We start from the raw sequence: 259,971 nt of genomic DNA, 5'->3' as shown, positions 1-259,971 counted from the left end.
TGAATACTACTGTTCATTCACCTCTGCTGGATCTGACGGCGCATTTCAGCGGCTTCTCCCTCCTCTGCACTGGTGCACTGCAGAGAATGCCCCTGGGCGCTTCGGCAGAAAAACTAGAGAGTATATTTTCTGAAAGAGCATTTTTCCCCTCTAAAAGAGTATATATTTCTCTAAAAGAGCGCACACACGGAACGTCTTTTTAAAGACGCTTTTCCGATTGTGTGTTATTCCTGGTTGTGCTCGTTATCGCTCGCCTTCTAACGGTCACGATCACTGTCTTTCGTGTCTGAGCACTGCTCACGCGGAGACAGCGTTCGTGGATGGTCACATTCTCATTGCGAGAATGTGTCCATGGCAACGTTGCGGTCACGGCTCGCCTTCGTAAGGAAGCGAGCCACCCCAGAGGCTCCCGCCTCGGTCCTTTTACCCACGGGTTTGAGGCCAGCGCGGCTAGCACTGGGGGCGATTTGGGGACCCCAATGGGACCGCCTCCGCCGTGTATCCCCCCGCGGAACTCCCATTCCCCAGCACGCTCGTCTGCCCCGATCGGGCTTCCGGGTGAGTCCGCCGGCTCGTCTCACGGCGAGATCGACCTCTTATTCGGAGCCCGCGAAAGTGATGAGCTCTCGAGCGCAGCATCGGAGAGCGGGCTCGTCCAGTCGGAAGCCTCGGCTGGGCTCCTCCCTTCGGGGTCGATCGCCCAGTCACAGGCTGACGCGGAGATGACGACATGCTTTCCCGGACAGCCGCGAGCGTCGGTTAGAGTGGATTTCACCGCTCTTCCCTGAACCCTCGCGGCTCTGTGATTGGTTCCTGGGCTCGCGGCGCCGCTCAAAGCCACGCCCCGCCCCGTTCCTTTCTTCCCGGAAGTGCATGAAGAGCTGACAAGATCGCGGGAGGCACCTTTTACTGCCCGGTCCCGATCTTTTCAGCTTTCCCGCTCTCACTACCCTCGATGGTGGGGCGGCCAAGGGTTATTCGGCAATCCCCCGGTGGATAAAGGCGCTCGCGGTGCACCTATGCCCGCAGAGCGCCGCCACCTGGCGTGGGTGCCCAAAGCCCCCGTCCAAGGCCTGTAGGTTTACGTCGTCTCTGACGGTCAAAGCCTACGGCGCTGCTGGACAAGCCGCCTCCGCCCTGCACGCCATGGCTCTCCTGCAAGTCTGCCAAGGCGCTAAAGGAACTGCACGAGGGTAGTTCCGCCCCGGGATTGATGCAGGAACTGCGCTCGACGACCGACCTCGCTCTCCGAGCGACGGAGGTCACGGCGCGGTCTCCCGGGCGGACGATGGCCACACTAGTGGTCCAGGAGCACCACCTTTGGCTCAACCTGGTCGAGATGGGTGAGGCCGACAGGACACGATTCCTTGCTGCCCCCATTTTCCAGGCGGGCCTATTCGGCGACACTGTCGAGGACTTTGCCCAGCAGTTCTCGATGGTAGAGCAGTAGATGGATGCTAGCCGGCTTGTCCTGCCCCGGCGTGGCTCAAGATCCCCCCATCTACTCATCGCCGAAGGCGTCCCCCTGCGGTGACTGCACCGGCTCCGCCGCAGCCCGCCCCTCCGGCCCGGCCCCGGCGTGGAGCCCACCGCAGGAAGCCGACGCCACCCGTCTCACAGCCGGCACCGAAGAACCCATGGAGGTCTTCGAAGCGCCCCTGAGACGGGCGACCCAGGGACAACGAAACCCGCTGCTCTGGAGCTGGTAAGCAGATCTTCTTTTTGTTACCTTTTGCATTTAATTGCACTGCATGCCCAAGTGGCTGCAGTACTCAAGAGCTCCGCAAGAGTGGTTTCCTTGTTCCCTGGGTCACATATTCGGTGTGTACGGCTGGCATCACGACCACCGTCCACCACTCCATTTGGCAGGTTGGCGCTCCAGCGGCGGTCTCCCGCCCTGAGCGCCCAGCTGTGGCACAAATCCGCCCCCGATGTGACAGTCTCCACGGGTCATGAGGACAGGCCTCTTCCTCCCCCGTCCCAGGCTGTTCCGGGGGTGGTCACAAGGAGCCAGGTAAGTGCTTCGATGTCCTCGGACTCAGCACGGCCACGATGGGGTGTGGCACCTCAAGCTCTGCCCCGCCGCGAGGCCCCACCCGCCGGTACATCCGATGACGTTGTCCCTTTGGTCCCCCTTGCGCGGAACTCGGGTGCATGGCTTGCGCTTTCCAGTCTGTCGCGAGGGCTGGTCCGGACCGTCCGACTCGGCTGCACGATTCACTTCGCTGGGCATCCGCCCAGGTCCAGCGGTGTCCACTTCACCTTGGTGAAAGATGGAAATGCTGCTACCTTGCGCGGAGATCGCTACCCTCCTACGGAAGGACGCGATAGAACCTGTTCCTCCAGCCGAGATGAAGAGGGGGTTTTACAGCCCCTACTTCATTGTACCGAAAAAAGGCGGTGGGTTGCGGCCAATCTTGGACCTGCGAGTACTGAACCGGGCCTTACACAGACTCCCGTTCAAGATGCTGACGCAAAGACGCATTCTAGCGAGCGTCCGGCATCAAGATTGGTTCGCGGCGGTAGACTCGAAGGATACGTACTTTCACGTTTCGATCCTTCCTCGACACAGACCCTTCCTGCGGTTTGCGTTCGAGGGTCAGGCGTATCGGTACAAGTCCTCCCTTTCGGCCTGTCCCTGTCTCCTCACGTCTTTACGAAGATCGCAGAGGCTGCCCTTGCCCCGTTAAGGGAGGTGGGCATTCGCATTCTCAACTCTCGATGACTGGCTAATCCTAGCTCACTCTCGAGACGGGTTATGCGCACACAGGGACCTGGTGCTCTCACACCTCAGCCGACTAGGGCTTCGGGTCAGCTGGGAAAAGAGCAAGCTCCTCCCGGTTCAGAGCATCTCTTTTCTCGGTTTGGAGTTGGACTCAGTCTCCTTGGCGGCGAACCTTATGAACGAGCGTGCCCAGTCGGTGCTGGCCTGTTTGAAGGCGTTCAAACAGAAAACAGCGGTTCCACTGAAACATTTTCAGAGGCTCCTGAGGCATATGGCGTCCTCGGCGGTGGCCACCCCGCTCGGGTTGATGCATATGAGGCTGCTTCAGCACTGGCTCCAGGCTCGAGTCCCGAGACGGGCATGGCGCCACGGGACACACCGCGTGGCCATTACGTCAGTCTGTCACCGTCTTTCAGCCCTTGGACCGACCTCTCGTTTCCACGAGCAGGTGTTCCGCTAGAACTGGTCTCCAGGCGCGTCGTGGTCACGACAGACGCCTCCAAAATGGGCTGGGGCGCTGTTGGCAACGGGCACGCAGCTGCCGGCCTCTAGACAGGTCCGCATCTGCGTTGGCACATCAACTGCCTCGAGTTACTGGCAATTCTGCTCGCCCTGCGGAGGTTCCGGCCGTTGATCCAGGGCAAGCATGTGCTAGTTCGGACAGACAGCACGGCAGCGGTAGCATATGTCAACCGCCAAGGCGGTCTGCGCTCCCGCTGTATGTCATAACTCGCCCGCCGTCTCCTCCAACGGAGTTAGCAGCACCAAGTCGCTGCAAGCCACTCACATCCCGGGCAACCTCAACACTTCGGCGGACGCGCCGTAACAACAGGTTACCCTCAAGGGAGAGTGGAGACTCCACCTTCAGGTGGTCCAGCTGATTTGGAGTCGATTCAGTCAGGCACAGGTGCACCTGTTCGCCTCCCAAGAATCCTCCCACTGCCCGCTCTGGTACGCCCTCACCGAGGCCTTCCTCGGCATAGACGCGCTGGCACAGCTGGTCCCCTGGCATTCGCAAATATGCGTTTTCCCCAGTGAGCCTGCTCGCACAGACCCTGTGCAAGGTCAGGGAGGACGAGGAGAAGGTCGTCCTGGTAAGCACCCTACTGGCCCACCCAGACGTGGTGCTCGGACCTCACGCTCCTCGTGACAGCTCCCCCGGGCAAATTCCCCTGAGAAAGGCCCTTCTTTCTCAGGGAAGGGGCACCATCCGGCACCCGCGCCCAAACCTCTGGAATCTCCATGTCTGGCCCCTGGACGGGACGCGGAAGACCTAAGCCGTCTCCCACCTGCGGTGGTAGACACATTCACTCAGGCTAGGGCTCCCTCTACGAGGCGCCTGTATGCCTTTAAGTGGTGTCTGTTCGCTAAGTGGTGTTCTTCCCATCAGGAAGACCCCCAGAGGTGCGCAGTCAGATCAGTGCTTTCCTTCCTGCAAGAGAGGTTGGAAGGGAGGCTGTCCCCTTCCACCTTGAAGGTGTACGTTGCTGCCATAGCAGCACACCATGACGCAGTCGACGGTGAGTCCTTAGGGAAGCATGATCTGATCATCAGGTTCCTAAGAGGCGCCAGGAGGCTGAATCCCTCCAGGCCACGCCTTGTTCCCTCATCGGACCTCTGTAGTTTTTCAGGGTCTACAGAGAGCCCCCTTTGAGTTTTGCAGTCAGCCGGGCTTAAGGCACTCTCCTTGAAGACTGCCCTCCTGACTGCGCTCACTTCCATCAAGAGGGTAGGTGACCTGCAAGCGTTCTCTGTCAGCGAAACGTGCCTGGAGTTCGGTCCGGGCTATTCTCATGTGATCCTGAGACCCCCGACCGGGCTATGTGCCCAAGGTTCCCACCACTCCTTTTAGAGACCAGGTGGTGAACCTGCAAGCGCTGCCCCAGGAGGAGGCAGACCCAGCCCTGGCGTTGCTGTGTCCGGTGCGCGCTTTGCGCATCTATTTGGATCGCATGCAGAGCTTTAGACTCTCTGAGCAGCTCTTTGTCTGCTTCGGTGCACAGCGGAAAGGAAGCGCTGTCTCCAAGCAGAGGATCGCCCACTGGCTCATTGACGCCATAACTATGACATGTCTCGCCCAAAACATGCCGCCCCCGGTAGGGCTACGAGCCCATTCTACTCGTGGTGTAGCGGCTTCTTGGGCCCTGGCCAGAGGTGCCTCTCTAACAGACATTGCAGAGCAGCGGGCTGGGCAACACCCAACACCTTTGCAAGGTTCTACAACCTCCGGGTGGAACCGGTTTCGTCCCAGGTAGTGGCACGCAACACAAGCGGATAAGCCCGGGATAGCCGGCCGGGTGTATCGCTTGCACATAGCGCCTTCCACCTCCTTTTGAGCTGAAGACGTGCGCTGTTAATTCCCAGTAGTGTTCACAAAGGTTGTTCCCTGGTTGACTTCCTCCGAGCCCTGTGGCAGTCGAGTTTTCGGAGAGACTCGCTGCCGGCCCAGTACACGCGCTCACTAAGAGCCCGGTTCTGGGGTAGGTGCTCCGCATGTGGCGGTTCCCTGTAAGGCTAATCCCATGCGATCTATATCTTCCGCTAGTTCGTTTCCCTACTGGCAAACTGCGTCTTCCTTGGGCAGAGCCCCTCAGTCTCCATGTTGTAGTAACTCCTCCCCCATTGGGTAGGATCTACCTTGAAGGCTCTCCACATGGTTGGAAAGACCATGTGATGTATTCTTCCACTTAAATATCCCCCCTCTCTTGGGGCGAGGTGTGGTCTCCGCGGTGTCCTCCCCTTGGGAGGGACACCCCCGACTAGACCTGGCGGCCCAGTCGGATAATCCCCCTTCTTTTTAGGGAGTGGAAAAAGAGGAGGGGAAAGAGGCCATGACTGGGTTAAGCCTGTCTCTATCTCTGGGTAGTCGACTTGTCCCCAAAAAGGGCCGTTCGACACTCATAACTGTGTTGGGGGAGGTTACGTGTCGACCTGGTGTGCTGGCTATGAGGCACACAGCAAGTCTGCCCACCACACACCGCCAGTTCACGTAACACAGTTCAGCCTTGTGGCGTTTTGTATAGGGACCCCTAGTGTCACTACATCGACACCAACGTCGAGTGAGTGACAGATAGGGAACGTCATGGTTACTGGTGTAACCTCCGTTCCCTGATGGAGGGAACGAGACGTTGGTCCCTCCTGCCACAACGCTGAACTACCCGCTGAAATGGCCGGACCTTATATCGGCTCCTCAGCGTAAAACCTGAATGAGTGGTTGCATACCAGCTCCTTTTATACCCATATGTTCGGGGGAGTGGCATGCAAATACCACTCGCCAATTTTCATTGGCCTTTTATCAAAGACCAGAGGTGTCTCGGGCTCCCAAGAGTGACCCCTAGTGTCACTACATCGACACCAACGTCTCGTTCCCTCCATCAGGGAACGGAGGTTACACCAGTAACCATGACGTAAACAGCTTTATTGATCCTCTCAGTCTGGCATTAACTATATTTTTTATCGCAGTCCTGGTTTGAGCTTTGTGATTTTGGCATCAATTTTGTGTCGTATGTCAATCAAAGCTAAACAAGGGGTATATACTGTATAGGTTTAATTAAGAAAATTCACTTCACAACTAGTGATCATGCGTTTTCTGAAAAATAGAAGTTTTAACATTTTTATAGCACATTTTGTGCTCAACTAGATACAACTTATGCTCTTAGTTTGAATGGACATGACACTTCTGGAGTGGGGTGTGGGCACATGGGGATGGAAATAAGAAAGAGAGATAAACCATGATGTGAGGCTGAATGAAAAACACCCAAGCCTCCAGCTGCATGGCCTTTTTAACAGTGCAGCTAATGATACTTGTGATAAATCGAGAGTGAATCCCACTGCACTGAGGTTCGCCCCAATGTCAGATTGCCATTACTCATTCAATTTAGTCCTTGATGCATCTTTCACAGATTTAAGTCCCCATATGGCCATTTCCGTTCTGTTGTGGGCCAGTGGCCATTTGCCAATTCAGAAATGGTGCCCAGGTGCAGCAATCAGAGCTTTGGTGTAGAATTCAAGCTGACAATAGCTTAACCACAGTCTATGGAATAATATCTATCTTGATTACAGACGAAAGGGTACGCAGTTATCATCAGATATGGAAAACACACCATAAATGCAATAAGCACACTCACTTTGAGCATTTTAAGTAGACTCAAAACGGTGTTGTGACGTGTATATAGCCCTGAAGTTGCTAATGCTAGTTGAGTTTGTTTAGACTGAGACAAACATTCTCAATTACACCAAGTGTATGAAACCTTAAAGAGGCTGCCTTGTCAGTAGTACAAACCCAATTTTTGCACGACATCTTTACAAAAATGCCTCCATCTGGTCGAATGCAGCATAGACGATTGCTGACTTTCATATCCCACAATTCTATCCATGTAGTTTGGTGGTTGTTTGAAAGAATAAAAACAGCATCTGACATAGCAGTTAAAGTCAGTTTATTTATTCATTTAAGTTGGTCATGACCCAAAAATGGGTTGCAACCTCAGGCAGAGCAGAGATGGGCCACTTCTATTAAAATGAATGGGAGAAATTGGAGTGCCCAACAGTCAATGGATGTAGAAAGGAAGTCCCACCTTACAGGTTAAAGAGCCAATCATCTTTTAGATACAGCCATCGCCTGTCAATCAACTCGAGAACGTTCTTGTGCATTAGCTATACAATCCGTGAAAATTGCATTTTTTAGTGTAATCTGAGGTAAAGAAGCACAATTTATGATACCAGTGTTGTCAGATTTTACTGCTGATTTGAAATATGTTGTTTGATCATAATCTTGTTTTGGAGATTCCCATTCAAGTAGACAGGAGCTGCACATTGGCCGCCAGTGCACTGACTTGCTTGAAAGTCTTTGCCGCAGGTTTTTTTCTAAAAGGAAGGAAGAAAGAGTCATTTAAGCAGATTAAAGGCCTTGTGTGGTTTGATTTAAAAAAAAAAATTTAAAGTCTTTTCTTTTTAAAATTTTTACATTTTTGATCGCCTGCTACAGTAAAACCGCAAGTCCGATCATTTAGAAAAGATACAGCCAGTGCTGGGTAGATTACTTCTGAATTGCAATTCGATACTGCTTGAAATGTACATGACTAAAAGTGTAATTAGTAATGTAATCTCTTGGATTATATTTTTCAAGTAATCTAATTTGATTACTTTTGGAATACCTCTGACCTAACTCCTGTTTATTTGATGTCACGTGCATATGAGTAGGATAATCTTGTACCATTTTGACATAATGTTGCTTAAATGCATTTTAGAAAAATTTATAAATAAAAATATTGATATAATTATTTTTATTATTTATTTTATTTTTTTTACTCACTATTTGTCTGTTACTGAATTAAATAAAAAAGACACTTAAAGGGTCGTGAAACACAAAAACACATTTTAACTGATATGTATGTTTTGTCCAAGATGGCAGAAAAAGATGTTATGAATTATTCTTATTTAGAAGATGAATTTTGTGCATTCATTTACAATTTTGAAGCAGATAACAAAAGCAATTTTTGAAATGGAAATAACTTTACCTTACTAATGCAGTCGTTTCAGCATTTATGTGTGGATTACAAAGTGAATATGAAATTATGTGATGTGTTTGATGGACAAAACCCTTTTCAAAGACATATAGTGATACATGGTTATATGACACAGAGAGTTATAATTCAAATAATAATTAAAATGTGTTTCTTCAGGAGTTGGTCAGATATGCAATGTAAAGCTGAGTAAACATTCAAGCTCAGCTCCAAATGCTTCTATGATCAATTTACTGCTGTTGCCTAATTAATATGTAATTATGTAATCTATAAAAAGTAATTGTAATCTGATTATGAATATTTTAAAATATAATGTAATCTAATTACTACTAAGTACTTGATTTTTGTAATCTAATTACATATTGGGCTTTATTTTCGTGAGTGCACAAAGCGCAGAGCTAAGTGCTACGACCGTGCGCAACGTCTTATCTAATTTTCGTGAGAGCGCTAATTCTACTTGCAATTTTTGTGCCAATGCAAAGCGCAAGTGGCCGTGGGTGGGAGTTTTTGCACTATCTGTGGGTGTATGCACGCAAACTGTGGGTGTATTATATGTTAATGAAGTGGGTCAAAGCGCAATTTGCTATTATCCTGACAAACAGGTCATTGCGTTTAGATGTTTCAAAAGGACGTCTGTTTTCAGCGCAAAGTGTACACTCAGTTCCTGCATTTGCACTTTGGAGATTTCACCAGCAGGTGGAAATAAAGTCCATGTCCAAACTCTGAAAACAAAATGGAACATCAAATTATGTGTGTAAATCATTGCTGTAGCTGTTTTATGAAACAAATATTTATGAAATTTGTGTTAAACTATCTTTAGGTCATGGTTTATTTTTAAATTATTATTATTTTGTTTATATTTACAATTGTATTTATGATCTAATTTGTATCTGTATTTTTCCACCTGTTGTGGCAGAGGGATTTTTATGTCTCTGCAAAAGGGGCCGGTGGAGGAAATTGGAGAGAGTAAAATGTTTGGATTTGGTTTGATTTTTTTGACCATGCCCATAATCTGTTACTACCCAGCACTGGATATGGCACACCAAATCAGAACAATCTGAAGGTCAGTACTAAATTTGGTGGATGTAGCTTAAAAGCTGTGGGAAAAGTTGCATTTAAAAATGTTGGTCTTTGTTTAGGAATTTTGGGAAATCCCCAATAAGCCTAAAGTGTAGAACATTATGTTGGCTTTTTCGATCCAACATAACAAGCTTATCAGCTTTTAAAGGGGAGGAGATAACACTTTATATATCATTTGTTGTTTACGTGTTTGTGGTTCAAATGTATCGGTCACTTGGTAGAAGCTATCCAAATTTGGTAGATGCCAGCATGGACAGGTTGCTTGACATTACCTAATTCTTGAAAATCTTAATGATAATTTTGATTTTAAGTACATATAAAGTCTGGGTCCTGAAAAAAATAAATAAATAAATAAAAAAAAAATTTGAGAACCATTGCCTTAAGACTTAAACTTTCATACAATGACACTGCTTATTAAAGCACTAACTTTCTGAGCAACTATTTCAAACTTTCAGACAAGTTTCAGTCTATGAGCATGCAGATATTTGATGACCAAACAGAAAATAATTAGACTGTCAGACATGGTGGCACATTCTGAGGTTTTTGGTCAGTGCACTGATTACCCCCTCTATCTGATTTGTGACACTTCACCCCCGAGGTAGTGGACACATCAATGAATTTGCGAGAAAAATAAGAAATCCTGATCTCTTACAGAAAAATCGTGAGGCTGCAAAGACTTTATTTCTTATTGTTTGTTTGTCAGTTTATGACACAGTTAAACCATGAGTTACATTCTGTGAAATGGATTGACTTGATTGTAGTCATTATTTTCTTCAAGCTGGGCAAATGGAAAGGTGGGTGATATTACTGATTACCTTGTGTTTTTTGTTTCAGTGCCTTTAAAAAGACAGTACCAAAGCTCAATATGACTGACAGTCATTACTATTTTTTGCATTGTTCTTAAAATCTTTGTATCAGTTTTTATTTTTAGGACACCCGGTGACGTGCATAAATGAGAAAAGAAAAATTATAGTGTTAACACCAACACCTGATTAACTCCACATGATTCAGCCTGCTCTGGAAACAGCCAACCTAAAGTGTTGATAGATTTCAATACTGTGTTATACAAAGTCCTATAGGATATTTAGTTGCAACAAAACCATAAGGTTGCATTAGTGTGTGAAAAAAGGTCGCAACTTAACTTTTTGCCAAGCCTGCCAACCCATGGGTCAGTTGAGAAAATTCACACTTTGGATAGAAGTGCCTGCTAAATGACTAAATGTAATTTTACTTGCATTTGTCGTTCGGCGAGTGTTAATTTTGATACCTGCGTGTGGCGTTTCATCAGTTTCTCTTCTCTACTGCCTTAGCCTGAGGTCTCAGTCACAAGAGATTCTGTCCCCTTTGTCTCTTCATCAGTATTGATCTTGGATATGTATTTTATGTATTTTAGGGTGCCTGTTCTACATCAAAGTGACATGTTCAATGATGACTGATGTCTTATCAGGATGCACTTCATTGCCTATGGTACAACGAGCATTACTGGTCTGCTCAGAGGGAAGGTTTTCCTTTGACAAGGAATAGAGTGGTGGGCTTCAGTCTTGCTCTGTGTGTGTGCATCTAAATGTTTGTTCTTGATCATGTTTTATTCTGTGCAAAATTGCCTGATTGGTTTTAATTCTTTAAAATGACAGATTTTGATGTCATTTTCATCTGCACATGCAGCTTGGATGGATGTGCTTGTTTGTTTCCGCCACTGTTTGTGAGATGCTTTTTCAATATTTTCAATACAAAGCTAAACAAAAGCTGTCAATTATATCAAACAAGCCTAATGGAATGGAATATGGCCACCATGGCCTATCAGAGTGATGAATTGTTTTAATTAGAGTTCACGTAATGCTTCAAGCTGTCCTCGACATTCTAGTGCATATTCAGCAACAATATGCAAGTACTTGAACAGTGACTCATCTTTTCAAAATTAACTTCTATACTTCGAAATGGAACTATAAGAGCTATAAACAGTTTTTGAATTAGACATGGAATCACTGACTTCACTACACCAGTTGCTAATGAACTGACAAGCAATCGGTCTTTGACGCAGAGTCACTTACAAGCAAATGAATGTGTACTGATCGTCTAATTCTCTTTGATTATTGTCAATAACATCACTTTCATCTAAAAATATAACAAATCATGTTTTGGTGGCAAATGTGCAAAGAGTAGAGAATACTCATCGTTGTCAAGTTTTCTCCACATCTTAAGTTTGCATCACTAGATATGGAAGCGTAAGCGATAGTTCTCGCAGAGGACTCATGGTTCAGTTCCGGCATCACATCCTATCATGATCTAGCCTATGTCTCATAAGGCCAACAGCTGTCTTCCTATGCTCATATGACGCACAGCTTTCTCCCACCTCCACCCCAACTCCACCAGTTTAGGTCCCGTCCTGCTCTAGGGGTAAGCTCCTCTCCCCTGCTGTCTTTGCCTTCCGGCAGGATCTGATAGTTCGAGGAAGAATCCTGACGCTGAACAGTAGGACAGGGCTTATGACAAAGAAAACTAATTTATCACTAACTCATGTTAATCCACACTATTGAGTCCTCTGAGAGAAATTACTATATCTTTTTAAATGTTTGGAAGTTTTGTGGGAATGGGACTTGACGCAGGCCAGATTCGAACCTGGGTCCATGTAAGTACCTGCCCACTGTGCCACGGCTCTGACAGCATCAAGTGTAATGACAAAGTTCTTATAAGCTATATGTTAAATGAGTCAATGTGCTGCTTACATACTATATATAAACCTAACCCTAACCTTAACCCTAACATGGTTGTGTGTTTGGAGCGGGTGAAACTGAGCAAACAGAAATGCTCCTGTCCAGCAATGAAAATGGATGCATATTCAGTTCATTTACTAAACCAAACATGATTCTTGTGTCAAATCTAAGAGAGGTTTAATCAGGTGTATTGACATGGGCTTCCACTCCAATTTGCTAGTTTTTATCTCATGTCATGATTTGACAACTCTGTAATTAGGGTGGATGAGCAGTTAAGTCACTGTCAGGTAAGTTAATGTTGATGGAGAGGCAGTCAGACATTCCTGATAGGAAGGCTTTACTTCAACTAAAAGAATGTCAGGAAGAAGGTGTGACATTTTTAGGCTACTAATTGGTTTGCATTCTTAAAAATGAAATGTGTAATTTCTGTGTCAGTGGCAGCACCAAACAGAATTGTAAAATAATAATTTCCAAACAGCATGGGGTGTAACAATCATTTTAAAAGTGAGGGGGATTGAATGTTTAGTGAAAGATGAACATAAGTATATAAGATATATATTTTATTTTTATATTAATTAAGTCCATAATCAACTTTATGCTGCTTTAATAACCAATACTGAGTAAAATTAAAAGGGATCACAAGCTACCTGACCATTTTTTGTTTTACATATGCAGTATATAGAAAATGTATGTGTGTGTATATATATATATATATATATATATATATATATATATATATATATATATATATATATATATATATATATATTGTTAAACAACAATACTGCTCTTCAAAGGCTAAATACAGTAACAACAACACATTTTTCATGACTGGAAATGGAAAACAATGTGTGAAGATTTGATAATGAAAATTTGGCTGGAAAATAAATAAACTTTGAAGCCATTTTTCTCAGTTTCATTGTTGTTGTAGTTACTGTATTTTGCCTTTGTGCGGTAGAATTTGACAGCAAACAGTTAGAGAAAAAAACTCACTCTTTTACTGGACAACTTCAGTTTTCTTAAGTACAATTGAATAGAGAAGAATGACTTAAATTTAACAGGCTCCAAGTTCACCAGAGGTAACACTAATCACCCTAATGGTGACTTCACACAAATCTCAACTATCAACCAGCTACAACAAAACAACAATAGTCATAAGAATTAAAACCATCTAAATTTTTTTAATAAAAATTATTATTTTTCTAAATAAGTTCCTTTGTTTTGACCAAACATACATCATTTATTTAAGCGCTAGGGCTTATGGGTATTCCGCACAGCTGCAATTTTGTACTTGATTTTGTGTTAGTAGTACTCAAAGCCAGTTTAAAGAATGTATATATTTGAGTTATGATTCCAAAATGTGACATTTCAAGTACTGTTTTATTAGGACACTCAGATGTTTTTTTGTTTTTTTATTAATGACAACTTTAGGGTTTAGAGAGTAATGGTAAATGGTAACTTAAAACTAGTAAGCAAGCATAGTAAAAACTTAAGCTTAAGTTGAGAAAACTATTCTTTTTTACAGTTTGAGATAACTATTAGTATATGTATTATTTCTAATGATCATTCAGTGGAAACTTGGAAGCATTAAGAAAATAATTTTTTTTACACCTTTTTCGTTTTACGTGCCAACCTGACCTCATGAGAATTTGTTGCTGTGGGCGACTCACACAATTGTCAAAGTGGGCAAATGAACTAGTATGCTCTGGCACAGTTGTGTCACCCACTATAATCCAGTGTTGGATGAAAAGCGCAAATTAATTTGTGTGTAAGCACAAGTGCCGAATGTGCGCATAATTAAGCTTTTTCAGATACAAGCTATAATACCTTAATAATATCATAAGTGCGGGGGACAAACTTTGGTTTTATTGAAAGTGAGGGAGACACGTCCCCCGTGTATACTGTGCCCATGCCAAACAGGTTTCAGGCTTTCTTTCTTTGGTCAAACAAAACAAATTACACTATTGGTTGAGCCAGAAGTTGACATTTCAGAGCGATCAAACAAACAATGCAATGTTAAAAATGCCACACAGCCACAATGTGTTAATGGCTTACTTATAAAGTAGCTCTATCTGCACAACATATCATCATCGTTTCTTTTTCTTTTCATTGTCCACTTTAATAAAAATTAAAAAAATAAAACATTTCAATTTCATAGCAAATTTCCATCAAACTAAATGAAGTAATCTTTAGCCAAATCTAATTAAAATACTTTAGATATTTTACGTTTTATTAATTAAATTTTGTTAAAGATTACACAATTCAATTTGATGGAAATTTGTTATGAAATTGAAATGCATAAATCATAAAAATAGGTTTAAATATTTTTTGAGTGTACCTGAAATCAAACTTATTCTGCCGAATTAAAAAATTATTATAATGACTGGTGGGCTGCGACCTTTTCACAAAGTGGACATAAACAGGTACACAGTGGACAAGTATCCTACAATCCTTTTTTTTTTTTTTTTTTCGTTGTTTCACTGTTTGTGGCAGAAGTGAAAAAGGTCAGAATTTGGTTCTTTTTAAGAAGACTCAAGTGTGAACCCTCAAAGAGTGACCTCTAAGTCCAAAAGACCATTAGCAAAATCACTTTCTATTTTATTTTATTTTTTTATTTTTTATTTTTATCATATCGGAGTTCAAATTGCAATCGTAATATTTTTCTAAATAAACGCAATATGACTTTTTGTCCAAATCGTGCAGCCCTACTCTCAAGCAGGCATGATGACAGAGGTCACCGCATTACACCAGACAGCCACAATTATCATGGGAATTTGCAGCTGGAAATTACGTTGTCATTAATGAGGATAATTATTGTAATCTCCTCATACATCAGCCATTACCAGCGTAGTGTTTTGGAAATGAGGGCTCTATTATAAGCTTGCTTCTGGAACATTTGTTGCTCTCTCTTTTTCTCTCTCACCCACTCTCTCTTTCTCTCTTTTTCTCACTCTTACTGAAACCATCTTTTCCTATCATTAAATAACCATTTCATTCTGTGTCAAAAGGTTTAAATGAAAGGGACTGTGGCATTACAAAGGCAGAATTAATTCTGCTCTCAGTGTAATTGGCACATGCGAAGGCAACAGGCTTTCAACTTCACCTGATTTTTTTCGCTGAGTGTCTGTCTGTGGCACATCGCTGCTCATAGGTCTGGAAATGTAATTTGTCTGCAAATACAGATGTGAATGTGGTTATTTTATCTTTGACTTTCACACATTTACAGTGTGTCTTCAACCCTTATCACAGCACAGCAGAAACTGATCAACAATTGGTGTTGAAGAAGCCATTTAACATATTAGCTAGATCCACTTTTCCACATTGTTTGGTGGCTCAGATGACAGAGACTTTTATTCGTAATTTGTTCTTCTTGATTGAAATATTCTATTTACTCACTGTTACTAGATTTGAAGTGTGTTCCATGTAAATGGAAAATACAACTATGATTATTAATGGAGTATTCTTGCAATAAAAACAGTGAGACACAATGCAATGGAATCAAACAGAATGCAGTGGTCTCAAGGTGCATTTTTCAAAGTTGAACTACTTTTAAGGGGCAGACCGAATTAGTATTTCGTTAAAAAAGCTAAATGCAGTGCAATGACTGAAACAGAATGCAGGAGTCTTGAGACGAACTGGATTTCTTTTTTACTTGACACGACCTCTTAAAAATGAGGCGCTCCTGTGCAAGATGCTGAAAAAAATGTGAAATGTGCTGCAATAGTCAAAAACATCAGTCTAGCATGTTTACACTGAAAAACAGTAGAAAAAAACAGTGCAGATGGATGGAAAAATGTGCTTAGTGTGAACGCGACACACCTTGACAACGTGTTAAAAACACTGCTCATGATGCGAGATGCTAAAAAAACTAGATCAAAGACATCTGTCTAGTAGTGCATGTTTACATAGAAAAACTACTTAATTACAGCACAGACAGAAACAAGATCACGTCTTGAGTGAAGGGCCCCTTAGACTTAAGAAATATATTGATCAGGATCCAAAATACAGTATGTAGTTAACTAAGTTCTCCAACACTTAAGAAAGTTGAAGCAACTGTTTTGTACAATATTCAGTTTTGTCCTCTTCTTCGCTGTGTTTACAAGTAAACACACAGGAAAAAAAATCAATTAATAACAACTGGTGAGAGGGACAGATTTCAAAAACTAGAGTTCACTTGACCCTTTGCTGACAAGTGCTGTCTAAGGGAGCACCGTATTTATAATCATCAGGTTGAATCAGATCTTTTATTTACTTGGTCTGAAACCTTGTGATTACTGTTGTCTTCTTAGTATGGAACAAGAACAGTGACAAATTCCATCCCTAAAGGAGGGTAAAGGAGATGTAAAGGGTTAACTGATATGTTTTCAATCCAATAACTGATACTCTCATTTGACAGAATGAACAATAATGAAAATTAGGAGCACTGTTGCTGTTCAGAGCAATGTTTACAGAGAATCATTTATTAGGTTGCTGGTTCAGTAACCTAGAAGACACTAGAGTTCCGCAGAGGTGATTAGGACATATTTTTGTGGGACAAACTGAAGTTTGAGGCTTTCTGGAATGATGAACAGGTATGCAAAATGTTAAAATGTGTTAAGTGTAATATGTTAAGTGAGGAACGGGGATCAGTGAGACAGACATGAATGTCTAATGCACCTTAATTGTTTTTGTTTTGGTGCTTTGTTTTAGTCTATATTTGGCTTTGGTTCTCCTGCTTCCATTAGTGTTGGCTTAGAGCTGACAGGACTATTTGGGAGCTTTACCTCTCCCAACTTCCCAAATGTCTATCCCAACAACCTGCGCATGGTGTGGAATATCACAGGACCAGAAGGACACCGATTACGCCTCTACTTCACTTATTTTAGCCTGGAGCCTTCTCACCAATGTGAATATGACTATGTTCAGGTTAGATCCATGTCTTAAACAGACCATGCAGTATGGCATAATTTTATGGGATATATATGCATAAAAACGCATAACTTGAGTTTCTGGATTAAGCTATATATTTTAGGACATCACAGATAGCAAACACGAAATCATGTAATATTGAGTCTACAATGAATATACAAATAATATAAGATTCCATTGTACAGTACACATAGGCCACCTGTGGAAAAGAGAAATGGTAAATAAAAATGTTAATTTAATTTGCATTTGGCAATGGATAAGGCAATCATTTTAAATGTGTTTTAAAATACTTGGAAAATGCCATGGAATTGCATTGAGAAAGTCAATATCAATGCAAATTCAAATCAGACTTTAATCAGGAATCTGATGGTATGGCTAAATGCCAGCTAAACAGTGTGTATTGGTTTTCAAATGTTTTTACCCCAATAGATTCTATAATTTCTCCCTTTTTACAAATGTAATTAATTTGTCAGATCATATCCCGAATTGATTTGATACGGTACGCATAATTTCATTTTTAAATACAGAACAATGCTTTGTTTTATGGGGTGGGTGGCAACCCTACATGCAAGTGTAATGCAATATAGGCCTACATGCGTATCTTGCTAATAATAATACTTTGCTTTGTCATCGCACTTAAGTTTCATTTGCTAAATAAAATCAATTTAGATAATAAAAATAATTTTTAACTGATGAAAAGCTCTGAAAAACTTTATGAACATTTTATCAAACCACTCTATTATGTATTACACTGCACTGTACTGTAGTTCCCTATGGATATGCTAGTGTAAATGTTGATTATGTGAGCTTTTTATGCAAATTCAGGGAATAAATCATGTATGCTTATATTTATTATTACTTGTATAATGCTTTACTTGCTGAAACTGTCAACTGGTTTCCAGGTGTTCACGGAAGGCAATGAGACAGTTTGGTTCTGTGGTGAGGTAGAGAAAAATTATGGTGATGCACCCAAAAACACTGTCATCTATTCTGCCACCAACACAATGTCTGTGCTCTTCAGATCAGATTACTCCAATGAGGATCAATTCACAGGCTTCCAGGCATTTTATTCCACAGAAGGTGATGGAGTCAATGGATTCACTGCTTGCTGTCTCTCCCTTAATAGTCAATTAGTTTATTTTACAATAATATATTTTAAAATCTTGTGTAGTTGTCACTGACTATAAATATTGCCAATTACTCTCAATTGAATATATTTCATAAAAATAAGCCATATTTAGCATTTGATCACATGAAACCATTTAGATAGACTTATCTTCATTATATGGCCCAAAATCCTTGAGAGTAGTGCTAATGAAAACTGTTGCTAAACGGCCTCTTTTCACTCTTTACAGACATTGATGAGTGCCAAAACACTGTGGATGGAGAGCCCATGTGTGACCATAATTGCCATAATTATGTGGAGGGATTTTACTGCTCTTGTAGATTGGAATACCAGCTCCACCCTGAAAGAAGACACTGCACTGGTAAGACTGATACCAGAACAGATGATAACATTGGCCTGTAGTTACTCTGCTCATTAAATCTGTGATCTGACACTGTGATTTATGCTGAGGTGTGGTGTACATTCATTTGCACAAAATAGCAAGTTATACAATAAATAAAGTAATGAATAGCCTGAGAGGGACTTTGAACCAGTAGAGAATGCTTAAATGAATTTTGCTCTCATGAAAAATGTACTTGTAAAAGACCATCAATTCTTAATGACTTTATTTATTGTATTTTACTCTGATTGTGTTGCAAAAATGCTCCTAAATGGTTTCTGCCTAAACACACTTACAGAAAAGTACCATAGTATTACAATGTTTTTTTTTAATACTGTCCCATTGTCATACCATGGCTTACAACATGTAGTATGGTAACACCATGGTATTCTTTTAAGTACCTTGGAGTACCATAGAAATACCACTGAATATGAATATGGTACTTTTTCAAGACCATGGTATATATCAAAGTACAATGGTTTCACCATCTGATACCTTCACTGTAACAAGGTATGCCAAAGACCTTTTTTATGTAAGGCATCATGGGTAAAACTATAGTTTGACTAGCAGTAATATAATTTAATTTACTTTTTATTTTATGTATTTAATAGTTTTATTACAGTAGCAATTGTACTGCTCCAAGCAATAAACACACGTATTTGAGAAGCAGACTCTATCTGATTGTTTAGAAATTAAAATTAAAACTTTGTACTGTATTTTCAAAAATGCTTTTAAAGAAACAAAACTTTGTGAGATCTGAGCAAACCCTATTATTTTAAGGAAATATTGTCATAGAGCTCAATTCTATGATTTATGCTGCAAATATTGAATGTTGTACATCACAGACACAGACTGAAACTGCGGTCACAGCAGCAGGCTGGGCTGCCACGGCTCACCAAACACTATCTATCAGCGCTGTCAACAGCTCCTGATTGATATAGCATAGGCTGTAATTGCAAAAGAAATGGAGTCACCAAATTGTAGTGTTGTTTGTTATATCATTGATAGAATGGTCACAACTTAGTGCAGGGACTTTCTCTACAGGATATAGAAGCTTTATACAGAAAAATATAGAATGTATTGTATTGGGATTTGTGTGCACATTTTCATTTGTTTCCCTTAAAGGGATTGCTCACTCAAAAATACAATTCTGTCATCATTTACTCACTCCCATGTTGTTCCAAACCCATATGACTTTCTTTCTTCCATGTTACACAGAAGGAGATGTTAGGCTGAATGACAGCCTAGGTCACCATTCACTTTCATTCTATGGAAGAAAGTCATACAGGTTTGGAACAACATGATGGTCGGAGCCTCTTCGAGGACAGGGAAGGATTTTTCTGAAATAGTTTTGCATGCCCCGCAATAAGATTTGAATAACCTTGCAATAAATTTTTATATGCAATTTTTATTTTTTTCCTCACAATAGTTTGCGTTCCCGTCGCATCAAGTTTTGCATGCTCTCATAATTACATTTTGCGCTGCCTCACAATAGTTTGCGTTCCTTGACAATAAGTTTTTGTGTTCCTTCGCAATAGATTGCGTTCCTTCGCAATAGTTTGCGTTCCCTTACATTAGTTTGCATTCCCACACAATACGTTTTGCGAGCCCTCTCAATAGTTTGCGTTCCTTCACAATAAGTTTTGCATGCTCTCTCGGTAGTTTGCATTCCTTCACATTAGTTTGTGCTCCCTTGCAAAAACTTTTGAGAGCCCTCGCAATAGTTTGCATTCCCTCGCAATAAATTTTGCATGCCCTCACATTGGTTTGTGTTCCCTCACATTAGTTTGCGTTCCCTCGCAATAAGTTTGTGTGCCCTCACAATAGTATGCTTTCCCTCGCAATGCGCTTTGCATTCCCTCTCAATAGTTTGCTTTCCCTCGCAATAGAGTGCATTCCCTCATAATAAGTTTTACATGCCCTTGCAATAGTTTGCATGTGAGGAAACACTTATTGAGGGGGAATGCATATAATTGTGAGGGAACGTAAACTTTTACGAGGGAACGCAAATTTTTTGCGTGGGAACGTAAACTATTGCGGAAAAAAATTCCTCCCTGTCCTCTAAGGCTCCGTATAATGGTGATTACATTATGACATAATTTTCATTTTTGGGTGAACTATCCCTTTAAAGTTATAGTAAATGGATTAGTCTCCAAGTGACCATTTAAGTGCCCCTCCCCCAAACCTAATATAAAGTGGTAATGTTCACTGCAGTTCTGGATAGAGTTTACTAGCTTTAGCCTGCAGCATACTTCAGCTACAGAGTGATGTGCAGCATCTTGCTAGCATGCCTGTATGAAGCAGTTGATCTCTGTCAGTCTAAGTGGGTCCAGGTTAATTAGCATTGGTTCCTGAGGGAGCAGCGTTATAGAGATCAGGGGAAAATGTATGCCTGTTTCAAGCTGTAATACTGTGCTAATGGTGGGTAATTAATCACAATTACTAGCCCAGACATGCCTCTTAATTGTTTTTCTTTGGGGTAGATAGAGACATCACATCATGCTGCACAGAAGGGAAGACAGAAACAATGACTTGTGTCTGAATCATTTAATCATATGAATTACCAGACCTTTGCCCTCCTCAGATGAGATGCCCAATTTATTGCAGTTTTTGTAACATCTGTTTTAGTTAAGAATAAACTGCAGCAGATTTTTGTTGGGGTAGTATATATTTAAATGTAAAGGTGAACTGTGTAATTTTGTTGTTAAAATACTGTCTCCTATCTCAACTTATATGCAGAGACAACTATAAGTAAGCCATTTGTAGGTCGATTTCAACACAAAGTGTAAACACTGAGGCTCTGTGGCACTTTCAAAACATTGCTCTGCATTCCAACCAGCCCAGCACAGCAACACTGGCTCAACCAATGGCGAAAGATTTGGGCAGAGCTCTCTGTTTGGCTGACCATTGCAGAAGAGGAGTGTTCGGAATTATTTTTGAAATTCCATTTGGTTACGCTAGTTACATAAAAATTACACACTTTAGCTTTAAGGAATAAGTTAACATGTCAAAAGTATATGCTTGATTACCTCAAAAAAGTTATTGTTTTGTTCATCTGGGCTCTGATGAGAATTTTGTATCTCATTTAGTAATCTAAACTGTTAGAATTAGCATTGGCCAAATTGACTTGTTTTGGTAATCAAAATGTTTGTAGCTCTTCATAAATGACACTATTAAGATAGTAAGTAGTATAAAGATATTGACAGACAGCTGTTTCTCTGGCCATTTTACAGGATGAAAGGTTTATTTACCTCTAAGTGTCCTGAATCAATGTTGCAATTTCCTGTGGACCTCAGTGTTAAATGTGGCATGGATTGTTATCTGTAGAATTTATGTGCGTGTGCTTTGGACAGTTGTCAGTGAGTTTAAAAATGCATTTCTTCCACTGTAGTTGAGTGTAGTGGGCAGGTGTTTCAGGAGAGGTCAGGAGAACTGAGCAGTCCAGAGTACCCAGGTGTTTACCCAAAGATGAGCCAGTGTGATTACACTATCAGCCTGACAGAAGGCTTCCAAGTGACCCTGGACTTCCAGGACCCATTTGATGTGGAGGCTCATCCTGAAATCCCTTGCCCTTATGACATACTCAAGGTTGGTTATTTCACAATCAGCAAGCACTAATAGCAATCCAGCTGGGGTGGTACATCAAGCCTAAAACAACAGCTATAATGGGGGACTTGTGGGTGCTTCAGGAATTCTCTACACCTCTATCTGAAAATATATATATTGAAGAGTTTGCCAAGCCTTATGACAAGTATTTAGAGACTTAATTCATGAGTTTATTTAAGAGTTAAAAGAATAGTATTACCCAAAAATGAAAAGTTTGTCATAATTTACTCACCCTCATGTCGTTCCAAACCCAAATTGTTTTCTTCCTTATGTGGAACACTAAGGAAGATATTTTACAGAAGGTCGATGGTGCTGTTCCTTTTCAGATTAAAATTGTCAAATGGTGAAAATCTCCCCTGCTACCATAGCATTCAAATCTCATTAGCCATTGCGTACATTCAAATTTGGCAAATCAAGTCATGTCATGTCAGGTTTGAGGTCAAACATCATTCTCACATGTTTCATGACCAATTACAGTATCAAGATATTTAGCAAAAAACAGTTTAAGGACATGCCTACACTAATACATTTTTATTTGAAAATGCTTCTCATCCTCACTGGAACACCATTTTCCTCCACCAAAAAAGGGACTTTTATTCTACTTTTTTGTCCTTTTGGGATGTTGACAGCCCCATCCCTTTTTACTGTATGGTAAAGAGCATTGTGAACATTATGCCTATCATTTCCTTTTGTGTTCCACAAAGAAAGTCATGCGAGTTTGGTATGACATAAATGTTAATAAATTATTCAGAAATGTCATTTTTGGGTAAACTACTCCTATTCTTCTGCTATTCCTACTATTACAAATGCTATATTCTATAGAACTCAAAGAAGATTCATAAATCAATTTACATTTGCTAAAATATTTTAAACGGTTATTAATATCATTGCACATTTAAATGGTTTTGTACTTTTGAAAGCAATTAGAATGTTGCACTAAATATTAAAGACTATAGGAAAAAAATTCCGCTAAAATTATTGTGTGACGAGAGATATAACATGCATTCTATTGTGATTTTAGAGTGGTTTACTCAGAGAAGATTGCCTCTCCATGAATATAAACATGATAAGTGTGCCAGAGTGCTTGTTTTTCAGAACTTGTTTTTATCCTCTGCATCCAAGCTCATGTGTTTTAATGACTGAAAACTATATTTGTCATGGCATTAAATGCCTTTTTATGGCTATCTCCATTCTGCCTCTTTGCCTCTAAAAACAAATATGGTCTCCTCAGCACTGATGTTAAGCATCAAACTACACCACTAATCACTGACCTGAAGGCTGTTGAATACATAATGTATGCCCTATCATGCCCTCCACAACTGCCTATTATTTCTGCTCACCCTCCCACCTCCCTGGAGACTTGTTTATCTGTTGCCATTTGTATACACTGACAATTCAAATGGTCCACCTCAGCTGCCTGAGTAAAATAATCTCTGTCTTGTTTCTGCTCATCAGATCACTGCAGGTGGGAGGGAGTATGGTCCATTTTGCGGGAAGACTCCGCCAGAAAAAATAGAGACAGGCACACACAAAGTGCATGTGACCTTCCGTGCAGATGGCTCAGGAAAAGCAAAGGCTGGAAAATCAAGTATACCAGCACAGGTAGTTTACAAGCCTCTACTGTATGTAGTGTACTGTAGTGTTTAATATCAAAGTGTTTTGCATTTACGTTTAAAGTTATGTTCTTTATTCAGATACTTCCTAAACAGATGTTTTTATAAACAGTCAAAGTGAACATCATTTTCCAGTTAAAGTCCATATTCTTTAAATATGTCTGAAAAATATGTGTACATGCTCCACAGCTATTGGAATATTCCTGTATGCATTTAATCCTTTGTGTATTTTTTATCCAATTACTTTTGTTTTGACATGCATAGATATAGTGGTGTTTACACAACACAAAATTCTGATGAATACAGGCATATGCCGAACTGTTTTATTCAGATTTCTAGAAACAGGAATATTGGCGTATAGTTATGGCAATCAGGTTAATGTGTTTCAATCACTCCTACATAATCAGAATATGACCAAATTCTAATTGATATGGGAATATTCTTGTGCATGTACAAGTGGCAAGAAAATGTATGTGAACCCTTTGGAATTACCTGCATTTTTGTATACATTTGTCTTCAAATCTGTTTTGATCTTCATCTAAGTTACAATAATGAACAAACACAAACTGTTTTAACAAATAACACAGATTATTGTGTTGTTCTTGTAAATATTTAAAATATCATTCAAACATTCACAGTGTAGGTTGGAAAAAGTATGTGAACTGCTAGGCCAGTGGTTCTCAACCTTTTTTGTATGAACGCCCCCCTACTTTATTCCCTTACCCCATTCTGACATGACTGAGTTGGAACTCCTTTCATCAGGTGCTTACTGATTCAAATTAGTCATCTCTTGGAATTTCTGAAGGCAAACCAAATCAGTTATATTTTTTTACAATCAAAACATATATATTTTTAGCCTGTTTTTTAAGCTAAAGTATTGACGCATTTAGGAATGACGTATTTATATTTCATCTTAAAAAAAAGTGTATTTAGGGGGGCCTGGGTAGCTCAGCGAGTATTGATGCTGACTGCCACCCCTGGAGTCGCGAGTTCAAATCCAGGGCATGCTGAGTGACTCCAGCCAGTTCTCCTAAGCAACCAAATTGGCCTAGTTGCTAGGGAGGGTAGAGTCACATGGGGTAACCTCCTCATGGTCGCTATAATATGCGATTCTCACTCTCGGTTTGGCACGTGGTGTGCCACAGAGAATAGCGTGGCCCTCCACATGCTCCACGTCTCCTCCGTAACGCGCTCAACAAGCCACGTGATAAGATGCGCAGATTGACAGTCTCAGACGCAGCAGATTCGTCCTCAGCCACCAGGATTGAGGTGAGTCACTACACCACCACGAGGACTTAGAGAGCATTGGGAATTGGGCATTCCAAATTGGGGAGAAAAAAAAAAAGTGTATTTTGCATTTGCCCTTATGATAATTTAAATGTATTTATTTATTCATAGTTTTAACAGTGATGTTTGTAGACCATGGTAAGCACATGGAAGCATGGATGTTCACAACCACGGTTAGGTGTATCATGATTTCTATAAAACAAATTATCGCAGTTTTGTAATTATAAACAGTAGGCCTACCTTAAACACATTTAAAAACAATAAATACAAAATATAAACATTTATAAGTTGTAACAAAAATGAATTATATTCTCTCACTCCCCTAATGTAGACTATTACAAATTTAATAGAGCTGAAGTAGTGATATGATAATATTTATTTTGAGTCTACTTCTGTCTAATGTACAGTTAGTGAAACTATAATAAATTCAAGGGTGGTGATGTAGAATTATCTGCTGAATTCAAATGTTTTCCGAATCTCGCACCATGCTTCTCATTGGATCTCGCAGCGCTGTAATGATAAACGGTGCACATTTAAGAGTTTGAGACCGGTCTGCGAGTAAAAACGCCCTTGCTCTGCTCTGTACATTGAGCTGTATCCAACTACAGAGCCATGATACAGGTGCATTAGTTGAAGGTTGTGATGCCGCCTGTCTAAACCAGACACTTTAGATGCGTCGCTAGACTTCAGAATAAGTTAAACCGCGGTACAAATGCACACCAACCCGTATAATGGAGAACGTCCTGGTTACTTGCGTAACCTCCATTCCCTGATGGAGGGAATGAGACGTTGTGTCGATGTAGTGACACTAGGGGTCACTCTTGGGAGCCCGAAACTCCTCTGGTCTTTGATAAAAGGCCAATGAAAATTGGCGAGTGGTATTTGCATGCCACTCCCCCGGACATACGGGTATAAAAGGAGCTGGTATGCAACCACACATTCAGGTTTTATGCTGAGGAGCCGAGACAAGGTCCGGCCATTTCAGCGGGTAGTTCAGCGTTGTGGCAGGAGGGACACAACGTCTCGTTCCCTCCATCAGGGAACAGAGGTTCCGCAAGTAACCAGGACATTCCCTATCTGTCACTCACTCGACGTTGTGTCGATGTAGTGACACTAGGGGTCCCTATACAAAATGCCGCAACTGGCTGAACTGTGTTATGTGAACTGGCACTGTGTGATGGGCAGACAACTGTGTGCCTAGTTGCAAGTGCACCAGGCCGACACGTAACCTCCCCCAACATAGTTATGAGTGTCGAACAGCCCTTTGGGGACAAGTCGACTACCCAGAAGATAGAGACAGGCTAACCCAGTCGTGGCCTCTTTTCCCCTTCTTTTTTTCCACTCCCTAAAAAAGAAGGGGAATTATCCAACTGGGCCGCCAGGTCTAGTCGGGGGGAGTCCCTCCATCCATAAGCCGGCGGCTGCGTGCCCATTGCAAACAGCACCCAAGCCCATTTTGGAGGCGTCTGTCGTGACCACGACGCACCTGGAGACCTGCTCTAGGGGAACACCTGCCTGTAGAAATGAGAGGTCGGTCCAAGGGCTGAAGAGACGGTGACAGACTGGCGTGATGACCACGCGATGTGTCCCGCGGCACCATGCCCATCTTGGGATACGAGTCTGAAGCCAGTGCTGAAGCGGTCTCATATGCATCAACCCGAGTGGGGTGGCCACCACTGAGGATGCCATATGCCCCAGGAGCCTCTGAAAGAGTTTCAGTGGAACCGCTGTTTTCTGTTTGAACGTCATTCGTGAGGCGCGCTGTCAAAGAGACTGAGTCCAACTCCAAACCGAGAAAAGAGATGCTCTGAACCGGGAGGAGCTTGCTCTTTTCCCAGTTGACCTGAAGCCCCAATCGGCTGAGGTGCGAGAGCACCAAGTCGCTGTGTGCACACAACATGTCCCGAGGGTGAGCTAGGATTAGCCAATCATCAAGATAGTTGAGAATGCGAATGCCCACTTCCCTTAACGGGGCAAGAGCTGCCTATGAGACCTTCATGAAGATGCAAGGGGACAAGGACAGGCCGAAAGGGAGGACCTTGTACTAATACGCCTGACCTTCGAATGCAAATCGCAGGAAGGGTCTGTGTCGAGGTAGAATCGAGACGTGAAAGTATGCGTCCTTCAGGTCTACCGCCGTGAACCAATCTTGATGCCAGACACTCGCCAGAATGTGTTTTTGCGTCAGCATCTTGAACGGGAGTCTGTGTAAAGCCCGGTTCAGTACTCGCAGGTCCAAGATTGGCCGCAATCCACAGCCTTTTTCCGGTACGATGAAGTAGGGGCTGTAAAACCCCTTCTTCATCTTGGCCGGAGGGACAGGTTCTATCGCACCCTTCTGTAGGAGGGTAGCGATCTCCGCATGCAAGGTAGCATTGTTTTTGTCCTTCTCTAAGGTGAAGTGGATACTGCTGAACCTGGGCGGACAACTGGCGAACTGAATCGTGTAGCTGAGTCGGACCTGGGTCACCTGTCTCAGGGGTGCTTTGAAGACTTACGTGGGTTCTTGGCAGCCGGCCATGAGATGGGTGGCGTCTGCTTCCTGCGGTGGGCTCCACGCCGGGGCCGGGCCGAAGGGGCGGGCTGCGGCGGAGCCGGTGCAGTCACAGCAGACGGGGTATGGGATCTTGAGCCGTGCCGGGGCAGGATATGCCGGATAGCCTCCATCTGCTGCTTCACCTCTAATAGGCCAGCCTAGGAGATGGGGGCAGCAAGGAACTGTGTCTTGTCGGCCTCACCCATCTCGACCAGGTTGAGCCAAAGGTGGCGCTCCTGGACCACTAATGTGGATATCGTCCGCCCGAGAGACTGCGCCGTGTCGGTTGCCGAGCACAGTTCCTGCATCAGATCTGGGGCGGAACTACCCTCGTGTAGTTCTTTTATCGCCTTGGCTTGGTGAACCTGCAGGAGAGCCATGGCATGCAGCGCAGAGGCGGCTTGTCCAGCAGCGCTGTAGGCTTTGGCTTTTAGGGACGACGTGAACCTACAGGGCTTGGACGGGAGCTTTGGGCGTCCACACCAGGTGGCAGCACTCTGCAGGCATAGGTGCACCGCGTTCACTTTTTCCACCGGGGAAATCGCCGTATAGCTCCTGGCTGCCCCGCCATCGAGGGTAGTGAAGGCGGGGGAACTGAGAAATCAGGACCGGGCAGTAAAAGGTGCCTCCCACAATTTTGTCAGCTCCTTGTGCACTTCGGGGAAGAAAGGCACTGGAGTGGGGCGTGGCTGCTTTGAGCAGCCCAGGAAACAATCATCGAGCCGCGAGGGTTCAGGGGAGAGTGGAGGGTTCCACTCTAGCCCGACGCTCGCAGCCGCCCAGGAAAGTATGTCCGTCATCTCTGCATCAGCCTGTGACTGGGCAATCGACCCCGAAGGGGGGAGCCCAGCTGAGGCTTCTGCGTCCGACTGGACAAGCCCGCTCTCCGATGCTGCGCTTGAGAGCTCATCAGTTTCGCGGGCTCCGAACAAGAGGTCGAACTTGCCGTGAGACAAGCCGGCAAACTCATCCGGAGGCCCGATCGGGGCAGACGAGCGTGCTGGGGAATGGGAGGTCAGCGGGAGGATACCTGGCAGAGGCGACCACATTGGGATCCCCAAATCACCCCCAGTGCTAGCCGCGCTGGCCTCAAACCCGTAGGTAGAAGGACCGAGGCAGGGAGCCGCTGGGGTGGCTTGCTTTCTTACTTTCATGTTCTCACTGCGAGAACATGAACCATCCATGAATGCTGCCTCCGTGTGGGTCAAGCCCAGATACGAAAGACAGCGATCGTGACTGTCTGAAGTTGAGAGGTAACGACCGCAATCAGGAATAACACACAATCGGAAAGGCATCTTTAAAAAGATGTTCCGTGTGTGCCGCTCTTTTAGAGAAATATACTCTTTCAGGAAAATATACTCTCTTTTTTCTGCCGAAGCACCCAGGGGCATTCTGCAGTGCACCAGTGCAGAGGAGGGAGAAGCCGCTGAAATGCGCCATCAGATCCAGCAGAGGTGAATGAACAGTCATGAGAATTCAGCTCAGTGAGCATGACCGTTCGGCTCCGAAGAGAAAATCTGAATGAGTGGTTGCATACCAGCTCCTTTTATACCCGTATGTCCGGGGGAGTGGCATGCAAATACCACTCACCAATTTTCATTGGCCTTTTATCAAAGACCAGAGATGTTTCGGGCTCCCAAGAGTGACCCCTAGTGTCACTACATCGACACACCGTCGAGTGAGTGACAGATAGGGAACTTGTATATTCCAAGTCTAGATGAACGTTTTTATGCAAAGAGGGACTTGAGGATTGATTTGATTGATGAACTGATAAATGCCCCCCATTTGTAACCTAATGCCCCACTCTCTACTAATTTGCTCTCAGCTCCCCCTGGCATCGTTTGAACACCCCATTGAGAACCCCTGTGCTACGCTAATGACGTCAACAAAAGCTAATTGGAGTCAGGAGCTGGCAAACCTGGCATCCAATTAATGAAACAAAATTTAAGGTGCGGGTTAACTTTGACTTATAAAAGAACTCAAATATTTTGAGATTGCTATTCACAAGAAGCATCTACTTACGTCGACCATACCTCACAAAAAAGAGATCTCAAAAGACCTCAAGAATTGTTGCTTTGCATAAAGCTGGAATGGGTTACTAAGTTATCTCAAAAACCTTAGATATTTATCTGTCCACAGTTAGACAAATTGTCTATAAATGGAGATGATTAAGTACTGTGGCTACTTTTCCTAGAAGTGGCCGTCCAGCCAAGATGACTCAGGGCACATCGCAGAATGCTCAGAGGGGTCAAAAGAAATAACCCTAGACTGACAGCTAAAGACTTGAAAGAATTATTGGAACTGGTTAACATCTCTATTCATGAGTCTACTATACAGAAAACATTAAACAGGCATGGTGTCCATGGCAGGAAACAAAAACATTGCTGCATGCCTGAAGTTTGCCAAAGACCACCTTGACACCTTGAAAAAAATGTTGTGGATTGATGAAACAAAGGTTGAATTGTTTGGGAAGAACACACAGCACTGCATATGGCATAAAAAGGGCACCACGAACCAATATGAAAACATCATCCCAACGGTAAAGTATGGTGGAGAGAGCATCATGATTTTGGGGCTGCTTTGCTGCTTATCCCAAGTGATGCTGTGGAATGACCTCAAGAGAGCCGTTCACACCAGACATCCTAAGAATATGGCTGAGCTGAAGAAGTTCCGTAAGGAAGAATGCTCCAATATTCCTTCTGAACGTTGTGCAGGTCTAATCCGCAGTTACCGAAAATGCTTGGTTGAGGTTATTGCTGCCAAAGGAGGATCAACCAGTTTTTAAATCCAAGGGTTCACTTACATTTTCCACAGCACTGTGAATGTTTAATGGGTCGTGCTCAATAAATACATGAAAGATTATAATTGTTTGTGTGTTGTTCACTTTAGCACATTGTGTTTGTCTACGTATACTTGTGACTTTGATGAAGATGAGATCACATTTTATGACCACTTAATGCAGAAAACCAGCTAATTCCAATTCACATACAGGTGCATCTCAATAAATTAGAATGTCGTGGAAAAGTTCATTTATTTCAGTAATTCAACTCAAATTGTGAAACTCGTGTATTAAATAAATTCAGTGCACACAGACTAAAGTAGTTTAAGTCTTTGGTTCTTTTAACTGTGATGATTTTGGCTCACATTTAACAAAAACCCACCAATTCACTATCTCAAAAAATTAGAATACATCATAAGACCAATAAAAAGAAAACATTTTTAGTGAATTGTTGGCCTTCTGGAAAGTATGTTCATTTACTGTATATGTACTCAATACTTGGTAGGGGCTCCTTTTGCTTTAATTACTGCCTCAATTCGGCGTGGCATGGAGGTGATCAGTTTGTGGCACTGCTGAGGTGGTATGGAAGCCCAGGTTTCTTTGACAGTGGCCTTCAGCTCATCTGCATTTTTTGGTCTCTTGTTTCTCATTTTCCTCTTGACAATACCCTATAGATTCTTTATGGGGTTCAGGTCTGGTGAGTTTGCTGGCCAGTCAAGCACACCAACACCATGGTCATTTAACCAACTTTTGGTGCTTTTGGCAGTGTGGGCAGGTGCCAAATCCTGCTGGAAAATGAAATCAGCATCTTTAAAAAGCTGGTCAGCAGAAGGAAGCATGAAGTGCTCCAAAATTTCTTGGTAAACGGGTGCAGTGACTTTGGTTTTCAAAAAACACAATGGACCAACACCAGCAGATGACATTGCACCCCAAATCATCACAGACTGTGGAAACTTAACACTGGACTTCAAGCAACTTGGGCTATGAGCTTCTCCACCCTTCCTCCAGACTCTAGGACCTTGGTTTCCAAATGAAATACAAAACTTACTCTCATCTGAAAAGAGGACTTTGGAACACTGGGCAACAGTCCAGTTCTTCTTCTCCTTAGCCCAGGTAAGACGCCTCTGACGTTGTCTGTGGTTCAGGAGTGGCTTAACAAGAGGAATACGACAACTGTAGCCAAATTCCTTGACATGTCTGTGTGTGGTGGCTCTTGATGCCTTGACCCCAGCCTCAGTCCATTCCTTGTGAAGTTCACCCAAATTCTTGAATCGATTTTGCTTGACAATCATAAGGCTGCGGTTCTCTCGGTTGGTTGTGCATCTTTTTCTTCCACACTTTTTCCTTCCACTCAACTTTCTGTTAACATGCTTGGATACAGCACTCTGTGAACAGCCAGCTTCTTTGGCAATGAATGTTTGTGGCTTACCCTCCTTGTGAAGGGTGTCAATGATTGTCTTCTGGACAACTGTCAGATCAGCAGTCTTCCCCATGATGGTGTAGCCTAGTGAATCAAACTGAGAGACCATTTTGAAGGCTCAGGAAACCTTTGCAGGTGTTTTGAGTTGATTAGCTGATTGGCATGTCACAATATTCTAATTTTTTGAGATAGTGAATTGGTGGGTTTTTGTTAAATGTGAGCCAAAATCATCACAATTAAAAGAACCAAAGACTTAAACTACTTCAGTCTGTGTGCATTGAATTTATTTAATACACGAGTTTCACAATTTGAGTTGAATTACTGAAATAAATGAACTTTTCCACGACATTCTAATTTATTGAGATGCACCTGTACTTTTCCTTGCCACCGTACATAAACACAGTCATAGAAAACACTTTAAAAAAGACATACCCCTAAACATTTACAGGCTCCAAGATCTCTATTTTGTGCAAGAAATATAGTGTAAAAATGATGAATGGTGTGCAACTTACCACAAAAATAATTATAGTATTCAGATTGGATGGTTGTCTGCAGAGACATTTTAGACATGATGCATTAAGAATCACATAAACATTTAAATGACAAGAGTTAATGATCAGGTTTCCAGAATGTGTGCTTTCACTACCAGTTCTTTTTCAAAGTGCTCACTGTTTCCTTTTCTCATAGCCATGCTATGTCCAAACCCTGTGGCTCCTAAACACGGACGTATTGACCCAAAGCAGTCTCAGTACATCTTGACAGACTCTTTCAATGTCACATGTAATAAGGGTTATGAGTTAGAACTGGTAAATATTTTTCCTTTGACTTTCTCAAAGGTGAAATAAAGCTTGGTATGCTCTTTATGGACTTAAAAGTGACTTCTTGCATCTTTAGGGGGAGGAAACATTGCCCTTTTATCAAGCCACATGCCTAAAGGGTGGATTTTGGAATGGACCGGTGCCTGACTGCGTCAGTAAGTTCAGAAATCCCAGATAAGTATGAAACTGTGTGTATAATCTTCAGTGGGGTGTACTGCAAAAAGAAGGAGGGATGTTTTATAACCTGCAATAATAGTTCAAGTTGAAGTGAGGAGAATTCTTCCGAAGAATTTCTTCAAAAAATACATAATTAAAAGCCTAATTTTAAACACTAAATTTCAGGCTGTCAGTCTAAAGTAAAAAAAAAAAAACAATAGATTATGAAAAAAATGGATAACAATAAATGTGCCAAGTCAAATAATGATTTTGACCAACAAAAACATTTATATTTATGAATAAATGACCCCAAAGATAAAAACAGCAAAATGAGACCTATTTAATATTGTAAGGAACTGATATTACAATGTTATTTAAAATATTAACTAAAATGTAAAACAAATGTGAGAAAATAACAATGAATTTGATGAAAATTAAATAAAAGAGCATACATATTACATTAAAAAAGAAACCAACAAATAATTAAAATTTGAACAGTATTTAAAAGCAAGGACTTTATTATTTCTTCTTTAAAAAAGGATGAGTTCACCCAACATTACCCTGAATGTATCTAAAATAACAGAGTAAACATTTGTTTCTCTTTTGCAGTTGTTGATTGTGGAGATCCTGCTGAAATTTATAATGGAAATGTAAAATTCAGTACAACAACATATCAGTCCATTATTGAGTATTCCTGCAATAAATTCTATGAAATTGAAGCTGGAACAAATGGTAGGTGACATATTTCACATTATAGTTCATGGATGGAAAAATAATACTGATCAGCCAGCCGCGGAAGTTTACAGTTACATGGAGGACAAAGCATTAATCTTTTTCTCTCTGTAATAAGGAGTCTATACCTGTGCACATGATGGCTACTGGAGAAATGCCTTGGGTGGAAAAATGCTTCCAAAATGTTCACCCAGTGAGTATAGCTTAATGCTTATGTTATCAGATGCGTAAACACTACTAGTCAAAAGTTTGGACACATTTGACTGAATTTATGTTTCTCATTATCTTAAAATCCTTTTTATCTAACAAATTGAGAGAATACCCAGTGTTCGCAGAGATCTAGGCAAAGGTTGAATGTCTACTTTTAAGAAGCTAAAATATAAACTGAAAATAATAATAATAATAATAAAATAAATTAACCTGACTTTATTAGGTTACATCAACAAAACGTTTATGGGTTAGATAACATACTGTAGAAATAGTTCTTTAAAAGAATAGTTCACCCAAAAAATAATATTTTCTCATAATTTACTCACCCTCATGCCATCTGAGATGTGTATGACTTTCTTTCTTCTGCAGAACACAAAAGAAGATTTTTAGAAGAATATCTCAACTCTGTAGGTCCATACAATGCAAGTAATTGGTGGCCATAACTTTGAAGGTCCAAAAACATATAAAGGCAGCATAAAAGCAATCCATATGACTCCAGTGGTTAAATCCATATCTTCAGAAGCAATATAATAGGTAAGGGTGAGAAACAGATCAATATTTAAGTCCTTTTTTCTATAACTCTCCACTCTCACTTTCTTCTTCTTCTTTTGTTTTTGGCGATTCACATTCTTTGTGCATATAGCCACCTACTCGGCAGGGAGAATTTATAGTAAAAAAGGACTTAAATATTGATCTGTTTCTCACCCACACCTATCATATCTCTTTAGATGACATGGATGTAACCACTGGAGTCGTATGGATTAATTTTATGCTGCTTTTATATGCTTTTTGGACCTTCAAATTTCTGGCCACCATTAACTTGCATTGTATGGATCTACAGAGTTTAACTATTTTCTAAAAATCATAGTTTGTGTTCAGCAGAAGACAAAAAGTGGCATGAGGGTGAGTACATGATGAGAGAATATTAATTCTTGGGTGAACTATCCTTTTAAGGTAACAACTGCAGGTTACCACTTTTTACAGTGTAAGAAGATTTGATTTGTAAAAAACAAAAAATGTAATCAGTACATAATTCCCATACTTCCATTTGCATTATTTCATAGTTTTGATGACTAACCTATTATATTAAAATGCAGAAAATAGTAATAATAAAGAATTAGCAGATACATCCAAACTTTTGACTGGTAGTGTATATCAGTCATATCTTTGAATGTAAAAACAAACAAACAAACAACATCTATTGTAATCACTGATCTGGTGTCTGTTATTCTTGAAAGTTTGTGGCAAGCCCATAGGAAAACTATCCAGATTCATTGGTGGGAAAGACACAGAGAATAATGAGATTCCCTGGCAGGTCATGATACTGCTGGGCTCCAAGTTAGTTGGTGGTGCTTCTTTGGTGTCAGATGACTGGGTCCTCAGAGCTGCTCATGTCCTGCAAAGCTATGAAGATTCTTTCAACCTTAGGCTGAAGATGGACATTGTCACAAATGAGGACCAAAATGCGATCGTTGCCATTCCAGAGAAAATCTTCATTCACCCTCTGTACCATCACGATAATATTAACTTCAACCATGACATTGCCCTGATTAAACTGCAGTATAAGGTACATGTCAGTTATGCCGTCATGCCTGTTTGTTTGCCTGGGATGGAAGAGCACTTTCTTTTGAAGGCTAATGACAATGGGAAAGTGTCTGGTTGGGGTGTGCAGAATGCCAAAGCACTCAGAAAACATTCAAATCATCTCCAGTACGCACTCTTACCCGTTGCTGATTTTGAGAGCTGTAAGGCTAAATATGATTCCACGGTGTCAGATAAAGGGAAGCTAGTAGTGACAGAACATGTAATGTGCTGGGTTTTCTCAGGGAGAAATAGATTCATGCGAGGGGGACAGTGGAGGGCCCTATGTGTTTTTTGATAGCCAAAGTGAAAGTTGGTTCATAGGAGGTATTGTGTCATGGGGTTATGGGTGCGCCCAACCTGGGTATTATGGGGTTTATACCAAAGTGAGCAATTACTTACCCTGGATTAAAAAGATTATGTCCAAAAACAATTAAAAGTTGTGAAAATGCTCAAATGTTTGACTTTGATTTCATTTGTATTGTTGAGCAAAATATTGTTAATTACTTTTTACAACTCTGCATGTGACATCTTAGCCCTGTAGATATTTTTTAAGCAGATTTGAAAGCAAGCTGAGATTGCTGTGTGTTGTAGGATGCAATTGCTTTCATAAATACGTTTCAGAAATTAAAGTATGAAGCTAAAATAGTTTTTCCTCTTTTTTTGCTTTGACTTTTGGGGAATACTAAAGATAAACACAACAAATAAAAAACATTCCATCCCAAAATGTTTAATTTTTATCTACAAAGTAGCATGTAAAATCCAAAAGATAAAACAGAATGCTTCTGGATGCTAATTTGTCAATACAGTCTTCCAGCCATGCTAAAATACAAAATATAGTAACAGCTATACTGTTTAAGGAATAGTTCACCCAAAAAGGAAAATTCTCTCATTATTTACTTACCCTCATGCCATCCCAGATGTGTATGACTTTCTTTCTTCAGCAGAACACAAACAAAGATTTTTGGAAGAATATTTCAGCTTTGTAGGTCCTTAAAATGCAAGTGAATGGGTGCTAAATTTTTGAACCTCCAAAAAGCACATATAGCTATCAGTAATCCAGTGGATTAATTAATGTCTTCTGAAGCGAAACGCTAAGTGTGTGTTAGAATTTTTCTTTAACTAAAAATGTTTGCTTCCAGCCAGCTTGTTGAAGAGGGTGGAGTTCAAACTGGCTCTTGTGTGACTTTAGAGCATAAGCCTCCTTTGCATAGTGAGGAAACATGCAAGGACTAGAATCACTCTGGACCTCACACACCCTGCCCACTCCCTTTTTGAACTGTTGCCCTCTGGCCGGCACTACACTGAGCGCTGAGTGCCAGGACATCCAGGCACAAGAACAGTTTTTACCCTCAGGCCATTTTCCACATGAACAATTAAACTGCCTTTAGGATTCCTATAGTATAATAATGTATAAATATGTCATGTACATATGTAAATTCACTATAATTCAATAACTGTACATACCCCTACCTTGCAAATATATTACCACATGCACATGTATATATGCCATTCTATGTTATATGTCCTATTATTTTTGTGTGCCTATTTATACTCTTACCATGTTTTATATTCTGTGTCTCAATATAATGTTCTGTGTGCACTTGCTTTTTTCTTCTATCACCAATAAAGCTCATTCAGATTCTGATTAACTCATTTATGTATTCATTAGTAAAGGTGATAGAAAATAAAGAGTTCGCAGCATCAAAATGAGTGTGTTATGAGACGTTTTAAGCAGTTCTTTTTAGTTACACTAATGTTATGAGGTTGGTAATCACTATCAAATGACGCTTTTCTCTTTTCAAGTGACTATGATAATCGTTTGCCTAGCGAAGCTTAGCGAAGAGTCAATTTAGCCGAATGAGGCATCTATGTACAGGGATGGGGAGTAACGGAATACATGTAACGGGATTACGTATTTAAAATACAAAATATAAGTAACTGTATTCAACTACAGTTCCAAATTAAATAATTGGCAATTAGAATACAGATTACATTCAAAAAGTATTTAGATTACTGAAGAGATTACTTTGCATTTTATTGTCATTTGTTTCATTTAATATTTAGTCCTTTCAGATGGAAAACATTTATACATATAAATGATGCGATCCAAAGTGCATTTGAACAGTGGTGAAACACTTTCTTATGATGTGTTACATTCATATGAGCAGACAGAGAAGTAAGTCTGAAGTTTGGAGCAGAAAAAGTAGAAATTAACCTTGTGTAAATTGTCAGCTTTATGCACAGCTAAAATGCTACTTCTAGCCATTTTACATGTACGTTACCATTCATGATCATATTTTTTTATCAAGAAAATTCAAGTTGGATCATTATTTCTTTTTTTCTAGTAAGACCTTTGATATTCGGGCAAAAATCATATTCTTGATAATAATGTTTGTATTGTTTTCCTGTAAAAATATCTAAAAATCCTTAAAACAAGATCAATTTGATTTATCTTGTTTTAGAAACAACACTGCATAAGATATTTAGGTTTTTCAGAGAATGTATTTTTAACATGTGTATTTTGTCTTACTGTACTGGCAGAGCTTTTATAGTCAAAACAAGTGAAAAGATCTACCAGTGCTGAAGTAATCCAAAGTATTTAGAATACGTTACTGACCTTGAGTAATCTAACGGAATATGTTACAAATTACATTTTACAGCATGTATTCTGTAATCTGTAGTGGAATACATTTCAAAACCCTCCCAACCCTGTCTATGTATGAATAACTATGCTTCTCTGTTGTAAACAACACTGCGTTTCCATATTTTTTCATATTTCACATGTCAGTTCTCGCATGAACTTGCCAACGCGATTGCACCGTACGAGAGGCTGTGTGACCTCGACCCTCGTGAATATTTATTTAAAAAAAAATTAAATGTTGATCTATTCCATACACACACGCCTAGCGTTTAGCTTCAGAAGACATTAATTAATCCACTGGAGTCATATGTATTACTTTTATGACAGCTATATGAGCTTTTTGGAGCTTTAAAAATTTGGCACCCATTCACTTGCATTTTATGGACCTACAAAGCTGAAATATTCTTCCAAAAATCTTTGTTTGTGTTTTTTCATTGTTGAATTTTCATTTTTGGGTGAACTATTCTTTTAAACATATGCTGACCTAGCTATTGTGTATATATCACTGTGCAATATCCATAGAGGCCTTCTTTTAACCTTGGCAGGTTTACATGTCGGGGACAATGGGCTCTATTTTCGTGAGTGCGCAAAGCACTTTGACCATGTGCAACATCTTATCCAATTTTAGTGAGAGTGCTTTTTCTAAGTTAAATTTTTGTGCCAGCGCAAAGCGCAAGTGGGCGTGGATGGGAGTGTTTGTGCTTCTGTGGGTGTATGCGCGCAAACTGTGGGGGTATTGTATATAAATTAAGTGGGGCAAATGAATGTGCTGTCTTTGTTTAAATCGATGGTGTTTGACAGGAAATGGACTATACAGTATAATAGGATCCAGACGGTGCTGGAGAAGAACCTCAGAATTAAAATGCACTTGACCCAGCCCATTAGCGCTTTGCACATGCAATTTCCCCAAACCACTTGCGCCTACTTAGCGCATGCTTGTACAAAAATACCAAAACTTCATGGCCATGCCTATTTACTTTGCATGTATGACTTATGGCATAGCGCTGCTGAGTGGTAGCGCTCTTAAAATAGGGCCCTACATACATATTCTAGCAGAAGGATGGCACTTACTAAAATAACATTTTAATGAAAATTTGTTTCTATTTTATTATATAGTAACTATATAATAAAATATTTGCCTATAAAATATACCCGAGTGTGTGTGTTAGAGTGATTTTATCATAAGTAATGGGGTTTTAAATGGGTTCTTAGAACATCCCATATCTGTGGTAAAATCACTGTAAGGTATGGCCTTTTGTGCTGCAACACCAATATGATAGAAGTCACCAGTGTTCAATAAACAGTTAAATTTATCATTAATAATAATCGGAATAAATAATTCCTCTGCCAAGTAATATAGCTCATTATACTAAGGCTACAGACACACTGAAAACACATTAATTTTGCTGTGTTTACACCTCCTATCCACACTAGTGCAGTGTTTTCCTCCACCGAAAATAAAAACAAGGAAGTTTGGACATGGCCTAAGTTTGCGGTTGCCAAGCTCAAACATTGGTAGTGGAACCAGAATTTAGAGTCTGAACTTTCCTTTTTATAAAAAATCAATAAGGTACGAAAGGGCTGTATTGTGACAATTGTTTCTTTTAGCAGTGACTAATATAGCATGGCCTCTCATACCTTATTGTTTAACTATTTTACATTATAATAGTATATATATATATATATATATATATATATATATATATATATATATATATATAATAACCAGAAATGGTATTCATAAGAGTTACTTGCTTTATTTTCAGAAAGCCACTAGACTTAATGTAGAGGTGTTTGTTTAAAAGTCAGTGAAGCTCAGGCATCATGATTTGGAGTCATTTAGTTCTTATGCATTATGCATCAGATCTCAGGGTTACTCTTTTTGTCTTCTATCATCCGGGACCCTAGGGACTCTCCAGCCCTGTGTAATTACCTCTCCAATGCCATTGAAGCCCTGTGGAGTTCTAATCATGCTCAAGCCTATAAACCTAGGTCCTATCACAAGAATATGAATAAATAAATAGCTTACCATTACTATTTCTTTACATTTCTGACTGAAATTCATAACAGAACAAAAATAACATAAATATTGTTGCTTGATAAGGCATCATACTATTGCTCACACTTAGGGTTAGTGATTTGAACAAACCTTTTACCTACAGTATTAAACCTTCTGTTATATACATGAATGATACCTCAATTTGTGTGGCTTGTTGAGGAGAGGTGTGGTATCACTTTTCTAAGCGATCAGACTTTTTCTGCTGGATGAAAACATGAGAAAATGAAATGGCCTACAATTGCAAAAAACAAGCAAGTAAAAATGTGTTAGTTTGTATTCTCATTTGATTTAACTTTTAACCAATAATAATCTATTGTATCATGATCCACTGAAAGATCAATGTACTGTGGTTGTGCCCTTTATGACACAGCCAGTCCACGATGCAACAACAGACCCTGTTGCTGCCAGACCCTTACTGGTTGAAGCTATGGCCACGCTTGTCTGGTAGAGAGTACATAATTCACAGTTGATTTGCTTGCTTCAGGTGGTCATAGCTCAGTGATGTGAAGCCAGTGTGGTCTTAGTGTAATGCATTGATCTGGCATGATGACTTTATATTGACATTAAGAGGAAAATGGTACAATTGCAAGTGCATTTAAACACTGCTTTGCTTATATCTAATACGTAGAAATATAAAGTACAAAACAAATACATATGACTATTCTGTTATAATTATTATTAGGGCAAATCTTCAATAAGGGGAGCTTTTCTAGGATGATTTGCAAAAATATATTAAAAAAGCAATTCTAGTTTTAAAGGATAGCTTTAAAATTGTATGTATCTTTATTAACTTTTTTTCTCATATTAAAGAGTGTTGAAAGGTTAAATTTGACAGATTGTTTTTTTTTTATATTGGGCTTGTCTCCTAACAAGACTTGGTAACAATTTACAAAAAGGTTCCATTTGTTAACATTAGTTAACATAAACTAATAATGAATAATAATTTTACAGCATTTATTTATCTCTGTAAATGTTAATTTGAACATATAGTAATATATTTTTAAATCAAAGTTTCATGTTAACATTAGTTAATGCTCTATGAACTAAGATGAACTAACAATAAACAATTGTACCTTTGTTGATTGTTCAAGATACCTAATGCATTAACTAATGTTAATGAAAGGAACCTTATTGTAAAGTGTTACCCAAGATTTTTTTTATCTATCTACATAATCTATACCTATATAATAGTGTAGCTATTGTGTACCTTATATTATCTATATAACAAAAATGTATTAAACTCAGGAGATTCTACTTTTTATTTAATTTTTACTTTTTACTTTATTTTTTATAATTCAGCGTCCTAAATAACTTGGTATTGGTAGCAAGGCTCATACATCTTTTTCTCCCAAAATAAATAAATAAATATTATTCCATCACACAGTAGTTCCAAAAATCCATATCATCACAAATTATGCCAAAATCCACTTAAAGGTTGATCAAGACCATGCCAGACCTTTTTTTCAGGACATAATTTTAAAAAGTTAATTTGTTTTAAGATTTCAAGTAGTCAAATGAAGAATTCCTCATGCACAAAAAGGAAACCTCTCAAAAATTATATGTTTTGATTGCTAATATTTCCAAAAATAATCATAGACATGACTTGATATACTGTTGTAATACTAAGAAAACAAACTGATAACAACCTGTTAAGGGTTTCAAGGCTAGAAGGCTCAGGCAACATGACCTACAAACACTGCAGCCCATTACCAGAAGCGTTTGATTCGAAGACTGCATACATAACAGTAGTTTAATGAATTCCTCAGGAACATTCACTACATGCTGTTGAAGTGATACACAGATCATTGGCATATAGTCAAACAATGGTTAGAGTTCAGAAATTCAACTAAAAAAATAAAGCAGCACTAAGACTGGGTGACTGGCTTTAAAATCATGCCCAACACCAATCAAAGCAAAAACATGCTCATTACAGTGTGTGGTGGAACTACATCCTCTGGGAAAAATAAGCTTTTAACAAGACATCTTTTTCTGAATAGCAACATATGTGCTTAGGTCTCTTCATTACTTTTTCAGCCACTTAGCAAATAGAGATCTTTAAATTTCTTCTCTGGCAGCCAAAAGTTTGGAATAATGTACAGATTTTGCTCTTATGGAAACAAATTGGTACTTTTATTCACCAAAGTGGCATTCAGCTGATCACAATGTATAGTCAGGACATTATTAACGTGAAATATTACTATTACAATTTGAAAACAATGTTCAGAACTTCTTAAACTACTTCAAAAAGTTCTCATCAAAAAAATCCTCCACATGCAGCAATGACAGCTTAGATAGATCCTTTCTATCCTTTGCATTCTAGCTGTCAGTTTGTCCAGATACTCAGGTGACATTTCACCCCACGCTTCCTGTAGCACTTGCCATAGATGTCGCTGTCTTGTCGGGCACTACTCACAGTCTAGCTGATCCCACAAAAGCTCAGTGGGGTTAAGATCATAACACTCTTTTCCAATTATCTGTTGTCCAATGTCTGTGTTTCTTTGCCCGCTCTAACCTTTTCTTTTAGTTTTTCTGTTTCAAAAGTGGCTTTTTCTTTGCAATTCTTCCCATAAGACCTGCACCCCTGAGTCCTCTCTTTACTGTTGTACTTGAAATTGGTGTTGAGCGGGTAGGATTCAATGAAGCTGTCAGCTGAGGACATGTGAGGCGTCTATTTCTCAAACTAGAGACTCTGATGTACTTATCCTCTTGTTTAGTTGTACATCTGGCCTTCCACATCTCTTTCTGTTCTTGTTAGAGCCAGTTGTCCTTTGTCTTTGAAGAGTGTAGTATAAACCTTTGTATGAAATCTTCAGTTTTTTGGCAATTTCAAGTATTGAATAGACTTCATTCCTCAAAACAATGACTGACTGATGAGTTTCTAGAGAAAGCTCTGTCTTTTTTTGCCATTTTTGACCTTAAGACATGCCAGTCTATTGCATACTGTGGTAACTCAAAAACAAACACAAAGACAATGTTAATCCTCATTTAATTTAGCTTTCAGCTGTGTTTGATATAATGGCAAGTGATTTTCTAGTTTCAAATTAGCAATTTAGCATGATTACTCAAGGATAAGGTGTTGGAGTGATAGCTGCTGGAAATGGGGCCTGTCTAGATTTGATCAAAAATGACTTTTCAAATAGTGATGGTGCTGTTTTTTACATCAGTAATGTCCTGACTATACTTTGTGATCAGTTGAATGCCACTTTGGTGAATTAAAGTACCAATTTCTTTCCATAAGAGCAAAATCTGTACATTATTCCAAACTTTTGGCCACCAGTGTATATATTGTTGCTCTCAATGTTTTTGACAAGGTAAAGTTTAGTAAATTTAGAGATATCAAAATGTACCTCGATTTGAATATTGCTTGTTTTTTTTTTTAATTGTTTAAATCATATGGGTATATAATTGTGTACAATAGAAAAACAAAAACAAAAAAACATTCACTCCATGACATTAATTGCTAACATTTCCAATTGGACACATTTAGTGAACCTTGCAATACTACAAAATTGTATTACATTCCTTCCCCGAGCAATATAATAAATGCTGCATTAAAAGCTACTTCTAATAGGTATATAAATGTCATCCAGAATATATTAGGCTAAGGGGTCATTAAATTTGAACTGGAATCAATCAATGAATATAATACTTCCCTTCAAGAAAACAAAACAGAAAACATTAAATTGTCCAAAATACCTGCTTTCATTATTTTTGTTATTTCATTAACTTGTAAATTACAAGTTCTGATTTAATTTTTATTATTTAAAAAATTTACTTTTTATTTTTTACATAGCATATGGTTATCACTAACAACCCCTCTAAAGGGTGCACTATACAGATGATACATGAGAAAGATCAATTTCATACAGATCAATACCGTCTATATGTTCTTGTTTCAAAAAATATTACCACTCGTGTGGATGATTGAAAACATGAAATAATTGTTAACCCGTTTAACATACAACACACACAAACACACACACCAAAGACTCTGCCATTTATCACTTATCTACAAGGCTCTCTAGCCATTATCAAAATAATCACAAACCAAAATCTGTATAAAAGATCATGTTTATTATTACATGAAATGTGATTAAGTAGTCCAAGAATATTAACCTGTCAGTCTTAGATATTTTCAGTATGTTTGTTATTTGTGGAGTTTGACTCTGGTCTCTCCCTCATTCTGTGGTTGTAAAGTGGACTTGCGTTGAGCACTGAGGGACTGCAGGGCCTGGAACTGCTGCGGACGTTTACAGAGCTCACCCTCACAAGCCTGCACAAGTGCTGCTGTCCACTCACTGTCCCAGCCCAATACCTCCACCATGACCTCCACTCCCTGCCTCAAAACCATCTGCATGTACAAATACATCCATGTAAGACAATATAACTCAACTAAAAACTCTTAATTAACCATACACACAGGTTTATGTGTGTTTTTCACAATTAATGAAATACCAGCATGTCATCTGCCATCACATTCTTGATACAATGTATTTATTTTTAAATATATTTTTTGAAAATCACTTGAAAGTGTTGATTAACTGAGAGATGAGTAACAGTTTGACTATATCATAATATGTATGGTTCCTGTGGCTTGTGTATGTTTCATTCAAAGCACACACACACACACAAAAAAAAAAAAAAAAAGCTGCCCCTACTGATGTGACTAAAAGCTCATACCATATAAAAAGGCTAAATTGTTTTCATTTTCTTCACCTTTTAACTCACTACTATATACACTCACTGAGCACATTATTAGGAACACTATGGTCCTAATAAAGTGCCCGATGTGGTCTTCTGCTGTTGTAGCCCATCCGCCTCAAGGTTCGACATGGCTCACTACAATTGTACAAAGTGGTTATGGGAGTTACCATAGCCTTTCTGTCAGCTTGAACCAGTCTGGCCATTCTCTGCTGACCTCTCTCATCAACAATGTGTTTCCGTCCGCAGAACTGCCGCTCACTAGATGTTTTTTGTTTTTGGCACTGTTCTGAGTAAACTCTGGAGACTGTTGTGCGTAAAAATCCCAGGAGATCAGCAGTTACAGAAATACTCAAACCAGCCCGTCTGGCACAAACAATCATGCCACGGCCGAAATCACTGAGATCACATTTTTTCCCCATTCTGATTGTTGATGTGAACATTAACTGAAGCTCCTGGCCCATATCTGAATGATTTTATGCATTGCACTGCTGCCACACAATTGGCTGATTAGATAAACACATGAATAAGTAGGTGTTCATGTCTTCCTAATAAAGTGCTCAGTGAATGTACATATCTGGCTTAAAACAATAATAAATAAGCTTATTTTACGGTTCTCTGGAATACTTAATTGTAATAAATACTCATTGGCCAATTGCTGAATTCTGATCATTGATCGTTTCTGAACACTGATCGTTTCGCCGTCAGTATGAGGGGTGGAGTGCCCCTTGATCCTTTTAATGTTCATCAGGGCGGGAGCATCAGAAGTTTCTGGGGGGGCTTGAGGCAAATCTAGGGGGGCAATGCCCCCCCAGCCCCTCCTTAGACCCAGCCATGCACTGATCTGTATAAATAACTGCTGTCCAAGGCAAACAGTTTCCTATATGTTTCTCGTATCACTTCGTGACCACCTCTCATATAATTAAATAATTTCTACTCAATTCACTACATCATGTCCATTTACTCATTTATTTGATAAGAAGCCATGTAATAAGCTAGATAATGTACAGTCAGCAATTTACTATTGTAAAAAAAAAAAAAAAAAAAAAGGTGATAACAACATCTGAATGGTAGCAATCACCCTGCTGAGGTTTATTTTGTGATAATGACTGTCGGCTATACATTATCCATTACTTAATTTTTATGCTTAAGAAATCATGTGCATCTTGGAACGCTCTTGTGGTCAGATAACGTACCTGTAGTTCCTCATTGGAGAATCTCGTTTCTGGTTGTGTTTTGTCCTTCAGCACCTTTAGTGTTCTGGAACTAAACCCTGCCACAGACTCCACCTGCACCCCATCTGTCTCATTAAGTTTAGAACCAGCAGCAATGACAGCTCAGGTTTACCTCTTTAAAGATAATGCCCTGAAAGCACTGGAAAGATTAGGGTTGTCACAACAAGAGATGAGCTGTTGATCATCTAAGCTGCAACTTTATTTCATTCCCCCAATACTGATAAACTGAAATTGTTTGAACTTTTACAATGTTTTTTAAATAGCTCAGCAGCACCTCCCAGTGTCAGAAGAGTAATTGCAATACTGAATAACTTGCCAGGAATGCATGATTAGTGAGGGATTTTTCTTGGGCTCTCTAAGGCTATGTTCGGAAGAGCAAAGTAACAGAATAAAATATTAACATACTACTTTTATGGCACAATGCAATGTGGTCGATTTATACAAAATGAACAAATGAACCTAGCTGCATTTTTTACATCTCTTTTGACTCATTATTTGATTGGATTGCCAAAAGATATTTTGACACGATATTCCATTAAAAGTGCAAAAATAACCATATTTATTTCTAAGATGATAACTGAACACTACTTACATGTAATGTGATGCGATGAGGTCATGTGACAACAATGTAGCATACTACTTTCTGAAACGTTTATCGTTGCACAATGCCTGTTTTTTTTTATTTAAAAAATTTTTTTTGCCTTATTTTTGAATAAAAGTAAGCAGTAATTTAGTAACGCATTCCAAACATAGCCAATGGTTTACTTTAAAGGGATAGTTCACCCAAAAATGAAAATTCTCTCATCATTTACTCACCCTCATGCCATACCAGATGTGTATGACTTTCCTTCTTCTGCAGAACACAAACAAAGATTTTTAGAAGAATATCTCAGCTCTGTAGGCCCATACAATGCAAGTAAATGGTGGCTAGAATTTTGAAGGTCCAAAAAACACTTAAAGGTTGTTTAATATTGGTCATCTGAAGCGATATAATAGGTGTGGGTGAGAAACTGATCAATATTTAAGTCAATTTTTACTATGAATTCTCCTCCCTGCCCAGTGGATGGAGAATGGCGATATGCACAAAGCATGCAAATTGCCATAAACAAAAGAAGAAGAATGTGAATGTGATAGTGGAGATTTATAGTAAAAAATGAATTAAATATTGATCTGTTTCTCACCCACACCTATCATATCACTTCAGAAGACATGGATTTAATCACTGGAGTCGTATGGATTACTTTTATGCTGCCTTTATATGCTTTTGTTCTGGCCACCATTCACTTGCATTGAATGGACATACAAAGCTGAGAGTCTTTTCTAAAAATCTTTCTTTGTGTTCAGCAGAAAAAAGCTATACACATCTGGGATGGCATAAGGGTGAGTCAATGATGAGAGAATTTTTCTTTCTGAACCATCCCTTTAACATACTCCTACTTTCTTCTAGTGGCTCTTGGCTCACTTCTTGCTCCATAGCTTTCAGATAGAGCAGCAGTAATTCTTTAGACTGTCGCTCCTCTTCCCTGCGGTCTAGCATTCTCTGCAACGTGTCCTGTAGGACCTGTGTTTTCTTCTGTGAGAAGCCCAGTGCTGAGGCCAGATCTGAGCATGGCACATCAATCAAACTCTGTAAAGTACATGAACAGTATATCAGCTACATTACAACAACAACAACAACAACAAAAAACACATTGGCTATTTGCACACTATATTCATATACTCATTATGTTTATAATAAAGATCAAATCAGTATGAGCCACAAAGACATTACAGAAATGGGTCTTTAAGATGAGAATAAACAAAAGCAGAATCAAGCAGACCTGCAGATCTGCCTCAGACATGAGGATAATCCTGGCCAGGTCCTGCCTGAGCTGCTCTGCCAAACTGTGCCAGGATTCTGCCCCATCAACATTGTCCACTGCAGAATCTCTGCTAGGACCTGCCGTTCTTCTGTCAACTAGAAGCATATCAGATTAGATTAGTGAAGACTTGTGAGGAACACATTAAAACAATCCTGCAATAGGTGTTATCTCACTTTGATGGGCAGGCGACCATGTTTCCTTGTCATGCAAGAGCATGAACTTCATATTTGCGGGCAGACACAGAAAATAATCCTCGTCTTCTACGATGGTCCCATCATCTACTAGCACTACTGTGACTGATCCCTAGAACCCTAGAAAGAGAATGTGTCAAATGACACATAAAGCACAGGATGGACTGTCAACCTTTAGAAATCAGTGATGGGCTTATTACATATATAAAAATAAGGGCAGGTACTGTATATGAGAGTAAGAGAAAGTGTGAGTATGTGTCTATGTTGAACACTGACAAAATAGTACCAAAGTTTCCATAGTTCTACCACGTTATTGGACATGTACCATGGTACTGTATTCTTTGAAGTACCTTGGAGTACCCTGGGAAACTAATTAAGTAACATGAGAGAGGGCGCTGTGGGGATTTAACAAATTTAATCATATCGCAAAGCATAAGTGACTTTTATTCTGAAATAAATAGGCGTTCACAAGTCTCCACCTGCAGTGACGACATTTAAATTCTAACGAAGTACAAAATAAAATCTCCACAAACATGATAAAGGCAAATAATGTTGCTTCAAATAAATATCTCATGATAGCACATCTCACCTTTGTTTCACCAATAACAACACCATAGTTAAGCCGTAATAAAAGGAAGTATCTAAACTTTTATACACAGATTTACATACTAAGTTCAGCCTGAAGCAAACTCACTAATTTTCTATCTCACCTTTTATTTTAAGCTGTTCCAGCGAAGTAACCGCCAGTCCGTAGCACTTCTGCCGACCGACGTTACACACTTCACTCGCTTTTAAGTCGGTCATGATTATATTGTGTTCACAAGTTCATATTTCAGTATAATTAGGCACTCAAACTGTGTTCTTGTGTGTTATTTTATATCTTAATTCTATTGATACATTGCACTTAATGTTCTGACCATCTGTATGACATTGTACGACATGAAATTTGAAAATAAATAATACATTTCGGCTTCCGTGTTTTAATATGTGTTGATCGAATCTGCACCGGCTTGCTGACCTAGTTCAGACTGAAGTAATCGAGTAATGAGCGCACTGATGTTAGCTTCCAGGCTAACATCTATGAGAAGATGGCATCCTCGGACCAATCTGACCAGCAAAACCAGGTAGTTGGGCATTCTGAAATGTAACAACATGCGTTTGGTTTGGTCCTGTATGGATCTGCATAGTTAATGCATGACTCGTCACTTATTGGTCAGCTCATCATCTGTCTGTCCTATGTTGTTTTGGAAACTTTTAGCTGGTTTTGCTAGCGCCTTTCTCCCTCTTGTCTCATCTCATGCTGTTAGACAGATGTGTCTGATAGGTGCAATCCACACAACAGCACATGCAGGAGATTTCACTTCTAAAGACACCTGCCGCTTATGATCTGAATGTGACAGACAGTGGAAATGATATAAGCACCTTGCAGACAATGACATCTGCTATCTGGCTATGTTTAGACAGTGCTTTGACCCTGGAAACATGCTTGGGCCAGAAACAAGACCCTTTCATTCATGTGCTCTCAGCCAAGAAGTATATTTGCTATGCGTTTGTACACATAAGCTGTATTTATTACCAATGAAGTAACTAAATATTTCTGTAATAAAGAATTAGGAATCAGCTATATGATTTGGATATGAAGTGGGCATAGCTTGATAGTTATTCAATACTATACTGGAAATATAAGTCTGTTGCAATAAACTGTTGAACAGTAAAATGGGAATTTTATGACCTTTTAAAGTTTACTGATGTTATTTTTAATGGAAAATATTCTTATAATTTCTTGCCAGTGTTCTGATAAGTTCAGTGTAACAATGTTTATAGTGACTAATGCACTTATTATCATGTTTTGTAAGATCTGCATCTGTTTTCAGTCCACCAGGGATAGTGTGGATGGTGTAGCTTAGAGGTTAACGGCATGATCCTTGAGCTATCATCATTACATACTATCTTTATTATTATCTTAATTTGAATCTTGCAGGCCAGTTTATTGTTCTATAGTGGATCTAAACAGATGGTATCATGCACTGATGAGAAGCAGATCTTTAGGGGAAGATACATTTATTTCTTTTGATAGTGATTCAGTAATAAAAAAGACAGATTGCTATGCCTACAAGGGCAGTCTCAGCCAGGTTAAGTGCCTGGTTCAATTGCATAATGATGATAGGGAAGGAGTGTGGGCCTCTAACTGCGACTGGACTTGCAACTTTCCTCCTCGCAGCACAGATCCTTTACTACTGCCACTTCTAAAATCATGACTGTTGTACAGTAACTTTGAAAGACCACATCTTTGAATTTTTAATATAAGTTGTATTGGTGCTGTGACAGAAATCTGGAAGAAATAATGTATTTTTTAAATATAGATAGAATTTTAAATCAATATCAATAATCAATATTTATTATCAAGTTAACTCTCAAATCTATTTTAGAAGTTATTATTAAAGGGATAGTTCACCCAAAAATGTGCATTTTCTAATCATTTACTCACCCAGATGTGTATGACTATCTCAGAATATCTCAGCTCTGTAGGTCCATACAATGCAAGTGAATGGTGACCAAAACTTTAAAGCTCCAAAAAACACAAAGGCAGCATAAAAGTAATTAATCAGACTCCAGTGGTTTAAACCATTTCTTCTGAAGTGATCCAGTCGGGTAAGGGTGAGAACAGATCAAAATGTAACTAATTTTTCATTATAAATCTTGACATCAGTCTCCTTGGTGATCATGATTTCAAGATCGATTATACTTCCTAGCACTAGCTAGCACTCTGCATATGCATCAAGCACTAGGAAGTGTAGCAGCCTAGAGACTGCAATGGAAAGATGTACAGTGAAAAAGGAGTTACATTTTGGTCTGTTCTAACCCAAAATCAATTAGATTGTTTCAGAAGACATGGATTAAACCACTGGAGTCTTATTGATTACTTTTCTGGTGCCTTGATGTGTTTTTTGGAGCTTCAAAGTTTCTGTCACCATTCACTTGCATTGTATAGACCTACAGAGGGATTCTTCTAAAAATTTTCATTTGTTTTCTGCAAAAGATAGAAAGTCATACACATCTGGGATGGCATGAGGGTGAGTAAATGATGAGAGAATTTTCTTTTTTGGGTGAAGTTACCTACTGTTACCATCTAGTATTGTATATTTTGAAATGTGTACAGTATGCCTACAAAGAGAGAGAGAGACATCATTTGAGTTATGTAAGGATAAAGAGACTGTAACGTTGCAAGGAGAATTAAGAGGCATACAGTTAGTTCATTTGAGATTTATTACTGGTAGATCTTATCTTGGTCTCTGCTGTCATTTTTGGAGATGGATAATGCCATCCATTACCTTAATGGCTCCCTAGGGCAAACAGACTGAGCATAAGGGAAACAATTAACAAAATACAGTCTGGTTCATATCCTTGTTAATAATGTTAGAGCAGTGGTTCTCAACCTTTTTGAATCCAAGGCCCCCCATTGTCGGAGAAAATATTCGAAGGCCCCCCATGTAGGCTATTAGGTATTTATATTATAAGATATATCTATTATAAGATAGTTCATTAAAACTTGTGATTCCAGAAATGTCTAGAACTGTTTACTCTTCATAAAAAGCAAGCTGTTGAAGGGAGTTATTACATTTTAATCATTTCAGTAAATGGAATTATAATAATTATATAAAAATTATAACAATCTATCATATTTTAAATAATTTTAAGAGATCTTGAGGCCCCCCTGGAAGTGTGCTGAGCTCCCCTAGTGGGTCCCGACCCCCTGGTTGAGAACCACTGCGTTACAGTGTTGATACCCTCTGCCCTTCTCTCTTCAGATAGGCAGGAGGCTTTGCATAGTTCTCCTGTACCTTTGAGTGATTCTACATTTCAACCCCCTCAGGTTTAAACTATCATTTAAACCATAACACACTAATTTCATCCTGTGTTGTTTATTTGCTCTATTATAATGTTATTATATGACAGCAGGGCTCCAGACTAAAGAAATGACTTAGGAGCCACTGGCTCCTAAACTGAAACATTAAGGAGCCAAATGTCTGTTTTTAGTCGCCAAATCACAGAATTGCTCGATTTAGTTTGCTGTTCAGAAACAAGATAGAAAGCAGAAGACAGCTGATAACCCATTAATCAGAGGTTTAATAAACAGTATATATAGTTGAGAAGATAAGTTTGCATTCCCTTTTGTCTCATAAATGTTCACACCCCTTTCATATTTTATATTAATATAAGAGATAAAATAATTTTTGGTCACACTTTATATTATGTGGCCTTAACTACTATGTACTAACATTAAATACATACAAGACCATATATTTACTGTGCAACTACATGTTGTTCTGCAAAATTCCCACATTTGCTGTTACTGAGGTTGAGGTACGGGTAGGTTTATGAGTAAGGGTAGGGTTAGGATTAGGGGTTAGAGTTAGGTTTTGGGGTAAAGTTAACAGTGTAACTACAAATGTAATTAAATGCATGTACTTAAATGTAATTACATGCAACATGTATGTACATAATAAGTACAGTGGGTCTGAATTTTTTATTTAGTACTGTTCTTCAGAATCTACATTACAGATATTTACATATAGTATACATATAGTAGTGTGTTATCTTCTTGAGCATCAGTGAATGTTTGCACCTTGTATATAGTTGTGTACAAGTTTTCGTGTGAAGAAAAAGACCCGGTCCAAAAGAGTAATTTGTTCACGACTCTCTTGCATTGCGTGCAGCACAGAGAGCTCGTCAGAAACAGAACTGGAGAAAAGCGGCGTGAGACACACAGGTGCATGCTCTAAATATGAATTCAATAACTTTCAAGATGATATCTGACGAAACTGCATATGAACGCACACAACCCGACTGTCTCCAGTGGTGACTAGATTTTAAATTATTGTCGCAATCAATTATTTTTGGTCACATTTGCGACCATTTTTAGTTGCAGTCTGGAGCCCTGTGTAATGAGTCATTACTAAATTCTGCTGGGGATTATTCCATCATTATAGTATTATTGAAGGGTTTGTATAAAGTTGACACAATATTAGAGCTTTTCAGAGGTCTGGCCAAACACTGAGCCACAGAATAAATGATTAAAAGATTTTCTGGCCAGTTAAAATTTAGTCGACTGTTTTTCCCTGCACCAGAATCAGCTGTATGATGTTATTTCTACCACTAGATAGAGCTGTAACACAAGGCTGGTGTTTTCTTTCAGAATGCTGCTCCAGCTGGTGAAGATGCGGCTCCAAGAGAAGCTCTGGTAAGTTATGACTATATAGTAATAAAAGCATTCAAGTCAAAAAACCTCCCCAACAATATGAAACTGGCTAAACGCACCCATTCTATTCCACATGGATTTTTTATACCAGTAGAATTGGGTTGTACAATCTTACACTCAATAATATGTAAGGTTGGTTTGCGTTACCAGTTATTATCACCATCCAGTAAAAAATCTTTATTAATGAAAATATAAGTACATAAACAATAGAAAAACAGAGAAATGTTAGTTAAGTATAAAAAAGTGTTTTTATTGTTTTGTTTTGTATTTCCAAATAGATTATTTTATTATTTTATTAATAAATGTTAACATAATATATTATATATTAATTTATGTTATTATATTAAATAACTAAGAATTAATTATTTAGACTATAAAATCTCATTGGATGAGCCACATTCAAAGCTGCTGTAAAATAGCTTATTTACACACACCTCTGACCGTATATTGCATTGAATTGCTACATTGCCTGGCACTGTAAACAGCCTACAGAACTGTGTTAATTTTTACTCTGATTATTTTTATTAATGTGTTTAACTATTTTAAACACTTATGGAAGTCATTATAAAATAGCTGATATACACACCTGTGAATGCTCATTATTTTTGAATTCTATATTAATACTTAATTGTTAATAGATTTTATTATTTATTAAAATGGGTGACATTATATATTGCTGTTGCCGTCACTGTATAACAGCAATAAGCCACTTTGGGCCTTGTGTTACAGCGATTTTAACACTGTATTAGTCTTTAATAAAGACTATTGGTATGATCATGATATTCATATTAGAGGTATACTGACATATCGGTTATACCGATTAATCAGTGCCGATAGTTGCTTTTTAGAATTATCAGTTATTGACAAAAATCTAAGCGATAGTTTTTTTTATTCCTCTGTGTTCCTCCCTTTTAAAGTGAAGCGACTGCATGCAAAGAAAAATGTGACTATATGGAAACATCACTTTTCATAGCATCTTTATTGGGTTAAGGTCTGGGCTCTGACTGGACAACTCCAAAAGGTGGATTTTCTTTTTTTTGAAGCCATTCTGTAGTGGATTTACTTCGATATTTAGGGTCACTGTCCTGCTGCATCACTCAACTTCTACTGAGCTTCAGCTGGCACACAGCAACCCTGACATTATCCTGTAGGATATCTTGATAAACTTGGGAATTAATTTTTCCCTTGATGATGGCAAGCTGTCCAGGCCTTGAAGCAGCAAAGATGCCCCAAATCATGATGCTCCCTCCACTGTACTTCACCATTGGGATGATGGTTTCATGTTGGTATGCGGTGCCCTTTTTATGCCCTACGTATTGCTGCGTGTTCTCGAACAATTCAACCTAATTTCATCAGTCCACAAAACATTTTCCCAGTAGCGTTGTGGAGTGTCAAGGTGGTCTTTGGCAAACTTCAGGCATGTAGCAATGTTTTTTTTATTATTTTTTGGAAAGCAGAAGCTTCCTTTGTGGTGTCCTGCCATGGACACAATGTTTAATGTTTCTGTATAGTAGACTCATTAACAGAGATGTTAACCAGTTTCAATGATTCCCTCAAGTTTTTAGCTGTCTGTCACTCTATGGTTCTTTTTACCTTATTGAGCATTCTTCCCTTTGAGTCATCTTGGCTGGATGGCCACTTCTAGGGAGAGTAGCTACAGTACTAAATTGTCTCCTTTTATAGACAATTTGTTTAACTGTGGAAAGATTAATATCTAAGCTCTTCGAGGTAACTTTGTAACTTTCCAGCTTTATACAATTTTCGATTTTTGATACAATTGTAGATCTTCTGAAATCTCTTTTTTTTTGCATGGCATGGTCCATGTCAGTAGATGCTTCTTGTGAATAGCAAACTAAAAATGTTTGAGTGCTTTTTATAAGTCAGAGTAGCTGTAAACCACACCTCCAATCTCGTTTCATTAATTGGATGCTAGGTTTGCCAACTCCTGACTCTGATTAGCTTTTGTTGACCTCTTTATCCCAGGGGTTCACTTACTTTTTCCATAGCACTGTGAATGTTTAAAGGGATGTGTTCAATAAAGACATAGATTATAATTGATTGTTTGTTGTCAGCTTAAGCACATTGTGCTTTGTCTATACTTGTGACTTTAATGTAGATGAGATCACATTTAATGACCAATTAATGCAGAAAACCAGCTAATTCCAAAGGGTTCACATACTTTTTCTTGCCACTGTATAAAAATATTTCCCCAACAATTTGTAGATTATTTGCCATATCAAGCAGCTGTTCAGTTTTGTGAACAGAATGAACATGAATGTGTATAATCCTCACCCATTCCCAGCCTTCAGTGTGCTTCTCAGTAGCTGAACTATCTTTTATTACTCTTAAACCAGGAAGTTCTTGGATTATCTATGGCACATTTACTATCATTGGACAATTAAGCTGTGTATTGTTTGGTTTTGTATGATGTAATTTTACGCTATGGATGATGTCTAGCCAAGCTCAAAGCACAGTCCTTAACAGTGGGAAAAATGTAGATTATTAAGGCTTCTTGGCTTTCTAACTGCTTGACATGTACCCCTTTTTTTCTCTACTTTTCTCTTTTTGATGAGCTGTTCTTTCCCAGTTAAGTGGATTATTATAGCTTTGGATAAATCATGTCACAAAGCATTATTTGGATGGGGTGAATAATTGAAATCTGTGTCTGAAAGGATTTGATGTGGATGAGCGGAAGGGGAATAGTGGCAGGGCTGGAGGGAGGCTCTGGGCGCGAGTGCCGGGGTGTCAGGCCGGGGACACCAGTCACTTTAACAGGTTCTGACTCACCTCGCCGGATGGGCGGCCCTCGCTTCGCGGTGGCAGGCGGCCCTGGCTAGAGTCTGAGCCAGAGCAGGTTTGGACCTGCACTGCACTCTGACCTGTCACTCAAACCCAGCACCAGTTGCATTCAGGGCTGAGTGCTCGCCTCCAGGGGATGTCCTTCCTGCCCTGTCCCTCTCCCTCTCCCACTCACTGATTCATTATTTCTTTATTTAACTGCCCACTCCGTTTTTCCTTTCTTCTTTTGCATTGAAAATGGTAGTGATTGAAGAACAAATCTGCATTTAGCCTAAAGTATAGAGTGGGGTCCAAAAGTCTTAAGACCACATTTCAAATCTGGGAGTTTTTTCATTTAAACATAGAAATAAAACCAAAGTTTTGGGATTTTAAATATACTAAAACAAATCAAAGTAATTACTTAAAATGAAGATTAAATATTTTTCTGCACTTTTTCTAGGTCACTAATCAAATGTAAGTAAATTTGTGACACTGACCTTGTTAACTCCTTTGTACATAAGGTCAGATTTCCTTCCTTTCACACAAGCACACTGATGAAGATGCTTTTCGGAACGTCCGTAAATCATGCTGGGATAACATGGATCATCAGGTTTTGCATAAACTTCCATGCCAGCACGAGTGCATGCTGTCATTTAAGCAAAAGGAGGACGTCCTAAAGAAATTTTGAAATTCATATTACTTTTTTAATTTAACTTTTCACTCAAATTTTTATGCTCATAATATAATTTCTATTTAAAAAATCATATTAAATTAGAATAGAATGCAAAAGAAAATAATTTTCATTAGTGGTCTCTTAGTGGATTTTTTTCACCCCATTGAATGTATCATGTTACATCTCCATCACTATTGTCTTCATTAGGTTCTCATATAGTCAGTAGATATACGGTATTTGCAATATCCGTATTTGCCATCTCTCTTGTTTGTCTTTCAGTCATATGTTGTTGATTTTCTCCCTCAAAGGTGTATGAAAGGTTAAATATATTTCCCTCCAGTGGTGTTTTTGTGGCACCCTCCTGTGCACTAACACGTTCACTGTAACGCTCTGTGTGTTGGCATGGTAACTGCCAGCTCCATGGGACGCTTTTCCAGCCTCACTTTGCCCGCTGGGGCTCCACCGTGCGCCCCAAATATCACTGGCCTCCTGTGGCAAGAGCAAGGGATGCAGGAGCTGTGGGAAGAGGTGAATAGAGGGGGGGAGAAAAAGTTGTCAGAAGAACATCCCGGTCTCACCGCAACTTCAAAAGCTCCCCTTCCCCAGGATATTAAGCAACTGTGATGAAAAATTTAGCAAGCGTTAAATAAGGCACTTTGAAGTGATCTGTTTTGGCTCGGCAGTCTCTGAATTTCCGGAGCCCCTCTGCTATCACCACTACGCTGGAAAATAGAAACAGCATCCCCAAAGCTTCGAAAAATTGGGGGCTGCCTGATGAGATGCCAATGTTGACATTATAGCCAGTGGCATCAGCTAATTTTACTGTCATATTCTTTTTCTGTTTGCATACACATTGCTGTTGCCCTCTTGCCTTCTAGTCATTGGAGACATCTGTTTCCCAAGTGTTGGTTTTTAAAATGAGCTTCCAGCTCATACTGACTAATTTTTTCACTTTTATTGAATGGGAAAATTATGCAAAAAAAAATACAATAAAATAAATGAATGGGGACTGAGGCAAACATTCTGCATTTTTGGGTAAACTATCCCTTTAATGTGAGGTTTGATCCATGGGCCACTGCAGACATTTTTGGACTGCATTTCACTTTTTCTTTCAATTCTGTGGTTCCTGATTGCAAAATCTGAAAGTTAATTATTGAGGGAATGAGAGGTAGTTAGCCAGTAATGACCCAAAAGACTAACTCTGTGCTCAGTTTCAAACTGTTCTGCAATTTAATTTGCCTGGGGATCCATCCTCTGACTTTTCTTTTTCCCCCCCTTTGCTCATTACTTTAATTGTAATTGTAATCCTTTATTAGAGCTGTCTGCAGTAAAGGAGAGTTATAGTTGGTGTGGGGGCACAGGCTGCAGAGATATTCCATGATTGTTGGGGATGATGGTCACTAGGTGGCGATGAGTGGGCCAATGAGGGGTTTCTCATTCCTGAGAGACTGCACACTTAAGTTATGCTTGGCATACATTTTTCCACTGCCACAGTGCCGGTTTCCAATCTTGGCCCTGTTCCATTCATTTACACCAAAGAAAGGCAGTTTCCCCCTTAAACCTGCTGTTCTCGAAACAGGATCCACTAATGTCAGTGGCCGTGGTCGAGATAATGACTTCACTGATGAAAGTTTTCAAAACAACAACAGTCTGGTTAAAGTAGACAGAACTGTGTGTCAAAACTAGATATCTGAGTGTCAAAACTAGATATCTCTTATTGTAATCAATCAAGCTGTCTACACTGGAAAAGTCGATGGGGTACGTTGCAGTTCACATTCAGTTGACAGATGCCTTGTTCCTATTTAGTGTCGGGTGCACAGCTACTCAGTCACTTTATTTTCCCCGTCCGTCTGAAAGAAACAAAGATTTTATTTATGAATATTATAAAACCAGCTTGTGATGGCATAAAGGCTTTGGATGATAAAAATAAGGTCTCAATGCTAGGAGTAAAGGCTAGGGCACACTTTGTTTTCCTGAGTGCTGCTCCATCTTGCGCATGTTTGACCGAAATATATTTTGGTTTACCGCATGCCACCACGTCTCACACATGCACAGTACACATGATGCGAATTATGTCATCAACCCAGTAGCGGCAGGCAGTAAAGTATATTTTGCCTTAGACACCTAAACAGTGGAGGGGTAAATCTTCTCTGGCCTCATGATTCGTTTTGATTACGATTCAAAGGGTAACAATTAGATTACAATATGATTCTCGATGCATCACAATGCATCTTGTCCTCCATTTTATTTTTTCATCAATACACACATTCAGATAGATTTAAACTCTTTTTTGCCCTTTCAGCATTTTATTTAAGAGCTGTTTTTAAAAATCAGAAAGAGTCACATTACATAAATACTACAGCATTAAACACTTCAACCGATTAGATAAAACAATTTTTTTGTAGAAAGCAATGTTAATTATTTTTATTTAATAGTATTTTATTAATAATGAATATTTATCTATGCCATGTCTATTCATTTTTATTTTTAACTATAACCACAACTAGAAGTTGCTGGTCCAAGATGAGATATGCTTCTGTGAGAATGTGGATGTCAGCTTCTCCTCTCCTCACCAGCATGATAGGAAAGAGGTTTAAATAGTGGGGTTGTTGCTTCAGAAATGTATCAAGCATCTAGTTTGCGCTGTTCCATCTGTTTGCTCTGCGACTAGAAGTCTCAGATCGCATGACTCCATCGCAAACGCTACGATGGATTTTAAACCCTAGTCGTTAGGTGTGTGCACTGTACGAATGAGTGAGAGACTGGCAATGAGCAACAGCCAATGAAATGGAGAGAGCACAAGAGGAAAGGCATTGGGAAGCAGGGGACCAAAAAAAAAAAAAAAAAGAAATCAAAACATCACCCACGTCTCCTGAACCACTGTCTCATTATTATTTTAAGCTCTTGTTTTTCCCGTTCTGTGCAAATCAGTGCAATAAAGGATGCAAGCCTGTCTTTCATGCTGTTTGTTGACAGGTTATCACAAATAAACTCTCTCGTTGCTATGTGTGTGGGGTTGCAAATGAATTTCGGGATCGTAGTATTATTCAGGCATGAATGGTTGTGTGGTTAATATACACCTAGTCTGCAAACATTCTTGTTTGTGCACTTGGCTTTATCGCACGTCTAACACGTGTATTTGTTTCTAGCTTCCCACTCTGTCTGTGGCGCCGCTGCGGTATAAATTGAACTCAGATTCGAATCTGAATTTTTGAGAATCAGTTCAGAATCAACAGAGAAAGATTCGCTATGCATCGGTGAATCTATTTTTTCTCTCCCACCACTATTAAACAGACTGTGATGTTTGTTTGTGGACAAGTTATGTATGCACTTTTCCGCACCCACCAACCTTGCCTCAGCCATCTTGGTATGGAAATAGAATTGTTGTGAATTAATATACAAGTGGAAAGAGATTTACAATTAGAAAGTTGGTTCACAAATAAATTTAATGAGATCCACAAATAAATATTTCACAAAAATAAAGTGAATTCACAAATAACTAAAATGAGATTTGCAAAAAAAAAATGTATTTACAAATATATTTTTTAACTCACAAACACAACTTTGTCCAGCATTCATTTGTGATTTGCAAGTAGGGCTGCACCTAACCATTTTTTTTTATATATATATATATATATATCGATTAATCTAACGATTCTTTTTCCGATTAATCTAACAACTAATTTGCCAATTATTCTAAAGATTTTTTATAATTATTACTTGATTAATATAACAATTAACTAACCCAAAATAAATATACAAAACATATCTCATTAATATTTCAATATTTTATTAAATCATCTTCTCTTAAACACAAACAAATGTACAAGAAACAAAGTGTGCACAGCAGGGCATTATCCTGCATAAAAAAACAGTGTTACTATGAATGCAAATTTGAATACAGTGAAAAAGACACTCTATTAGCATAACGTAAATATATATATAAATAAATAAAAATTTCCAACATTCTTTTGAATGTCCATGTACTAAAATAAAATATTTGATGACATGAGTGTACCTTCATTTACTATTACTGTTATTTTGAATGGCCATGGAAAATGAAGCAATGTGATAATTTTACCTGGTCACAAAAAGTAGTCCGTTAATTTACCTGATGAACTTTCACCTTTTGCTGACCCTTTATGCTTCGCAGAGCTAATGTGTGCTTCGTAATCACTTGCACCTTTATTAGCAACTGACACATAAGTGCCAGCTTTACATGTCATACATTCTGCTTCCCACGGATCTCGACCTGGACGAAAGCATGGGAGTTTTTGTTTAAATCTTATGTAAATTTGCACTTTCGTTTGGGCATTGTTTCCACTCAGCTGTCATTTGCTGCTACTGTCAAGCAACTGTTTTATGCCGAACACAACAGCGCTTTGTGCATTCGCGGAGAGATTGACAGGCAGGAATTTGGCCAATAGTTGCTGCAAGCCTCTTATAATTGACCAGTTGGTGTGCGAGAAGGCGGGACTTGCAAAGAGGGGTTAAAGCAATGCAAATATGCACGCACACACAATGAAGTATTAGACCAGATGCACATCATAATGCAACTAAAGCGGAATCCTGGACATTTTCGCAAATTTAGAAATACCGGCCGGACATTTTTGTAAGGTCCGAAAAAGAGGACATGTCCGGGAAAAAGAAGATGTATGGTCACCCTACGTTAGCAGCGGTGCAGAAATTACTTTTAACATGGGGGCGATGAGGAAACATTTAGAAAATCAATTTAAAGTGACTACTACTAACAGAAACACGTGTTGTAATACTAATATGTCATGCTTGGGTGGGGACAAAAAGTAAACAGGACTTACGGTGCTGCCTTGCTGCCGTCTTGACAAAGCGCTCCGGGATGCTTTCACTTCAAGTGTTCGTTCATGGCGGTTGTACTGCTGTGATAAGCCATTTCCAATTAGCATAGCTTACACAGCACCACATTGTTGGGTCTCTGGCTAAAATACTCCCACACTTTAGATGACCGTAGGCGAGTTTGTTTTAGCTGCAGCTTGTTCTTCGGGGGAATCCATACTTAAACCGGGCGCTGCCATTTTAATTACTCCATTGCGACGCGCCGACGCATGTTATGTAAATCGACGTATTTCTGTAATCGATGACGTCGATTATGTCAATGAATCGTCCCAGCCCTAATCGCAAGCATTTATTTGTGGATCGCTTCCTGTGCATCTGCGGATCGCTACACGCATTTGTTGATTTTGAAACAAATCTGGCATCAGGACTTGCACACAAATCTACGAATAGGTGGAACCCACCCAGATAACGGCCAGATTACTTGGACCAATCGTAGCTTGTTCTATCTTTAACCAGTCATGCTTCATTTTACTATCAGGGCGGGACCAGAGTCACAGAGCTCTCATGACCATGGAATCAAGCACATACAGATAAGCTCCAAGGCCGCAAACTTTTAAAGAAACGGACGCCATCAGAGTAATACTGTGAATTAAGGTTCATATAATTTTCTCTCAGTTATAAACGTGTAGTGTCTTGTTAAATGTCGACAGCAAAAATTGCCCATTTGTAGAGTGTCCTGATCATTAGATTTATAGCTAACCTGGCTGACTGTATGAGTCTGCTATTTTAATTTTAACCAAGTTTCTTGACCGAAATGTGTTGTCAAAACCTTTACTCTTAAAGAGGCCCTATTATGCTTTTTGGGATTTTACCTTTCCTTTAGTGTGTAACATAGCTCTTTGTGCATGTAAAAGGTCTGCAAAGTTACAAAGCACAAAGTCCACGCAAAAGGGAGTTATTCTCTCCCACAGACAACACTGCTCAAGAACTACTTGAAACGGCTTGTTAGTAGTCCAGCCATTTCTTCCGTAAAGTATCTACGTCACTATGTAACACATTTGCATAATGTTTAAGGGCTACTTTGGCCCGCCCTCAAAAAAACGTAGTTAAAGCAGAGGCCAGGATGAGTTGGGTTAGTGTTGTCGTCATGTGGAGAAGACGCGTTTTCTTCACTGCGAAAGCAAAACCTCTTTATTTGGACCTCCAAAGACAGACAAATTGAAGTATCAATGATTCAAATGTATTTTTACCAGTATTCCTCAGCAGTACAACCCCAACCGATGCCGGATTTTCAAGTTGGTTACCCCTTGAAAGATGGTGCAGTTCCCAGTTTGTTGGGACAATCTGGCGCATCAGGATCACAACCTGTAAGTATGCTTGATTATTTGTAGATTTATCTGCTACCGAGAGTTCAAATGCAGAGTTTTGTGTTGTAGCTAGTGTACACCCAGTGCACAGCTGTAGGCCTCTGCTATCCTGATAGCTGATGTTATCGTGTTGAAATAGTTTTGCTAATCAGCTGCAGGCCCACTTTTACCTACAAGGTAAAGTTATGCAGATTGTTTGTCGTTCTTACTATCATGAATAGTGATCAAGTGTGGAGATGGTTTTATTTTTACAAACGGTCATTTTACATCTGCAATCCACGGTAGTGCTCGGCTAGCTTGCTATGTAATGTTATTGTTTTGGTAAGGTTTACTATTCATCTGTGGGCCGGCTTTAACCAAAACTGTGTAACAAAATGTTCAATCTCAAGAGTCTTATATAATTATATAATTACAAGCTGTAATGTTACGGCCGCTATCGGTAGTCCATGGCTAACTTGCTCACTAACCGGGAGTAAGCCTCTGTTCTCCGTTCATATCTCGGGCGAAAAAGTTTGGCTACACCCATTCCAGCAAAAGATGACTAACTTAGATGCACTACGTGTCTTTAACTTGAAGCTTTGTTTGGTTCACAATAATCAACAGTGTACTTGTAAGAAAGCTACTAAATTAAAACTTACCACTGTGAAACGTCCTGCTCAAGTCGTGCTTGCGAAGGTGGTTCGGATCGATCAACTTGTTCTTCCAAACTTTCATTATTTCATTTATTATCGGACTCTGGCCCGAACTGGTATGGCAAAAACCGACGCCACTGTGACCATAGTTACAGTAGTGTTTACAGTTGCTCAGGAAGACTCTGGAGCTGAAACTCGGTTATGGTAAAGGGCATTACATTTCTGACACACACTCTAAGCGTTTGGCCAATCACATTAGACTAGGCCAGCTGACCAATCAGAGCAGACTGGGCTTTTCGGAAAGGGGGGCTTTAAAGAGACGGGAGGTAAATCAGAGTGTTTCGGCCAGAGTATGAAGAGCGGGGAAAAGAAATGTACAGTATGTTTTTTGTACATTAAAGCATGTAAACCTATTCTAGTAGACCCAAAATAAAATTATGAACCTGTAAATTAGCATAATATGGGCTCTTTAATGTTACATGGCGGATCCAAACAGACACACTACTAGACACTACAAAAGATTAGTAGTACAGATAGTGCCTTTATAAAACATGAATCATATTAGATGACCTTAGGAGCACAAACCATAAATGAATGCCCTATATTACACAGTGTACAAAATCTGCCATGGCATTAATTTGGTTTCACATTATGTTAATGTATTTAATAAAAGCAGTTGTAAGGTAATATTTATTAGACTTTTAGCACTTTGGTGTGAACGTTTTAGGAGGTACTATTACGGGGTCCCTTTGTAAAATACAGCATCATGTTCTGACAGTGATAATTGACTCATAGGTTATTGCCATGTTTTTCAGATGTTTCCCCTGTGTACTGCCCATCAACTTTGAGCACTTGACTCACTTGCTCCAAAACTCAGTGGTTCCAGCTCCAATACAGGACACCTTTTAAAATGTGTTATATGATATTCTTTATTTTTCTGTTATGTCAGATTTATTTTAAGTTACAATGTCATGTCTTGAAATGAAAGTGCAATACAAAATTTAAATAAACCGTAACATTGTCTTTGGGTTGACTTGCTTAAAAATGAAAATTCTATCATTTACTCACCCATTTACTCATGTTTTTTTTTTTTTTTTTTTTTTAAGTTTCTTCTGTGGAATATGAAAATACATTGTACAATGTAGATGCTGCTAATGAGGCTGAAATAAAAGAGCGGCTGTCAGTCCCCTTCATTATTCCTGACATCTCCTTTTGAGTTCTTCCCACAGAAGAAAGTCAGTTGTTTGGGTTTGGAACACATGAATATAAGTATAAATGATGACTCATATCATTTGACAAAATATTTTTTGTCATTTAGTTGACAAATCTTTTATTGAGTTCTATCAAGGCATTTTAACACTTTAAAGCAAGTCTGTTGGCTAAAAGGTATGATTTTTTTAGTTACAAATTACAGGTTGTCATGCATGTTACTACAAAAGACAATACATTTGAGTACATTTTACACACGTAAACACTGGAATTGAACATTACAACTGGAGTGCTTGCATTTTGCTCGAGTTTGTTGTACATGAACATACTCATTGCCACGTCATGGTGTTGTATCAGTTGTCTGGGGCGGATACTCCTAGTCAGGGTAAGAGCATTCTGCACAAATGATTGGGAAAAACAGTTACACGTTAAAAACAAGTGCATTACTGTAAAGAAAAGAACATGTTACACAAACAGGATTGGGCCATGGAGCTTTGTGATGTCTTACCACCAGTAGCACAAAAGTCGTTTTGTGATGTGGAGCAGAGAGCACCAGTTCTCCAGTATCCTTGCAACTCTTTTATTATTATTATTATTATTATTATTATTATTATTATTATTATTGTCCTCCTGTATCTCACAGCCCATATACTTCCTGAGTAAATAAGTGAAATGCATTGTTTTACAGCATTAACAATTATTTCTTGTAACATTGGACTGGTCTACCATAACACTAAGTGCTAAAAAATATAAATCCTTTGAAATATTACTTCAAATATTTTTTTTTTTTATACATTACCATAATGTGAAACCAAATTAATGCCATGGCAGATCTTGTACTCCGTGTAATATAGGGTATTAATTTATGGTTTGTGCACCTAAGATCATCTAATATGATTCATGTTTTATAAAGGCACTATCTGTAGTACTGATCTTTTGTGGTGTCTACTAGTGTGTCTGTTTGGATCTGCCATGTAACATTAAGAGCAAAGGTTTTGACAACACATTTCAGTCAAGAAACTTGGTTAAAATTAAAATAGCAGACTCATACAGTCAGCCAGGATAGCTATAAATCTAATGATCAGGACACTCTACAAATGGGCAATTTTCAGCTGTCAACATTTAACAAGACACTACACATGTTTATAACTGAGAGGAAATGATACAAACCTTAATTCACAGTATTCCTCTGATGACATCTGTTTCTTTAAAAGTTTGCGGCCTTGGAGCTTATCTGTATGTGCTTGATTCCATGCTCATGAGAGCTCTGTGACTCTGGTCCCGCCCTGATAGTAAAATGAAGTGTGATTGGTTGAAGATAGAACGTGCTACGATTGGTCCGAGTAATGTGGCCATTATCTGATTGGCTTGAGTAGATGATGGGTGGAGTCCACCTATTTGTAGATTTGTGTGCACATCTTGACGCTAGATTTGTTTCAAAATCGACAAATGCGTGTAGCGATCCATAAATGGTTGCGATTCACAAATGAATGCTGGACAAAGTTGTGTTTGTGAGTTAAAAAATATATTTGTAAATAATGTTTTTTATTTGCAAATCTCATTTTAGTTATTTGTGAATTCACTTTATTTTTGTAACACTCCTAACATATCTATAAATCTCATTCTTTTTATTTGTGAATTCATTTAATTTTTGTGAAACTCCTTAGATTTATTTGTGGATCAACTTAGTATTTTTGAATCTCTTTCCATTCATATGTTAATATGCAACAATTCTATCTCCGTATCTTGGAGGGGCTCTGCATGAATTTTCACTGTCACGTCCAAGGGCGAGCGGCGCAGGGTCAGCTAATTGCTTTTATAATTATGATTTCACGTCAGATTTATCGCACATGCTTGAAGTCTGCAGATCAGGGGCTTCTGAAAATGTGTTTACAGCTCCCCAGCTCGACTCATTTTCTTGTTTCAGTCAGTTTTTTAACTCTGTTTACTAGATTAGAGGTGAATAGATGTTCTTCTCCTCAAGTGGCATGCAAGGAACTTCCAAAATCTAAGAACCTAAGATTTGAGATTAACAATCTAAATTAAGAAATAAACAAAGATTTTTGAAAATTTTAAACAAAGAAATGTTATGATGTAAAATGAAGAAGACATAAAGAATTTAAGACTCTGTACTATTTTTAGGTTATTAATCAAATGTATGCAAATGTGTGACATTGACCATGTTAACTCCTTTGTTAAAAGAAATCAGTTTTCCTTGCTTACATTGAAGCACACATGATGCTCTTCTGAACATTTGTAAATCATGCCAGGATAACATGGATCATCAGGTTTTGCACAAACTATGGGATGCCAGCTCAATTTCATCCTGTCATTAAAGTGAAAGCAGGACATAACAAATGCTAAGAATTTCTGAAATGTATTATATACATCAATTCAACTGCCGCTCCAACCGAAATTATTATGATAATAATATTATTTCTAGTGAAAAAATGTAATAAATTAGAAAAATGCACAATATAAGGATTTTTACTGTTTGTCTCAGACTTTTGAATCCCACCGTATCTCACCTGGCTTCCCCTTTAGGCTGCAGTGTGTGTGTAATTTCAGTGTTCCTCTGTTTGTACTGTCCCGTATTGAATGTCTGTGTGTTTACTGCTTGGTAACACAAACCAGAATTCCTAATTTCACATTTGAACTATGAAATGGTGTCTCTCAAATCCTAGAATGTCTTTGGCTTGCCTCTATTTGACACATGTCTGTATGTTATTTAGACTCTTTTAAAGTTGTTTCCATAGCTGTAAATTATTATTATTATTTTTTTAAGTTGGTCTTATATATATTGTTTCTGGTTCCCTTTGAAAAGGCTGAGTAGATAAAGACAACTGTTGCCCAGATTTCTATACACTGTGGTTTTGGTCTCATTTGTGCTGATCAACCAGATTTCTGGAGCTGGTCCCCCCCAGGGCCAAATTTAGCAGATTTACGGCCGGACATCTTCCCACATGAAAAGCCCATTTCTTTTCATTAATTTTACTTCAATTTACTACGATATCTAATATTGCTTCATGTTGATGTACCTCATGTCAAAGTCTCTTTTGATGCAAGGTAAAATTATGATTCTGAGTAATCGGGAAATGGTCTGAGCATGAGTTTAAAATTTACTTTCATCTTTTTTTCCAAACATGTTATTACCTTACATCATGGTGACTGACATTTCCCTTACAAAAAAAATAAAATAAATAAAAATACTGTGGTGGTACCATTGTACAGTGATGATAATATCATCATGTTACTTTGATAAATTGTGACCTAATAGAGAAAGCAGTAGCTAACTGTAGCTTACTGATGGCAGAGGATGCTGGGGAGTGCTCCATTTTTAGTGTTACTTGATTTAACTGCAGCTTTTGTTGATCATTCAGTTTTAATCGAAACATTGAAGAGATGGGTGGGAATATCTGGGGTGGCTTTAGACTGGTTTGTTTCTTACTTGATGAATATGAAATTTGTAGTGTCTGTTGGTGATGAGATGTCCTTCTCTTTAAAGTTAATTGTGGTGTTCCGCAAGGATCCCTTTTAGGGCCAATATTGTTTTCACTATATATGTTACCGCCTGGTTCTGTGATTTGTAAATACAACATAAATTTTCATTGCTATGCAGACGACCTGCAATTGTATTTGTCGTTGATTCCCAATCATATTACTCCAGTTTTAGCTTCTTTGCATTGGCTACCAATTCATTTTAGGGTTGATTTTAAGATTTTATTAATTACATATAAGGCATTACATGTGTTGGCGCCAGAATATTTAGCAGAACTTTTAAGAACTTATGAAACGGTTAGACCTCTTAGATCTTCTTGTCATGAACTGTTGGCTGTTCCAAGATCCAGATGCAAAACTAAAGGTGATAGAGCGTTTGTAGTGAAGGCCCTATGATTATGGAACAGCCTGCCCTGGGATATTAGATCTGCTGAATCTGTGTCTGTTTAAAAGTCTTGTTTAAAAACTAATTTGTATAGACTGGCTTTTATTACTATGTTAATGTGCTGTGATTTACTGTGTTTGTTGCTTTTATTACTATATGATGTGAATATGATATGTTTTACTGTGTGTTTTTTATTTATATGTTTTGTGAAGCACTTTGTGCTTGATTGCTAAAAAGTGCTATATAAATACAATTATTAAATTATTTTATAAATACCTTGGTAGCACTTTATTTTACAGTACTGTTCTTCATTTACGTACTAGATAATTACAACAACTATAGTAATTACTCGGTTTAACACTATCCCTAACCTTAACCCATATTAAGTACATGTAGTTACCTAATATTTCTTGGGTAAGTACACTGTTACTATACTGAAAGTACACGTACTGTAAAATAAAGTGCAACCAATACCTTAATACTAAATGATTACCATACTTATGTACCATGGTATTTGCATGATACTCCAAGGCACTTTAAAGAATACTGGGGTACTACCATGGTGCATGTCAAAAAATAGTAATTTTTTGTTAATATTCAGACCACACACTTTATTGAGCATCTAATCATGATTACGTTTCCTCTAAAATGCCCAATATAAAAACCCATTTGTGTAACTGAGCATGTTATATACAGTATCTGATATTTCAAAAACATAAAAATATAGTCTACATTTTTCTCTCTTGTTTGTTTCTGACCGGCTCTATTTTCTTAACATCCTGAGACATCCAGCATTTTGTTTGTTTGCGGGCCTTTATGAAGGTTCGTTAGATTTGTCAGGTGAGTCAAAGCTATTAGATCATGGAGATCAATCAAAAAACAGAGGATCTGTTCTGAACCGTCTTTCTGAGTCACAAGTCTCTGGCTGTCCATTTCTCCTGATGACTGCCCACTTCATCACAACCATGGGCCTTTCTTTAGTCACAAGCTTTCATGATGATTTCATGTTGGCCTGTATAAGCTGATAATTAAAGTTGGTCTTTAGTTGGACCACAAAGAATGTTTGTTGGTTAATGGTATTGACACGTAGCCTGTTAAACATTAAAATATGTATTTCTGTCTGGTTTGAGAAGTCATAATTTTTCTTCAAGCCAAGATTTCCCAACAAAATATGATTTGCCTCTTTGCCTTACTTTATTTTATGGCCTGTCTAAAAGATAGAGAATGTCTTGATTGAATTTTTGCCCATTAAATTCTCTAAAGTTCCCCAATTATACTCCTTTTACGTCACTGTGTCTGGTCCTTTTCTATCTGTCTAGATTCATTTTTGTGAAAGTTAAATGTTACACTGTCCTCCTTTCATATTGCTCAATGACCTGATGAGGTTGGGCGGTACTGACTGGGAACTCGCAGTTTATTTTCAGTGTTTTCCCTCTGATGTCCACAGTTTGCCAACCACTTTGAAGGCAGACTTTAATTTAAGTCTTTGATTAGCCAGAAATCAATAAAACTTCATTTATACATGGCCCGTAATTTGTAGAATTTGTAATCTTGGCGAATATATATATTAATCCTAGCGGAATGGCAAGTACAGATCTGTAATTTCTAGTTTGGCTGTAGCCTGGTGAACTGTGTCATTATATGTTTGCCTGACATGATGATGGAAATATGACAGGATTTTAATTATAGCGTGGCTGTGTTTTTAAAGAGCATGGAAAGAGATCTGTGACACCAGTTTGGGTTGTGCTTTGTAATTACTTCCATTTGACGTGAAGGTTCTCCTTTGTGTTTTTTGTATGGCAGATATGAAGCTAACTTGAGCAGACATATCTGTGTGTGTGTGTGAGATGAAGATAAATATATAAGATGTGATGGAGAGAGAGACTCTCCATAAGACTGACGATCAGGCCAAATCAGTGGCTGCCTTCCTCCCGTCAGTCCTCTCAAACACAAACATTTACACACACGTCCTCTCAACCTTCAATGTCACTTTCAAGGCATAATTACTCCAAGTTGTGTTGATTAGTCTAAGAAGCAATTATGTCAGTTTTTCCGCTGCAAATGAGGAGAAATGATGGCCCACTGATTGACAGGAAACATCTCTGCTTTAATAAGTAAATGACTATGGTAATGCAGGTACAGAGAGCCTTTGATATGTCAGCATCTTTGGTCGCATGCCCTGTCCCTGTGATTTTAATGAACAGGAGAGGGACTGAAGCCCAGCATTTTTGACATTCTGGATCTGTAAGGAGGGCGGATGGCACACAGGACCAACCGGGAGCTTTTTGTTTTGGAAACACCTAACACGGCAGTGGTTCCTCTGACTTCTAGGAACGTTTGATCAAATGAATAATGGAGACGAAAAAATGAGTGTCTCCTCGGTGCCATGCAAAAGCCAAATTTTCCTAGTTGTACCACTTTGAAGTGCTCGATTATGTTTGGAAGTCTGGATATCAGAGAAAAATGCAGTGTAATTGACACATTGGGACTGTTCTTTATCTGCCTGCACAGTAAGTTATTAGCTGTTAATTCATCTGCCAACTCCCCTGCAGCGCCCGTTATTTGTTCAAATGGAGGGATTCCCATGGTGCATTTGTAACTACACTGCTGAAATGCTCCTCTATAATTATTTAACATTACACGCTGACTTATAGTGGTTATCGGTGTTGGAATATTAACATGGGAAGAGGCAAGACTGTTTAATCATGACTGAGTCTTTGGATCTGAGTTCTGTTTAGAAGCACAGGGTTTGCTATGATCTGTTTTTATTTTTTTTAACTAATACACTATAGCAAATGCAGTTATAGCAAATGCAGTTATAGCAAATGGACATTTCCTTGCACAATACATGGTTACGGATATGACCTGATACTGCTTTTTATCCAGTAAATGCAAATAGACATCAGTCAGTACATTTACGTGCACAGTTATATTTAAGCTACAGTGAGTTTTTGCGTAGTCAAACTACAGTCTTTATCTGTTTTTCAAATTATACATGACAGAATGCGTAATCAAAAAATATACCTCTGTTGTTTGTGTTTTGTCCGATTAAAATGCACGGTCGCATATCACCTCAGTCTTTCAGGTTATGTGCACAACACCTGAGGCCAATGGTGGTCCAATTAATGTGTATAAATGCTTTGTGTATACACTGAAAACATATACATATGTTTACAAACTAAAACGTATTAGCAGACGTGGCCTCTGTCTATTCTACTCCAGTTCACTCCACTTCAGTGTACTTTAGTGTAATCTACTCCAGTCTACGCTACTCTTCTTAACTTCACCAAAAACTACTCTAGTCTACATTACTCTTCTGAACTTCACGTAGAGTTCGGTGAAGTTGAAAAGAGTAGCATAGAATGGAGTTGTGTTCGGTGAAGTTAAGAAGAGTAACGTAGACTGGAGTAGACTAGACAAAAGTACACTGAAGTGGAGTAGAGTAAACTAGAGTAGAGAAGACTGAAGCTGAAAAATTATCATAGACTGGAGTAAAGTTCGGTAAAGTTGAGAAGAGTGGTGTAGACTGGAGTAGACTACACTAAAATACACTGAAGTGGAGTAGAGTGAACTGGAGTAGAGTTCGGTGAAGTTGAGAAGAGTAACGTAGACTGGAGTAGAGTTTGGTAAAGTTGAGAAGAGTAGCATAGACTGGAGTAGAGTTCGGTGAAGTTAAGAAGAGTAGCGTAGACTGGAGTAGACTACACTAAACTACACTGAAGTGGAGTAGAGTGAACTGGAGAAGAGAAGAGTAGACTGAAGCTGAAAAGAGAAGAGTGAGCTGGATTAGTGTACTCTAGACTACTCTGCTCTTCTCTTTTCTGCTTTGCTTTACTCTATCTGTAACAATCAGGCCACTCTTATTATACCCAGGCAATAAGACTGACATGAAGATTTCTATACAAGCTTGCATGCAGACGCAGCCTTTTATACAATATTCTACTTTTTTTTTATTCTTATTGTTGGTAACCACTTTATGGATTAGTTCATAAACAAAATGCCCGCCCCTCGAATAACCTCTGCGGGCACACACTCGTGTACTGCTGCATAAATGTAATAGAATCATTTGCACCAGCACTCTCAATCCCATGCCGTAATTTATGCGGATTGAATAAGTGCCGTATTGTGGAAAAGCGCGAGTGGACCAAACACTCATTTGTCACCTCTAATAAATGTTGGAATGTAAATTATGAAGTTATGCTTCAGATGTAAATGCACTTTGTTTCAGTCTCCTAATGCAGAGGCCTCTCGCCAATACATTAATAGATTGAGCGAGGTCGGCGGCGAGAGAACATAAAAATTCAGTCTGTTTTCACAATCAATAATAAGCTCAAAAAAGCTCAGATGGAAGAACATTATGAAATATTTGAAGTCGAGTTCATAAATTATTGCTGGAAAACTGTCATGTTCACTAAAATGTAAATACATTAATGTTATTAATAATGAAGTGACTAATAGTTCTATCAAGACTGTAATAGCTGTTTAATAGAATGTGACAGCAAGAATATATTGCACTTCTTTCTCTTAGATGGGACAGCGCAGGACATTTATCAGCGCTCGTTCAAATACACTATTTTGATTATTTTGTTCAACTAATTGCACCCCTCCCCTACTCAGCCACATCTTAACCCTCAGAGGAAAAAAAAAGAGTAATACTTATTAATTAATACGTGTCAGTATAAAGCAGTTTGATGAAAAATAATGAAGAGAAGATGCTAATAACTTTCGCGTTCCTCTCTGTGTGGCGCTGGGAGATTAGAGCTTTAACAAGCCAAACAGGAATCAGTCGAGTGAACTGCATTATGGAGTGTAAAAGTTCATATGGAGTGTGTGAGCTCTGTAAACATAGGGAGAGTTGAAGAAGGCAGTAAGAATTGATTAAAAATTAAAGTTTATTGTGGAACATGATAAGTTCAGTGTGCTAAACTAGTGCAAATAGAGGGTTTGTGTAATTGTTTAGGATGTAATTATTTGTTGTTTAGTGTATGGGCACCTGTTGCTGCCCCATCTGTGAGCACTAGGGGCTGCTGGAGACTGTATTATAGATCTCTACCTGCTCTTCTCTCAGAGTAAATCCCCTCCAAGGGCCAGTAATGCGTTTTATAGGTCTCAAAAGGGCAAAGGCACTGCTTGAACTTGCTTATATAAAATCTTAGTTGCCTCTGGGCTCTAGTTACTTCAGTTTTGTTGATTATGACTCTGCCGTGCCGAGTCAGTGGTGTTGCACAGTCAGAGGAGGAGGAGTTAGACTTCACAGTCCTTCGGAGGACTCACACCTACACAAATAATCCACCCTTTGCCCCTTTTGATACAAACAAAAGTCTAATCTCAAGTTAAAGGTGCTGTTTCATCCATTTTGATAAATTCAGCCAGACTTAGACATTGAATTAGACCGCCCCCATCCATTCAACCACACATCATCTATCCAAAACCCCACCTTTCAGACATCAGTCAGCAAACCTGAACATAAAAATGATTGACAGGCAGAGAGCATTTCTGATTGGCTTAGTTTTCTTATTGGCTAAAAGAAAGGGCTGGTTGCTCACAAAAATGTATTTGAATGATTTATTAGCTAAACAGACTGAATTTGAATATTTTTATAATAATGACTAGAAAGCTCTTGGAAAGTCATAGAAAAACAGGTCAAAAATTGTGAGAACCCTGTGTAGAGCTTTGACAGTGAAAAGTGTGATATCTCAGACTGTTTCAGTGATATCTGTCAGAAAATAGGGAATATACATTTCCTGTGTAGTTTGCAAAAAAAAAACCTTGCAGGCCCTTAATGCAGTCATATTTACACTTTAGTTCAGAGAGAGTCTTAGGCTACATCCATATTAATCTGGATACATTTGAAAACAGCGTTTTACTTTTCAAAACTCTCTCCGTCCACACTGCCATTTTCAAGTGTTTTCCAAAAGTTACTCGTCCACACTGAAAAGTATGAAAACTCTTAAATCATCTTACTGCGCGTCCAAAAACAATCGCTGTTCCATGTATGTTTCCAAATGTGTTTTCAAAAAAAAAAAAAAAAAAACGTATTAGAGTGGACATGGCCTTAGAAGTCAGCTGAATGGCAAGAAACTGACAAGAACCCACATGTGTCTGCTGGTAGCCCTGCCAAACACTTGGACCAGTCCTAGTCTGTTGACCCAAGGGGTTTAAGTGTTGTGACAACAAAAGTGTGGCAGATGGGAATACACATTCAAAATACGTTGTAATCGACCGTAAGTGTGGCATATGTCACTGTTTTGTGTGTGCCTGGTACTATTTTTTACAAACAAATCAATAAACAGCCCCATACACACCTGGGCGATCGTGGGCAGGTGCATAGGAAACCAAATCGTTCTGTAACTGAATAAAGTTTTGCAACCGATATGACAGAGTGCAGGACTTTATCTATTCTATTTTTCCACTGAACAGGCTATTTTTAACCCCTTAAATTCAGATATCTCTGTTGTCCCTGTCCACACTACAATGTGAAGACAGCATTTAAAATTAATCCACTTAGAAGAGCTTTTTCAAAAAGCGAAAACGCCATCTCAGTGAGTTCAGAAGGCCCAAGTGTACAGAAAAATTTGTTTTCAAAAATGAAAACGTATTAGTGTGGACATGGCCTTAGAAGCCAGCTGAATGGCAAGAAACTAACAAGAACCCACATGTATCTGCTGGCTGCTGGCAGCCCTGCCAAACACCTGGACCAATCCTAGTCTGTGGGCCCATGGGGTTTAAGTGTTGTGATAACAAAAGCGTGGCAGACGGGAATACACATTCAAAATACATTGTAATCGACCGCAAGTGTGGCATATGTCACTGTTTTGGGAGTGCCCGGTTAATCAGTGTTGGTCACTTCTGCAGAGAGGTGAAAGAGGTGGGTGGGAGATGACAGCTGTCATAAGCCTCACAGTTCTTCCTCTAATTTATAACGTATATTACTTTCCTCTCTATTTTTGCTTTATTTTTTTCCTAGTCAAAGGGCACAAGTACTCATAAGTGACAGTATGATCAATCAAGAAATCATAATACTGGCATTCATTTTTTTTTTTTCAATTTCAGAACTGAAATTTTGTATTAACTATACACAAACATGTGACTGATTTGTTACGGCATAATTTTTGGTGGTAGCTTGCAGTCTGATTCCTCAGACAGCAATTTGCGTCAACACTGTTCAATGTCATGTTTAGTCTGGGGCAGCGCTCAATAAACTGGAGCAGGGCTGTCAACAGGGCTGAGAAATGAAATTAACAATTTTCACTGAAATATTACCAAAATTTGAATGATATTAGATTTTTTATGATATTTCAGAGAGGGGGAAAATCTTCAAGACATAGATTTTTAAATCGACATAGTCTCCTATGTCCACAATATAAACCTGATATAAACCAATCAGCTTCTTATTATAGCTATTGTTTATGGCAACAAACATATCTGGTTGTTAACAAATTTGTGTTAAATGATAAATTAAAAATATTTAGCCAGGTCATATTCAAATCTTATGTAAAAAAATATATCCCGCTTAAATAGACAATTCTATGTTAACTTGGTGTTGCACAGTAGCCTATACCGGTGCCATAGTACTACCCTGGACTAAAGCTTTGTAATACTGGCCAAACAACAGTATTTTTCTTAAATACAGTTGTATGTGTGTACCTAATGCTTATGCAGCGAGACACTCATGAGAGCAAGCCAAGGCATAGTCAAGACACAACCGCCACAGACCTCCACCTAAGAGGCCGTTCACTCTGAACATGCCCATCTTTTTTTATGTAAGCATGCGCTAGATTAGGAGGACATCTTTAAATGTTGCTCAGGTCTCGCTGTTTTTTCAGTGTCTTGTGCGGGAGCGATGCATTTTTTTAGACGCTTTGTTCATTTATAATGAAATTCAGCCTTTAAAACATGTCTTGGGACACCCACGTTCTGTTTTATTCATTGCACTGCACCTGTTTGAGACCTTTCAAAGTGAGGTAGAGTGAACAAAACCAGAATTGCATGTTTACAAAATTAGGACAAAAAAAGTATGAAAAGTAAAAAAAAAAATGCACCAGAGTATAAACTTGACGTGACGCTCCTTGCACGAGAAGCTAAAAAAAAAACCAGCGAGCCGTAATGCAGTGGCTAAAGATGTCCATCTAGCGCTGTGTATAGAACAAGAGTATTCAAGTGCACAGTTGTTTAATTTATCGAGTAGACAAAATTACATAAATGCCTATCCCTAAACCGAAGCTGAGCTTTTAGTTATTAAATCAGCAGAGAGAGCACAAGAGATAGGAATGAATGTCCTGTGGGATTTAGTGGTGAAGTATTGTCATGTGTTTTTCTCAGTCAAGGTCGGCAGGAAATGTCAGAGCAGGTGTGTGTCTGTCAGTGAGTGGCCTGCCAGCGCAGCCCCTGGGCTCTAACACGCCATGCTGTGACACTGGAGCAAAACACACTCACACACACGTCTGGCTTCTCATGCCCTATAAAGCCAGTGCAGGTCACCTCCGGTAACAGCAAAGACGCATAGCCTTGTGTTTTAAGCATATACAGTGGCCCCAAAAAGTTTTTGGACACTCGAGTCACAATTAAGTGTATGAATTTCACTGCAATAAATAACAAAATATCAAAATATAGATGTTTTTTTTTTTTTTTTTTTTAACTAACTTCACCTTTATTTCTTTTTATAAGTTAATATTATCAATTTTTTGCTATTACTTACAACCAACTGGCAACAAGGTAATTTTTAGTGGATGTTTGAAGTCATTTCCCATGTTCACCCCACCTTTTGCAGAGAACTACATGTGTAATTCAATACATTAACTGTGGATATGTTCCACTATGTTTAACAACAAGAAAGTGTCCAAATACTTCTCGTCTTAATTTGAACAGGATATCTATTGTTTTAAAGTTTAAAACCTAACAAAATTATTTTTGTAAAATTATTTACTCAAAAATAATGCTTGTGCCATCTTACTTGATAAAAGTAAATGCAACATGGTTTGAAATTTTGTAATGTGATGCAATGACATTTTAAAAAAAATTCAGTGTGGCTTAAACAAACATTTCTTGGGCCGCTGTTTTTCATCCAAAACTGTAAGGAAAGCAATTTTGGTTAGCAATAATCCATGTGTTTTTAAGGGTTTATTGTTATTTACTGTGTATTAAAGGTGCGTCTAATATGCGGCCAGTCATATTTGTCATGCTAGTTTAACTTTATTATTGTCTCTTGATCAAATCCATGGTGTTTCATTCCATTGTGTTTTGGTGTTTTTCATGGTTATTGTTGCTTGGGCAGGTCAATTTGAGGGTTTTTACGTAAGCAGAACTGATTTATACACAGGTTGAGAACAGGGCTGGGTGCCACCATTGTACCGCAGACATGTCTTGGGTAATTATGCTGTAAAATCTGTACATTCTGACTTAACCTTAAGAAATCAACGATTATTCTCGCAGACAAGCATTTTTCAGATTCTGTGGCTTCGGTTGAGTAACAGTGATTTTGAAAACGAGTCAGCAAACATAAATCACCCTGCCACACTATTATTTTGTTACCCTCTTCCACCCATTTTGCAAGAAAAACAACACGACATGTACACTAAATTTTAACTGCTATGATAAATAAAATGTTCCCATTTGTTTGGATGAACTAAATTAACTTTTGGGAGAAAACTGAATTGATTTTATTAGTTTGGTGTGCTACTGTGGTTTGGAGAGGGCTTATTCCGATTGGATGCGTACAAAAACGCTCACTGCTTCCATTGGTCATGTGACTGTGATTGTGGTCGGAGTATCTCTTTAAATGGGTGCTCCATTGTCTACTGTTATTTTATCTGTCTTGACAGCTTTAACTAACAGAGAATCTGGGAGGCCTGTTGTGCACTTCCGTTTAGGGCCAATAGATGGCGCAATTCATCTACTGAGACATTGAACGAGAGTCATTGGAGGCCTGGCTGCCCTCTCTTTGTCTCTTGGCTTCTGTCTCTTGTTCTTTCCTTGTCTTCACACTTGTGTTGCATCCTTACCTCTATAAACTTTATTTGCCTTTTTTCTTCCTTCTGCAGACTGTATCTTTTTTAATTTGTGTTTTTGTCTTTCTTAAAGGTATATAGTTCATCCAAAAATGAAAACTATCAGACTGCTCACCCTTATGTCTTTCCAAACCTGTATGGCTTTTCTTTCTTCCATGGAACACAAAAGGAGATGTTAGGCTGAATGTTATCACTGACACCCTCAGTCCCATTGACTTTCATGGGAAAGAGCAGCATCAACATTCTTTAAAACATCTCCCCTTGTGTTCCACAGAAAGTCATAACAGGTTTGGAACAACATGAGGGCAAGTAAATGATGACAGAATTTCCTTTTTTTTTTATTTATTTTTTTTTTTTTATGAACTACCCCTTTTATTCATAAAGAATATATGGAGTTCAGTACAAGGTAAGCTTAATCAACAACATTTGTGCCATAATTTTGACTACCACCAAAATCAGTTTAGACTTATCTATCTATCTATCTATCTATCTTTTTTTTTTTTTTTTTTAAAGCAAAAAATCTGGGTTCCTATGAGGCACTTACAATGGAAGTGAATGGGGCCAATCTGTAAACATTAAAATACTTACTGTTTCGAAAGTATAGCCACAAAACATTGTGTTAACATGATTTTAGTGCGATAAAATCACTTACTAACCTTTTCTTTATTAAGTTATATACAATTTTGCAGCTTTGTTGTCATGACAACGTAACGCTGTAAACCCTAAAATGACCATAAAAATTATTATTTAAACTTTACAACTCAGATAATACACAAGTATTAACAAAATAATTAATATAAGTGCTGTTATAAAATGATAAGCTTCACATTTCTTTCTTTAAACCCTCCAGAAATTGGCCCCATTCACTGCCATTGTAACCTCCACGTCGTAACCTCGATTTTTGCAAAGAAAAGGAGGGATGAGTCCATTATTTTTTGTGGTAATCAGCATTATACCACAAATGTGGTTGATTGAGCCCAGAATATTCCTTTAATTTCTGAAGTTCTTCATTCATTTGTTTCTCTCTTCCTCTCTTTTCCAATCTTCACTACGCTTAGAGTAATTGAGGTGGGGTCAACGAGTAAGAGGGTCACACCACCAATTCTAAGCCTTTTTGAGGACCGCAAAACTGTTGATCCACATCGCGTGATTAGCATCCCAAGCTATTGAATATGAGTCGTCGTGAGATGATAATGTCACCGGAATGTCACAATCTGTCTGCTGGTGGCGTGGCCGTTCTCTTCCAGTGTCACATTTTGTTTACGCCTAATCAAGCATCCACCGGCAAGCACATTTCCTTTTTAATTGTCACTGTACTTTACGTCTATTAGTCAGTTTAGTGTAAAACATGGCACCACACAATTGTGCACTTTGTGTGCATGTATGTGTGTTTGTTTATGGACAGGTGGGCGTCAGGATCAGAGCGAAGGCTCTTCCTCTGTCTCCATAAATGCAACTTGCTCATTGTGCGGTTTGGACACGAGTGCACCGTTGTTGCCATTGGTGCTGTTTTCATTTTGCTTCAATTAGCTAATTGAATGTGAAGGGTGGTAGTGTCTCTCTGAAAATGAAGGACAAGGATCCAGCGCTTTCAGATTGTCTTAAAATCAGATGTTTTATTATGAATTATACTTTGAGGGCATTGAGTGTGTGTGTGCTTGTGTGTGTTTACGGCCTCCTCATTTGCAACTCTAAGACATTTTGCACGGCCTGTCACCGAATGTCATCATTGACTGTAAAAGTAGAGAAAAAAACGCCTCAAATTACAGGAAAGCAGCACTGCATTAAAGAACATAGAGGATCGATGGCAGTACATTAAACTTTATACAATTGGGGGGAAAATCAACTAATTAAAATTGATTACTCTTGCTTTGTAAAAGTGTTTCTGAATTAAATTATTGTATGAAAACATTTTGACCAATTGAGGAGCTGAGGAAGGATCCATTACTGGATTACTGCTTGAATATTTGCGGTGAGCTGAGCTAAGTAGTGTTTCCCCCCCCCTTTACTGCCGAGTCCAAGGGCCGCAGTTTTGTCTCTGTTTATCTCTCCCTTTCTGTCTCTTTCTCTATATATTTCTCTCACGCACACATTTTTCACACCTTTCAAAGTTTTTTTTAAGAAAGATTAAAATATTATACGTTTTTTTTTTATCAATATTCCATTTTGTTTTTTAAGTGTTATTATTTTTATGTTAATAATATATTTGTTATTACTGAATATTAAGTAATAATAACAAAGCAATAATTGTTATTATATGTTAACATATACAGTAAGGGATAATATGAAAATTCTGTCATTTACTCACCCTCAACTTGTTCCAAACTTGTGTAACTTTCTTCAGTGGAACACGAAAGGAGATTTTAGGCATAATGTTAGCCTCAGTTACTATTCAGATTTATTGCAAAAAAATAAAATAATGCAGCGCAAGTGAATGGTGACTGAAGCTATCATTCCACCTAGCATCTATGTTTGTGTTACACAGAAGAGAGAGAGAGTGAGTCATATGGGTTTAGAACAACATGAGGGTGAGTAAACGATGACAGCATTTTTATTGTTTGGGTGAACTATACCTATATGGGTGAAAGTTATTGTCAGCTCTTTAGACAGATCATTGGGCACAGATGCCATTAATTTTAGTGTTTTTATGTATTCATTTATTTATTTTGAATAGCCATGTGAACAAGTATGAGTCATGCAACAAACACCTCAGAAAGCCGGCTAAATGTGTCTGATGTGTAATTCCGGCACTACGAATCCTCAGCTCTCTCATTAGAGAAAACAAATGATCACATGTGAAAGCTGGACATATCTCCCAACAGTTAATAATAATGATTAAGATAAATTTGCCGCACATTAACAGAAATGTTTCCAGCAAATGCTGTGCTTTACCGTGTTCTATTGATTTACATGTTAAGAGGAAATATTTCAGGTCTGTAATCGAAAGTATTGAGTACTAGTTAGGCTAGTGTTACAGATTAGCCTGGGCTGAGTGAGGCAAGTTGCTGGCATGTGTGTTTGTTGAGCGCATGCGTGTCTGTGTGTGTTCATACGTATGCGTGTCAGTGTCAACATAGACTTGTGACCAGGTTGCACATGTGCCCTTTTCTCTTGCACATTTTTAATCCATGTGTGTGTGTGTGTGTCTGTGTGTGTGAATATATGTTAGTCTTTTTTCATTTGGCAAGTTTTTAAACACTGGTTATGTGAAAATGGTAACACTTTACAAAAAGGTTCTATACGTTAGCATTAGTTAATGCGTATCACAAATCATATGCTGGACGTTTGCTTATATATTTTTGAGTCTTTGTAGAGCAAATAACAATGAAACAGTCTACTCTTAATTTTATTTAATGTTTCTCTCTCTCTTTTTTTTTTTTTTTTTTTTTTTTTTTTTTTTTGATGGTACAATTCATTTTGACCTTTAGTCATCAAAGTTCAGAACATTTATAAAAAAAACTGCTGTCACTGTGATTTGAATATCAGCACTGTAATCTGCCCGAGTCTCTCTGCTTGATCCACTCGCAGCACATGGGAAATGTGTGTCGCTCTACTTTGTCATCAGTAATGGCTCTTTTTGCATATATCTATTTATCACGAATGTGACCTTTTGAAAGTGGATTTGGTTTCATAAGGAAGATCAGTATAGTATGGGCATAACTGACTGATATATTCTCCTTTTATGCACTTTTTCTCAATAGTTCAGCGTCGTAAACAGGCCGTACTAGAGTGACTGCTGGGATTTTTCAGATAACAAGGAGGCAGAACTTTAAGAGCTGCTATAAAAGATGGAGTTTTTTCACCCATTACTATGAAAGAAAGCAATAATGGGTTAAAACAGTGTAATATGAAGGATGGTAAAGGTTTATTGATGTACAGTATGTGCCATGTGGGTATGTGGGTTGATCAGTAAGAATTGATTTTATACAGCTGTTTAGATGAACCCTCTCTCCCACTCATACGTTTACTTGGCAGTCTAAATACATGGGGACATATAGGCTTTTATTGTTTTTATATAAAGCTAATTATGATTACTGTAGAATTAACCTAACCCTACATCTAAAAGAAAACATTTAGGATATTTCAAATTAAAACAACAAAAAAAGTATTTGCTTTATTAATACAAATGAAATAAAATGTTCCATTTGAGGATGTCCCTAAATGTCTCCAAAGGGAGGTCAAAGCAAAACACATTGACCACACCAACACTGAAACTGAGCAAAATTATTTGTGTGGATTGTGTAGTTTCCGCAATTTTTAAATTCCATTTTCTCTGAATTTCAGCATAGTTTAGTCAAACTTCTGTCAAAGGATAATAGTCTGAGAGACCCAATTTAGGTCTTAACTAAATTTTGACAAAATACTGGGTTTTTCCCTTGCACTGCAGTAATAGCTAAGTACATTTACCCATACACGCACACACATTCAGCTTGCATACGCTTCTTTCTGCTGTTCTCAGTAGGGCCTCCTCGATAAAGGTCATTTAATGCTGAAGTTGTCATAATTAGAAGAGTATTTTTAAGATCTAATTATGAAAGATTAAAAACACCATTTTGTGCATCAACCCATCAGGAGGTAAAAGGAATCGGGCTGCATATAAACCTCATTCCAATTTCAGAGACTCTGAGAGCTTAAAGCCTCTTAGATATCCATCTATGTCATGGAATCATTCACGAGAGAGGTTAATTAATATAGAAAGTCGGCTACAATCTCTTTCTCCCTCTCTTCTCCTGAAACCATTGTTTTGTAGGAATCTGAGACCGACCTAACACAATTGGATCAGTGTCTATTAGGCCTTTATTATATCAGGGGTGCTTCTTCACAAATGTACAGGGCAATTTGAAATGAATTGATTCACACTGAGACTGGATCCCCAGACCTGCTAATGATTTCCTTTTAGCTTCCTTTACCCTTTCCTTTTAAGTGCCAACTGATGGCCCCACCTTCTGCTGCAAGCTCTTGTCCTCTCTAACAGAGCGGTCATTACTGTCAACAGTCCTGCAGCTTGAATGAAATGCTGTCATCATTAACACACCCTCATGTCATTCCAAACTTGTATGACATATTTTTCACTATGAAACGCAGAATTTTAGCCTCAGTCACCATTCAATGTATCTTTTTTCCATACAATGAAAGTGAATGGTGACTGAGGGTAACATTCTGCCTGACTATTTTTATTTTTTATTTTTTTTAAATTTTCATTGAAGAAGGATGGTTTTGGAACAACCTGAGGATGAGTAAATGTTTACAGATTTTCATTTTTGGGTGAACTACCACACAGTTTCAGATGGCCCTCCTCAAAGTTTAAAACTAATCCAAAGAGCGCACAAGGTTTATCACAAAACTCTGCTTTGAAAAGTCACAGTTCTTCTATCTGTTTCGGCTGTCTCAATTGCTTCTGTCTCTTCATGTAATCCCAGACTGACTCTATGTTCAGTGGGGGGCTCTGTATGGGCCATGCCATCTGTTGCAGGGCTCTCTGTTCTTCTATTTTATTCTATTTGCGAAAGGAATATTTGGGAGTCTAAAATTGATATTTCCTATTGACATTAAAGCTGAAGATATAAATAACCATCTTAAGACAAATGTTTTTGTGAAACATTTTAAGTGCCTAAAACCTTTGCACAGTACTATGTATATACATTTTATACTGATATCGCCCAGCCCTAATAAACTAATAATCTATTTTATGACTAAATATGATTCTTTCTTTTGTTACAAAATTGGTCTTAAAATTATTTTTAAAATCTGCATTAAAAAGTCTTAAAATGTTTTATTTTAATTCCTCTAAACATGCATGACCTGTTTTAAGCACACGGATATAGTCTTGGCTGGTTTCATGACATATTTTGTTTCTCCTTTGATTAAATCTTGTCCAGTTTAATAGTTCCTTTTTAAATGTGCTTTGCCTTGAGCATCAAATGTACTGTATGTTTCCCCGTTTGACCTGTTCTCAAAACTATAAAGGAAATCTTCCTTCTCATATGTTATGGTTAAATTACTTTTTTAAGCAAAACTTACCATTTATCTCTTTACAATATGCTACCAGTCAAATGTTTGGACATACTTGTCTTAATGTATAATGTTCAAGATCTTAAAAAGCTTTTGATACAAAGGCTTATGCTTAAATGCTTGAAATTATTTTTGTAAAATATTCTGTATATACACTATATTGCCAAAAGTATTCGCTCACCCATCCAAATAATTGAATTCAAGTGTTCCAATCACTTCCATTGCCACAGGTGTATAAAATGAAGCACCTAGGCATGCAGACTGCTTCTACAAACAAGAATAGGCTGCTCTCAGGAGCTCAGTGAATTCCAGCGTGGTACTGTGATAGGATGCCACCTGTGCAACAAGTCCAGTCATGAAATTTCCTCGCTACTAAATATTCCACAGTCAACTGTCAGTGGTATTATAACAAAGTGGAAGCGATTGGGAATGACAGCAACTCAGCCACGAAGTGGTAGGCCACGTAAAATGACAGAGCGGGGTCAGCGGATGCTGAGGCGCATAGTGCGCAGAGGTCGCCAACTTTCTGCAGAGTCAATTGCTACAGACCTCCAAAGTTCATGTGGCCTTCAGATTAGCTCAAGAACAGTGCGTAGAGAGCTTCATGGAATGGGTTTCCATGGCCGAGCAGCTGCATCCAAGCCATACATCACCAAGTGCAATGCAAAGCGTCGGATGCAGTGGTGTAAAGCACGCCGCCACTGGACTCTAGAGCAGTGGAGACGTGTTCTCTGGAGTGACGAATCACGCTTCTCCATCTGGCAATCTGATGGACGAGTCTGGGTTTGGCGGTTGCCAGGAGAACGGTACTTGTCTGACTGCATTGTGCCAACTGTGAAGTTTGGTGGAGGGGGGATTATGGTGTGTGGTTGTTTTTCAGGAGCTGAGCTTGGCCCCTTAGTTCCAGTGAAAGGAACTCTGAATGCTTCAGCATACCAAGAGATTTTGGACAATTCCATGCTCCCAACTTTGTGGGAACAGTTTGGGGATGGCCCCTTCCTGTTCCAACATGACTGCTCACCAGTGCACAAAGCAAGGTCCATAAAGACATGGATGAGCGAGTTTGGTGTGGAAGAACTTGACTGGCCTGCACAGAGTCCTGACCTCAACCCGACAGAGCACCTTTGGGATGAATTAGAGCGAAGACTGCGAGCCAGGCCTTCTCGTCCAACATCAGTGTCTGACCTCACAAATGCGCTTCTGGAAGAATTGTCAAAAATTCCCATAAACACACTCCTAAACCTTGTGGAAAGCCTTCCCAGAAGAGTTGAAGCTGTTATAGCTGCAAAGGGTGGGCCGACGTCATATTAAACCCTATGGATTAAGAATGGGATGTCACTTAAGTTCATATGTGTCTAAAGGCGGATGAGCAAATACTTTTGGCAATATAGTGTATATATACACACACTGGTGGACAAAAGTTTGGAAAAATTTACAGATTTTGCCCTTATGGAAAGAAATTGGTATTCATCAAAGTGGCATTCAACTGAACACAATGTATAGTCAGGACATCAATAACATGAAAAATTACTACTTCAAAGAGTTCTCATCAAAAAATCCCCCACGTACAGCAATGACAGCTTTGCAGATCCTTGGCATTCTTGCTGTCAGTTTGTCCAGATACTCACCCCACACTTCCTGTAGCACTTGCCATAGATGTCGCTGTCTTGTCAGGCACTTCTCACGCACCTTACAGTCTAGCTGATCCCACAAAAGCTCAATGGGGTTAAGATCCATAACACTCTTTTCCAATTATCTGCTGTCCAATGTCTTTGATTCTTTGCCCACTCTAACCTTTTCTTTTTGTTTTTCTGTTTCAAAAGTGGCTTTTTCTTTGCAATTCTTCCCATAAGGCCTGCACCCCTGAGTCTTCTCTTTACTGTTGTACATGAAACTGGTGTTGAGCAGGTAGAATTCAATGAAGCTGTCAGTTGAGGACATGTGAGGCGTCTATTTCTGAAACTAGAGACTCTGATGTACTTATCCTCTTGCTTAGTTGTACATCTGGGCCTTCCACATCTCTTTATGCCCTTGTTAGAGCCAGTTGTCCTTTGTCTTTGAAGACTGTAGTTTACACCTTTATATGAAATCTTCAGTTTTTTGGCAATTTCAAGTATTGTATAGCCTTCATTCCTCAAAAAAAATATTGAGTAATGAGTTTCTAGAGAAAGCTGTTTCTTTTTTTGCCATTTTGACCTAATATTGACATTAAGACATGCCAGTCTATTGCATACTGTGGCAACTCAAAAACAAACACAAAGACAATGTTAAGCTCCATTTAACGAACCAAATAGCTTTCAGCTGTGTTTGATATAATGGCAAACGATTTTCTAGTTCCAAATTAGCAATTCAGCATGATTACTCAAGGATAAGGTGTTGAGGCAGGTCACATGTGAGGATCGGACATGTGAACGACGAACACACTTTGCTCGTTTTAACACTTTTAATTATATAAACCGCTGAGATTCGATACACTCTGTTTCATAACTGTTCTAGGAGGACAATATGTCAAAGAATTCAAAATCTTCAGGCTCTGGAGACATTAAAAGACACTTACTAGCTCAAGCTGATACCCCCGAGAGGGCTGCGAGCCAGGGAGTCGATTTGGTCGGAGAGATGCGGGAAAAGCGGCGAGAGTTGCTGGGCATGTCGGCAATGCTGACGAAGGTCGTTGCTGACTTGGAGGATCTTGCTGTGATACGTCGATAGATCACTGTCATGGAGGTGAAGTTCTCTGAGATGGTTACAAGAGTGGGGGATGTCGAGAAATGGATCGATTATCTGAGTCATCTGAGAGGGAATTATCTGCTAATCCGCTAGCAACCAAGGTGGATTTGGAGCGTGTTTGGGAGAATTTGGAGGACATGGAGAACTGTAGCCGGTGGAAAAATGTCCGTATTGTCGGAATTCCTGAGGCCGAAGAGGGTCGGGATATGGTGAAATTCCTGAACAGGCTCCTTCCGAATCTGCTTGAAATAACAGGCCATAAGCTGGAAATAGAGCGAGCTCACAGGGTTCCAGCACGGAGATACTCAGAGGGAGACAGGCCCCGATCAATTCTGGCCAAATTTCTGAGATCATCCTATAAAGATCTTGTGTTACGTGAGGCGAAGATTAAAGGAAGGCTTTCTTGGAAAAACCACAGCATTTTCTTATTTCCAGACTTTGCGAATTCGACGAGAGAAACGTGATCGATTTAAGGAATGCAAGAAACTTTTACATCAACGGAAGGTCGCTTTAGCACTGATATTCCCGGCCAAACTGAGAATAGATGCTAAGGAGGGCTATAAAACATTCACATGCCCACAGCAAGCAATGTCCTTCATTAAGTCAATGGAGTAATTCATTTTGTGATACGTTGCAGCTGAGTAGACCGGCTCACTGATCATTCACTTGACTGTTTGAGGAAACTGAGCAATTTTTTTGGTGCTGGTTTCGCCTAGCGGCTGGAGTTTATTTTGCAGAGTGACACACCTTCGGGACAGTTTTGTGGATGAATCTAAACATTCTTTGAGTTTGTTCTGCCTATTGGCTGGAGTTTGTTTTATAGATTATATTTTGACTGTTTGAGCTTGGAGGGATGGACGCCAGTTGGCGCAGTCATGCGTGGGGTTAATGCGCACGTTTTAATTTTTTCTGTTTGTTTTGTTCTGGGGGATGTTTGGTTTTTAATGGTCACACCAACGTTGGAATGTGGTCTTTATAATCTTGTTTTTGTCACACAATCTATTTTTTCTTATATGTCAAAATGTCAGATGTTAATATGAATTGATTGTCTCTCTCCACGTGGAATGTGAATGGGTTGGGGCACCCCATTAAAAGAAGGAAGGTTATTTCTATTCTTAAGTGTAAAAAATATGATATAGTGTTTCTTCAAGAAACGCACCTTTCTCCGCAGGAAGCGGAAACATTTGGAAAGATATGGGGTGGGCATTTTTTTTTTTTATAGTGCTGGCCCGAGTAAGAGTAGGGAAATCATTATACTGATAAGTAAACATCTACAATTCAAATGTCTCAAACAGAGTAAAGGTAAATTAGGAAGAGTCATTATAGTTTTAGCTGAAATTCAGGGGCAAAGTCTTATTTTGGCTAATATTTATGTACCTAACGTGGATGATCAGGGCTTTTTTTTATAGATCTTGAAGGGATGTTGCAAGCCGCTGGCACCCCTCATGATATAATATTGGGAGGAGACTTTAATCTTTTGATGGACTTGATCCATAGTGAGTCCTTGATCATAATGAAGCAAAAATGTGCAAGCCCCCTAGAGCAAAATTGACGCTTCACAGGATGTGTAAAAATCTTGGTCTTACAGATATTTGGAGACTTTTGAACCCATCTGGTAGGGACTATAATTTTTTTTCATCAGTCCATAAGATTTACTCTAGAATAGATAATTTTTCATTTCATCTGCTGTTGGATACTCAATTGGAAACATTTTAGTCTCAGATCATGCCCTTGTGTGTTTAGAGGTGTTGCCACATACAGAGAAAAAGAAATCATATAGTTGACATTTTAATGTATCCCTTTTGCAAAATCCTGAATTCCAACAAATGTTAAAGACTGAAATCAGTATCTATATGGAGACCAACTGGTCCTCAGTATCTTCTGTGGGCGTGGCTTGGGAGACACTTAAGGCAGTTCTTATGGGCCGGATCATACAGTATGCCTCATTAACCAAACAATCTAAAGCACAAGAACTCGTGAAAGTGGAAGGGGATATTAAAAGTGCCGAGGCAGAGCTGAAGCACCAAATGTCGTCTAATGGTTTCAGAGAATTGACCCGAATGAAATACAGATATAATACTATTTTGTTGCGGAAGGTGGAGTTTTGGCTATTCAGGGCAAGGCAGTCATACTTTGAGTCAGGGGACAAAGCAGAGAAGCTTCTGGCTCTATATATAACACAGAGAGTGTCTTTTTCTACCATTCCCTCAGTGAAATCTGCTGGTGGTGAAATATTTACCTCGGCCATATTAATAATTCTTTTAAAGAATTCTATCTTGTTCTCTATAGTTCCGCATCTTCATCTACTGAAGAAGATATTAGAAACTTTGTGGAACCTTTATAACTTCCTAAACTGACGTCTGAGCAAAAAAATTCTCTTGATTCTGAGATAACTTGGAGGAGCTTGGCGAGGTAATTAAGGCCTTGCCTACAGGCAAGGCTCCGGGGCCAGATGGCTTTGCTGCTGAATTGTTTAGATCTTATGCTAAAGAACTGGCTCCACTTTTGCTAGAAGTTTATATGGAATCATTAAAGAATGGAAAGCTTCCGCCAACCATGACACAAGCCCGGATCAGTCTGATTCTTAAAAATGACAAAGATCCAAGCGAGTGTAAGACTTACTGTTCAATTTCCCTGATCCAGCTAGACATTAAAATATTGTCAAAAATTTTGGCTAACCGATTAAGTAAGGTTGTGACATATCTTATACATATAGATCAGGTGGGGTTTATTCGGGGCCGTAGCTCTTCTGATAACATTAGGCGTTTCATTAATATCATGTGGTCAGTGGCAAATGATCAGACTCTGGTTGCTGCCATCTCACTTGATGCCGAAAAGGCATTTTGGTCTCAGACATTTGGCTCATTGGTCGCTTCCACCTGAGAGAGTCCCTCCCTGGTTTTGTATTGAACAGGAAGTTCTTGCCCCTATTTCGCCATTGCAAAGCCTTTCTATCAAACTAATCTGAGAAGTTAAGTTACACCCCGTTATCTTGCATTTGCGTTCGGCATGGTGTCCAGAGTGTTTAATTCGGACATTTATTTAAATGTAGCCTCGTGCATATGGCTGAACCCAAAATTATGTATTAATAAGTCCCCTTTCTGCTGGACAGAGTGGATTGAGAGGGAGGTTAATATGCTCGGTGACCTATATGAGAGTGGAGTGTTGAGATCCTTTGAAAATATGGTTCGACATTTTGGGATTCCCAGATCTCAGTTCTTTAGGTATTTACAGCTGCGCCACCTGCTCTGTACTATTTTTGGGAGTAGCATCTACCCCCCTAAAGCGGCAGATACTCTGGGAGTGGTGATTACTGCTTTTGGAAAAGGTCATGAGGCATCAGTGTATTACTCCCTGCTAATTTAGAGCCTGAGGGACGGAGCTTCAACTTCTCTCAAGAGATTATGGGAGAAAGATTTAAACTTAGAATTGGAGAAGGGAGTGTATATTGATTCTTTTGGACCCCCCTCTAGATTGTATAGGCTTGGTATGAAAGACACACCCACCTGCTGGCAATGTCAATCAGAAGATGGGGACACAACTCATGTTTTTTGGTGGTGTGTTAAGATCCAAGAATTTTGGTTGAGGGTTCAGAGTTTTGTGTTTTGTATTGGGCACTCAAATTTCATTTTGCCCCAGAATCTGTATTTTAGGCAATGGGGCGGTCATAAATATAGGGGATAAACACATAAAACATTGGGTCCTAGCCAGTGTTATGATCGGCAGACAGATTGTTCTAAGGGGGTGGAATTCGGCTGAGTGCCCTCATTTCAAGAGTGGTGCACATAGATGGGGAGGGTGGTGGCATTCGAGAAAATGTCATATAGAAGGCTGGGAAACTTAGATATATTTGATAGGAAATGGGGCAGCTATTTGGCCTTCTTGGAGGGCTTTCGGGGAGGGGCAGTGGAGAGAGAAGTATAGTTTTAAATGTGTGTGATTATTATATATATATATATATACTCAGTAAAAAAAGAAACTTTGAACTGCTTTTATTTTCAGCAAACTTAACTTGTGTAAATATATGAAAATAAAAAGATTCAACAACTAAGATATAAACTGAACAAGTTTCACAGAAATGTGATGAACAGAAATGGAATAATGTGTCCCTGAACAAAAGGGGGGTGTCAAAAGTAACAGTCAGTATCTGGTGTGGCCACCAGCTGCATTAAGTACTGCAGTGTATCTCCTCCTCATGGACTGCACCAGATTTGCCAGTTCTTGCTGTGAGATGTTATCCCACTCTTCCACCAAGGCACTTGCAAGTTCCCAGACATTTCTGGGGGGAATGGCTCTAGCCCTCACCCTCCGATCCAACAGGTCCCAGACATGCTCAGTGGGATTGAGATCTGGGCTCTTCGCTGGCCATGGCAGAACACTAACATTCCTGTCTTGCAGGAAATCATGCACAGAATGAGCAGTATGGCTGGTGGCATTGTCATGTTGGAAGGTGATGTCAGGATGAGCCTGCAGGAAGAGTACCACATGAGGGAGGAGGATGTCTTACCTGTAATGCACAGCGTTGAGATTGCCTGCAGTGACAACAAGCTCAGTCCAATGATGCTGTGACACACTGCCCCAGACCACGAAGGACCCTCCACCTCCAAATCAATCCCGCTCCAGAGTACAGGCCTTGGTGTAATGCTCATTCCTTTGACGATAAACACGAGTCCGACCATCGCCCCTGGTGAGACAAATCCACGACTCCTCAGTGAAGAGCACTTTTTGCCAGTCCTGTCTGGTCCAGCGAAGGTGGGTTTGTGCCCATAGGCAATGTTGTTGCCGGTGATGTCTGGTAAGGACCTGCCTTACAACAGGCCTACAAGCCCTCAGTCCAGCCTCTCTCAGCCTATTGCGGACAGTATGAGCACTGATGGAGGGATTGTGCGTTCCTGGTGTAACTCAGGCAGTTATTGTTGCCATCCTGTACCTGTCCCGCAGGTGTGATATTCAGATGTACCGATCCTGTGCAGGTGTTGTTACACATGGTCTGCCACTGCGAGGACGATCAGCTGTCCTCCCTGTCTCCCTGTAGCACTGTCTTAGGCGTCTCACATTACGGACATTGCAATTTATTGCCCTTGCCACATCTGCAGTCCTCATGCCTCCATGCAGCATGCCTAAGGCACGTTCATGCAGATGAGCAGGGACCCTGGGCATCTTTCTTTTGGTGTTTTTCAGAGACAGTAGAAAGGTCTCTTAAGTGTCCTAAGTTTTTATAACTGTGACCTTAATTGCCTACCGTCTGTAAGCTGTTAGAGTCTTAACGACCGTTCCACAGGTGCATGTTCATTAATTTTTTATGGTTCATTGAACAAGCATGGAAAACATTGTTTAAACCCTTTACAATAAAGATCTGTAAAGTTATTTGGATTTTTACAAAATGATCTTTAAAATACAGAGTCCTGAAAAAGATATGTTTCTTTTTTTGCTGAGTATTTTTTTTTTTTTTTTTTTTTTGTATACTCATGTGACCACAGGGATGTTTGTTGAGGGTCAAGGTGGGGTTGGGGAGGGGGAGGGGTAGTTGTGGGGGTTAAATGTCGATTCTGTGAATATCTGTTTTGCTTCTCTTTGTCAATAAAAAGTGTTAATCACAAAGGATAAAGTGTTGGAGTGATGGCTGCTTGAAATGGGGCCTGTATAGATTTGATCAACAATACATTTTTTCAAATAGTGATGGTGCTCTTTTTTTACATCAGTAATGTTCTGACTATACTTTGTGATCAGTTGAATGCCACTTTGGTGAATTAAAGCACAAATTTCCTTCCGAAACAGCAAAGTCTGTACATTATTCCAAACTGTATATATGTACTGTTAATATAAATTGTGCCTATGTATGAATTTCTTTACAAAATGTTAATTTACATTTAAAAATGGTTACTGATGTGGAGTTGCCATATAGTGAAGGAATAGCAGCCCAATGCCCATCATGGAACTAATTCAATACTGTTTAAAATGCATCCCAGGTGGATACGTTATGAAGTTAGTTCTAATATAGGCAAAGGATGACTATTCTGAAGAATATAAAATATACAATTTTGGTCACTTCATAATTCTCATACTTCCATTGGTCTAATTTAATAGTTTTGATGACTTAACTGTTATTCTAAAATGTGGAAAATAGTAATAATAAAGAATGAGTAGGTGTGTCCAAACATTTGAATGGTAGTGTTTATCCAATCTGTTCCATTTCAAATTCTATAAATGTAGGGGGGAAAAATCTAATCTGCAACATGCGTGCAACATGGTGATTCTATTTAGACTTAATATTGAACTTTAATCCAATTTACAGAAGACTGAAATGAACAAAGCATCTTAAGAGCTTGGCCCTGAAATTTTGGCTTCCGTAATAGGACATTTATGTTTCCTTCCCCCATTATATCCACATAAGGAAAGTCAAGGCCTCGGCTCTCCATATCCGATCAATATCCTCATTTTAAGGGCAACGACCACCTCCTCCAAATTTAAGGTGAGTGTGAGAGAAAAGTGCTCTGTTAAAACTCGGTCCGATCCAAACTCAATAACCGACGTGTGCGATTTGTAAAACCTTGTCCAGTCATCATGTTCAACAGCAGGCATGTCTCCAGACATGGCCCTTAATGTTGCTCGGCCCCTATGATTGAGTTTTCACCACTTTTTAGGTAGCACCTGACACTAGATCATTCATCTCATTTGTAAAGATTATTGGTTAGAACAGGGAGCACTTTCCATGCATTAGCAATTTTAGCCTTACAAGAAACACTAGAAAATAATGGTTGATTAACAAAGAGTATTTACAGATATTCAGGAAAGAAACATGTGCCCACCTTTTTAATTTGAGTTAATATTTTGCTTGCCAAACCCAATGTGCCTTGTACTGACACGCAGAGATAATGCTCTCCCCCGAAAAGCACAATTGTGCACTGCTACCTTATACGACAACGCGGGTGATCTATACGTCAATAAGTAGACAAGCCTAAAATCTGCGCAATGTGGTTATAATTGATTGAGATGTCTGGGTGGAACTTGCATAAAGCAGCCGTGTCATCTGCAAAGAAAAGCACTTTTCTTCTCCCTGAAGAACAGACGTAACACTCTTGAAAAATAAATGGACATGCGCCTCATTTGTTATCCCACTTTGATCCCATCTTCTAGAGAACTGTTTACAAGAATGCTGTGCCCCTTCCATCCAAGTAAAAGCTAGTCTCAGTCACAAAAAGGAGTCGCATTTCAAGCTGAGGAGCCGCGATTTTGACCCCCTAGTCATTATAATCTTAAATTAAACATCCCTCATCTTGGTTTTTAGCTGGCGGTGACTCAATTGCGAATTTTCTTTTCCTGTAAAATGTGATTTACTGTATGTACACCGCGCCATGGTCTGACATCATTTTTGTGTATAGTGAATAAGGAAATTGATGGTTTGTGCAGTTTACGAGATGTTTATAGAGTGGGCAACACAACAATGAAAAGAGGCTGAAAAATTGTTTGTGGATCGTAAAAGGCACTTATTGTGTGATTCACCAACCACACGTTTTCTAATAATCTTACCCTTCATCTGTTCAAATACAGATTTTTTACTTATGATTCATGCTCGGAAGACTTCCCAGAATGTATTCAGATTTGCTCATTTATGAAAATGAGTATTTTAGTGTGTTTCTGAAACATTCATCAGGGTTACGACTATGCAAATTTTGCAATCTACCTGTCACAGTAAAGGTTCTAGGTGAGTGGGTTTAATAGGCCTTCAGCCTAAATAGAGATCCAGACATTTCCACACCTCTTGCGTAACACCTTTGCACTTTGGTGGTACAGGAAGAAGTTGTCCCTGATGCGTAATGAAACCAGGTGTGACTTAGGTTGTGTTTTTAGCAGATACTCAATCATATATAGTGGGGAGTCCACATTTAAAAAAAGAAACTTGGAAATAAAATATTAGAATTTTGAAAAATGAATGTAGATCAATAATCAAATAAGCATTTGTGACACTGACCATGTTAACGTCTTTGCACAAAAGATCAGATTTCTTTGCTTTCAATTAAGAACACAAGATGCTCATTGAAACATTCTCAAGTCATGTTGGAATTACATGGATCATCAGGTTTTGCACAAATGTGTGGAGTAAGTGCCACCTCGAATACTTGATGTCATTAGAGCAAAAGAAGGACATCCCAAATTCTAAGTAATTTTAAAATTTATGTTATGTTTTCACTTTAGCTTTTTAGTCAAATTGTTATGCTGATAATTTGTAATAAAAAAAACTGTATTGAGTTAGAAAAATGCAAAACAGAAGCATTTTCACAAGACTTTTGAACTCCACTGTATTTTAAGACGAATGAAACCTGCCTGCTAGGTTATTTCAATTATCGTAATCATAATCTCATGCTTTTCCCTAAATCGGCAATGCCCCCCCATTTCATCTTACTTATTCCGCCAACAAAGTCAAAGTTCTTCCCCATAAATTTAAGCTGAAATCAATACAATGCGTTTTTGAAAGGAAAACTGGGTCCCAACTCACTCTGTCTTGATTTGTCACCGCAAAATTATATACGGGCGCTCGGCCGGCTGACTATTACACATTCTTCTCAGCCTATTTTCAAAATGCAATCCTTTTGGATTGAAACAGGTCTTTAGTATATGCAATGCATTACCTAAAACGGATTACCACAGACAGCGCGCTCAATCACTTTTTATTTTTTGCCGCTTAAAGAAAAAGAACAGTAATCAAAACCTTTCAACCTATTAGAGGGATGACTTTTACAATTGAATCACAGGGACCACAGGTGCGATAACGAGGCAGCTCGGCTTTATCCTTGAGTGTGCGTTTATCCCCCCTATCTCCAGATGTTATTTCATGTTTATCTGTTCTTTAAAAGCACCACTTCAGAGTCCGCACTTCAAATTCATGCTATAATGGTGTTTAAGCAAGAGACCCTTTTTTAATTCTAAGGCAAGCAAGCTAAAGTGGCAGATCAAGGTTCATCTCGAAAGTGAAACATGATGGAATCGATGAGAACAGCGCTGCACTTCCAACTACACGTGTTCTGGCGATATTTAATTTTCTAGTGCATTAACACTCAGTCATTACAACATGCAGCCTAGGTTATTTGATCATAATGCATTTTCCTCTTTAAGAATCACTGAAGTTTTTAGCCAGGTATTCTACCGTTATTAGATACAGATGGGCACTTCAGCATTAAGTATAGATTTTCAGTCCCTGCTCACTTAAGGCTAGGAGTTTGTCTTAAAGAGGATAATGGCAAATTAAACTCCATACCCCATTTGTACATCAAACCTTGATGGGATAATTCTATAACTGCTGATTCACTCATTTCCTAGATTTATCTATAAAGTGGTTTGGTGGTCTGGCCTCCATATACTTATTGGGGGGGAGGTTTTTATACATTCCTTTAGTTGGCTGATGATATACAAAAGAGAGTTGGAAATGCACAATAATTCAGCTGCCTTGTAAGAATTGTTCGGTCTTTCTCTCATTTACAATGAAGCTTTTTTATCTTAAAGCTAAGAAGGTAATTTACTGATGAGTTGCTATAGCTCATTTCACTCTAATTTATTTTTTCCCTTCACAGATTGCCACAGCAGTGAGGTTTTTACAAAACCAGAAAGTTCGGCAGAGTCCATTACCAACCAGAAAAGCTTTCTTGAAGAAAAAAGGTTAGTTTTATCAGTAGGCTCTCGAACATGCTATGGAAAAAAGTAAAAGGAAATGGCAAAAAAGGATGTGTCTCAATTCTCAGACTTTAACCTTGAAGGAATATTCAGGTTTAAATGTAAGTTAAGCTCTATTGACAGCATCTGTGGCCTGCTGTTGAATACCACATAAAATAATTTTGACTCGATTTTGTAACTCTGTTTGTAAAAACAAACAGTTTATTTTATTTATTTATTTATTTACCAAAAAAGATTTTATGGATAGAACTTAACTTGTATTTAACTCGGAATATTACTTAAGTGCAATGATTTATCCATCTGCATGATCTTGACTAATACAATTCAAACATAATGGTGTTTATGATATTGATCATTTCAAAGACAGCTCAGTTTTGGGGTTAAAACAGCATGAAGAGGTGGACTTTGGTCCAAGATTTTCATGGTATGAGGTCATTTGCTTTTAAGGGTTAAAGGTCGAGGCCATTGTTGCATACCCTGGAGGGTCAGGTAGGGGTCGATTAGACTGCAGAGAGCTTGATCCCAGCTGTGCGGATAAATGACCTATCAGTTGGGACGCTTCTTTGGGATCCAGAAAATTAATATTGACAAACCCTCCTGCACTTTCAATGGAATTGTCAATTATGCTACCTCCCAGCATTTTAAAGCTTTTACTTAATTTAGCTGTTATCATAAATATTAAAGCGCTGGAATGCATCGGAAAGTTTTATCGACCAGAGAAATAACGTGTTGTGAGCATACATATGCATTCACTCTAAATTCAGAGCAGTTTAGGTATCAATCAATATGTGTGTTTGATGCATAACCCTCCAATATCTCTCCTGTAGCACAAACCCCTTTCAGATCAGATCACCAGCCTGAGTGTGTGCCGGATAGAAATCATTTCTTACACTGTATTTTGATATTTTTTTCTAGATATGTATTTATTTATTTTTGTTGAAAATCCAGCACTGAAAATGACATTGTGATGTTTCAGTGAATCACTTTGGGGGGCAGCGGTGATGGAAATGGAGAATCACAAAGTAATCTGTCTCACTTTACGGCTTATTTGAGTGTTTTGCAAGCAGGTCATAAAACTTTAAAATCAGTCACATAAAATTACGATCTCTTCAGCGCTAAGCATATAATTTTTTTGATAAAATATAGTCTTTCAGAAAGGTCAGATTAGTCTTATCTTGATTACAGTTGAGTTTAGCAAGGTCAGCATTGTCCTTTATAACTCGATAACTCATCTGTCCCTGCAGAGTATCGATAATTGTAAATCTTAGCGTGGTATTACAGCACAGCTCTGCTTATCCAACATAGTCTTGTGTTTTTTTCTTAAAATGAAATTTGTTCTTTTATGAAAAGGAATAATTCACCCAGAAATGCAAATTGTCAACATTTACTCACCCCCATGTCTGTATGACTTTTTGTCTTCCTTAAAACACCAAGGGAATTTTTGAGGAATATCTCAGTCACATATTCACTGTTTGAAAGTGAATAAGGCTGTGGTTGTCAAGCTCCAGAAATCACAAAAAAGCACCATAAAAGTGGTAATGAATAAAAATGTTGTGTGTTTCTCATACACAGCTTTCATATTGCTTCAGAAGACTTGGAGTCATATGCAGGGTTTGGGAGTAACAGAATACATGTAATGGGAGTACGTATTTAAAATACAAAATATAAGTAACTGTATTCCACTACAGTTACAATTTCAATCATTGGTTGAAATTAAAAAAAGTATTTTGATTACTGAAGAGATTACTTTGCATTTTATTGTCATTTGTTTCATTTAATATTTAGTCCTTTCAGATGGAAAACATTTATACATATAAATGATGCGATCCAAAGTGCATTTGAACAGCGGTGAAACACTTTCTTATGATGTGTTACATTCATACGAGCAGACAGAGAAGTAAGTTTGAAGTAAGTTTGGAGCAGAAGAAATAGAAATAAACCTTGTGTAAATTGTCAGCTTTATACTAAGCTAAAATGCTATTTCTAGCCATTTTACATGCACGTTACCAGGCACGATCATATTTCTTTATCAAGAAAATTCAAGTTGGATCATAATTTCTTTTTTCTAGTAAGATTTTTGATATTAGGGCAAAAATCATATTCGTGATAATAATTTTTGTATTGTTTTCCTGTAAAAATATCTACAAATCCTTAAAACAAGATCAAATTGATTTATCTTGTTTTAGAAACAACACTGCACAAGATATTTAGGTTTTTCAGAGAATGTATTTTTAACATGTGTATTTTGTCTTACTGTACTGGCAGAGTTTTTATAGTCAAAACAAGTGAAAAAAATCTACCAGTGCTGAAGAAGTAATCCAAAGTATTTAGAATATGTTACTGACCTTGAGTAATCTAACGGAATATGTTACAAATTACATTTTACAGTATGTATTCTGTAATCTGTAATGTTATTACTTTTGTAATACATTTCAAAAGTAACCCTCCCAACCCTGGTCATATGGACCGATTTAGGATACTTTTATGGTATTCTTTTTTTTTTTTTTTTTTTTTTTTTTTTTTGAGCTTGACAGAATACTTTCTGTGTTCCACTAAATAAATAAAGTCATACAGTTTTAGAATGACATGAGAGTAAGTAATTAATGACATGATGTTTGTTTTTGGGTGAACAATTCCTTTATTTGGTGGAAGCAGGTGGATTTGGGCTTTCTTGTTGCTGGTAGGGGGCAAAGAAAAGCGATCCTAATAGCTCCATGACTGGTATAAGTAACGAGAGACAAAATCCATAGTTGCCTGCTGCTGTTGTTCACATCAGTGGCTTATTATGACTTCTCAACATCTTAAGCATTTTCTTTGGTCAGTGCTTCTCAGAGCAATTCTGCTTCATTTATAATGCACAGCTAGCTCACGTGGCTTAATATGTATGTTTATGATGAAATGTGGCACTTTGAATGTTTACTTCTGAAATTGTATTAAGTTTCAGTTATTCTCAGTTATTTATGAGTAATCTACATTGTGTTTGTGTTCTTTAACAAGCATGTTTAGAGAGGCTCAAATGCTTTTCTCCAAGGGGTGTTTTGTGCATCAAATATTAATATGCTGGCGTGGCACTGTTTCATGATAGGTCAACCCCCCCATGCTTACTGAAGTCAATAGTGTTCAGTGGTTCCCAGTAATCCACATGAATAGAAGTTTCATTAGGCTTCATAAAACAGGTCTAATATTATTTTAAATGAATTATACGTTTTTTAAAGCTATTGTTTGTCAAATGTACAGTGTGGTCAAAAGTCTGAAGCCACCAGTGAAAATTAAGTATTTTGCATTTTATAAATTTTTTTAAAGCAGTTATTTTTCATTAAAAATGTATTATCAGTACAAAAAATATAAGTGATAAGTTAAATTGAAACATTGGCATGGACTTCACAACTTTGTGCAAAAAATGTTATTCATGCTTTTTTTGAAAATTTCCCAAAGAGCATCTTGTGTGCTTCAGTGGAAGCAAGGAAAACCTTTTGTACAAAGGAGATGGTCTAAGTCATAAATGTACTCATTTAATACTGTTGAATATTGTGCAGAATTGTGAATATTTGTTATTTGTTTGACATTATATAATTTCTTTGATTATAAGTTTTCAAGGTTTAAATGAAGAAGAAAAAAGTCCCAGATTTTCAATATGGTCTCAGAATTTTGGAGCCCAGATATCATAAATTTGAATTCACAGAGGCATGTGCATGCGTCTGCATGTATGTGTGTGTTATATACAGTATATTTAAATTGACTTTGACCTCTCAGAACGACAGAACCAGGTTCTAATGGGGAACACAGTGAACCCAGGACTATCAGGCAATGTGTCCCTAGGGTGTGTTTGAGCATCAATAGATCTATAGTTGAAAGACTGTGCCTCATGGTATTGCTATTCTAATTTGATGTTGTATTTTTTATGCAGACATTTGGAGATCTTTGAGCAAGGACACTATTTCCAGGTCACTAGCCTTTTAATTACCAATCCCTGTAACCAAGAGGTTATTGATAGAACAGTGAGCACAAAGCTGTTTACAACCATAGCGGACGAGTTATCATCAACGCTTCTACATTAATTTCTTTCTTTTTCTCACTCACTCATATAATTTTGGAGGGCGGGACGCAGCTGCTTATACCCCGAGGATGACTTTGCTCTGATATTGCCGCTTGTCACATAGTTATGAAAATATGCTTAACATTGGGATAGACAATTATTCAATATTCTCTCAATGGATGTTCCTAATGGGATGATCAGACTATCAATCAAATGGCTTAATTAATCCAGTATGATTTAGGAATTATTTGTGTGTACTTCTAACCATTCGTAATGTCTGTCGTTAAAGTAAACACAAAAGCCCGTCCACAACCTATTTCACTTCTATAATGTGTCCTATTTGAGACATCAGCAAAAAAGAAAAGCAGTTTCAGAGGAAGAATTCTATTTTACTTTTTGATAAAAGATTCAAAGACTAAAAGATGATTTGCAATAACTTGAACCAATGAACGATTCAAAATAAGACCAAGAACATTCATTAAGAAAGTAAAAGTACTGTTTGGAGTTCATATTGAACTCCAAAGAGCATTGTAAGCACTGATTTTGAAATGGAGTCACAATGACTCTTGCGTTTTAATTGTGGATGGCAATCAGCAACCTTTTGTCTAAGAGTAAAAGGTTTTTCTTTTTGACTGGTCCTTCAAATGCTAAAAAGCCCCGGCTTTATAGTGAGCTGTCTGTAAATTTGTATGTGCTGGAAAATCGTCTTGTGTCAGCACCGAGCCATTTCTACTGAGCCTCACCTTCAACAATGTAATTATGTCACAATGTTGTATCACTCTGAAAGCAACATGTGCATTTTGAAGGGTAGGAGGGAGACTAATCTAGAAGCAAAGTGCTGAGTAATCTTAAGCCAATTTCTCCTTATTAAATTTCTTCTGAAATTTACCATTTTCCCAGAGCCCTGCTGAGCTCACAGAAGCAATTTTAACACGCTGCTTCGTATGTTGTTGCTGCAGTGTTTTCTGCACCATTCCTGGATTTTATTTTTTTTAAACTTAAATTTGATTGACATTGTTCATATTCAACTGTGCCTTAAACACTGTAACCAAAATGATGGATCAGTAGTTATGGTGGTGACCTTTAATTTTCACTATTTCTGGCAAATACAGATTAATTAAGCATAGAGTTAAGCCAAGGTTGTTGTAATAATCGTTAAATACAGATTAAAACCTGGAACAAATTCTACAATATTAATTGTTAATGTTCTAAATTATGTGTGGCATATTTTTGTCTGTATTCCACAGTATAGTTTTGTACACTGATAACATATTGACAATTGTTTAAGGAGTGGGGATTGCAAAATTCATTTTGATTATATACTTTTGTTTAATGATAGCTCCATTTTACAAATAAATACATAAATTCTGCTCAGGTTTGTCTTAGATTTCTTCCACAGAGCCAACATTTAGCCAATGAGAAATGCTATAAAGCAGTGGTTCTCAACTGGTGGGTTGTGTTCTGAAAGGTCGTGGACAGCAGGGAAAAACCATTTCTAAATACAAATAATAAAATGCAGCGTTAGGATAGCAAAAAAAAAAAAAACGTTTGTTAAGAGTCAAATTAGGCAGATGCTTGGACAGGTTGCGTGACATGCCCTTATCGTGGAAAATCCTGAATAAAACTATGCAGGGTAAAAGAAAGGATGACAGGTTCACTTGGAGAGTTGTTAAACATGGTTTGTGCCAACCACAACGTGTTAATAATTGAACATATACTCACCGACCACTTTATAAGGTACACCTGTACACCTATTTATTCATGTGATTATGTAACCAGCCAATTGTGTGGCAGCGGTGCAATGCATAAAATCATGCAGATTCGGGTCAGGACCTTCAGTTAATGTTCACATCAACAATCAGAAAGGGGAAAATATTTGATCTCAGTGATTTCGACCATGGCATGATTGTTGGTGCCAGACGGGCTGGTCTGAGTATTTCTGTAACTGCTAATCTCCTGGGATTTTCACGCAAAATGATCTCCAGCGTTTACTTAGAATGGTGCCAGAAACAAGAAACATCCAGTGAGCGGCAGTTCTGCAGACGGAAACACCTTGTTGTTGAAAGAGGTCAACGGAGAATGGGCAGACTGGTTCGAATGGCTACGGTAACTCAGATATCCACTCTGTACAATTGTAGTGAGCAGAATAACATCTCAGAATGCACAACTCATCGAACTTTGAGGCAGATGGGCTAAAACAACAGAGGACCATCTCAGGTTCCACTTCTGTCAGCCAAGAACAGAAAGCTGAGGCTGCAGTGGGCCTACCATCTGTGTACCTCAGCAGAAATCAAGATTCATCAGACCAGGTGATGTTTTTACAGTCTTTAACTGTCTAGTTTTGGTGAGCCCATGCCCACTGCACAGTAAGTGAGTTAACTGTAGAGAGTGCGTGAAATTCCCAGGAGATTAGCAGTTACAGAAATACTCAAACCAGCCCATCTGGCACCAACAATCATGCCACGGTAGAAATAACTGAGATCACATTTTTTCCCCATTCTGATGGTTGATGTGAACATTAACTGAAGCTCCTGACCTGTATCTGCCTGATTTTATGCATTGCACTGCTGCCACATGATTGGCTGATAAGATAATTGCATGAATAAGTAGGTGTACAGGTGTACTTAAAGTGGTCGGTGAGTGTATTGTTGGGCCTATGCTGTTCATGGTAATATTAAAACATTTTATTGTTCGATTTGAAGGACTTTTTTGTTTACTTTTGTATGATAAACAATTTTAAAAACGTGTTGGGTCGCCACTTGATGTCCAATGTAAAATCTAGGTGCTGAAGCAAAACCAGTTGAAAACCTGCTTTAAGGTACTATTAAAGCGTGACTTTGATGATCTGTCTGCCATGATGTATGTAACATCATGGACATTGCAAAAATCCTCATTACCACCTATATCTTCCCCTATCCCAATCCTGATCAACCCCTGTAACCTCCTTCAAATCACTCATTTCTCCCAAAACAAAAAAAAAAGACACCCAAATATATGTCCATTGTAATTTCTAATGCAATTTAATGTCATATTTATGTAAATGTTTCCCAGATTTGCTCCTTATTAATGGAAAGAAATGTCAAAGCCCACATAAAATAAAACAATACCATCTCTTGGTGGAGTAGGGAGTTAAATTAGATTCCTCCAGCAAGCAGCCATAGTGGCGGGCAGCTGATGAAGGGGAAAATAGGAAGCACTTTGATTACATGTTGCAGCATCTTTACACAACAATCTCTCCTACACGTAATATTTACATGCCGTTACGCACTAATCCGCAGTGAAGGATACCTCTGTTATTTCCTCCTCTTTCTCTCTCAGTTTCTCTCTGTCTCACTCTCTTTTCAAGGGGAATGTGATTGGTTCTGGTAAGCATTCAAATATATGTGCTAATGTTTTCTAAGCAGGTTGTTTTACAGTCTAAATTGTGAATTGCAAATTTCCAGGCACACCCCACATCACTGCATCAACCTTTGATTGGGGTTTTTAAATATGGGTGTGTATGTTGTTGTTATTATGTAGCTTAAGAGGTAGTTTAAGGAAGTAGCATGTAATCACTGCCCTTAAAGCTGTGGTGCATATAAAACAACTTTGTATTTTAGAATTTAAATATCTGTGTTTTTGTTTTAGTTTTTTTTTTTTTTAGTTTTTTTCATATCGCAGCTTATAAAACTATGCACTTCTTAAATCACCAAAAAGCCTTCACATAGGTTTTTTCTGCAGTGCTATTTGACTGCACTGCTGCTTAATTTACAGTGTCCTAGCAAATAAATAAATAAATAATGAGAGCCTTTACATGTATGATTTACATTGATTATGTGTAATAAGCTGATAATGTGTGTGGTCATGTAAAGACCTTCAGTGGTTGTCCTTTATCAATGTACGGTCCTAAACGGTTTAAGCATAAACTGATAAAACTGATCGGCATATCTAGATTGTTTTTAGCCCATTACCCTGATTTTGCTTTGCATGTAAACACCTTTACTGGCATTTTTATGGGCTTATCCAATGGGTGCAAGTGCTGTGCGCAAGACTGTTTGATTATTTATTGATTACTATATAGATTTTTTCCGATCTCATGTAAACACAGTTTTCTTGCATTGTCATTTAAAAAAAAAATAATAATTAGGTAGTTATCAGGGTATTGGTCTGCATGTAAACACACTCACTGTTTTAACTTAGTTGTGAGTTTGCAGTCTGAACTGAACGTGTGGGAAGATAAAGACTGGGCGCAACCTGTGCTGTCCAATTCTTGAACGAATAGACTACATATATTTCTATTGACCTGTCCTTGCTGGATGCATGCAACAATAAAGATACAGTGCAGCCAGTGTAGTCTGATTCGTAAAGGAATTACTTATATGAGCCAGTTCTTTTTAATAAAGTGGCCAAAGAGCCTCACAAATCAGTCTCGAACTCATGAGTTATCATTTTGACAACATGATCACACAGAAAGTCACCATGTTGCTTCCGAATGTTCCAGTACTTTTGCACTGACCCCATCATGCCAAGTTACTGACAAGCAGCATCTCCCATCAGAAATGTTATATTGGTTCAAATGTGATTACCTTCTCCTGTGCTGCGACCGAAAGCATGCTGCGTCCCACATTGAAACCAGGAAGTAATCACGTTTGCATAATGAGTGACAACCGCGATTCGGACATTCCATTTTCTCTCTACGATGACATTTTTACTGCACAGATGGTTAGGTTTAGGGTTGGGGATTAGGGGTAAAGTTAATAAAATATGCATTCCTCTTTACTGTACTACATCATTTACAGCTAAAAACAACTTGTTTTACAACTCACTTTTGGCGCCCCTCTGTGGCCATTTCACCCAGAAACTGCAGCTCACAAATGCCTTTGCGTTTAAAAACACTTTCCGCTTTGGCCACGGGGAACAGTGCTTCGAATTTCACTAAGCATTGAGTTTAGCTCAAGAAAAGTCAACGTATTGTGTCCGAACTCACTGTGAGATGAGCATGCGTTTTGAATCTGTCTTCGACTCACTGTTTGCAATTCATTACTACCAGTCATCAGTGACTGGTTGGTCACATGAAAATGTGTAGTTAAACATACACATTCGCAACAGATTTTTGTTGTAATGGTATTTTAATTATAAACAACATTAAATTGATGACAAGTTTATCCTTTCTATACCAGTCCTTTTAGAAACTTCAACCAGTAGTTTTTTGAAAATACTGCATACATAAACTTCTAGTAGGATACAAGCTCCAAGCTGCTGTGTTCAGTGTCCGGATCTCTGACCCCACAAGTGTTCTTCTTGCAGTCATTTCATTATGCTCAAAGGGCCATGAGGGACACTATAGTGCACTGCAGGTGTAATACTGCTCACGTTATGAAGGTAAAGATATGGTTCATCATCCCAGATATTAATAGGAGAGTGTTTGCAAGTAAGGTGATGCGACTCACATCTTGGACATGAATGGCAATGACCAAGGCCTGCATAGAAGACAAAGGGATTGATGTGGTTATAAATTACTCCACGGTGCCACCTAGGCCTGTCCCTTTCCACTTTGTCATGGGTAGAAGGCGATAAAGCAGGAAAATAGAGCAGAGTCCTCTTTTTTTAATACATACATGAATACGCTATGAGAGCGGTCATTATTTAGGGCATGCAATCGTGTGGGACATGGACTTGACATGTGAAATCTCACCACAAAATGCTCTCAGGCTCTTTATAACCCAGTGACCGCCATCTGTTTATGACCCTTAGTAGCTTTTTTTCTTTCTTTTTTTCATTCTGACATTCTAATTTAAAGTAGAGTTAGGTGATGTAGCAAAAAAATTATATATTGATGTTTTGAAAATATTCAGTATGTATCTTGATATTAATGTATTTGCTCTAAAATGGCTTAAAAGGATGTTTGTTTTTTCAAACAGAGAAACTAACCTTGTTCTGTTCTGTTCTATCCTAAAGATCTAGTTAAATATAATTAGGACAGGTTTTCCATGTTTTTGTTTTTAATGAATACAAGGTAGAATTACATTTTATTTTTTATATAACAATTCATAGTAATGAACAGCAATACTGTACAGTATGTAACTAAATATACATTTGCATAAGCACATTGGTACTTTACATGTAAAATGCCACACAATGGGCCCTATTTTAAGCATGCAAGCGCTAAGCACAGCGCAATGTCTTAACTCATAAGTGCAAAGTCAGTGGGCATAGCTATGAAGTGTTGGTATTTTCGTGTAAGCATGATTTGAGTCTAGGCGCAAGTGGGTTTGGTGAAATCGCATGCGCAAGGCACTAATCGGGTCAATGGAGGTTCATCTCTGGCACCATCTCCTTCCTATTATACAGTCCATTCCCTGTCAACACCAGCAATATAAACAAGGCAGTACATTCATAAGAAGTTGGTAGTATAAATTGACTGTATGCAATGAATTGGAAGAATCAAAATTTGGATTTACATTATTTTGGGCGTCCTTGTTAAATGGGACACGCTCCTTTTATACACAATGAAAATGTGGTTCAGGATATGGATGTAGGCGCCGTTAAATTATAGAGAATTTAAGTATTATTAATAAATTTCATCTGCTGTCACCCAAATCATGGCTAGTATTAACAGTGATTGTATCGGCATGCACTTCACTTCTACCGGTCAACAATGATTTTGAAAAATTTAATTAATTTATTGAAACACAAAAAAAAATCAAAGAATCAAAATAATCATAACCAAATAAAAATCATACCAAATCCAAACATTTTACGCTCCCTTCTTCCACTGGCCACATTTGCAGTTACAAACATAATTACAATAATAATTATAAAAATAAACCATGACCTCTAGAAAATGTAACACATATCTCATATTTTTTTTGTTTCAACAAACGGCTTCAACAACGATCATCAAGGACATTATTTGATGTTCTGTACTTTCAGAATTTGGACATGAACTTTATTACCACCTGCTGGTGGAATCTCCAAACTGCAAATGCAGGAACTGGATTTGGACTTTGCGCTGAGTTAAGAGATGGTATTGAAACGTCTTAGCGCAACGACCAAATTCTAAGGAAAATAGCAAATTGCGCTTTGCGGCACTTCATTTACATATAGTAAACCCACGGTTTGCGCGCCTCCACCCTCAGTAGCGCGAACACTCCCACACATGCCCATTTGCGCTTTGCGCTGGCACAAAAATTGCACTTAGAATTAGCGCTCTCACAAAAATTGGGTAAGACGTTGCACACGGTCATAGTGCTTTGCACACTCACGAAAATAGAGCCCAGTGACTTCAATTAGCATTTCTGAGTGAAAACACAAACGAATCGTTGAATTGGAGTCATGAGTCATTGTGACGAGGAGTGCGTGGCCAGGCCGTGATGGAGTATGGCCAGCGCTGAATCAGCTGATCAGTGGGAGAGCGATATAAAGGGACACCAGTTCGAGAGATGCACACAGCCGTGCTGCACATTTGTTTATGTTGGTTTTAAGTTTACCATTAAAGTTTATGTTTACTGTTCAGCCGGTTCCTGCCTCCTCCTTGCCCGTCCTTATACTGTTACAGTGGTGCCAAACCCGGGAGGGAGGAGGGATATGCTGTCGCGGAGTCCTCACTGCTGTCATCTGCCAGGGGAGAAGCCGCGGCCGTCTGCCTGGGGACGGAGGGGTTGCTGCCAGGCGACGAGAGCCGGAGGAACCGCGGCCATCTGCCGAGAAGGGGAGATGCGGTTTTGTCTGCCAGGGGCCAGAGGACTCACTGCTGTCCGCCAGGGGAGGAGCGAGCTGGTGTCCGACAGAGGGCGGAAGAGCGGTTGAGGACCGGGCGACAGCGTGTCCGGGAGCCAGCGAGCGAGTTCTTCTCTCTCACCTCTCTCTCTCTGCGTGTCTCCACTCGCCCTTTATCTCGCTCTCCCGCTGATCAGCTGATTCAGCGCTGGCCGTACTCCATCATGGCCCGACAACGCCCTCATCACAGTCATGTTCATTAAAAAGGTCTGTTTGAACTGATTCATTGCAATCAGTAAAACTTACCAATTTTAACAGTATTTTTACACCTTAACTTTAAATCAAAGACCCTATTAAATAATTTCTGTCTAAATGCTTTCATACTCAAGAAAGGATTGCTTAAAGTAAACTTAAAGTAATTTTCACCCAACAAAAATATAATTCTGGCCCGGTTGGTCTGTGACAAAATATAGCAGTCACCTTTAACAGCCAAATATTGCAGTAAGCAATTTTATAATTGCCCCTGTGAGCTTGCCCTTAACCTATAAAGTTCACAAGTGCCAAAATTGGAGAAATCCACTTTATGGCTGGATGATTCACATCATCACTCTTTAAAAAAGGGCAAAAGAAAAACATCCTGAAAATAAGAGCCTAGAAAATAGAGCCATAAATAACATGGAGAGCAATGGGTTTTCCTTTAAATAAATACCAATCAGGTTTATGTTGAAAGACAATAGAAAACGTAGCCCAGATATGCAGTTTACAGTATTTATAGCTGTAATATCGCCGTGCCACCACCGTAATTTCATGCCCCAATGAGAATGGCAAGGTCAAAGCAAATGCTTTGGCTGAGCATCTGCTAATATGGTGACTCATAAACAGGCTGCGTGTGTATCAGGTGCTCCAAATATTACAGTATAATGAAATACAGAATAGCTTTCCATTATTGTTCTTTTTTATGGTGTCGTCATTAGATGTAATTTATGTCTTAAAAACATTAATCTACCAGCAGGTTAATCTGAAATAGGGGTCCTAGGGGTCATTCCACAAGTTTTGAAAACCTTTATTTTTGTGTCCTTTTTCCTTTTATATGTAAAATTCACTCTTGTTTTCCTTTCTTTTCAATTGGATCTCAAAGGTCTTTCATTTGTCGTCCCATTTTCTTTGTAATAAAGGCATCAGAGGAAACAAAACAGCTGAGTGAGTCCAAAAATCCATAAGAAAACAGACATGTTAATGAATTTGTTTGTATCTTATTTTGATGCATGGCAGCCTCCTTTGTAGGTGCACGAGGGGGTGCTATTTAAGCATTAAAATTATATTACAAATATGTAAATATTTGTTCATTTCATCCTTAGATAATGGCACGTTCATTCTAAGGTGAACATAGGAAAACGTGAACTTCCAGAGAGCGTCTTTTCCACTAGTTTGAGTGGGAGGAAATGAGAGGGGCCCTCCAAGTTGCATTCAATAGTCTGCCACCATGCAGTCTGGTGTGGTCAGATGAATAGGGAGTCCTGGGACACATTATTGCTTATTGGAAGGTACAGACTGACTGCACCAGCTCAGTACATGGCGGTGGCTGCTTCCTGGCTCTTTGAATGCCATGCAAGACAGGATGACCAATATTTGCCTTCAATTATTCAAGTTTTTCAGGGCCATTTCAACCGCCACAGGACCTGCCCTTCACTCTCTTTAGGAACAAAAAAAATCCTATTAACTTTGACCTCAACCAAGAGATTTCTGCAAGAGAGATAAAATTCAGGATATGGTCATTTTAATGGAAATGGTGGGTGTATACATTTTTTTAATATCATTTTTGACAGTAAAGGGAAATATGATTTAATGTACAATATCATACATTCTGGATATTACACAGCGTTTGTCGCTGTGCCCTCCTACCACCTCAAGTGGAAAGTTGTGCTGTTTGCACAATTTAGAGCTGATACCTCATTTTTCTCATAAAACCTTTAGAAATGCAATCAAATTACTTTTATAAAATGGATAGTTCAGAATCAATTCAGATTGAAAGTGGCATATTTTTGGAGCTGTTGCAAAATGGATGAGAAATGCATATGGGTGACCACACATTCTGTATTAAAGTGCCAAGTTGCTAAAATCTTGTTAACCGTATACAGCCTACAGTTAGGCTAATGAACTATATTACTTGGTGGAAAAATTGTTTTTCAAATTTTTATTATTAATTTAAGTCTTGACTGAACATCGGTGTCTTTTATCATATTTATATTGCCGCTGTTAAATAAAAGCAGTAAGCCACTCGAGGCTCTGTGTTTCAGTGACTTTACCCCAGTTAAGGGGGTTAAGGCCTCTTGTGGCTTATTGCTTCATTAACCTCTGGTTAAGGTTGCAACTCTATAGAAATTTTGGCCTAAAGCCAGAATGTATTTATTTATTTATAATTTTTTTATAATTGCCGATATTACACTGTAAATCTTGTTTTGCCAGTTTAAAAAAAAAAAAATAAATCGGTTCACAATAAAGCTCTGCTCTATATTTGTACATGCTTCAAGTGAAATCAGGCATCAGAATATTACAATGTAGTAAAGAGTATTAACTGTGGCATATAAAATTAGTATACTGTTTAAATGTGAAAAATAAATAAAAATAAGGCCTTAATTGTTTCCAATGTCTAACCTAATCAGATCGTTACGATAATTAAAACAAAACACAAATATTGGCCAATACTGATATAGTAACCAATATGTATTATGCATCCCTACCTCATCTTTCGGTGTCTATGTGCTGTTGTTTTGTTTTCTGTGTTGTTAATGCTGCTCTATGAAGTTTGACTGTGATTTCATACCCAGCCGACAGCAGACAAGGCTTTACAGGCTCAGGCTCTGTTCTCTGCCAAGCTCCCAGCTCTCTCTGCTCTATTTAAGCACATGTGGCACTGGCATTTGCCACATTTATGATGTGTGTATTACAGCACAGAAACAGCTTGCTGTCTGCTCTTTAAACAGCTGAATTTGGAGCAAAGCTCAGCCTTTTGGCTCCCTGGCAGGCAGCCGTGCTGTATGAAAGCATGTGGAATAGAGTAGAGGAATGCCCAGGGGGATATCTCTAGTAAACAGTGAGAGAGAGACTAAATACGCAATGACAGACATGACACACTCCAGTATACTGTGGACAAACAAAGGTCAGAGTGAGTGTGTGTGTTCTAGGATACAGTAGATTTATTCAGTTGATATGTGAAACGTACAGTTTAATAGAAACTCGAGCCTTTTTAAACCATTGGCTCTAAATGGCGATGTTAAAGCATTTGGGTTTTATGTGCCAATTGTTGAGGAAGCCTGTAATGTTTTTCCTTATTTTATGTCTTCATTAAATGTCAGAGCACAAGTACATTCGACTAACAGGCTTTTCCCGCTTCTGTCTGCACTGTTACTTTGTTTAGGCCCACATCGATTTGCTTAATAATCATGACAAGATACAGATCAATGACTGCATGCAGTGTTGGAAATAAAGCTGCCTTTTTGCCACAAAAGGAAATATTAATATTAGGTTTTTTATAATTAATATTAATATTAATATTCATTTTCCATCAGGGACCTCTATGCAGTTTAATCACCACTAAAATCATTAAAAATGATCTGAAGATTAAATTATATTGGCATTTTGCAAAATTATGTAATACATTTACATTACAATGAAGAAATTAAAATAATGCATTTTATCTGTCTGGGGCTTCGCTAAGTTCTACCTGGGGAAATATAGCAGCAGGAAATGGACAGGCTCTGTTCTGGAGATCTGAATGTAATGGACAGGCGCTCAGAGCTTTGGACCTCCAGAGCTGCTCCTTTTGGTGACGTCTGCTGCCTATAATTCTATTAACCCAGTTTTCCAAGAGTTTTAATGATTAGAGTTATTTGCAAGTTGCTAAGGACAGGCAAGGACAAACTGTCGGAGCAGTTTGCTTTTATATCACCACTTTTTCTGTTCCCTCCCACTTTTTCAGCAGCTTTGGTTCTGGGAGTATTTTTGCCATCCATTTTCTCCATTGGCATTTCCAAAAATTCTTTAATACAGAATTCTAGGCCAAACCAGTGAGCTTCGAGATGAATCACAACATTGCATTACATTTCATTTGAAGAAAAAATTTATTTGAAAATCAGAAAAAAAGAAAATAGTACAAGACTTAGCGTGGTTCAAGTGGGCTTAGCATATTTCATTTTGGGGAATTAATTACTCTTCCACAAAACATTACGAATACAGTAAACAAATTAAAAACAACATCACAAAATAAAACTATTTGTGTTTTGTTGTTGATTTAAAGGAACAGTTCACCCAAAAATGCAAATTCTCTCATCATGTACTCACCCTCATGACATCCCAGAGGTGTATAACTTTCTTTCTTCTGCTAAACACAAACGAAGATTTTTAGAAGAATATCTCAGCTCTGTTGGTTCTCACAATGCAAGTAAATGGGTACAAACAATTTTATGCTCCATAAAGCACATAAAGGCAGCATAAAAGTAATCCATAAGACTCCAGTGGTCCTTTTTAACTATAAACTATTCTCCTTGCTCAGTAGGTGGCAATTTACACAAAGAATGTGAATTGCCAAAAACAAAAGAAGAATGTGAAAGTGAAAGTGGGGATTTATAGTAAAAAAGGACTTACATTTTGATCCGTTTCTCACCCACACCTATCATATCGCTTCTGAAGGTATGGATTTAACCACTGGAGTCGTATGGATTACATTTATGCTGCCTTTATTTGCTTTTTGGACCTTCAAAGTTGTCGCCACCATTCACTTGTATTGTGAGGACCTACAGAGCTGAGATATACTTCTAGAAATCTTTATTTGTGTTCTGAAGAAGAAAGAAAGTCATACACATCTGGGATGGCGTGAGTGTGAGCAAATGATGAGAGAATTTTCATTTGTGGGTGAACTATCCCTTTAAGTATATAATAAATTAATTGTAAGTTTTATTGCAAAATAAGTAGTTTGAGAATGTAGTAAGGCTGAATTGATTACGTCATTCGCAGTGCTTCATGGAATATCTCTTCAGGTTTAATAAACACAATTTTGCATGCTATACACACTATATTGCACCAAGGTCACTAGAACTTTCGTCCTAATGCGTTTCTAGTCATTTCTGAAGTTTTCTGCCAGTTGCATGTATTTGATGATATTCCACATTATCTCCATGCAGGTCTGACTGATGAGGAGGTAGAGTTGGCCATCCAGCGTTCTGGTGGTACAGAGGAGCCGCTGGCTCTCAGCGTTCCGGGACCCTCACACATCACCCACCCCGTTCCGCTGGCCCCTGTCCCATACAGTGAGTATTACTGCAATAACTTTTGTTTGGATAGGTGGTCTACCCTGTAACCCCTCCACCCATCCCCTCACTGTATGTTTTCCTTGCCAATGTGCTCCTTAAACATGACTCATCTAGTCTAGTAGATTTTCTCTGACAAATGGTGCGTGACTATATTAAATGAGTCCCCCATTGAAGACGTCTCCTCTGTGCTCCCATAATCCTGTTTAAACCTAAGACTATATATCAATTCAGAACAGGTCAACTGCACAGAAGTCGCAGCTTGGGAAAGTGGAATATTGTGCTAATATTTTTATAAGCATCCGAAAGACTGTATCAAAACAGCTATTATCTTAATGGAATATTCCGGGTTCAATACAAGTGAAGCTCAATCGACAGTATTTGTGGCATAATGTCGATTACCACAAAAAATTATTTCAACTCATCCTTCCTTTTCTTTAAAAAAAAAAAAAAGCAAAAATCGAGGTCACAGTGAGGCACTTACAGTGCATCCGGAAAGTATTCATAGTTTTTCCACGTTTTGTTATGTTACAGCCTTATTCCAAAATGGATTAAATTCATTATTTTCCTCAAAATTCTACAAACAATACCCCATAATGACAACGTGAAAGAAGTTTGTTTGAAATCTTTGCAAATTTATTAAAAAAAAAAAAAAAAACGAAAAAAAAAACCCACATGTACATAAGTATTCACAGCCTTTGCCGTGACACTCAAAATTGAGCTCAGATGCATCCTGTTTCCACTGATCATCCTTGAGATGTTTCTACAACTTGATTGGAGTCCACCTGTGGTAAATTCAGTTGATTGGACATGATTCCGAAAGGCACACACCTGTCTATTTAAGTTCCCACAGTTAACAGTGCATGTCAGAGCACAAACCAAGCCATGAAGTCCAAGGAATTGTCTGTAGACCTCCGAGACAGGATTGTATCAAGGCACAGATCTGGGGAAGGGTACAGAAAAATGTCTGCAGCATTGAAGGTCCCAATGAGCACGGTGGCCTCCATCATACATAAATGGAAGAAGTTTGGAACCACCAGGACTCTTCCTAGACCTGGCCGCCCTGGCCAAACTGAGCGATCGGGGGAGAAGGGCCTAAGTCAGGGAGGTGACCAAGAACCCGATGGTCACTCTGACAGAGCTCCAGCGTTTCTCTGTGGAGAGAGGAGAACCTTCCAGTAGAACAACCATCTCTGCAGCACTCCACCAATCAGGCCTGTATGGTAGAGTGGCCAGACGGAAGCCACTCCTCAGTAAAAGGCACGACAGCCCGCCTGGAGTTTGCCAAAAGGCACCTGAAGGACTCTCAGACCATGAGAAACAAAATTCTCTGGTCTGATGAAACAAAGATTGAACTCTTTGGCCTGAATGGCAAGCGTCATGTCTGGAGGAAACCAGGCACCGCTTATCACCTGGCCAATACCATCCCTACAGTGAAGCACGGTGGTGGCAGCATAATGCTGTGGGGATGTTTTTCAGCGGCAGGAACTGGGAGACTAGTCAGGATCGAGGGAAAGATGAATGCAGCAATATACAGAGACATCCTTGATGAAAACCTGCTCCAGAGCGCTCTGGACCTCAGTCTGGAGCGAAGGTTCATCTTCCAACAGGACAATGACCCTAAGCACACAGCCAAGATAACAAAAGAGTGGCTACGGGACAACTCTGTGAATGTCCTTGAGTGGCCCAGCCAAAGCCCAGACTTGAACCTGATTGAACTTCTCTGGAGAGATCTGAAAATGGCTGTGCACCGACACTCCCTATCCAACCTGATGGAGCTTGAGAGGTCCTGCAAAGAAGAATGGGAGAAACTGCCCAAAAATAGGTGTGCCAAGCTTGTAGCATCATACTCAAAAAGACTTGAGGCTGTAATTGGTGCCAAAGGTGCTTCAACAAAGTATTGAGCAAAGGCTGTGAATACTTATGTACATGTGATTTACTTTTTAATAAATTTGCATAGATTTCAAACAAACTTCTTTCATGTTGTCATTATGGGGTATTGTTTGTAGAATTGAGGAAAATAATGAATTTAATCCATTTTGAATCTGTTTGGATAACAGATTAAGGCTGTAACATAACAAAATGTGGAAAAAGTGAAGCGCTGTGAATACTTTTCGGATGCACTGTACTACGGAAGGGAATGGGGCCAATTTCTGGAGGGTTTAAAGGCTGAAATGTGAAACTTATAATTTTATAAAAGCACTTACATGAATTCTTCTGTTAAAACTTGTGTATTATTTAACCTGTAAAGTTGTTTAAATCATAATTTTTACAGTCGTTTTAGGGTTTGTTTATATTAAATCGTCATGGCAACAAAGTTTTTAAAATTGGCTATAACTTTACACAGAAAGTGTTTTTATCACACTAGAATCATGTTAACACACGTTATTTATGTCTTGTGGCTATTAGGGATGGGCACAAGTACTCGGGTACTCGGATGTGGCAGCAATGATCGATCATGAAAACGATGATCGATGGTGATCACGCATGATGTGACTTTTCACTTAATTAGAAATTCAGTGACAAATACCTGATAACTAAACACACACGTGCCAATGAGGGAGCTTATTTTTGAGATTACCTTGTGGTTTTGAGGGGTATATTGATTGTCAGAGACGTCTCATAGCAACCAAACTTATATACGGTGCTGCAATGCTATCATTACAGTCAAAACAAAGATAGTGTAATTAACCGTGTTTTGAACACCTGTCTCTACAAAACGGTTGCTAAACACGTTTTATTATCATTTAATGTAAGAACTTTAACTCGTTAATGAATATTATTCAATAAAAGTGAATGTTTGTCACTGACTGCAAACCTCCCTACCCCAAGTGATGTAACACACACCTGCATCTCGATGAAATTAATGAAGATTTCCGCACGAGTTTCCAAGTTAGAAGTCCGAGATAAAGTTTAATTCCGTTGCACTTTCCGCAGTTGAAAGGTGGAAATTCAGACTCTCCGAGTTGAATGTAACGCTTCATGAATCATTACAGCAACAACAATATTGCGCATCGCGGCTTTCCTCACAGGAGCGAACACTTGGGCACAAACACACACACAGTCAGAGAGAGAGAGACAGACACTGAACACATATACAGCAGGTGAGTGTTTCAAACAGCTAGACAGAGCGCAGCTAAATGGAACAGAATGCAGCGTCTTCAAAACTTCAACTTAACACGCATATTAAAAACGCGATGGTTATGACGTCTCCTGTTAATCCAACAATGATTTGAAAATAGACGGTTCAGACAGTCACTAAAAAAACAGGTGCGCGCTTACTAAGATGACTACGGTAACCTGAAGGAAGAACAGATAGATGCGCATTGTGCACATTCTTTCATTGAGTTGGGCAGCGAATCTTCACATAATGACAAAATTTGATGCATTCTATTTTGATTATTTTGATTATGCAATCTTTTGTACATTTTGTAACAGATTGTTTTATAACAGCCTATAATAATAAATAGACGATACACTGGAACAACAAGGCACAATACAGCAGCCGAAGACATTTGTCAGACATGTTATTTTATATACAGTTATGTACATGTCATTGCCCCTCGAGTACTTGTCGAGTGCTCGAGTAGACAAAATGCCCATCCCTAGTGGCTACACTTTGAAACAGTGAGTATTTTAACGTTTACGGATTGGCCCCATTCACTTCCATAAAAAGTGTCAAAATTGTGGTAATCAACATTATGCCACAAATGCTGTCAATTGAGCACTTGTATTGAACCCAGAATATTCCTTTAAACCAGTGGCAGTGCCCAGAAACCGTGTGAGAAAGTTTCAGGCCAGTTGACAGAACTGTCACTTGACCTATTTATGCCTTGCAAACTTAAACATTTGTTTTTCAGTGATACATTGTTGCAAATTCTGCTGATTTAAATATGTCAACAAGGTAAAATTACCAAGCCGGCTAACATGGGTGAGGTTTGTCGAAATTGCGAGAGTGAAAGCATCAGTTCAAATGGGTTTCAAATTATACAAGCAACATAAATATTTTTTGTATCTTAATTTTCTTGTTTGTTTGCTTTTGTTTTTTGTAAAAAAACTTAATGTAATAAAAATATAAAACAAATATTCTGTGACATATAATAATACATGTTGCTAAAATATATGTGTGTGTGTGATTTTTTTTTTTTTTTTTTTTTTTTTGGTGCCAGTGAAAGTATCGGCTGGACATGTACAAATGTGAACTACTGGTCCAACAATAAGAAGAAAAGCAGCTTATTGTTGATCCCTTAGTGGTTTTATGTTTATTTTTATATGAACCACAATGGCTGACAACATTCCATTTGCGTAGGCATGTAATTAATTCCACCATGACAGGTGATATGATGTCCGCTATGTTACGACAATCTACTGAGTGTGGCCTGCGTGGTTAGGCTGGGAAGGGCCTTTTTCCAGCCTGTATCTTTATTACCTCTGCGGGTTATGAGCTCCAGGCCGGCCGCTGATTTACCAATCCTGAATGAAGTTCGCATAATGCTTAACCTGTATGACAATGATTCCAGATGTATTCCACCCTCATTTATTGCCACCCTGTCCTTGACTCCCAGCCATCTCATGTTTTGTAATGAAAGCGATGTTGATGGGATGGCCGTGTAGTTAGGCTCCAGCCCTACTAGAGTGGGGGGGGTTTATATCAAAATGGCTATGAGAGAATGGCAAAATGAGTGGAGAGTGAGGAGATCTTCACGTAGGTCAGGCTGGAAAGAGGGGGTCCCTCTCTCTGATGTCCTTGTTATGGTGACGATGCATAGAGACCCGCATCCATCTCTGTCGGAGTAATGGATACACTGATCTCTATTTTCAAGCAGCAGAAGGACAGTAGAGCCTTCTCTGAACCCAATAAATTTGAACGGAGATTGGAAAAAAGGGGAATGGAGGCCATGCTCACACCTTAAGTGACCAAATAAAAAGCAGGAGTGGAAAGTGGAGGTGGAGGGGGTGCAGAGGTTGGAAGAGGAGCTCAGTTTGGACCTTGGTTGAAGTAGGGGATCGGTCAGGGACAGTTTAGCTCAAGGACTCTGATTTTACCCAAACCACCATCATTGGATTCCTACACGCCATACACTTCAGCAAGGACACTTGTGAAATTTCCTTTTGTTAATGTGGTGTTTACAATTAAAACAAAATTGGCAATGTGTCAGAAGTTCTTAAAATGGAAGTTTTAGGAAGCTGCTGGTTTTCTGATGTTTTTAATTTGCTTTCAGGCGTAGAATGTAACCTGAACTCACCTTCAGACAAACTTGACCTTGTGGTTGACATGTAGAATTTTGCTTGTGTGAAATTTTTATCTAAAATTATTACTATTCAGTTTTCTCAGTTAGACATTGTCTCTTTTTTTTTTAGAGGTACCAAGTACTGGTATTTATTTGTTTTGTTTTGCTGGCCGATATAACTTAGATCTTATACTCTTATATCTAAGAGTTTATACATATACTATTGGCATGGATGCAGCATCATGAAAAAGCAAATTTTTTTGGTTTCTGATGCCATAGTAGAAATATCTTATTTCAGCAAAAAAAAAAAAAGGGGGCAGTCCAAGCACTTCAAAGAGAGACTTCGAATACTGCAGTATTCAGTCTTATTTAGTAATGAACAGTACTCTCTGAAAATGCGTATATATATATATATATATATATATATATATATATATATATATATATATATATATATATATATGCTCACTGAGCACTTTATTAGGAACACCTGTACATCTACTTATTCATGCGATTATCTGATTGGCCAATCGTGAGGCAGCAGTGCAATGCATAAAATCATGTAGATACAGGCAAAGTCTTTCTAGCAAGTCAGTCCACTGTCGGCCATCTTTGGAACGCTCTCGGGAGGCTATTTTCAGTAATGCAGTGCAGCTCCAATCTACTTGAATGGAGAAAGACCAAAATCTCAAAAACAGTTTGTCAAGATTACGATCAAAGATCATATTTAAAATCAGCAGTAAAATCTGACAATACTGGAATCATAAATTGTGAATCTTTACCTCATATTACGCTAAAAAACGCAATTTTCCTGACTTGTATAGCTAATGTGCATGCACGTTCTAGAGTTGATTGACAGGTGATGTCTGTATCTAAAAGGTGATTGGCTCTTTTAACTGTAAAGTTGGACTTCCTTTCTACATCCGTTGACCGTTGGGTGCTCAGAGCTCCTTGGTTGAATGTTTCAATTTCTCCCATTCATTTCAGTAGAGGTGGCCCATCTCTGCTAAATAATCTCTGATACAGGTCAGAAGATTCAGTTAATGTCCACATTAACCATCAGAGTGGGGAAAAAATGTGGTCTCAGTTAGAGATGCACAATATATTGGCGGCCGATATATTATTGGCCAGCAACCAGGAAAATCGAAATATTATTATTGCACTGATAATAGAAGTACCACTGATATATTTGCAGATAATTTGTTACAGTTTTTGTTTACAGTTGAGAATCTCTGACTTCCTGCAGCTTCTGTCCTTCAGGCAAAGACTCATGTAGCAGCAATCGACAGTCTGTTTGAGTGATAGCAGGTGAGAGCCAAGCTCATGTTGCTCTGTGAGGATTGTTTCAACATCTCTGCACCTTGTTATGTTGTTTTGGGGCTGCTTTTAGTCATCTGCTGTAAGTAAAAACATGTAATTTCCCACATTCTGTTTGTTTCATGAGGCAATAAACGAAAATGCGACAAAAACATGTATGTATGTTACTTGGGGGCGATGAGTTTTCCACATTACTTTATGAAACATAAATAGAATATGAGAAATAGTACATTGTTACTTACAGCACAGCTTTGTTATTAAAACAAGTCCAAACACAACCTAACATGGTACATTTATCTTGAAATAATTCTTAGAGAGTGCCTCGAGATGGCTAAAACAGTTTGTGAGTGAAACGAATGTGCTTGTTGAATTTGAAAATGACTGTTCAATCTGTATGATCTTACCTATTCCCATTATGATTGTTGTGTTCACATTTCATAAGTTATACGGTGGAACTGTCACAGATGAGTGCTGAAATATGTGTTTGAATGAGATGTGCATAAGCACAAATGCCACACATACATAACACACACAAACCACCACTGCATTCGCAGTCTGGCTGTTAGAAGAAATATTACACCATGTATACAGAGATTATGGATAGTATTGTGTGTTTTGTTGTTTAATGTTCGTTACATGCAGTTTATAGCCTCATTTTGGTTTAATGCATTATTGCAGCTGTTTGAAACTCATTATTCTCTCTGTTAGCGAGTCATCAGGATTACGGTAAACAGTCATGTAAATGGGCACCATACAATTTATTCAAGTGTATTGTCATTTATTTGTCATTCAAATCAGCATACATCTGTAATATAGGTACATTTCTGGTTCATGTTACATCTGCCAAACCTTAAATAGCAGCAAGTCCCAGTTCCAAGCTTTTAAATGACACATTTTTTAAATAAAAACCTTTTAATGAATTAGCTAGCAGTTCCAGGATAAAGGATTCAAAATTAAAAGTAGTTAAAAAAAAATCATATATATATATTGGTTATCGGTATCGGCCACAATGAGCTGTAAATTATCGGTTATCGGTATCAGCCCAGAAATTTCATATTGGTACATCCCTAATCTCAGTGATTTCGACCATGGCATGATTGTTGGTGCCAGACGGGCTGGTTTGAGTATTTCTGTAACTGCTAATTTCCTGAGATTTTCACAGCAGTCTCTAGAGTTTACTCAGAATTGTGCCAAAAACAAAAAACATCCAGTGAGCGGCAGTTCTGTAGATGGAAACGCCTTGTTGATGAGAGAGGTCAGCAGAGAATGGCCAGACTGGTTTGAATTGACAAAAAGGCAGGAAATACTTAGATAACCACTCTTTTCAATTGTAGTGAACAGAATAGCATCTCAGAATGCACAACATATCAAACTTTGAGGCGGATGGGCTACAACAGCAGAAGACCACGTCGGGCACTTTATTAGGACCATAGTGTTCCTAATATAGTGCTCAGTGAGTGTAATACTCATCTCTTGTGCCCTTAATGAAAGCATGCCAATGATTACAACTCTACTGGCACTTATTCTTACGGTTTTCAACCCTTTCCCTATTCAAAGATGTTTTCGTCACCCATGATTTTCCACAACTGAACGTGTCCGATAATAGGGGGGTTACCGAAATTAAGTGAGTAGTCTTCAGCTGGTCATGTGATCTCAACATGGCAGCCTCCATGTAGAATAAAACAGCTTTTTCTAGGCCACTGATATGTCTAGTCTTCATTTCATAAGTACATAATTTTAGACATTTTTGTCAAAGGTACTGTTCATTTCTTCAGCTGTAAACTCTTTTACCTGGGTGCACCTTTAACAAAACAGATTAAAAATAAACAAGTGTTGCTATGCTAGTCTATTAGAGAGCCTGCCTATTTGTATTCAGTAGAGCAGATTCAAACAAATTACAGTAACACACCTGTTCCACAGACCTCGCTATGTTACAAAATGGAGCATTTTGTATCTGACATGTTGACCTGCCAGAGCCAGGCTTGCTTTAATTACTTCTCTGTTTGGTGTGGCGTTAAACATTTGCATGATAATTTATCCTTCCTTTCTGTTGGCAGAGCCATGCCAGATTGCTTTAGCATGCATTGAAATGACTTCTTCTGCTTTTGCAAGCTAGCAAAAATTCAACTTGTAGCTGAAATGTTTAATTTTTTTCAGTTCACTTTCTCCTCTCCTAGCTTAATATGCAGAAAACTGGAGTTACGACTTTTGTAGGTTGATTTCCCTGAAAACATACTGTGGCCCTGTCAAAACATTGCTCTGTTTGTTTGAGCATCTGATCAGCCTGACACCGCAACATTTGCTCAACCGATGCCATGAACTTGTTAAAACCCGTATCAGAGCTCGACATTAACGCTTGTCCGGGACAAGTGGATTTTTGAAGGAGCAAGTGAAAGAGAATTTTACTTGCCCGACCGGACAAGCAAAAAAAAAAAATAAACAGCTATATTTGTGATAGCCTAGGCCTGTGTTACTTATTAGAAAGTTAATATTCTTATTCTGCTGTTAAAAGTAATCAAGAGCATGCAATTTTATAATCCACAAGCGATCTAGTAACAGCTGCGCCCTGTTTGATTGACAGGCAGCTTAAGTGTGTGTGCTGAACATGCGCGTGTTCCGAAAATGCTCGCACTAATGCGCGTCTAAATGGTCAGATACATTTCAAAATTCCGCCAAAATGCCCGTCTTGGTGAGCTATTCATGTAAACACAGAGAGTGATGTCTAAAGTGAACGTAAATAGTGGAGAAAAAAGCGGATTTGTATTAAAATGTCAGACTTGTAAGTATAAGTAGAAATGTAAGCTAATAGACCTGCTGCTGTCTAGAGTAGGGTGTCATTATAATAATCAAACAACCATAACAAGAAAATGAGAAAACACTCATTGCTCTTGACTGGGTAACTTTAGTAGCTTTAAAAAGTATTAATGTATAATAATCATACAGTAAAGACCAGTAATAGTTTTATGTTGCATTTCATGCTGAATGTTTACTTGAATACTTGATGGCCTACTGCTGTTAAAAACTTTTAAAGCTGTTAAAAAAAGCACTGAATTTTCTTAATTTGTATTTTTTGTTCTATTATTTTTTATCTATTTCTATTCATTGCTGTTTTTTATTGTTATTTTATTACTGTTTGTTTACTAATCTTGAATAATTACTTAAGAACTTGAAACCATTCTTCCATAATTAACATATTAGTTAGTGTTATTATTTGTTGTGGTATTAAAGCTGGTATTGAGAATCGTCAGATTTCACTACCGACTACTGAAATTTTGGTATAGTAATAATGTATAGCCTTTATTGTACATGGTAGATCTTGCTGCAATAACATGATGAAAAAGTAGATCTCATTCCATAGAACTATGAGCATCCCTGCTGTAAATGATGGCGATGGAGGCTTTTCTTTATATGACTACCATACGTAAGATAAAATAATTATCATATTACAATAGCCCCCTCCCCTTCCCAGTGCAGTTTACATTTCTGTCGCAGAGAATTGAGTTGACTGCATAGGTACACTATTAGGTTGGGCATCGCTCATAATTTTAGAAAAATATACAACAGAATCTTTGACATGTTACTTGAGCATGCAACTTAAATGTCATTTTTTCTCTCCGGTGAAGTAACTTGAATGACCAATTTACTTGTCCGAAGGACAAGCACATGACAATGCTTAATGTCGAGCCCTGCGTATGACTTTATATTTGTCTGTGGAACACAAATGTAGAAATTTTGAATTAAGGAGAGTAAATAGCATTTTTATTATTGGCTAAACTATCCCTTAAAAAATCTTAACTTTATAGCTGTTCACAAGTCATCTTTTGGGGCTCGCTCTACTAAAGAAGATTGTTTTCATTTTCTGTGTTTTTGCACTGAAAGATTATTTTTTTCTTCTACTTTTTTCTTCTATATTTTCTTCAAATTTCTTTTTTTTTTTTTTTTTCTTCTGCTGGGTCAACGTCTCTCTGAAAATGAGTGTGAGGGGTGAGGAGGGACTCTTTGATGTCGCTTTTTATTTCCTGAAAGTACTCGCTGTGCTTATGTGACATTCACACCACATCTCACTGCTAGTGAGCACTTGTGCAAGCTCTGAGCAAAAGCCATGCAAGTAATCGTTTAAACGATTCTCATTTCCATTTTTTCAAGATCACATTTACCCTTAACAGAGTGCTTTTCCCCTCAAATATTGTAAGTGGGAATTTCCATTATGCTCAGTCATAGCTGATAAAATTGGTCATTTTCTATTTTGCAGTAATGTGGTACTTATTCTAGAAGTTCAGATCTAGTTTACGCTTCTTAGAGTCCATTTTCCAGTCACATGTAATGAGATAATTAGTTTGTTTAATTTTCTTTTAATTCTCCCTCTCTTCTAAGAACAAGAACATTAATATACATATATGACTGTCGACTTTAGTCATGGTAGACGCCATATTTAATTTGACGTAAACAAAAATGAGCCTGTGAGGAATAAAAGTACAGTCTGTTCAGTATGTCATACTGTCATAAAAGAATATTCCGGATTCAATAAAAGTCATCAAGCATTTGTGGCATAATGTTAATTACCACAAAAAATTATTTAGACTCGTTCCTCCTTTTCTTTAAAAAAAAAAAAAAAAGCACAAATCGAGGTTATAGTGAGGCACTTACTATGGCAGCGAATGGTGCCAATCTTTGTAGAGTTTAAAGGTGCACTCAGTAATTGTTTGAAGTATGTCGAATTGGCTTACATTGGCTTACACTGACACCTAGTGGCCTGGATGCTGCATCATACAAACACAGTAGTTTTCGGTTACCAATGCCATTGTTGAAATACACTATGCACAGTAAGCCAGGATTCATTTAAATCATGAATGAAAGTGTCCAATAACAGGGCAGTTATTGAGATTAAGCGTGTAGTATTCAGCTTGTCTTGTGATGCTAACATGGCTGCCTCCATGAGGCGTCCTTGCCCTGTGTAGAATAAAACAGCTTTTATTAGGGTACTGATAAGACTGAACTCTTCATCTCATGAGTGGCTAGTGATTTTATACATGTTTCAAAATTGCAATTAATTTCTTTAGAAGTAAAACTTTTTAAATGAGGAAAAAAATTATTGAGTGCCCCTTCAAAGGCAGAAATTTGAAGCGTGAATGTTATAAAAGCACTTACATGAATTCTTCTGTTTAAACTTGTGTATTATTTGAGATGTAAAGTTGTTTAAATCAAAATTTTTACGGTAGTTTTAGTTTTTATGGCGTTATGTTATCATGGCAACGCAGTTGTAAAATTGGATATAACTTTGCACAGAACAAATCATGTTAACACAATTATTGTTTGCGTCTTGTGGCTATACTTTTGAAACCCCATATACTTTTGATTGACCCCATTTACTTCCATTGTAAGTACCTCACTGGGACCCAGTTTTTTTTATTTTTTTTTTTTTAAAGAAAAGGAGGGACAAGTCAAAAGACTTTTTTTTTTTGTGGTAATCAAAATTATGCAAGAAATGCTGTTGATTGAGCTAAACTTCTACTGAACCCGGAAAAGTTGACACATTTTGGGCCTCGTTCATAAAACGAGCACAACAAATTGTTTTGTAAATTGTTCATAAAAACATTCTTACATAAATTGTCACATTGAACAAATTTCTATTTAAGTAAAGCATAAACCATATGTTTTTTGTTAATCTTAAAAAACATGTAAATGTGTTAATTGTTGCATTGAATGATTTTCAAAAAAATTTGTTCGACTTGTTTCATGCATGAGGCCCACTGAATGGACTTTTATCCCTCACAACCAGGTTTTCGATCGCATCAAATTAAATATGGTGCCTACTTTGACTAGGGACTATAGCATTTCTTGAGGTTTGGCAAAAAAAAATTGTGTATGTGTCTCTTCAGGTCCCCCAGGATACAGATGGAGAGACTACGGTGCCCTGGCTGTAATCTTGACAGGAATGGCCTTTGGCTTCCATCATCTTTACCGGGTATGTGTCTCTGTGCTACCAGAAGTCTCTTTTCTCAAAATGTGTTTATCATAATGTGAACTCAATCCTTTCCCATCATTTGTGTGTTGCATTGAGGTTGAGCACAGTAAGCCCAGTGCTGTGGTTGGTCAATATGTCAAACATCTCAACCCCTAGATCTCTTCTTTCTTTTCTCTTTCGGAAAAACCCAGCATCACTACTCACACTGCTTTCTAAATGCACTGTTAATCACCGTGGGCACAGATGGGTGCGTGGGCCTTCAGGCCCCATCAAGTGGAGGAGAGACAGTGCCCACAGGGGCATTACTGTGTTTTATAAGAGAATCAGAAGGGAACACTGGCCCTTTAGTGAGCGTTTGCAATGATGAAAGATACGGAAGTCCCATGATGTCATGATTATGATGCATGTTTTGTGTGTACAGTTGATTGGGGCTGTCTGGTAGTTTCCATGCCCATTTGGCATCAGAAAATAGTTTTTTTCTGCACTTGGCCACTTCAGTCACTCTCTCTGATGCTCTCAGGACACAGGTCTATAAAGCCAGTCCTCATTTACAGTAGCCCACATGACTGCTGTTATTTATATGAGGCTCCTTCCCAGTGTCATTGTAACAGAGGAAGTCACATTTTCCTATGACAAGAGTCTGTGTTTTACAGCATGTTCTATATAGTCCTATACTTACAAATCTGCTCTTTTAAGCTGTAGCATGTCAACTCACTCACTGTTTCATTTTCTTTTTCACTCTTCACTCACAACAAACCCTTAGTCTCAGATGTGTATGAATTTCTTTCTTCTGCAGAACACAAACTGATATTTTTAGAAGAATATTTCAACTCTGTTGGTCCATACAATGCTAGTGGATGCTGACCAGACCTTTCAAGCTCCAAAAATCATACATAGGCAGCATAAAAGTAATCCTCAAGACTCCAGTGGTTAAATCCTTATCTTCTGAAGTGATGCAATCATTTTAGTTGAGAAACAGATCAATTGTTAAGTTCTTTTTTACTATAAATCTAGAGATTTATACACCTATCATTTCGCTTCAGAAGACATACAGTACATTGAACCACTGGAGTAATATGGATTACTTTTATGCTGCCTTTATGTGTTTTTTGGAGTTTGAAATGTCTAGTCCCCATTCACTTGCATTGTGTGGACCTACAGAGTTAAAATACTCAAAGTCTTTGTTTATGTTCTGCTGAAGAAAGAAAGTCATACACATCTGGGATGGCATGGGGGTGAGTAAATGATAAGAGAATTTTCATTTTTGGGTGAACTATCCCTAAAATTTTGAGTTTCGTTTGAGGCAAGTAGAAGAAAGTGAAGCGGATATCCACGAGCAGAGCTGCATTTTCTGCTTTGTTTACTTAGTTATGTCTGTGAAATACTCTATAATGAGGTTTTTTGTGCTGTTCTGAGACTCTACATATTTTCCGTGTTTTCTGTGCAATTGCTCATGGAGACTTGCGCACCATTATATAAATAATTTTTTCCCCTGTTTCGGTCTTTTATTATGGTATGATACATCTCTGATAACCCCGCCCCCAAACACTCCGTAATGACAAAACCGACTATGATTGGTCGCTTAACATTTCATTTAGATGGCTTTTCCTGTCTAAATGGGCAGTTCTTGGCCAACTGAAGCTGCTATAGATCCCGGACCTATGCCGTAGTCTTAGATCTGGCTACGCGAGACTGACAAACCCCTAACCTTCTTGTTAGTGCGTAACTCATCCAGCACCATTCATGCTATGGACATGAGGGATACCCCAAATTGTGTGGCTTGTTGAGAAGAGATGTACTGTTATTTTTATAGGCAATCAGATCTATGATTTTAACATGGCATTTGAAAACCTGGGAAAAAGCCATATTTAGTGACCAGAATATCATAGATATTTAGGGGTGGGCAGTTTGATTTGAATTAATACGCATCCACCTAGCAACCATTCAGAATACCCTAGCCACCACCAAGCAACTGCATAGAAATGCACTAAAAAAACACTTTAGCAACATCATAACAATGCTCTGGCAACCACCTACAACACCCCTGCATTGTGGAAGCTTTTAAATGGGCAAACACCACTCACTTTTCCTCCAGAAAATCTAACAGTCTAGACCTTTTTACTATTTCTCTCCTTGTAACACTCTCTCTCACTCAATCTTTCGCTCTCTGACACACACACACACAAATACAGTCTGTGGTTCTCCAGTCCCCTGTGTGCCTCTCTGCTGTTCGTGGGCTCTGTGCCCGTGGCTGTGGTCATGGGGAGGTGCTTTCACAGTGCGAGAGCTCTCACTGCTGTCATGTCAAAGAAACAGCTCATCAGTGCCACCATATGCCCCGTCCTCCTCCTCCCCTTTATTTATGCTATAGAGCACATTGTAAACACCGCTCACAGCAGCTCTCTTATTAGCTACCCTGGTGTTGACTCATTTCGATTTTTTTCAACTTAAAAGTGTTTATTACTTATGCCGGTGACAATAACGCTTGCGCTGCTGTGGAAACCTGTTAAGACCAACTGTTTTCCAGAAGGAGAGCCTGTGCACTCACATTACGCTTTACAGCACCCAACTATTCACCAAATGCCATGTTAATCTCCCTCTCTGTGCACCATTTGTTTGTTTAGGGAGGCCAAATCAACATGTTCGTTTGGAAATAAAAAAAAGAGATGCTGTGAGAGTCGAGCAGAAGCACTAGCTGGCTGACCTTTGATGCTTATTCTCAGTGTTTGGAGATGTTGTTCTACAAGGCTTAAACTCTGACAAGCAATTGTCCTCAGAAGGTGACATGTTCAAATAGAGAAGCCAGCCTGCGGGCTAAAAGATTTAATGATGTTGAACCCAGAGTCATGCCCCGATGCTTAATTCTTGGCCTCAGTGTCAGCCATTGAGGCAAATTTAATGATGTTTTATCCGCTGTTGTTAAACATAATACTGATATCATGCAGTGAAGTGCAAACATTAGAATTGTACCATTTCTTTTTTCTCTATTCACCAATAGAATAAATGTAGTAAACAACATTTAATGACCCCATGAAATCGCTTGATGAGCTCAGTTTTCTTTTCTTTGTTGCAACAGGAAGCTTTGGTACAACCTAGTTGGGCTGTCAAATAAAAATTTGAATATTCGTTGAATTTAAGAAAAAAATGCACATTCGAATGCTGAAACTGTGCATTCGAATTTTGGATGTGTGCCAAGCACTGACGATGACTTCAGATGGATCGCATTCTTGCGCTAAAAAAGGCTAGACAGTGCAACAAGTTTAACTGAAAGCGGGTGTCTCAAGATGCTTTTTAAAGTTCTTTTTAATTAGAAACAACATCTAAAAAACAGCGCTCCTGCACGAGATGCTGAATAAACAAAAACAAAGCGAAACTAAGACGTTCATCTACCGCAGTTTACATAGAAAAGCAAATGGATGGTTGCAAAAATGTTCGGTGTGAACAGCCCCTTACAGTTGGTGGAGGTTACGTCTTGCTCTCTCGTAAGCGTTTCTCAGATTAAGCATTGAGTTTTTTAAACGCTTTGCAGGAAAGGAGTTCAACTTGAAAATGTGTGTCTCGAGATCCTTGCGTTCAGTTCCAGTCTGTTGTGTTCTGTCTGATTGAACAGCCCCTGGCCTGTGCTCATATTCTGATCCGCTTCACGACCAAGTTCAGCCAAATACCATTGCTATCTGGGAATATTGCTACCCTACAACTGTAATGAATATAAAACAATGTGGTATTTTGCTGTTATTATAGCTTGTGTCTGGGGTAGTATACTGTGGCATCATCAGTGCAAGTGTAACACCATGTGGACTGCCTATTGAAGAGAATATGGACAGACTAAAACTTTTATTTATTTATTTATTTTATGCACATTAGTTGAAAATGGAATGCTCTTTTTTTAATAGCCAGAAATGTCCTTGCAATAATATAATGGTGCTAATATAATTGTGGACTAAGAAAACAAGATCAATTTAAAAATTTAAAATGTAAAAATGTGAAAATATTTAGGGTAAAAATTCGAATGAAGTTTTTCTGCCCAATTGACAGCCCTTCAACCTATTCTCATAGAATGAACGTTACTATAACTACATTGAGTTTTACGTGCTGCTTTTTACGTCCTGCTATGTTATGATATCGATCACTTTTACTTTAACACATCATTTGAAAAACGATACATTTTAACTCTTGTATTACAGACCCACCTACATTTACACACATATTCCAACATGATTAGCTTGCGCTATAGCTCAATTGATAGAGTGTTGGACTTTGCCCTGGAGACCGAGCCTCGAGCCCATCTAAAGTCCCTTGAAATAAGTAAAAATGAAGCAAAAGTGTAATAAAAGCAACATGAAATAACAAATTGCTTTTAATGTCAAATTTGCTTTTAATACACTATCAATCAGGTTTAGGTGTTTGTTTAGGGTAAGGATATCTGTAGTGTTTACATCTCATTTAATTTATTAAACACTATTGGTTAGGTTTATGTTAAAGTTTTAGGTTAGGGAGGTATGTTTTTACTCGTTAAAGGGGTCATGAAATGCTCTTTTTTTATATAGTTTTGTTATCTTCCACTGATAATGTTAGTTAAAACATTTTTCCATTAAACAGTCAAAATTTAGTATTTAGTATTTATGATCATTTTCCAACCTGTCTCTGGCCCTCTGTCTGAAACGCTCGGTTTGGCATAAGTGCCTCCTTAAAACTTCAATGTAAACGGACACTTTTATGACTGGCTAAATCGGAAGAAAATGAATCAGCTCCACAACATTATAAAACTAAATTTCAGGTTTACACACAACATGCATCAAACACATTGTATCTGAATATATTAAACTGTTCATCTCAAGCACAACTGTTAGCACTCACACCCTGTCTACACCAGACACGAGAGTCGCGTCGCATCAAAAGCAGTAGAACCCATTATAATCAATGATGCTGTCTACCATGGAAGCGTCCTTTGTGGCATGTTGTGCTGACAGTAAACAGATGTCCCATTCCATTTTGGGCTTGCACGCACTGGCGCTACTACTGCCAACGACACATTTAAATGGTGTAGAAAGTTTGTGCCTATGATCTTGGTGTAGACAGCCTCAAGATGTTATAATACGCTGAAGACACATCCACATGATGCGCATTCATATTCCAAAGCACGGTGTAAACTAGACGCACACATATCCAGTTTCCAGTGTCATCCTGTACTGAAATGCACATGCCGGAAACACATTTAAATAGTCAAAGACGTCCATCCAGTGCTTGTTTTCATACACCAACAATAAAAAATAGCACAGATGAGCGAAAGAATGTGTCCATGATGTGTTTGTGCTCAAAACAGCAAGAGGCAGCAGCTGAATGATATAGAATTGCTTCTCCTCTTCAGAGTTGTAACTTAACACCACATCTTTTAAAAGTGGCACAAGATATGTAGCAAGCAGTCAAAGATGTCCGTCTGTGCATGTTAATACAAAAATAATTGAAAATAGTCCAGATGGGTCCTCTTTGGTGTTCAGGAATAGTTAGGATACAGTAGGCCTTGTTTGTCCGTATCTCTCAGTTGATGAACTGAAGCAACAGTGGGTGGGGCTAAGAGTGCGTTGATGTAAGCATTGATGTTTTTTTCACTGTAGTGATGTAGGGTAGTCGCGGAAGTAGAGAACTAGGCGTTTTTGCAGCTTGGTTTTAATAAATGCTTTTATTGCGCTGGGTATTAAGTTTTGAGTTCTGAAATTTACAGTATGTTTTTATAGTAAAGACCTCTTTTATGTTAAAATATCAAGGAAAATGTGATTCCTCATAACATGTCCCCTTTAAAACATCTATCTAATATTCACCTTAAAAACCTTGTCTGATTATAACATAATTTCACTCGATTTTGGCACCCCCCACTGGACATTTCCCTGGGAAACCGCTGCCAATGGTCTAAGGAAGCACATAATTTTGGTTTGCAAAAATGTTACCATTGTCACATAAATTTTATGAGATCAGGCTGCTTTGGTTAGACAGGGCTGTTCTCTCTCTCTCTCTCTCTTTTGCTACTAGATAGTCGAATGCAGGTGGTATTGGATGGAAATTCTCATTCTAGAATGCATTTGATTGGATAAAAATCTGTCTAGTGCAAGATGAGTCATCAATACTTTTGGTCCGTTTTCCCAGATGATAAAGACTGTAAATGTAAATGCGTATATCTGCTAAAAGTTAATTTTGTCAATATTGCTATCGTATAATAGAGGGCTCAAAGGGAAAATGCATAGATTAAAAGCCACAAAACACAAATATTGATTCCAAGGCATTTTACGAACATAAGAATCCTTTAGCAAGGTATTTGTTGAGTTTTGGTTGGTCAACGCTAGTGCTAATAGATTAGCCCTTTGTCTGTTAGCCACCATGTAGCGGCAGAGCATGTCTCAGTCCATGGGCCTGTTTTTCCTGTTCCTGAGTGGAATTCTAATAGCTTGCCGTGTTTTTAATTGCAGAAATACATCCTTCCCCTCATTATGGGCAGCAAAGAGGACAAGAAACATCTGCAGAGGATCGAGAGCAACATCATGGATATGAGTGGCACTCTGACACAGACAGGTGAAGATTAATATCTTCATCACTTTTTCCTCCTTAACATTTTCCTTCATTTATCTGTCGCCAAAATCTGCTCACATTTTACAAATGACGGTCCTGTCATTTTGCTTTAATTTGAAATTGCTTGTTTACTGTCATCTCAGCTTCAATTAATTACGTTTCGCTGAAAAGCTCTTAACCTCAGAATATTAATGAGGGGAAGTGGAATGACAGCCTTTTTTTTTTTTTTTTTGCCTTCTTAACTGCGTGGCAAGAAAGTTCATTTTAATTTTCGGTGTGGTGCTATGGCTCCCTGGTTGGGCCCGGAGTGCGCTGGTGATTAAGTGTGCGGTGACAGGTGCGTCTCCCGCCTTGGACAGGTGAGGAATCTTAGCTAGGCTGTCAGAAGGGATGCCTCTCCTCCTCTCTCCTCCCCCTTCACATCCCCCTCTCTTACCCAACACGCAGCCAGTGTAATTAAGCATCCCAGCAACCATGAAAGCAGGACACTTCCAGAAGAAACTTTGTCTTGTTAGTGCCGCAGTCAACTTGCAGCTGTGTCGCTCTTGCCATGCATTGGTGTTTTTTGTTCTAAAGAATGACAAAAAATCACAATTTTAAGTTGAAAATGTTTAAAACACAAATAGAAAGATACAATTTTGAAAACGAGATTTGAAATACATTCTTCCTTTTCAACCTTAGCCCTCATTTGTTTCATAGCTGGCTATGGCTATCTTCCAAAATTTATTTCAAATTGTACCTTTACCTGTTTTTTTTTAATATATATATATATATATATATATAATGATACTGTTACTTGATGGTTAAAAGCAGCTGACAGTTATTGTTATTAAATTGTAATAATAGTCATACATTTTTTTCTTTTGTTGTTGAAAATTGTTAAAATGTTTTTCAAAAATGAATGAAACTAACACAAATACAGATATTATATTTAAAATAACTTGTTACATGCATTTTAAATAGATTTTGAAAATATGTTTTCCATTTTTTTCGTCGTCTCTGACATCCTTATTTGTTTTTGTCCCTATATGTTGTGTTATTTTAAGAGGATTCACAAGACTGCTTTTCTTTAGTCTTTCAACATTTTCATAAAGATTAAATCCTAATTTCTAGGTTCAATAGTTTTTCCTCCCAGCTTAGTTAGATGCCCCACAAACATTTGAATTTGAAAGATTTGGTGACCTGTCCATTAAGGATAGATATGTAACACAGTATGTAAAAGTGAAACAGTACATGCAAAGCAGGTACTAATGAATTATAATAGACAAAAGTCTTTGTTCCTGTTATCGTTGGTAAAATGCATTTTCATAGACTTTGTCAGAGTACACTAGCTGTTAAACTATATTGATTTTTGGCTTATAAAACCATGGAAATAATATTGATCTGTGTATGGCCTTCTAGACATTAATGACACCTGTTCCATGGGCTTCTGATATGCAAATTGTGCTTTGTTTTTACTATCCAAGAGATTAAAGTAAGCAAATTTGGGGCATATAGGATAAAGGCATCTAGGACTTTTACAAAAATTGCTTTAGTAGGCTGCGTGTCTCCACGTTAATCTTATCTTCCCAAGCTTTTGTATTCTGGTTTGTGGAGGCTTACCGAAAGGCCAATCAATTGTGAGCCATTGCGTGCCAGCTTGATGTGGGTTTCTTTATCTGATTACCAAATGAGCCTCTTCATTGCCATTTTGGTTTATAAATATGCAAAAAAATCCTTGCTTTGTATTACACTGCCTGTCTTGCACTCATTTCATTTGGTTTTAGCAGTATACATGTTTTGTTTGGCATCGCATTCAGAAAATAAAAGAATATTTACATTGTTCTAGGCTCACTCTGCTTTTCATATTTCCTCTGTGAAACACTTGTTCCTGGCAATCTTTTTTCCCCTTCTTTTCCTTCCTCCATCCACCACTCATTTTCTCCTGGAAGAGCCGTACCTACCCCCAGTCACTCAGTCATTCACGCTCCTGATCTAATTTGCTGTGGCTGCAGTAGCCAAGTTGCTATTGTAGTTAATGACTGTTTCAGTTAACAGTTTGGGAGAGGGTTGCAATTACAAAGTGAGTTTCCCCCTCTTCTCACAACGTGAGTAATAGCAAATGACTGCCGTTCTTGCCAATTGCCCACACTCCTTTGTTAAAGTTCGTGTATTTTTCTAGTGCCAAGCGCATTGGAGTGATGGATTCCTTTGAATGTGGCTCCATTACTTCCGCAGCTTTTGAGTGTAGGCCTTGACTCCCATTATGATTTCTCAACAACTTTCCACACGCAATTAATGAACAGGTTTTGGAAGCACTTCATCGTACACGCTCACACGTGCAGACTGTAACGGAATTGTGTTAGCTGTTTGGTCTCTTTGTCTGTGGAGAGCATATTGGTGACCAGCTGGCCAATAAAGCCACAGACAGGCCAGGACATATGCAGCGTACATTATATTGAGGTATTTACTGAATAATTTACGCTGTACACACTGTCTGCCTCCTCACAGCAGCTGTGAAGCCACTTGCAGGATCTCAAATTCGCCCAATTGTTTTCTCCAAAGAGAGGGTTTGTGGAAACCCTAGCCACACTAAATGGAAGCATTATTTCTCGTGTTTTGAGGCTGGAGCAAATGTGTGGTGGGTATAGAGCTTTGGTGCAGTTGGTGCTCATTCTTAATGTAATATCTCAGGAATTGCTGATGTTGACATAGACTGTGGTGGCATTCATGCCCGGCACATTACTTTTTTTAATGATAGTACAGTAGAGAAGTGATGAGAAATGAAAAGGACAAGAGAGGGTAATGGGTTCAGGAAATGTTGCAAACCGGATTTGAATTCATGTTGCCCAACTGAGCACCAAGGCTTAATGACCGAAATTCAGTAATTATTTACTCACCTTCATGTATTTTCAATCCCGTTTTCTGTGAAACACAAAAAAATGCTGAATACATTGGCTGACTTTTTCCATATAATGAAGGCGAATCATGACATTGCGGATGTCGAATAAAAAAAAAAGACAAATAAGCTCTTTATTACTCGTTCGCTAAACTCCAAATCATCTACAGCTATAGAGTAGTTTGTTTGTTTTTTGCTTCATTCACTCAGACCAGGAAAAAAAAAAAAAAAACATGAAAACGCATTGATTTTGCTTTGTTTATGCCAGATAATATTTAGCAGAGATGGGCTACTTCTATTAAAATGAATGGGAGAATTTGTAATGCCCAACAGTCAATGGATGTAGAAAGGAAGACCTGCCTTTTTTTGAGTGTAATCTGAGGTAAAGAAGCACACATTTATGATACAGTGTTGTCTTGACCAACCATTTTGGAGATTTCAGTCTTTCCCCATTCAAGTAGATAGTAGCTGCACTTTCATGACTGGAAATAGCTTCCAGGGAGCATTCCAAAGATGGCTGCCAGTGGACTGACTTGCTAGAAAGACTTTGCTTTATCCACACTAGAACAACGTTTTCCTTCACCAAAAATGGAACATTAAAAAAATGCTTTCATTTACCACATACTATCGTTATTCAAACAAAAATTGATTAGTGTAAATGTGGCTTAAAATCTTCCTCTCCTCCATAGCTCTCAAATCTCGTTCATGTTCGTGTATATTCAAATATGTTGCAACAAGATGCATCGCACCAGGCTTGACGTCATTTATGAGATCTCTTGTTTCTAATAAAGCCATTTCTAAGGATAAATAAGGACTGGTTTCTACCATCATTATTACCTAGGCTTCAGTAAGAAAGAGTATTTAGTATCTCTTCTTCCTTAAGCAGTAAATCTTTCATCCTTTTTGGCTGACTTTGCCATTGTTACAGGTCACACAATGAGACAGACAAATTGTAGTTAGAGGAAGAAACAGAGAGTGAAAAGGCTGTTTCTATGAAAGGAGAATCCTGAAACCACGCGCTGGAGAGCCAGCAGTCGGCAGCTAATAATATCTGCTGATGTTAATCCAATTAGAGTTGATTTAACACTTTACAGAGCATGATTTATAGAGGCGTTTATTGGTTTTCTGTAACATAATCAGTTTGGAAACTTAATGCATTGTTTGGGAATGCATGTGTGACTGGAAACAGGGCGAGAGCAACTTGTGCTCTGGGTTATTTGAAATGATATCCCCATTAATAACACCGACTCTGGCCCTGCCAGGGCTGTTTTTCTTGGCCTTTTTCTAATCCTCGGGACCAGCACAAACTGACAATAATTCAATCTTCAGAGAGGATGGAAAATGAGCTGTATTTAGTAAGATTAGTGAGGACAGTAGTGTCTAGCCCTGCTGCCTCCCAAATGAGTGGCTTTATTTTCCATCTTGTTGATTGTTTGGAGAGTTTGATAGAGCCAGCATTTCAAACCCATGCTAATGGAGGTTAAGAGACCGTGATTTGATATAAGAGCAGACGTCGGTGATTAATCTTGTACAAATAGAGGTGTCTTATATTACTGATTGAGCTGAAGGCTAAATCAAAGAGAAAACAACTGCGTGTTGATCGACGGTAATGGTTGCAAACAAACAGACATGTGGATTTGCACTGGATCTCAATTAAAGCTGCAGTTTTCATGCTTTTGGGGCCTTGGTAATTGTCTTGGGTGTAGTGTAATCTGCATGTTTGTGTTTTTGGATGCAGTCACCCAGTTGCAGATGACCCTGGCTTCAGTGCAAGAACTGCTGGTCCAGCAACAGAAGAAAATACAGGAGCTGTCACAAGAGCTGGCTAATTCACAGGTAATCACATACACAGGCTCAAGCTCCTTACATTGACATAAAAACATATTTCACCCAAACATTCTCTCATCATTTACTCACCCATATGTCATTCCAAACCTGTATGACTTTCTTCTGTGGAACACAGCGATATTTTGCATAATTTCCAGAGTGCTTATTTTCATAATGCACAGTGGAGCTGGTGAGCTTGAAAAATGACAAATAAGCACCATAAAAGTAAACTTTTTAAAGGGAGATCTTCTGATGCCATATAATTGCTAGGGAAAGACCGAAATTTAAGTGGTTATTCACCGTTAATTAGTTGTAATCCTTTGCCGAAGCTCTGAAATGTTAAACATCATTGTTTTTTCCATGTCTCGTCTTGACACACCATATTTGAATTGAACATGACCACGAATGGGATTTTATAGCAGTGACGGAAGGCAAGACTTTTGGCGAATAACGACTTAAATTTTGGTCTGTCCTTCACAAAAAGTAGTCATGTTCTATGAAATATCTTCTTCTGTTTTCCAGTGAAAAAATAAAGTCATATGGGTTTCAAATTACTTGATGGTGAGTAAATGATAACAGGTTTTTTATTTTTAGGGGTGATGTTCTGTCCTGTTGTAATTGAAGTAAATGACCATATGGAGAGACAAAGTCAAATTTTAACTCAATTCAACAGAGGTGACTGCAAAGAAACAGATCATACAGTCAATCTTTCCTTCAGTTTTTGTCATTTTTCACATTACAGATCAAGTGTAAGAATAGAATGAGATAGGAATCCTCTAGAATCATGGTGTATGTGACAAGGATAGCTGACAAAAAAAATAAAAATAATTTTCCTTTCAATCTTCTTTGTTACATAATGATCATCAGACAACAAAATTGCACTTGCATTACATAAGCACCATCAAACAGCATAATTGACAGAAAATAAATGCATGAATTGCCTCTGAAATCTCAACTTTGGTACATTAAGAGGGTGTAGCCAAAATGTGAAAAGGAAACATAAAAAAAGAAAAATACTACAGGAACTTAGTTGTCAAGAAATAGTTGCATTCCATTCGGTGGTGTCATCTCAGATATATCATGAATGATAGCCAACACTTGTTGTGTTGATCTGCTAAGTTTAAATAAAGGACTCAGTGTGCATTTTTGTGAGGCCCTTTGCAGCACTCAGTTTCAGGGGCACAGCCTCTATAAAACAAGGCCACTTTGAGTTTAAAACAACACAGGGCATATTTCATTGGCACTGAGACTGATGCTTCACCCTGATGTGAATATTAGTGGTGACAGAGCTCATATGCCGTTCAGAAGAGAAAAATGTGCATTGACAAGACAAGGCATGTCATGGGAGTTCCATAAAGAAAGTGTATGACCATCTCCGGTACGCTTAAGCAAGCCATCTAGGGACGGGATGTGAACTCACTCTGCCATCCCGTCCTGATCTCTCCTTTGCTTGTCATTGCCTTCTGCTATTTTCAGCTGGGCTGGGACCTCATTTAACCCCCACCCTATCAGCAACTACAGGCATAAAGATTTTCTTACTGAGATACTGTTGAATCAGTGCAGTTGTTTTTAGATGCTTGTAAGAAGTTGAATTGTCTGATAGCATTGTTTGCTCTCTAAGCCAACCTGGTCTCATAGAAAACATTTTTGCATGACTTGTTGTATGTATCACTGCAGTTTCCTAGTAAAATAACACTAGAGGCGCTACAGCAATGACTTTTATTCCCTTTCACACAAATCACAGGTAAAACAGAAGATTATCGGTTCATAAACACCTACTTTTTGACCTGTTCCTCACACAATGCTGTCTTATGACATCAAATTACTTTTACTATAGCACATAACTTGTAAGATGGTACATTTTAACTTTTGCATTACATAACCAACTTTATTTACAAGCTTGTTTGGGCACGATCGAATTGCATGGTAGCTCAACTGATGGAGCATTGCACTTGCTATGCAAAGGACATGGGGTACTGAAAGTGTCATAGAAGGACAGCAAAATTATGTGGTTGCTTCAGCAATTGCATTTTTTATGTCACATTTGCTTTTTATGACACTGTCTATTAGGTTTAGGTTCAAGGTTTTGGGTAGGGAAGTAGGTTTTGTTGATTTAAAACCTTAACCTTAAAAACCTCATCTGTTTAGGGGAGGATTCAACTTGATTTCAGTGCCACGCAGGGCACAATTATCCTTGAAAATGCTGTGATATGTGTAATAAACCACGTCATATTGTTTTGCTATCATCATGATGCAACATCGAACATTTCTAGTGAAGATGCAGTGTAATAGTCAACAGCAAAATAAAAAGAAGAATGCACATGCTTGAGAAAACAAACATACAGTTCAATAAGGATTGAAAGAAGAAATGTTTATGATACAGGAAGTTCTCTTCTTTTATGTTTGTCTATTATGGCAGCACTGATTTTGTTGGCTTTATCAAATGCTAATGAATGCATTATGGTGTCATTATCTCAGAAGAATGTTCCTCATGATGATAAGGCCTTCAAAAACTTCAGATTATAAGCACATAACTTAAAAAATAATAGGCATCTAAAGGAATTTGCAGGCATTTTGCATGTGCTGCCTGCTAGAAACACATTGCCATTCTTCAAAATGTGAAACTCTATGCACTTTGTATCTTACAATACCGTGATAAATCATCTTGTAAGGGGCGCCAAAAAGCGCTTTGGAATAGCAACCAAGGGCATGTTTTATGTCCACAGCTTGTTACGCACATGGGTGTTTTACTGAAGCATCTGGATCCTGTAGGAAAACATATGCAAACACATCTGGCCCTGCAAAAATTGAAGTGAAAATATGAATCTCTCACTCTTCTGAAGTCTGCCAGAAGTGCAGACTCACCACTACGTTTTTCCGCCCTGTATCCTTAAACTGCCATATTGAAGTTTGCCATAGATAAACGGACTTGGCAAAAGGCAGTATATGGAAGTAAAAAGACTGCAAGGCACCTCCAAATCCAATGTTTATGTCACATCCTGTCTTCTAAGATGCCTTCATCTGGTTGATTTTTAAAGGCAGCTATGTACTGTATCTTGCTTGGTTATCTCTAAAGCTCAATTTAATTTTTTGTAGAGCATTAGACATGATGTTCAGGGTTCACAACAGGCTGGATTTCCATCCACGTATTTGTATGCGCATTTTGGGATACCACATAAAAACTTGCAAACACCAAAGATGCGAATACAATCTCCAAAAACGTATATGCTCACTTGAGGTGGATACATTTTTAATTCGATAAGAAAAAATTTGCATAAACTATGATGGAAACACATTGAATTTTTGACTGAATAACTCATTCATAACTGGACTAACCAGCGGACCAAGCACCGCATCTGAAATGTTGCTCTGGTCACTCTGAAATAACGGTGTCTGGAAAATCCAAAGCCTGCATAGAGTTTACCAAGCAAATAAGTCGAATACAGACTTGAATTGTGCCGAAGAGCAGGTTTATTGACACTTTTGAAAAAGATATTATATATCCACATGGCACAAGGCGGAACACACACACATAGTAATCCCAGAACTGTGTGACACGCTGTCCCTCCCAGACATGAGTCAAAGTTCTTTACAGTGTTTTGTCCGTGTGCTCTAAACCGCAAGCATTTAATTAATGGTGGCTACAGTGGCTACAGTTTCTCGGGAAGTGAAGACTTTTTTCTTTTGAACACATTAAGGATGGAAACACAGTTTTATTCACGCATTGTTTTTGCGATATTGTGGTTTGTCGCAATAAATTAAATTCACAACTTAGATGGAAACATACTAGTGACATTAATAAAATAAAAATAAAAAATTATGGAAAAGTCATGACATTTTTTCTAGTTATGCTCAGTTTTACAGCATTTTCAACTAGAAATCGCTCTTTTTAAGTGTAATCTCTATAAAATTATGTTTAAAAATCCTTATCCAGCAATCACAAATGATTGGAAAGGTCTTGGAAATTCATTGGTCAAAAGGTGAGGGAACCTATACTTCATACCAAAAAATGCTACCTGTGTGAAGTCATTGACAGTTATCAAGCTTATGTTTTAGACGTAGCCACTCTCTCCGGTTCACCTCACTTGTAAAAAAGACACACCTCGTTTTTTCCTCTTCTAGAAAAATACAGCCACATCGATCTATTGTTCAAAACACTTTGAGCCGTCATTCGCAACAGCCACCCAAATTCAAGGAGATATGGAATTTTCTCTTATCAAATTAAAGATTGAATTAAAAAGCACAGGCTTCATTTGTCATGAGTGCCTTGCTGGAAAGCTGCAGTGTATATAAAGTATACTTCACATATAAACACCCATTAAACAAAGTGTACTTAGCGGTGATCTTAAATTTTGTTTTGAGAGATGCAGGGCCCTTTTGTCTAGAGCCATATGGGAAATTCAGAAATTATATTCATGTCCGGAGTATGAGATTAAGGACACATGTTTAGACTTTTGGCTGTGTATCATTTTCAGTATGTGGTTTTCAGAGCTGCCTTTTTGGGGTTCCTCATTCCGCTCAGAATGCGCCAAGCTTGGCAATTAAACCCTTTAATGCGGAAATGTGTATTTAACCCAAAACACATGGCAACTTCTGTTTCTTCAGCTGCTAAGTAAACATGTCTTATACTTTCAAAACCACACAAGTGTAGTATGTGCTGTCTTGCTGGCCTGTTTCTCTTCCAGTTGCACAAACTGTGAATGTTTGCACACAAAAACCTTTTCTTTTGTCATCTCTATAAATGAGCTCCATACTTCCATATATTTCCTTATTCTATTCCACACAATAAGCTGTTATTCAAATGTCGACTGATAAAGTCTTTGTCAACTGAAATAGGAAGTCAGTTTAGAATTAGTGAATATTTTGTTGAAGTGTGAATTGTATTGCTTTGTCTTTGAATATACCAAAGTTCTTGTGATGAAAATTACTGTACTTTGGTTGTCTTTTTGTATCCATAGTCAGTATATTGCAGGGCTGTCGATCGATAAAATGTTTTAATTAAATGAATTAGATTCCTGTATTCCGTTGTGCTTCGTCCACCTGTTGCGCTTCCTAAGTGAGTGATTCTCATTCTGTGGCTGCGCTGTTTGTGAGGTTTCTTGAGGCGCACTGCCACCTACTGACGCAGCTCGTAAAAACAGATGTACTTCAAGCTTGAATTGCTCGTATGGTAGGAAAATCCGTATTTTTGTTACGGAATTTACATACACGTCAGTGGGCATGAATAATTACGTAAATATTTGTAATGCATACTTTTTTTGTATAATTAATCGCATTAAATAAACTTGTTAAATCGCAGCCTTAATAAATTGTTAAGAGCATTTTTGTCATAAGAGCATAAGTATATTACAATTACTCATACAACCCCTTACCCTAAGTATTGAACGGATTAATATTATATTTGTGCTACAGACATGAATGAAATCTCAAATTTTCAAACCTAATTTTGTTGAGGACACGTGGGCGATTACATTTTAAGCATTCTGACCATTTTTGCATGAAGGATAAATTGGGTGAAAAAATCCCATTGACTTGCATTGAAGGAGGGACTCAAGCCATATCTAGGGATCAGAATATCATCACAAATTGACGGGGGTTATTTTGATTTGGGCCAGTAAGCAACATATTACCCTTAAACCTGACTATATTAGCGTAGAGTTCTCATTTCTTAGGCAAAACACCATGTTCTCCTTTAATAACATTTCATATTGTATCACAGGCAGAATGCTCTTTCTCGTCTTCCATGTATATAAACGAATATTTTTTTACTACACCTTCCACTTCTACTAGTAGACCAGTTGAGTTGAATTGCCATGCCGTTTGAATCCAGAGATAGCTGTCTTTATTAGTGGCTGCTCACAGAAGATTAGGAGCTCTTCAGGGGTTTTATCCACCGCAGAAAGGCCTGCCACTGGGAGAGTGAATAAACAGGCTCAAATAAATTGTACCAGTGTTTTCACCGGAAACACTCCCTTGGGATTTATTTTCAAGCTGATTCCACCATAAATATACATGCATTACACAGTGGAAATAGCATCAGAGAGATAGATGCAGTGAATTCATTTGCATTCAGACATTTCTTAACTCGCCTTGTTAAGATGTTATCTGTTGTTAATGGTCTGCAGACTTTTACTTTAATCCATTCCATGTTTGACTGCTGGTGTACTACTATGGCATGTGTGTGTGTGTGTATACCTCTCTTTGTACAGCATGCTCCATCTCCTTAAATAATTACCCTATAGACTATGGAGAAGCATTGTTCACACTTAAGAAGGTGAAGAACTCTGATCACACTGTACTGACCCCATTGACTAGATGGCTGCTCACATTCTGTAGTCAAAGACATGCAGAGAAAGGCCTTTAGCAGCAATTAAACAGTCATCACTGAACACTGTGGGGGGAATTTACTAAATGAATTCTGCTCGTGGATAGCAGCGGTGTCATTCACTTTTCTTTTCTTTTTTTTAGGGGTGATCCACCAGTGGTGATCCTTGCTCAGTTAGTGCCCTATAGATAAGACACTTTGTAACAACTAAGTAGTTATGTTCTTTAAGTCTTGTTAGTTTCATTGTACAGTTTTGATTTAGTGTGCAAGTTGATCTGTGCTTAAATCCCAATGTACTATAGGATTTTTAAAAATAATGTTTAACATAAATTGCTTTTAATAAATTTCAATTATTTGCTTAGGATGTCTGTTTTTAGTATTCGATTCACTGACGAAATATATGTAAATAATTTAAAGTAACAGAAACATCTTGCAGGATGATATATCGAAAGAAGACGTGTTTGCACTGAAAATACGGCACAGCGCTATTACAGCACGGATAGTGCATTGAGTTCATTTACATGGACTACAGAAAGTCGTTCTCCCTTCTCCGGTATACATGCAGCTCGGTCAGTAAGCAGCTTTCTCCACAGCAACATAATTTCCATGTGACACTTATGTAAATAACAAACATGGCATCTGAGGACGACTTCGCTGTTTTAATTTTTTGTTGCATTGATTCATTTCCATATATTCCGGAGATGTTGCTGTGCTTGTTTCCTTAACGTTCCATCACACCTGCAGCGGAATCGCGCTACAATAGTGGGGTTTACCTCTTACACCATACTCTGGGATTTCCCCAGTTTTTCCCCTTTTCCCACTGTACCCCCAGAAATGTTGAATACTTTCTGCTGTGTTGACTTGATGATATGATGTAGCCCTTTATCCCATGACATTATCTGGTCTGTTCCACGCACATGTGCACTCTTCAAAAACCTGCAAGAATGCAAATTATGCATTTACATGTTCACATAAGCCACAGAATTATTCAGGAAAAACCTAGGTGTGTAAAACTGGTTTCTATTAATTGATGTAAAAGTGGAGTAATGAAAACAGCGTTCACGTTTACATGATGTTTCGTAATGCCGCTTTCTGCAAAACCCTGGAATAAACCATTTTCTTAAGTGCAAGTAAAGTGGGTCATTGTAAATTGAATTGAGAGTGATTAAGGTTTTTAGGCTGAAATAACATGTAAAGTGGCGCAACTTTTTAGCGAAATTATGTTGTGTGTGTGTGTGTGTGTTCGATTCACAAAACAACTACCTGAACTTCAAACACCAGTGGCTGGAAGGTGCTTTGTGCTCTGTTAAAATGTAAGCCTCTGAAGCAATTAATTTTTTTTTTTCTGTAACAAAGGTAAAATTGGTGCCATGGGGAGTGTGGGATTAAGATGGCCATAATGAGTTGAGGCCTGTAATAAGGGTGTCTTCACCAGGCATAATGCGCTCAGCTTGGATCAGATGTGCCCTCTCCGAAAACGCCACACTTATTGGAGGGCTTTAGGAGCAGAGAGCAGAAGAAACCCCTGCCACGGCTCTCTATCCTTCCCCACCCCTCACTGTAAATGAGTCTGATCCTTTTCAGATGTGATTCAATTAATTTACTTTAGATTTAATTACATGTGAAAAAGTCCAATTTATCCCTCTCTAGATAGGGGGTCTCTGCTTTCTAACTAGCTGCCCCTTGTGACTCACATGTTCTTAATTATACTTTTATTTTTATTTTCCCCCAGCCCCTTACCACTTCCTCTTCCTGGTCTCCTTTTCCCCCTTAAGAGGGGCAGAAGAACTGGATGTGGGATTATAGGGTTGGTTGAGGGCTGTTTGTTTGTGGACGGTTCAAAGAGTCAGGTACCGCTGTGACTCAGTGTAGCTGTACAGGAGCGTTATTATGCCTCTGAACAGGGCTTAAGAGCCTGGATTAATCTGTTAAATTGCCAGCTTCCCTCATTCGGTTGGGGAACCAAAATGGAGTCTCTAACTTTATGATTGCCACCAAAGCACTTTCCACAAATAGGGTACAAAATAGATCCTGAAACTATATATTATATGAGCTGTTTTGTTTTCTATTTATTTTATATCAGGTTTGCCATTTTAGCAACCCTGTTACCAAAATGTGTGTAAATGTAAGCCTTTTAAAGTTTGATTTGTGTGATTTTGCTATTTTATTTTCTAGCAATAAACATTTAATACATATCCAAATTAAATATACAAAATGTATTTAAAAAAATAATAATAATAATCTGTGCTAGAATGGGTAAAAGGGTTGGATATTTTGCCCAAATCAGCCTAACACTCTGTAGTGGCTAGCTGGCTTGGGACCATATGTTGGTTGTAGTTATTGATACATTTATATTTTTTGATCATTTATTCTTTCAATAACTTGGGTAAAAGGCTCAAAGGAGCTTGAAGAGCAGTCAACACTGAAATTTGTGTAAATATTGAGAAAATGAATAAGAAGTAGTCCACTGTTTTTAATATAAATACTATACCTCTAGGAAGTTCAAGACCTTTAAGGTAGGACAGGCCAAATCACAATTTTAAGTAGGGTAGGGGATGCAGACATTTGATGTATTTAAAACTATTTCATTTTCATGCTAGGTTACTGTAATGGTAGATAGTTGATCTAACATATGTAATAGTTCTCACAAAAACAATGTATTTGTTCCATTAATGCTTTAAAAGTAATGCAACACCGAAGTGTACAAATGCTTCATACACAAAGGCACAGTGGACAAAGAGTGCATTGTTGTGTGAAAATACAGTGAATATTTACTAGTGCGGTTTTCTGTGGTACTGTAAATGTAGAGTCCAGAGGATTTCTTTCTTTTTAAAAATTGACATCACCAGCCATGTGTCTATTTGGAAAGAAAAAATGATGGATGGATATTTTTACCTTTTTTTTTCTTGAAGTCATTTGCTATTCAAATGTTTGCTGGCCACTTCAATTGGCGATCACTCCCTTCAACAATTCATCTCGTGGCAAGCAGTTGGTGATAAGGCTTCTTTTAATAAAAACCTCTCTGACTTGATGAATACTGCCATTGTTGTGCCACAGGCCTCTTATCAAACACCTCTGTCCTGCTCAAATCAGCAGCCTGCAGTATGGAAAAATATGTAAAAATGGTATGATTAATTCCCTTAGCCTTTTCTGAAAGATCCCGACCTTCTGAGTGGAGAGATAGTTGGGACTCTTCGGTGTAGTTGTGGTTTGATAAAATGAATTTGAAGTCTTTCATTGACTCAATGACAGTAGGTTGTTATCTTGGCAGTTTGAATGCAGTTTGAAGTAGTTAATTAGTGTAATAACTCCAACAAATTAAATTATAAAAAAGTCACACTTCCAACAGATCACCGAAGACATCACATTTTTGAACATGCTGCATGCTAATATACAGTATTGGTAAATCAGGCCTGACATCAAATAGCCTTTCCACACTCTTGAGCAGATTTTTACCTTTAAAGGCAGTTAGAGTGAAGGATAAAAGTAATTTGAAATGTTTTTTTACATTTTTGTCTCTTTAGGCCTCATCTTCAACCAATCGCATGCTGGAGTCTCAGTGCATCAGTGAGCTCAAGGCTGAGATTGTGTCTTTGAAGGGGCTTCTTCTCAGCAGGTAACATTGATCTCACATGCAGTGTTTCTAATAGCAAAGCTCTAACAACATACTTTGTTCAAGAATAGGTGCCAAATTTGATTTGACACAAATAAAATGAGGCAATGAGGGATGTAGGGAGGTACAGTTTGTTCAACATTCATTCAAGTTGAATTGTTGTGTAATTGTTTAATATGTTCCACTAATTTCTAGTGTACAAAAAAAAAAAAAAAAAAAAAAAAAATTCAAAGTTAGATGTGACCTTGCACCTAATTTCTAACACTGTCTCGCACAGCCTTGTCTTTGTTTGCGTCAAATTAAATATTGCTGTCTACTATTGGGAAGCAAGAACTGTTTATTACTCAGAATAGATTCCATTATTTTATTTTATTTTTATCTGGAAACAAATAATTTTCATTACAATCGTTCTGTTAACAGTTTTTGAATGTCTGCATTCTTCCGCCATTGCACACGGAACATCATACTGAAATACTCAGAAAATATTTGGTTTCCTGCACTAAATTGTTCTCAAAATTAATAAAATGTGTGTACTTGAAGTGTAACAGCCTGAAAAAGACTTTTAGTAGCTGTTTCAAAATGCACGTTGTATCGAAATTCTTGTTTCTCACTCAAGTCAGCCAATATTTGTATGCCTCGGGACTGTTCAGCAGATAAATGTGTCTGAAATGGTTTGATCGGTATCCATCATATCGTTCTCCTCACTGGGGCATGTAGCTGGAACCGGCTCATTACTGGTTAATGAGGCCTGATGCATTCAACAGGTTCCCTCGATGCCTCAAGATGGATCTTCTCTTACTTTCATTAATGTTTACTTGATTATGTACTGTATGTATCATGCAAATTAAGATCTAAGTAAACGCATACATCTGAAATTCACACAGATAAAAGCTTTTGATTTGTCTGGTCTTTCGTTCTCATTAAATGCTTTAAACTGTAATTACCTTTTTCTTCCATTGTCTGAATATTTTGACTTGATGTCCTTCTCAAGATGTTTTTAGAGCAGAAGAAAATCTATGCCATAAAAACAAAACAACAAACAAGTTTTCCATCTGCTCTGCATATATTCAAATGAACAAGCATGGCATTAAAAAGTTTAAGTCTTTTTCAAAGTAACTTTACCTTTGTTGTGAATACATACTTTTGTTTTTAAGAAAATGCCAGGTGTGGCATACATATTGGGATAATGTCTCTCTCTTGTACTTCCATAAGCTAAGCACACATGGCAGGACTGAAGCTCATCATCCTGCACATACGTAAAGATGAAAAGAAAAGATGTTAGTAATGGTCTTCTTCTGTGTAGACTTTACACAATTAATCACAAACTAGTTGTGTCGTTTACAAGATTTTATGCTTCTCCCCAACTGTAGTTATGATTGTGAAATTTGTTCTCCTATAAAATCTGTTTATTCTTGACAACATGTCAACAAAACATCAGGGAAGAAGAGTTTGCAGTCAACCATCCATCTGTCTATCTATCTATCTATCTATCTATCTATCTATCTATCTATCTGTCTGTCTGTCTGTCTGTCTGTCTGTCTATCTGTTCTATCATCTATCTGTCTGTCTGTCTGTCTGTCTGTCTGTGTTCCATCTGTCTGTCTGTCTGTTCTATCATCATTCTGTCTGTCTGTTCTATCATCTTTCTGTCTGTCTGTTCTATCATTTATCTGTCTGTCCGTTCTGTCGTCTCTCTATCTGTCTGTGTGTCTATCTGTCTGTCCTATCATCTGTCTGTCTGTCTTTCTGTCTATTCTATCTATCTGTCTGTCTGTTCTATCATCTATTTGTATGTCTGTTCTATCATCTATCTGTCTATCTATCTGCCTGTCTGTCTGTCTGTCTGTCCTATCATCTGTCTGTCTGTCTGTCTTTCTGTTCATTCTACAGTTGTGCTCAAAAGTTTGCATACCCTTGGAGAATTGGTAATATATGTACCATTTTTAAGGAAAACATGAGTGAGCAGGCAAAACACATTTCTTTTATTACTATGGGATTCTTATTCAACTGTAGGTTATAACAGAATGGCACAATCATAAAACAAAACATGGTTACAATGAAAAAAATGAAATGACCCCTGTTCAAAAGTCTGCATACCCTTAGTTCTTAATACTGTGTATTGCCCCCTTTAGCATCAATGACAGCGTGCAGTCTTTTGTAATAGTTGTCTATGAGGCCCCAAATTCTTGCAGGTGGTATAGCTGCCCATTCATCTTGGCAAAATGCCTCCAGGTCATGCAAAGTCTTTGGTCATCTTGCATGAACCGCACGTTTGAGATCTCCCCAGAGTGGCTCGTGATATTAAGGTCACTCCAGAACCTTCACCTTTTTCTGCTGTAACCACTGGGGGGTCAACTTGGCCTTGTGCTTAGGGTCATTGTCGTGCTGGAAAGTCCAAGAGCGTCCCATGCGCAGATTTTGTGCAGAAGAATGCAAATTGTCTGCCAGTATTTTCTGATAGCATGCTGCATTCATCTTGCCATCAGTTTTCACAAGATTCCCCGTGCCTTTAGAGCTCACACACCCCAAAACATCAGTGAGCCACCACCATGCTTCACAGTGGGGATGGTATTCTTTTCACTATAGGCCTTGTTGACCCCTCTCCAAACATATCGCTAATGGTTGTGACCATAAAGCTCTATTTTGGTCTCGTCCCTCCAAATTACAGTGTGCCAGAAGCTGTGAGGCGTATCAAGGTGTTGTCGGGCATATTGTAACCAGGCTTTTTTGTGGCATTGGCGCAGTAAAGGCTTCTTTCTGGCAACTCGACCATGCAGCTCATTTTTGTTCAAGTATTGTCGTATTGTGCTCCTTGAAACAACCACACCGTCTTTTTCCGGAGTAGCCTGTATTTCTCCTGAGGTTACCTGTGGGTTTTTCTTTGTATCCTGAACAATTCTTCTGGCAGTTGTAGCTGAAATCTTTCTTGGTCTACCTGACCTTGGCTTGGTATCAAGAGATCCCCGAATTTTCCACTTCTTAATAAGCTTTTTATATCCTTTTCCATCTTTATAAAGTTCCATTACCTTTTTACGCAGGTCTTTTGACAGTTCTTTTCTGCTCCCCATGGCTCAGTATCTAGCCTGCTCAGTGCATCCACGTGAGAGCTAACAAACTCATTGACTATTGTGAGACAGTTCAACGGAAGGAGGGCCCAGAACACAGGTCTTCTCCAACAGGTTCGTTTTATTCAAACAAAAACACGGGCTCCATGGCCACACTGCACAAACAAGCTCAAATAATAATCAGGCCTCATGGCCACACAGTGAGACAGTCTTTCCACTTTTAGCAGCAGACACACACAGCTTGTGTTCTGTCTCACTCTCTCTCTCTTCTGGCGGTGGCGTGGCTGTTTATATGACGCTCTCCCCAAGCTCACTGGAATTAGAGACAGGTGTTAGACATAATTTAGCTCAGGTGTAAGCGCCCTTACCGCTTTCTCTCTCTCCAGACGGGTGCTCGACCACGTCCCCGCTGCAACATATCTCCACCGCCCGACTCAGGCCTGGGAATCATCCGGCCTGTCTACCACTCTAACCCCCCCCCCCCCCTTTATTTCCTTTATTTCCTTTATTTCTGGAAAGGAAGTCGGCGACAGCCATCTGTGCCCCCGGTCTGTGGACCACCTTGAATTTAAAGGGCTGGAGAGCCAGATACCAACGGGTGATCTGCGCGTTGGTATCCTTCATGCAAGTAGTAGCAGAGGGTGAGGACCGCACACTTGATGGCCAGTGCCTTGATGGCCTTAGTCTCCCTCAAGGAGAGCTTGCGGCTGATGTACAGCACCAGGCACTCCCCCCCCACCACCTGCGAGAGTACGGCCCCCCAGTCCTCTGTCTGAAGTGTCCGTCTGTAATAGGAAAGGGAGAGAGAAATTAGGTGCATGCAAAAGCGCCCACCCGCAAAGTGTGGCTTTAATTTGCATGAACACCTGTTGGCACTGCTCCGTCCACTGGACTGGGTCTGGAGCCCCCTTTTTAGTGAGATCAGTCAGCAGGCTGGTGACATCCAAATAATTAGGCACAAACCTCCTATAATAGCCAGCAAGCTCCAGGAATTGTCTCACCCCCTTTTTGGTCTTGGGTCATGGGCAGGTCGCAGGTCGTCAATTTGGGGACGCACCTGCCCATGACCCAAGTGGAACCCCAGATACCGTACCTCCACCCGCCCAATCGCGCACTTCTTGGGGTTTGCTGTGAGTCCTGCCCGCCACAGCGATCTCAGGACCGCCCTCAGATGCTGCATGTGCCACTGCCAATCATTACTGTAAATGTTAATGTCATCTAGATAGGCAGCGGCGTAAGCTCAATGCGGTCTGAGGATTCGGTCCATGAGACGCTGAAAGGTAACCGGGGCCCCAAACAAACCAAACGGAAGCGTCACAAATTGGTGCAATCCAAATAACGTGGAGAAGGCTGTTTTTTCGCGGGAAATTGGTGTCAAGGGGATCTGCCAATAACAATTTGTCAAATCCAATGTCGAATAAAATCGAGCAGTATCTAACAAATCGAGCAACTCAATGCGGGACATCGGGTACGCATCAAATTTAGACACTGCGTTGACTTTCCTATATTCCACACAGAACCGTACAGACCTGTCACTTTTAGGCACTAGAACAACCGTTCTGGACCAATCGCTGTGGGATTCCTCTATTACCCCCATATCAAGCATCGCATCCAATTCTTCCTGAAATATTTTCTTTTTATGTTCGGGCAAGCAATAGGGATGGCTACGTACCACCACTCCCGGTTCGGTCTCGATGTGGTGCTGGATGAGGTTCGTACGACCCGGTAGAGGGGAGAACACGTCTGCAAATTCTTGTTGCAACTTGGCAACCCCTGCAAGCTGATACGGTGAGAGGTGGTCTCCGCAAGTGACCAGGGTGTTATGATTAGGTTTTATATTCACCTCCGGCCCGAGCCCCGCCCTCTCCGGAACTACCATAGCCAACATCACGGGCACCGCCTCCCTCCACAATTTCAGGAGGTTGAGGTGAGATATTTGATGTGCGCCCCCTCTGTCGGTTTGCTTTACCTCATAATCGAGATCCCCCACTCATCGTGTGACCTCAAAGGGTCCTTGCCACTTGGCGAGTAATTTGGAGCTCGATGTGGGTAGTAATACAAGTACCTTATCTCCCGGTGCGAATTCCCGCAGCCGAGCATCCCGTTATACAGTCGGCTCTGTCGTTCTTGAGCTTGGAGCAAATTCTCCTGTGTTAGTTGTCCCAAGGTGTGGAGTTTTTCTCTAAGATCAAGAACGTACTGAATTTCATTCTTGCTATCTGAAGGTCCCTCCTCCCAAGCTTCGCGGATGACGTCAATCACCCCGCGTGGGCACCGCCCATACAGCAGCTTGAACGGGGAAAACCCAGCTTGCGGGACCTCTTGTACTGCAAATAACAGGGGGTTGAGCCATTTATCCCAATTCCTAGAATCCTCGTGCACAAACTTACGAATCGTGTTCTTAAGGGTTTTATTAAAACGCTCCACCAGGCCGTCTGTCTATGGGTGGTAGACACTAGTGCGTATCGCCTTTATGACCAATAATTCGTAAAGCTTACATAGTGCCCGTGACATAAAAGTTGTGCCCTGGTCGGTGAGGATTTCTTTCGGAATCCCCACCCGGGAGATTATCTTGAAGAGTGCCTCCACAACACTGCGTGCTGAGATACTGCGCAGAGGCACTGCTTCCGGATATTGCATTGCATAATCCACCAGGACTAATACAAAGCGATGTCTGCAGGCTGACTGCTCTACTGGCCCGACGAGGTCCATGGCAATTCTTTTGAAGGGGACCTCAATCAATGGAAGGGGGCGCAATGGCGCTTTTGGGGTGGCCGGTGGATTCACCAGCTGACATTCACTGCATGGTGCACACCACCTGCGGACATCGCCGCCAATGCCCGGCCAATAAAAATGGGCTATTAAGCGGTTCAGTGTCTTCCTTTCCCCTAGGTGTCCCACCATCGGATTACAGTGAGCCGCCTGGAATAGCATTTCCCGGCGGCTCGCAGTATTAAGAGCTGGGTTGTATCTTCTTTTGTTTGAGTGTCCTGCGTCACTCTATACAACCGCTCATTTATAATCGTAAAATAGGGATATGAAAGTGCGACACTCGGCCGGAGTGGTTGACCATCAATTACTCTCACTTGGTCAAAGGCGTACTTGAGGGTCTCGTCTCATGACTGCTCCAGAGGGAAATACCCTTCGGGAAATCCCCTGAGGATGGGAGGGGCGGCAGCCTCTCCCCCTTAAGTCATCTTGACGTGGAGCTGACGAAGACGGCCCTGGCTCCGCCTCCCCCACCAGGGCATCGCACACTTCACATCTCCACACTTTCGTGCAGGACCCATCCGTGCATATTCCCTTTAATACGTTTCTGAATTCAGGCCAACCAGTCCCCAAAATCAGCGGATGGGTGAGGCGGGAACTAACCGCGGCCTCCAATCTATGTTTTGTTCCCCGAAATGTAATCACCAGGGTCACCATAGGGTATTTGTGAATATCCCCATGCACACACCTTACCCTCACCTTTGTAGCGGTGCCCAATGCCTCACGTTGAACCAAGCAATGGTGGACCGTGGTTTGATTACAACCTGTGTCCATCAATGCAATTCACCGGGCATTGATCCCGGAAGTGCCCTGGACCCCAGCAGACCGGCCCAGACGCCACGCCCGCACCTGCGTCAGCGGGCACTTCCACCTGAGGGGGAGAGCAACGAGGCACTGTAGAGGTAGCGACGGTGTCCCCACCTCAGGCGAGGAACTGGCCTTGGTGGCGGAGCTCCCCACCTCTGTGGGGCAGGAACAGGCTCTGGGGAAAGAGCAGAGTGAGAGGGATGGGGGGAACACACAGAGGGAGGTTGAAGAGAAGGAGAGAGAGAGGAGGGCACTTCCGCCCTCAGGTATGCCACCAAGTGGTCCTCCGCAAGCTGGACGGCTTCCTCCAGTGACGCCGGGTGGTGGCACTGGATCCACTCCGCTGTCCCCTGCGGCAGACGATGAATCAGCTGTTCCAGTACCACCTGGTCGATCACTCCCCCGACGTCACGATTCCCCGTCAGCAGCCATTTCTGGCACGCGTCTCGAAGCCATTGGGAAAAGGCAAACGGGCGGTTGGTCGGTCTTCCCCAGCTTCAAGGTCCGGAACAGTTGGCGATACTGTTCCAAGCTACGACCCACCCACTGCAGGATAGACTTTTTTAGATCATCATAGGTCAGGAGATCAGCCGCCGGCAACTGTTGGGCCGCAAGCTGGGCTTCCCCAGACAGTAGTGGGGGAGTCTGGCCGCCCACTGTTCACGCGGCCAGCCCCAGATCTCAACGGTCCTCTCAAATAAATCGAGGAAGGCCTCGGCATCATCCTCCACGCCCATCTTCAGGAGTGTGGGGGGAGGCAGTTGGCTGCGGTGGTCCGGGGTCACCGCTTGCTCTCTCTCCTGGGCGAGAAGGCTCCGGATCACGAGCCGGTCCTCTGCCTGAGCTCGCAGGATCTCGAAAAACCAATGTTCCTTGTCTTGGCATAGCTCAAGCAGGGATTGCTGGTTGGATTGATGCAGGCTGGCGAGGGACTGGAGGACCTCGGCTACCTGGGAGGACTCCATGGGGCGTACTTTGATCCCGGGTTTCGGCACCAGTGTGAGACAGTTCAAAAGAAGGAGGGCCCGGAACACAGGTTTTCTCCAACAGGTTCGTTTTATTCAAACAAAAACACGGGCTCCACGGCCACACCGCACAAACAAACTCAAATAATCACGGCCACACAGTGAGACAGTCTTTCCATTTTTAGCAGCAGACACACCTAGCTTGTGTTCTGTCTCGCTCTCTCTCTCTGTTCTGGCGGTGGCGTGGCTGTTTATATGCCGCTTTCCCCAAGCTCACTGGAATTAGAGAGAGGTGTTAGACATAATTTAGCTCAGGTGTAAGCGCCCTTACCACTTTCTCTCTCTCCGGACGGGCGCTCGACCACGCCCCCGCTGCCACAACTGTTTATACACAGGCACTAATTGCAATTTAAAAAGCCACAGGTGTGTGAAATTAAACTTTAATTGCCATTGAAACCTGTGTGTGTCACCTTGTGTGTCTGTAACAAGGCCAAACATTCAAGGGTATGTAAACTTTTGATCAGGGCCATTTGGGTGATTTCTGTTATCATTATGATTTAATAAGGAGCCAAACAACTATGTGGTGATAAATGGCTTCATATGATCACTATCCTTAAATAAAAGACAGTTTTGTTTTGCATGATTAGTCATATTTTCAAAATCAATGCTAAAATTTCACAATTTCTGCCAGGGTATGCAAACTTTTGAGCACAACTGTATTTATCTGTCTGTATGTCTGTTCTATCATCTATCTATCTGTCTGTCTGTTCTATCTTCTATCTGTTTGTCTGTCCTATCATCTGTCTGTCTGTATGTCTTTCTGTCTGTTTTATCTATCTGTCTGTCTGTTCTATCATATATCTGTCTGTCTGTTCTATCATCTTTCTGTCTGTTCTATCTGCCTGTCTATCTGTTCTGTCTGTCTATCTGTTCTGTCGTCTGTCTGTCTTTCTGTTCTATCGATCTGTCTGTCTGCTCTATCTATCTGTCCTATTTATCTTTTTGTCTGTCTGTCTGTCTGTTCTATCATCTATCTGTCTGTCTGTCTGTCTATCTATATGTCTATCTGTCTGTTCTATCAATCTGTCTTTCTGTCTCTCTTTTCTGTCTATCTGTTCTATATATATATATATACCTATTGTATCTGTCTGTTCTATTTATCTGTTCTGTCTATTTTTCTGTCTGTCAGTCTGTCCGATCATCTATCTGTCTTTTCTATCATCTGTCTGTCTGTCTGTCTGTTCTATCATCTATCTGTCTGTCTGTCTGTCTATCTATATGTCTATCTGTCTGTTCTATCAATCTGTCTTTCTGTCTCTCTTTTCTGTCTATCTGTTATATATATATATATATACCTATTGTATCTGTCTGTTCTATTTATCTGTTCTGTCTATTTTTCTGTCTGTCAGTCTGTCCGATCATCTATCTGTCTGTTCTATCTGTCTGTCTGTCTGTTCTATCATCTGTCTGTCTGTCTGTCTGTTCTATTATCTTTCTGTCTGTCTGTTTGTCTTTTCTATCTATCGGTCTGTCTGTTCTATCATCTGTCTGTCTGTTCTATCATCTATCTGTCTGTCTGTTCTGTCATCTTTCTTTCTGTCTGTTCTATCTATCTGTCTATCTGTTCTATATATCTACGTACTGTATCTGTTTGTCTGTCTGTCTGCCTGTCTATTCTATCATCTATCTGTCTGTCTGTCTGTCCTATCATATTTCTGTCTGTCTGTTTGTCTTTTCTATCTATCCGTCTGTCTGTTCTATCTATCTGTTCTATTTACCTTTTTACCAGAAAAGGAGATGTTAGGGTCTGACAGCCTCACTCACCATTGACTTTGATTGCACCTTTTTCCATACAGTGAAAGTGAATAGTGACTGAGACTAACGTTCTGCCTCTTACACATCTTCTTTTGTGTTCCACAGACGCAAGTCATACAGGTTTGAAACAACATGAGGGTAATTAAATGATGACAGAATTTTCATTTCTGGGTGAACTATTTCTTTAAAGACAGACAAATCTGCTTGTGCTTGCAGAGTACAATAACTAGACCCTCTCTTGAATATATTGTCAGAATCAAGCCTGAGGCACAATGTGCACTCGGTTGTGCAAGATTTTTTTGAAGAACTGCTTGTAATTTTCATTCACGTCCTTTCTCTTCTCACGTTCCCAGGAGACAGTTCCCCGCTTCGCCCTCAATCCCCAAAATCCCATCCTGGCAGATCCCTCTTAAACCAGGATCATTGTCCAACTCGCCCTCTGCCAACCACACCAACAGCAGCAGTGACATCTCGCCCGTCAGCAACGAGTCGGCCAACTCCTCCCCTGTTAAAGAGGGCAACAGCTCCCAGGCCACCCCGTCTGGCTCGCTTTGCCTGAACGGAGATGTGGGCCTGGGGTCCATGCTTCCTCTAGACCTGAAAGACCAGGTCCGCATGGAAGTGCAGGGAGAGGAGGAGAACAAAGATGATGAGGAGGAGGAAGTAGAGGAGGAGGATGACGTGACCCATGCAGATGAAGAAGAACACCTGAGCGTGCAGACAGAGGACAGGAGAGGAGGAGATGGACAAATTAATGAACAGGTGGAGAAGCTGCGGCGTCCAGAAGGGGCAAGTAACGAGAGTGAGGTCGATTAGAGAGAACATCCGAGACTGGACTTATCCATCCATTTGTTACTCATTTTTATTTTATTTTTTTTACATAGAGTTAATTTAAAGAGATAGTTCACTAAAAATGGGTGTCATTATTTACTCTCCCTTATGTCGTTCCAAACCAGAATGACTTTCTTCTGTGGAACACAGAAAGAGATGTTAGGCAGAATGTTAGAGATAATGTTTTTTTTCATACAATGAAAGTAAATGGTGACTGAGGCTAACATTCTTCCTAACATCTTCATTGTTCCACAGAAGAAAGGAAGTCATATGGGTTTTTGGAACCATCTGTAAATGATGACAGAATTTTCATTTTTGGGTGAACTAGCTCTTTAACTTCTCACAGCTCACCCTTGTTGCAGTAATTTAAACTATAAAAGAATAAGCAGGTGAGATGGATTATGTCCCATTCATTGCACTTCTGTACCCATTGACTCGACTTACTTGACTTTTCAACATGCACAGTTTCCAACGTGCAACCTGGAGTGGCACAAACATTCTGCATGCCTGAACAAGCACATTCAAATTAACACATTTTCTAAAAGACGATGAAAGAATTATGAACATAATTTTTATTTTGCAATCAACTGGAAACCAGACAGTTCCCCTAAATGCTAGCTATTTCCTCAGACAGAAACTGTAGTGTTCGATGCTCTATAAAAGGCAATATACTGTAATTGTAATATAAAGCTTAGAATCAAAGCAAAGATGATCAGTTGCAGTTAAAGGGATAGTTCACCCAGAAATAAAAATGTTCATCATTTTCTCAACCTCATGTCATTCCAAACCTGTTTCTTTTCTCCATGTAATACAAAAGGAGATGTTGTTGTGTGGGGAAAAAAATGCAATAAAAGTGAGTGGTGACTGAAGCTAACATTTTGTTAGCTGTTCCACAGAAGAAAAAAGTCATACGGGTTTGGAACAAAATGAGGGTAAATGACAACAGAATTTAACTAGAAACTATCCCTCAAAGAATCACATTTGACATGATGTATCTATACTGTAGTACACAGAGTGTTGAAGCAATCAGTCTGTTTGTGTAACAATGAGGCCTTGTGATTTATGATTAAAGTGATAATGCTTTGCGTCTCAGTGGTAGTGAGAATTTCTATAATTGTGAGAGAAAGACAGAGGGAAATGTAAAAAAGAAAAAAAAAAGAAAAAGCAGAGCCAAGTGAAATGTGTCTGTCTTGGTTGTATTTCTCCAGTCTCCAGCAGGGCTGCTGATTTGGTTTATGAAGTATGTTAATAATCAAATGATCGACAAATAACAGATGTATTAGTTCATGCAGCTTGAAATGTCAAGGAGGCAAAAATCGGAAATCTAATACTGAAAGCTTGTTATATTGTATTATATTACACGACAAACCCTCCAGTCCAAATTATATAGGTCTCCTGCAGTGAATAATCTTAACATGAAACGGTGCTGGGGTTTTGTAATTAAACTGTATAAAACAATGGATGCTTCAGCGAAGATGCTGACAGTTGTGCTTTTTTCTTTGGGGGCTTTTCTCTCAGAAAGTCCTGAGAGGATTAAAAAAAAAAAGGATGAAAAAAAAAATCCCCGTGATGCAAATGGAGAGTAACGTATGAATATTTAACTAATGAAATTACTCACTCGCCAGCTGACAAGAAAAAAAGATCCTGGAGTGAGAACTAGAGTATCAGATCCATTGTGACATTTTCACTTTTAACAAATGACCTTCAGAGTAACCGGATTACGGCACAGGCAGGTGAATTGGCGGCGTTTGCCATGCAACGGCACAATGAAAGAGCTCAGCATCTCTGGCTATGTGTGTTTGTCTCCTTACCTCCTAGAATAGAGGTGATTTTACACTAACCTCCACAAGAATAGTAGATACTAACAAGGGTTTTTTTTGTTGTTGTTTTTTTGCTAAAACTTTGGCTTTGATTTGAAAAGCTAAAAATCCAAATGCGAAGTGAACATTAAAGGGTTATTTCACCCAAAAATGAAAATTCTGTCATCATTTACTCACCCTGATGTCGCTCCAAACCCATATGCTGTTATTTTTTCCATAGAACAAAAAATGCAGCTTTTTTCCATACAAAGATGGTTAATGGTGACCATGTCTGTATATGGCTTATGTCTTTTGAAGCCATATGATAGCTTATCATTGAGTCTGTGAGCTGAACTCAAGAACCGGATCAGCCAGATTCGTAAACGTTTAAAATGTAAATGAACGATTTAAGAAATGGACGAATTAAGTTCTTAAGTTAAACTCACTGACTCAATGACACAGTTGTGGTTCTCTGGTTAAAAGCTCATTGGAGAGGAAGATTATTAGTGAATAATGATGTAAATTGTGGTCTGTTCCTCCAACAAATCTACCATATGGCTTCAGAAGACTCACAAGGACACCTATTATGGTGCTTTTTCTGTGCATGTTTTTGTCATTTTATCAAGCACAACAGCCATGGTTACTACTGTATTAACTGTCACTGTATGGAAAAAGAACAAAATGACATGAGGGTGAGTAAACTGACTAAATTTTCATTTTTGAGTGATCTATTACATTAATGGAATCGGTGAAGTTTGATCTCGAAAGTTCATCACATCATATTGGTGTCACAGAAATGACATCAAGTTACTGAAAGTTACCGAAAAATGTGAGAGGAATTAAGAACATTGGCTTCAGAATGAGACACAGCTTTAGTATGAGTGTGAGTGCATGTGCCCATTTTTGCTTAAAACCACATTCTGGAGTTCCTGTCACGCTGGTTGATTCTGGTAGTGTGACAACAGAGGCCTTCAAACAACAACATGATAGCGATAATCATTGTAAAGCTGCTGTGATGGTGGTTAGGGCTACTGAATTAATCATGAGATAAACCACAGATTCAGTGCCTGTGTCTCTTTTGAGATTACATTCTGCCTGTCTCCAACCACGTTTTTATGACAAAGTTTTGTTAGGAATCTACATACTACAGCTGGGTTTTCAAGCTCACATTGGGGCTTTAAGTATTCATTCTCATGTCTGGGTGTGTGAGTGTGTGACTGTATGCTCAGTTTTACAATTAAGCTTGTGTAAGTAAGGTCTGAAATGGTTTGTACGAACTGCACAGTGTTGCTGTATGCAGCTACACCATTGGGTCAAAAGTTTTTAGACACCCCCTTCTAATTAAAAAATGTGGTTACTCCATTAAATCCAGTAAAGAAAAATCTTAATGTTTCTTTATGTAATGGCTTGGGCTTTGTGTGCTTCCAAATTTGTGGCAACTGTTTGGGGATAGCCCTTTTCTGTTCCAGCATGACAATGCCCCTGTGAACAAAGTGAGGTCCATAAAGAAATGGTTTACTGTGTCTGGCGTGGAAGAAATTGACTGGCCTGCACAAAGCCCAGACCTGAACCCCACTGATCACTTTTGGGGTGAACTGGAACAGCAGCTGTAAGTCAGGCCCCATCGACCAACATCAGTTCCTGACCTCACTGATAGACTTGTGTCTGAATGAGAGCAAATCCCTGCAGCCATGTTACTACATACAGCATAGTGGAAAGCCTTCCCAAAAGAGTGAAAGCTGTTATTACAGCAAAGGGGGAAATTGATGCCTAAGGTTTTAAAATCAAATGTTCATCAAGCATATATGGTGTCCACAAACTTTTGGCCATATAGTGTATGTTGATATTCTCAATGACACCCTGCTGGTATTTGTCACAGAGAAATTCTGGTATGAAGAGATGATTGTAAATAATTGTAATAAATTTGATTTAACACAAGTTTCATCAGTTCATTTTTTTATTTTTTATTTGATAAGGAACCGATGTAACACACAGAGCGCAGAGGGCCATGCTGCTTTTTCTATCATGATTTTATCGTTACACAAAATACAGTAGAACTTAAACACAACATATACTGTAAGAACACAAGGCATTGAACAGTGTGTTAATATTGATTAATTAATTGGAGAGGTGGAATCCGGCTCGAGGTCATAACCCAATCCCACTCACCTTCTATACTCCCTGTCGTTCCAGTCACCTCTATACTGTCCTGTTCCAGTAAAGACAAAAAGCTCATAACAGATTTTCAGAATACACTTGAATGCAAATAAAGTATGTCCAGCCTGATCACACGGAAATTTAGTGATGGTGGAGATATTTTTGCAAAGTGATAAATTGTGGTTCATTACATGCATCATGGCAGGTCCGAGGTGAAATGTCCACTGTGTGGCGCTAAAAGCGAGTTAAGAGATTAAGTTTTTAAAGTTAAAGGGAGTTCACCCAAAATACTTTGTGCATATTGCCACCTACTGGGCAGGGAGGAGAATTTATAGTAAAAAAGGACTTAAATATTGATCTGTTTCTCACCCACATTTATTTTAACACTCAAACGTTGAACCTCTGGAGTCATATGGATTCCTTTTATGCTGCAATTTATATGCTCTTTTGGACCCTCAAAGTTCTGGCCACCATTTACTTGCATTGTATGGATGTACAGAGCTGAGATATTTTCCTGAAAAACCTACCTCCCTACCCGACAGATATTGTCAGATATTGTCATAAAAACAAATGTGAGATAAAAAATAAAAAAAATAAAACAATTGCTGAAGCAACCCACGTCATTTTGTGATGCTTCTATGACACTGCTCTTTATATTGCAAATGCAGTGCTGTTTCATTTCAGCAACCAAGTAATTTGATCATGTTTGAACAAGATTTGTAAATGTAGTTGGCTATGTAATGTAACCGTTTAAATGTATTGCCTGACAAGTCATGCGCTATAGTAGAAGTGTTTTGATGTCATAAGAAGAATATGGTGAAAATTAGGTGTTTATAAACTGACATTATCCTCTTTTTACATATGATTTGTGTGGGAGGGAAGAAAAGTCATTGTGGTTTTAGCACCTCTAGTGTTTTATTTCACCAGGAATCTGCCTCGATACATACATCGAGCCACTCGTAGGTAAGTAACATGATTCTATGAGACCAGGTTGTGCATTTCGCTTTGTAATTTTCATGGGTAATAGAATTTTTTTTTTACCAACGTAAACTGAAATGTGTAAAATTTACTTTCAACAGACTTCATCTTGCTCTGAATTTCACATTAGATCAGCACTCATCTTGGCATTTTCAGTGGACTCAAGTGAATTTCAGTCAATAGACCTTGGTCCTAAAACAGCACTGTTTAAAATAAAAAATGTAAAAAAAAAAAAGCCCCATTCCACTATAGTAAGCAATACAAATATTCCAGTGCATTATCAAGTTTATGAATTTAATTTGTCTGTCAAGGTCTAAATGATCAATAGCCTTGCACGTATTGATGTGGTGTATAAACTTCTCGAAAGGTTCGATACCGCATCCCTTTGTAATCCATTAACCTCTCCCCGGAGTTCAGGCAAAGCTCAGATTTATAGGGGCTGCTGTAATAAATGCACTTGTACATCATTTAGTGTCTTATGGGACAAGCTGTGCATTCCTGCCCAGAAAGACTCTTCCATCCCAATCTCCATCTCTTTTCATTGGAGAGGTGGGTGAGACCTACGGACAGTACACTTATAGGGGTAATTCAGCCAAAAATGAAAATTCAGTCATCATTCACTCACAAATCCATTGCTTGATCCAAACTCGTATGACTTCCTTTCATGGAACACAAAAGGAGATATTAGGCGCATTGTTAGCCTCAGTCACCATTCATTTTCATTGCATGGAACAACATGCAGTGAAGGTGAATAGTGACCGAGGCTGTTATTCCACCTCATATGGGTTTGGAACAAAATGGTGGTGAGTAAATGATGACAGAAATTTTTCTTTTTGGGTGAACTATCCATTTAAACAGTGGTAAGATGTTAAAAAGCTAGAGCAGATTCAACAGGCTGGCCAGTGCTTCTATTTCTGGCTGCACAGATGAGGGAAAGGGGTTTTATATAGATGTTGAAAGTGTCTCCCCAGGTTTTGCCGGGATTCGGGTGCTTCAACCTCATCAGTGGGCTTTGCTAAACAGCATGCTTTCAGTAGGCTGCTGCTGTATTGATGTGTGCTGAACTCTATTGTTCTCCTGAACTGAGCACTCAGCAGGTTAGAGGGCTGAGTGTCTCCTCGGATCAATGCAAGGGTTGTTAGCCCTTCCTGCCCCAGGAGGTTCACTGCACACTGGCTGTGCTCACAGCCCGGGGTGCTCTTGGAGGAATTACAATAGAGACGTCACATTGACAGTTTCAACCTTTATTGTCTTTTGCCATCCACATGTTTTTTTTTACTTCTGTCAAAGGTTGCTTCTTGTAACCACTTCAGATATGTAACTAAACAGATGAGAAAAAACATTATGACCACCTACCTGATATGCTGTTGGTCTTCACGTACTGCCAAAACAGCATCGACCCACCGAGGCATGGACTATACAAGACCCCTGAAAGTGTCCTGTGGTATCTGGCTCCAAGACATTAGCACCAGATCCTTCAAGTCCTGTAAGTTGTGAGGTGGAGCCGCCATAAATCGGACTTGTTGGTCCATCACATCCCACAGATGCTCGATTGGATTGAGATCTGGGAATTTGGAGGCCAGGGCAACACCTTGAACTCTTCATCATGTTCCTCAAACCATTCCCGAACAATGTGTGCTGTGTGACAGGACGTATTATCCTGCTGAAAGAGACCACTGCCATCAGGGAATACCATTGCCATGAAGGGGTGTACTTGGTCTGCAATGATGTTTAGGTAGATGGCACATGTCAAATTGACATCCACACGAATGGCCGGACCCAGGGTTTTCCCAGCATAGCATTACCCAGAGCATCACACTCCCTCCACCGGCTTGTCGTCTTCCCACAGTGCATCCTGGTACCATCTACATTATGTAAAAGAAAACGGGACTCATCAACCAGGCGACCTTCTTACACTGCTCCAAGGTCCATTTCTGATGCTGGCATGCCCATTGTAGGCACTTTCGACAGTGGGCAGGGGTCATCATGGGCACTCTGACCACTCTGCGACTACACAGCCCCATACGCAGCAGGGTGTGTAACCATCATTAAAATCTTCTGTGACTTGTGCCACAGTAGACCTTGTGTCGTTTCGTACCAGACAGGATAACCTTTGTTGCCCTCACGCATCGATGAGCCTCGGGCGCCCAACACCCTGTCGCAGGTTTGTGGTTTGTCCCTCCTCGGACCACTGTCGGTAGGTACTCACCACTGCTGACCGAGAGCACCCCACAAGCCTTGCTGTTTCAGAGATGCTCTGACCCAGTCGTCTAGCCATAACTATTTGACCCTTTTCAAAGGGTCAGGTCTTTACTCCTGCCCATTTCTACTGCATTCAACATGTTGACTACGAGAACAGATTGTTCGCTTACCATCTAATCTACCCAGACCTTGACAAGTGGCCTAGTTTGGAGATGATCAACGTTATTCACTTCACCTGTGAGTGGTCATAATGTTTTGGCTCATCAGTCTTCAAAGAGCAGTTAATGGAGCAAAGCCTGAAATACTTATCTATGCATTAGAACAAAGGTTCCCATATTTTGTCTGCAGAATCCCTTTGGCCTAACTGACATCATGTAATTTTATCGAACTTTGACGTTAATTTTTTTATTCATGTATTTTTTTATTTTATTTTTTTTTTCTCCCCAATTTGGAATGCCCAATTCCCAATGCACTCTAAGTCCTCATGGTGGCATATTGACTCGCCTCAATCCGGGTGGTGGAGGACGAATCTCAGTTGCCTCCACGTCTGAGACCGCCAATCCGTGCATCTTATCACGTGGCTTGTTGAGCGCATTACCGCGGAGACATAGCACATGTGGAGGCTTCACGCTATTCTCCACGGCATCCATGCACAACTCATCATGCGCCCCACCGATTGCGAACCACATTATAGCAACCACAAGGAGGTTACCCCATGTGACTCTACCCTCCTTAGCAACCAGGCCAATTTGGTTGCTTAGGAGACCTGGCTGGAGTCACTCAGCACGCCCTGGATTCGAACTCATGACTCCAGGGGTGGTAGTCAGCATCTTTACTCGCTGATCTACCCAGGCCCCCAAACTTTGACGTTATTTGAATCTTTCAATAAATATACAGTGGGATTCAAAAGTCTCAGGCTACATTGAAAATCTGGGATTCTGGGAAACTTAAACCTGGAAATATGCAGAAAGTTTTAGGATTTTGACATATTTAAAACAAAGTTACATTATGATGTAAAATTAAGAAGGAACGTTTAAGATGCTGCACTATTTGTAGGTCACTAATCAAATGTAAGCAAATTTGTGACATTTATCAATGATTATGTTAACTCAGTACACCTGACATGTTGCAACGGGTTGAGGTTGTCTACACACAATGCACCAAAGTGAACATTCTAAATGAAGTGCAGAAAAGATGGACCAATCAGCTGTGAGCTTGAGGTTAAATGGGTCAATAACCAGTATCATACTTTTACAAACATTTCTATAATTATTTTTATAATGTAATTGTTGCTAAAAAAAAGTTTTTCTAAGTACATTTTAATGGTATAAAAATGTGTCAAATCTACTTAACTTCATGATATAAAAATGATTAAAGTGAGTGACTAAATTTAACAAACATTTCAGTTGAAATTTTACTGAAAATTAAACCATAACAGTAAACATTCCTTGATGATACATGGACATTTTGTTCTACAACATAAATGATACACTTTCATACCTCAAATTCAGTATGGCTTCAAAATTCAAGTATGAGGTATGAAAGTGTGTAATTTCTGTTGTAGAACAAAATGTACACGTATCGTTAAGTAACGTTTACCACAGACCTTATTTTACTCATAAGCTCAAAAACCCATAGTTTCCCCAAACCCATGGGTTCGCCTACAAATTGACGTCAAGGCAGAACAGCTCTGTATAGTCTATTAACAACATCACCTTGCATCACTGACAGTCGAAAACAAGTTAAAAAGCTATACACGCAGACCTCAACACTTGGTGCGCAAAACACGATGAAGGTAACAATCAACAAATAATTATTTTGATCATCAATGGTTAATTTTGAGTAGAAAATATATAGTCAAAAACAAAATGTTACCAAACATAACAACAAAATCAACAAGAAAAACAGAGTAAATAAACTTGCAAACAGTGAGTTTAATGAAGCTCATTAATTATTCAAGCCTGTTGCATGCTGAGAAACACCAGCTTAAAAAAGATAAGTAAAATTTACTTGTTTATTTACCAGTAATATTTACTCAAATTAGCGAAAAAATATGGCAAGGTTTTCTACTTTAGGATTGATACTTGATGATACATTGTACAGATAATTAATCTTTACTCATAATCTAGAGCATTCATATTTACATGCTTGAATTGAGTACACATGTAGAATTTACTTAATTATTTCAAGTTTTTTATTCAATGTAGAAAGTACAAAATCTTTTTGACTATATATACTTCACCACAAAAAAATTTTTTTTCAGTGTATGCAAAAAAAATTCACACATATGATATTTGTTTAATTAGAATCATTTTATTTCAGACGAACATGATAATACAGTGACTGGAGTAGCTCTGCAGAGCGTCAACAATAGAACAGAGGCATCTGTCCACTGTCAGCAGGACATGATGAAGATAAAATGGTATAATAAGTGTTAAAGGTATATTTTGATTGTAATAAAATGTACACATTTTATTACAATCAAAATATACCTTTAACACTTATTATACCATTTTATTACATTTTTATGTATGGTGCAGTTTAGTTGCCATTTGAATTTCTCACAAACCCTGATGTTCCATGATGAAGACATAGGGGTTTATAAAATACTTGTAACAAAATCTGATTCAAACTAAACAAATGAAACAACAGCTTTTAACCCCTTAGACATCACTTTCATCACCACAGTGCTGCCATACACTGGAAATAGAATGCATTCCATATTATTGATACCAGTCAGTGCCAGGCTTGCCAGCCATACCTATCTTTATTTTTAACAATAGCACAAAGGGGGCCCCATTAAAGCAGTATCCCTACACAATCCCAGTCACTGGGTCAGAAACCTTCTCCAAGTCCTCTTAGCATTGCATGAGAAAGGTCAAGTCTAATTCTACAGGGATAGACTGGAGGGGTGACTTCCTCCTTCCGTCTCAGATAAGATAAGTAGGAGCGCACGCAGTGCTGCATGTGTAGGAGGAAGCCCGTTTGATGTTGTGCTAATGTGGGTCCAGACCTCTGGAACACCACTGGGTATCCTACACTCAAAGGGAATCCACTGATGGACAGATGGTATCATGCACCACAGGACGCTTTTGCTCTCTCCAGCTGCAAGTTGACAGCATGCTATGTAGCAGTTCACTCTGCAAAACACGGAGGAGGGAATTCGCTAAGAGAAAAGTGTCATTTACCTGTGTGTCTGTATTGTTTTAGCATCCAAATCACAAAAGGAATTATGGATCAGGCAATGTTGCAATCACCCCCCAAAAAAATCTCCCAACAGTGAGTGCAGTCAGTCAGTCAGTTCCAGAAATAAAAATCCCGTTCATTTTTTTCGTAGACAAACTGATTTTGAATGATAGCTGATAAACCTTTAAAGATAGACCTACAGTGAGCTACGAGGTTGTTAATCGATTATGTATTATTTCAAATTCTTTTTTTTTTTAAATCGTATCTATAATAGCGCAATTCTTGGTGGAAAACTATACTTCCCGTGAATCCTGAAGAGAAAGTTCCAACAATCAGGGAATCACGGCAAACTAGCTCTGCAGCCACCAGCCTTTGTACACTCTATAACTTCTTATATATTTAATTTATCTGAATATTTTGCAGTAAACTTAAAATATATTGTTTCTAAACTTATAAACAACAACTTTAAATTAATCGTTTTTGATATTTCCATTTTTAATTCTTCTACATCATTCGCAATGCTTCATGGGATTGTAGTTCATTCAGACGTTTTCATTGTCAAATATTTTTTGCTTCAAATCAAAGCTTGTAATTTTGTGATTCACCACAGAGCAGGTTGGTATGGTTCATGGCTTAGAACTGTTTTAATGAAGAATTTAATGAATCCTTATGGGAAAATTGATTGGAAATAATACTTCCGGAAACAAAAATGTTGGGAAAAGTGAGCAGGCACATTTGCGCTCAATTTACATAGAAATTGTTTGCACTGAAAATAATTGCAATGACTTAATTTAGACTTAACAGCGGTGCAGCACTTTTTTAGCACTTCCTGTTAGATTTTGCGTTGATGTTTGGAGCAACATCACAAAAGTACATAAATCTTTTTGTTTTTGTAGAAAAAAAATATATTCCAGCTGAATACAGAGGTACTGTCCTGGTCTAAAAGTTGTAAGAATCTTGACAGATCAGACCACACCTTTGGGAGCACAAGTTTAGTACTACAGCAAGGTGAAAATGGGCCAAGGTCACATGAGACTGTCTTTATAAGACTTTAGTGGGCTAAACCCAAGTGCAACAAAGACCACACAGTCATAAAGTACTTTGTCATCACTTATATGATTGTTCAGTCGAGCAGGATTTCATTTTGCCCCGCTGTGTGGCTGCTGTCACTTGATGTTCCTCTGGCCCTGTTTCAACTCTAAATGGAACAAATGCAAAGCCGTCACCCTCATGCGGCAAGTGCTGCGGCTCTCTTGGTCAAAACTGCAAGGTGTCTGCAGTATAGTCGAAGGAGGCATGGAAGAACTGAGGGTGGGATGTAAAAAACAGAAAGAGGGGAAAAACAATAGCAGGCTGTAAAAGAGGAGAATAAATCTCTGGTGAGCTGAGAGGGGCCTGGAAGTGGTAATACTGGAGACAATATTTATGAATTGGCCTGTAATGAGCCATCAGCACCATGGCGGATATGAGTGCTGCGCCGGAGAAAAATGCCCTTGTCCTACACCGGTAGGGAGAGCATCCATGTTATGGGGGTAGAATGGATTATCTAGGGGTGCTTGTCAGCCTGTTGAGGACACAGGACTGCAGGCGGTGGCAGGGCAACAGGTGCGGCCCTTGCCAAAGCTTGCAAATTAGACAAATCATATAGACTTGTGCATGTGCAGCACCTGAGAGATGCAGCGGGTGCTAAGGAGAACGTGAAAGCAAAGGTTGACCTGGTACAAACTCTATGTTTGCTTTAGATAGGACTTGCTCTTATCACACCTTAGTGTCTAAATATGTGCAACTCTCTGGTACACAGTGTGCAAAAAACTGTATTTGAAATACTGAAAGTTATTTTAGTAAGAAGTAGGATGTCTGAATACTCAGTATTCATGACAAAGTAGGTAAACAATACCTGTATGTCAGCCTGCGTCTGCTGAGATTTTGAAGTGTGCAACCAGTGGACACTTTGCAATCCTATAAGGTCACATGAGCTGAGGAGCCGTTAAATTCGAGATGCAAATTTTAAAAAATATATATTTATTAACAGAGAACTCTGAGCTGACTATTTTCACATCTAAATGTTATAGGTACTAAGAAAGTTCTTTGAGTCGTGGTTAAAGGGTTAGTGACATGACGTGAGATTTTTTGGGGGGGCTTAAAGTCAAAAATGTCTAGTGGTTTAACCATCTTGGAGAAATAAAAGTCTCATTAAAAGCTTTAAAAATAAATGTTGGCAACAATTGAAATGTAGAAACAATTTGGCAAAAATATAATTTTATATATATAATTGCTAAAATAACAATTTAATTGAAAATATTCACGTTTGAGGTGTGAAAGTGCATTTGAATCAAGAATTAATGATTATGTTGCATACACTCACGTGTATTTAAGATACAAGAAAAATATTGTAATACCTTTAACTTGATGGTTACACCACTAGATAATTTTTTTTTTTTTATTTTTATTTTTTTTTTTACTATAAATTATAAATGTTTTTCCAAAATTTATGAAACCAACATGGAAACAAAGACAGTATTTCTACAAAAATATATACATTTGTTTTAAACTAGAATTTTAAAAGATTCTGGACCCTTCATGTGCTCAATGGTTACAGCTTTTCCTGCATAGCGAAAGAAGAGGGGTGATCAGGCTGCAATACAGGCCTAACAAAAAAAATTCACAAATACCAAAACTTCTGTTGAGAAGACATCACCATACAAATGTGAGTTGAATGATTTACAATCACGGCACGTACCGTGATTCCTTGTTAAAAGCCATTTTTATGCACTTGTATTGAACTTGGACTCAGGTTAGCTCACATGCTAAAGTTAGCTGCAACACTAAACAAGATGACATGTATTTGAAACGTCATTTCCCTCAGGTTGCCATTAGCCAAATGTCCTGTATAATATGGAATCGTCTCGTGTTTAAGGGAACAAAATTATTTTCAGAATAAAATTCATATGGGATGCCGTTTGTCCCGTATTTTAGCATCTCACACCCAAACTGCTGAGAAACTGAGAGAAATGGACCTGAAACACACACCTTTCATGCGAGTTGTGTGAGATATCGGCTGTTAAACGTTAAAAGGACGGCATACTTGACAGAAGCGGCCAGGGAAAAGATCAATGACAATCATGTTGTCTGTCAATTACAATCAAGGCACGTTTTTTGTCAGAAGCAGAAGAATTTTGTCAAACAAATAGCATTCGAGTGCATGATTGTTTCTCACCATTGTGATTAAAAAACACCAGTGAATGTGCTTATTCGTGACATTACATTGCATATGTCAGTACTCATTCTGAAAGTGAGACTCAATGAAGGTGAGAAAAACTGCAGCACTTTTAGTACAAAAGTACAGTACAGGTTTTGTTAAAACGCTTAATGTGATTTTCTTACATTTCCCTTGTGATAAACTATATTTACTGTTAAAACAATGTCACTGTAATCCAACAAGAAATACATTATTTTCATAAGCATTGTCTCTCCCATAAATATCCATTATAATGCATGGTGACTTAAAAAGTACTAAGACTCCATTTCTCTCTGGTTTAATTTCCACATTCAATTGCTCAGTTTAACCCAGGGAGGATGTGCTCTATGATACTGACATGCTCAAAACCCTGTGCACTCCTATAACTCCTCGCCTAAATCAACAGAGCTGCTTTTAGCTTCGAGCAGAGAGCTTATGCCTTAATTAAGACGATGAATACCAGTGCTAACTTCCTCATCACGGTACCTGTGTAATTACAGCAGCTCTGCTTTATCCTGCAGCACAGCTCTTAATGACTGTGGAATAAGTAAGATGTCTGATGCCTGGAGAAATATCTAAGTCTCTTGTACAACAAGAGGGGTGCTCTGTCATTAATGTGTTTATTAAATACTGTTTCGAAATGTGTTGCATAAAATGCTGTGTGCTTTGAAACCATGCTAAAATGTTGTTAGAAACCATAAAGTGGCAAAATATAAGGGTGGAAATGGTATTTCATATTGTTTTCATGTTGTAATGGTTCTCTCTAAATGTGTTTGGGTCAAGGAATATCATGTTTTAGACAGCACTGTGTATTAGTTAATGTGTATTGTGAGGAGAATGATGTGTGTATGCATTATACTTACACAGCAGTAAGTTCTGGCACACATATTTGATTGGTTGTCAGTTTGTGTGTTGTTTGGTTTTGGTTTCGTTTGGAACTATTTCCAATTTAACAAAATTGCTGGCCATATATTGTGTCGGAAATTTAAGATACTTGAAGTTAAAAAAGCTTTCGGTGTGCATAGGCCTTTAAAATATTTTGGAAAGTGTGTGGCACTGCCAAAGTTCCTCTGGTAACTGAAACCCCTCAGTCTGGTGAACAATATCTAGTCTATTATTAGTATCAGCTAAATCTTCCCAAACTCCACCTCTTCTATGCTGCAAATGTCACATTGCTGATGTATTGGGTATTAAATTACAGTGTTTTGAGTTTGGAAGAGAGACCATAATGTGAAAGATTAGCACAAGCCACGTTCCACCTGTTTTCACTTTCCTTTTCGTAAAGGCCACAGCTGCTGTACCAAACATAGTATTTTAAATGTTCTTATTTACCTTGACCCAGTTTGCAAGAATGCATTCGGAGATTCTTTAATTTCCTTATGGTCATATACAAACAAATGTAGCTGGTGGCATCTAATTGTGTTTGTTCCCTCTCAATCAAGTCTGATTTAGGAGTTGCTTAAATGGACAAAATTGGTAGCTGGTTTATATTTCTCTAAGCCAGCAAGCTTTCCACCAGTCACCTCAGCTAATTAATCACTAATTAGTCAGTCTGAAGTCACAGGAAAATGATGTCATGACATTGCCGATTGGCTGATGGCATCATAAGAACGTGCACAGTTGCAAGCTAGCAACTATCCTGATATGTTATGTCAAAGGCAACTGACAGGGAAGAATCTAAGAACCTTCCAAAAAAATCGGTCATTAGTCAAACATCTACTATAGTATCCTTAAATATTTGAGAATAATGTGTTGCTTGAAAAACCAATAAATGGCTTTTTTTGAATGGCCGCTAGCCCCTGCTGTTAGATGGCGGAACTACAGCCTTAAGGCTTGGTCACATTTTCCATTTGCATGGCGAAATTCTGCTGGTGAAATAAAGTAATCTCAGTGGAATTCTGCCTGATGGACTTCTGATGGTAAAGAATTTCCCAAGGCGAATGTTGCATGATTTAAAGTTTTGTGAACTTTGCACGTAAATTCGCTGTGTTTAACAATAGGAAGTTGCTTAGTTTGGCAATGCTTCGTACAGCTACATAGAATATTCACAATAGAGGAAGAAATAATTTTAGTGGCGACTTTCTTTATAACTTTACTCTCCCAGATAAAAAAAGAGGTTGCCTGACAAGTTGTTTTTGCAGGTTTCACACGTATTTAACAACCGCCCACGCCTTCTACGCATGCAGAATTTTGCAGTGCAAAGGTACATTTAAGGTAAATGTGTTTCCACATTGACAGCCATTCAAAAGAAACCATGTATTCAGATGAAATAGTAATTTTTTCCCCCCAAACAACAAGTACTTCATTATATTATACTAGATTTTTTAAGTCTTTTTTTATGTGTTTGGAGGGCTCTTATAAACTTAAATGTAGATTTTAATTTTTCCCTATCTGCTTCGATTGACAAGTGATAAGTTCCATGACTAATTCTCCTGGAACCAGAAGAGCAACAGTCATTGAAATGAATGGGAATGCTAGCGGATAACTTTCTCCTGGTATTATAGACCTCATGGACGAAGCTAAACCGTAACCCCTTAATTATAATGTAAAATATCGGGATGTTGTGCAGTATTGATTGACCGAATGTGTGATTTCATAGGGCCATGTCGCCATCTGAATACTCAATTTCCTCTAAGTATTGAACATTTTCATCTTTCTTCAATACAAGCTAATTGGATTAAGTTTGAGCAATATTCATATTACTGTGCATTGTGCCCTGGCGTGTATGACTGCCAAGCAGTGCTGTTTTATAGCTTTGGTGCACGCTGTCAGCCCTGTGTTCCTGGCGTGATCACAACACTAAGGACCACATCAACCATCTCCGCTCATTCTCAGCACGCCTGCTGGGTTTTCCCTTACAAGAACGCCAAGCTATTCTCTGTGGAATCCTGCTAAATTAACCAAATTTACAGCTTAGCACTTAAGGATCTCCTTATTCGGTAAGTAAATGGCCCTTGCTGGTGTGTATGCGCATGTGTGTAAAAGAGTAATGCCTTGTTGCTCCAAGAACTCCCTTTCAGGAAGGAATCATAAAGGGCTGAAACATCTCCCCAGTGCTGCAGATATGGCTGCTCAGCCTTTAAGCAAACTGCTTGTTATGTATCAGCTCCCTGCCTGAGTGCCAAAGTCTTCTAAAGCAATTTTTATTTGATCATTTCTGCATGTTTTTTAATGCTATGTTCAAGCCCACACAGAAACTGTGCCCACAGAAAGTGCCACAGATTTCAGCAGAACTGGAACGTCTGTCATTCACAAAGTTCTACACATCCCCTGCTCCTTGCACTAAAGCAATAGGCCACTCAAGTCTGTGTACTAAGGAGATGGTAACAATTCTGTTTCTGATTCTTCTTAGTGATTTTGATTCCTTCAAAGTTACGTTAAGGTGATTCTTATTGGATTTATTGCCCTTAGCACATGTTACCAAATAATGTGTTTACACAGACTTTTTAATTAATATTTTATACATTTTTTATAAATTTTTATAAAATAGAATTAATAATTACAACAGAACTCATAATGTGCATTTAAACTGCACATTGTCACATCAACAGCCATTCAGTAATGAAGTCTCACAGGCCTTAAGTATACATATCACAGTAACAATTCTTGGTTCATTTTGAGCTCTGACATGACAAAGTGAATGACTTGTGTTTCAGTAAGTTTTTTATTCACAAAAAATAACTGTCTGATAATCAGTGTGTAGTTTGTAGTGTAGATTCAAAAGAACCAGCTCATAAGAGTCATTCATTCGTGTGGTAGCACTGTAAATTTAGCAGTTTATATTCAAAAGAACCGAAATGTAAGAGCCATTCCTTCAGGAATCAGGCTACACTGGTCACGCTGTATGTTTTGCGCTGATAATTTCATAGCTGTGTTACAGTGCAGCAGAATGGTGGCTCAGGAAACAGTGTAAGAGTATTTTAGCATGGTGTTGCATCTGCATCGTCGAAACAATGCATGTTTGAGAACCATTAACTGAACCAAAAGTCATGAAAATCATTTTGTTCCGGGATTGTTTACAATTTTACTTGACTGTTTACTTGACATTTAAAAACACAAAATATTGTTTAAGTCCAGTTAAAATGGAAATTTAAAGTGCATGTAGACATACTGAGAGAATTTAAAATGGGTATGTGGCATGGGGGGCGTGGTCATGTGTCGGTCTGCAGGAGAGGGAGAGCGGTAAGGCTCGTCACCTGGCTCATAATTATCTCTAACACCTGTCTCTCATTATAGTGATGGCGGAGGGAGATTTAAAAGGCACTCCAATGCATCAGAGAGAGGGAGAGAGAGAGTGGCCAGAAAGCACACCAGACGAACAGAGAGAGAGAGAGCTTTTTCATTTATTTATGAACTGTTTGTTTTGACAGTTACCGTCAATTTTGTGTAGAAGCTGATGATTAAAAAGACTGACCTTGAACCTGCTTCGTTGTCTCCTGACTCCTCCATTGCCCATGAACTTAGAACCTTTCTACAGTGGTGCCAAGAACCCGGCTTTGGAGGAGAGTGCTGTTATGGAGTCTTCACTGCTGGGCGAAGTCTTCAAGACCCTCACCAGTATCCAGCAATCACAACACCAAGCCCTCATGGAGGTATGCCGGGAGCAGGAACAATGCTTCCAAGTCCTGCTCCAGGCACAAGCAGAGGACCGGCAGGTGCTCCAGAGCTTGATCGCCAGGGAGGGGGCTGGCGCTGCAACCTCCTCGGAGCCTGTTCCACCGGTGGCCTTGACGAAGATGGGGCCAAACGACGATCCGGAGGCCTTCCTCGACCTCTTTGAAAAGACAGCGGAGGTTTGGAGGTGGCCTCCGATCAGTGGATGACCCGCCTGTTGCCCCTGCTCCCCGGGGAGGCGCAGCTAGCGGCACAAAAACTTCCCACTGCCAGCCTCCTGGACTACAGCCACCTGAGAAAGGCCATCCAACAACGGGTTGGTCGGACCCTGGAGCAGAGCCGACAGCTTTTCTGCTCATTAAGCTTCGGGAAGGACGGCCGCCCGTTCACTTTTGCGCAGCAGCTCTGTGACGCCTGCCGGAAATGGTTGCTGGTGGGGGGGGAACCCGCGGCGTCGTGGAAGTTGTCGATCTGGTGGTACTGGAGCAGTTTGTCTCCCAACTTCCCCGAGGCATGTCTGAGTGGGTCCAGTGCCACCGCCCGTGTCGTTGGAGGAAGCCGTCCAGCTGGCAGAGGACTACATAGCTGCGTTCCCAGGAGGCAGCGAAGCAGTCTCTTCTTCTCTCTCTTATCTCTCTTCTCTATCTCCTCCCCCTGTGCCTCATGTTCCCTCCCCTCCCCCCCGTTCCCCTCACTCCCACCCAGTTCCAGCTCCTCGGAGGTGGGGAGGCCCACCCAAACCCCGCCCCCGGTCTAGAGGACCCTTTCCCTTGTCTGTCTCTCCTACCCCCCCATCTCCCTCCACTATCCCCTCCAGGTTGGCGAGACCACCCCCACGAGTGCAGAAGGAAGACCTGGGCCGGTCTGCTGGAGCTGCGGGGAAACCAGACACAGCCAAGAGCAATGTCCAGTAATGGAGGTGGGGACATTGGTCCGGATCCCCGACGCTCCACAGGCTGCCCCCTGATCGGGCAGGGGCGTATCGGATACTGGTAAGAGTAAAAGGGGATACACATCAAGCTTTGGTGGATACAGGTTGTTCTCAAACCTTGATCCACCAACGCTTGGTGCAAGGCGGGGCATTGGATAAAAATAAACTGGTGAGGGTGAGGTGTTTGCATGGTGACATTCACAAGTATACGGTGGTTACCATTGAGATACGATTCAGGGGAAAAAGGCATAGAGTCGAGGCTGCGGTTAATCCCCGCCTCACCCATCCACTAATTCTGGGAACCAATTGGCTCAGTTTTAAAAATCTATTGAGGGTAATGTCTGTGGATGGGTCCTGCAAAGTAGTGGGGCGGGGTGTGGCGTGCGATACTATGGCTGGTGAGGCGGTGCCAGGGCTGTCAACGTCGGCTCCATGTCAGGATGACGCAGATGAGGGAATTCCCGTTCTCAGGGGCTTCCCTGAGGGGGATTTCCCTCTGGAGCAGTCACGTGACAAGTCCCTCAAGCACACCTTTGACCAAGTGAAAGTCATTGATGGTCAACAGCTCCAGCCCGGTGTTGCGCTCACATACCCGTACTTTTCTATTATTAAAGAGGGGTTGGATCGAGTGATGCAGGACACTCAAACCAAAGAGAATACAACTCAGCTATTAGTACCAAAGAGCTGTCGGGAAACACTCTTCCAGTCGGCTCACTATAATCCAATGGCTGGCCACTTAGGTCACGAAAAGACTACTTTGAACCGTATAATGGCCCGTTTCTTTTGGCCGGGCATTCACGTGGATGTTCGCAAGTGGTGTGCGGCATGCCGTGAATATCAGTTGGTGAATCCAACGGCCACCCCAAAAGCGCCATTGCGCCCGCTTCCATTGATTGAGATCCCCTTCGAAAGCATTGGCATGGATCTCGTCGGGCCATTAGAACGGACTGCCCATGGACATCGCTTTGTATTAGTTCTGGTGGATCATGCAACGCGATATCCAGAAGCAGTGCCCCTGCGCAACATCTCAGCACGTAGTGTTGCGGAGGCTGTAAAAATGGTTTGTCCCATTTATATTTTATATGCTGGTGGATAACAGACCCACTATGGGGTGTCCGGTAAGAGACTTCAATGTAGAACTGATGGAGTTCGGGAATAACCCATTTATTGTCACCACATTCAATACAATAATGTAATGGAGCTTAGTTTGCTCGATTATGCATGTACATATATGCGGGTATGTGTGTGGTTTTCTAAAAGACAGAAAACAATGCAAAGCATAAGTATATACAGTGCAACATAATCACAATGAATACAATAACAGCAATCACTAAACTCAAATAAATTAAGAATACAAACGATTAATAAATAAGAGAAGAGAAAATGTGCCATTAAATACAGGTGCATCTCAATAAATTAGAATGTCGTGGAAAAGTTCATTTATTTCAGTAATTCAACTCAAATTGTGAAACTCGTGTATTAAATAAATTCAATGCACACAGACTGAAGTAGTTTAAGTCTTTGGTTCTTTTAATTGTGATGATTTTGGCTCACATTTAACAAAAACCCTGAGCTGAGGGTCAACAATTAGAACTACAGTGCCAACTTGGATATCTGATTTCTCATCTTGCCACTTCTGGCGAGTCTGAAGGTTAGGAAGGTAATACGTCAAGAAATGCTTCCAGAGGTGATCAGCCAATACCTAACTGTGGTGCCATCTTCGTCGACTGATCAGTTCAGGCTTCGGGTATATAATAGGAGGAAGTGATGAATCTGGCAGCCCCATGAGGAGGGAGTTTGGTGTGACAGGGTCCGGATCAGAAATGTCAGATGACGTGTAACCCAATGGCTTGGAATTTAAGATCCCTTCGATCTCCACTAGCACAGTTTGCAGTACTTCAAAGGTAACAGACTGGGCACCAAGGGTTGTAGTCAAGGCTTGTTTTAGTGAGCGAATCTCTCGTTCCCAAATGCCACCAAAGTGAGGGGAATTGGGGGGATTAAAACAAAATTGAATTTGCTGGCTTGTCAGCTTTCTCTGCAGTTCAGGGGCGAGAGATGAGAACGCCTCTTTCAGTTCTCTTTCTCCTCCTTTGAAATTAGTGCCCTGATCAGATAAGAGCTCAAAAGGTTGTCCTTGTCTCGCTATGAAGCGTCTGAGCACCATGAGAAAGGAATCAGAATCAAGGCTATGTAGGAGGTCGATGTAAACTGCACGGTTGGTTAGGCACTTGAACAAGATGCCCCACTTCTTTTCATTTCTCCGGCCTACCTTAACAGTATAAGGACCGAAGCAATCCACTCCTGTTGAGTAAAAGGCAGGCTTGAATAAACGTAATCGGGCTGGTGGGAGGTCTGCCATTTTTGGTACCTCAGGGTTTTTCCTCCATTTCTGGCACTCCACACAAATTCGTTGGCACTGCTTGATGGCTTCTCTGCCATGAAGAATCCAGTATTTATGCCGAAGTTCAGCGAAAACTCTTTCGGGTCCTGGATGATGGAGTTGAGAATCATAACTCTGTATGAGAAGCTTAGAGACAGGGTGTTTAGAATCTAGAACAATAGGGTGTGCTGTATCTGGATCTAAGTGGGGGCTATAGTGTTAGCGATCTCCAACTCTGATTAGTTGCATTTCAGGGTCAAGCTCAGGGGCTAGTGTTTTTAGCTGGCTGTTTCTGAGAAGTGGTTTACCCGTTCTTAATTGTTCCAATTCAGAAGGAAAGCATTCCTGCTGAGCTTGCTGTAGAACATTGACATTTGCAGCTCTGTAGTGTTCAGCTGTAGGATTATTGCCAGCCACCCCTTGACAGGCCCTGGATTGAAGGAGCTGTTCAAAGGTCTTATACTGACTGATGTCAGGGAATAATGAACTGGTGGTGAAACAGGCAAGAGAACAGACTGCCGTCTTGTGGAGCTCCGTATCATCTGCAGCCACAGGTCATGACATTTCTGGCCACAGATTTGAAGGATCTTTCAGGAACAATGGTCCCTGATACCACCCGCTTTCAGGTCCCAGCTCATTAAGACTTTTACCTCTTGTAATATCATCTGCTGAGTTATGGGTAGATTTACATTTACATTTATGCATTTGGCTGATGCTTTTATACAAAGCGACTTACAGTGCCCTGATTACAGGGACAATCCCCCTGGAGCAACCTGGAGTTAAGTGCCTTGCTCAAGGACATAATGGTGGTGGCTGTGGGGATTGAACCAACAACCTTCCACTTACCAGTTCAGTGCTTTAGTCCACTACACCACCACCACATGACACACCACTTGGCACATAACGCCAAGTGTGCTGCTCTGTGATGTCTTGAATCTCGGCAACTCACGTACCAACAAACACCTTAAATCAACAAGAGTCTGATTTTAGCCAAGTAAGGACTATGGTGGAGTCAGTCCACAGAATGATTTGGCGAATGGAGAGATTCAACTCCATTCTGACTACTTTGGTGAGTTGTGCTCCAGTCATTGCTGCACAGAGTTCCAGACAGGGAATAGATTGTTGTTTTTTAGGTGCCACTCGTGATCTAGCAGTAAGAAATGCCACCTCTACCGCTCCCTGTTGATTCTCTGTGCGGAGGTAAGCGACTGAACTGCAGGCCCGTTCAGAGGCATCACAGAAAATTTGTATATCTTGCTGGCTCATGTTAGTGTCTCTAACTGGGCTGGTATAGCACCTAGGAAGAACAATATGCTGTAGGTTTGGCAGTTCTTCCTCCCATTCTGTCCAGGTCAGCTTGAGATCTGTGGGTAAGTGTGGGACATCCCAGTCTCTTTTTTTATCCCACAGGCGCTGCACTATGAGCTTAGCTCTGGTAGTGTAAGGGATAAGATAGCCCAAGGGGTCATACTGACTTGCCAGAATTTTGTAAATACTACTCATGTTAGTTTCAGTATTTCTTATGGGCCGGTATTTATAAGATATTATGTCCTTTTTGTGATCCCAGAGGAGGCGCAGTGTGGATTCTTGGGTATTGATTTGTCCTTGCAAAATCCAAAGCTCAGTACTATCTGATCTGGCCTCAGGAGGTAAATGGCTTATTGTTGAGAGTTGGTTGCTGGACCACTGCCTCAACTCAAAACCTTCTGTTAATAAGCTCCTCAGTTTGTCAACAAGACTCTTGGCTTCTTCCACTGAGGTGAAGCTTTGCAGACAGTTGTCCACATAGAAGGATTTCAGAACAGAATGTTGGACATTTTCCTCAGGTTGGCTATGGTCTAGTACATGTTTCTGCACTGCAAAGACTGCACAGCATGGGCTACAGGTAGTGCCGAAAGGGAGAACTTGCCACTCATATATATTAGGTTGTTCCTGCACCTTTAGATCCCTCCAGAGAAACCACAGAAGTGGTCTGTCTTCTGGGAGCAATCTGATTTGGAGGAACATCCATCGAATATCGCTGCTGATGGCGATGGAATGCTCTCTGAATCTGAGTAGCACTGGTAAAAGAGATGACCCCAGCACTGGTCCAGGGAGCAAGTATTCATTCAGATTTTGGCCCTGATATTGGAATGAACAATTAAATACTACCCTGTTTTTTGTGCTGGACCATGTGATGTGGGATATACCAGGAATGGGCTGAGGATGCTTCAGCACATGGCTCCAGCTTAACTGCATATCCTGCCTGTTCCAGTTTCAAAATCTCTGCATGTAGGCAGCTGCTTGCTCTGGATCTTTAGCCAGCTTCCTCTCAATTGCTCATAGCTGTGGGATAACGGCCTCCTGGGGGGCCTTCAAGTGCGACATGTTCTTAACACGCAAGAGAGGGGTTGCATATTGCTTAACTTTATTCATTTCTACTCTCACTGTCTTATTTTCCAGTAGTTCTATCCCTTCCTGGTCTTGTTTGGATCGGGTACTCATCCTTTCACTTCGCCAGGGAAGCACATCCATCTGCCAGAATCTCTCTACTTGTTTGAAAAGATCTGTTTCTGGAGATGAGATTGAAGTGAAGAGGCATTGCTGACCAGTTACTTCATGTTGTAAGTGTTGTACTGGTCCCTGTAACATTCAGCCAAGATGAGTCTGGATAGCTGCTGGTCCCCCTGGATGGCCTAGATGGATTGGTTTCACCGCAGTAATGAGGTGGGGATAATCAGATCCAATGAGTAAGACAGGGCAGACCGCCGCTAGATGGTGTAAGGGGAGCACTCTGAGGTGTCTATATTTCTCTCTCAAGGTCTTAACAGGGTGGGTATGTTCAGCTAAACTCAGCTGTGGGGCAGTGAATGCACCTCTTATGTAATACAGTTTACTGGGCTGAGACATATGGGAGATATGAAAAGACACTGCAGCACTGTTGAGGACTTGTAATTCCTGTCTGACTGTTCGAAGAGGAAGGTCTTCTGCCTGACCTTTAAGACCCAACTGCTGGGCGGCACTATGGAGAAGGATAGTCCTCTCTGATCCATCATCTAGGATGGCATAAGTGTTCATTCTTTGTGCCCCATTTCTGAGAATGACCTTAATGATCTTTAACAGGACCTTACGACTGGCAGGCGGTTTACGAATAAGAAGTATCTAATTCATGGTGTTTAAAAGGCAGGCATTTGTGGCAGTGCCTTCCTCTGTGGCAGTCTTTGGAGTGTTTTTACTCCTGACACTTATGTCATGAAGAGCTAGCAGGTGCCTTCCATTACACTGTTTTGCAGCGCATTTTTAAATTGCACTCTGAAACTTGATGATTTCTCACACAATGCCAGCATCGATTACTGTTCTTGATCCAATTTCGCTTTTGGTCAACAGTAAGTTGCTTAAAGTTGTTACAATTATTCAATGAGTGTTTACTGTGGTCACAGTATGGACAATAGGGGGTTGGAATAGGCTTAGTGGAGACAGATGATGTCTTTACCACAGGAGGTGATCGCTCTATACCAAACAGAATGGTAGCGCTTTTAGCTGGCTTAGAGTTTCTAACCACCTCACGTGTCCGTACAGGCTGTACATGACTGTTTACCGCTGCAAATGTTGAGGTGTCTTCTTGTACTTGAATTTTGTATTCCAACCACTCTGAGAGATCGAGAAGAGTGGGGATTGGCACCCTATGGGTGTGTACAAAACACCTGAAACTGGGCCTGAGGTCATGCGGCAACTTCACCAAGAGCCTGGAGACATGTAAGCCACATTGTAACTCAAAGGTGCCCTTCCTGCCTAGTTGCTCCAGCATACCGACAAGGGAACGAACTTTAAGGGCGAAGGTTCTGAAGGCCTTAATACCACCACTGGCTATGTTTGGACCACCCATAAGCTCTGCTATGTGTTGTAGCTCGAGCTGATGAGGCTGACCATATTGCTGATTCAGTGCTGCCATGGTCTTTGTGAAGGGCTGTTGAGAATGACTGTATGAATCTGCAATGAACAACGCCTCTTCTAATTTGAGATGGTCTGTTAGTATTTGGAATTTAAATCTCTCTGTAGCAGTAGCTGGGAGAACATTCTCTAAGGCTATCTTCATCTGTGAGAATTCTCTAGGGTTTGGATGGACAAAATCTGGAATAGTGGGAATAGGACCTCGGTACATCTGCTCTAACCCAGGGGGAGAACTTGGGCTTGGTGCTCTGTGTGGCCTGTGCGGGCGCCGAACAGAGTCAATTAGTGGAGGTATTATGGATTGTGGCTCATATGAATCATAATAACTGTCTCTACAAGGCATATCAAGTCTAGGGAAATAAACATCTTCCTCTCTTAAGGCACCCCAACTAGCTGGCTTGGCATGGGGGGTGCAATAGGAAGAATGCTCCTTTGTTCTGGGGGTAATTTCTGAAATTGAAGAAGTCTCAGAACTGTCATCAAATTTATTTTGCTCATTAGACCTGAGTCGTGAGGCTGCTCCTGGTGTAGCGCTCTTATCAACCTGCTTTGGTAGGGAAGAAAGGCGTGTAGCAGGTATAGGTTGTGTATGGATGGCAGAAGGAAGAGACTGTACCTCAGGCCATTGCTGCTCCAACTGGATCTGTAGCTGCTGCATCTTTTGTTTGAGATGCAAGAGCTCCGATTATAACGATATGTTGTCTGCTGAAGTGTTTGTCGCAGATTATCATGAACATGGCGGAGATTCTTATTCTCATGTATAAGATTGTAAGTTTCAGAGTCCCATGATTCTGCATCAGACCACTGCAGAAGACTATCAGGACATTCGCGATTTAGCGATGATTGGGTGGTGCCAGCTGCGCCCAACTCTTGATCTGTACATGGAGCCATTGTACGGGTTAATTCAGGGTGTGGTGACATGGGTCGTGAGACCAGTCTTGGGAGAATGCAGCCACTGAGGTCATACTCTTCATATCGTGCGGGGAGGGCCTGTTTCCTCCTGACTCACACGATCGGCTCACTCTCTGCATGCTGTGACATATCCATAGTAAGCCAGAAGATCCGGCTCACAGGACCATGTAAAAATGGTTTGTCCCATTTATATTTTATATGCTGGTGGATAACAGACCCGCTATGGGATGTCCGGTAAGAGACTTCAATGTAGAACTGATGGAGTTTGGGAATAACTAATTTATTGTCACCACACTCAATACAATAATGTAATGGAGCTTAGTTTGCTCGATTATGCATATACATATATGCGGGTATGTGTGTGGTTTTCTAAAAGACAGAAAACATAATGCAAAGCATAAGTATATACAGTGCAACATAATCACAATGAATACAATAACAGCAATCACTAAACTCAAATAAACTAAGAATACAAACGATTAATAAATAAGAGAAGAGAAAATGTGCCATTATATATATAGATATGCACTCTGCATTGCTTTAACAGAGAAACTGAAACCTGACACCCAATCTCTGAGCCGTCGGAGCCGCTCTGTATAGTGCATTAATGCGCATGCATTCACTGAGTTTTTTATCTCTCAAATAAGCATATAAATACAACAATTTCCTGCATAAACAAAGATTGTAAATACCTCTGAAGTGATCTCTTAGGTATAATAACAATAGAACTGTGAAAATAGGACTAATAAAAAACATATTAGTGAAATAAAAACAATGGCCTTTTTTTTACAGAGGCACTCTTCAAAATTATGTCCCGAGTGGGGATTCCAAAGGAAATCTTCACTGATCAAGGCACAACATTCATGTCACATACACTTTGCGAACTATATGAATTATTAGGTATTAAATCGATTTGCACCAGCGTTTATCACCTGCAAACCGACGGGTTGGTCGAACGATTTAATAAGACCTTAAAAAACATGATTCGTAAGTTTGTACATGAAGATACGGAAAACTGGGATAAGTGGCTCGAACACCTGCTGTTTGCAGTACGAGAGGTCCTGCAAGCCTCCACCGGGTTTTCCCCGTTTGAGCTACTGTATGGGCACTGCGTACATGACGTCATATGGGAAGCTTGGGAGGAAGGACCTTCGAACAGTAAAAATCAAATTCAATACATTCTTGACCTTAGAGCAAATCTCCACACTTTGGGGCAGGTAACCCAGGAGAATTTTGTCCAAGCTTAAGAACGTCAGCGCCGACTGTATGACAGAGGCACTCGACTATGGGAATTCGCACAGGGAGATAAAGTGCTTGTATTGCTGCCCACTTCGAGCTCCAAATTACTCGCCAAGTGGCAAGGACCCTTTGAGGTCACATGACGAGTCGGAGATCTCGATTATGAGGTTAGGGGAACAGATAGGGGAGGGGCACGTCAAACCTACCACCTAACCTCCTCAAACCATGGAGGGATGCTGTACCTGTAGCCTTGGCAACGGTAGTTCTGGAGAGGGCGGAGCTCGGGCTGGAGGTATCTCCCTAATCAAGTTCATTCACCCCAACTCTCACTGTCGCAGCTTACAGATATTGCCAGATTGCAAGCGGAATTCGCGGACGTGTTTTCACCCTACCCAGTCGCACGAACCTCATAGAGCACCATATCGAGATCACCTCGGGGGGTGGTGGTTCATAGCCGCCCCATCGTCTTCCCAAACACAAGAAAAAGATTGTTCAGGAAGAATTAGAGGCAATGCTTGAAATGGGCATAATACAAGAGTCGCACAGCGATTGGGCCAGCCCGGTAGTTCTGGTACCGAAGAGTGACAGCTCGGTCCGCTTCTGTGTTGACTACCGGAAAGTGAATGCGGTGTCCAAATTTGATGCTAATCCAATGCCGCGAATTGACGAGTTACTCGATCGGTTGAGTGCAGCTCAATTTTACTCAACGCTGGACTTAACGAAGGGTTATTGGCAGACCCCTTTAACTCCAATGTCCTGAGAAAAGACGGCTTTTTCCACACCGTTCGGATTACACCAATTTGTGACTCTTCCCTTCAATTTGTTCGGAGCCCCGGCCACATTTCAGCGCCTTATGGACAAGATCCTCAGACTGCACATGGCATATGCCTCCGCATATCTAGATGACATCATCATTTACAGTAATGATTGGCAGCGGCATATGCAACATCTGAGGGCTGTCCTGAGAGCTCTGAGACAGGCGGGACTCACGGCCAACCCAAAGGAGTGTGCCATTGGGCAGGTGAAAGTTAGGTATCTGGGGTTCCACTTGGGTCACGGGCAGGTGCATCCACAGGTTGACAAAACCGCAGTGATCGCAGCCTGCCCGGCACCCAAGACCAAAAATGGGGTAAGGCAGTTTTTGGGGCTGGCTGGCTACTACCGAAGGTTTGTGCCTAGTTATTCTGATGTCACCATTCTGCTGACTGACCTTAATAAAAAGGGGGCTCCCGATCTGGTCCAGTGGACAGAGTCGTGCCAACAGGCCTTCCTTAAGGTAAAGTCTGCACCGTGTGGGGTCCAATTTTACATGCACCTGATTTCTCTCTCCCCTTTATTTTGCAGACCGATGCATCTGACAGGGGGCTGGGCACAGTGCTCTCTCAGGAGGTGGGAGGGGAGGAACGGCCAGTGCTATTTATTAGTCGCAAGCTCTCCTTCAGGGAGACAAAGTATAGTACTATCGAGAAGGAGTGTCTTGCGATTAAGTGGGCTGTTCTGACCCTCCGCTACTACCTGCTGGGGCAGGCCTTCACCCTCTGTTCTGATCACGCTCCTCTGGAGTGGCTCCACCGCATGAAGGATACTAACGTGCGGATCACCTGTTGGTATCTGGCTCTTCAGCCCTTTAAGTTCAAGGTGATCCACAGACCGGGGGCGCAGATGGTTGTGGCTGACTTTCTCGAACTTAGAACCTTTCTACAGGGTCCTTCTATAAAAACCCTTACCCATGGTAAAATCACTGTAACGCATGGACTTGAGTGGCTTGTTGCTTTTATAAAATGGCTGCAATTGCAATATGATAAAAAACAGCAATGTACAATAAACAAACAAAAAACAAACAAACAAACAATTCAAGTAATATAAACTAGTAATTAATATAGTTCACTATGCTAACTGTAGGCCATTTTATGATTGCCGGTTGTAACTGGTCCTGCTCGACCCACTCCGAGAGGGATTCGAACTGGCGTCTCTGGCATGGGAAGTGGGCACGCTAGTGCAGTCACTAGCGTGCCTCTTGAGGCCAGGGGAGTGAGGTTTACACACTGCACAGCTACCTACCAGCTGGCTACCATTACACTCAACCCACCTAATCCTCACTCCCATCTGGGTCATGGCACCACTGGAACCGGTCCTACTTAACCTGCTCCGAGCAGGATTCGAACCAGGGTCTCCGGCATGGGAGGCGGGCATGGTAACAAGGAGGTTAAAGGCTACAGCCTCTAGCGTCAGTCGCTAGTGCACCTCTTGAGGACAGGGAGTGAGGTTTACACACTGCACAACTGCCTACCAGCTGGCTACCATTACACAAGCAACGTGGCAACTTGCTGCAGTGATATAGAATGTGCACTGACAGTGTGTAAGTTTATAGTAATTTTACAATGCTTCAAATTTAAACGATTTACTTTATACTAAGTATTTTGGCTAATTAAATAACTATTTCAACGACCAATATGAGTGTAGTACTCTCAGCTCTGTTTCAAACAGGTTACCATGTTTAAATCCATTCTGCAAAACAATGCCAAAATCAGCGCAGGAAATGTGAATAAACTCTGCAGATTCTGTCTGGGCCTGCCTATCATAAATATAATGATGAAGAAGCATTTCTGTTACTCTAATGGGAGACTTACAAATTTCTTTGCTTATGTATTATACATTTTCACTTGCTCATTTTTGAGTAACGTTTAGTTTTAAAATGAGCAGTTTAATAGTGGCGCTTTGCAAAGTCACCATGTTACTCATAAGAAAGTTTATCCCACTCTTATTACTAAACCACATAGAGATGGGACCTGTTTTCACTTGCACAAAATTGTTGTAAAAAGATAATAACTTTGGAAATCTGGCACAGTGAGTTTACACCAGTGTGTTTATGTGTCAGTGTGTGTTTCTCAAAATGAAATTCTTCGCTTGTTTATGCGCAGCTGTGTACCTTCAAGCAAAAACTTGCATGATTTCGACAGGTGTGCATTGGTTAATGTTCAGAATCAGATAAGAGGATATTAAATCATCTAGAGTCTAGATGGTTTTGTGTTACATTGATTTGCCGAAATCAGTAACACAGTCTGTCGAATGGGCTGGTTGTCGCGACTTCACATATAAAGTCATATTTATGCTGAATCTCCCCTGATCCAGAACATAATTGAGCATTTCTCCTCATTTCAGTATACATGAATACAGAGAATAGCATTTGTACACAGCAGGCCTGTGACATTACCTCCAATAAGGTCTTGTTAAAGTTAAATTGACTGAATGTGTGTCTAATTCTCTTTTACCTTTGGGGTCCCTGAACTTAATTTTTCACACAAGCAACAGCTGCTATCAGTGGCATGGCAGCTTCCTGATAAATCTTTTTTTTTTTTTTTTTTTTTTACTCTGGCCAAGGGTCTCTTAAAATATAGCCACGCATGAATGGAAACAGAAAAATGAAGGTGAATGCCAAAGGTTAAAAGAGGAAATGGAACTAAAAAGAGAACAATTCTGCAAATATGAACATGTTTCTCTGTATTTTTTATTCATAATCAGACAAATGTACAGGGTCTGATTTAATCAAGGTCTGATCAATAAGTTGTAATAATGTACTCCTTGTTTGTGATAGTAATGCAATACTTTAAATTTCATGCACATACATTTACCTATATTTAATTTTTGGCATAATCAATTGTATATACAATTGAGTGCTGAAGTTTGTCTCACAAGTTTAAACACCCCTTTCAGAATTTATTCAAATATAAGAGATAAAATATCATATTTTTATTTATCACTGCCCTTTAGACGCAACATAACAGATATGTACTTTTATCCCACAAGACAAAATAATAACAGTCTACACAAATCATCCCGTTCAAAAGTTTACATACCTTTGGTTCTTCATATAGTGTGTTGCCTTCTTGAGCATCAATGGATGTTTTTACCTTTTGTAATAGTTGTGTATGAGTCTCTTAATTGAGCTAAGTGTCAAAAGCTGTATGTCAACATCATATAGCCATTGATGGGAAGAACTCAAATGTGTAGAAGATGCTGGAAAACCAAAGAGCGTGTAGTAACTGGAGGATTTTTCTTTAAGGAACATTTCACCCAAAAATACAAATAAATTATCTCATCATTTACTCACCCTCGTGCCATCCAAGATGTGTATGACTGAACACAAACAAAGATTTTTAGAAGAATATCCTAACAACATCTAGCGCTCTGCACATGCGTCAAGCTCTAGGAAGTGTAATTGAGCTTGAAATCATGATCGTGCCTAGAGACTGCAAGATGTTCAGTGAAAAAGGATTTATATTTTGGTCTGTTCCCACCCTAATTCGATGGGATTGCTTCAGAAGGAATGGATTAAACCAATGGAGTCCTATTGATTACTTTTATGCTGCCTTTATGTGCTTTTTGGAGCTTCAATATTTTGGTCACCATTCACTTGCATTGTATGGGCCATTGTATGGGATATTCTTCTTAAAATGTTTGTTTGTGTTCTTCAGAAGAAAGAAAGTCATACACATCTGGGATGGCATGAGGGTGAGTAAATGAAAGAATTTTCATTTGAACTATTCCTTTAAGAACAGTGGGCAGATTCATTGCTCACTCATGCACTATCACAAAACACACAGAGAGTCATAGATCATGGAGAAGCAACACACAATATTAAGAACTAAGGGGATGTAAATAATTATTCTGTCTTATGGAATATAGGTATATTTTTGTTATGTCAAATAGCTTCATCTGGGCAGTACTAAATAAAAAAACAAAATGCAATTTTTACTTTTTTCTTTAAATGATTAACATCTTGCAGATTCTGCAAGGGAGATGCAAACATATACACTTAAACTGTATAAAAAGGCCTATGCAAAATAAAATAAATACATACACATCTTTCTTTAACAACTCCATACTTGGAAGCATTGTGTTTCATTTTTATACATCCTAATAGTTGTGTAGATGATGTGTGACCACCACTGCTGTGACACATGTACAGAACACCTGTCGCATGTTTCTGGGCTCTATTGTTTCTCCATGCACTGCTGCTGTGTCTCTTACACAGCCTGTTCCTGGAACATCAACCCAGTCAGATCCAGTCCTCTTATGACAGCAAAAAATATGCTAAATATGCTCTTGCATTATGATGGTACTGAAAAAAAAAAAAGGATGTTAATTCTGTTTGGTCTATAGATTAGATTGTTCATGCAGTGGTGTGTGGGTTTTTCCATGCCATGGAAATGGCTGAATATGCCAGCTTGATTCTGTCAGTCAAATGAAAGCAATATGGGGTCTAAAAGCCTGAGACCACAAGTTAAAATGTATTAATTACAAATTGTTATCAGCATAGCAATCTAAATGAAAACTTGAATTGAGATATTAAGAATTAATAATTAGAGAATCGAATGCCCCTCTTTTGTTTTAATGACAGCCTGCACTCGAGCTGGAATGGACTCCACAAATTTGTGTAAAACCTGATGATCCATGTTATCCCAGCATGGTTTGAGACGGTATCAAAGAGCATCTTGTGTGCTTCAGTAGAAGCAAGAAATCTGACCTTTTGTACAAAGGAGTTAACATGGGCATTGTCACAAATTAGATTATTTGATTAGTGAGCTACAATAGTGTTGAATATTACAAATGTCTTCTGAATATTGAATAAGTTTTGTTGTTTAATAATGTTCTTTGTCTTTATTTTCTATCTCTGTCTTTATTTTCAAGCTTAAATTCGATTTTGAATATCAGATTTTGAGTGTGGTTTCAGACTTTTAGATCCCACTGTATAATTGACATAATGCATTTTTTTATTAAACAAAAAATAGTCATCCACAATTCTTTTTGTTTTTTTCTTATAATGTAGACAATAAGGTGATATGTCGTTTCAACAGCAGCCCGCGGTAGTTTAGAGGATGCTTCCGTCTGGTTTTTGTGTAATATTATTTCCATAGTTGTTTTCTTCTTTTTTTCAAGATTATATGCAGGATGCCAGCTGGCAGACAGATGGTTGTGGCTTTACACCATTTTATTTAAAGACACATCAGAAAGAAAGAGGAGGGAGAGAGAAGAGAACAGCTGTAGTGTGCGGGACAGGATGGTATGTTGGTCACAGCCAGGAACGGCCAGCTGAATATAAGAAAAGAATCGACAACCACCAAAGACCCTTTCAGAAAAAAACAACAACTTTTCCTAATGGCAACAAACAGCATTTCCTAAATATGGTTCAACTGAACCAACTGAAATTCCTAATATTTGCTGATCTCTCACTAAAATTGATCTGTTGTTGTCTTTGTGTGCACATTGAAGTGTACTCGTAATTAAACAAACAATACAAAATTTCACATGATGCCAAAGTATCATAATACTGTTTTTTTGTTTTTGTTTTTTTTTAATAGGCAGTATATAGAGTATTGCACAGTAATAAGCTACAATTCAATTCTGAATATAGCCATATTCCCTCAGAGCAGTGCTGCTGGTCCTCAGCTGGGCGTCCTCTGTGTTGTACCACAGACCCAGGCCCTTGTGCCCTTTAACAGTGTTTGTCTCAGTGTGAGGGGGCTTATAACTGCAATAAACCCTTTCTATAAAGCACAGCAGTGCTGCCTAAGAAAAACCAAAGTGCATTCTGGAATAGTAACCCGTGATATAGCAGTTCGTTTCAGCACAAAAAACATGAGCTAAAACACTATGTGCAACATTTGCATTGTTATAATAATTAGAATTTCTTTATTTTGGCTCTTTACAAATCCAGCTATTTTACACACATAAAATGTATTCAAGTGCACAGTATTTCTCCCAGGCAAAGAGCCGATTCAGTGTTCTATCTGGAGAGTCAGTGTGAGTCCTGCCTTGCACTTGAGACCAGAGAACAAAACGGCCTATAAGAGGGGCATGCCATATGCAAAATACATGTCAAAAAATTCAATTAAATAATATAAACACACAAAAACAATAACAAACAAAACCGAGTTATGGATGGTATTAAATTACCCAGATATCCGATCGAATGATCTGAAAATTGTTATTGTGATCGTGCTTGATATACAAAAAAAAAAAAAAAAAATATATATATATATATATATATATATATATATATATATATATATATATATATATATATATATATATGATTTCTTATGTAAAAGGTAGAAATGCACACTCCACTGTTCAGTGATACAATAATGTGACTCGTATAGATTTAATTACCACTAATTCTTCTACCACTATGGGAAAACCATGATTATAAAAACCTCACACACACTCACATACTGCATGTCTCACACACACACACACACACACACACACACACACACACACACACACACACAAACTGTACTGGCGTTATTTCAGTTTTTAACGTTTTATTCTTTATTTCTCCTTTTTACTTTCTTTTTAAAGGAAGCTTTTAATCAAAGAGCATTTTTGTTCATATATAGTTTTTACAGAAGAAAATACTATACAACCATTTTTCCCTCCTGAAACAATATTTTTGAAGATATTCATCTACACATTTAGTTGTCTATATTATGATAGTTCTTTCAAAGTCGCATTTAGGAAATAATTATCATTTCCTCGCCTCGCTTTTCCTTGTTTATATTCAATGGAGGCCAAGCAAAACAAAATTCATTCTTCTCTTTTTTTTGTTTTTGTAATTTGGAGCGGAGCACTGCAATAATTTCCTCTGTATAGAATTCATTTAAATTACAGTAATCATTAGTGTTACTCATTAGGCAGGCCAGGTTCTAGCATGCCCATTTCATATTGAAATCATCCAATCTTGGAAGCAAAAAAAAAAAACAAACAAAAAAGGTTTTTTCCTTAAATAAAACACAGAACAACAGTTCTTCATCACACTGAAGACTATTTGTGCATCAAATCAAGGTTAATTAAAAAACATTGTAAAGCAAATTCCCTGTTAAAATATATATGCCATAAATTCATATGGTAAAAATGAACCTAAAAAGTGCAAAAAAACACCCTAGAATTTTCTCATTGCAAGGTCACATAAATATTAAATAACTTGTTATTATTGGAGCAAAACCACAGCTGTTGTAAAGAGAAAAGAAAAGCTTGAAACATTGTTTTCAATCTGTACAATTCATAAAATCACACACTTTCCGTCACCAGCGCTAGCATTCATCATGGTGTCTCTGTAATGCCTGTCCTCCATTCAGCCGACTAGAAAAACCAGAGTCTCTTTCCACATGTCCTCTTCCTTTAGAAATAGATACACGAGGCTTCTGAAAAAAAGAAGCTTAAAAAAGCCAGTCTCCATCCTCCAACTTTGTTACAACTATTTTTTTCATGCTACAGAAATGAAGGGAAAACCAACAAAAAATAACACCTACAAATGTCTTTTTTTCCCTACATTCAGAGACATGTGTCTTCTGCTTTGTTTGACGGACACTTGAGTTCATCTTTTTGGGGATGAAAAAAAGACAACTGTAATCTCCCATTCATTCTGGGCAGTAGCACCATCATCACATTACAAACTCTCCAAAACACAGGGTGCGCTGACGCCCGTCATCACAACAGACTAATTTACAGTAAGACACCCCCACATCATCTGGTCATGCCTGTGCAATTAAAAAATTATGCAAAAAAAACAAAACAAAAAAAAAACAATGAAAAGCTATAGTAATGCAATCATGTAAAAGATAACAAAATGTCTTAAATAGAGGCTTAAGTATCTGCTCTAGTCTATACAAAAGTGCACTATGAATATGCAATGCCAAATGGGTCCTCGTTCAAATCAAGTGAGAGCTAGCGTTTGGTGAGTTGTGTTCACTGAGATCAATGCTTTATGGCCTGAAGCTTTGCAGTCACTGTTTGTTTGTCATGTAATTGCAGGTGAATGTCCATGTGGAATGGAGCCTATGACATCACTGACCATGACGGCATGTTTAATTGAGAACTGTGATCATTGTAAATAATATAAAAAGAATCAACTGATAAACGGAGTAGCATACAATTCAAAGCACTGATGCAGGCCCCTGCACTTCAATTATAATAATATCAATAATAATAATGACACAAGATGTTTCTGAATCAATTATTTTAGCAACATTCTTTATAAAAGATTCCTGCAATGTACTCTTGTCTCTTTCAGTTGGTACGAGGGTCCTGCAATCCAGTGACTGCAATTAAAATGTACATTAACATCCACACACATCTACTTTATATAGATATTCATATATATTGTTTTTTTCCTTATTTTTTTCCACACAAAAAGTAACAAATGAAATCGAATAAATTAAATTCAAACATGCACACACACAAAAGACCGATGTGTAGGAAAAGTTTTACATAGCCACCCATGTGTAAAAGAGGGCCTCATCTGTCTGTCTCTGTTCATTTTTTAATGCATAATTAAATTAATAATGTTGGTCATCTTGTAAACATCATAATAAATCATTTTGGGCCTTCACTTTTCTTGTGTAGTTGGTTGTTTTCTTGTCATCTGCAGTGTCTCAAAGCATGAAAAATGAGGCCACTCAAACTTGCGTTTGTTCAGGGAATTCAGAGTTCTCCTTCTACAGCATATTAAGGGCTCAGCCTCTGGGCTCCTCTTTATCCAGTTGGGAAGTCTTGGCGTGGGTCATGGAAGCATCAAAACTCTCACCATTGTCTTTGTCAACATCTGGCTCTGGCATTGAATCTTCATATGAGTCTGTATTCATGTCCTCCTCTGGTTCCTCCTCTTCTTCCTCATCATCGTCATCATCATCCTCAGCTATCGGCTCTTCCTCGGCTGATAGGTCGTCTTCTGGATCACCGGATGTGCCGGTAGTGTCATCCTGAGGGTTGGTCAGGCCCAGTGAAGCAGCAGGCCCAGACCTAGCGGCAAGGGACAGTTGCTCCCTGTGCATCTTCTTGCTCAGGTCCATGGAGTCGCTAAGGCCCAATCCAGCAGCGTTCTTCAGGAAGAACAGGGAACTGTTGGTGTCTGTTCCGAGGTTCAGAGAGCTATCAAGACTGATTGCAGATCCTAGATGCTCATACTCTCCAGCACCTCCAGCTGAAGGGAGATACATGGCCACGTTGTTGTGGGTCAGCCCCGGTGTGTTGGGTGAGGTTGGGGGCAGATTCATGGGCGCAGGGGGCAACCCTAAGCTTGCATGGTGGTGGTTGCCATCCTGGTTAGGGGAGACAGACGGCAGCTCACCCCTCTCCTGCTTCTCATGCTTTCGCTTATGGGAATCCATCTGTGACATCCCTACCACCGTGTGCTTGCACTCTGGGTAAGTGCAATGGAAATGTGAGCATTTGAGCTTGTACTTGCAGTCGGTGACCTCACAGTCTGCGCTGGAGCTGAACTGGCAGAAACCAGCGGCACTGATCACGTCTTGCTTCCCATGGTGCTTTCGGTGTGCCGTCACCTTGGTGCTGTCCGTGCAGCGGAAGCCACAGCGCAGACAGTGGAAATGGGTGCTGTTGCCGGAGAACTGGCAATCTGGGAAGTTGCAGCACAATGAAGACTTAAAGCGCTTGAAGTCATCCAGAACCAGGTTGTCCACACGGTCGTGGTGCTGTGCATGCTTATACATGTGGGTGCGGCCGCAAAACTTGTAGCCGCAGTTTTCCCGTGTGCAGTGGTAATGAGTGACCTTCAAGGAGAACTGGCAGGCCGTATCCTTGCAGTCCTCATAGAGGTCGTAGCGGCGAAACCCATCCAGCATCATGCCTTCATCCAGCATCTTGCGAGACGAGGCTGTCTTGCGGCGCTTGCCAAAGGGTGACATGTCTTCAATGATCCAGAAACGTTTCTTGGAGCCAGTTGCAGTGGGGATCGAGATGGTATTACCTGGAGGCAAAAAAGGCATTTGGTACATCAAGCAGCAAAGCAATTCTATAAAAAGCCACTACCAATCATGAGTGGCCACAGAAGACATGCGCTCTATTAAGACTACACACAAAGGTTCCTCTCTTACAGCAATTTACTACAGTAATGTGATTCCATGCCATAATCAGACAGAGACAAGTCCCATTTGTAAAGTGTACTGGTGACATTTTAATGTTAGTGTCACATATAGGTACTGGGAGAGTTCAGAAGTACTTCCATACATCCGGCTTTATGGTAGAGCAGGATTCCCTTCCATAAACTTGAGGTCAGTGCTAATGATTTGCTCCCTGTCCAGGCAAGCAGGAATCACATGACTCTATTAAACTCTGGCATGATTAAACCAGCCCTTTACAGCAGGCTACTAATTGACTGTATTTAGACAGTGGATTTAATGGCAGGTGTGCAATGCACTACATAGCATCACATAGACTTGCAATAATTCTGTGGAATAATAACACTGATTTAACCATATCTTCATGACATATGCATTGCATGTTTGAAATCCTACATTTTTATAATCTAGCTGATGGTTTTGTAACTAAAATTATATCTGGTCAAACTTTTTTGAGAGGTACCTGCCAAAAACAACACCTTAAACCAGCTAAAGATTATTTAATATGGGTCGAGCTGGTGTCCCAGGTTGGCCAAGCTGGTCTTCAACTGGTCAAGTTGGTCTCCTAGTCTAAGTAATTGGTACGTGCCCAAAACCCCTCTAATACCAGAAACAGACCAACCTCACCAGGCTAGGAGACCAGCTAAGACCAGCATACAATTTTAGTTTGGTTTAAGATGCTTTTCAGCTGGATCTTAATCTATAAATGAAAACTACAGTAAGTCTAGAGCTGCAGTGTTCGAGTGGAGACGGTATAGGTACCTGCAGCGTCCTGAACTATAGGGACATCATTTTTAACCAAAGACGAAGTAGGAATGATGGGGCTGAAAGCTGGTGTGTTGGTTGGCATGACAACACTCCTAGTGGCTCCAAGAGAGGCGCTGAGCAGAGAATATGACAGACAGGATGGGGAGAGAAGGTATGGGAGCGAGGGGAGTTGTGGCCGGAGAAGAGCCGAGGAGAGACATGGAGGCTGACTCTGGAGCGTGTGCTGATGAGGAGGTTGAGGAGGTGGAGGTGGTGGAGGAGGAGGAGGTGCAGACTGAAAAGGAGAGTCAGCAGAGGTAGTAGTGGCAGGAGGAGGGACCTGACAGCCTGGTCCTACAAAGACAGGGTGCCAAGGAAGGATGGTGGTAAAAGACAGAGACAGGAAGGAATAGGACACAAGGGTGGGGAGGTAAAAAAGGGAAAAGAGATCAAGTAATGAAATAATGAAAGCCAAATGGTAACCAAAGTCAGACAACAGCCAAAAGCAACAGTGATGAGAATGGAAGATAACATTTGAAACCAAACAATGAAACTATAAAATCAGTTCAGTGAAGGAAAGCTCTGATTCAAAGAGCAAAAGCCTATATTTAAAGATGCTATGAGCAATGTTAGCTATTTTGATGACTTTTGCCAATTAGACCATCCCCATCCCTTCAACAACACCAAAACCCTAATGTCAAAAAACATGTCAGCCAACGTGATGTCAGCAAACCACATGTGCACAATGATTTGCAGGTAAAGAGCAAGTTTTATGATTGGCTCAAAAAGGGTGACTTTTTTTTTTTTTTTTTTTTTTTTTTTTTGTGCTGTTTACAGAGCCTAGGGCTGCCAAAGAGACAGGTGTTGTTTCTCAGGGCACCCACTTCAGAGATAAATGTCAGATAGTAGGGATATTTTATAGGTGGTATTTAAAAAACAACAACCTTTAAGCACCTTTAAGCCCAGAGAAAATGGTCGATAACTTGTGCCGCCTCAATGTAAACACCTGAGTTCAATGGCAGTAGAGATGAAAAGTCCGGGATGCCTCAGTTATTGAGTCGCCACAGGGATGGCGTTAATGTGAGCCCGGTGTGTGTGTGTGTGTGTGTGTGTGTGTGTGTGTTTGTGTGTGTGTAGGACTATATAACAAATTTAGTGCTCTATAATTTTATAAATATCATTACAGTGGGAAACATTTGTTGGCTCTGATGCTGCATGGACAAGTTGCTACTTTATGAGTCACAGCTGGAAGAAATTCAATGAGAGGGATTTTACGTTACTATTTGTCAGGGTAGGACAAAAGGCCTACAGGATACCAACACAAGGAACCAACACCACCAGTGAAATGTCATTGACCAAAGAAATGTCTAAATCTTTACTCCACTGGCCACACTGGGCCTCATTTGTGATTTCATTCTATTCCTCTCGTATACTGTCATACAATACAAAAAATATTTTTCTTACCAAGTATTTTTGTCTTGTTTTAAGGACGTTTCAACATTTTTACTGGAAAACAATACATTTACTTGGGAAGCAAAATGACATAGGACATTTTGTCTTGTTTTCAGAGAAATCTAACAAAATTTAGTAATGTTTATGCTAAAAAAATAAAATTAAAATACTATGTGAAAAAACACGTGATTCAGAGGTAAAACAAGTTTATTTTTCTAACCCCATTGACAAATAGTTTTTTTTTTCTTGCTTTAAGCATAATCCTCTCAAAATTTTGTTAGATTTCTCTGAAAACAAGGCCAAATGTCTTATGTCATTCTTCTTCTCAAGTATTTTTTTTCTTCTTTTAACAATGTTTAGATATTTTACAGGACAAAAATACTAAGAAATTGATTTTTTTTTGCAGTGTATGTCCAAGTTAAAGAAATAGTTCACCCCAAAAATGACAATTTTATCATAATTTAAACACCCTTATGTTGTTCCAAACCCATATGACTTTCTTTCTTCCGTGTAACAAAAAAGGAAATGTGAGGCAGAATGTTCGCCTCAGTCACCATTCACTTTCACTGTATGGAAAAAATATGCAATGAATGGTGACTGAGACTGAATATTCTGCTGCCTAATATCTAATTTTGTGTTCCACAGAAAAAAGAAAGTCTTATGGGTTTGGAACAACAAGGTGAATAAATGGTGGCAGAATTTTCATTTTTGAGTCAACTATCCCTTTAACAGGGTCTGTTGTGAGGCTGAAAGTGTTTAATAGTCATGGAAGTTTTCTGGTTAACTAACCTGCTGGCGAGCTGTCATTGCCCACAGGGGTGCTGGTGCAGCTACGGTCTTGGTTTGAAGACTCTGAGGAGAGGCCAAGTGGGCTTCCCCCACCAGTGTAGTCCATGTAGTCATCATTTTCCTCCATCATGCTGGAGAAGTTAGGATGGCTGCCCACCACACCAGATGAAGATAGACTGGCCATGTGGTGCATCTCCTCAGGCCGGTGGGCATGAGAGACCACCTACAGAATGGCAAACGACATCATTACGCACAAGCAGTGGTACATTTTGAGCAATTTGGTTTTTTTTGCCTTCACTTAGTCATTTTAAATGGTCCTGCTTTGTGACAAATACAAATACAAAAAGTAAAAGTACAAATATTTCATGTAGTTTCCCAATTATTATAAGGTCATAAAAGCTGCATGCATAACAATTATAAATGAAGTAGCAAAATGCTTTAAAATAGTTTTAGCTGAAGTACATGTTAAAATACAGGGCACTGCTTGATATTTCATGTCAATGATCCATAAATATATATATAATGGCTACAATTTACAACATTATCGTATTCTTTTCTAAAACATTTGCGGTTATAACTGTGCTCATGGCAATTCAATAACTTTTTCTTTTCAACAAGTGTTTGTACCTGTGAAGGGACTCGGTCGAAGTTTTTTCCCAGCATCCTCCTCATGTGTTTGCGGGCATGCGAGGTCATCTGGTGCTTGAGCAGGAAGGAGAACTGACACCCCTCACGGATACAATGGAAGTGGCTGTTAACTTGGTTGTATTTGCACCCTGCAAGAAACGAGCGAACAAAATTAACTTAAGCAAAGACTATCTTCATCACGCCTGGGTTTCAGGGACAACATACATCACAGATACTCTACGAGGTAATGAGGACATTGTGCTTCTGTCCTGCGCCTGCATAATGCGGAGCGACAGAGCAGATGAGTCCAGTGTCATACTGGGAAAGTCGACCCTTTTGAAGATTAGACCTGTGGTGCTCTTTTATTACTGTGACATCTTTTATTCAATTTGGAATTTACATAAATACATTCTGCATTTGGAGAAGCAATAATGCACAACCCTGCAAACCAAAGTAAACACACAATTATTTCCATATTAAATTCATTTTTCACGACCTATCTGTTGCTGGTCTATTTCCTCCCCCCCACCCCTGTCTTTCCCCTTGGTTTTTATGTTTTCCACAAAGGGCTCTACAGATTTTAATGATTATAAGTTTTCAAATTTAAAGACTGCCTCTGTGCACTAATCAAATATTGTAGGTTGCTCGTAATAATTTTATTGTGAATAATACACGCTTAAATAATTGAAAGAGTCACATTCAGGGCAGGTGCGGGCTTGTCCGTTACCATGGTACCCGTGGCACGAAGCAACTAGCCGCCTGTTGTCAGATTGCTTTTGTACACAAGGGTGATATACTTTAAAAAGGCAGAGTTGAGTAAATATGAACACATGCTGAAATATCAGGGCTCTTTATGCCACCAGATCCTGGTATCCTCATCGCTGGTGTTCTGTTTTAGGTTGCTGCCATGGATACCACTTTCCTAGTCCAGCTGAACCATCAATTCTTTATGACTCTACAGCTTGCTTTTGTCATATGTGCCTGGTTTATACCACTAACAATGCAACAGGAGAGATCACAGACCATGCAAACCTGCAGACACTTGTGATTCTTTCCACTCTTCAATAAATGTTATTTTTCCTTGGCTTAAAGGGATAGTGACTTTCTTTCTTCTGTGGAACACAAAAGGAGATGTTAGGCAAAATGTTAGCCTCAGACACCATTCACATTCACTGCATCTTTTTTTCCCATTCATAGAAGTGAATGTTGACTGAAACTAAAATTCTTCCTAACATCTCCTTTTGTGTTCCACGGAAGAAAGAAATTTGTACATGTTTAAAATGACATAAGGGTGAGTAAATGATTACAGAATTTTCATTTTTGCGTGAACTATCTCTTTAAGGGGAGGGGAGTAGTGGGAAAAAAAAAAACTTTTAATCTGACTGCTTGTGATGATGATCGAGGCTTGCAAAAAAGAGCAGCACAAACAGACTGAGCTTGACAGGCACAGTAATTAACAAACATATGTAATTGCTCATTCCTGACAGGTTAAATATACCCAAGAAAACAACCTCTGTTTGATTGCCTACTATAAATACTGAAGTATTAATGTATGACAAAAAGGCAGACACCATTTTTCTCAGCCCGTTTTTTTGTAATCTAAACGAAACGACCCCAGCTTTACAATGAGACAAGACCATCTTTAATTCTGCCAAACGTGTTTGTTCTGAAAAATGTAAATGGCGGAAACTGGCTGATTCTGAGCTGTTGTCAGTGTAAACCATCGAATTGACAAAATATCATTGTACAGATACTAATGGGATAACAGCTTCTAGGAAACACTTAAAATTCAGTGAATGAGTGCAAAGCACAGCCGTTTCACGCCCCGTGCGCATTCTGCAGCAAAAAGCGTGTCAATTAGCAACTCAGCGAAGGGAACGGCACTTTTCCTATAGCTGCCAGTGGAAAAAGTGTGTTCATATGAGTTCATCGATTTGAAATTAAGGTTAAATCATTTGTGATTTCACACCATTTCTGATCCATCTGGCTACATTACTAATAGTGAGCTGGCAGTCACTGTTTGAGAATAAAGTCTGAGTTCAGATGAAGAGAGAGTGTTTGGAAACATGAGTGAGTGATGTGAATGGTGACTGAAACAATTAGGAGTGTGGGAGGCAGGACATGTAATATTAGTAAGATTTCATAATGTAGAATGCAATAAACTACAATCCACATTTACAAACCATACCCAGTCAAGCCAGTCATATTTCCAAAGGGTTGGCAATGATTACCAAGTTTTCTCGTTGATTTAGACACTCCTTTTGATACAATGGCCCCCCCAAAAAAGTATTTGGACTCTTAAAAATGTCTGAATGTCACTGCATTAGAAAACAAAGTATCAAACCAAGTGGCATCTGCAAACAGATAATCCTAGAACTTTTTTTTAAAATGACTTATAACCAACTGGTCTCAAGGTGATTTTTTTTTGTTTTTGTGGATGTATGAAGTCAGTTCCCCTCGAGCAGAAAAAACGCAGGTGTACTGTAGTTCATCACATTCAATATGGACATGTTCTATTAATATTTGACAACCAGAAAGTGTCCAAATACTACTTTGCAGGGCCACTGATAAGGGGGTACAACTGGACCTTTTGTCCCAGGTCGATGGGGGCCCTGAGTTGAGTACTTTTATGTTGCGTTTTGTTGAATTAATAGTCTTTTGGTTGGATTTCACCATCTCCCTCTTCCTCATTTTGTTGAAGCGATATGAACCCTGTTACATTGGTGCCGAAACCCAGGAAGGAGACCGCTGCCGCTATCTCTCTCTGCTGCTGATTGGGCAAACTCAGCGCCAGGCATGCACCCACATGGCCCGGCCATGCAAAAGCCGGGATAACTGTACACCCCCCCATATTGGACAATGGACTGAAGGGGGGCACGCTGAACACATTTTGTACCAGGCCCAGGAACTCCTACCTGCAGCCCTACTACTTTGTCTTCATTGTGAACAATATATCTATTCTTTTTTTTTTTTTTTTCCAATTTGGAATGGCCAATTCCCAATGTGCTTTTAAGTCCTCGTGGTCCCGTAGTGATTTGCCTCAGTCTGGGTGGCGGAGGACGAATCCCAGTTGCCTCCGCGTCTGAGATCGTCAACCTGTGCATCTTATCACGTGGCTTGTTGAGCGCATTGCCACGGAGACATAGCGCGTGTGGTGGCTTCACGCCATCCGCCGCGGCATCCACGCTCAACTCACCACGCGCCCCACCGAGAACGAACCACATTATAGCGATCACGAGGAGGTTACCCCATGTGACTCTACCCTCTCTAGCAATCGGGCCAATTTGGTTGCTTAGGAGACCTGGCTGGAGTCACTCAGCACGCCCTGGGATTCGAACTAGTGAACTCCAGGGGTGGTAGCCAGTGTCTTTACTACTGAGCTACCCAGGCCCCCATTATATCTATTCTTTTTATTCTTTTTGTGTAATGCATTGTTTGAAAAGCGTGTTTATGCTTTATTTCTTTAAAATAAATGCCAATTGCAAAAGATTCATTCATTTTCAAGTGTCCAAATAAGTTTTGGGGCCACTGTACATGAAAAAACGCATCTGGTTCTTACCAAGTCTACCACATTCTTCTCTCTTGGTGAAGTATTTGAACCCGTTGGCTGCGCGTCTTTCGGCTTTCTCATGCTTCTTGACGTGCCAGGGCAGTTTGGTGGTGATGTTTGTAACGAAGTAACAGCCAGGTTTCAGACAATGATAGTGGCCCCTCATCCGAAACTCACAGTGCTGCGGAGATCAGCAATTAAACACAAACTGTCAGACTGAAAACTGTTTTTACATCATGTACAACATTCTACGTCTCCATGGTTCAGTTTTCAGGTTAATTAACAACCCACTTATCAGACATTACGTTTTACATTAGCATTACTAAACTGACCAGCTTTTGAACCAAAATGGGGTCTGATAGTTTGTCAGAGCATTACTCCCAGTACCAAAGGGAAGTAGGTTACGTCTGCTCAAAAATCTTTTTTCTTTCTCTTTTTTAGAGCTTGTGACATGATCAGCATCAATGACCAAATTAAATCTGGAGTTTAGGTCTAAGCTGTAGCCACTGTCCACAATAACAACAGCAATTAGTTCATTTGGTGATTCATCTATTTCTAAAACAGCTCTTTTACCAATTCTTTAGTCTGTGTGTGTGTGTGTGTGTGTGTGTGTGTGTGTGTCCTCGGCAATATAACCTGTTTCTGCACCACCATCTGTTTCCAGAGAGGCAGATCCCTCAGGAGCACATAAACAGAACCCACTCTACTCTGGAGAGAGGAGGGGGGCTTGGAGAAGTGGGGATGGGACGCATAAATGAATTCATTTAAACAGGTTTTGCTCCAAATGCAAGTTGCAAGAAGGGGAGGGCTTTTTTCTATTAATGATGGAATTTTATATGAAAAGCAAAACTTGTTTATTTTATACAGCTTTGGGGGCTCCAAGGTGTTTTTTGTGTTTGTTTGTTTGTTTGTTTGTGTTGCACAGAGACTTGAGAAGTTAGAGGTTTTCACAATAAATATGTATCTATCCTCTGTGTGTTTTAAATGTAGTGTTGAACTAGATTTGTACATTTTCCTAAGAAAATCTGAGTGGTGCTTGTCTGTGCAAAAGTCACTGCCATAATGCTAGGATGTTGTGGGCGGTTGCCAGGGTGTTGATATATAGTTGCTAAGGTGTTCTGATTGTTTTAAGTGTGTTGCTATGTGTCTGCTATGATGTTGTAGTTGCTAGGGCTTTGTTAGGGTGTTCTGGGTGATTGCTATGGCATTGATATATGGTTTCCAGTGTGTTCTGAGTGTTTTAAATGTGTTGCTTCGTGGTTGCTAGTGCTTTGCTAGGGTATTCTAGGTTGTTGCTAAGGCATTTCTAGGTGGTTCCTAGGGTGTATTTGGTGGTTTCCAGGGTGTTGATATGTGGTTGCTAAGGTGTTCTAAGTTTTTTTTAAAGTGTGTTGCTATGTGTCTGCTATGATGTTGTGGTTGCCAGAACTTTGTTAGGGTGTTTTGGGCGGTTGCTAGGCTGTTGCTAGTTGGTTCCTATAGTGTTTTGGGCATTTTCCAGGGTGTTAATATACGGTATGGTTGTTAAGATGTTCTGAGTGTTTTTGTGTGTTGCAATGCATTTGCCCTGGTGTTTCAGGTGGTTGCTAGGGCTTTGCTAGGGTGTTCTTAGGGTATATTGGGTGGTTGGTCACTGGCCCATGTCCGAAGAGCCCACCCTCAAATCTCTATGATATTTTGGTACCTATATTTGTCTAGGTCCCTTCTTCAATGTAAGTCTATGGGATTCCCCCCCGATTGCTTAGAAAAGTAATAGCACACCTCTCCTCAACAAGTCACACAATTTGCTAACTTGCCTTAGCAAGCACCACTAATAAAGACACATAATTACTATTTGTTATGGTATTTCTGTATGTTTAAGGGCTTGCTCACCTGGTTAGGACAAAGACACTGTAGGGAATAGTAGGAGAACTGGTCTCGCACATTCACCAGATTGTTGTTGGGGTTAATGTGGTCCAGGCAGTGCGATTCAGCCTTTCCGGAGGTTTTACACACATATTTGCAGTTTCCAAATAGACAGTGAAAGTGGAACTTATTGGAGTATTTGCAGTCAGTGGCCAGACAAGGATCACTGTGGGGAAAAAAATACAATGAAATCCCATGGAAAAATGGAAATACTGGTAGATTAACGTATGTAAATTATACCACCATAGTATTATGGATTTAAAAGAAAGGCAATGTCCACTCACTTGTCCTGGAACTGCAGGAAGCCAGGCTTGACCTGAGGCTTAGCGTTCTCCAGTGAGGTTGTGGCCAGAGGGGAAGTGGCTGGCATATTGGGCATGGAAGCAGGAAGTTGGGGGATCGATCCAGCCAGCTGTTTCCAGGCTTGCAGTGAAGGAGACGAGCTGTACCCCCCTGAAACAGCCAGGCTGGGCACCTCAATGGGAGGGGTCTTGGCCATGGAAATGGGGGCAGCCATCTGATTATGGGCACTATCATTGGATTCCTTGCTCTCATTGAAAGGGGACTCTGATTTAACTTTCAGGTTGGCTCTGAAGTGGAAGCTAATGACACAGAGGTGTATCACCCATTAGATGAGCTATAATAGAGCTGCCAAACATAGTAGCAAATTAACATTACTTGATCATAATCATGTAAATTGTGTAAGTGTGAACTCCAACATTGAAAAACTTTGATAAAACTTAATTATCTGTGACTGTACTTCTTGGTTTCCATTTTAATGTGTAGGAACCCTGCACAAATTATTTTCTTAATAAGTGTTTTTGCCTTGTTTCCCAGTTTAAGTGAAATTGTATAAAATATGAAGAATATAGCAAATATATTTAAAAAAATGTTTATCTTGAATTAAAAATTTTTTTTTTTTTAAGTCAGGTTTATGCTTAAAATAATAATAAAAAAAACAATTAGCAAATGGGGTTAAAGGATTAGTTCACCCAAAAAATAAAAAGCTGTAGTAATTTACTCAGCATCATGTCATTCCAAACCTGTTTGACTGTATGAATACTACAGAAGTTGTTAGACAGAATGTTATGGATTGACAGCCTCTGTCACCATTTCTGTCATTACATTGTATCTTTCTTCCATACATTGAAGGTGAATGGTGACTGAGGTTGTCAATGGCTACCATTTCTCCCTAACAACTCGTTTTGCGTTCCACAGAAAAAAGAAAGTCTATCTTTAGATATATATTCTGGGAAAACCCATCCAAATATCTTACACAAATTTGTTTCATGAGTAAATTTTTCTTGTTTAAAGGATTTTCAGGATGTATATATATTTGAAGTCAGAAGTTTACATACACTTAGGCTGAAGTCAATAAAACTCATTTTTTAACCACTGCACAGATTTCATATTAGCAAACTATAGTTTTGGCAAGTCATTTAGGACATCTACTTTGTGCATGACATGAGTAATTTTTCCAACAATTGCTTACAGACAGATTGTTTAACTTTTAATTGACTATATCACAATTCCAGTGGGTCAGAAGTTTACATACACTAAGTTAACTGTGCCTTTAAGCAGCTTGGAAAATTCCAGAAAATGATGTCAAGACTTTAGATTATTAGCTTCTGACAGGAGGTGTACTGAATTGGAGGTGTACCTGTGGATGTATTTTAAGGCCTACCTTCAAATTCAAAAGTGCCTCTTTGCTTGACATCATGGAAAAATCAAAAGACATCAGCCAAGACCTCAGAAAAAAAAAACATAGTGGACCTCCACAAGTCTGGTTCATCCTTGGGAGCAATTTCCAAACGCCGGAAGGTACAACGTTCATCTGTACAGCAACAGTACGCAAGTATAAACACCATGGGACCACGCAGCCATCATACCGCTCAGGAAGGAGACGCATTCTGTCTCCTAGAGATGAATGTAGTTTGGTGCGAAAAGTGCAAATCAATCCCAGAACAGCAGCAAAGGACCTTGTGAAGATGCTGGAGGAAACAGGTAGACAAGTATCTATATCCACAGTAAAACGTGTCCTATTTCAACATAACCTGAAAGGCTGCTCAGCAAGGAAGAAGCCAATGCTCCAAAACCGCCATAAAAAAGCCAGACTACACTTTGCAAGTGCACATGGGGACAAAGATCTTACTTTTTGGAGACATTTCCTCTGGTCTGTTGAAACAAAAATTGAACTTTTGGCCATAATGACCATCACTATATTCTGAGGAAAAAGGGTGAGGCTTGCAAGCCGAAGAACACCATCCCAACCGTGAAGCATGGAGGTGGCAGCATCATGTTGTGGGGGTGTTTTGCTGCAGAAGGGACTGGTGCACTTCACAAAATAGATGGCATCACGAGGAAGGAAAATTATGTGGATATATTGAAGCAACATCTCAAGACATCAGCCATGATGTTAAAGCTCGGCTGCAAATGGGTCTTCCAAATGGACAATGATCCCAAGCATACCTCCAAATTTGTGGCAAAATGACTTAAGGACAACAAAGTCAAGGTTTTGGAGTGGCCAACACAAAGCCCTGACCTTAATCTGGTAGAAAATTTGTGGGCAGAACTGAAAAAGCATGTGCGAGCAAGGAGGACTAAAAACCTGACTCAGTTACACCACTTCTGTCTTGAGGAATGGGCAAAAATTCCAGCAACTTATTGTGAGAAGCTTGTGGAAGGCTACCCAAATGTTTGACCCAAGTAAAAAAATGTAAAGGCAATGCTACCAAATACTAACAAAGTGTATGTAAACTTCTGACCCACTGGGAATATGATGAAAGAAACAAAAGCTGAAATAAATCATTCTCTACTATTATTCTAACATTTCACATTCTTAAAATAAAGTAGTGATTCTAAGTGACCTTAGACAGGGAATGTTTTCTATGATTAAATGTCAGGAATTGTGAAAAACTGAGGTTAAATGTATTTGGCTAAGGTGTATGTAAACTTCTGACTTCAACTGTGTATATAAATGTGTGTGTGTTAATATTGATTAAGAAAAGGTTTTTTGCTGTGAACTAGAGTGCTCCTTACTTGGCGTGTTTGATGGCTCCATCCACTGTACTGAAAAGGGCCCCACAATCCTCTACCAGGCAATGAAAATGTATCTTATGCAAGAAATCACACTGGGCTTCACAGAAATCATCAGTGTCATACCTGCACAACATGAGAAAAACAGAAACTCTTAAAAAGGAGATAAAGAATACAATTGTTTGTAAATTCAGTTACTCTAACATGCTAGTATTCTCAGTTTAGCTCATGAGTATCTGACTTTGAGTAAGGTGATTCTTTAGATGAACTACGCCTAAACCAAAAGCAGCAGTCCCTGGCTGGGACATTTTGTCAAGGCTTTGTAACTAAATACAAAACATCACATGCTCTGGATAAACCCTCTCTTTCCACATAACAACCTGGGAACAAACAGTTGCGGATGGCACTGACAAGCACCCGGGTACATCATAAAGACTGATGGTGACAAAAACCAGACACCGTCTAAAAAAAAAACAGAGGACAAGGAGCCAGAGAACGGCTGTGTTTTCTGTAGTAGATGTTCTATTTTGGCACACTGTGGTGATACATACTGTAGTTGGGTAGTTGAAAAATAACACAACTTTTAGCAAGGTTGCAGTTCATTTAAATAGTCATGCAGTGTTACAAATTAATTTTAAAAGTTACAAAACTACAAATATTCTATGTTGTCTGTAATAAATCGTATAATAATTTCACAAGAATTTGAAAATATGCCTTTTAAAAGTAGTTTTAGATAAATATAACATGCCCCACTGCAGGATAGTTTTTCTGTTTGAAATTGAATGTCATGTCAACTACCTTGTTACAAGCTGTGGATGAAATGGGGCTCTAAATGCTTTTTTTTCTTTTTTTTTTCTTTTTACGCTTTTATGAGAAAGACCCACATTTATGTACAACTAGTGTGAAAGAAAATTAAACAAGAGAAGTCCCAATTTCACGCTTTGATTAAAAATGTGGTGTGGACAGGACTTAGACTATAGCAACAGAAGATTCTTTCAGGCACCTGTGCAGATAGGTCCTCCATAGCTCAACGGGTTTCTCTGGGCCCGATCTCTTCATCACCCTGCAGAGATACTGAGCTGCCTCCGAGCCATCAGCTGCCTGAGCTCCCTCCAGCTCTGACTTTAGATCCAAAGCACTGAAGAAGCCAGGATTCACATGTGTCATCTACATACACACAAAGACAACAACACACATGCTTAGGCAAGTTTCATCACACCTTATACAAACAGCCTAGATGTACTTGAGCACAGAAAAAACAAACAACAGGTTTTGTGTGCTTTATGTTATGAGCTCAGTTTACTTTCTTGATTCTGTGTGAGAAAATGGAGGTGCATAACCAGCCAGAAAATTAACACAAATTAGAAAAAGTGAACATAATAAACAAAATACACAATGTACACTATGTAAATTACAATAAATAGCAAAAAACAAAATGTAGAAAAAAAACATGAAAGTTATTGTAGGGTATAAAATCTGAGGCTTCATACAAGTTTTAGATACAAGTGTTGTACTGTATATGAACCAGAGAGAGCTGAGCTCAGCCATCACGTAAACTAGATTGAGATTTCTATTTAAATCATCAAGGTAATGGTTCATGCATACCATTTATTTTAGTCATAGAAGATGTATGATTAAAACAATGTCCATTTTAATATCCACAAAAACACACAACATTTAAATATCTGTTCAGCATCATTTCATCTTTTTAAAAAATGAGGGTGACAGTTGCTCTTTTTTCTCAGCGCTGACTTTTTAATCAAATAATTTACAAAAGTCCATAAATAAAGATAGAGCAGATGGAGACAAAAAAGAAGTAAGCGGGAGAAAAAAATGTGCAGAGAGTTCAAAACAGCTCATCAAAAAACAAACATCTCTATATATCTGCCGTGGCAACCGGCTCCTGCTTCATTATATTAATTTGCGAGTGTCGGGCTGAAATTACACTGTATGAAAAATGGCTGGAAAATTTAAATGATACAAACTCATCCTATTAGCCGTGAAACATTAAAAAGCAAACAGCCCCCTCTGCATCCTGCTAATTTGTCTTGGGATGAAAAGTGCTTGATGGATGAATCTTACCTTATTCATAAGTGAGGATAAAAGAGACGTATTTCCGGGCACCGGGTGTCCATTTGATTCAGTGCTGGAAGACGCAAAACGAACAGTGTTTAGGCCAGATTTGCATGAGAACAGTTAATATTATAATTTATCTCAGATTGTGAATATACAATGAAGAAAAAGGCAAAAATGAAATGTAGTGTGCTGTTGCATCGAAAACCAGGGGGCTGGAAATTAGGGTTTATGCAAACACACTTTCATGTAAATGAATGCGCAAACATGTCATGCTTCATACTTGACAGGCATTATGAAAAGAGGGGGAAAGAAACATTAAGGGAGAATTTTTGCATTTGTATGATAGATTTCTTTTAAAGGAGGGCCTTGCAATGGGAGGAGGGAGAGTGTAAATCTTCCTCCTTGATCACTCCATAGTCCCACCTTGTGAAGGGGGTTTTAACAAGAGCACTCACACTAATTAACACAATACAGCATTATTTCAGAGATAAATCACACTGGCTAAGCCAAGAGGGGGCTGGGCCCAGAGCCTGATGGGATACCTGTGATCTTTCTTGCTCAGGTCCAGACTGTGCTCTTGGACAGAATCTTGGGAAACCCCTGAGGTGCCGTCCACCGGCTCCTGCTTCACTTCAACTGGATTAAACAGGCCTGCTTGAGATGGCTGCCCAATCCCTGAGGAGAGAGATGGAGAAAACAAATGTATTGTTGGTCAGCATTATTGCACTGTGATGAGATCCAATCTGACTTCTGTCCAGGCCAAGGAGAAGACCAGGAGTGATAATTATTGCAGAATTATGTCACGCCGTCAAGGCGTTTAAATGTTGATTGAGCGGCAGAGGGAATGAGGGAAAAAGACTCTTTTTTCAGCAGCACTTGTCACAACTCATTTGCGGGCCTGCCTCTTAACTGGTCATTAAGAGGCTAATGCTGAGGGAAAGTGGCAGATTCAGACTGCACCCCCCCACCCTGCCCCCCTTCATTGCCGCGTGTCCTTGTTGGCCTGACGACGGACGGCAGTCGATGCTGCTGAGCATGCCCAAATGGAACATCTGTTTGTCCGCCAGATTAGAGGTGACAGCCAATCAGATCAGTTCAAATAGCGTGACCTCTCGATCAGATTTTCAAAATAGGTATTCAGAAGATGGGGAGAGTGAAGACAGTAGAGGACCAAGGAGGTGGGAACAGATAAAGAAGGTGGGGTGGACTGACGGCAATGCAACCTGGCTTTTCCTCCAATCCCCAAATGATTGAAATATTAATTTGTCCTCAGGCTATGCAGAGAAAGCCAGGCTTTTGGTAGGCAGTAAGTGATATTTTATTAAAAAAAGGGTTACATTGGAGTTGGGGGGGATGAGGATTAGTGACAGCTATCGCCCGACCTGCCCTTGGCCTTCAGTTTGGAGGATGTTTACCCATGTGAAAACAGAGGAATACCCCCTACAACACAATGCCCTGGGTCTCAAACACATACACCCACATACAAACATGGACTCAAGTGCCATTCCTGATGACTTGACTGTGTGTTTGTTACAGTTACACAGTGGAGGAGGTAAAATAATGACTCATAGTGATGTGTTGGCTTTAGGCATTCACATCCTAACAAAGCCAGAAGGGTTAGTTCATACCAGCCTTGCTTCACCCTATTTTGAGTCTTCTGCTGTGTGTAATGCTCATTTGACTAATTACCCTGTCTTTGCGCCTAAAACTACTCAGTCCACCTCCATTCAGCCAAAATCTTCAGTCAGTACGCGTGTAGTGTGTAGTACGCCGTTATGATGTTAACCTCACAGACTGTCAGCAAATGACTACGTCCTACCCTGTTAAGCTGGTCTTAGCTGGTTTAAGATGGTCTAGCAGCCCAAAATGATGACAAGTGCCCAAAACCACTCTAAAACTGCTGATTTATACAGGAAGAGCATTGTCTAAGCTTTATCACTTTCTTATTCTTTCTTTTTATTTTTATTTTTGACAAAAAACTGCTTGGCGTTAACAAGGGACATTTTAATAATGACCATGTGAGAAGAGAGTCATTCAATCTTTAGCTTTGCAGTTTCTATGACAAAAAAATCACAGATGCTCTAAGAAAGCATGAAAAAAAAAAAAAAAAAAAACCTACGTGTGCTCACAAAGCTGTGTTTTTCTGGAAATTATCCAAGAATAATGTTGTACTGTGTAATTACCTCAACAAATTTACTGAACTCGTGAAAGATAATTTGTACTGGGTGTCTAATTAGCAAACCCCTCAGATTTCAGGATCTTCAGAAACACTCTGGTGGGAGTCTTCAAACAGTGAACATACAGCCAGGAAATAAAGCCACCTGAACAAATTAGCACACGACTCTTCTCATACGGTAAGACAGAGACGTGTTTCTTGCAAAACTGCCCCTTGACTAAAAGAAAGAGTTTGAAAAAAACAACAAAGCTGTATGAAAATAGCCGCAGTAAACATCGTTCTCTGCTTTCTAACGCTAAGCTCTCACCACATCCTCTTCATATTTTACCAAAATGTCCTGTTCATACGTCTTTTCTGAGCAAACGTGTAAAATTAGCAATGCCACGTTATGATCTGCGCTCTCAACTCTGTCTAGTGGGGATTTTTTTTCTACTTTTCTTCTATTTCCTCTCTACTTTTCTCAAAAGTACAAAAATTAAACACAAGATGCACATACACAAGAGAACTCTAACATTGTGTTCATTTCACTCTCCTTCGCCCTTTTGTAGGGCAGTCGGACACCCTGTAACCAGCGAGCCAACCTTGCCCCAAAATATGCTTCTCTTTGGCTTCTCTGGGAAGATCTGAGATGCCTTCAAGTCTATGCTTGCTAGGCAATAATAAGGCACAGGTAATGCTGTGCAGTCTTCTCTAAGGATTTGCTACAAATATAACAGCAGACCCCAATCTACAACCCAGCACTCTGAGCCCGCACCAGACTCCATTTATCCCTGTACAGATACAAACAAAAATAGTACTAAAAATACCATGGTACTGGCATGGTTTTTTGAACATGTACTATAGCAATAATATGGTTTTGTAGACATGTATCATGGAAATACCATGTTTTTTTTTTTTTTTTTTTTTTTTTTACATGTATCATGGTAACACCATGTTTTTTTAACATGAACTTAGCAGTACCATGGTTTTGGATATGGTACCATGGTAATACCATGTTTTTTTAGATGTGCCATGGTAATACCATGTTGTTTTTACATCTACCATGGTAATTTCATGTTTTTTTGGATGTGCACGTACTATGGCAATATCATGGTTTAGTGGACATGGTTCCCTGGTAATACCAGGCTTTTTGACATGTAACATTGGTAATACCATGTTTTTTGGACATGTACTATAGCCATACCATGGATTTGTGGGCATGGTACCATGGTAATACCATGTTTTGTTTAGACATGTACCAAGTTAATACCGTTTATTTGTGTTTGTACAATGGTATTACCATGTTGTTTGTTTATACACTGTACCATGGTAGTACCATGATATTCTTTAAAATACCTTGAGGTACCATGTAAATACAATGGTACATGAATATGAAAATCATTTCGTACCATGGCATATATTAAAGTGCCATAATATTACCATCTTAAAGCATCACTGCACACCACTGTACTGAAACTGCTTTTTTTGTATATGAACTAATTTACTCAGTGGCCTAAAACATTAGTGTTTTCATTAGTGTTTTCATACAGACACTGAAAACTGGGAACAAGTTATCATCCTACATACACACAAGCCCAAAATACACACAATCACACACATTCACACATGTACGCACACACACATCTCCCTCTCTGGAGCGCTGAGTCATTTCTGCTTCAACAGTTTCTGATATTTCTTCTTCTATATCAGAGTGCATATAAAAAGCTGCTTTGTACCTCCGATTTCTCAACTTAATATTATTCAAGCTCCATTTGGTTGGAACGAGTGCACGCTCAGATAAGAGGCCGGTGATGAGGAAGCATGTAGAACACAGGCCCTGGGATCCTCCTGAGAATGCTATTAGAGGCAGCTGTACAGAGCCCACTCACTAGTTCAGCACTTATCTGCTAATGGATTGTGGATATCATGACAATGATCACTGCAATAACAAGACAAGAGCAGCAAAACAGCCCCTTAATATTTTGCCCTAATCCTGAAATCAGAGATTTGTGTGCTGTCTGTGGATAGCATGAGCTGATGACCTGAAAGTGCCCTTTCACCGATGAGTAGGTATGAAGAAAAGAGAGAGAGAGAGAGAGAGAGAGAGAGAGAGAGAGAGAGAGAGAGAAATAGAGATGTTACCTCCAGATCTCATGTTCTTATGATGACCCTGTTGAAAGACCAGCATTTTGTGATTCAGCACTTTTTCTTCTTTTTTTCTCCCCTTTTCTCCCCAATTTGGAATGCCCAATTCCCAATGCTTTCTAAGTCCTCATGGTGGCTTAGTGACTCGCCTCAATCCGGGTGGTGGAGGACGAATCTCAGTTGCCTCCACATCTGAGACCATCAATCCACGCATCTTATCACATGGCTTGTTGAGCGCGTTACCAAGGAGACATAGTGCGTGTGGAGGCTTCATGCTATTCTCCGCGGCATCCACACACAACTCACCATGCGCCCCACCGAGAGCGAGAACCACATTATAGTGACCACGAGGAGGTTACCCCATGTGACTCTACCCTCCCTAGCAGCCGGGTCAATTTGGTTGCTTAGGAGACCTGGCTGGAGTCATTCAGCATGCCCTGGATTCGAACTTGCGACTCCAGGGGTGGTAGCCAGCGTCTTTACTCGCTGAACTACCCAGGCCCCCGAGATGCTCTTTGATGTTTTGGATGCTGGTGCCCAGCATGGGATGCTGGAATGCTGATGCCCCAACCATCTTCTTAACTACAGGGTTTCCACACCTTTTGACCAATTAATTTCCATGACTTTTCCATTACTGGATAAGCATTTAAAAAATAATAATTTATAGACATTGCACTCACAAAGATTGCCAATGAAATAATTTAGAGCTTCACATAGCTTCACAAATGTATTTTTGCTACAGAAATGTCCATGAGTTTTTTAAGATTAACATCAATTCCATGATTTTGTGAATCCCTATTGTAAAGTTCCCTGATATTTACAGGTTTCCCATGACCGTGGGACCCGTGTAACTACCTTATCCAGCCAGGCTTTCTTTGGTCAATCAGCTTCATGAGAAAGATCATGATGGTCAACAACATTCACCGGCTGAGATTTGCTGGTAAACATCTTGGCTATATTGATCCAACAGGTAGACCAGCACTAACTAGCACAAACTAACCTGAACCAGAATGGAAAAGTATCATGGCTTAAGCTGGTCTTTTCAGCAGGAAAAACACAGTATGGAAAACTGATCCTTTGACAGTATCTTTCTCTTTCTATTTCCAGCTAAACTTATTGGGAGATTTGAATACTGTACAATCATTCTCCTGAGAACTAGGTGGGTGGATCCCTATACTGTTGTATGTTGTATTATATCTGCAGATAATGACATTTAGAATATATAGATGATCATGAGTTGATACAGTACTATGCAGAGAAATATGAGATAAACTAACCTGCATCCGGGTTACTTGAGGCTTTCAGGGCAGCGGCTGCCAGTCTGGCCATCATGGGTGATATCAGACCCTTGCTGGCCGAGATCTTCTCCATGATGGATGATGCAGCAAAGGAGGTTGGAGTGGAAGCTACAGTAGCAGCAGCTGGGTCTCCAGGTGGGGTTGAGTTCAGGGGTAAAGAGTCGCTGGGCATGGAGTGAGTCCCAGAAGTGACGGCAGAGATCAGGCCAGCGGCAGAGGGTGTGAGCGACATGGGCATTCTGGGAATGAGAGGGAAGAAAGGGTTGGAAGCTCCTCCCAGGGTGCTGTTGGAAAGAGCCAGAGCCATGGGCACGTTGCTTGGCAGAGCCTGGGAGAGCAGGGTGGATATGCGGCTTGTGGGAGTAAGAGCAGCAGTGGGCTTGACGCTGTGGCTGGAGGACATGGTGGTTGTTGGAGTGGGCAGCATGTGTGGTACAGTGGAGGACTGCTGGGTGGTTGGAGAAGCACTTAAGCTGGAGTTCTTGCTGCTAATGGCGGAAAAGTCCATGAGGTCATCGTTGCTGGACTCTTCCTGTTCCTCTTTGGGCAACAGGAAAGAGGAAGTGAGGCCCAGCACGCCTGATGATCTGATGTGGCGGCGCTCGTGTTTGCGCTTGTGTGAGGTCATCTGACTGGTGGAGGTAAATGTGAAGCCACAGCCCTGGCGGATACAGTGGAAATGGTTAGTGGCTTTGCTGTAGACACAGCCTTCGTACTTGCACTCCTCATATTTGTAAAACTTCTTGAAGCCATCCTTGGCGTAAGCATCATCTTTGATGTGATAGCTCTTGTGCTTCTCGATGTCACACTTGTTCTTGAAGGTGAAGGTACAGCCTGGGCGCCTATATTTCACAGAGGTGGAAAATGGAAAGATTAAACTCTAAAATCCCTATTATGCACATTATTGGGAGTTAGACCTGTTATTGGGACTTAGTTGCCACCAAGGTTAATATAGTTTTGTACACAGATACGTAACTCATTCGGTGTGAATGGCTCTTAAGAGGAACTAACTTTAATATGCATACAAAATTAAATAAATAAAAAACGAATATTTATTTTATTTTTAATTTACTTCAATTAGTTTTACAACCAATGTCTTTAGTTTTGTTCAGTTTTAGGTTTTCATTTGTTTCGTGTGCATTTTTTCAGTTTATGCAAATGTTTTTAAATCAACAGTTTCCATCTAAGTTTTAATGATAACCCTAAATGCCACCATACCTGCAGTGGAAGTGGGTGGTCTTTTGCCCATAGAACTGACACCCAACCGTCCCGCAATCTTCTGTGGCACGAAATCTCTGGAAGCCATCATTGATCAGCTGTGCATTTTTCTTATGGAAGTTCTCATGAGTCATGACATCAGAGGTGCTTGTGTACACCTTGTTGCAGCCCACCTGGCAGACAGGAAATGAAAAAAGCGCTTTCATCAGACAAAGTGTGCACAAGACTTGAAATAAACACCACGTGTGAGTTTCAGTTTGTTGCACTGGATGAAAAATTTTCTGTATGAAAACAGTTGCTCGGCGCTCAAGCTCTCGTAGTCTGCAGGGACACGAAAACAACATTTCGGAGATGTGACACAAAAATAGCTCAGTTTGGCAGTGAACTCAATGTGGGGAGCAAAAGAAGCAGGTGACCTAAAAAAATTAACAGGAAACATTTTCTAAAGATCTGAGCATTGTTAAAAATTTACTCCTGAGACAACTATAACAACTAAAATATGAAAAGCAAACCCTTTATCCCAAAACAGGTGTGCATTTTATGAAAACAGCTTCAAAGAGATAAAAGAAAGGACAATTTTCTGTGATATGCAATATACAGCATGTAGAAGATAGCTTGCTGAGGTGGCGTGTGGTTTCAACCTTCTTACATTTAAGGTTTAAAGTCTATATTAGAGAGTCAGTGTCTCTGCTTTAGTCTAAAGAGTGGTAGAGTCAGGAGGGTTGTTCGGGGAAACTGTCACTTTCTTTAGTTTGAAAGGTCCTGTTACTCAACAGCAGCACTCAGGAGCCCTCTGGACAGCAGAGGAACATAAACTAATGTTTGAATTAAAACCAGCTATTGTATATCATCTCTGGCATTTTTCATCCATGCAAACAGGGCAACTTTGTCATATTCAGTCAAACAATTAAATATATATATATATATATATATATATATCTCAAGCCCGTGCCACTGTTCCTAGCGGCGAGAAAAGCACTCAGCTCGGTGACACCTTGAAAATACGCAGATGTAAAAAATTAAACATCTGGTGGGAAATTATCTTCAACTCTCCACTTGGTATTAAAAGATGAAAAATGTTGAGTTTATATAAACAAGTTTATCCATGCCAATTAAGGAGTGAGGGAGAGAGGGCGAGGGGAGAGGAGGGCCACATCCTGTTCATCCTTTTTAATTTTTGTTTTATTTACTTTATGACACCTTCTGTCTCACGAACAAAAAAAAAAAAAAAATGCTCTTAAATGGTCATATGGCCTAGAGAGAAAAAAAAAAGGAGAAGAAATTTAATATCCTTTCAACCGAAAGTCAACCGAAAGCCAAAAGATCGTCAGGAGTTTCAGAATATGCACTGGTGTCCCACCACCTCCCTGTTTCCCTTTGGAAACCTCCATGCATTTTATGTCACTAGAGAAAAGGTCAGATGGTGCATTTGAAGGATGCGAGTGTGTAAAATTAGTTTTGAGGGAAAAAGCCAGGCCAGTTTAAAATCAAGCGGGAATAAAGCTAATTGGAATTTTGAAAGCACAACTGAACCCGCATCTTTGAAGTTCTTATTGGTCAACGGATGCCTACATCAGAGTATGTTGCAGCAAGTTTACGCTTTTCTCACTATGGTTGCCTGATGGAGCATCAGTCTCGCAGTTTTGCATTTTTCATCTTCATCCTTGCAAATCAATAGATTTGCCGCATGGATGCAGCGTAAACTCTACACTTGTGTCGGTGAAGGGGAAACTGACAGAACATGTTTTACTAATCTTATTAGATCTATTTCTTCAAATTCTTCGCAGTTCTTCGCAAGCTTTTGCATATGTCTGTATAAGGGTGAATGTGCTTTTTTTAACTAGGGGTTTTTGCTGTGGTTTACCTGCATGCAGTGGTAATGGGTGCTCTTGCCGTTGAGATGGCAGCCGTGGTAGTAGACACTGCAGTCATCCAATGGGCTAAAGCGCATGAATCCATGCTGCAGGGAGTTGTCCCTCTTCTTATGCATGTTATAATGCCTTATCACATCCTGCTTACTGGTGAATCTCTGTAAACAACATAGACACAGAGTCCATAAGGTGGGGGAGGTGGTGTGTTCTGTAGGAAACCAACAATGAGTCACTTTTTTACTCTTGCAACAGCTGCAGAGCATTGCGGCCAATTGCAGCCAGGTGCATGTCACTAGTGATCATTGCAACAGGTATCGAGCAAATTCTATTGTGCTACTCACTTAGGAGGGCACTTAGATGTGTGCTCTGAAGGGTGCTGGGCATTACTGTCTGATATGTGAACAAAACAAAACAAAACAAGAAACGAAACGAAATGAAACAAAACAAAACAAAACAAAACAAACAAAACAAAACAAAACAAAAAATGTAAAATTAACTCAGGTTTCAAAATGAATCGCAAGGACGCGCAACTCAGAATAATTGCAAACGGCAAAATTATTTCCTTACAGTGACCTTCATATGACACTTTGGCCTTGTGACGGGATTCAGTTGTTCACTTTTTTATTTGGTACGACCTTACGACACTTCAAAAGAGCAAAAATGCCAAATACACCAAAAAAACCAGTCAATGTATAGCACTTACTGTAGCTCATAGATGACTATGAAACTACCTGTGCTCGAATCTCTGTGCACCCAATGTATAGCATTACGACTCAGATATTACTTGAATATATAATGCTTTTCTAAGCTCAGCTGATATTTGTCTCTGAGCTACTAACAAAGGTTCCAGAGCTAGCGTGTTTATTACTTTTTTACTGCGCCATTTCTAATTAAGATGGATCATTTGACATGCAGAGATCACAGTTGCGATATTCTCAGCTTCTAAAAAATCATGTTCTGTGCAGATGGTTTTCGAATGTGCACAGGGAAAAGACAACAAACAAACAATCAAGGCAACCAAAACAAATTCTCTTTTAATTCCCTGTCTTAGATACAATTCCATTTTTAAGTATAAAAGCACAGTTTTGTGCGGGGTTAGACAATAATAATGAGGGAATATGCTAAAAACCCCCTCCTCAAAATGAAAATCTCCTACACAATGGAGCATTCTCAAGGAAAAAATAAGTGATGTGAAAAAAAAAAAAAACTTACTCTTGACAGATCAGGGCATCCAAATCTGCAGTAATTAGGCTTGAGCTAATATTACAAGAACTGAAACAAGAGTAGCTGAAATCAATGAGCCTCTTCTAACTTCTAAATCTATATTTTCTTCATAAATGAGTGACAAGAGAGAAAGAAAATGACAGAAATGTCTAAAATACAAAACCTCATTACAAATATATCAGGCTCATCTTACAGGCAAAAAAATAAAATAAATTGGTATTCTTATAAATCTAGCCTATATATTGCCTCACATTTTCTTTTCTGTTCCAAAGTGTATTTATATAATATATGAGTCCATGTCGAACAAACAGTGATGACAGGTATTTAGGATGTCGACAAAAAAACAACAACAACAACAAAAAATTACTCACCCTCATGTTGTTCCAAACCCATATGATTTTCTTTTTTTTCCATGGAACACAAAATGAGATGTTAGGCAGAATGTTAGACCGACAACCTCAGCAACCTTCACTTTTATTGCATCTTTTTCCATACAATTAAAGTGAAAGGACTGAGGCTAACATTCTGTCTAACATCTCCATGGTGTTCCACAGTATGTGTTCATACAAGTTTTGGAACAACATGAGGGTTGGTAAATAATGGCAGGGTTTTACTTTAATTTTTGGGTGAACTTTCTCTTTAACATTACCTATTTTGTAAGCATAGAGATAATTATAGTAATTTAAGTGTATACACAATCATGTATGCACATAATTAAGATTTTTAACCTTATTTTAATCATGTGAAGATGAAGATTCATGTTGTCACATTTGAGCGTTACAAAATTTAAGCCAGAAAATCACAATTTTAAATCACTAATGAAAAATTGGTATTTCAGTGCAATAATTAGACAGACTCTTATTTTATTTTATTTGTATTCAATGAAACTGGACAGGAGCTCCCAAGTTTATTTTTTATTTTATTTAAATAATTTTATGAGGGGTCCCTTAACTCTTATCTGGAACCCACTCCAGCCCCCCTCAATTCAAATACTTGTCAAGAGTCAATGAATGCTCAATGCAAGTCCCAAAAACAGCTTCAAAGGGAATTTTCAGTCAGCTCTTCTCTATCTTGCCACGACAGTTTGAGGAATTGTTCTTGAATAACAAGAGGCAGCCTGCTGGGCTGAATAAGTCTCTATTATATGCAACAGCTTCCCTGTCATCTTCCGCAGGATTCCTGCATGTTTATAATGAAAAATGTAATCAGATGATTAAAAATGAAGTGGGAGATTATGACTAGAGAGGGTCTGATAGAGGAAAGACTGAGCGGCTCTCAGTTACGATGGGATTTTTGATGTCTTCGACAAATGTGCTTGTCTTTGCCTGCTCTTTTCCACCATATGCGCATGATCCGTGGCTGTCTGTGTTCAAATCTGCTTAATGCTGATTTTGCTGTGCTAAACATGACAACTCTCGGGACATGGATCAGATTAATAATGTGAAAGGGGATTATGATTGGCCCAAGAGTATTAACAGATGTCCTTAGCAGAAAAAAAAAGAAGGCATCTTTTGAAAGTATTTACCATTAACCAAAAAAAAAAAAAAAAAAAAAAAAGGAGAGGCAAATGTCTGTCTGATTGTGCTTTGAGAAATAGCCCTAATCTATCTTAACCTGTTTAGCCAGTACACAAAAGATAAAAGCCTTGTCCATGATGTTTTGTTTGGGTGTTTCCTTGAATGTACCCTGATACATTGAAATAATTTCTTCTAACAGTTATCTTCCTCTCCTGTCAGGATGTGATGGGAAAAGAGTGAAGGTGAGCTTTGAAATGGTGTTGACACTCTCAGTGTTATGTGGTTGTTCAGTTTTTAAGCAGTGAGGGATGAATGTTTAGCGGCGTTGAACCGTGGCTGTTAGACTGCAAAATTACCTGGCTGACATCATCTCATTTATCATCAAAGTGGAGGAACAGATGCTTACAAAAGTAAAACCTGGGACCTTTTTCCATCTTTGTTTATAGAGAGTGAGTTTTTACTAATACCTTTGATAAAACTTCTGAAAAGTTACCAGTGGCTAGGGTCCAAAATGCACTTTTAGCCACATAGGGCAATGGTGGGTGAATTGAGAAAATTTACTGACCATAAATATTTCATACCGATAATGATATACAGTGCCAATGATATTCCTGTGGCTGTTGTACTCACCTGATAGTTACATTCAGGGTCCATGCAGTGATAATGCTCTCTGTACTGGTAAGCACAATGCACATGGCCACAGTGCTGGCTCCCAGAGAACCTATATAATAAATAAATAAATCATATTTGTATCATTGTTAGTGTTTTGACAAAGCATTCTTAATCCTAAGATTGTCATTATCACATTTATGGCATGAATAAAAACTTTTTCAGTGAATTGTCAAAAAGAAAAGAAAATCTGCATGTACTAAAATGAATATTTTGAATTTCAAAATGTGGGGGCTGATCTTGAAAGGGCAATTTAACCTTTTCAAAAGTGGAATGCTTTTGACAAAGCACTCAGAAATGATTCTTTTTATATTTATCACATAGATAAATAAGATTTCAGAAGCAGCCAGTGAGTAAAAATTATAATTTTCAAAAAAAATTATAAAATAATTTCTTGTGTTCAAATGGAATAATTTCGCTATTTCTATTTTGCCTATGAAACATCTAACAATGCGGGGGCTGATCTTGAAAGGGCAATTTAGCCTTTTATCTCCGCTTGATAGATGCCCTAACACTGGCAGAGTCATCTTTACAGAGCTCAGAGTCATTACCAAGAACTATATACACACAGAGAATACAGGCCTATGCTTCCTCGATTGCAATTCACTCTCCAGCCACAGCAATCTCCACCAAATTAGTTCCATTGCCTTCAAAGGCAGTAGGTAGACTCTTATTAAACTGTAACCCCCGACATAATTCACTCATTTGCTCGTGCTTTAAGGCCTGCCAAATCAGCGCTCATCTTTCCAGGTTAACAGCCTATGCTTTAATCAGGGAAAGGTTAGGCCTAATAGAAAGGTTTGAGTGTCTCCGTGCGGCTTCCTCCTCTTCACTCTCGTCATCTGAATCGCCCGGTATTCCGCAGATTGGCGGCACTTTAAAGAGGCACATTTCCTGAGTGTTTATGGGCTGATTATAACCCTGACGATGATGACTGTTAAAAACCTCCAATTACAGCTCAAAACACACAAATAAACATTTGCACTGCCTCTGCCAAGAGCACCATCTGCTGAAGTAGAGAAAAAGCTAAGTAATAGAATTTTTTCTCCCTACTGCCTGGATTATCCCTAGACTGCTTTTACAAATCACTTTGCTGAGTTCATTAAACTAATTGAATGGCAAATCCACTACCTGCAAAATGTGGACAGTGTTCTGAAGGGGTGGAAAGGTGGCAGGCACTTTAGGTGGTTTCATTTGCTTCTTAAAGGGGTAGTTCACCCAAAAATAATAATTTACTCACCAAGAAAACCTAGATATAGAACTTTGTCAGGGTAGATGCCATATTTAATTTTGTATGATTGAAAACGAGACTGTCCGTCATAGATATACAGTCAGTTTAATAGGTTGTACTATCTTAATATTCTCACTCATATCTAATTAATCACAAACCATGGTTTCAGCTTTTCGCCAACTGCATTTCATGTGGCATGCCAATTTAATCTTTTTTTTATCTGCTAAACGGTCAACATAAAGATATAAAATAGAATAACCGATTAAAAATACTGTATGTCTATTCCTCACAGCCTCATTTTCAATTGCAAAAAATGTAATATGCCGTGTACTTGGACCAGAATGTCCAAGCTGCTCTTTTCCATACAATGAAAGTTGATGGCAACCATGGACATCTGTAGTCACCATTCACTTTCATTGTTTGGAAAACAGCAGCTTGGACATTCTTCTTGATAATCCCTTAGTATTAACACAAGAAAGCAAGTCGTATTGGGTTTAAAACAACATGAAGCTGAGTAAATAATGGTAGAATTTTCATTTTTGAGTGAGCTGTCTCGTTAAAAATAAAGACACTACAATGCAGGCTACAGTAGGGTATATTACACACTTGCATTGAGAGAGATACGCACATTAAACCCACCCACCATTAACAGCCCCTCTGCGATGCACTCAAACATTCCCGGGGTCCTGTGTACACAGAAGCCCCCTGGGACTGCAGCCCACCCCGGCTGTATCACTTTGCCTCTGGACAATTCCCACTTGCCGAGTCAGGGGGCTAATGGGCCACGCTGCTATTCAGCGGTGGATAAAATATTAATATCGCCACCATACAGAGATTGCCGCACATCTCCTGTTACAATAAAGATGTGCCGATCAAAGTTTTCCGCGATGGTGGGTACATAAAAGCATTTAGGAGGGAAAACAGTGACTAAACACTACCAGGGAAGCGCTTTAAACATCAAACTGAGGCAGTGCAAGGAGATAAAGAACTTTTTCCCCTTTTGTAGGGGGGAAGGTGGGTGTAGACAAGTTTACAAAGCTGCTTTTTAGCACAACTGTTCTCTCATTAGCGTGGATGATCTTCCCCCCACCCCCGATCCTTCAACAAGCCCCCAATACACCAGGCTGCATTTGCCCTTTTTATGAGTCCTCATTTTTCTTTTTTCCCCTCCTCTCTTCCTTTCTTTTTTTCCCAACACGGAAATTGAAACTGTATCTGGGCTTATCTACTGCCTCCCCGCACATCAACTGCCGAGATGTTTAGACAAATTTTATGCATTATGCAGTGCAAATATCAAAACAGTTCTTGGCAGTGCCAGCAGAAGCCTCATTAAAAATTCCTTAATTAAATCTTCTTGCAAAATGTAATCAGTCCAAGGAGGGTTTTTGTGTGTGCACAAGGAAGTGTGTGTGTCTGTTAGCGCCAGGGCTTTGATTTGTGGCCTTCATGTTACGGCTTGGGAGAGTAATCATTAACGCCAAAGCCACTTTGCCTTTTGAAACGCTGTTTTTTCTCTCTTTAAGGCTAGAATAAATAAACAAATTATAATCACCTTTCTACTGGTGTGACAAAAGGAAGCCGATATTGGAGTGCACTGCATCTATCTCCAAGCTTTGTCTGGATTCATGAGTGCCTGTCATTAAGTTGATTTAGTATCTTTATTTAAAGTGTAGATATTAGAAATCAAAGTCTCAACTATCTATGTAGTCATGCCCATTGGCACAGAGGCGTTGCTAAAAAGCACAAAGCCCGAAGACCACACTTTCATTTAAATACTACGTGAAATCGCTTGATTGATGAGCACAGTTTTCTTTCCTGCGTTGACTTATTTCCTACTGAAATAGGAAATTTGGGTGGGGCATATAGAAGGGAAATTTATGTGTTACGTCACAGTCGAGAACCATGATTTGCTACTCACAATTGCTAGTCGGAGGCAAATGGCATTAGGGGTCCCAGGTCCCAGAGACAGCTAAAGTAGTGGGGTCTGAGAGATCTTTTCTACCTAAAGATTAAACTATTTCATCAAGACTTTATCAGTCGAGGGCACTTGGATATGAATATTAAAATATAAGATCAACAGTTTGTTTTGAAGCTGAATGACAGCAGTCCAGTTTTTGTGTTGAAATATTTTTACATTCAGAATCTATACCTATGTATGGGACATAGGAGGCCTTTTGACAGATAAAATAATACTGTATGGTGGTTCAGGGGTGTCCCCTGAGAGAGAATTTATACAAATTTAAAAGTCTGGATGGACCATTTTTATATTTTCCTTCAAGTGAGGATCTAATTACAACAAACAAACAATTTACATAACAACAATGAATCATTAAATAGCTGTTTGATTAATTTAAGTATAAATAGGCTTTCCTTGACATGAAGACATCTCTGATTAATCTTCGCAAAATTAGAACAAAAATCTGTTTGTTTATAATGAAAGGATCATAACGTGCTGCTTAATAAAGGTACATTTAGATGTTATAGTCTAAAGGGGCCACGTTAAGTTGTCCTGACGCAAAATTGGCTTAAGCTGGGCTTACACGGTGCAAGTTCTGACACTCGGGAGGCTGTGAGCCCCAGCACACGTTATGAGTCAGTTTATCTGAAAATCGTACAGGCGCAGTGGTACACAACCTGCCGAATTTCAAAGCAATCGCATATATTTTTGCGTTATTTATCATTATAAGACATAAAACCAGAGGAGGAAATTGCTTTCATTCCTTGTAGCTTGCGATTTAGAAATAAAAAAGAAGACTTGCATGGCCAGGAGCTGCATTATCTGAAAACTCCTCTACCGATTAAAAAAAAATATGATTTTGCATTGAGCAATATATACAGTATATATATATATATATATATATATATATATATATATGTTGGGCACTTATTGGCTGCTTTTCTTTATTATTTGGTCCAAGTCATCAATTAAAAAAATAAATAATTTTTTTCATTAAATTTTAGTTTTATAATGAAATGAATTTATATGACTAATTTCAAACATATAAGCATATGCCTTCAGATCAAAAGATTTTTAAGAACATGAGAAACATTTCAGTCAAGTGTTTCAAAACTTTTGACCGGTAGTGTATATATATATATATATATATATATATATATATATATATATATATATATATATATATATATATATACATCATACATCATACATGCTGCCAGTTACTGTACAAGTGCACAAAATGTACAAGATTAAAAAAAAAGTGCGCAAAATTTTATATAAGCGCAAACATGACGTTTAGTGCAGAATTCAGAGTTATTTTAGTGGAGTAGGCTACCTATATTATTCAGCTTTAGATGCAGGCTGCGTCCTTCTCATCTATGTCACACTGTCATTGCTTGCATGTTGATAGCAGACATGCTGAAGAAGTCTTGTCCATGTAAATGCGCTTTAAAGCCGCAAGTAGCAAAGTTTAAAAATCCTGTTGTAGCGAAGCGGTTGACTGACAGGTAAAACTTTCATCCTTGATTTCAGCAGACACAGGCTTGGGGAGTTGAAAAATATCTCTCACATATACACTGTGGTGTATATACAATTATAACAGATGCTATTCTCCCTTAAATGTCACCCTAGAACTGAAACGAATGCAGGTATGACGAATAAAAACAGACCATGATGGAAATTGTTCAACTATGTCCATCAGAGTGATAAAGATTGTTTTCTAGCGCAACCCATATGGCAAATGATTTGTTTGAAGAGCAGAGAACAGCATGGCATTTCTGTAGAAACCTTCAATGATGTGGTCATGAATAATATGGGAAAAACACAGTTTTAACACAACCATTTTCTCCAAATGTGTAAAAGCTTGTAACACCTTCTCCTGATTGGTCAACTTCAGGTAGATCACAAAATCGGCTTGTTCAACCGCACACACCTCACAAATTCAAGCCAACAGTGGCCAAATTTTTTAGACAATTTTAAAAATTATCAGGAGGTCGTGAGCTGCTCGTAAGCTGCTCAGCTCTGCTCATAATTCCTCTCACACGATGCAAGCTGCGACCACACGAGCACCAATGATTTCCACATGATCTCTCCCGACTGGAAAAAAATCGGTTGGGAGCTCGCATGACAGCCGAAAATCGCCCCGTGTACGCCCACCTTTAGCTAAACAGCCTGAATCACATATCAGACAGATTAAAATAGTTTCACTTTGCTTAATATAGCGAAAGATGCCAGTATCTGTAGTGGTGTCTCCAGGGCCGTAGCTAATGGGGTGAAATGTGTTAACGATTCTAGGGGCCCACAGGTCCAGGGGGGCCCACAACAAATGAAAGGGGCCCAGACCAATATACTGTCTGGGGGGGGCAGAATTCCTTGCTACAGCCCTGGGTGTCTCCGCTACTGTTGTTAAAATAACCGCACCTGCAACTCGTACGTACAGTAAATCAGGGTTTATGCTGCGAGAGAGAGACAACACACGTGGAGTGGGAATAAAGCACGTAACGCTGGACGTGCTTTATTCCCACTATACTAAGAGTCAGGCATCAGTACACACAGACTATCTGCATTGACAGGGAATCTCATACTGGACGGCAAAAAAAAAAAAAAAAAAAAACTTTCTATCCTTTAATTCAATTAATATTCCTTAGTCCATAAACCTATCGTGCTGACACGTAATTAACTGTCCACACAGAAAATATATTTTTGCAAATCTACTGTAGGTCTTACTTTATTAAAAGCATAAAATATGTCCTCAATTAAAGAAAGTTGTCACAAAGTTTTGTGAGGGTGAGGATTTGCATACCTGGCGATATACTTCTGGTACACGTTGACGTCTTCTGTGGCAGGTTTCTCTGGAGGAAGGCCATTCCTATCATAGAAAGCAAAAAAATAAAAGGATTAATGGTATGTATCCCATCAGTAATAAAAATAAACTGACACAGTATTTACTTATGAGCCATTTCAAAGTTTGGACTATCAATATACATTTTCTTCGATGCACTAGCAATTTGCTTTGGGAATGAATCAGGGGGATACATATGCGCACTTTGATGCATGGCCTCCCAACAATGAAAACACAGAGGGGAAATTTTTTTGAAAGCATAAATTATTTATGTGTTTTTAGAGAGTGCACAAATGCAAAGAGGGCGTGCGGAATGTCATGAGGCCGAAAAATGGCTGTGTCTTTTATTTTGTTTGATTGGCCCTTGTATGAGGGATGACTATGGCTTTTAGGACATCTTGTTTCAGAAACAGTACTCATCGATTTACCAGTTTGAGTATGGCATGTGCATCTGGATTTGACTCAGCCTTCCACCTTTACTGAATAAGCATTTCAAGGAATTCTAAATACAACACATTATAGTCTGCATGATGCATTTTGTATACAAGGTGGCAGCAGTTCTGTGGCACTAACACAGAAGTAAACGTGCACAGCTCCACGCAGTGGGTGACCGATGGTTAATCTGCCTCTTAAGGGCTGGTTCTGACAACAAATCACTGAAAGTGTGTGTGTGTGTGTGTGTGTCTGCAGGAGGACAGCCTCAATTCTTACTATATGATCAGTCTCAACTATTGACAAATCAAAGGGAAAGTTCCCACAAACTTTTCATCTGACTTTAGGTCCATTTCTGAGGTCTTCACACCCCACAGAGTCCTCTAGAACTTAGTTATGGTTTCATAATAATTCAAACAAAAACTGTACCTCTGCTAAAAGAGGATGTGTGCTATACTGTTACTGAATTTCTTCTAAAAAAGGGAGATTTTCTTAAAAAGAAAACAAAAATGTGTGTCAAAGTGTGTATTGAAAAAAATGTTGAGAAAGTAACATTTTCTCTTCCTTGTTTTTTTTTTTTTTTAAACTTTATATACCACTCAGATCATGTTTTTGTATTAATATATTTAAGGGTGAAGAGTGTAATTTCTGTGGCACCAAATGAAATTGGAAAAATAATGACTGTAACACTTTTCCCAACCCCGCTGGTTAGACAAACAGATCACCTAACCTTAAATTTACAGCATTGGTTAAGTCAATGTTGGTTTTTGGGGCCTCTCAAACAAAAAGAGCATTTTTTTTATAGTGTCAGTGTCACTTTGCTGAGATTTTTTATTTTGTAAAATCAATCTACAAATGGCTTACTTAAAGGGATAATTGGCCCCAAAATTTAAATTCTGTCATTATTTACTCACCCTCATGTTCTTCCAAATCCATATGACTTTTTTCTTTCTTGAAACACAAAAGGAGATAACAGGCAGAATGACAGTCACCATTCACTTTCATTGTTTGAAAAAAAAAAAAAATGAAAGTGAATTGAGACATACTGCCTCTTTTTGAATTTCATGAAAGACAGAATGTCATTCTGGTTTGGAACAAACTGAGGCTTAACTGAGTAAATTATGACAATTTGTATTGTTGGGCAAACCATTCTTTAAGCTGGGATAGGAGAAAGTATTATAACATCAACAAATTGCACATAACCCCTTTAAGTATTCCTGTCATGATCTAAACATGGTCTTGTGTCTCTATTTGGCATTTGGGTCTATATACTGTATCAATAATGGGGTGAGGGACACTGTGACTGCAAAGATGAGCTAAAACATAAGCTGTATTTGTCAATCTTCCATGAAGACATTCTGTAAATAGTGTATTTCATTCTCACTTGACTGAGGTGACAGTTCCAGTAGTGATTGAGTCAGTCTTGGAGAAGCTGGACTTCATATAATCAGTGTTAAAGCCCAGGTGGCCCGCCTGGTCAACTGGCAACCCAGGAGGCCCCACGACACCAGCAGGAGCAGCTGTGTTGATGACTGGCGTTCCTGGGGTCCCTGCTGTAGCCGGGAGAACAGCTGGCATCATCGGAGGGTCAGCCTTCACAGGCATGAGCTTCTGGATGTTTCGTATGTCGTATTTTGACGGTCGTCCAACCTTGCCAGTCTTAAAGGCGATGGCGCCGCCCATGTCAGGGTTGCCCTCTCCTGGTTTGAAAAGGTGTAGGAACTTCACATTCTCCAGGTCATACTTAGAGGGCCGCTTGTAGGAATTTCCATTCTGCTGTCTGAGGCTCTCACCCATCTTTAGCTTCTGAATGAAGTAATCATACTTGGAGGCCCGGGACGCCAGGTTCTGGATGTGTGATGGGTTGGTTGGGGGCGGGTTGAGCGAGCTTTGTTTGTAGTCCATTCCAGGTGGAAAAATCTGACCCTCGTTCCCTGGGAGGGTTGGTTGGATGAGGGCACCGCTCTTCATCTGTGCCATTTTGGAGTTGAGCTCTTCGGGTTTGGTGTGGATAGGCCAGGGCAGGGTCTCCCCAGCCTTTAGCTTGCGGATGTACTCCTCGTACTTGGAGAAGCGAGCTCGACGGGTGGCCTCATCACTGCTCAGGGAGGAGGGGTCTGAGGTAGCTGCTTTCAACTTTTCGAAGCTGATCTTCTTGGACAGCTCATCCCGAACCTGCTGGTCATCGTAGCCAAACATGTGTAAGAACTCATTCATGGTGTTGGCAGCATAGTCGCGCAGAACAGAGGCCTCCCCTAAAGACAACCAAGACAAAAATCAACTGTTAATTTACATAAAAGCTTGAAATTCAATTGCCGATGACACTGGATCTGAGAGTTTAACGTGAACTGTGTAATTTCTGTGCCACTTGCGTCACTCCTCCTCTTCAAGATAGTCCAGTATAGTTTAATTGCATTATTGTATGATTAATCCTAGACCATTAACTTGGAGAGAGAACTAGGAGTTAAAGTAGACAATTTTGGTTTGAAAGCTGCTGTTTAAACTTATAAAGACCAAATTACTGCTCTTTCAGAGTCTGTTTAAGTGTATGTGTAAGCAAAAGAGGCATGAAAACCCCTCTGGCACTTCTGCACTTAGTTTCTGGCTCCAATATAGTGTTTACCACAGTAGATGAATGTTAAAAATCTCATCCTGTCATAGTTTGGCTTTCAGGAGAGCTACCCTGGTACAAGAATATGGCTCAAGATGACAACTTCACAGAGGTGTCAGATAAACTCCCTCTACACCCTTCCAGGTCCCCAGCAATACTCCAGACCTTTTCTCCATTTATTTGATTGCCTTTTTCATTGCCAGCCAAACGAGATGGTAACATTAGCCACGGCTGTGGTAATTAATACTAAAATATTTCAGCTTTGGTCTCATATTTCTGTTATTGCTAAATTGGTCTCTCACCCATGCTTTTCACATCTCCTTCTCAGCATGTAAAATAATCCCCAAATTTCCATTGCTGCACTGGGGCTAGTCCTTACTGTGCCACATCAGTATGAAAGGCGATCCGGTAGATCGAAAGGGCATGAAAAATTTAAGAGAAATGTATCAGGTATTTGAGTGGAAATTCCCGCCGCTTTGCCATGCATCATTTTATCAGCTTCTACTGTGTTTGAGCACATTATTTCATATCATGCTCAAAGGTTAGGGGGCTTCTGTCAGTTCTCACAGTTATACACACAGACTCCGTTACTACACTGGAGCATCTGGTTCAATTCAGTCCTGTTTTGAGTTGAATGAGAGCTTGAATGCTATTTTGACAAATTTTACACTGAATGAAAGAACACTGAGTTATTAAATTTAACATGAAATCAAAATTGACCCTGTTTTTATTCTTAAAGGGATAGTTCAACCACAAATTTAAATTCTGTCATCATTTACTCACTCTCATGTTGCTCTAAACCCATATGGCGTTCTTTCTTTCTTCTGTGAAATGATGTTAGGCAGAATGGCAGTCTCAGTGAATGGTGACTGAGTCTATGCTGACTTTAATTAACCTGAATTTAATCATGGCAGAATAGAACAAAAACACTATATAACAACTATGAAATTACATGCTATAATGTAGTGGGGGATATTTGGTTCTAAATATCCCCACAACTTCAATTTGGCCAAGCAAGACTTCAGTCATACATTTGGAATCCAGTGACTGCATTTTTGTATCAGTCATAACTGCGTACGGTTTTGTCAGGTCAAGTAATTTTACACAACTTTAAAGTCAGGACACAGTCTTTAATCTCTTTCAATGAACACTTTTCAAGAGCAATAATCAAAGAAATTTTGCTTTGGGTAATTGGACTTATTCCATGGTAACCTTTTTCAAATAGTTGGGAAATTCCCTTTATTTTCTGACAGAAATCCCCCTATAAATATCAGAATATTATCAGTCTATCATTAGCATTATTATTAGTGTCAAAAGTCATTCTTTACATTACTGTTATTAAAAGAGATAGTTCACTCTAAAATAAAAATTATGTCATCTACTCAACCCCATGTCGTTCCAAACCTTGATGATTTCCTATTTCCATGGAACATGTTTTGCGCAACATGAAGGTGACTAGATGATGAAAAAATTTTCATTTTGGGGTGAATTATACCTTTAACGTTTCTTTCGTACTGGGTGTACCATCTCTTTAATATCAAGATGTGGCAATAGCTGTTGGTATTAGAAGGAACTCTGATTCTACTACAGACAGTGACAGTAATAGCAGTACTAATAGTAGTAACAGGTAGTAACACTAGACAGTATGAGAAACACAGCATGCCAGTGGGCAGCTCTGTGTGCGTTTAATAGACTATCAGTGTCAGGAAAATGATTGGACTTAAACTGCACACATTCTGCGAGGAGATAACCTTTTAAAACAGAATGCAAATGAGTTTTCCCCCTCATCCTTATCTCACAAGCTCCAAGTGATGTCATGTGCATGTGGTTGGAAAGCCATGGCTTAAGGGGGAAAGGTGCGATTTGCCTGACTGAACTCCTAGCTCTGTCTCTCTTTCTCTCTCTCTCTCTCTCTCTCTCTCTCTCTCTTTCTCTCTTTCCTCTTTGCTCATGTAACTGGAAAGTAAAAAAAGAAGTGCTCCTAATCTTGCCACTTCATACTGGCAAATTCCAGCCTGTGACAAAGTCCTTGTCTGTGTTTGAGGCAATTAAGGTACATTTTTCCCTCCGTGGTGTGATAACAAATAGGCATTATATCTCTTCTCTGCTGACCAAACATAGTCGTCTTCATGTGCTCCACCAAGGGGGTGATGATAAAGACATACTGTACATGTGAGGATCTATATATGGATTTATCAACGGTTCACTGACAACACTGTTAAAGCTGCACTCCTGAAATGGACATTTATAATGCTGATGTGTAAATGAACTTATTCAGATTTAGACTTAAATTTAGATTAAGATTTAATTATGGGCGAATTTCAATAGAAAGTGAGCATCCCAAGGACAGAGCTCTTGAGGTGGGCACTCTGAAGAGAGCATGGCATAACAGTTTGAATGTACCCTTTACTAAAAGTTTTGTGAAAGGGCCCTTTGCGATTTTTTTTTTTTTTGTATAATTACTTTCTTTTATTAAGAACAACCCTTTGAGTGGCGTCCCCTTCATGAAGTCCCCTTCAAGGTTGCAAAAATGCATTTTGGAAAACGCCATACATTTTAACAGATGTATACTTTATGAGGTAACTGCTCAAGGACATTTAGCTTTAAATGTGTATTAGACTGCAATGAACTACACAAAAACTACACATCAAATGAGCATAATCTAATAGTCAAAGTAACAAAAATAGAGTGGAATTGTTTTTATTACTTATTTAATTATTTATTTATCCAAAACGTGCCCAGTCAACTTAATTGTTTATAATACAAATCTCAACCAATTTAATAAAATATTATAGCTATTTATTTATTTAAAAATAAATTAAAACATGCTAAATCAACTTTGTTTTATTTTTTATAAAAAAAAAAAAACCTTAACCAATTTAAACATATTAACACAAATAAATAAATATTCGAATATTTAAATATTTATAATAAATCTATATTATATTAAAATTGAAATTATATAAATATTTATTTATTTATTTGTTTGCTTGTTTCTTTTTTCTTTTTGGCTTGAAATTATTCTACAAACTTTAACTTAGCATAATTGCAAACTAGTTGGTGGAAACTCAATTTGTCAGATCCGAAGATCGACTCTGTCGCTTTCATTTTGTTTCTCATAATTTCGCCAGATATATTGCACAGCCTGGTTGAGAAGAATAGGATGCTTTAGATTGCTGTGGGAGAGGCATGTGATTTTATGCTGATAGGGATTCTGCTCAGTCCCCTGATGTGAGGAGTTAAATGTTTTGAAGGTCGCACTTTCCCTCATTGATCTTGTGATGTTTGTTAATTACATTGTCACTGATGTTGTGAGAGATAATTAAGCCACTATGTTTATATGCATAATTATGTGCGCTCTGCATCAGCATTTGAAAGACAGCAGCGTGAGAGCAAAAAATATTTTAATTGTGAGTCACACAGTAACATGGCAGTATAGATGCCCTAGTTACAATCAACAAAGTGAGAGAGGAGGGGAAAAACAACTCAAGACAAGAGTGGTGACTTATATGTCTGTTCACATTCTTCAAATGTATTGAGATACAAACGCAGCCAGGGCCTTGTGGAAGCAAAGGTGTAGCTTGTTTCTGAACACAAACACATATTTACAGACAGCTTTTTTTTTTACCATGAAATAAACACAAAATGACTAATTAAAACCACAAAGCACTCATGTTTGCCGGAAAATGCTTGATTTTCTGAGAAGCTGTTGGCCCCACTTCTGTGACAGAGGCCACAAACATAAGTGCTTCTACCATAAGAATTAGAAGAAGTGTTCTGAAAGAAGAAAACATTTAGCAAAGAAAAGTAAAAAAAAAAAAAAAAAAGCACCAGCCTAACCTGATTTCAACAGCCATCTGAGAAAAGAAAGCTGCTTTTACCCAAAGTGAAATGTCTGATCTGTTGTTGTTATCTAGTGTAGTTGGTGTCCTGTCATGTGATGTGCACCTTAGTCAAGTTCTGCAGTCTTCTTGAGATAACTCAATAGGTGAAAGGAGGATTGTGTCGGTTTATGCAGGTTTTGGCTTGTTGTTTTATGAAAAGTAGCAATGCACATGCCGTGTTATCTACACAATCGTGTTGCAAATAGGTAAATGCAGTGTTTGTTTTTTTTTCCCCATACTGACTTAAAGAGCGCTTGCATTTATGATCCTCTTCAGAAGGTAAACCACGGTGTGAAACCATAAGCAGCACGTAACTGTTACTTTACTGCATGCGTTCGCTGGGTTTTTGTTGTACTCAAGACTTTATTTCTCAAAATCTCCAGGATTGAGAGACAGCAAGTTAATCCCCTGATCTGATAGAGACCTGGAGTCTTGGAAGATCAGGCTACTATGTAATTAGGTTGGGGTGGTAGCTACGTTTGTGAGCTTATAGAAAATCAAAGAGTCAGAGTGTAATCCTGGGTATAATATGAAGCTTAGCCGGCATGCCAACACTCTTGGCCTCTCGGCTGCTATGCACATACAGAGAATTCTATATAAGCCTCTTTTAAATATAATTTTTTTGTATCTGTTCCTGTTTTCCCAATTGTCTAATGGTTGCATTTGCTTGTGGAGGCCAATAGTGTCACGCATTCATATATCTATAGATTTCCTTCCCCAATATAACATTGGATGTATTTGGAAACTACAACTGTCCAACCATGCTGAAAAGACCATCTTAGACCAGCATGGATCCATGTTGGTTTATGCTAGTTTGGTGCTGGTTTAGCTATTGGACCAGTATACCAAAAATGCTAATCAATCAGGATGGCCATTCTATTGAAGCTGGTTTACAGAGGAAGTCTTGCTGCTTAAGCTAGTTGAGAAGCCCAGTGAGGACACCAGCAAACCAGCATCCAATCCACATTGCATTATATGATGATGACCAGAAAAGCTGGTCTATTCAGTCAAGCACAGCTCACCACTGGTGCCATCAAAGTGTCTTTTTGATTATGATTAGAATAATAGCATTTTAATTATCCACCAGTGTTTTTAAAAGATGGAGATTTTTCAGTTACCACAGCCTCTGATGGAATATTTGAGTAGCGTTATCCATTTTGCACGAGTAACTTTGATCGGATATCTGTCTGATCACAGTTGACACACATTTGACTGCAAGGTGTAAATGCAATCAAGCTAAAGAATATCCAGATACTATCCAGATATGAAACCCATGTTAATGCAAGATATAAATGGGGCCACTGGTAAAGTAAGACTAAACCAACAAAACTGAGCTGGCAAGCCTTTGAAGAGGTATGTTATCTTGGTAATGCATACTTTGTTTTGGCTAAAGACAGAGAACGATTGAAAGAATGAGATAATACCTGGAGAAGAGAAGGGGGGTTGGCGAGGGAGGGCTTCAGTGGTGGGCTGGTAGCTATCGTCCTTGTGTGGGCTGCCCTCTGAGTCCCTGTCCTCGTGAAAACTGCCCTCATGGGAGCCGGGAATGGTCTCAACTTCCTCTGTGTTGTCTTCTTCATCACTGCAGCCTTTGGGCTGCACCATGTACACGCCCTCAGGGGGGCCGTCATCTCCATTGTTGGGTCTGAGTACCCTGTGCTCAACCCCATCTAAGGATTGCAAATCATCAGCGTATTCACCGTTTACCCACTTTTCAATGGCCTCGCGCCTTTTCTGGTCCTCCTCCAAGCTCTGGCCCAGGGTCAGCCTCTCTGGGAAGTCACTTTCAGGCCTGTCGCCCTCATCATAGTGCAGGCTGCCCCGCTCGCTGTTATCCAGTAAGTCTGAGTCACCCTCTGCGTTTTGGGAGCTGCCGTCATACACCACCTGCCGGCTAAGCTTGGCACAGATTGCGTTCAGTTTTAGGCCACTTTTCCTTTTGGCGGCCATCGTGGATTTTCCTGAGTTCTTTTCAGTGCATAAACTCCTCTCAGCTGTTAATAAAAAAGAGAAAGAGAAAAAATTCTTTTTTTTTTTTTTAAAAAAAGACTTTCATTGACAGTGAATAAAACAACAACAATGGTTGTACCAATAAAAAATATGCAAATTGCAACGCTTCACTATGAAAACGATGAACATGTTTAAGTAAAGACCATAACACACTCTATGCAAGTTTGCAAATGCAGACGTGACCTTTTTGCCAACCCATTTCAAGCGCCCGATACTGTTGTACATAATGTGTTATTTAGTTACTGTGCGCGGCAGTTTACAAGAATGAAAGCAATAGTGCCCCTTGTGGCAATACTGAGAATACAATGCAGATTTGAGTTGCGTTATGAATTGCGCTCTAGCACAGTTTGGAATTCAACAATGCATGAAATCGAGCTTGTGCGAAAGGCATTTGAAAAGTATTTGTTAAAAAGAAAAGTTGTATGTGTATTTGTAAGTTGCTGATGTCAGTCACACCCATGAGAGAGGGTGAGAATTACACAGAGAGAGATAGAGAACTCTCAGAGCCCAGACACTATCTACGAACCTAGAAGCAACTAGATTGCAATCAGACCCCAAACAATGTGTCAAGCAGCCACTACAATGTGATTTAATCCTGAACATGACAGCAGAATAGAGTCTCTTCAGCTTAAAAGACTCAGAGTCTTGCCAACAGAGCCCTGCTCAACCTAGCACACTAAAGACTACAAAAATACACAGAGTCTGCATCTTCAAGTAAGACAGAAAGAGACTGTGTGTGTGTGTGTGTGTGTGTGTGTGTGTGAGAGAGAGAGAGAGAAAGTGATAAATAAGATAAAGCAAGAAATACAGTGAGATCACAGCTGCCGTCCCCTTCCTGATGGCTAACCTCACATCACCTCCCCTATCTCAACCTGCTTTCCTCTCTACAGCTTTCACTTAAATTCACTGTCAGCCACGTAAACCTGCTCTTACAGTGAAGCACACCACCATACCAGCAGACTTGTACCCCCCCCCCCCCCAAAACAACGTTTCTCATTTCAGCATGTATGTATGAGACATCTCAGAGACCAGAAGAGTAGTTTGAGGGCTAGACACCACAGACACAAACTTCCTGTGTATCCCCTTTGAGTATAACAGGCCGAGCATGTATGGCTGTAAAGGTGTGTAAAATACTTTAAATTTGATTATGCTTTCAGCTAACAGTAATAATTTAGTAATCTGAGCTTTGTTTAACACCTTTGACCATGTTTAAATCAGAAATCTGCAGATTTTCAAGGCATAATAGAATCCCATATTACCTGAAAATGAGGATGCAGAATTTCCTGCAACATGCAATATGCAATTCACGACCACAGATCCTTAAGTCATAGCTTTGAGAGGACAGTCATTTGCTATTTCACCCCAATGTGCTATCTTTAAGATCTATCCTGGTGTCAACCCCCGTGCAGCTGTTCTGGGTCAGTCCATATCCAGAGATGACTTCTTAAGGGCAGAATTCCCTCCCTGCTAAGTCACCCTTTCGCCACAAATCTGATTCAAAGATTTAGCAAAGTTAATTTTTAATAGGTTTTCTTCAAGCCTGCTCCCAACTTTAGATATTTATCAAGCAGTAAATAAAGAATGGGAAACCTGTGGGACGTATAACAGTCTGTAGAACGCTTCAGCTGGTAGTTAGACGCTGCGTTGAGATGAGCTATTTCTAACCATCTCATGAAGCTGTCAATACAAAGTGGTTTGTCTATTCAATGCAAATGGCTGCTTTAACAAGAAAAAAACTCACATTGCTTCTGATAATGGGAAAGTTGGTAGTCTTAATCAAAATCAGCACAAAATCGGACAGCACTGAGTGAACACATCACTCTCATTTTAATAAGCTTTTATAATATATAGTGGCCTCAAATATTATTTGGACACTTAAATTGCTTTAATGACAAAACATCATTTATTTTAATGAAAGATATACATACACTTTTCAAACATAACATTTTCAGAAATTTCTAAGGTTTTAATTAGTAAAACAATTAATATACTGTTCAAAATTCAGACAAAAATATGTTGACACTTTCTGGTTGAAAGACATATGTCAATAGTTAATGTGAAAAACTACACCTGCGATTACTCTGCTTGGACACCTTGAGGAAACTTGAGGGAAACTGACTTCATATATCCACTAAAAATTACCTTGGGGTCAGTTGTTTAAAATTAATTGCAAAAATGGCAGAGAAAAGTCAGTTCTGGAAAAGGTATAACAAAAATTTAATTTGGTTTGATTTTTTTTTAATCTAATGAAATGGCATTTAAAGGGATAGTTCACCTAAAAATTTAAATTCTCTCCCACCCATTTCTTACTCACCATCATGCCATCCCAGATTTGTAAGACTTTCTTTCTTCTGAAGAACACAAATGAAGATTTTTTTAAGAATATTTTTGTTCTGTAGGTCTATTCAATGCAAGTGAATGGTGACCAGAAATCAGAAGGTCCAAAAAGGACATAAAGGCAACATAAAAGTAATCCATAAGACTCCAGTTGTTAAATCCATGTCTTCAGAATTGATATGATAGGTGTGGGTGAGAAACAGATCAATATTTAAGTCCTTTCTTACTATAAATCTCCACTTTCACTTTCACATTCTGGTGTGGAAGTGACTTTCACTTTCCCATTCAGCCACCTACTGGTTGGGGCTGGTCAAAGGTGGAGATTTATAGTAAATACATAGATTGATCTGTTTCTCAACCACACCTATCATATCGCTTCAAAAGAAATGGATTTAACCACTGGAGTCATATGGATTATTTTTATGTTGCCTTTATGTTCTGGTCACTATTCACTTGCATTGTGAGGATCTACAGAGCTGTAGATATTCTTCATTTGTTTATGTTCAACAGAAGAAAGAAAATCATACACATCTGGGATGGCATGAGTGTGAGTAAATGAGAGAATTTCATTTTTGAGTGTACTATTCCTTTAATTATTTTAAGTGTGACTGAAGTGTCCAAATATCACTTTATTTTGTTCGTACAGTCAAGCAAAGGTTAACCTGTTATATTCTAGATCAACCGTGCACCCTGTGGCCCCGGCACATGCTTTCTCAGTTACTGTATTTACACTCAACACTTCCTCTTTGAAACAATGAGCTGAGGAATAATGCATGCTCCACACTGGAGCACTCAAATCTAAACACCTCAGAAGTGTACTTTTTACCTAAGACAATTGCTAAGCCGGATTGAAGGGGTCACCCGGTTGAGGACAGCAATTTTGAACCCAAAAAAAGAAAGAAAATATCAGCTGTAAAAGCAATTAGGAAGTGGAAACATAAATTCTGAAGTATTTTTTAAGAACACCTCCAAAGGAAGATTGAGGTCATTTGGGTGTAACAGTAAAGGTCATTTACTGTTTACCCTGCTCAGTATTTCATACTTTAACTACTGATTTCCTTTGCATTGCAATCTTGCTTTTCCTTGTAGGAAATGACCCCTGAGAATGGATGTCTTTCCATTACCCACAATTTATGTGTGTTTTCTCTAACAATCAAACACTTCGCCTATCGATTCCAAGGATAATATTGTAATCCAGGGAACAGGTACAGAGTATATTCTAATTTTTTCAGTACCTGTACCCATAAACATTAAAGGTGGAGTGTGTAGTTGGTGGACAAACAGACTGGCCCGCCCCGAACTCACATAATTGCTTAAGCCAGTCTGGCTGGTTGGGATGCAAACTAAGTTTTGATAGAGTTTACACTTTTCGTAAAAAAAACAAAAAAACACAATGCAAATGTCCTACTTTAACTTGTCTCTGCATATTAAGATGTGATAGGAGAACATATTTTAACATCGTTAAATGCACACTTCACATTTAAGGCTGTTTGCTCAAAATACATCTTTGTCTAGAGGCCAGATATAAGCTTTTAAATGAGAGTGGATGAGGGCACTAATGAGACAGCAAGCTCAAAAAGATCATGGTGGACCAGTTAGTAGTCAAGTCATGTCATTTTTATTATTATAGCGCTTTTCACAACACACATTGTTTCAAAGCAGCTTTACAGAAATTCTTTCATTAACAGAAAATGAAACTGTAATATCTATAGTCTTAGAGTCATCATTGTGTAATTTGATTACATATGACTGTAAATTGTGTATAAAAATAAATAATTAAATAATAATTGTTTTTAGAACCCCAGTGAGCAAGCCGAAGGCAACTGTGGCAAGGAACTCAAATCTCCATAAGATGTTGGTTAATGGAGAAAAATAACCTTGGGAGAAACCAGGCTCACTGTGGGGGCCAGTTCCCCTCTGGCTAAACAGCATGAATATAATGCCAATATTAGTTATTTGTGCGCAGTGCAAGTCATGGTTTAAAATAAGTAAACTAAGTAAGTGTTAAGGGCCAGTGTTTAAACAAAGATTTTGTATGAACTGTAAGAATAATGACTAACGTCTTTGAAGTTCATTCTGGATTTACTGCAAAAGTTCATATAGATGAATTGTCCTTTGTTAGTTGGCTGATGAAGGGTGTTGTGGTGATGCAGGCAGAGATCAGTGAGGTGCATTACAGTTCAACCGGCAGATCATTTCAGTGAGGTCTATCCTAAGTCCAAGGCTCAGGCAGTGGTATATGAAGTATTCCATGTCTTATGGTTGGAGTTTGCATCAGTTCATCCTCTGAAGTCCATTGTAATAGACTGAAGTGATGTCTGGCTGGCACCGGCTGCATTTAGTCATCAACACTCAGAGAAACATAGCAGTAGAGTCCTACACCAAGCAGGAACGGAGCTGGATCTGGCCGGCTCTGTTAACCTCAGGATATCAATCCCGAGGTTGAGACAGGGAAACAAATAGAATAATATTAGCGTAGATGCCATTCATTTTTTTGCAGAGTCATAGATCAAGATACATTTTTCTGGTTCTGGCAGACCTAACTAAAGCAGCCTAATTGTGAGTTGATGGATAGATTAGGTGTATGCCTGGCTAAATAAATGAGTCTTTAGTCTAGACTTAAACTAAGTAAGTGTATATGCATCCTGAATAGTGTGAGGAGTTAATAATATTAAGAAGAGGTTCTGAGATTACAGGGAATACCATTTTAAGAGCTTAGTTGGTATTGGTTCTAACATTACTGTTGTGGCTTTTGATGTTTCGATAAGTTTTGTTAGCTTTTCATGACCTATGACTGTGAAGGATTGAAGTTGCTCGTGAGGAAAATAATGAGACACTGTTTTCTGAGGTTCTGTGACAGATGATTGCATAATTCCAATTTTATTTCTTATGATTTAAATTTTATCAGTAAAGAAATTCATGAAGTCATTACTATTGTACTGTGACAGAATATCTGGTTCAGTTGAGGCTTTATTCCTAACCAATTTAGCCACAGTACTGAATAAACACCTAGGATTGTTGCGGTTATTTTCTATGAGTTTGCTAAAATATGCTGACCTGGCAGCTTTTAGTGCCTGTCTGTAGCTACAGACACTATCTTTCCATGCACTGTGAAATAGCTCTAATTTTGTATTCTTCCACTTACGCTCCATTTTCCGAGCTGCTCTCTTGAGAGAATGAGTGTGATCATTGTACCATGATGTGGGGCTTTTTTCTTTAATTTTCTTTAATCGAAGTGGGGCGACACTATCAAGAGTGCTAGAGAAGACTATATTTGTATTTTCTGTTTTTACATCAAGTTCTTCTAGACTTTTTGGCATATTGAGTATATGAGATAAATCTGGAAGATTATTAGTGAGGCTATCTTTAGTGGTTGAAAGAATAGTTCTACCTGAATGATAGCGTGGTATAGATTGAATAACATTAGCTGATCGCAGCATACAAGAGACGAGGTAATGATTTGAGATGTCATCGCTCTGTGGCAGAATTCCTATAGTATCAACATCAACTCCATATGACAGAATTAATTCTAGCATATGATTATGGCAATGAGTTGGTCCTGTCACATTTTGTCTGACTCCAAGAGAGTTGAGAATATCGATAAATGCTAATCCCAATGTGTCATTTTCATTATCTATGTGAATGTCACCAACAATTAAAGCTTTATCCACAGTAACTACTAGATCTGATAGAAAATTAGCAAATTCACCAAGTAAATGAGTACACGGCCCGGGTGATCTATATACTGTATTAAGAGTTTTTTTATTTGTATCCGACGGAGTCACATTAAGCATTATTAGTTCAAAAGACTTTACAATAACACAATTGGGAAACAATAACCTGAGGGAGTAGATTCATTTAAACTAATATATTAATCCGGTTTTAGCCAGGTTTCAGTCAAACAGAGCGCATCCAAACTATGATCTGCAATAATTTAATTTACAATTAGTTCTTTGGTTGAATGAGATCTAATGTTTAGTACCCCTACCTTTATATGATGTTTATGTTTTTTTGTTTTTTTCTTCTTCAAGTTTTACCTTAATCACATTTTTCAAAATGATTTAGTGAGGAGTTTGTGTTTGGTAGTTCGGGGAAAAGACACAGTCTCTATGTGATATCTAGGTGATACAATCTCTATGTGTTGTAGTTTATGTGACCTGTGTGACGTCTCAAGGTAGCTAGCAGATGTTTGGATTAGCCAGTTTGTCTGCTTCCTGACCTGGGCCCCAACAAGTCAGATACTATCACTATTAAGACTATGAGCCAAATTGCTAGAGAGGAGAGCGGCACCTTGGAGTCCTTGGAGGGATGGAGTCTGTCTCTCTTTAGCAGGTCAGGTCTACCCCAAAAACTCTTCCAATTGTCTATCTTTTTCCAATCTCCAGACACCACTAAGACATCCAGCCATTCAGTGACACTAATCTACTATAAACCTCGTCACCACAATGAGCAGGGAGGGGGCCAGAGCATATTACAGTGTCTGACATCATTTTTTCAAGTTCACACACCTCTTTAACATTATCTCTGGTGATCTCCGACTGGCGAAGCCGGACATCGTTAGTGCTGACATGAATAACAATTTTAGAAAATCTAAGTTTATCATTAGCCAGCACTTGTAAATTTGATCTGATGTCAGATGCCCAAGTCCCCGAATTGCATTTAACAATAGTGGCTGGAGTCTCTATTTCCACTTTCCTTACAACAGAATCTCCTATAACAAGGGCACTTTCAACATGATTCTCAGTGGGTGCATCACTGAGTGGGGAGAATCGACTGGAAACTCTAACAGGAACGGGAGAGTGGTGTCGTTTTGCTGAGCGAGTATGCCACCGAGACGTCACCCAAATGCCCTGCTGCAGGGGCTCTACAGCCAGAACCAAAGTATATGTGTTTCTCGCTGTTCTACCTGCATCCGAAACAGTATCTACCAGCTTCTTTTTCTCACTGACCTCCACACTAGTGTTGAGATGTGTGTCTCTAACTCATTAAACTTCTCCATCAGCCTGACTAATTCCTTACATTTATCACATGTAAATCTCTCACTGCTGATGGAAGAAGCTATAGTAAAAATGTGGCATGCAATGCAGGAAGCAATAACATAAGCGGATGCCATGACTTACCGCAATTGTTTGTTGTTGTTGTTATGGTTGTTCTTGAGCAGCAAGGGTTTGAGATTGTGAATCCCTCACGCAATTGTTTGCTGTTGTTGTGGTGGCTTCTGATCAGCAGAGGTTTGAGATTAATGCAATAATCCATGTAAAACACAGAGGAGAAAACGAATGCACACAGTCGAAATGCGAGATGTAGACAAGCGGGAAAAAAAGCTGCTGCATTAAATAAATGCAGGGCAATAGATTTGCCTCAGCACTGGACAACAATGGTGATCACTATGGTAACACTGCTGTTTACTCCAAGTCATTTGTGTTCATGATAGCGTGTAGTGTGATAAAATCAGTAGGGACACAGATAAAAGAACAGTCTCTCCTCTGGGAGCCCTCCCACCACTCTGGGATCCGGCACTCATGTTAAGAAAAATAGCTGTAACAAACCATATCTCAATAATTTGATGCACCTTAGTATTTTACAGCAAAATGTTATCATTCTGCAAAATTTAGGCCTTAAAAGATGACTGTCCACACTGAAGAAAAAAAGAACAGCATGTACACCTGTAACAAAACAAAACTTGTTTTCACCCAAAAATTCTGTCATCATTCACTCTCATATTGATCCAAACCCATTTGAGTTTCTTTCTTTCATAGAACACAAAAAGAGACGTTAGGCAGAATGTTTAATCTCAGTCACCTTTCACTTTCATTTTTGTAAAAAATGTGTTCAATGGAAGAATGTAAGGCAAATGGGTTTGAAAGAACTTGAGGGTCAGTAAATTATGACAGAATTTTAATTTTAGGTGAGCTATCCCTTTAAAAGGACCTGTTATTGTAATGCTGACAATATTTTTTTACTGGAAACAGTGCAGAGCTGGAACTGCCAAAATGTTTTTACTGTATAAGGATAAAACCTTTGCGAAAAAGCCAGGAAACTGTTCTAAACAGATTCAACAATAAGAGTGAGAGAGCTTCTCCTTTTTATCTGCTTGCACAAGCCCTGTTTCTTTTCAAAAATGACAGAAAAGCTCCCTTTAACGTGGGTTGCCAGTCCCCTCTGTGTTTTGTTTAATGCGCAGCTTCTGTTTATGTGCCGGAATGATATCATGCCCAATCAAGTGGTGTTTCAAATCCTAATAATACCGTTGGAAGTGCATTATTTGTGTGAACGTGTGCTGACTGCAATCAGCCTACCAGAGTAAGGGAACTGGCTGTTAATGACTGCTTAGATTGGCGTGTCCTGTTCTCTCCACCCCCCTCTCTCTCTCTCTTTCTCACTTTTTTACAGACAGGAAGAATATTCACGGCAAAGCTAGGATATGACATACTTTTTCTCACTTGGCATCTTTTGTAACAATTGTTCTAGAAACAAACTTGATCGCTCTGAGACTCTTCAGTACATTTAAATGGTTATATCAGAAATCTCAATTCATCTAACACTCGTGAACATGATATGGGAAATTCATGCAGATTTTCAAAATATGTTGACCAAGGGGCTGTTCACATTGAGCATGTTATTAATCTGTATGCGCAGTTTTTTTTTTTTTTATATCCCCTTTTCTCCCAGTTTGGAATGCCCAATTCCTCATGGTGGCACGGTTACTCACCTCAATCCGGGTGGTGGAGGACAAGTCTCAGTTGCCTCCACTTCTGAGACAGTCAATCCGCGTATCTTATCACGTGGCTTGTTGTGCATGACACCGTGGAGACTCCCAGCATGTGGAGGCTCATGCTACCCTCCGCAATCCACGTACAACTTACCACGCACCCCTTTGAGAGCAAGAACCACTAATTGCGACTACGAGGAGGTTACCCCATTTGACTCTACCCTCCCTAGCAACCGGGCCAATTTGGTTGCTTAGGAGACCTGGCTGGAGTCACTCAGCACACCCTGGAACTCTCAACTCCAGGGGTGGTAGTCAGCGTCAATACTCGCTGAGCTACCCAGGCCCCCCTGTATGCGCAGTTTAAAAAAAAAAAAAAAATGTATGTAAACATGCGCTAAACGTACGTTTTTGAGCATTGCGCCATTCCTAGCTTTTATTTCACTGCCTCACGCAGGGTTGCCGAGTTTTTAGAAGGCACATCAAATATATATATATATATTTTTTTATTTAAGCCAACTTTTAAAAGCACGTCTTAAGAGACCAGCATTCTGTTCTATATATTGCGCTATGTCAATTATTTTAGAGCAAGAACTAAATGGACTGAAAAGCCCCTAACCAATTACAAAACCCTGACAACACAGAGCATTTACACTCACTAAGAACTTTATTAGGAACATCTGTACACCTAGAGTACATATTCATGTGATTATCTAATCAGCCAATTGTGTGGCAGCAGTACAATGCATAAAATCATGCAGATGCGGGTCAGGAGCTTTAGTTAACGTGCACATCAACCATCAGAAGGGGAAAAAATTGTGATCGCAGTAATTTTGCATTGACATGATTGTTGGTGCCAGATGGGCTGGTTTGAGTATTTCTGTAACTGCTGATCTCCTGGGATTTTCACGCACAACAGTCTCTAGAATTTACTCAGAATGGTGCCTTAAAAAAAAAAAACATCCAGTAAGGCAGCAGTTCTGTGGATGGAAACGCCTTGTGGATGAAAGAGGTCAGCAGAGAATGGCCAGACCGGTTCAAGCTGACAGAAAAGCTAAGGTAACTCAGATAACTACTCTGTACAATTACAGTGAGCAGAATAGCATCTCAGAATGCACAACACGTCGAACCTTGAGGCGGATGGGCTACAACAGCAGAAGACCACATCTGGCACTTCATTAGGACCATAGTGTTCCTAATAAAGTGCTCAGTGAGTGTATTTAATTGCAAAAAAAATATAAAAAATAATGACTATTTTCAAACAGCTGTCCCCCTAACATTTCCCCTGTCTTCACTTGGTTGGCAAACAGATAGTCCCACCCCAAACTCTTTGGGGTGGAGCCAATGTTGGGCTTGCTGGGATGCTTAAACAAACAGAAGAGCAAAACAAACACAGTGTTTACACTTTTTGGGGAAATCAAGAATGGCTTACTTATAGTTGCCTGTCCACATTAAACTCGGTTCAAAGAAAGTATTTTAACACTTCACCTTTATTGAAACAGGCAATGGCAATGTAAATGTCTTTACAGTACTGTATTGTTTCTCATCATTTAAAGATTCGCCTTTCAGCTTTATTCTGTTATTATAATCTGTTTTGTTTTTTGGCAGATTAACTGACCTAGCATGTGTTTGAGTGAACTCTAAGTCTAGGTCTGAATCCCCATGTGTGTATTTCCTCACCTGCTAATGTTCGTACACGCACACATACATGCTGAAATAATCCCTTCTGTTTTTATTTTGCTAATTTACAGCTTTCAGGAAGAGTTGGTTCCACCCACCGCTCTAAAGGAAGGGGAGCGGAAAGTCAGTGATGGCCCTGTTCTCCACACACCCTCATTCCCCAGCATCTGGCCTCTCTTTCACTTTTATTACACAAGAATAACAATAAGCAGGTCTGCGACCCCCGTCTACACAATTTGCCATATTTTTTCCAACGGTCGCTACTGATGCTCCAAATTTCCATTTTCTACATGCATATTTAATTGAGTTTTGTCCCAGTGGTGCGGAAATGATTTGTTTTTTGCTCTCTGTTCACTTGACTCCTCTTCGGAGTCGGTAACCCTGATTAAGATGTTCACGTTAATTTCCCAGCGCACACCTTTTTTTGTGCATTAATGGTTCTGATCGTCTAATTAAAACTTCTCAGCTTCGCTGCTGATCACCGCTCGTTGTGCTTCTGACCTGAAGTTTTAATTGCGGCGTCAGAGGCGATAATAATAATTTCTGGGTTCTGATGATTAAAAACAATGCCATTCCCAACTACCATTTAAAGCAGAAGAGATGTGGAGGACATAGAAAAACAAGGGAATGAGAAAGAGAATTAGTGGGTAGAAAGATGGAATTTTCCTTGGTAATTTGAGGTTTGAACTATAGAGGAGTTTCTATGGGTGCCGTGCATAGCTTTATATATAGTTATATTATAAATGCTTTTCACAGATTGTGATGATGCATTCCCACCTTTATTTGGCAGGGTATATCTAGCAAACTTTATTTTATTTTCAATTTTGTAATTATTTTATGTAGATTTGTATCACTATCCTTTGTTTTTATATTACCCTGGCATTAACAAAAAATAAAAATAAAAACATTATGGCAATCTAGCCACCACTGCTGCAATGGACTTTCAAATACAGCTGCTGAGGGAGTTCTTTCTTGTGTCTGCCATAATCCAACTCTCCATTTTTTTTTATTTTTTTTCCTTTTGGAAAATCATTGAAGCATAATTGTGGATTTTTTTCTTTTGTGTTTGGAGCAAACAGGAAAGCAAAAATAATAATTGCTATGGTCTGCCATTTACCTCTACATCATATGTCAGCAGTGTGGTTTACCCCGCTATAGTTTACTTCCGTGTTCCAAACACAAAAATTTTAAAAGGGTTTATTTGGGAAATAAATTAGCTTTCTCATTAATTTCCTCTTAGATATAAGCTTTATCCAGTTGGATTTTTCACTGGCACCAACACAATGAAGAGTCAAGCCCCACCACTGCATTTGAAACAGGTTAGTTGGGTATCACAGTATGACGGGGAGGAACTGCAATCACAGGGCAGGTTTACCAGGTTTGGTGTTTGCAGTGTAAATGAGGGCAAATATGACTACACAAATAAAATAACCTTCTAAGAACTCGCATAGGTGGTAAGAATGAATGCATTCCATGCTCCTTATTTTAAGAATTTAGCTTTTTGTCTTATTCATGTAACTTGACACTGCTTAAGTATCTGCTTGAAGTCTAAAAGCTAGCTTGTTGCATTAAGAGGTTGTCTCGAAAATAAAACTTCGGCTGACGTTTAACAATAATGCTGAAAGTATGATGGGGTTTTATAAACTGCACATACTCATACACACTCTATCATTCTGTCCTTTTTGTCTGATGGACTCTAATGGATTTTTCAGATTCCAATGCAGGGATCAATTTTTAGTGGAGGATACACATTAAAACAAAACAATTATGCTCATGAGCTTTTTTCCGGTTTTGAGTTTTTGTTTTTGAGAGGCAAATGTCTCAAAATATGAATGCAGAGGGCAGGAACACACACTCTCGCTCGCTCAAATCTGTTTTTATTATTAATCAGTCGGTTGCACATCTGCTTGCTTGCAGTGTGTGTGTGTTTTTCCCCATCAATAAAGCACTTATTGCTTTTAGTCTGGAATGTGACCTTGCATGTTGCATGCTGTCTTTGGGCTGACCTTGAAGGACCTATTCTGACTGCTCGCTCTCTCTTTCTCTTCTCTCTCTCTCTCTCTCTCTCTCTCTCTCTCTCGGAAGACTGGAACCTTCTGCCACATACAATAATTCTGTTACATCCCTTTGCAGGTAACAAAAACAAACAAACCATGCAAAAAAAAAAAAAAAAAAAAAAAAAAAGGCCCGCACATACTTGCTGCAGAGGACAATGGACAGAAAATGCAGATGTATATTATGACGCACAAACGGAAAAGGGAAATATTTTGTTTAAGGTACAGTTAGGCAGCAACCTTTCAATTCTGAGAACAAATACATCCCTAAAGCCTAATTATAAGACAAAGAGTTTAAGACGTTCCCTGAGGACAAGAGGACAGAAATAGTTAAAGGAATAGTTCACCCAAAAATCACAATTATGTCATTATTCACTCATGGAACTAATTTTTTTCTATGGAACTGAAGAGAAATGTTTTTTTAATGAATTTTCCAATACAATGACAGTTAATAGTGACTATGTCTGTCAAGCTCCAAAAATCACATAAAGGCAGCATTAAAGTAATCCATATGACTCCATAAGTTAAATCTGTATCTTCTGAAGCAAATAAATATTTAAGTCAGTTTTTACAACAAATCTCCACTTTCACTTTTACATTCTGAAGTGAAAGTGGAAATTTATAGTAAAAAAAAGATTTAATTATTTCCCACCCAAAGTGATTGCATCGCGTCACTGGAGTCATGACAATTACTTTTATGCTGCTTTTATTTGAATTTTGAAGCTTCAAAGATCTGGTCACCATTCACTTGCATTATATGGACCTACAGATCTGAGATATTCTTCTACAAATCTTTGTTTGTGTTCAGCAGAAGAAAAAAAGTCATACACATCTGGAATGGCATACAATTGAGTAAATGATAAGAAGATTTTCATTTTTGGGTGAACTATCACTTTAAACCATGGAGGATTTTATGTCAAAGAATCCGACTGACATTTTTTTCTTCAAACGAATGGACCAATTTGAAGCACTGCATCCTACTGCTTGTTTGTTATATTTCAAGTCTTTTGAATGCATACAATAGCTTTCTGTGAGGAACACTCTAAAATGTAAGTTTTTATTCACTGATAATCTTCTTTTCTAACAAAGCTTGTGTCTAGCCCACATTTGTGACCAGATTAAAAAATGATATGTCTGAACTTTCATATTAAAGGACTGTGTAAAGATTCAATGGGATTCCATGGAACACAACAGCATATGGGCATTGAACGAAATGAGGGTGAGTAGACAACAAATCATTTTTGGGTGAACTACCCCTTTAAAAGTCAAGGGAAATGTAAGTCAAAGCTCCGATATTAAACCTTCTGTTGAGTTGATGCGAATGGCTCTGCACGTGCCATGATCAACAATCGTACTTGTTAAAATTGTAGAGGAAGTTTGCCTCACAGCTGGCATAATGTTTAGGTCAGGCCACTGCGGAGATCTGGCCTGATTCCAAACAGAGAACCGTCAATTGTTGTAGCAGACCTACTGTAAAAAATCAAATCAAAACAAAAATAATTTTTATGGCTTGCACAGGTTAAAAAATAAAAAATGACAGTCTCATCACCTGTTTGGTGAAAATCTACCTTTTAATTTTTTAGGGGGCACAAATGGCAGTTCTGGCTCTTTATGAAAGAGTGAGAAGTGAAGCTCTACCAATAGTAGAGTTTTTGTTTAGAGTCCAAGGAGATCCTGAGTTCAAATCCCGACCTAACATATAATTTTATTTTTTTATTTTATTTTATTTTTTCAATTTGAATGAACATGGCTTCTGGGTGGAAGTTTGAAGTTTGATTGAAGCATGCCCTGACAGACAGGGTAAATTGACCGAGCTGGCATGGTTTGAGGGCCAGGACCCGGGCACCCGTGTGCCAGCAGTGGAGGAAAAATTTGACAGGAAACAAGGCTACAAGAACAGTCTCCCAGTGCCACTGATGGCCACTTGTGCTGATATCTACACAGATTAACTGCTTGAGATGTATTTTTGTCATGAGGAGCTGTGATTAGTCGAAGGGCATTGGGGAGGCCAACTGATGCAGAAGGCAAGGGAAAAAGAGGGTGGGCCACTCAGTTCTTACAGCACAAGGGCACAACAAAGAGAGGTTAGTGGCTGGAGCCACCCAGACCAGAGTCTGTCACTCAGAGTCATTATCTGTGGGGATATATTTAATTTAGTGGTTCCGGAACTGTGCTGCTGAGTAAGCAAAGCCACCATTAGGGCCGTCCTCCAGGGGAAACACAGCACACGCCGCTCGATTAGTTATCAATTAAGAGTGCAGAAACCTCCACCTGCCGTGTGAGACAGGGAAAGACTGGCAGAGAGGAGCAGGACCTGGACGAGGCATTATTTTCCTTCTCTTTCCTTGGTCTCTATCCCCTTTCGGGCCTTCGAACGACTGATTAACCTTGATATGAAGCGCTGTCAAGCCTGATAACGTCAATCAAGGGGAGCCCTCTCAGAAAACCTCAGTGTAAAACCTAAAAAGCAACCTGTTTAGATGTTTATACATGCCCTCTCTCACCAGTATATGAATTGCATTAAAGATAAATGAGTTGTGGCATTTCTGTTACAAGACTCATAAGACATTTTGACAGCCTTTAAGACACTTTCCCATTCAAAAAATAAATAAATAAGCCAAGCAGCAAAGCGCCGTTTGACGGGAGGTGTGTCTTGGGTAAAAGTGTGGCTTTTGCTTGGAAAAATGCTTGCAGGTAGTGCTTAATTGATTTCCAAGGTTAGACATTTAAATTTGTTTTACAGATACTGGAGCTCAGACACATTCAATGTTTTTGAAGCAATTTCCGTAGATTTACTTGTGTTTTATCGCACACCGGCGCACATCTCCTTCGAACTAGAAAAGGAGGTGACATTAAGTCAAATAACTACATTTCCAGACAGGAAGCCTCGCTGACAGCTTCGATCCCCGGCCACCATTAAAACATTTGCTCTGCTTCATAGACTCTGACATTTTTTTTCTACGTTTTATGCACACAGGAACAATTTGCAGGTGCCCCCTTAACTTCTCCAGGTTCAGGTACCTGCCTAAAGATTCTTGAGTCCTCCAAGTGCCCTTCTACGACAATACCTTTTCAAAGCAAGCTGAAGTCTTTTAATCTGAGCTTTATCTAAGTAATGTGAGGTCATTTAAAAAGACTAAAACATCTGAATTAATCTAAAAGCATTTCATAAATATGCATTGTCATGTTTGTACACTACCAATCAAAAGTTTGGACCCTTGAATGAACTGATGTTTCTCATGATCTTAAAAACCTATAAATCTAAAGGCTTATGCTTAAATGCATAACATTTGTGTTGTAAGCCAATATCAATTGTGTATTACATTGTAATAAATATCACTGTATGATATTTTGTATATGTTGACGCTTTTTTGCATGCCATGCCTTTATATACCATCGTACAAATATAAAAGTGATTCTCAAAGATGTTTTTACCACTTTTTGCAAAACTTGCACACTTAGAACTGCAAACATTTCAGAACTATGTTTAAAGGCCCAAACCTGATTGCCTTTAAAAAAAAAAAAAAAAAAAAAAAGGAAGAAAAAAGAAAATAGAAGAAAAAAAAGCTGTGTCTGCTCTTTTTGAAATCATCATGAGATAGTAGAAAGCAGTTCCACTAAAGGTGAGTTTGTGTGTGTGTGTGTGTGTATGTGTGTGTGTGCTATTTTAGTCGAAGTACACAAAAGGAAGTATTGCACACTGACTCAAACAAAGAATATGCTTTTGATAAAACCACATCAGCTTCTTGTATATTCTACTCTAAAAAAGTCTGGTTTCCTGATTTTTTAGATGTGCTGTACCCTCAAACGGATGCTACACAAGTAAACAGCACAACAGCTCATTGCACAACAATGTGAGCGGTGCACAAATGATCACAGACATTGATAACAGTCTCCAAACGAGCAAAGAGGGCAATATATTTAACATGCCATTGATTTTCGAACACACTAAAAATGGCACAAATGCATTTTGAGCTTCAGCCACACACAGGTCGCAATTTTGCATCTCATCTGCATTAGCATTCCACTTATTATTATTTTAAAGCGAAAACAGATACTCTGTTGAAGTGCAAATCTGATGAATTACCGTAGCAGATTGCTGTTATCAATTATTAAAACATATTTTATAAATATTCAGGTCTGTCATGCATCTAATAATGAAGGCTTTGGAGAAGGTTACTTCCTGTGCGCATCCTAACGTGTCAAAAATATCACTTTCAATCACGCCTGTGTCAGGGTTTTTACATTTGAACTCCAAAAACAAAAACACAAACACTGCTGTCTTTATCTGATTTCCACTCATCCACGATGGCAAACTATGTGGCCACATCATTGGCCCATGCACACACATGCAATATGAGATCATTTGAGAGAAGAATAATGCATTAATGCGGTTCTACCTTCTGGACACACCTAGTCCCAGAGCAAAGGCAGCCATATGGTGCGATGCATATTCATATTCCTCTGTCTGCACCTCTGTAATGCTTAAACAGTTCTTCATAAACTTCAAATGGGGGAAAAGGAAAAGATGAAAGAGAAAGACTTGGAAATTAAAATGAAAATTCTGTCATCATTTATTCACTTAATTAATTTCAAACCCGTATGACTTACTTTTTTTGGGGTAGAACACAAATGGAGGTATTTCGATGTTTAGGCATGAGAACAATGACAGAATTACATTTTTAAGTCCATGTTGTGGTTTGTCTCTGAGATAAGGATGGGTACTGAAATCTGATCCTGGTGTAGTGTGTATATGTATGTGTGTGAGCTGATGTGTCTGGCTGTGGGTAAACTGTGTTGTCAGGTGGGCTTGCCGCTTTCTCCCCAGCAGGGTAAATACCAGGCGAGGACGATGGGGAGATTAACACTGTCAGATCTGCAACAGTAACCCTTCATTATCAGAGCACCAGGGCCTACACACCCGCTCACACACTGTCCTTCGCTGCCTAGGCACACAGTTAGTAATTACCAAACCTACCGCTTCCTCTCTCTACGTCTCTCTTTTCCTCTCTGTATTCTCTCTATTACATATATTATATATATATGTGTGTGTGTGTGTGTGTGTGTGTGTGTGTATCTGTGCCTTTTGTTTATCTTCCTCTCCATATGTGGCATCATTAAAATAGACTTTATACATCTTAATACATGTTCCTGGTCTTATTATCTTATTTCTAAAGAAAAAAAAAGTTTGTCTTCATAATCTTTAATCAGAATGCAAAACTTTGCTTGGCCTCTGAAATGTCTATTTTTGAACCCCTCCCTCCAACCACCTGTCACATGGAAACCACTTCTAACAATCCAAACAATTCCTGAAAGATAAAATCAAGTCACTGCCAACATTTTATTCTTGTTGAATTTCCTACATCACATAACAGAATTTTTTTTTTTTTTTTTTACCTGCAACAAGTGTAAAACAAGGTGAGCTTATATCGCTGAAATAGCAGTAATACATAACATTTCGGAGGCAGAATGGGTTACAAATAGCATTTCATGTTGACTTTATGTGACGTGCCGGTCTTTTGCTGGGCATCGTGACACACTTGATGGCATGCCAGCCGCGGTCACAGTATGTGTGTGTGTTTGGTGTATTAAGTGGCACTTTATCAAATTATTTTGGTACCCAGCTGATGAGTAATAAAGGTACAGTGGAGCCCCCACTGACTCCCAGACATCAATCCTCTGAGCGAGAGCCAAACGCAGGTCCTGGAATGGCCTGAGGTGAACCGAGCTGCTCTCCCCACTGATCAGCATATGGACTCTCTTCAACCAAACTAATATTAACACTGGGCATGTGGAGGCCTTCAGCTGTCTTGCCACTGTGTGGAATAATGCTTAACTACTGTTGTACCTACAGCTGTACACTTTCATTGAATACTGATGAATAAAAAAAAAAATAGACAAATTTAATTAAAAATAATGATTATTTCACCCAATATGTATACTTATTAAAGTGTAAAGTATAGTGGCATTAGCTTAGCAACATACTAACGTCAAACTCAATTTCGAGTCGAGTCTCCATATGAGAAACGCTATTGGTGCGGTGTGCAATTGCATATGTAGAGCTTTCAAAATTGGCCACTTATCAAGTTCCATGCAGGTTACGATGCTGCCTTAGAAGGCAGCTGCCTATGTAGGCAGTAGGCAGCTAAATAGGTTTTTCAACCGAGCTAATGTGTGTGGATGGACACTGTAACAGGTAGGTATACAATGAGCCCTCCATTGATGGCCTTTTATCAAACCATTGCTTTTGGCTTTTTCATCTCGTTTATCAGAGTCGATGGCCTGCCATTGCACATTTTTTCAAACGTCAACCTCTTAAAGTGTTGGCTCTCAGGTGGCGATCAGACAGGAGATGAGAAAGAAGATGATAGTTAGATCAAACAGAGAACTGGAAGGACAGCGGAACAGAGAAGGAGAAAGAGGGTACTACCACTGACTAATCTTGCTCAGCGCTGTGCTTTTCCACAAATACAACAAAATGCAAAGTGCCAGAAGAAGGTGGTACGGAGGGGAGGGTGGGACATCAGAGGGCTTCAAGCCCATCAAGGAGTTGTGCGTGTCAGTTGTGAGGAGCCGCTGGGACTAACGGTGGAGAACAGAAGGTAGCAGCAGGCGGATCACAGCCGATCAGGGGCCCTAAGAGAGATTCTGTCTCCTCCACCCTAGAACTGAGCTCGGATCGCACTCCACAATCACACATTTATCCCACCCAGCTCTACACACCAACCTTTCCAACACAAATTCCACTACTTTCACAAGCTTTTACATCTTCTGAGTGCTCTACTGTCACTATGATGTTGAAACTTTTAGACCCTGTATAATATCACAGGGTCACAAGGCATTTCTGTGGGTAGAAGGTGAACTTGTCGGAAATACAGTGGCCCCAAAAAGTATTTGGAGACTTAAGCCACACTTTCAAAAGTGTCTTTGCATTATAAAGCTAAATATCAAACCAAGTGTCATTTATTTAAAAAAAAGTTCCACAAACGCTTTTCAATGTAACTGATTTCATTCATCCACTAAAAATTGCTGTGACACAAGTTGGTTAAAAGTCATTGCAAAAATGGCTGAAGTTATTTCTGAAAAAATACAGATGTCACTTGGTTTGAAATTTTGTGCAATAATCTAATGCAATAATATTTATAACTTTTTAAGTGTGACAATTATCTGAAGGGGATCAGATACTTTTTAGGGCCACTGTATATCTCTAGATCTTTATACAGAAAATGCCAAAAAAAGATCTTTTTCAAGGAACAGAGAATCTGGACATCAAAAAGTGCTCAAACAACACACAATTTCATTTCTATTCAGAGTAGCATTACTCTGGCATGCTTGAAAAAAAAACATCTTAGATGAGGGTTTCCCTACTTCAAGAAAGAGATCTAAAAGAGGCAGCTGTTGATGTGATGAATCTGATCGAACTGAAACAAAGAACTTTCTACAATATGAGTTCAATTTAGAGAATGAGTTACATTTGGCATGCTGCTGGGAAAGGTTAATGGAGTGATTGAGTCGCTTTAAATAAAGTCATCCCCGTGCAAACTAGGTAAACATTTCACTCATTTCACAGGTAATAACAATAAAAAATTTTAAAAAACAGCATTTTTGCTCTAAGGAAAAATTTTGCCCATTTACTGAGATGTAGATGGAGGAATATCACATTCAGGGGAGCATGAATCTTTAAAATAGTCGAATGCTAGTGAATATTCCCAGGAGAGAGGAGATATGAATGAATAAAGCAGCTGATTCCTTTAAAATTACATGTGTTTCAGTTAGATTTCCTTGGAATACCTGCATAAAGCTACACTTGTTTTGGTGTTTTGATAACTTTAAAGGCTGGTACCATGTCAAGCCTAGAAAAAGTGCCAGGAACTTCCAATTAAAGTCCATATAAACTTTCAAAACCCACGCTATTCCAGTCCTTCGTCTCTGATATGTTTCCTACAACAACGTCTTCAAATGTACCTTTCCTCTGGCTGAACAACCGCACATCTCTCCCTGCCCCCACCCAGTAATCACAATTATTACTTAAAAAGGCTCTATTTCTACATTAACTTAAAAGGCCTATATCTATTTCTTCCCTTCTTAGTTGGTGCACCCTCACTTACTCTAAGTATCTCTATAAATCAGCAGTTACTGTTAACATGTACTCAACAATTCAGTCATCAATCTCCCACAGTGAAAACAGAGGGGAAATATCTGCTCAGTAAAATCTCCCGTGTTCATGTTTATGCGTGGAAACACACACGCTATTGCACAAACAAACAAACCAATCCACTGGGACATCAGAACCATTGCCAGATCACCACGGAAATGTTAGACAAATTTAATTGTGACCTCACCTTTCATGGAAGGCTCAATTCCATCAGCTATTGAAACAAATCAGCAAGAGGGTGAAAAAGAGACAAACTACAGTTTCAGTTGGCCTTACTTTTCAAGCTTGCACTGGGTCCAATTCAGCAAACTACATGCTTGGCAAAGCTCTGAGCTCCATGCAAATGTGTGTTTAGATTTAAAGACACTGTATTTATTTAACAAAAAGGGGAAGATCTAATTGAATGCTGGAACAGAAGCTCTGTGAAAAATCCTCCAGTTGACAGAGCTTCTTCAAAACATCTGTATCTAAACAAGCATGTGAGAGCTCACTCAATACCGGCAGTCACTAGCTTAGCAGGGCAAATAATGCCACTTGTCATGTAACTGAGAAATTCTGTGCAATTGCTAGCTGAGGCCTTGCTCGTAATTAAAAACAATAATTTGAGAGAAAAAGCACACACTGACTAATCCACATTCAATATAAACAGAAATTACAGGTGACAAAACATTAGACTAATTTAAGAATAACAAATTAAGAACATTAAATATTTCACACCTGTTGAGTACGCACAGTTTAAAAGCTGTAAAACTTTCTTGTTTTTTTAATGGTTTAATACTACATAACCAATAAAATTAAATTAAGAAATTATGAAATGTAATATATATATATATATATATATATATATATATATATATATATATATATATATATATATATATATATATATATATTTTTTTTTTTTTAATTCTAAAAGCCATAAAAAAAAAAAACAAAAAAAAAACATAATTCTGTTTTTAAGGATTTAATACCATGCAAAAAAAAAAAAAAAAAAAAAAAAGAAAGAAAAAGAAAGAAAAAGAAAGAAATTCTTTAAGAAATTACATTTCTGGGGCCTGGGTAGCTCAGCAAGTAAAGATGCTGACTACCACACCTGGAGTCACAAGTTTGAATCCAGGGCGTGCTGAGTGACTCCAGTCAGTTTCTAAGCAACCAATTGGCCTGGTTGCTAGGGTGGGTAGAGTCACGTTGGGTCAACCTCTTCATGGTCGCTATAATGTGGTTCTCATTCTTGGTGGGGCGCGTGGTGAGTTGTGCGTGGATGCCGCGGAGAATAGTGTGGGCCTCCACACACACTACGTCTCCGCGGTAACGCGCTCAACAAGCCACGTGATAAGATGTGCAGACTGACGGTCTCAGATGCAGAGGCAACTGAGA

The 259,971-nt window shown here is 39.4% G+C and overlaps 3 protein-coding genes and 1 pseudogene across 6 annotated transcripts in view; 2 read left to right on the top strand and 2 right to left on the bottom strand.

Moving 5' to 3' along the window:
• The first annotated feature begins 16,645 nt into the window (after positions 1–16,645).
• LOC127420210 (mannan-binding lectin serine protease 2-like) lies at positions 16,646–35,629 on the top strand (annotated as a pseudogene).
• Positions 35,630–43,405: 7,776 nt separating this feature from the next.
• On the bottom strand, positions 43,406–48,688 carry LOC127420209 (DNA fragmentation factor subunit alpha-like). Its single transcript, XM_051662266.1, has 8 exons — positions 48,595–48,688; positions 48,085–48,107; positions 47,867–47,996; positions 47,652–47,788; positions 47,189–47,458; positions 46,050–46,056; positions 45,793–45,932; positions 43,406–44,246 (listed from the first exon to the last, which is right to left on the bottom strand). Exons 1-8 carry the CDS (start codon positions 48,686–48,688, stop codon positions 44,043–44,045), a joined length of 1,005 nt encoding a protein of 334 aa, XP_051518226.1. The 3' UTR covers positions 43,406–44,042.
• Positions 48,689–48,921: 233 nt separating this feature from the next.
• LOC127420139 (peroxisomal membrane protein PEX14-like) lies at positions 48,922–161,659 on the top strand. Its single transcript, XM_051662184.1, has 9 exons — positions 48,922–49,008; positions 53,082–53,126; positions 96,814–96,898; positions 113,828–113,953; positions 126,381–126,466; positions 132,928–133,030; positions 137,644–137,741; positions 147,582–147,673; positions 157,445–161,659. Exons 1-9 carry the CDS (start codon positions 48,973–48,975, stop codon positions 157,905–157,907), a joined length of 1,134 nt encoding a protein of 377 aa, XP_051518144.1. The 5' UTR covers positions 48,922–48,972; the 3' UTR covers positions 157,908–161,659.
• A 32,358-nt stretch (positions 161,660–194,017) lies between these two features.
• The window catches only part of LOC127420129 (zinc finger protein castor homolog 1-like), a 320,096-nt gene continuing 254,142 nt past the window's right edge, over positions 194,018–259,971 (bottom strand). For 3 of the 4 annotated variants that reach the window (XM_051662147.1, XM_051662148.1, XM_051662146.1), the window contains 18 exons: positions 237,074–237,643; positions 230,539–231,409; positions 228,684–228,749; positions 222,654–222,744; positions 219,276–219,440; positions 217,412–217,584; positions 216,173–217,035; positions 211,138–211,270; positions 210,602–210,665; positions 209,523–209,686; positions 208,523–208,645; positions 205,768–206,085; positions 205,451–205,649; positions 203,588–203,759; positions 200,029–200,177; positions 199,402–199,624; positions 197,176–197,514; positions 194,018–196,262 (listed from right to left, as the gene is read on the bottom strand). In XM_051662147.1, coding sequence (XP_051518107.1) covers positions 195,010–196,262; positions 197,176–197,514; positions 199,402–199,624; positions 200,029–200,177; positions 203,588–203,759; positions 205,451–205,649; positions 205,768–206,085; positions 208,523–208,645; positions 209,523–209,686; positions 210,602–210,665; positions 211,138–211,270; positions 216,173–217,035; positions 217,412–217,584; positions 219,276–219,440; positions 222,654–222,744; positions 228,684–228,749; positions 230,539–231,409; positions 237,074–237,599 — 5,892 coding nt within the window. In that variant the 5' untranslated portion in view covers positions 237,600–237,643 and the 3' untranslated portion in view covers positions 194,018–195,009. The remainder of the gene's footprint in view (positions 196,263–197,175; positions 197,515–199,401; positions 199,625–200,028; positions 200,178–203,587; positions 203,760–205,450; positions 205,650–205,767; positions 206,086–208,522; positions 208,646–209,522; positions 209,687–210,601; positions 210,666–211,137; positions 211,271–216,172; positions 217,036–217,411; positions 217,585–219,275; positions 219,441–222,653; positions 222,745–228,683; positions 228,750–230,538; positions 231,410–237,073; positions 237,644–259,971) is intronic. The other variant, XM_051662149.1, reaches the window with a different exon arrangement.

This window comes from Myxocyprinus asiaticus, chromosome 29, assembly GCF_019703515.2.
Source record: "Myxocyprinus asiaticus isolate MX2 ecotype Aquarium Trade chromosome 29, UBuf_Myxa_2, whole genome shotgun sequence".
Taxonomy (NCBI): Eukaryota; Metazoa; Chordata; class Actinopteri; order Cypriniformes; family Catostomidae; genus Myxocyprinus; species Myxocyprinus asiaticus.
The sequence above is the reverse complement of the archived record's forward strand: the minus strand, read 5'-3'. Positions and strand labels throughout refer to the sequence as shown.

What these genes read in the sequence shown, in the direction of transcription:
- LOC127420209 (XM_051662266.1), bottom strand. Translation starts at nt 48,688, where the DNA reads ATGACCGACTTAAAAGCGAGTGAAGTGTGTAACGTCGGTCGGCAGAAG. An exon ending in CTGCCCTTATTTTTATATAT is followed by an intron (nt 47,997 to 48,084) that starts GTAATAAGCCCA and finishes CTAGGGTTCTAG; the next exon opens with GGATCAGTCACAGTAGTGCT. An exon ending in TCTCCAATGAGGAACTACAG is followed by an intron (nt 44,247 to 45,792) that starts GTACGTTATCTG and finishes TTGTACATGCAG; the next exon opens with ATGGTTTTGAGGCAGGGAGT.
- LOC127420139 (XM_051662184.1), top strand. Translation starts at nt 48,973, where the DNA reads ATGGCATCCTCGGACCAATCTGACCAGCAAAACCAG. An exon ending in AGCTTTCTTGAAGAAAAAAG is followed by an intron (nt 96,899 to 113,827) that starts GTTAGTTTTATC and finishes ATCTCCATGCAG; the next exon opens with GTCTGACTGATGAGGAGGTA. An exon ending in AAGGGGCTTCTTCTCAGCAG is followed by an intron (nt 147,674 to 157,444) that starts GTAACATTGATC and finishes TCACGTTCCCAG; the next exon opens with GAGACAGTTCCCCGCTTCGC.